Genomic DNA, 288358 nt, shown 5'->3' with positions numbered 1-288358 from the left:
TTATATGATAACTCTTTATAAGGCAGAATAATTTCTCCCAATCTGTTTTATGACCCAGAAGTTCAATTTAGTAAATGCATATGCTGTATAACCATGTGTAATATTGGGCTTTCATTGCTAGTAGAAGTACTGCTATCACTAAAACTAGTACTACAGCTTCTACTAATTGAAATTGTCATTTGGTTACTTTTTATTTTATCTGCTGTGAAGTGATATGACCAGATGAGGGCAGTATTTCTACTATATGAATTTCTATACTGAAAATTTTAGTTCGAAAAAGAAGCCTGTGAACAGCAGAAAATAAGTGTCATTTTGGGTTTCTTTTTTTAAAGTTCTTAATGCCCAAAATGAGGCAAAATTACGGTTACCCCTACCATTACTGAACCTGCAAAACATTTAATTGGTGTGTATCTGTTATCCCCAGGTTTTTAACTCTGTGCATAGTAGGACAAAAGTGTATAGTTGCTTATCTTTATGTATTATCTGACATTACCTGTGCAACACTGGAGAAAGTCTTCTTTATCTGCATGTACAATTGGATAGAACTCCCATCAGAGTGCTCAGATATGAACTGTGTAAGGAAATCCACTCAGACAGGCAGCACCCTGAAAAAAACAACAACATGGACCCAGGGAGAACATACAGACTCCACACACAAGGCACAAATGAGTATGCCATTTTAGCCCTATAATATCGGTTCAAATTTTATGTGCTTCAAAACCATGTGATCTTTTTCACTTGGTACCAACATTGTAGTCCAGTCATAGTCCTGTAGAAATGTACTATTTTTATTAGATATGTTTTGATTCAAAAACAGCAAGCTGTTTACCAAAATGACAGTTGGCTGCCTGGATGTGGGACAAAGCGGAATTAAGTGAGCCCCATATGTATTAATGTAGAATATAGAGCTTGAAGACCACAAATATCACATTAAGACACAAGATATCAGACACAATATATGAAAGATAGACAGGGATATTAAGCTATGTTTGATATTATACAAAACAAATAAACCCAACAATATCTGTAATAGTAGTAATAATTGTTAGCTGTGACTGCAACAGAAGAGTATTGGATATGCAGTATTGGCAGTTCAAGGTTCCTGAGGGGTGACAGATTGACCAGGAAGATTAAACAGTCTGATCCTCCAAACACCCAAGAATCTGCTGCATTAGTTGTAGTAAGGGGGTGGAGTATAGTGTTAGTGAAGCAAACACTGGCAACACTGGGCTAAATTCATACTGTATTTATTCATATACCCCATATTATTCAGAACCTAAGCTGGCAGGTAATGGGCACAGGGCCAGGATACAAAGCGAATATTGTATATTGCAAATCACTCTGTGAACCTTGTGGTGTTTATCCATAGAACTATGTTGGAGTTAAGTAAGAAAAAGACGTTCTTCTACTGTAAATCATCCCAATAAATGCTAATAATAAACTCCAGCAGAAGAATAAAGCCACAGTTTCATCAAGGCCAAAATACAATATGAAACCAAACTATTTTATGATCGGAGTTGTGATGAACGATTATTATTGTAAATATTTTCTAGTTGCTTAGCAAATACTTTTATCCAGGGTAATTTACAACATGGAAAATTATCTCCTTTTTTCCTCCTTTTTTCCTCATTTTTACATGATGTTAGTTTTTCCTCATTTTTACATGATTATTTAAAGCAATAATCTGGAGACCCATTTATACAGCAGGGCATTTACTGTAATAATTGCCCGGCAGCATCCCACCTAGGATTTGAACCATCCAGTTTGGAGTCCAGACCTCTAACTACTACTCATAAGAATTGAAGAAAAGTTTGAAATAAGATAATTCCATTTGGATGAACTAGACCATTTCAGTTGCTAATAGATAACTGTTCAGAGCATCTCATCTCACTTTTCTTGGAAGAAGCCAGGGTATTGGTTTCAACTGCATGACTGGGTAGCTTGGTGTACAACCCACTTGACTCTTTCAAGCACACTTTTTCCCTTCCACAGAGAAGGGGAAAGAGGAATAGGAAAAATGCAGGTAAGATTTTGAGAGGATTAGCTTCAGGTGATGAGAGTATATCCCAGAAGAATTATCAGTGAGATAGGCATAGATATGGGGGAAAACATGAGTATCAGTAAGGGGAAAAAAGAAAAACATCTAAGCATCATCTTGCTAATTACATATAAAATGACGCAAGGAGATGAGAGAACTCAGGGTGCGTTAAGGGACAGAAACCTTATCTCTGCAAACTGGCACCCTTGACACTGTCTTCACCCGTATATTTCTAAGTATCCCATGAGTCCTGGGTCAAACATGCAACTGCTACAATATATTTAGTTTCTGTGCAGAATGTTTAATAAATATTGAATCTTCTGTGGAAAATACAATAGGCTTATGTTATATTTATACTTTTAATGTACTAAAGACCATGCATTGTATATTCAGCCTTCACAAAGATTTATAGAGTCTTAAACTCTAAATACAAAGGTTTATAGAATAATAATAATAATAATAATAATTGATTACACTTATGTAGTGCTTTTCTGGACACTCCACTCAAAGCACTTTACAGGTAATGGGGACTCCCCTCCACCACCACCAATGTGTAGCATTCACCTGGATGCAACGGCAGACATAGTGCGCCAAGAACGCTCACCTTCAGCTATCAGTGGGGAGGAGAGCAGAGTAATGAAGCCAATTCATAGATGGGGATTATTAGGAGGCCATGATTGGTAAGGGCCAATGGGAAATTTGGCCAGTAGGGGTTATACTCCTACTCTTTTCAAGAAATGCCCTGGAATTTTTAATGACCAAAGAGAGTCAGGACCTTGGTTTTACATCTCATCCAAAGGACAGCGTCTGTTTTTACAATATAGTATCCCTGTCACTATACTGGGGCATTAGGACCCACATGGACCGCAGGGTGAACACCTCCTGCTGGTCCCACTAACACCTCTTCCAGCAGCAACCTTAGTTTTTCCCCAAGAGGTCTCCCATCCAGCTACTGACCAGGCTCACACCTGCTTAGCTTCAGTGGGTTGCTAGTCGTGAGTTACAGAGTGATATGGTTGCTGGCTGCAGAACTGTAGGAGCAGGATTGCCGTATCCCCAAGGATAACAAGGGTGCTGCTGAAAGTGGTGCTGGTGGACCGGTAGATGGCACTCTTCCTCCTGGACATCAATTGCCCAAGCTACGCCCCAGAATGGTGACAAGAGACTCTGCGCTGTAGGAGCCGCCATCCTGCAGCGTGAGATGTTAAACAGGGGTTCTGACAAACTGGCCAGTAACATCCCATGGCACATTACAAAAGAGCAGGGATCTCATCCTTGCTTCCTGAGCTGAAATCCACTATAATTATTTTTTATATGTAAATTTGCCCTGGAATTCAGTTACAGTAGCATTATAACTAGAACACTTTGTTTTTTATTATATGGTGTGTTTTAACTGGTAATAACAGATTACTGAAAGCATGAATGCTGCTCTCCTCCAAGATAAATAATTGTAGATACTAACTGACGCATAAGAGCACATATGGGCTTTACTTAAACCACAACAATGAATGTAGCATCAATGAAAAGGAGCGCAAATGTTTTTTCACATTATTTGACGGAACAACTGATTCATGTATGGGTCTATTTTTTTTCAACTGCTTAATAAGACCTTTCTCGAAACCGATATTATTTATTGTCCAAATGACGTATGTGCAATAACTTCGAACAATACTTTAAGTGTGCCCCATCCTGATGTTTTATACAGCACTGCACTAGATAATCTACTAAGGGGGGTGTTAACTGGCACGCTATCAGTGTTTTTCAAGCATCTGTTCTGCATCACATTGGCACATTGGCGTCGCCCCTGGCGTTTTTTTAAGGGCTTCGGACGAATTTATAAGGGAAAACCCCCGTAACATTCTGGGACGGTCCTGGATCCTGGAATTCTCTGCCGTACGAACTAGAGGGCGGCAGAGGGTCAATTTTGTTCTGCTCTTCCTTACTGAGCAAACAGTTTAAATGTGTAATTCAACATGCCAAAACCCTTCATTCTCAAAATGGTACTTCATTTACAATGATAATGCAAATATTCTCTCTTCCATAAATGTTGTATTTCTTAAACTGTGCCTCTGGTTTGGAACTAAAGAGATGGAAGGGGTGCTTTCTCCGGCTGCTCTGTGCTTCCCTGGATGAAGGGCGGCCATATTGTTGGATGGGCTGTTGCAAGTTTAGTGAGAGGGAAGTACACAGGAACTGGTAGACTTTTTAGTCACTTGGTCGCCTTTTGTCATGTAGATTACATTTTGTACCCGTTGCACCTCGCAGGCTTTTTTTCGCTCTTTGTTTTTTTTTCTTTATTTTTTTCATTTACTTGGTCTTTTTATTTGCACGTTGCTTTCCTTTCTTTCGTTGGGGTGTTCTGATTTGTTCCCCTTACATTATTAAACCTACAGTTTGTTGCGGGTCTCCTGCATGGAACAGAGATGGGAGAGGCAGTGATTTCAAGTTTAAAATAACAATAAAAAAGATTGCCGAGGTTCTCGTCGAAAGCATTACTTGAAGAAACACAAAGACACGCATGTAAGCTAACAAAGAAGAGGAGGATTTAAAGAAGGTAAGAGACTTGAAAATTCGTGGAAACATGAATCGCAGTCTTAATATCAAGTGGCTAGGCCTTGCGTCTTCTTTTTGTGTTAAGAAAGTTTGATGTGACCATAACAATGCTAGTTTGGGTTTCATTATGTACAGATATCACGATGCTCTTTTTAATATGACGTTTCAGTTATATTTAAGTAGTGTTACTTTTTATGAACAACGCAGTAGCATAACTAAGGTTTCTGCCTTCTAAGGTTGATAAAAAAATCTCAGTTCTAGTTAAATTATTTAATCGCATTATTTATGAATTATATGTATTTTATTTAAAGCTTTTATAGAGAAAAACGCGGTTTGAAGGTTTATTGCGAAACATTTACGTGACCGGTTACACTAAATGCAAGGGTGCTGGAATATCTTGCAACAGCTGTTACTGTACATCAAGGAAACTTGAATAGTATTTCTTTCCTCTCTCTGTCAGAGCTACTTACATTCATTGTTTTGATCTAAATTGAGTTATGGGCCATGGAGTCGCGGCTGTTTAGCAGAAAAATATGTTTTTGAAACAGTCTGTAGTTGTTTTTTCCGCTTTTTCCATTCATTAAATGTTTTCATTCTTGTATTAAATGCGGAGAGAGAATTCAATCACGTGGCCGGTTTTCATTTTATAGAGCTTTCCACACTTTGTGCTTGTAGTTTAATCTAGTCTAGTTTAATATTTTAAGGCAATTATGAGTAGCCAACTGAAGACGAAAGTTTTTCTGCTAGGTTTTATTATTGTTAGAAGCTTCACGTAGGTATGTCCCTTTAACGCAGAGTAGTGGTTATTCATAGAGGCTCCATGTTTGAACCTTGACTCCTGTAGTATACTGGTCCATTAAAGACTGTAGGAGGGTACAGTAACTAACAGTAATGTTTTAGAAGTAGTTCTTGCGTTTGTACAACATTTGAATTAACCTTTATTCCCCCGTTAAGTAATTTATCTTGCACACCAATGCTCATAAACGTATTACGTATAGGACAACAATACAGGACCAGTACAATACATAATACAAGAACAGTACAATACCATAATACAAAGCATTCAACAACATTGCTCAATCAGATCTCTTCCAGAGAGAAAAACGGTCAATTACCTTGTAAAGAGTCTTAAGATCTTAAATAATAAAAGATTTTTAATAAGATCCCTCCCTACCTGTAAACTTTTATTATTCAACAGTTGAATTATTTTAGGTATAAAGGAAGTAAGTGCTCTCTTAGTTTTTACACAGGGGATCTGGTAAATCCTTCCAGAGGATAGGAGAGTGTATTCTGAAAAGTGTGGATGAGAGGGATCATCTTCGTTTTAATGTGCAAGAGCTTTTAGAGAGTTTTTAGTGCTGCTCACATTTTTCAACTTAGTTTTGTTCTGCAAGGACAAATAACATCCCCAGCTCTAAATACAAAAGGTTAGAACACTCTGAAAAAAACTCTTCTGAAAAAAGTGTCAACATTGTGCTATCCAAAACTTCCTAAAAAATACAAAAATCCTAAAAAATAGGTGTAGCACCTTCAAATACCTTGTCTCCATATTAGTGGTCCAAGTCCATTTACAATCCATAATAGTGCCAAGGTATTTATATTCATTTACTGTTTTAATATCAGTGGCATTAACATTTACAGAGATCATGGGAATAGAATATTTATTTTCATCATATTAATGTTGTTTTCTTTGTTTAAAAAATGAATTATCCAGACACCAATTATGAAAACGAATTATCTGTAGTTGTTTTTGTCATCATTCAAAGTCCAATCAGGGCAACAACATCTGCAAACTTAATAATCAAACAGTTGTCATAGTGCATTACACAATTATTAGTGTACAATATGAAAAGCAAAGGGACAGTACACAGCACTGTGTATGTACCTTGGTACCCCTATGCTAGTGCGGATATTGAGAGACTTCCTTGAGCTCGCTCCCACATACTGTCACTGATTACTAAAAAAAAAAAAATAGATCCACTCCCATATTACTCCCATATACAAAAGCTTTCCTACCAACCCATTTGCCTGAGAAGTGTTAAATACCAGCAAAAAGTCAACAAAAAATATGGGCACAAAAGATAGTGGAGTTTCTTAGTGCTTGTATACTTTTACACTTGTACCATTTTGCCCTGTCTGATAGGGGTCCTTGAGTGCACTGGTTGCAGAATGAAGATGGAGTATAACAATTCTTTCAAAACATTTCATTGTGACTGAAGTTAGTCATACTGAATTGATTTTTTTTTCAAAATTACAACTATGTATAAATATTCAAGAGTATTGAAATACCTTTAAAAATCATTCATTGTTCCATCTTAAGCAACCAAGACTGCTGAATGTGCATTTTGTGTTGTATTGAATTTAGCATTGCTTTGACTTCTACTACTAAGTTTCTGTTTTAAATTGCAGTAATGTGTATGGTCACAGTTAAGTCTTGAGTTTTTGATCCTTTTTATTGATTAACCATTGTTTTGTAGGTCTGTACAGTACAGATCTAGTTTAGTATATGTAGATTTTGTTTAAATTGCTGATCAAGTCCCACTTTTCATTCTCACATGGATAGTCACGATCATCTTGTGAAGTAAAGGGTAAAGAAGTAGATCCAGGAATTTCCATGGGTTGTCTATTACACAAAAATCTTTACCAAACATGTATGAGATCCTAAAGTAGTCTTATATTAGGTATGGAATCATCTTTAGTGTTTGTTAAAGGTGTGAAGGACTTTGATACTTGTTCTACAGATCTGCTGTGATATAACTTAATAACTTAGACAATGTGAAATTTATTTATGATCGTTACATCTGGAGCTGCTTCCAGTGTGACTGAAAGTCACTCATGATGTCATTCACAACGCTGATAAAGATTGATTGCTTGTTGCCTCCTTCTTCTTAACACCTGTACCTGATGCATATAGCTTGATATGCTGTACATCCACAAGTTGGGATACATACAGTGACAATTCACCTATAGTGAGTCCGCATCCCATCTTCAACAGACAATGTTAAACCCTCTGCTTGGCTCCGCTAAACAGAGCCAATGACTTTTAAACCTAAACATAACGCTGTTCTCTTGAAATTCAACATTAAAAAAACGTGTTCAACATAAAAAAAAAATGTAGTTGAACTTGATTTACAGGCTATCAGCCACCAATGCTTAATTCCCAGAAGAAGACACATAGAATGAGACAGGAAGGTAGTTTGGAAATATAGTATGTTGGAATTCATCCGGTTTACCCATCGTGCTGGTCTTTCTGGTGACTGAAATGAATTCTGTTTTATGATGTTTAGTTTTATCCAAGACACACCAGAAATGTCAGACTGCCATTGTGGGCCTGTTCTGAAATATTCAGAAAAAGCAGTAACACAACAGAGTAGCAGTCATGGGTATGCTGAACACTCGGCTCTTTTAATAGAACACCTTTAAATGGTGTTTTGTGTGATTATTTAACATGCTCTGCTTCATGCTGTTTGATATAAAAACAAGGTTAATAACTTCTTATTCAGTATAACTACTGTGCTCTTCCTTTGTGCCATCCAAACTAATTTGACCATAGGATGCTTTCATTCGCATTGTGTTGATATTCCATTTGTGACTACTGTACAGTTCCTTACAGTACAGTATATTTGGTGTTCAGTTTTCATTTTAAAACTTGACCTTGACGTGTTTGGCAGACACTGTAGATTGTTGGTATAGAATGTAGTTTTGTCAATGATGATGTAGTTTAAATTGTTAGCTTTATCCTTAGCATTACACATAGTGAGTTCAGAAGAGGGCTGCCTGTCCAGATCTGTAAAGCAAAATGGTGAACTTAAATGTGTATTTTGGAAACATAATACCCTACCATATAAGTTTTTTTTTCAGAATTCTGGATTTATTTCTGCATTTGTTTTTTTCCTTTGCACTACATCATGTAACTGGATTTAGTGTGGATCTTGATGCTCTTGAGTTTTACTAGACTTATTCTTTTTCTGCATTCATCTTTTTACAAATTATAGTTGCAAGGTCCAAGAAATGAGAAAATGTTGTGTTTTCAGTCCTGTGGCTAATATGTACTGTAAAAGGCTTTTGGCAGGCGTAGCAGAAAATAATTGTATTCTGTTAATTCAACATGTACTTGGCACGCTTTTTTTGAAAGAGAAATGATCTGAGGATATTTTTTTCTCCTGGAAGGTGCAGAATACACCTGGCAAGTACACCATACACAGTTCTAACTCAGTGGAATCCAAGAAGAATTGCTTTATTTGAGGAACAGCTTAAAGGGAGATCAAGACATAAAATCTAAATCTTAAAGACAGACATACCCTGCAGCTTATCTCAGGTTTAACTGAAAATTTTAAGATGCTTATTTAAATTAGAAAAGTTCTTTACGAGTGTGAGGTGCCATTAGTAGTCATGCATGAAGGTGAGGAATTGGGTCTTTGTCAGTGAAAATGGAAAAATGAAAATTTAGTATCGCCTGCATTTTCAGTATGATGCAGATACGATAACCCATGTTTCAGTTTGTTTGACTTTATTGACTTGAAAAGAATTAGAGCTAATCTGCAGTAGTAATGGTCAGATCTGGTTGCACAATCGTATATTTGCAACAAGTACATTACTTGTGCAAAGAAACATTGAAAAAATCTTTTGCTATCAACTTCACTATTAAGTAAATTAAAAACAATTAGTGATGAGTATCTGAAATAACTTAATAATGTGTATTTTACCAGCAGCTCAGAGACCAGAGAGTAATTTATATATATAACCCACTCAGATTTATTTGCCCAGCAGTATAACCTGCCTGCAGATTGCACAATTTAAGCATTTCAAATATGAGCCGTACAAATCTTGGTGGTGTGAGTTATCTGGAATTTATGAGCCAGAAAAATTACTTTTTGTATTGAAGGTGAATAAATCCGAAATGAGTGACACAGGTAGAGGGAACATTGAATGAACGACTGTTGGTTTTTATCAGGTTGCAGACCTGCACTCACAGGTCACTATGGCAACCAGCCACGTTTCTATGCCACCTGATTCTTCTGGCAGGGCTGTATGAACTCGTTAGGGGTGAGATTATGAGTACTCCTACCCCTAACGGCGCCTCACATGGTTACTCCCTGTATTTTAAGTCCTACCTGCACTCTACACCAATGGTCAGTCATTGGGTTTGCTTCCCTGGAATCAAACCCCTTCCTTGCTGTGCTACACCATTACGTGCTCACTTCACCGTGTTCTGACGTTTGCTCATTTCCTCATATTCTCTCCTGGGTTTACCTTGTTCTTCCTTGTGTCTACCAGGCTGAGGACGTTTGAAGCTTTGATTCGACTCCTGGATTTCCCCCTTGCTACAGACTGAGCTTTCCTGCACTGCTGCTCTCAGTGTAGTGCTTTCCACTTCACACATGCCTGTCTGCTTGTTATCTGCTCAGAGCCTTGCATGTGGATGCATCCCTCTGCATGTCAGTGTGCGCCATTATGAGGACGCCAAGATGTTAACGGTAGACTTGCCATTTGCCAGTGAGAAGCACAGTAGCCTTTGTACGAATACTTTCAAAACACCTCTGATGCCTTACCTACATTGACACTTAGATTAAGTACTTTATATCCTATTAGAAAATGTTCATTCTGACCCCTACTTTATGAATTGTAGATCCATGTGACCTGAGATGGGATCTTGGGGTACGCTGTAATGGTGGGAAAACAAACTTGCACTTTTCATCAAAGACTTTGACTGTTGGTTATTGCCTGGGAGTAGTTTGCAACCCAACCAACATCTTGGTAAAAACATTTCTACCATTGGTTTTTGTGGCCTGCGGAGGCAGGCCTGTCCTTCAAGAGCTAGGGGACGATTTTTCATAGTATTAAAGACAAGATTTTAGGGACAGCCTTTTCTGCTGGAAACAACATCACACACTGCAGCTGTTTTTTTTTTTACTGTGAAGAAAACGAATGTAGTAAGACTGATGTCCTTGATGTTCATCTGGAGAAAAAAGCAAAAAAATGTTGACTGGCCAAGATAACTTCCAGATTTAAATCCTGATGAATGTCGATTTCATAGTCGGAGCACCCCAAAAATAGCCATTAGCTCAGCTCAGTCATTGGATTGGCAAAGCTTCTCAAATGAATACACAAGGAGTTTGGTGAGCTCTGTGGGTTGTGGACTTCTTGCCGTTATTGCCTCAAAGGGATATGGAAACAAATACTGATGTTTGCACATTGAAACTTAATGTGAATGTGTCCCGATACTTGTGGTCACTTAAAATTACTGGGTTGAACACAAAGTATGTTTTTATTTTAATATGATCAAATGTGTATATGGAATTACCTAAAAATGAGGCATATAGTGCTTAATTCATGTTGGTCTCATGATTACAAATACAAATTGCTTGACTGCAAAGTAAAAATAAGTTTTGAAATTGCTAGCCTAATTCTTTTTCTGGGCAATGTATTTACAGTACATTTGCAAATTTCAGTTTAAGATGTAGTGGCTTAGGATGTTTTTGGTTAATCAGAAGTAGCTTTCATCACAAAAAATACCAGATGCCACTGGTTTAGATCAAACATTCACACACGTCTAAAGGAAAATAGCTTACAGTGCTTTTTAAAGCATTGCTCATGCATTTGGTCATGTGGAGAAATTACCAAAAGTTGTGCCAAAGACAACTTGGGATGCTGATATAAGCCTGGACTTCAAGAGTTAAACCCTGTAATGACTTAACGAAATTAAAATGAAAACCATCATTGAACATTCCAGAAATCCACAGATAATGTTCTCAGATATTAGCAGTGAACAAGTTTATGCAATGTTACCATTGTGATATATAAAATATGACATTAGAAATTTTTATAAATATTTGAAAATGTTGTTATACAAACAGAGGATTGGATGTTGGGTTAGTATATACTGTTATATGGGCTTACATACTGTTAGTCAGACTGGTACATAATTGAGACAGATATATTGTTTAAATCAAGCCGTTACAAATGCTGTTTCATCTTCCACTAACAGTCCACTTTGTAAGTACAAGTTACTTATTCTGATATTAGCCACTGCTCTCCCCATTCTGGATCAGAGTGAAAGCAGTGTTATCAGTCAGCTTAAGACCCTGAGGGGCCTCCGGTAGACTCAGCCCAGGCACGCAGGGCCACTCTCGACACCTGGGTGAAAGAATTTAAGGACTCTTTCACTTGTGCATAGTTCAACAATATAGCATTGAAGGTGCTCATAGTTTCAGAACTTTTTAGCCATAATTATGTTTTACAGTTATCCTTACATTACACCTTTATATTAATAAATAAGTCTAATGGTTATCTGAAAACTTTAAATACTACTATTAAGCATTATCCAATTCATTATCTCTTTCTTTTGTAAGGTTTTATTTTGGTATATTTGTAAATTATTTGATACTTTGCTGTTGTATTTTATTTTGAGGTAATGTATTGTTGTAAATTAGGGACCATTTATTTTGAAATCTCTCAAGTATTATGAAGAGGACACATTGTGACCAAGATATCAGGCAGAGTGGAGATTGTAGCTTCTGTCTGAGTTAAAATGTTTTTCACGTGATGACCCGACTGAAGTTGGAATACCTCTTTCCAAACACACTGCCTCATGTTTTTTTTTCTCCCAAGATTGTAAGATTCTTGGTTCCTGACGGCCACAAAAATGGTTTCAATGCAACCTAAAAATGTCTGGCAACTGTTTTTTAGGTTTGTCACCATTGGCACCTGCAACACTAATAGTGCTGTTTTTTAAAAAAAAAAACAGGCAAGATTAGCACCAATTGCTTAATTGCTGAACAATAACTCCCTTTGTAAGTTAAGTGAGAGTCGTCCCCACTCTGGGGAAAAAAACTGCATAAGTGTTCTAGGTACCCTTAAATGGCGTATCTGGCACACGATAATTTGATTTTTGTTGAGGAGTCAGTGGCTGGAGCAGTGATGGGTGGACAGAGTGACAGAGCCAAGCCATTTACTTCTAAAACTGCTGAAGCAAGTGGAACACAAAACCGCATGCTGAGGATCTACAAGAGGATGGGTGTTGATTTTTTCTTTCTCTTTGCAGACTTATAGATGAAGCAGTTTTGACTCTTTTATAGAAATAAAAATAGTTCCACGGTTCTTCTAGATTTGACAGCACCATAGAGTATTTTTTTTGCAAAGTGTCTGTTTTCAGTTCTGAATGAACTAAATAACTCCTTTATGAGACTAGCCCTCATCTCAGCAAGACAGAATGCTGGTGGGGAAAAATTGGAGAATTTCTCTTCTGAGTTTAGATGTCAGCCACTTTCTGCATGAGTGAAGTTAGTGTCAAGAAATGTTTCACATTTTCCTATGAGTTTTGAAGGACAGACAATAAAGGAAACTAGAAATTCATAGTATATAGGTATATGAAAGAACTCATAAAGTGGCAGGAGAGGTGCATGGCATTGGTGACTAGTTAGCATAAACAGATACATTTTTGCAGTAGTTATAGACGGGGGATATGTGACTGAGTTCAGCTCACACGAGGAATAGTCTTAGCAAAAACACAATGTGTGGAATGGCTCCAAATATCGGAAGCAAATACCTTCACTGTCACCTCCAATCTTGAACTGTAATGTGATTTCAGTGATTAATATTTTATTGGAATAGCAGTGGAATATTGTTGGCTACATTTATGTTGCAGTCTTTTCTGCCAATAAAAATTAAAAATCGAGAAACACTTGGGTGTAACTGTTCAGGTAACACATTTCCACGTTACATACCCATGCTCAAAAACTGTGGAAAAATGCACAAATCTACACTGATGTTTTTTAACAGAGGAACAGAACTCTTTTTTTTTTAAAGAGGAACAGAGTTCATGTAGATAAGGACTATTGTTTCTTTTGCAGCTATAATGGTATAGCTCTTATATAATATAGCTCTTAAATACAATACTCTTTTCAATACAGGTTAAGTTCCTTGCATTTGTGTAGTATTTTTTCATCCCAAATCACTTTACATATAGGACGGGACCCACCCAACCACCACTAAAGTGATATGCATCAGCCATTATGCACCAGCACCCCACTACACGGCAGACATGATGCTTCATCAGTTAAATTAAAGGGGAGATTAGGTTATATGGGATATTTAGTCAGGAACTGGGTTTAATAAGCCTACTCTTTCAGCAAGGATCATCTTTTTGACCAAGTAGTGAAGACCTCAGTTCATTTATTCATGGGATGGCACCTTGCTCACCATACTGGGACACTGATTTGGAAACTGTGTTCCAGAGGGAAGGGCGTTATCTATTGGTCCTCCAGTCCCACCAACAACGGGTTGACCTGTTACTCTGATTTTAAGATAATACTACATTTAAAACAGTGTAGCTTTACTGTTTTGCTGTCATGACTTGAAAAGAAAATTGAGGCTGAGTATACTTTTTGAGATGTCAGATTTAAAATCATCATGTCAACGTTATTTCCTCTTTTTTGCATGGGTGACATATTCCATTCTGTATTAGTACAAAAAACTGTGTTGCACAGACCCAAAAGACGGTTAAGATGGGAACATTTCGTCCACTAAGTCTTCATTGTGAGGTTTGTGATAAAAGCAGACTTCATTTCTGTGAAAAATGTGATGAGGTATTGAAAAGTCACTTCAGTCTATTGGAAAAGGCAATTTGCATTTGTTGAAGATTTGGTAATATTGGGATACCTAAAAGTCACAAAAGCCATATATTAGTACATTATTTCTGAATCACTTAATTGTTTTGTAATTAGTGACACAAAGAATAGTGTACATAATACAGAACCTCTCTATATTTGTTTTGGCTTAATGTTTTAAGTTCCTCAACATACAAACATAGGCTACTAACACATAGACTAGCTTACAAAATAAAATGTAGGCATAAGGGATATAATGCCCCTTTACCGCGATAAAGTGGTTACTTTCTTAAATTGCTTTTTTTTTGTGTTTGCTACAACCACCTGCTGTTCAGTGTGGCTAATTTCTTTATCTTGTGTAGAAAAAAAATACTTTATAAAGTTTATTACACTTAAAACTACCTTCTACCATTTCGTTTTGAACAATGTCTGTAATGTTAATCAGAGTAGCTTGATGTGTGTTTGCTTTTTCGAACATTGGTAACCTGTCAAAGTATTTTTTTAATGAAAAGTTGCAGTCGACTCCTGTCAATCCTGAGCAGCTGCTGTAGTTTGAGAACTATAATTGTAGTGATTGATGCCTTTTGTTGCCTTCAGCCTAGTTTAAGTGTACTTGAGCAGCACTGTGTGCTTTGGATGAAGATCTCTAGTGCATTAATCTGCGGGTGAGAGCATGTTCTAGTTCCTAGACAATGACATGATAATGGCACATTTTACCTGTACAGTAGCACTGGAAATAAACATTATTACAGATAATCAGTAATGCGTTGAAGAAGCACTAGATTTTCTTTAGTCCCTTGATATAGGATTGTGGTCATGGTAGGATGTATGTGTCTGGAACCGCTGCATGCAGGTTTTTGATATTGCTTAGTTTCTTAATTTTCTCATTAAAAAATTAATTACGCTCAACATGAAGTGTATTTAATAGTCAACTGGGTTTTATTTCCCCATTTGGTTTCTGAGAATAAAGGCATAGAGCAGTCATTGAGTTACTCCTCACAGGCTCAATGTAAGCATTCAGCACTACATGGCTTTGGTGTAAATCTCGGCATCAGTTGTTTTGACTCGCATTCCAGCTATTAGAAGCCGTAGCAGGTGGTGAAGCACACAAAGGGCGCGGAAGGAAGTGCTCGTCTAAGTGATTGGCAGGGGCTGCAGGGTGCCACGATCTGTCTGTTCGCCTGCTCCCCAAACAAACCCCCTTATTGTGCACGAGCGATTAAAGGAAGCGTTTCGGAACAACTCTGCCCGCCAGTTTGTTCATGTATCCAAATCATCCCTGGCTGGGTTAATGCTGAGAAACCACAGCCGCTTTGTGAATGTTAGATGCTTATTTGTTTTTCAAATTTGGCAGAATTGAAAGATGGTGTGATACTGGCTGGTGACATTTAAATGCGTTTTAAGCATTCAGCTTGGAGCATCGTGGATTGTCATTGGCGAGAATCATATATGAGTGATAAGAATCAACTGTGCTGAATTTTTGTTTATTCTACTTTACACACAGGGGGGACCCACGTTTTCCACCATTGAAGTTTGAAGTGTGCCACCATTACCTGTGGATGTGTGGCAGACATTATGTACAAGCAGCCTCACTGCATTACAGATCAAGTGGAGAGGTTCAACATTGCTCCACAAGTTGAACTGAGGGGGAACTTTAAGTAGGCCAGATTGAGAAAATTTAGAGCAGAGTTTAGCCAGAACACCAGGGTTAACATCCCTTCTCTTATGAACAGTGCCATGGAATCTTTAATATCCAGATTATCAGAACTGTGGTTTAGTGTCTCATCTGTGGGACGTAAATGAAAATAACTTTGTCGGTGTCGCCGAATAAAACTCGGACCATTTGCTGTATGGTGAAATGTTTTAAACCAAGCAATTTTAGCATGGTACAGGTTTACTAAATTGTAGAAATAGGTTATATCTTCCATCAACATTTTAATGACTGTTAATTAAAATAAGGTAACAAACTTTGCCTCCCACACCATTTAACTTTCCAGATATTTTCAGTAATTCCTTTTGGGAGGTATGTGTAATAGAACATTAGGCCATATGTGCTTCCTCTTGGAACTCCAGTGAATAAGGTGGGGCAGGAATGTTGTCAGCAAATTACAAGGAGGCCCTGCTGCATGCAGATGTTGTAAATGTGGGCGGGGCTGGTTTGTACAATGGCTGATTGCAGCAGGATCCTAGATCTTTTCACCACTGCCATCACAGTAAAGCTAACATGTGACTGAGATCCTGATCTGCTGAACACCACTGAGTAACCAGAGATCCTTGTGTTTGTCAGTTTATCTTTGCTCTTGGCAAAGTGAATGGGTAGTAGGAGCACTGAAAGTTAATTATCTTCCAGAAATGAGAGAACCGTGGAGCTGAATTTCTCGGAATGTCATGCAAATCTGGTAGCTTTTGATATTTGAGAACCGTCTCGTTATTATTTGCAATAAAGGATTGTCAAAATAGCTGTGCTGTATAAACATGTTAGATGTGCTACGATAGTTATTATTGTTTTAATCTTGGTCATTAATATTTAACAGCTGCTGGTATGCACTCTCGCAGTCGTTAGAATATTAGTAATTACTGTGAAATTAAGTGGTGGGAAAACCTGAAAAATTCTTCAATGCATGATATGGAAAGAAACAGTGTGCTTCAGTTGAATTAAGAAGCTGCTTAAGTGTGGAGCACAGTGTACATTTCTTCAGACTAAGAATAACAGCTTACCAGGAGGCTTCTGGTCAAAAGGCTGAGCTGGTCACCCACTGCTGTTTCACCACAAGAGAGAGAAATGTATTACTCTGCTTTTTTACTGTAGATAAAATTCCTTGACCGCAACCTTGGTGTGAAGGCCAGCTTCTCCCTTATCTGAAGGGGGGACTGATCTAAGCTTGTGCTGGAGATGTTGAAAGAGCTAGAAAGGAGGTAAACGGTGAAGTATAATTAAGCATCATTCCAGTTTCCCAGTTTCATTGAAGGTGAAGTACAGTTATATTTTGTATAGTTTTTTTTTCACCTTACGCGATTGTTTAAAGGTATGTTGGAATTTTGAAATTTATAAGGTCAATGTTACTTTCTCCCTGTTCCTCGGTAAGGGCATCAGATTACAGTGAAGACTTCAGTTGAATTAGCTGCACCATGTTGATACTATTTCATATGTCCAGGATCAACCTGCTAATAGTTATAGTGGGCTGTGTGTGATGTTGTTAGTGACTTGTCTCTGTTCAAAGCAGCCTTACCTAAGTGGGAGATCTCTCTGAATGTAGGGGTCATACTTTAGGACAATTAAGAAATTAGCACTCTACCTACATACCATAACTACTGAGCTGTTAATTAAATTTATACTCTAAATGTTCAAATAAAGTGTTGTCAGTTGTAAACAGTATTGTAATTAATACAATTTTATAGTATGCTTTCAGGGAGGAAATGTTGTGAAGTATACTCCATAACGTGTCTTTTTAAGTCCATTCTACCTTTTGATATTTATAATTACTATTTATTTGGCATTAGGTTTCAAAGTTGTTGGATATTGACACTTCTGTGACCAATTCAAAGTTAAACTATCATTTGACAAGGCCCTAAGAACTGTCAGGCAACGTTTTTGCATTTTTTCAACACATAACGTTCCTTCATTAAGTGAATGTATACATTTTTTTTGCAGTTTTGAGTCTCAATTCATTGGTAATTATCTCACTAATTTTTTTATAAGGCTATCATGCAACTACAAAAACTCACAGTTTTCTGAGTTTATAGATTCAGAAGAAGTATTTCCCAAACCTTGTTTTTGTTAGCTTGACGGGAAGCTGTACAGGTCTTCAGTTTGAAATTCAGAAGCAAACATATTGCATTGTCACTGAGCTGACACATTGGTAATGTGTAATTATTGCACACCCAGGGGCTTACAGGTAGACCGACTCCTGTGGTGATCCCATGTGTGTTGTGTTATCTTGTAGCGTCTGTTTGGGTAAGCTGGAGCTCTGGCACCAATAGTTGACTGCATCTAGTACAGACACTACTAGATGCAGTCTAGTAGTACTGATACTAGATATCGGTTGAGTGCTTTCTCTTCGTGTTTGTCAGCTCCTCTGGCTAACATGAAATAGTGCTCATTTCTTCTGTGCTGTTTTTTTGTTTCAGTTTCTAGGCTGCTGTATTCGGACACTTACAAAATCTATCTTAGTAATGTGAATGCTTGGCATGTGATATGTAGATTACAAGTTATCAAGGAATATCACAAAAATTTGAAAGACCAAATTTTCTTAGCTACTCTTTTCTCACTGCGTGTACTGGTAGATCGGGGTCCAGTAGACTATTTCCAAAATAGGTAAAATGTAATATCCCAACACATCATCCTTCTACTGATCATACTCTTGCACAAGGAAAAACAGCAATATAAGGTCCTTGGGTCAATTTGGAACTAAAAAGCAAAAAGATAGACTGGCCAAATGGCCTTCTCCCTTTGGCAAACTTTCAAGAAGGCTTTGAAGTAGTGTGGTGATAGTTGATCTTCAGTGAATCTTGCCTGTCTTCTTCCCTCAAGGGCACTTTACACTTTGCCTTGCCTAAGCTGCTTTCTTCAGCGGCTCCTCAACATGGTGAGAGTACTATTAGAATCAAATTCCCTGGAAAGCTGCTAGGATCACAATCTCTTTGAAAAACCTGCTTTTCAGCTGCTCTAGGCTTTTGTTCCTGAAATACTATCTGGTAAATTACAGTGTTCTGAAGTGCATGTTAGAAGTATTAACTTTCAAACAGAATAATTATTGTAACTATGACTCAAGCACAGACAAAAAATATATCCATAACCACAGGCAATTTTGTACTTTTATGTTTAAAAACAGAAAATATACACGTTTTAAAAAAGCAAGTCAAAGTGCAAATAAATCAGATTTAAAAAACACTGCAGTACATTCTGAGGTACTAAGTGAAGGGATGTCTAAAGCTTGGTCAGATAGGAATTGTACAGAGGGTATGTTTTGTCAGTAGAACTAGTGGGATCCCACCAGCCTCAGCCATGCATCACTGTGTAAACAATTCAAGAATCGAGACATAATGGACTAGAATTGATCATGCACATTCATTTTGACTTTTTAAAACTAATACTCTAGTTTGCATTTTAGAATGCTAATTCAAAAATCACTTCAGTAAAATATCATATAGAATAAGGAAGGATTTGCAGGTAGTGCGCAAAAAATGGAACGTAACCTGAAAGCAAGGTCTTCCCCTCAAATGTGTCTTATCCTAGGCTGCTTATGGTCATGTCAAGTATAAAACTGCTGGACAGGCCTGTTGGCTATAATTGTGGCTAATGTGTCTCCAAGATGAGACCTCAGTGACTCTGAAAGAGGGGTGATTGTTGGGACGTGTAACAGAGTAACCAAGACAGGTCAACCTGCTGATGTTTCATGAGCAGTGGTGCCCTAAGATAGTGACAGCATGGTAATCTGAAGGAAGGGCATTGGCAAAAGCTAGAGGAATTTCATTCTTCAGGATCTCTGTGAACATCTGTGCATAGTTGTGAAATGCAAGGCAAAATACGTTAGCAGCTGTAAATTCCAATCTGGTGTGCAAGCAGCCAGATTCATTTAAACCTTTGTTTGGTAACTTTGTCTGGTTATTTATTATGTGATATTATACCAGCTGTCTTTGGTTTCTGCCACTATTCACTGTGTATTGTGCCTTATTAATATTCTATGGTTCACTGATCATAAGTCACCTTGAATAACAGTGCCACATATGTAATAAGAACAGCCCTGGACATCCACACAGACCACCACTGTCTGTATGCCAACCACCTCCTTCCTTCTGACACATTATTGCTAAACACCTCCTAACAGCAACATTTAGGAAGGCATGGAACATGCACTCTTATTCAAGGTGATTTATGATCAGTGAACCATAGAATATTAATAATGCAAAGTACACAGTAAAGAGGAGCAAAAACAAAAGACAGCTGGTATAATATCGCATAATAGAAGAAATTACCAAAATTAAAATACACAGATATAAATTACAGCATTCAGTAACTGAACAAATTAACGAAAGCAATACAATACAAGGCACAGAAATTGCAATGATAAATCACACAGGCTGAAGGGGGAGTCTGAACAGGTGGGCTTTGAAGAGGCACTGTTTGAGGAAGAGTGGGGATAAGGCAAGAGAGGCTGCTCCAACAATTAGTTAATCCACCTATAATGCTTAATTGAATCAATTACAGGTCAACTGTAAACATCTCTAACAAATTATAATGCCTCATGGTGACTTAATTCTCATGTAAAGCTAAGCAAAAAGGAAATAGATTTTATTAGAAAGCTCATGTCGTCATTTGTTTAATTTGATCATTCATGTCTGATTTTCATTGACTACAAAAGTTTTTATCTAATTTTCTTTTTCCAGTTATATCGTGGCATCAATTTTTCTAGAAGAAGGTAGGAAGAGAAATTAGTTTCCAGCATGGACTGGTTTTCCCTTGGTCAGAGACGCACTCTCTATTGCACCACTAATGAGCTTATGATCGGATCTTCTCTGTCGAGAGAGATGCGTCACAATTTTCTAATCTGCTGGGTCTTGTGAGATTGAGCCTATTCTGGTGCTTGGTGCACTAGAGGAAGGTCAAAAGAGGAATGAATTGAATAGACGTTATGTTCGATAGCACGCTGTGCACTGCAATTATCCCAGCTCTGCAATACAAGAGTCCTAAAAAAGGTATCCCTGATGCCTGTATTGTACCCTTAATCTCTTTTCATGGCTTCTTAGTTTTTCATTGTATGCAGTCTGGATGCTTTACAAATAATTACATTATATGCATGTTTGTAATCACTTTTCAGGCATGCATTGGTCACGTATACACTATATGACCAGTATTAAGGTACTGGTTAATACTAATTAATATAGTACAGAATTAATGTAGTTACCCACTGGATCTTTTTTTTTTGCTCTGTGCAGGTTATTGTGCATGGACTCCAAAAGGCCTCAGGGCACCAGTAAACATTTTCTCTGACTTCTATGATGTCATAGTGCATTTCAGGTGGGCATGGTCAGACATGTCAGTAGATCCTAATAGTGTCTCTGAACATATTCCATGCATTCCCAAATGTTTAGATGTTGCTGTTGAGAAATGTTTAGTACAAAAGGACTTGGAAAAGGGAAAGGGCTGATGCACAGTGGCAGTCTGTATCAAGCGTGAAAGGCCAGGGCTGCAGTTATTATTTATCAAACACTTACTCGAGGGGACTTGTGATCATTGAAATGTACACTAATAATAGTGCAAAGTACAAATGATGAGCGACATAAACAAAATAAAGCTACTACCACATAATAAAGCAGGCAAAGCATATTTCAAAAATTAAAATACACAGCTATGAATTCCAGTCTACAGTAAGTAAACAAAAGCAATAAATTACAAGGCACAGAAATTACAATGATGCATCACACAGCCTGAAGGTGGAGTCTGAACGGGGGGGGTCTTGAAGCGTCACTTTAGCAAGAGAGAGGCTGCTCCAACAATTGGTTGAATGGGCTGTAAAGCTTAATTTAAACCATTACAGGCCATCTATAAACATCTGTAATGCTCATTATCATAGCTCATGGTTAATTGCCATGTCAAGACAAAGAGTGCACAGATACAACAGCACTTTATTTCTGGAGAAAACAATATCCTTAAAATCAAATGGTAATTTGATTAGCTGAAAGCCTTAGATAAGTGGGAAATGCCTTTATGTAAATGACAGTAAAGACATTGAACATTATATGGCATATTTTACCCCCGGTTGATTAACACAGTGAGAAAAGCTAAAGACTAGTTCTGTGTTCAGAGTGCTGCACAGAAGTATAGTTAAAAAGGCCATTTGGTCTGTCTAGCCATTTGGTAATTAGATCTTATGATCTGATCTAGCTGTCCTTCTAATGCATTATTTTGATTTTTTTTTCAAAAATGCCTATAAGATGCAAAGGAACAAGTAATAGGTTAATTCCATGTCCTTCTTCGGGTGTGCCCGTAAGCCTATAAGATGAATTTTGCCAGTTTCTGAACAAAAGTTACTAACGCCTTAACATGTGACCATCTGCCTTTCATTCAGTCGACACAAAAATATATGAATCTCTAAGAAACTGTCATAGATGTTCCTCTAGGTCTGAGACAGTACTAAAAAAGGAGTAAAATGACAAAATAATGTCTAGGGAGGAATGAGGAAAAAAGAGCTTTATTGTTTGTTATAGATCAAGCTCTGTTATATTGGACCAGATTGCAGTGCCAAGACTAACAAGCAGGAAAGTACTTTCCAGTACTGAAAAAAACAACTTCAGATTTTCAGTGTTACTTATGCCCCTGAACAGGAAGATTTTGTGCTATTTGCCATTTGCTATAAAATGGTTTTGTGTGAAATCAAAGGAATTTCATGCCATTTTGGAACCATCTGCTGGGGGCTGTATCGTGTTTCAATTAATTAAGACATTCAGTTAAAAATAGAATTAGGACCAAGTGAGGTTCAGGAGGCATTTTTTAAAGTATTGTAGTACTTCAACATTTATTGCCTTGAAGCAACATTTACTGTATATATTTGCAATATATATCTTTAACATGTATACTGGAAATATTTACTATATCTTATCAAGGGGTGTTATTGCCATATATTTCTCCATGAATTAAATATGGGGAAATGTATGACAAACCTTTTCCAAAGTCCTTGAGAATGAATATGTGGTATGTTTGAAGTATTTTTCTAGAGTTGAAATAGTTATCATATTTGCACAGAAAACAGTAGTCAAAATAAACAGTGGGTAGATTGCTGGAAATGGTTTACTGAAATCCAAGGACTCGAAATTCAGTATATAGTTTCTGTTCTATATCTTGATTTGGTATTGGTATATCTTGATTTAATTGTTTTTTTTTGTGTGTGTTTTAAGTGGCTGCTTATAGTTTTCCAATTTTCCAATAGTAGAATAGAAGTAAAAAGAAAACAGTGAAATATTTTGTATTTAAAAGAATAAATTCACAAATTCCTAAGTTTGTGTTTTGTACCAGGTTAAAAATATACATTTAAAGTGGTGTATATAGGTTATCCCTATGACATTGTAGAGGCTATGCTTCTTAGAAATATTTCTGAAGTCAAAATGTTTTCATTGTACATGAACATATAAGCAACTCACTTAGATGACAGGAGCTTTTCATCCAGTGTCACCATGTGCTGTATTGTCCAGGTTTTACCTGCAAAATTGAAAAATTGAAAAATGCTTTATCAGTTTTATTCAAACTCTTCTGTTCTAAGCTTTCCCAATTTGGAGTTGCTGGTTGTCTGTTTTTCATATCCTGCAGCTGGACATGGACAGAAAGACCAATTGTAGACAGTGTCCAAGTGTCCTCTGAGCCCCCCCTTGGAGCCAGTCTCTTTTTAACACGGTTCAGGCTATGCAGCCGCGTTCTGGAAGTGCCATTATCACAACCCTGAGTGTGATTGGGAAGTCACAGGGGTTGTGGTTTTGCCAGGAGTCAAAAAAAAGTCCTGGCCACCTAAAACTGCCCTGTCCTTGGCAACACTCGGTCAGCAGTGCACCTCTGCTTGGAGAATTCTGTGAACATCTAGTGACACCTGAACTGGGAAGCTCGAAATATGCTCAGGTGCATGCCTTTACCGTGTAAGCCACTCAAAAGCCGCACAGAGGTGAAAAACATGAAAACTTTCATGGCCGACTACAATTTCCTTTGGGTTTATGTGGCACAAACAGTGGAGCATGTTAATCTCTTGCACGTTTTATTTTTTCTCAAATGAACAGTAGATTAAATTGATTCATGTTAGATGTCTCATTTGCATGCATGTACTATATTGCATGAGCTCTTCAATTTTTCATGCAAGTCAAGCAGTTATTTGAGGCTTGTATACAGATTTTTTATAGCCTTTTACAAGAAAGATTCAGTTTCTTGTAAAGAAAACTACATAGGGATAATGACTGTTTGCACCGTTAATCATTAAGTACCTTTCTTAAAATAAGTTCATTTTTACCTAAAAGTTTTGGATTTGACTTCTTGTGGCATTGGCATAGGTTATTCAGTATGACACTAGACAAAGAATAACAGCGTACAAACACACTTGTAAATATCTTTAAATATTCTTTAAAATGTCTTAATGTTACAAAAAATGTTGGTGGCAATTTCACTATATAATACTATATGTATTCAGCATGAATATATCCATATATCCTGTGTGGCAAGATGTTAATGTACAATAATTGTCTTAGTGAGTGTTGCCTTAATCTTCCACCATTGATTTTCTTAATGAAATGCAAGATTCATCCTCCCTTTTCGAGATTAACACTTCACAGGGATAAAAAAAAACAGTCAGACATTCTGCCCTTTTCAAGAATTCAGACTGTTGTCTGGCAAGGTTCCAGGATAGACACAGGGTTTAAACCCTTTGGAGGCAAGACTGATTCTCAGTTCTTGCAAGGTACTGTATATTGCCTGTGAAGTTATCGCGTATTTTCTGTAATCAAGTTCCGAATGTTTAACAGATTAGGTAATGTTATGATTAACCTGCATGTTTTAAATCCATAGTTCAGTTTTTTACTTCTTGAAAAAGTGCTTTAAGAAAGTGATTTAATGATCTTGGCCACTTCTTTATTCTTTATTTGATCAGCTGTTTAGCTCCACTAACATTCAAGAATGCTGCTTTCTAAAAAATTCAAATGTAAGCTTTTTTTGCTTCTGCTGTGACATTCCTCCCCTTTTGGTGCGCATGTAGCACTAGTTTAGTTTAAATACAGAAACTCAAAATGGTTTCCTAATCTCTCTGATGAAGTGGCTGAGTTCAGGTGAGCCGTGCGGATCAGCAGCATGTCTAAGGGTTTGGAATGTGTCCTTAACAATTCAGAATGTGGGTTTTGTTGTTTCTTCTAAATGGTGAATGAAAAACTCATGGGCTTTGATAATCTCGTTTATGAATTTCCCAGCATCATGGTCCAGGTATTCTTCTCACTAAACACAATGCACACGTTGTTGTGCAGGAGAAATCCAAATATTAGTCTCAGCAGTATGATTAATGAGAACAGGCTTATCTATGCCTAGACCTGCTGGTCAGCATTTTCATTAATTGCTGGGAGTGGCATCATATTTTTTTAAACTGAAAGTGTAAGCTTTCTCGTTTTTGTTTTGTTTTCTGTAGAATGTTTTTTTTTATTTGCTGGGGTTCTGAAACAATGTGCAGGACTAGGTCTCATCTGCTTTTGTCTAATTCAAGAACTTGAATAGTTGTTGGCTTTGATCACTACTTTTTCCATCCAAATAATACTAAAACTGATCTTTTTAAAAACGGAAGCATCAAAAACATAGAAAAGGGCATCTATAAATCATGCTAGCGTTTTCTGTAGTCTAATCCGTTTATGATGCGGTCAAGATCTATGTGCACACATGTGACAGATGCTTCTCTAAATTTTTATATGCACGTACCTATATTTGAGGTGTAGAAGCAGAAGCTAAACAGCAGCTACAAAAAAGTCCAATATGTCTCTTTTCTGTAACAGCCCAGAGAACAGCACATGTAACAGCAATATTATTCTGCTCAGATCGGTGTGATTGGAGACAACTTTTCATCACGTTTTATCATAAGCACATTGAGAAACAAATTCCTGCTGAAGAAAAGCCATTTTGCTTTTAACTGATTTGTGAGTGCATATTTATTGATGTCAGGCATATGACTGAAAACCATTCTTCAGGCGGTTAATGTTGATATGGTTAGATGTGTGTAAATCTGAAAAAGCAGCATCATTTAGATCCCTTGCTTTAAAAAAGTCTATTAGTGTATGCTGAATATTTTGGGGCATTAGACCTTAAATTGGTCAGAACGCTGTGTAATGTAATTAAAAACATTCACTAACTCTTAAAGTATAACTCGATCATCCTAACTCATTTTCAGGACAGATCATGAATAGAGAAGTCTACCCTTTTAGTTTCTCTGTGTAATATTCATGTCTTAGGCAAATACAACAAGCCAAAATTAAATTTCCAGTCTCTTCCTTTAACACTTCATGTTGATAAGAAATTATTTTAAATTGTGTAAATTACAAGGTAATCTCTTTATTTTTCCTTGTTTTTCCATATGTGCTTTCTATAGTACTATGGATGGATTGTCCCTCTGTTAGACAGGTAGAGAAAAGCATCTTCTGACAATTGGAAGTTTCAGAAATCACAAGGAGAGGAGCCTCTGCTAAGTCTTATGATTGTGCTTATCTGTACAGGTGTGCTGCAACCATAGGAACTGAATCCGTTTTTAAACCCAGTTATACATAAACTATTCAACACACATTGTAGTGGAGTAAATAAAATACCCCACATAAACAGTGATCAAAGAAATGAACTGCTAAAGATGTTGAGCTGTTAAAAGTAGCAAAAGGGCTGTCTGAGTCTGGATTGTATCACCCATTGGTGGTGCTGAAACAATGTATAGAATGAAAATGGAGGCAAAGGGCAGCAGATGTAACTTTGTGACAGTTTTTTTTGCAGATTCGGTTGTTTTGAAGAATCCAGTGTTCAGTCTCCATTCGGGCACAGTAGGGCTTTTAGTATAAAATATGGCAGGTGGATTTGATTGTCTGCATTTGAGAGGCAAGTGTACCCTGCCTGTTTTGCTTCTGGCATTAAAGACCAAATTATTCATTTTTTTTATTCCAGATTTAGGAACTATAAAAAGAAAAAAAATATTTAGTATGAAAAACAGCTGCAAAGGAGTGTCTGCTTCCATCTGCAGTTCGAATAACGTCAAAGTAAATATAGTGGTTATTAGTTTAATAGTTATACTGCGGATGGACAGAAATAAAAGTGTAGAGGGGAAAAAGTGTAGAACAAGCACATAATTTAGATCTGTAGCGTTTTCTCTTCTAGGGTGTGTTCTTGGTTATTGCCCAAAACCAAAATTACTGCAGTGAAGGATTAGGAATACTAAACTGTGGTTTAAATACAGTAAAGCTGGGCTTTCTAAGCAGTGGCTGCACAACAGCTGCGTAGGGCTTCAAGGAACGACTCTTCAGGTTTTTTAATTGTCCGCCGTCTTCATAAGAATTATTGTGTAGTATGGTACTTGTTTGGCCATGGCAAGAGAAACATTGACATATATTGGTAGACATGACAACCAACTGGTCATGTAGTCAAAAAATAGTCCTGTGTCATTAATTTGGGTATGTATGTATTTTTAAATAAATGTTTGACTATCTTATACTGCAGCGATGCAGTGTTAATAATTAGTTGTAAATACATTATTGCATTTACTTCACACTATTCAATACAAATTAGACATTAGTATTCTGTGATAGAAATCATTGCATCACAGGTGTGAATTAAATTTGTTTTGTGTGTCAATTCCTTAATATTTGGTAGTAGACAAAGCTGGGTAAGCGGATTACCTTCCCACAGTGATGAATGATGTTGCAGTGCATTGTTAGGATACATATCGTCAAGTCCATTTTCAAGTCAAGTGGGAATGTATGTGAATGAAATTGTCTGGCTGTAGTTGGATGCGATGCTGTCAGATGCTGTTTTTCATTTTTATTCTGGGCACTACCATGGCTTTATTTCTTTTTTTTACTTTTCTTTTGGGGTGATTGTTAGAGCTTTTGTGGTGTTTTCTAATGTTGTAGATCGGGGAGAGAAGGGACAAATTGCTTCACTCATTGTCTTAAAGGGGAACTTTAAGGAGGCCATTTTAAGATCGCATCCAATAGATGGCCCCTCCTACAGCAGTCTCCAGTCACTGATGCATGCCAGGCATTGGTTTGGAAATATGTGCCCAGGGGGAAGCGTCACACCCTCATCCACCTACACCACTTACATTAGCAGCTTGATTTTCCTTCGAGGTTTTCCATTCTGAAAGGGCCCAGCCTTCTTTTGCTTTTGAGATCTGAGAAAAGCCTAGATGGTGGTAATACTGCTTATCTTAATTCAACAAAGAGGTGACAAGGTGGGGGCAATTTCTCTCATAGCCTGATATTTGGAATTGTGGCCTCCATGAAATAGATGTAACTCATTTGAAGCTGGCACAAAAAATGTAGTAGTTTCTTTAGGAAAATGCAACATTGAAGCTTTATTGGGTTCTGAGTACTGAGAAGAAAAAATGCCCATCTAAAGATTGAATTTCAATATTACAAAAGTAACAGCTTTTTGTGTTCCATAATGTTTGGTAATTTTTGTTGGGTGGATGGAGTACATAGAACTGTAAGAATACATAACTTATGTCCACCCACAAACTTTTTTTATTGAGGGGGCTGCATCTTGTCATTTGGGATCGTGTAATAGACCTTATTTACTCCAGCTGACGTAAAGCCAGCTTTCTTGAAAATGCTTACCCCAAAGCTCGTGATTGTTTTTCATCAACGAGCAGTATGCACCAATTTTTTTTCTCTCATAATCCCTCTTCCAATTGGGTAATCCGAAGTGCATACCTGAGGAGAGCAATTTCCCCACAGGATCTGTGAAGTAGGCAACTACAGTACGTCTCATCGGGGAGGACAGAAAATTCTAGCTTGTATTGCATTTTAATCCTGTGACTCTCAGAATTAATACCACAGCAAGAAAGCAGCTTTGCCAGATGAAAAGAAAACCAGTAGTTTACATATTGCATAACCACTATTGCCTGCTTCATCAGAAAATATCTTTGTGGAATTCACAAGATTTTTTTTTCCTCCTTCTTTGGTTAAATCTTTGTCTCTTACCACCGTTCTTAATATAAACTGTCACTGCATGAAAAAAAATAGAGAAAATATATTTTATTACAGTTTTGTTAAATCCCAATTTCTTTCTACTTGTGGTACACTGATGGTATACATCTACATCCCAGGAACACTGAAAGACAGCAGTGGACATTTTTGATGTTAAACTTCTGAATCTGCAAAAAAAAGCTGAGAGTTATTTATATAGGATGATCAACAACCTATAATAAACTCGCCAGCGTTGTATGCTTTAAAACGTATAATTGTTGAACGCTAATAAGTTTCATCTCTTGTAGTTCTTGCATATCTGTCCTTAATAGTGTTGATGTGTGCATGCATAATAGCTTTGATCATATCTGCTCATAGTGTGTAAACTAATTTGTAATTAACATTCTACTAATTAGCATTCAGCCCTGAAACTCCATTGTAATGTTAGAAAACCAAAAATGCACCACATGCATGCTCCCAACTTTTTATCAAAAGCAAAACAACCTTGCTAAATCACAAAACACCGACTGATACCCACCAAAACTGCAGACATATGATCAGTCCGTGACACTCAAATCGACAGGAGACAATTGGTTGGACTATTTCACCTTTCACCTTTTGCTCTCCTATTTCTGACTTTGTAGTCTCCAAGTTGTAGGTGTCATTCTGCACATCCAGTATAGTCATTTAGCTAGATCAACATTCAGGTGTCCAAATCCCCCCTAAAGTTCTGGACATCGGAATGGCAGGATATCCCAAGGAGCTCCCATGAATTCCAGTGTATCTGTTGCACTTTTGGCAGCTGGGTTACTAATATCCAGGGTTTGAGCTCTATCCAGTCCACTTTTTAAAATCTTCTCATCAATATATGCTATAGAGTTGTGGGTAGGAACAAGTTTAGTAAAAGGAGGAGGGGATGCAAATTACTCAACACAGGCTTAAAGTGAGTGTGCTATCACACTGTTGTGTTCACATTATATTGTCTATGGTATTCACTGCAGAAATTAAGCATTAATCAAAAAAGATTCCTTTATACATTTTTGAGAAGTATATAGTATTTTTTCCCATTTGGGGAAAAAAGTGATTATAGTTGTTAGGCAGTGGTTTCAGAACAAATTTGAATGTGGCAGGAGTGAATGGGTTACTCATCTAGGGTTGTGTCTGTTATTATCTTCTTGAAGAAGATTAAATTGGTCAGCGATTAATGCGCAAGTGGGAGAGCCAGACCATGTATTAATCTGTAAAAGAAACAGAGACTCTCTTGTTGTGTCCCTTGAAAGGTCAAGAACTGTCAAAATGATTGCATCGACCTTTTCTTTATTCCTCATATGTGTCACACAAGTTGAAACAGCCAAAAGAAATGAGCAGTGCTAAGTGTCATTGTTGTCCCTCTTGTTGTCCAAATGCTGGCATTCGATAACATAACAGAAAAAACAAGTGGATGATTTTGAATGATCGTTTGATTTTTAAGAGATTCTGCTGTTAAGGGATTGAGCATTGAAAATGGAACTGTTGACCTGGAGTGAAATCTAAGCTACTCACTGCTGATGATGGGTCAGGAGTGCCTAAATGAATGTACCATGACCACATTTGGAATATGAATATGAACATGCACATATTCTTTAACTGTTTTTATGTGAAGAAAGATCATTTACATAGTGGTTGTGTTGCTGTATTTGAAGTGCATTAAGTGATTACATTTGCTCTGCAATGCACCAAGAGGTCAAGAGGTTGATGACATCACACCAGACCTAACAATCTGAGCTGAAAGGATATCAGTATTCTTTTGATAAATTTGATAAAACAATGAAGCCTACCTGTGAGTCTCAAATGGTAAACATACAACTAGAAATGTTGATAATCTGTGCACCCGTGGTATGATGTATTGCTCTCTTCCATGGTCCCTTCTCTACTTTCTTTCAATCTTAAGACATCCATCCCCCTTACTCACTGGTCTCTCAATCTCCGAAACAGAGGGAAACTGCCTATTACTAAATCCTCATTGTGGTTTCTCTGTTATTAAAAAAAATCTCAAAGTAAGTCTGAAAATAACCTTTTTTCCAAGGCACTTCACAAGAAAAGCCTTTGCACTGTCTTTTTCTCTGTTCAAGGGTGATAAATAGTCCCTAAATGTATAATCTTTTTCTTCATTTATTATTATTGCTTACCCTTATATAGCACTTTTCTGCACACTCCACTCAGAGCGCTTTACAGGTAATGGGGACACCCCTCCACCACCACCAATGTGCAGCATCCACCTGGATGATGCGACGGCAGCCATAGTGCACCAGAACGCTCACCACACATCAGCTATCAGTGGGGAGGAGAGCAGAGTAATGAAGCCAGTTCATAACAGTCTTACCATGGGAGGCTGACCAGTGTCCTTGTGAGCCGCCTGTTCATCCACACTTTCCATTCCTGAAGAATACATTGTTTCAATATCCATGGAGCCTTTTGGTTAATCTTTAAACAATGAACTCTGGGATTTAGCTGGTTGTACAAGTATATCTGGAAATTTCCACAAGTTATGCTTTTTCTCTTCTTTGCTTTGGAATGTTTTCCTATTACTTTTTGGCAGTACACTTCTTTGTTTTAAGATTTGTAAAGGCTAGTATAACATGGACTTCCCTTTACGTGCTTACCTGGCATACACTATTTGAAGTATCTTGTCAATTCACATTGTTTTTCTATGTCTTGCTGTGGAATAATGAATGAAACTAGAGTTAAAGGTTCACTCTCCATTCTACTTTGTTATAATATCCACTTTATTGCTAGGCTAGACACGACAACATTCTTAGAGCAATGAAATGCAGTTTTGCTTGTAGCGTTGTCGTGAGGATCTTGTGTTTGTACCCTTCTTAAACGTGACTGTACCTTCCAGAGGTAGACCCCATATGCAGACTTGGAATGGTTCTGCAAGGCTAATGGGTGAGGGAGGAGGAAAAGTGTTGAAAACTCTGTGGATGTTTGGGATTTAGATTAGTGGACTGCAGCAAAGGTCACCAGGTGTTTGTGTTTAAGTTCTTGAAAACTGCTTGTTTGCAAGGGAACTTTCTGAATTCCTTTGGCTTCTGTTAATTGACAAGGTTCCAACAACAGTGGCATGAAAGAAGGTTTTACGTATCCCATTTCTAGGTAACACAATGATTGTGGTTTCTTTCTCTTATAATGAATATTTGGGAATTTACAATCTAAAAATATCCCTAACTGTACAGCACCATGCTCTTTATGAAAAACTTTGTATTAAAGGCCACTTATGTATTTAATGTTAAACTCATTGCTCCCATTGTTGTGGTAAAACTTATGCAAAAAATCTTATTTTAAGTGTAAGATTTCCTTCAGGCCTAAATTTTAAATCTGTTGAACTGTCCAAAAACCAGGAATGTAAGTTGAACATTTTTGTGGTGTACTGGTGTGCTCTAAGTCCTTAAGTTTAAAAGCTTAAACAATATGCTTACTGTGGTGAGGTTTGTGTAGCACTGTTGACATTTGTGAAGACAGACACACTTTGGAACTCCATTCTCGTTCTCTTGACCACAAAGGATTTTAACAGTGGAAGTTCTGAACCTGTGAGTGTTGTGTCTGGGATGCAGTGGCACTTTTTTGGTACTTTAGACTTGATAAATCAGATGTTTGGTTGCCCAGTATTAATTGTCTTCAATTGCATGAAAAATCAAAAGGAAAACATTGCTTCATCCTATGCATTCCTGTTCCACCTGGCCAGTTCAAAGTGATGTACAGGAATGTGGTGAACAAAGCAGTACCATTATATTTATTTTATATTGTTTTATATATTTTACATTTATATTATATTATATATGTATATTTATTGGGTTTATTCTTTTCCCTTCCAGACGTGACTATGGGTTGTATAAAGAGTAAAGAGGACAAAGGGCCAACGATGAAATACAGGCCTGAAAACACTACGGAGTCTGTCAGTGCCCATGTGGGTCACTATGGCCCTGATCCCACCCAGCTGAACCAGTCTCCAGCCCTAAAGGGACCAGCAAGTAACTACAACAGTCATTCCATGACTCCATTTGGAGGGTCTTCTTTGATGACTCCTTTTGGAGGTGCATCCTCCTCCTCCTTTTCCTCTGCTGTGACAAACCCTTTTCCAGGATCTGCTACAGGTGAGCAAAAGTTTTTTTGGGGGTGGGGGGGTATCATTGCAACTGTCAAACTCGTTTTCTCATTTTCAAAACTGTACAGATCTATTTCAGTAGAAGTGCAGTGAGTAAAGATCTGCATAGTTAGTGGAAAAGCTCTGTAAAGAATTGGGTAGCAGATGTTATGTTAATATGATTGTTGAACCAATATGTCTGATATTTCATGTGTAAACAAAACTGCAAAGTATGAATAATACAGATCTAATTCTCTCACATGTAAAATTTCATGGTAGCCCTAAACATTGGTGTACTTGAACCACTTAGTTGTGGAGTGTGGTAGGCCTGGAACAATTAAATATAAGGTATTCGAATATTTTATTGACTTTTTAATTGAATTATTTGAATAATGGGAACAAGAAGTACTAGATTTATTCACATGCTGTTATTTTGGTGTCATCGAACAGTCTTTTGAAATGTTCAATGGAATGCCTTGCTGCACCACTGGCTCTGCTGATGGAGGGGTTCTTCATACAGGGTAATGTTAGAGGGTGTGGCCAGAACAGCACAATGAAGACCATCTGTAACATGCTGAAGCACTTTCGCAGCTGCCATTATTTTTGTGCCGTTATTACAAACTAGAACCCATCTTGAGGGAAGCTTAAATCTTGCCAAAATTTCTCCCTTCCATTTATCTATATTGGCTGATGTGTATCACTTCTCAAGTTGCTTTGTATTTTTAGATGGTTAAATACAAGCCAGGCCTCTGTGGCAAGGTTTGTGCAGAAATTGTGTGATTGGTGGATCTCATGCTGGTTTTTAGCTTTTGGTGACATGCATGATATATTCATTCCTTTAATGCTGTAGGTAATATTCCCAAGGATAAATTGTATCTTGAATGAAATGTCTGAATTATCTCCCAAAAACCTTCATCATCCACCATAAACAAAGGCATCATGTCTCTAATGCACACATTTAATTAGAACATTTTCTTGCTGCAGGGAGCGTGAGATCTTTTAATTAAGAAAGTCATCCGTATGCCTTTGTGTTTTTGCTATAAATGTGAACAGTCAGTTTTAACCGAGTTTCAAATCGCTGTCTAAGCTGTTATGTTGATATTAGGCTGGCATTATTAGGTAACCACTATGTAGAGACAGCACATTTAGCTGTGGACTACTCATATGGCAGAAACACCCTTAACTGTATGAGTGATAATGTTTAAATATGATCCATCAATGTGAAGGGATTATAAATGAAATTAATTTAATACCTCAAAGTGTAGAGAAAAATATTTTAAAATACAAATCTGGCTGCTTTCTTATATATTCCACTTATATATTATATGCAGAATATTTAAGATTTATTGAAATATATCATTTAAAAATATATTTTTATCTACAACTTATATTTGCACGAATTCTTGATTGTTTAAATTGCACAGAAAGACACATTTGTGTCCGATAATTACTGGTAGACTCAGAAAAATAAGATCATCTGTCTGGAATTGGTTATGGAATGCTTGCTTATGACACAAGCGCAGTATCTCATCACAGGAGAATCTTAAAATGCTGTGGAGGTGGAATCTTGTTCCTTAGTCCGTTTCCTGCTTACTGAGAGACTTTAAAGCATTGAATATGCCTTTCTGTAGTTTCGTAAACCACAAATAGTACGTTTTAATGTTTTTTTTCTGTGACCAATTACAAATGAAAATAATGCTCCTAACTTGCTTAAAAGATGTGATAATATTATATGTTGGTGAAATTAATTCTGATAAAAAAATAATCTTGAAATGGTTGTAGGAAGAGATACATTATTGCATTGTTTTGTAAATATGCAGATTACATATGTTGCACAATATAATATTTATTACACTCAGCAGTTCATATTTGTCTCCTCACATCTATGTATTTCACCACATATTTTGTAAACTTTTCAAACACAGGGAATCCATGTTGATAAATAGGACATTTAAATATAATAATTTACACATATATGCATAGGGTATTCCATAACTGTATTGCATATATTAGAAATATGATTCTTCAGTATGAGTACATATTTTAACTTGAAACAATTTTTTTGCTATGTGAATTTTACCACTGCAGTTAACATGAACGATTCATATTGCATTTCAGTATAATCTCTTTACTTGCTAGCTCCTCTACTGTGCTATTTCATTTCACTGCTTAGGGTTTTTGAATAGACTTTGGATGTCTGTATGATATTGGTTTTATGTAAAGCAATTCAACTTCAGTCATGTCAACACAGGATTTGCACATGTTGTTGTTATTAAACAGTCTCATCTTTTGCATTGGTGGCAAATGGAAAGAAAAGTCCTGTTTCCTCTCAGTTTCTTGCGGCTGTATTTCAGTGACCTATTCCATTTAAACTTGCTTCCTAAACTGGCTTCCTTTATCCCTACGGAGGAATAGTGGAAAGACTGCAGTGCACTAAAGCATACACCTCAAGTAAAACGTCTCTCCAACTAGCTAACAACTTGTGTACAGTGAATGCCCAGCTGTCTTTCATTTAACACTATGATAATCTGTAGTTGCAACAATACCATTACAAACATCTAGTGCTAGCTAACCAGTGGGAAGAGCTTTCCTTGTAGACCTATTCTCAGGTTCATGGTTCCTGAGCATAGGCCTGTTTCCTTTTTAAATGTTGTAGTATATGCAATATGTCATACTTCAGTGCCATGGTAGCTCAGATTTGCAGAGTACAGCACATGATCATTTACAGTCTTAGGAAAAAGATCCATGTAAATAATCAGTTTGGTTGCTGATTCTGTGATTGATTTTTAAGAACTGTTCACTGTCCAAATCACCAACATTGAATTGATTATTGGTTATTAATATATTAAAATAATAAGAATAATCATTACAGCCCTACAGATTAGTTTTATTGTCAAGCACATGGGATTATTGTAGAGCCTGTTTCTGTAACTAATGCTAAAGTGCTAAACTTTGGTCTTAAATTCATCTTCTGATTAATTATGTGGAAGGATCTGTTTTTTCCCTTTCCTCATGCTCAGTATTTTATTAGGGATTATGTTTTGCCTTTAAGGAAGTTGGAGCCAGTTTGTAATTTTATCTGACCTTGAAATATAACGTCATTTTTTATTGTGATTTTAGTTTTGTTAAGTGTTTCATACATTCATGAAAGTTGAAAGCAGTAACTTATAGAGATAGAGCCTCTGGGCTCTGTTGCCAGAATTTATGATGTTATAATAGCTGATGCTGAATTCTTTTTTATTGTAATGTCTACTCCATTCTTTTTAGTAGGTTTATTTCTGACATTTCATTTGACTCACAATTTGTTTACATTTTACATTGTTTTAGCAAAAATACTTTTTAAAAATCACCTTCAGGATCCCCACTCCAGGGGATTAAGGTTGTAAATTAGTTAATGAATTATGTTGTCTTTAAAATTTCCCTACTTGATTGTTTCATTTAGTAGCTGTACTCTCATGTCTCCCTGATTTGTAAAATATGTGTTTTTTTGCAATGTTAGTTGCTGGACTTCCCTAACTGGTTAATTTTTTTGATTTAACATTTCAGCAGTCATGACCCATGTAGTGTAAGTAAGAACAGAGGCTCTTTTACAATATATACAGTTCTACATTTGTCAGGGCTGGAATTCTTGTTTTATATCAGAAAGCTTCTTAATCCTGGTCTGCGTTTCTGCAACCCTGGGCACACGTGTGCACACACACCACACCCAGGGACAAGTTAGAGACGCCAATTAATCTAGCCAGCATCATGTGAATAGGAGGGAATAGCAGGGAACCAGTGCAGTGAAAACCATCATGTTGTGAGTTTTCCAGTGTGGCACTGTGCTGCCCTTATACTACAATGTAAATATTTTTTTCCTCCTGCTTTAGTGTTTCAGAGAAATGTTATCTCTGGGATGAGAAAAGATAAAAAATGCTATGATGTGGAGAATATATTAACAAAATTCTACAGCTGTTGCTGGCAGTTGTCTTTCTGTCTACACATTTATTGCCCTTTTCTGGCATTGCACACTGAAAGAGATTTGTTGTGAGGATGTTGAGATGTTCTCTGGCATCCTAATGATGTGTGTAAATGTGCTATCTTTTTCTGTTTTGAGAGCAGTTGCTCTTGTTTTCATGAAAAAAATTATTAACTTTTCCTAACTGAGAAGTGTTCTACCTATTTGTAAACTGAAGTGAAAATTCTTAAGTGTAGTTCAGGTGGGTAGCTGCGTCAGCATGCTTAGGCTCACACCTGAAGAAGGCTCCACAGCTGAAACATTGTTTTTTTTATTTCTTCTCTTTTCAGCATGGAATAAACCTATTACTTGTTCCTATGCATTCTTAAATGTAGTTTAATTTTGTAGGCTGTGAACAGTGTTCAGTTGCTTAAAAGATATTAGTATCAAAATATGTGGCACAAAGTCCAAATTTTAAAGATATCGGCATCTTGGATGTTCTGTTGAATGAACCCCAGATAATATACATTATATATAAAGGAATATACCATTTTGTCAATATTTCAACGTTGTATTGCCCACTGGGACATCTAATGTCTCCAAGCTGTTGTTCTGCCAGGGTTTAATCTGAATTAAATTAATACACATACTTGCCGAGGCCTGTTTTATTGAGAAATATTTTGGTTATGTCATACTTTGGATAAAGATCACCAAAAAAAACAACTAAATGCTTACAGAAGTATAGTATTGTTTATACTTGTGCATTGTAGACTGCTGTTGTGAGCACAGACAAATTGCATCTATGTCAATGGCTTCAATACACTACAGAGTTGCAAAGTAGCGCCGATTGAACATTGTTGCCTGTATCTACATTTCCAAATCTCCCTGACCAGACTATTAGGGACATTCATTGCATAATATTCTGGCCCTCTTGATCAGCAAGAGCAGCCACAAGCTGTTCCATATTTTTCCACAAAGCTTTGTATTATTTGTAGTTCAGTCCTGTCTTTTCTCTTCTTTTAGTTAATAGTATATTGGCCAGTGAGTATAGGTGACCCTCAACATTTTAATTGTGAAACAAACCAAATTAAAGGAAACATACAGTATAAAAAGGGTTTTGAACTCTTTTCATGCTTTAAATTCTCAATGCAGAAAATAATTTATAATATAGCTTTTAGAATATATTGATCTCCCAGATTACTAGGTACACAAATCCTTTTCTGAAATTGACAGACTGCTCCAGGTTCACCAATAAAGGATTCTTTCTGTAATATACAAATTTCATCATGTAATCACTTTGCATTGACATTTTCATAGAAATGTTAAGAAGAGTGTAACTGGAATTGTTTAATAGTTGCAAAAATTCCAATTATCTTCATTTATCATATTCAGTCAGTTTTTGACAACACTTCTTGAGACCAGTGTTCTGTGCAGTGCTGTGTCAGTTCTCCTGTCATGGAACTGGCTTTAGATCATTTGCGAAGTACACCCCTTCCACCCATACACATCCCCTCATTAGGCTTAATTACAGGGTCTGGAACATCAATTGATACGTCAGCTGAATTTAACATTCAATTCAAAGGCTTGGAGGTGGCTCAATCAATAAAATAAATGTAGTCCCAAAGACCCATTGCACCCTATAATCAAGTGCCTCAAAATTGGTACAACCCTTGGTACTGTCAGGAGTACATCTGTGATGCATAACACAGCACCCTGCAAATGTGCATTTAGTTTGTTTTTTATCTCTGCTCTTCCCATCTGTATATGTATGCATGGTTAGTTAATAGACTCTGGAGTTCTATTGTGGGCTTTTAATTTTCAGAACCCATTGCAGGAACACTGTGGTTGCCATCACAGATGTAAGAACATTCCCAAAATACAGATGTTCTGATTTGTGTATGGAATAAACCATCAGCAGTACTATTGAGATCAAGAGATGCAGTCATTTTCTCCGGGACAATGTTAAATATTTCTAAAGCTTTGACTTCTAGACTGTTTAAGTAGTTGCTGTGTAAATTACCTTTAGTAAAGGGCTTCCACATCCAAAATGCATTCAATAAAATGTTAAATCTACGTGTGTGTTTAATGGCATGTTCTCATTAAACAAGAAATCTTAAGCTTACCAAAGTTTTTATTTTTTCAAGTTGTATTCTATGATAAAATGTAGCAGTGATATATACAGAAAAGCATGAACGAATTTCACCAAAACTGCTGAACTGTGTGAAAAATTGCTTGCGCATCAAATTATCATACTGATTTGCATTAGATTGTCTGATGTCGAATATTAAATCACATAATAAAATGGTAGTTTGATTTTGAGGTGTAAATATAAGCCCTCTAATTCCTTTTGGAGATATTGAATAATATGAGAAACAGCACTGATACACAGCCTTGGTCCTTTTGCCCCAAGTGTCTTCTGGCTTTTGTTCAAGCAGTGTTCTTCATAGCAGGAATATTTGAATTTTCTGTTGATGGCTGTTGAAAGTTTAACGCATTGAATGGGGTTTCTGGTTTGTATCATCCTTATACTAATTAGTGAGTTTCAGAACTGCCTTCATTCCGATGTGTTGTCTGAATTGAGACCAGGTGCACAAACACAGAAGTGGAAGTGTGTGATACATTGGCCTCCCACCTGTGTTTGTTGATCATAAACTGGTCACTTACAATAATAATCCCTTGCACTTTTATAGCGCTTTTCTGGACACTACAATTAAAGCACTTTACAGGTAATGGGGACTCCCCTCCACCACCACCAATGTGCAGCATCTACCTGGATGATGCGACAGCAGCCATAGCTGGTGTGTGGTGAGCGTACTGGTGCATGAGTAGGGAGAAGAACAGAGTGATGAAGCCAGTTCATAGATGGGGATTATTAGGTGGCCATGATTGGTAAAGGCCAGAGGGAAATTTTCGGTAGGTCACCTACTGTATGTGTCCTACTCTTTTCAAGAAACACTCTGGGATTTTTAGTAACCATGCAGAGTCAGAACCTTGGTTTTACGTCTCATCCGAAGGATGGCGCCTTTTTACAGCATACTGGCCCCACTAACACCTCTTCCAGCAGCAACCTTAGTTTTTCCCAGAAGGTCTCCCTTCACACCTGCTTAGCTTCAGTGGGTTGCAAGTTGTGAGCTGTAGGGTGATACGGCAGCTAGCTAATTACACAAAAGACAGATTAAGTGGTTAGTGTACAGTACTGTACCTTTATATGATTAAGATAGGTAAGGAACATTTATTAATTTAAACAAAAGCCGCAGTCTGAATGTTAGATTATTGTTACTTTTGTTATTTTTTGGTGGGAAAAAAAAGTAAAAGGGTGTTATTTCTGGGGTCTGTATCATAATTTTTCCCCATAAGAAATAATGTAAATATTTTATTTCTTTTTAGGAATTTTCAGTATACAAAAGAGTTAATGGGTACAAATTATGTTCGTAAAAATAGGTATGGGTGTGTCTAATTTTGCAAATAAATATAAAATTAGCACTTCAGACTGACAGTGAGAGTAACTTAATGAAGGCTGGTCATAGTTCAGGTAATGAAGGTGTAAACAATCCACTATAATACATACAAAAGTGTGCAATTATACCAGAGTATCAGATACAAAGTATTTATTTTCTTTCTAGTGCTTTCTTGGAATTTTAACTGTTCCTTTTTTAAAACTAACTTTTCCTTTCTGCCTTTAGGTGGGGTTACTTTTTTTGTGGCCTTGTATGACTACGAAGCTAGAACTTCAGATGACCTTTCATTTAAGAAAGGTGATAGGTTCCAGATTATTAATAACACGTAAGTACTAAAAAAATACCATTCAATTTTATCCGGGGCATCCAAGGAGAATGAGTTTTTGCAATTCTCACCCATCTCTTCTACATTTCTAAATAACTTAACACATTGTGAAACATGAAATTATACAAACATCTGTCTATCCATAAAAAGGTCTTTATTTAAAAACATTGTGGGAACCCAAATTCTGGGTAGTATCCCTGCATTTTTGTTAAATAAGCTAAATATGAGATTTAAACCTTGCCTTTTTTATTGTAAATGTGGAAAAAATGAAATGAAAATTGCAGTACTCGGTTTAATACTACCTTAGTATGGCTGGCCAGGGGATTTTCAGAGCCCTGAATTAGAGCATTTTCAGCTTTGGCTCTGCAGCAACAGTCCCTGTGATTTGTTGGCGGCCTGAGAGCTAGTGATGTTGTGAGTAAGATTGAGCTCATTGTTGCTCTTGATGTAAACTCACCTCTGGGCCCTGTGGGACTCCAAACAGCCAGAAAATGAGCATGGTACAAAGAGTATAAGGGGTATAAAATGAAAATAGTTTACCAGTCAATGTTTTTGGTATATTTTTCTTCATTGCTTTCTGCATTAATGTTTAAGATAGGAATTCTAAAAAGACAAAAGACATTTAAAAATATATATAAATGATAGATTTTGCATCCACAGCGGTGCGTGATATAGAAGCTTTTGCATACTGTTAAATTTGCTGGCTTATTGCTTTCTCTTTAACTGAATTTTTTGTTAAAAGCTGTGTGTCATCAGGTGGCTAACATGGCCTTTTCCACAGAAAAGGTTGAACAGCCCTGATGTTAAGTGTTTTGCAAATTTTGGACAGTGACGATAATTTGAAGAAGCAAAAAATACTTTCCGCTGAAAAGGCCACAACCAGCTGAAGTCTAACTGTGTTTTCAACCTTTTTCAGGGAGGGTGACTGGTGGGAAGCAAGGTCCATTAATACAGGGAAGAAAGGATACATTCCTAGTAATTACGTGGCTCCGGCAGACTCTATTCAGGCAGAAGAGTAAGGCCAATTCTTCTTGCTGTTTATCTAATGATCTAATTGCACTTAATTGTAATTGAGAGGGCATGATCACCCACCATACATTTCTACTGTGGGCATTAAAGAAACAAGCAAACACTGTTCTGAGATTGTTTTCGTACTTCTCAGGTTATTTAAGATGTATTGGTAATTTAATTCTTTCATGAATTTTCCATTTCACTTTGAGGTTAAGGATTAGTATTTTTTTTTACTGTCAACATGGATTGAGGTTTTTCATTTGTAAACGACAAGCAAAGCCTATTTATAATACCCCTGCTGTTTTCAATCTAAATGTAGATCTACTCACAGGAGTGTTTTATGTAAGGATGGACTTTTATTTGCACTTTCTTGTGATTACTTTAGACAATACTGAAATGTGTTAGTATGGGTAAACTTTTTTTGTACTGGCAGGGGTATCAGTGGGTGAATCCAGTTGTTGCCTGCTAACCTTGATGTTGGTTTGCTTCACTGTGACCTTCACCCCATGTTTTTGAAAGTGTTAAGAAACTGGTCTGATCTGTTCTGCAACAACACACAACTCCCATTCTCTGCCAGTTGCATTGGCATACAGTTCCCGCGGGCTTTTCCTGCTTACCTGTAAGGTTCTGAATGATCTGTCTCCAGATTCTAAGTGCTGTTTGCATGGTTGTAGTCCAGCTTTAAATCTATGACCTCCCCAGGAGCAGTACACACATTAGGAATGCTGATGTATTTAGAAGTCACTTAGTCTTTTCATTAAAGCTTTTACTGGATAATGACTTTGTTTAACTAAGTCAATTTGGTAGCTTTTTGTTCCCCATTATTTCTGATTGCTTCTCTTGTCCTGTTTTACACCTCTTTTTTTCTTGAAAAGTGATCAAATTATATTATTAGTCAGCTGACGGGAACTTGTTACTTAAATTTTTGTTTTCAGAATAACTTTGTAACACTGTTTCTTTGCAAATCAAATTGAATAAAATGCTTAAAAGAGTAAAAACACTTAAGTTTCATTATATTGTAGAAAATACTAGTGTTTTTATTGTTTTTAAGATGCTTACCTTATTTTGGAATACCTTGATTTATATTTTCTAAAATAAATATAATAAATTCTCAGCTGTTGACTAGCCAAAAAATAACCTGTAGATGGCAGATGTGTAAACTGCTTGCAGTAGCTTAATGCTAAACTTTACAGAAAATACCCTTGAACAATATTTGATTAAACAGTTCTAATTATTCTTATTTATTTAAAATGGCTTTCTAGGTGGTACTTTGGAAAAATGGGACGCAAAGATGCAGAACGGCTGCTGTTGAATCCAGGAAACCAGAGAGGCACTTTCTTAGTGAGAGAAAGTGAAACTACTAAAGGTAAAACCGTCAGACTTTGTTCTCTATGTACCTTTTAAGTATTTCTCATTTTTAGTTATTTCACAACTACATACCTTTTTAAATTGCAGGTAGTAAAACATTTCTCTCTTTTTAATATAAAATTAAGATTGTTACAAATGGGGGGGTTACGAAACTGGTGAAAAACAGGAATTGACAGAGTGGTTTAGTCAATCAGTGAAATAATTATTCTTAAACCCCCAACTTGTAAGTGATTTCTAGCAATATACCCGAGTGGCTGGTATAATTAGAGGCACATGAATTCTTTGTTCTCTGGCACAGCTTTGTTAAGAGGTGTATGAATCCAGGCACACGTGGTTAAACAAATATTTATTACAATGACAAAGACACAAGTTACACTACACACAACAGAACATACAGACCATACAGAACAGAACATACAACACACTCTACATACAGTATTCACAAACAAGGCATTTCAGAGGCCTAACATTCTGGTCACCCAGAAAACCCCAGACTGCTACTCAGCATTAAACTCTTAATGCCTACAGAGGCTACATAAGAGATGAGCTGCCTTCTAACTAAATACAGTGCAACCTGCAGTTAAATGTATCTCTCGGCACCCCGGATACAACAAAATAAATGGGAGCCTATTTCCCTATCCAGAAAAATGCACCCTAAGCAGGAAAGACATTTCTAACTGAGGTACCTTTTACCCAGGAAACCCAAGTTCCCTAAAAACACAAAATAGCAAACTCTCTAAACAAGTTTCAAACACTTAGCTCCAGTCCGGTTTGATTTGGATGATCATGGAGTAGGGGCTCTCTCCTTGCGCAAGCTTCAAGTCCAAAATCCTGCGTACTCCTGTCTCTCCTCTCCTTCTTCCCTGCTTCTTTTTGTTTCTTCTCTTTTTTCTGTGCTCTTTATGTGATCTTATATTGTGTCTGTACTGCTCTTTGACAATCATTAATCCACAATTTAACTGGGCATACTAAGGTACATTTTACAATTGTTTCTGCTCAGGGGACCCCCCCAGATCTCAGCAAACATCCTTTCTGCTTTGAAGTTAGAAGTGTTGACTCTTCCAAGCCTCAAAAACTCTATCTGAAATCTAAGACACTTCTCAGTCACCTAAAGCTGTAACAATATTAACTAGAATTATCTAAAATATCTATATAATATAAAATGTCCACTACTTACATCTCTGTTCTGTTGAAAAAATACTGTCAGACATAATTGAAGAATTGATAACAATAAAAGTGTATATATTAAATAGTATACCGTGCTGAAATGTGATGCGTGACTGAAATGTAATCAATGATTAGTTTCACCTGTAGACTCTATTTGATGGGTTGTTGAAGGAAAACACTTAATTGCTGTAATGTTAAGGGAGAGGCAGAAAGTTTTTTTTAGCGTGGTGTTAGCCTCTGTGCATTAAATATAACAGTTTTGTATAAAGACATGCAGTAGTTAGTAATCTTTTTCTAGGTACAAGCTTTTTAAGCAGAGATGAAAATGGCTACTTGTGTTGCATATTCTGATTCAAAGTAAATGCTTTTTCCAGTAGATGAATTAAGAAAAAATATTTTCGAGTGGTAAAATCAAAGTGATGGCATTTACAGGTATGCATAAACTGTTTCCATAAGAGATATTCAGTATCTCTCCATTGACTGTTACTTCTACGTTGATTTCATTTCCTTAGGTGCTTATTCCCTTTCCATTCGGGACTGGGATGAGATGAAAGGAGACAATGTGAAACACTACAAAATCCGAAAACTTGACAATGGGGGCTACTACATTACAACAAGAGCACAATTTGAAACACTACAAAAGCTGGTCAAACACTACACAGGTAATGAAATAAACTACTAGTAGTAAGTATATGTCATATTTATTGATAGTAGTTCACAAGCTGTGTGCGTTTGCTTAACAAAGCTGAACTTTGTGAAGAACGTCACTGATTGGAAAAGCTGTGGTTGGCTAAGGTTACTCCATTTCAATGTTCTCAGAACATGCTGATGGATTGTGCCACAGACTGACAACAGTGTGTCCTACTGTGAAGCCACAGACACAGGGTCTAGCAAAGGATGCCTGGGAGATTCCTAGAGAATCCTTGAGATTGGAGGTGAAACTTGGGCAGGGATGCTTCGGAGAAGTATGGATGGGTGAGAAAAATTTCTTGCAGTATCTGTTTTCTTTGAGCAATGCATATTACATGTTGAACCAAGTAAGAGATATACAGTTCTGGAAATCTTAATGTTACTTACAAATGGATTATCTGCATAAGGTGAAAACTTTGTACTGTCCAGAGCATTCCCATATCAAATTCCTTCTTTCGGCAGTAGCTGAAGTTCATTTACTTCAGTTCAGTGACTCATTTTTGTTATTTGGTACAGTTCCTTTTACAACAGGTTGACAATATAGCACCTTACAAGTAATAATTACAAAATAAATTTGCCTTATATTGACAGGCAGACATCTTCCCATGGGGAAGGGATGATCATGGGATGAACATGTGAATAAAAATAAATTAGGAATAAAAATAACAATTAGACAGTTATAAATACGATTTCAGAAACATTGAGTTGTAGTTTGGCAACATTTAATTGTCATTAATTATTTTTGTCACTGGTCTCAGTGTTTCAAGACCTCCAAGTCCCACAGCTTTCCTATTAAATGAGTATTTAGTACTTATTCCTTGAAGCTGTAGAGACCTCCTTGGTTTTCAGTTTATTTGTTCTTACCATACGTTTTATTTCTGCATTTTTGGATTTCAGGAACATGGAATGGAACTACAAAGGTTGCCATTAAAACTCTAAAACCTGGGACAATGTCACCTGAGGCCTTCCTGCAGGAGGCACAGATCATGAAGAAGCTCAGGCATGATAAACTAGTACCTCTGTATGCTGTGGTTTCTGAGGAGCCCATTTACATTGTCACTGAATACATGGCTAAAGGCAAGTCTTTTTACAGCACCTAGAGATACTTTGGAAATTTAAGCTTTTTTAATGTAGAATACGAGATGTTTTAGCATCAAAATTAAAGGTAGAGGAAAATCTCTTCCATCTGAATAATCATCTTATGTGTAATGCAAGAATAATTGGAATAGTTTGAACACTCATGTCTGTGAATGCAGTCTTAAAGAATTGGCTGGACACTGTGATAACAGGTTATATATGCAGAGCAGGCTTTGTTGGGATTATTGACCTGTTATTTCAAATAATTTTTCTTCAAAAAGAAAATTGCATTACTGTACTTGACATTTAGTTCCCTAAAATAAATATACAAAATATACACCTTGCTAATAATTGCATCTAGCTTGTCATTATCGACTTCTTGAAGGATGAGTGGAGATGAACGTTTTGTGAGCCTAGAGTTTGTTTTAAGGGTTATGTAGAGCTGATGAAAATTGAATTTATGTACAGCTAAGTATTCTGTGGTTGGAAAAGGGTTTTAATTAGTTAGAATGACGTTTAAATGAAACTGTTCCTTTTTAAATAATATAACTTTTTCAAGAGCAGCTTTTTTTCTTCCACTTGTACTTTTTGTTTTATTTTAATTTCTTATTTTATTTATTTTTGTGTTACTTAAGACTTATGGTGTGCTTATAATTACCATCACTCATTTGCACCAAAGAGCACTGCTTTAAAAAAAAGTTATTGAGGCTGGTTGTCATCAATCTGAACTGGAAAAATGTGAGTTATATATGACATATATATGTCCTCATGTTGTCCTCTTCCCTCTTTGAATCTCAGTGCACGCAGACTAGTGCAACTGAAATATTGCACTAGGTCCACTTACTTCCATTGTGACATTCAAGACTAAAATAAAGTCTACATAATGTGTATTTTTAATTGTTTTACATTAGGATAATGAAATGCATTTTAAATGAAAAATATTAAGGCTCACGTGTTTCTTCTGCAGTTTTATGAAAACATTTTACCATCAGGGAAAAAACAATATAATTAAAGATCTCAGACCTACCAAAAGTAAGACATTCTCTGATGTGAACTCTGTCAGAAACACCTTGCCCAATTCTGTCCTGCTTAGACCTTTCTGAGGTGCTTCTCCCTGGATGTGCTGATACGCTTTGTAATTTACAACTTTAAAATTAGTACCAGTAGTTATGCATCATGCTATACTGTGTAGTACTTTCTGTATATTGTATTGTCAATGTGAAGTGTAGATTTGTCTTGTGCAAATCTAAATGTTTACTCTCTGATGATAGCAACAACAGTTTATCCATCTGGCCGAGCCTCTGTGAGTCATGAGGAATTGATGGAGTAATAAATACATGCATCATCTTATTTTTTTTGGACCAAATCTGTCTTCTCAGTCTTCTTTTCACCCACACAACTGGCAAGCCCTCTCCTCCCCTTCCTCATCAAGTGCTTAGTATTGTATCTGTCCTTCTTTCTGTTTCATTTTATACGTTTGATAAATTTGCAGTTTGTGCTCTGACAGACCAGTAGCTTCAGCATTTGTGTGGTTATCCCATTTGTCAGAAGTATACATTTCATGTCTCATAGAGAATAAAAGGCTTCTCTCATAAAAGGGGTTTCCTGAGGGGAAATACTGTCCACCACAGGGATCTGTCTCCAGAACACACTGATTGGAAGGATGTCAATGCTGCTCTCAAAACTAAGAAGCAACGTTTTGCAGTTACTGAAAATATTAGTAAAGTGTTTTTTGTGGTTTTAAATCAGTCACACATTATTCGTATGAATTATGCTTAATTTCCATTTAGTGTTGCCTGTTTTTTTTTCTACTGTTAGGTGCTGTTTTATCATGGTTGTACAGAGAGAAACACATTCTGTACAATAAATTTGATAGATGCTTTCAGAAAAACACGCCATGGAATTTACAGCTTCAATGTCTCGTTTTCAATTTCATTTCTTAATTGTTCCCATTCTTCATCTTGTGCTGTATGTCTGTCTTGCAGGAAGTTTACTAGACTTTCTGAAGGAAGGAGAGGGGAAACTCCTCAAGCTTCCACAGCTGGTTGACATGGCTGCACAGGTACATGAAAAACAAGTGTCTTCTTACAGCTTAGAGACAGTCCTGTACAGCTTCCTCTTGCTTATCTCTGTTAAATCACTCATCTTCAAGAAAAGGAATGAATTACTGTATATGTGATATGTACCAGTGATTGTTCAGTGATGAACTCTTCTGAAAGGTTTCTTTTAGTACAAATTAATAATCACATGACTCCTTGTCTTATACCCCTGTCTTTGCATGTTTCTTCAAATTCTTCTCTTTTTGGAAAAATATAATTCCTATTGTCTCTGTAAACACTGTAGGGGCTGGAGTTGGTCTCAGTGTGTTAATTTGTGTTGTACATAAATGCTTGATTACAGGTTCAAGATATAGGTGCAACATTAAAAATTGTAATTTATTTTCCTTTTTAATTTGTTTTTTAGATTGCTGATGGCATGGCTTTTATTGAGAGAATGAACTACATACACAGAGATCTGAGAGCTGCCAACATTCTTGTAGGAGACAACCTAGTGTGTAAGATTGCTGATTTTGGACTGGCAAGACTAATTGAAGATAATGAATATACTGCGAGACAAGGCAAGTTGAGAATGCGTGAAAAAGTGCCTTCACTGCTTACTATGAAATGACACTGATTCATTTCACGCTGAATTTGTTAAAGGCTGAAAACAGATGCAGAACATTGCTCCTGTTAGTTTCAGTGGCTAACTTTCAGTTATTCAGAGCTGGCATCTGTCTGGCTGTCCTTTTATGATTCATATAAAAAAGTATTACTAGATTAATAATATATGTAATTAATAATTTCCATTGATATACTTAAGCTATTCATTTTTAAATTTCCTTCTAATGGCTCAAAAGTCCTCACAGTGACTCCTGCTAATTGGCTGTTTAGTCCATCTAACTGGGAAGTGGCAGTCAAGGAGATACCAGCTGTATTCAGCAAGATTCATCAAATGCTTGAGTCTTGAATGCTTCAGTGGTGCTCTCATTGTCATTCTAGCTTGGTGCTCTGGTAGCTTTACAGGCTCGAGCATAGACTTTCTCTGCAGCAGCAGTGCCTGTAGAACTTGAAATTCTGACATAAAATGTGGGGTATCATCAGCAACCAAGACATTGTGTGTGTTGTTATAACGGTTTTGTGCACCAGTCAGGTGACTGACATATACTGACTGTTCCTTGTGGTCAGGCTACTCCAAGCTATTTCTACTGTCAGATGTGAGAAAACTAATAAAGATATAATAAACAGAATGTCTGGTATTTCTTATTGCTGTAGTTGGATTAAAAGTAGTTCTGATCCATCCATCAGTGGCTTAGATTGAAAACTTGAAAACTAGCTTTTTATTCAAGTTATTTGTGGAAAAATTGCATTTGAGAAAACATCTCATATCAACTACTTCCATATGATTTTATTTTTTGTTAAGCCATGTTATCATTGTAACTATAAGAAAACCACAGATGACTGTTTAAATCAAGGTTGTGTTTCTAAGGTGAGGTTTTCATTTTTGTTTCATGGGTATACAGAAAAAGATAAGCTAATCTCAAAGTCTCTAATTTCTGTCGAAGGTGACAGAATACATTTTGTATCTGTAAGAAAATGTTTACATAATGACGCTATGAATATATTGAAATAATGCCAAACTAAAATGATAGCTTTGAGTTCCTGACTTAGGCTTTTCTTATTGTATTCATTTCTGTATATTTTAATGGTATTGTCTGGCTATTAATCAAATATATTCTTCCTTTTTAATCCAGGAGCCAAATTCCCCATTAAATGGACAGCACCTGAAGCTGCTCTGTATGGCCGCTTTACCATTAAATCAGATGTGTGGTCCTTTGGCATCCTGCTGACAGAGCTGGTTACGAAGGGCCGAGTTCCATACCCAGGTAAGAGGTACTGGAAGCTCAACGGAAGACATACAGTAGCAGTGTCTTTGGCTGTAGTTCATTTTCACCCTAAAATGAAAGTAAGGCCACTTGTCAGTTTGGGAAAGAAGAGATTCCAAACAGAAATTAGATGTTGTATAGTGATACCTTGGAGAAAAAGCCCATATGTACCATATGGAGTGATTTTCTACTGTTTTATTGTTCTAGCTAAACAATAAAGTGTTTATATCACTACGGTATGATAAAGATGTACTTCCACCCTGACTCAACGTTTGATGAGATGACAAAAATTTCAGATTGTGAAATAGAAGTTAAACAGAATTTGTAATGTGAGGTTTGATCATGTTGCTTGCCTGGAGCACCAGGGTTGTAATAGGTATGACAGTGATATACAGTAACTGAATGATTACTGTAGCTGAGCCAGCTTTTAGATGTCTTCATGTTAAGATGAAGCCTAGCACAAAGGACTGGCTGATCACTTGACAAAGACATTAAAACCCTCCTTTTTGACATTATTTTTTAAATTCCCTCCTTTGTAGACCCTCCTACATTTTTCAGTGGAGCTTGTTAAATGTGGTCTGTCTGTGAAAAGGCGTCGAAGGCTATGCATGTAGAGCAGACCAAGATTACAGTGGTACCATCTGGCCTTTAAATAAATTGTGATTTTGAACACTGAGCTTGTTTACAGCCATCTGCTCCTCTCCATTGTTTCACTGGTGATCTTTCATATTTCAGTGGTCGTGAACTGTGACTGGTACATTTAAATCTCTGATAGAAACAAAGATTTCCTCTAGGGCAACTTTTTATTTTTTGTATGTAAAATCTTTTTTTTTGGCATCCAGTCCTGAAGAATACATTATACCATGAACAGGTTTCACACATGATACATACATACCCTGTTGCTTTTATCTTTGAGTATCTTAATTCATGTTCCAGAAAAGGGTTAGATTGGTTTTCACATAACAGCTCTGTGAATGCTTGAAGTAATATAAGTAATATTTCAGATTAGTTTTATCCTAATTTATTCTTGGACCTCTTACAGGCAGCATACCCTTATATTTAAAGTAGACCAAGACGTTAATTCTGGACCTCCAGACTATCTGCACTTTGTGAATTACTCCTCGGTGGCACAGGACGTCATCCAATATTTAGACATGTTTTATTTGAATTTTAAGAACGTGTTTGGATTTGTCTCAGAAAATAGGCATTGCATGATGAAGAAATACAATGACATTCTTGATAAAGCACATTATTCTGCTGCAGAATACCTTTTCAATTACATTACTTTTTACGCACCATCATGTAAATGAAAGCAGACATTTCACTGAATGTGAAATTTGATGTTAAGGGAACTGAACACAATACTGAAGGATTTATAAGCACTCTCTGCAATTGTGACTCATGTATGTGGTAGATCTAATACTGTAACTTGAGAATAGTAAAGAGTCCTCAAAACATATAGTAAAGCTGTGAATTAATAAATGCATAACCCATGGATTGGTACAGCAAACTTTTGTGTGAAAAAGTTAATTAATAATCTGTTACACTTATATAGCACTTTTCTGGATACACCACTTAAAGTGCTTTACAGGTAATGGGGATCCCCTCCACCCCCACCACTGTGCAGCCCCACCTGGATGATGTGAGAGCAGCAGCAATGAGCCAGTACACTCACCACACATTAGCCATAAGTGGGGAGGAGAACAGAGTGATGAAGCGAATTCATAGATGAGGATTATTAGGTGCCCATTGATAAAGACCAATGGGGTAACACCCCTACTCTTTTTGAGAAATGCCCTAGGAATTTTCATGACCCCAGAGAATCTCTGTGTTATGTCTTATCTGAAGGATGGCACCTTTTTTCAGTATTGTGTCCCTGTCACTATACTGGGGCATTAGGATCCACACAAACTGCAGGGTGAGCTCCCCCTACTGGCCCCACGAAACCTCTTCCAGCAGCAACCTTAGTTTTTCCCAGGAGGTCTCCATCCAGATACTGACCAGACTCACACCTACTTAGCTTCAGTAGTTTATCAATTCGAGTTGCAGGGCGATATGGCTGCTGGCAAAAGATGAAGATGCTGGATAACTGACTGCCTACTTCAACCCAGAACAATTAAAAACAAAAATCAATTTTATTCAACACAAAGCAAATATGCAGTGTGGATATAATTACCTTCTTGTTAGATTATCTCCCAGGCTTTGATAATGTAAATCTGAAGTGAAAACTATCCAGAAAAAGATGGCAGTGGAATGTGTTTGGATACATTTTGGAATTAAGTTTAATATTATTCAGTGCTCCAGCAGGATAGGGTGTTAGCCTCAGGGTGTCTCCTGAAAGGAATAATAAAGTTAATCCCTTTTGAAATTGTGATCACAATATGGAAACATAAAAGCAGTTCAGTCTCGGCTACATATGGGTTAACAACACTGTTCTAAATAGATCATTGGGACAAACTTCACACAATCCATTTTGTGCTAGTTTTCCCATGCTGATCCCAAAAATCCTACTTTCCCTAACTGCTACTACGTTTAAATGCAAGTGTGATACTGATACATGCAGAATAGGCCTTGTACCCTGTTCTGGTACAAAGAAAACACTACCAAGGTTGTGGCAAAGCTTGAGAGGCACAGTTCGTTTAAGAAACTGGCAGTTCACTTAAGTGACTGGTATCATTTAGATATCAAAAGGGAAAATGAAACCGTTGAAACCTGATGGATTATTAACTCTTTTCTGTAGGTATGGTGAACCGTGAAGTGCTGGAGCAAGTCGAGCGTGGCTACAGGATGCCCTGTCCCCAGGGGTGCCCAGAGTCTTTACATGAGATGATGAAGTTGTGCTGGAAGAAAGAGCCAGATGAGAGACCAACTTTTGAGTACATCCAGTCTTTCCTGGAAGATTATTTCACAGCTACAGAGCCTCAATACCAGCCAGGGGACAACCTATAATTGTTGCATACAGCCAATCGGGTCTCCTCATTTCATCCTTCAGTTATGGTTCCTGGACACGAAATGGCTGTGCTTTCCTTATTAAAGGCAAACTGGAATTTGTTGTTATACACAAACCACTGTTTTTCCATTTGTTTTATTTCAAACACTAATCATGGACATGTACCAGATTCAGGGGCTGAAGGTATTGGTTTGTACAAAGTTCTCTCCTTTTTTGTAGCAGATTCAAATGTAAATGTTAAAGTGACCAATATTTGACTGTACTATCTTTAAATCCTGTTGAATCATGAATGCTTTGCATTACTCTGTGACCTATCAGTAAGCTTTCCTGGAGAACATTGTTGATCCTTTCAAGGAAGATGATTATGTGTATTGAGCATAACAACTTTGAAATCTTATTTTTTAATTAAGCTAAATTGAAATGGGAGTGTAAACGCTCTGCTTTCAGGACTGCTTTCATCATTTCAACTGGAAGATATATATTTTTCTTTGATCTAAATAGGTGGTTTTGGTAGCAGAGCTGAGTAGGTGAACTAATTCTTTTTTATCTTTGTTGATTTAAGTGTGATTTTGAGAACTTATAAACAATTCTGTGCTAAGGGGTTCAAAAGAACTTTCTGAAATTCCTTCCCAGTCATGAATGTTTTTTGAAAAAGCATTTATAACACTAAGACGAAAAAGGACTTTCAAGGTAAAGTGTTGTAATTTATGGCTGCTGATGACATTGACCAAGTACTTTGAACAGAAAATATTGTGGCAGGAAAAAGTACACATTTTTACAGTCTGATACTAGAAGATGTTCGGCATCAAATGACAACAGTACAGAGGTATTCCAGGTTTCTGATGCGCTCCACAAATCCAGCACTCCATTCTAAGCATTTCTCTGCGAACATTGCAGTGTTCATGACTATAACTCAAGTGGCAGGGATAACTACAGAAAGGGTTTTACCATTTCCTAATGAAACATGTTCTTTTGTATTGTTTCTTTATGATAATCCAGAAACAAATGTACACCAATAAACCAGCCAAATAAAATGAACCAGTATAGAAAGAAAATATTTTTTTAAAAAACTATTATTTAAATGTCACTTCTTTAAAGGGGTTTTTTTTTAAGTAATGACTCCCTCAACGTTAAAGTGATTGGTGAACACTAAGCAATAACTTTACAATGTGCTCATGCCCTGTTTGAACTGTAATGCAGGTTTCAGTTAATTGTTTTGTGTGCATTTTATTTTAGAAATTTAGTATATGTAGTTTACAATCTGTGGAATCATACTTAGCATTTCAAACTGTGGATGTAAAGTGACAAGTGAACTGGGTTAGTTTCTGTAAAGTGAAGTCTAGTTCTGGGTGTGCTGAAACTCTTTCTGAGTGTTTACACAAGGTTTGGGTAGTGCTGAAACCCTGAACCAAACCAACCCTCTTAAAGAGTGCCATTGTTTGTACGTGTCTTTATCCTCATCCTTCTCCGTTAACCTATGATCGTGGGTTTTAAAAGGGCTTTGTACAAAGTTGTGAAAACCTAAGTTTTTTTTAAAAAAAGCATTAAACATGATGGTTTTACGTACTGATATCTTAAATCTTTAAGTGAAACTAAGGTCTGGCAAATGATGGTTTAGTTACTAATCTGAAAAATTTGTACAGTTTAAAAAAATAAACTTATTTCTTGATTTTATTTCCCTGCAGTGCATTTCTTGAATGTTCTATTTTTTTTTCTTTCCCGGAAGCAGTTTTTTTTTTACTCTACAGAAAAGACTGAAATGACATTTGATGTCCCTTGTGAGCATTCAGTACTATTCAGTCTTTCACAAAACATGCTCACAGTATAAGAGCTTAACCTTTTTGGTGTTGATTCAGCGAATTATATTTTTCCCAGTTCTTGTCAAGGTAAAATATTCCCCCAGGAGTAGAACAAATTTTTTAATATGCATAAGTAATTGTTTCTGTATCGAGGTTGATGCTGTAGTGAAAGCATTCTCACTAATGAGAGATCCAATATCCTCATCTGCAAAAAGCAGCACTGTATAAGTACTTGAATGTTACAGACTTGCATTATCCATTCATTTTCTAACTGCTTTATCCAATACAAGCTCGCAGGGAACCTGGAGCTTATCCCAGCAAGCAATGAGCACAAGGCAGAACACACCCTGGATGGGACACCAGTCCAATGCAGGGCTCACACAGACACAGACACATGTTCACACCAGGGCCAGCTTTCACAGAAGCCAGTTAACATACCTTTGTGTCTTTGGACTGTGGGAGGAAACTGGAGCACATGGAACAATACCATATGAATGTGGGGAGAACATACTAACTCCACACAGACGGTAAGATCTGGAATCAAACCCAAGCCCTAGTGTGTGAGGTAGAAATGCTAACCAGTAGCCCTGCTGCCCTAGACTTGCATTATTCGTCAAAAAATTGTGGTTTCACAAAGTCAGCATAATAAGTTACTTTTTAAGCGATACCGTCTTGAATGAAATACATTTTGAACACCTGAATAATCTTTACTAGCAGAGATCGCAAAACACAAAAAAGCTTTTTGTCTGATAAATTGCTTAAGTTAGTCATTTATGATCAGTACCTTTGGTTTAAAATTTTTGTCTACAGATTTGGTGCATGAATTTGTAACCTTTTCACAGGTGTTTGGTGCAATGTGTAGATTTCCTAAATCTAAATATGAATGTGCAATTGTGGAAGAGTAATTCATACTGCACTATGTACTGAGTCTCAGAAAGGATGAAGGCTGTAAATTAGAGATGTGATTTTAGATAGGTGAACTAGCATTAATAAGTTAGAATAGAAATATTACAATAGTTTTGCTTTCATAACTCGGTATTTCATTTCTTTTGGAGTTTGTTATGACATTAAGAATGTACTGTTAGTCTCCAGATGTGGTTATGGAGAGACGAATGTTCTGGTTTTCAGTTTTTCTGAGTTTTTAATTTCCCAGCCATTACTGTACTGGATTATTCAGAAAGGTGGATATAATCTTTAGCCTGTGATTGAAGTTTAGGATAGGAGCACTGCTGAAAATTCAGAATACTCTTTTAGTATAATATGTAAACCTATTGTTGATAATTTTACTCTTGGCTGTCCTTTAAATTTAGTACAGTACCACTTTTGACTTGCTCGAGTTTAAAAGATTAAAAAACTGGAACTCTGCAGTTAGTTCATTAAAATAGTCCCACTATAACTGCTTAATTAACTAAAATCTAATGTTTTATCCTAGCAGAATGTGGAAGAATCTTGTCAGAATGTAGAAGATTGTTTTATTTGATTTAGTAATAGCTCTAATCAGGAGTAGATGACCAACGAAATGAAAAGATGTTTTGGATACGAACAAATATTGTACCTCGAAATAGTTTTTTTCAGGAATATCACTTCTGGCCTGTGTAATTTAAAATGAAGTACAATCCATAAATTGCTGGCATTTTATTTAAAGAGATGATACCTGATTTTCGGTGTCGTAAATGTACACACAACTTCAGTAAAACTCTTATAACGCAGACATCTACAATTTTATTATTACTCTTGTAGCTACCGCAATCACCACAAATTGAATGATCTCGCTACCGGAAATGTGATAATGTTGCTTCCTGATCAGCTACTGCCCTGTTTAAGCACTGCAGACGGTGTCTCAGCCGCCGTATTTCAGAGCTGAAGGGACAGTCAATGTCGATGTCACATGACTTCCCACTTGAAAGCAGATGTCTTGGCTTCAACCAATCGCAGAAAGATGGGGGCGGGTGAAAGCGTTAAGGGACGTTATTCCTAAATGCAAAGATTTGTGACTGGTTGCGCACCAAGGGTGTAATTTAAACAATACAAGAAATGGTGAAGGGAAAAATCACGAAATTGTCTGTCAGCGACGTTAGGTTTCCGACTTCTCTTGAGCAGCATGGGTCAGATGCAATGGTCAGTGCATTTTTACCAACTACCTTGCGGACTCCAAACGCAAGAATGCATACTAATGAATGTCCAGAAACGAGTTTAAACTAGGAAAATAAAACATTGTCTCCATAGTCGTGCCGGTGCTTGAGGAGCATTTGATTTTTATTTTCAGATTTCTGGTAGTACTCTTTTGGGAGACCAATTCCGTTGTCCGAAACTGTGTCACTTGTGTTAATTCAGCAATTCGTACATCGAAACCGCCTTTATAAGCTCTATAGTTTACTCGTTCCGAATAATACCACTTTTTAGTTTTGCTAGTGGAGAACAATGCTGTTTGTTATCCACTCTCAGGGCTGCATGTAGAATAATATAATGATCGTATTAACTTGTTCGAAGTTGCCTTAAGATTTCACAAGTTTCATGCTGAAATCATGTGACTTGCAGCACACGGATCCGGATTACTCCGTTGCTTATGTTGTTATCGAGACAGAAGGTGGCTTGAAGGGATACGGACTTACTTTTACCTTGGGGAAGGGCACAGAAATAGGTAAGATAAAAAGTACACACGAATGCAAAGCGAACTTTTTGTTGTTGGTAGTTTGCGGGGAGTTTATTTTCTGCAAGAGCGCCCTCCTTCGGTAGGCCTCTTAACATCTGTCTACTGTACGTGAGGTTTATACTGTTATATCTAAGGTTGCACTAAATTGGAAGGATTATTCTTATTTTTAACTGCTTGCCTGCAATCACTGAGTTTAAAGATTGTTGATGATGATTATTTTATAATCACCATCAACAATTATAATTTTTGTAAGTATTCTGGCTTTTTTCAAATATTTGCAAAATAAAAGTGTAAATATCTTTTTGTGTAAAATTATTTTTATTGCAAAACAGCTTTCGAAGGTTTTTGAGATGATAACAGATTAATTCACCAGCCAATTTACAATAAAGTCCCCCATATCACTAGTTTTAACTTTAAAAGTAAAATACTAATAACAAATATTAATATAAACAGGCAAATCCATAAATCTTAGAAATCTGTTCTAAAGGGTACTAAAAGAGATCATTAGATTATTAGAAATGTAGAAAGGTAAATATAGATTGTGGTTTTTCTTTTTACTCCCAAAGCTCAGTGTCAAAACACCATTATTATATGTTCTCTAATGCAAAAAAGAAGCCAATGACTGCATCGTATGTAACATGTTTAATGCCAGTAGCATGCCATTTATATTCATTAATGATTATCCACTTAATTCTGTGAATATCAACAGAAGAACTTATTTCCAAGATAATAAGATGCTGAGTATTAGGTGCTTTAGTCCACAGCAAAAGAAGAGATTCTACAGATATTTCTGTGACACCATATGGTTTACAGTTGATCACTTAAGTCAAACCATGAGCATGACTAAGTTATGAATTAGTTCATTTTTTCCTGCATTGCTGAAAGGAGAACTAATTAATTTCTTTGGACATGTTTTTTGCAGTTGTCTGTGCAGTGCAGGCCCTGTCTTCGCTTGTGATTGGGAAAGACTCAGAGGAGATTGTGAATGACTTCCGAAGTTTTTACAGACTGTTGACAAGTGATGGCCAGATGAGATGGGTAAATATATGGTGAGACAAGGCAAGGGCGGGGGAACAAGGTATACTCTTGATGCAGCTTCTGTTTCGTAAAGATTAATTCTGGGAAGAGTTTCTTACAACATTATGGCCTGGGCCATGAGCAGTTAAATTTACTGGTTTAACTTTTTTTTTTACTGCTTTGAAGAACGATGGTAGAATGAAGTCTTCAGCAAGACGTGACTTTTGTCATTTCAGTGTAATTTCTTGTACTAAACAAAGCCCGAAAAATGATGCTCCTTGGGGAGCGCGAGCGCCACTGTCTTTTCCCTGAAGGCCTCTGAATAGATCCTAATCAATCAGGTGAGTGACGCGAGCATCAGGAATGACCTCTCCGCGATCCTGTCTGGCAGCTCGGCCCCGAGAAGGGAGTGGTCCAGCTGGCGGCCGCTGCGGTGCTCAATGCAGTGTGGGATCTCTGGGCCAGAGCAGAGGGCAAGGTGAGTGGCCCTGACGTAATGGTTTGTTTTCAGAGTGAAGGTGCACAGCCGGCACAACCCCCAAGTAAAAACGTCAAGATGGTTATTTGGTTAATCTGAATACCCCAGTTCTGTCATTGATGGGTTGTGTTTGTCCTGATGCCAGTGTGGTGGAGCTGGGCAGGGGCTCTTTGGTTAACTACCTACAGTAGTCCAGTGCAAGGGCAAGTTATAGGTGGGTTGTTTTAAGAAAATAAGAACATTCAGAAACAAGAAAGTGCCTTTCTTTCTTTGATGAATTATTACTTTAGGATTCAGGAACTCCATTTATTGTGTGATTTTAATTGTAATTGCGCTTTTGGACGGGATGCATACACAGGCATGACACCTTCCTATCTTATAGGCTAGTGCGAGGTTTGCAGAAAATTGGTTTGGTTAAATATATTTTTGCCTATAAAAACCTGGGGAATGGAAAAGGGGAATATGAAGGTGATTTTATTTTTAATTGTTTTGTTTTCGTTTTCAACAGCCACTTTGGAAGTTGTTGGTAGACATGGTAAGTCAATTAAATGATAAACTTCTGTAAATAATAAATTATAACTTAAAAAGTGCAGCTCATTTTACCCATAACCAAAGAATTAAATTAGATTTATTTGTCACTGGAAAAAATTGATCCCACAGATCAGTGATCTCATTTTGTGTTCAGTTGAAGTCTTTTAAAATACATTTAATAATACATAATACAGGTGGATTCTGCACATTGGTGGTGGTGGAGGGGAGTCCCCATTACCTGTAAAGCGCTTTGAGTGGAGTGTCCAGAAAAGCGCTATATAATTGTAAGCAATTATTTTTAATTATTATTATTTCAGCATAGCTCCACATCATTAATTACTAGCTCAAGTAGTCTTGAATTTCCACTTTCTTGGTGTGAGTAGCATTACCTAGTAATACTGTTTCTCAAGTATTTTGATTATTTCATAATCCTGGCTTTCACGGAGCTGCTCAGAAGATTTAATAATATAACAATAGTGTATTCTGGTGCTAATATAATGTTAAACCATGAAACTTTCCCTTCAACAAGTACGTCTTAATATCCAGCAGAGGGCGCCTCAAATCTTCAGATAACGATAATCTAGTAGACGATCTGCTTATTATTTTTTGTAATCGATTCGGAATCAAACATTCATTATTATTGGTGCTACTTAATTTGATTGTCTTTTTGCAGAATGGATGTTAAACATTTTAATTCCCTGAATAGAAAAGTTCAAATAAATATATACTTATCTACAGTAGTTCAGGTGGGTAGCTGCGTAGGCTGCAAAGGAACAAGTAATAGGTTTATTCCATGCTGAAAAAAAGAAGAAAGAAAACACAACGTTTCGGCCGTGGAGCCTTCTACAGGTGTGAGAAAGACAAGACAGTAAGCAAAGGTAATGTAGCGGGAGAACAAAGGCTGGTAGAGATGAGGAGCGAGAGGCGGGAGCAGGGGACAGAAAGAGAGGCCAATCAAGAGGTGTAAGTTAGAATAGGTGTGAAATGAAACCTCCAATGAATGTAGAAAATTTAGAACAAAAGTAGTCTGTCGTTAAGAGAAGGCGGAAGGTGTGATCATAGCTGCAGGATAATTTTGGTTTCTGTAGTCTTTCTTCCTCATACATACATGGATGATCTTCATTACAGAAATCTTAAGTACAGTACTTGACTATACGTTCTGCTTTCAGGACCCAGAAAAGCTCATTTCATGCATAGACTTCCGATATATCACTGATGCTCTCACAGAGAAGGAGGCTTTAGGTGAGTTATTCTTAACTATTTATTGAAAGTCAGTTTACATTTAAGAAGACATTTTCCTTTCTCTGGCAACACAGTAAATATTTTGTAATGCACTTAACGGGCACTAAATTAAAAAAGTGATTCAAAGCTGAATGGACTACTTTACACATTCTGTATGGAACATAAAGGACCACAAAGTAAGAGAATGCACATCTCTCCAACTTAACAATCAGATTCAGCTAAATGTACATGTCGTCTTGCTTCGCCTGTACCTGAAATGTTAATTTTGTCACCAGAAGGAACTTGTTTAAAAAGTTTAACTTTATGCTCAATTTATATATTGAAAAAACAAAACTTACAGATATCTCCCTTTGACTGTGAATATATATATACACTATTGTCACCTCTTCTCAGATATTCTTCGGAAGGCTCGAGATGGAAAATGTAAGAGAGGTATGTGAACTTCCATTCAAATTCCTGATTTTTGCTACAGACTGAGGCCCACACCTGTGCTCACAAATGACTGATTGCTTCTATTTTAGAGGAACACATGCTGAAGGAGGGATATCCTGCATACACCACCTCCTGTGCCTGGATTGGTTACCCAGATGAGCAGTTAAAACAGGTTTCCCACAGAGACCAGAGTCTTTCATGAGAGACCAAAATCAGTATCAAAACAAGATTTAAATCCTCTGCTGGTTTTATCATTATCCTGGCAAAACAGCTGAATTAATAAATGGTTCAAAAACACTGCAGAGGAAGAGAAAATGTACAGATGACAGTTAAATGTCATTCTGAACTTAACATTTTCCTTCTTGTACAGTTTGAACACATAAACTATCAAAAATTAACATTATCAAACATTAGCATTAATAGGGATCTGTGTTTTCTTTCAGCTCTGTTCAAAAGCACTGAGTGAAGGGTGGACGAGGTAAGGAAATTGAAATACTGAACACTGGATTTCAAGGCTTATTTGACCTTAAATTCCCATTGTTTTTCAAAAACGTATGGTGGTAATATTTGTGCGTTTTTGATGCCTTCCAGCAATAGGTATTGGCGGGGTTCACAATGTGAAGGTGAAGAGATCCCACCCATCAGATTAGCTAGTACTGTATTTTAATGAGAAGTACTGTAGGAAGAGCTGTTGTCCACTGTGTATGCTGCTTTGTGCCTGTTGCTTGCTGGAATAGGCTCCAGCTCCCCTCTAACCCCATATTGGAAGGTCTCACTGCTTGTTTCTCCTGTCACTCCTATCAGGTGCCTTGCTTATAAATCGCATTGCTCCAGATAAACCTCAAGGCAAATCTACTAAATGGCAAGCTCTCTGTTCACCACCCCAGTTTTCTTATTAACATCAGTCCAAATTATCAGACTGTAACAGACTTAATACATGTGCATCATTAAAAAATATTATTACAAACTGTATGCATTTGTTTTCTTGTGCTGATTTAAATGCACATACAAATATATAACAGTTCTGTACAAATAACATAAAAGCCAAATGGATACCCATAGAAAAAATGTACAAAGTAGATTCCACATGTTTTTGTGTTGCTCAATGTTAATCATCATATCACTTTCAATAACTGCCTGTCTAATTCAGGGTCATGGTGGCCCAGAGTCTCTCCTGGGAAGTATTGCGTGCAAGGCAGGATAGACCCTGGACAGGAAGCCAGTCCATCACAGGGTACACACAACCACACCAGGGCCAATTTTACAAAAGCCAATTAATCTACCAATATATGTATGGACTGTGGGAGTAAATAGGAGCACATGGAAAGAAACCCAAGTGAACATTGGGGAAAAAAATAAATTTCCACACAGAAGGTATCGCAGGAATTGAACTTAGGGCCCAAGCGCTATAAGGCAGCAATGCCAACCACTCTACCACTGTACTGCCCTAGCTCAATGTTGTTTTTGTAAAATGTTTCTAGTCATCTAGTTTTTAGATGTTTTCATAAATATGAAAATGTATCTTCACATCACTACGGCCCTGGCCTGCACTATCGGTGAATGAACACACAACTTCAAGCATAGTGATCACGTAGACTGTGTCAGAAGTGCTGGGATCATGCTGTGTGAGTGGGACAAGGTAGTAGTACTGTACATAAAAATAAGAATGGCATTGAGACTCCACTGTAAGAGCGAGTTGTACACGGACTTCCTAGTGGGAATGGCTAACTGGTTATGTGAAGGATGAGTTCCTAACCTGCAACTGTGTGGTAAATGATGAAGTGACGTTAGCCATCCCGCAACTCTCACCTCCATTATACAGTGATAGAAAAAACAGCCTGCTTCTGCATATTGAAATATTTATATTTAAATTTTGTATTTGTTCATTACCAACCCCCCAAAAAATTATTGCAATATTGTATTTTTATTTATTTTCATGGATAATTTATATAGTTATGGATGTTCTGTAGATTTTTGGAAGATAATCATAAGTATTATTGCACAGTGGTGATAGAAACACTTTATTAATTTCTTGGCTGTTACATTTACAGTCCACTCTCAGCTCATGCTGACTGTAGGTTTTACATTCCAAATGTTCTACTGCAGGTTTAAGGTAAAAGTTGGAGCAGATCTGAGTGATGACATTCGCCGGTGCCGTCTCCTGAGAGAGATGATAGGACCTGACAAAACTCTGGTATGTGGACTTTTCTTCAGCATTTCTTTTAAATCCCAACTTTTGAATTATTTATTCTGAATCACAACTGCATTCTCACCAAGTAGTATTGAACCACTTGCATTGTTTATATTTAAGATTTTACCACTTGTTTTTGTTTACAGATTCTAGCAATCTATTTTACACCTTAAGTGCCCCACCAGCACTGTTTTACTGTGCCACTGCGACCTCACCCTGCCCTACAGCACTGTTTTACTGTGTATAAATTGCATTTATGGACACATATTTTGATATTATTACGTAATAAATATTTGTTAGTGGTAAAATACATTTGAGCCTAGTGTTTTCTGCTATAATAACTGTTGTTAAAACAGCATAGTTTGACTCTCACCAGGAGTAAGCAGTTAGTGAAATACCAGTTGAGTTTGGGTGAGAAGAAAATAAGCTTATTTTTAGCCGTCTTTAATTCACACTGATCAGAATCTTCAAAAACTAGAACACAACAACTATAAAAGTAAACTGTATTTGATCTTTATATACAGACATATGAAGTGTCTAATTAAACATACAAATTAACTTTTTGTGTGGTGTTCCTCCTCATTAACATCATTTGTTCCTTTACACATTCCATTAGGTTTGTCAGGTTATATAAACATGCCAATGATTTTTTTACAGTAATCGAGGGCCCTATCAAATAAAAAAACATATTAATTCCTCTGATTAATTCTGTTTACAGTGTATGATGCCTAATTCTGTACCTGTCTTCTCAGTCTTTCTTGTAGTCTTCACCAGCCGGTGAACCACACTGTTTCCCAGTGGCATTTGTACAATCCTTCAGTTGCACTTTGAGAACTCTTTTGGAGCAGATAATTAGCCTTTGAGGGTCATGTAGAGCTCTCCTCACAGCCTGCCTTGTTATAGATGATTGATGCCAATCAGCGATGGGATGTTGCAGAGGCTATTGAGTGGGTCTCCAGACTGGTCGAGTTCAAACCTTTGTGGATAGAGGAGCCTACTTCCCCTGATGACATCCTGGGCCATGCAGCAATTGCCAAGGTGTGTGTGTGTGTGGGAGCCAGCAGATGGCACAAGCTGCTGTGTTCTAATTGACCACATGTTTATTTTATTCCCATCTGATATCGGTGGAAAACCTTGGCCCTGTGCACAGAGGACACTGTAATGAGCTGCTTGGCTGCAGTAGGCATGTTCTGTTTTTAACAGTTCAGCAGTTCCCATCTAGGCAATGATAGAGACTGGGTATGAGAGGGCAGATGATGATGAATTGTATTGTCTCTGGTGTTTTTATTGAAAGATGAAGTCTTAAAATGAGAAAATCTACCTTTTTCCCCCACTTACTGTAGTGGCCTTTTTCAACTGGGATGACAACCAGGTGCAGCTTTTATTCTAATTATTTCATAGTTGTATTAATTGTAATACAGTAGATTGTTTAAATACCTTTTTTTGGCTTTTGGAAACGTTTTAAGTACATTTTTTTCAATGCAAACCTTAGCAATATTAGTTTTCACGCAGCGCAGCTATCTGGGTATGCCATGGTGAGTGCACATTAGCTTATTTCTCAAAGGTTTCTGTTGAAATAAGCCTTTTCTATTTGTGTTGTAGGCTCTGGCTCCCCTGGGAATAGGTGTGGCGACTGGAGAACAAGTGAGTGCTTTTGCACAAAGTGTCCATGCAGGATAAGCTGCCTGGCACAGAATCTACTCTTTTCCTTTACCTTGGAAAGGGGTATTCACTGCTTGAGGGAGATAGTATTGCCTTATAAATATACTGTACTCTTATGCTGTATTATAAAAAATGACTAGCTCAACTAGTCAAAAATGACTTTGCCCAACTAGCTCAGTCGGTAGAGCATGAGACTTAGGGTCGTGGGTTCGAGCCCCACGTTGGGTACTGCCCATCTCCTTAAAATTAAAAATGTATGTTTATGTTCATTGTGCTGCACATCTCCATCCCTTCTTAGTTTAGATTATTAGCACTTTAGGTACTCAAATGCCAGATGACTGGATTAATTAGATTTAAGTTTTTTTTTTGTTTTGTTCTGTATTTGTCTTGGATCCCACTAAATAATTAATAAACACATACCCATATGCTCTGACACTCAAACATGTTTTCTCAGTGTCACAATAGAGTGATGTTCAAGCAGCTGCTGCAGTCGCAGGCTCTCCGGTTTGTTCAGATTGACAGCTGCAGACTGGGCAGCGTCAATGAAAATCTGGCGGTGCTGCTGATGGCCGAGAAATTTCAAGGTGATAAAGTCAAAAGTGCTAAAACATACATATGTACTGTAGAAAAGCATGTACTCAAAACTGGTTAGACGTCTTGCTATCTCACAACCTTTTCTATTCTTGAAATTATTTTGTCGTCTTATGTAGCAAGAAAACATTTTTATTTAATATAATGTGTATTCTGGAGGAGACATTTTCAATGGAATTTCAGTCAATATCCCTTACTGTATATTTCCCGAGCAATAGTCACATAAATTTAGAATTTTAAGAAATATTGCAAATAAGAGTTTGCATGCAACCCACAATGATTGTTTGGTTGTTAGCAATGTAATGACCCATTGACCCTGTCTTTACTTTTCATATCTTAAAGGATCCCACTGAATCAGCTTCACTTGACTTCAACTTCTACTTTTACCTTAAACAGCTGTCAATGTGTACAAACCTGCACATTTAAAAAAACTACTCTGTTGGTTTGTTGGATAGGAACATGCATTCTTAATTGTATTTACAGTACTTATTTTTATTGTTTGCCACATTAATCAACATTTCTTTCCACAAGGGTATCTGACTTGATAATCCAGGTAGTTTCTTTATATTCCCTTACCAAAATAATGTGAATCACCGCCAAATAATGATGGTATCCAAGGTCTTATGCTTTTCACAAGCTAACCTTGCATTATCTGCAACAGAGTCTGTTTTACTAAGAACATCTAATATTTTAGCCAGTGAATGTAAGTATTTTTAATGTATTTGTCTCTATAAGTAACCCTTAACTACTCCCTGTGCTACAATTGGTTATGACAACCTGGAAATATATGTACAGTATACATTTGAACAAAAAATAAGTTTGCTTTATTATCCCTTTGTGGGGAAAAAAAGTTAACAAATTGACTAAATTTGGTCCAAATATTTCGTTAAAAAATTGTGTTAAGCATTGTGTTTAGCTTTCTAGAAAGTCAATTCGCTATTTAGTTCATTAATTTGTATTTTAATAAGTTTTAATAATAATTAGGTTTTGCTTATCTACTTTTCTCTCACTTGGTAGAATACACAAGCATAAGCTAAAAATGAGGTTTTAACTGATTTTTCAGAAAACCTTTGTACATTAGTTGGTTGAGAATTGGAAGTGGGAAAATACATGCTAGGAATTATATCATTTATATAGCTGACTACATATAGATGGAAGTGTCCATTAGTTATTGACTATGAATTGTACTGTTTATCTACCTGTTCACTGGTTCACACTGTGCTGTCACTGGACCTGTTTTTATAGTTCCTGTGTGTCCCCATGCTGGTGGAGTTGGACTCTGTGAGCTTGTACAGCATTTAATACTTTTCGACTACATTGCTGTGTCAGGAAGCCTGGAAAATAGGTCAGTTCTTTACTTCCTATATTTTACTTTTAGATTTAATTCTTTCTTCTGTACTATAGCTATAATGGCTTTTTTCTCCCAATGAATTGATTATACTGGATTGATTGAACCAGTTGCAGTGAATGTGTCTTAACTGTACCAGATATGCCTAAAAAATACTTACTTTCTACATGTAGACTATAGTTATTTCATTTCATATTCAGATACAGATGCTGTGCTTCTTTTGTGAACTCTTTTCAATATCCTGTCATAAACCAGTGTTCTCATTTGCAGGATGTGCGAGTATGTTGATCATCTTCATGAACATTTTACAAACCCTGTGGTGATTAAAAATGCCTCCTATATGCCACCAAAGGTGTGTTTATTATTGTTTTCACATTTTGTTAAAATCCAAGTCTGGTCCTTTCCTTGGATCTGTTGTTTGAGCTGAGAGTCTGAGAAAGAAATGTTCTCACACAACTCACCGTCATCTCTTTAATGTACAGCATTCAAATGATGGAGGAGGAGACAATAAAGGAGGGTCAGCACAGTGGCACAGTGGTTATCATTGCTGCCTTGCAGTGTTGGGGCCCTGGGTGCTGTTTCTGGGGTGCTGCGTGTGTAGGGTCTCTATTTCTTCCTCTGTTTGCATGGGCTTCCTCCAGGTGCTCCTGTTTCCACCCACAGTTCAAAGATATACTGGTAATTCTGGGAAAACCGGCCATGGTGTGAGTGTGTATGTTTGTCTCTGTGTGGGCCCTGTCCGGGGTTTATCTTGCTTGCACCCTCTGCTTGCTGGGATAGGCTCCAGCTCCTCGGCAACCCTGTGTTGGATGAAGCGGTTAGAAAATGTATGGAGAAAGACCAGGAATATAAATAATAGGATATAAAGGGTTAAACCTCATTTAGTTCTCCCCCTTGACATCAACTTGACATACTGTAACTGCTGTGGGACTCAAACATGCAATTATTTCATTCCCTGGCAGAATCCTGGATATTCCACAGAAATGAAGGATGACTCAGCGAAGAGACATCAATTTCCTGATGGAGAGGTCTGGCGGGAGCTCCGTGCTAGTCGAAGGGTTCAGTAGACGGAAACTAGAGCTGAAGAAGCAGTTACTAACAATACTTTTTTTTGCTTATGAAGTGTACACAATTTTTCTAAGAATTTTCAATCCAAACTAAAACTGGAAGTGTCTTGTTTGATCAAATTGCCTCTATAGAATGTATTGTCTGTCTGATAGTCTCTTGAATGCTAAATTTGTATTAACTTGCTTTCTAGCACCTTAGATAAAATATGCTCTGAATCAAACCATGAACTAAGATGTATCCATATCATGATATCTTTCAAAATTTAAATGGTTTTAGCAATAAGGCTTATTTTAGCATTGTTTAATTCAGAAATAACTTCTATACCTTCTACTCAATCATATAAATTCTGAAATTAATATTAAAATGATCTTTATTAGAAAAATGTCAACATGTTAATTTGCACGTTTTAAAGAGACCTTAAGTAGTATTATTTGCAACAGAACACAAAGCTGAATGATACAAATAAATAACTTTAGTAATAGCAGACATTTGTATTAATAGACAGTGATAGCAATAGAATAAAAAAAATCATGTTACCAAAGATCATATGAAAAGAGAAACCCATCCTAGGTAATCATGGAAGTGTTCTTGTTAAACTGCCATTTGCATTTTAATTGCTGGATGGGGGTTGTAATCACAAATTTCAAAATCTTCAGCCCGGAAGTCATCGATGTTGTCCACTTTGCGCAGGATTTTCAGTTTAGGGAAGGGTCTGGGCTCTCTCTGCAGCTGTAAGAATGGACACTTTAATTACACCACATCCTATACACACCGTGTGTGAAGACAAAAAAAATAGCTAGCGATCCCCTTCAATTCAGGGACTCAATATAACAGTTGGATTTATGGTTGTAGAGACTGTTAGTGTTGTTCTAGATGTGTGCATCCTCTGTTCCAGTCAGGTTTTTGAAAGCATGAACATATTCTGTGCAATTCTCATTCTTTTAACTTCTTATTAAAAAAATACGAAGCAATATATAGTTTCCTCAGCCTCCGAGCCCCCACCTGGAAGACTCAAAATACTGGAAAGTCCCAGTGAAGAGCTCACTGTCTCTCAAGGATTTTACCATCAAGTCCTATGTGTCAGAACTACATCTGTGACATATGCATTGCTTAGGAAACAAAAATCTATTACAAAATAAATAGATTAAAAATAAAAATAAAGTTCAAATAAAAATCAAATATTGTTCATGAAGTCCATATATTGTCCATCAAATCTTTTCAAATATTTTATGTAAAATGTTTGATTAACCTCCATAATTTAGACTTTGGTTAGAACAAAATGTAGACAGCCATCCATGAATATCAGGCTTGGGAACTAATTTTGTGTATTTTGCCCAGTTACAGCACTTTAATAATCAATCTTAATCTGATGCAGCAGTGAGATAGCAATGTGCAGTGTACAGATGAACGCATATATATGACTATCAGCTTGTCTCTCTACAGATATTATTGTATGCTTTTTGGAACAATGTTACAACAAACCCATTGTACCTGTTTGGTTGCTAGAATCTTATTGATCCGAAACAACATGGTTTGGCAGCTTGATTCAGACGCACAACAACCATTATAAAGGAATGCAAATAACCTACCTGGATTTTCAGAGGCTCTATGTGGTTGATGTAAATGTGTGCATCTCCCAAAGTGTGTACGAAATCACCAGGCTAAGGAACAAAAAGATAAAGGAGAATAATTAATATCAAGTTAAAATATGTCTTTACATATTAGAGAAAACAAAAATAATTTTAATAATCAAGCTGCCTTTCACTTTATTAAATGCACACCACAAAAATAGTTTATTGGACAAACATATCTGATGAACAATATCATAGAAATAAATCACTATTTACTTAATTCAAAGTAACAATAAATCCATCGCATCTTGTTTCTGACCACCAGTTCTGAACAGCTAAGGGCTTACCACATCTTTCCATTGGGATCAGTCTGTGCATATTTTAATAAATGTCTAACAGATAGCACTTGAAGTCAAATTCCTAAAATTCACTGTAAAAGGATCTTTTAATCTATTAAAACGGATTTAAGGGACAATAAAACAAACATGCCATATTTTCATCCCAAGATGTGTATGGCTAAATCTCAGACTGATATCCCACATCTCTCATCTACAGTACCTGAGAAAATGTTTTAACTTGATCTGTCACCTTGGTTAACTCCATTCTGGTTAATCACTTAACTATTCAAAATCAACATGCCCTTTAAACACTTTAAGACAATTCCTACAAAAAGATTTGAAGGATCTGGGCTCCCCTTGAACCATGCTGAAGAGCACTGTCTTGTAAGAATATAATGCAGACAGCCCCCCCCCCTGCTGGTTACCTTCAGCCCAGTGACATGAGCGATCATGTATGTGAGTAGCGCATAGCTGGCAATGTTGAATGGCACACCCAGCCCCATGTCTCCTGAGCGCTGATAGAGCTGGCAGGACAATTCACCATTGCACACGTAAAACTGGCACAGGGCGTGACAGGGAGGAAGAGCCATATTAGGCATATCTGAGTAAAAAAGGAAATTAGTCTCATGAAGGGAATAAAGAAAATGTGCTGTAAGCAGAACAGTGTTTTTCTACTCCTGATTCAGGAGCCACGAATCTCTCTGGTCTGATTCTCTTCAGGTAAATTTATTCACAAATATTACGGATCAATGTATTTGTAGGGGTACAGGTCAAAGCATGTAGTCAGATGACAGGAAATACCTTTGGGATTCCAAGCACACATGATGATCCGTCTGTCCTCAGGATTGGTCTTGATGGTTTCTATGACCTTCTGTAGTTGGTCCACGCCTTGCCCTGTGTAATCTGCATAGAAAACACAACAGCGATTAGAGATTATGTCTTATAACTTAGTCCAGCATCTCAATAATGGTACCAGACTATTTTCTCTGTTTAAGAGGACTTTTACCCTATGTATACAGTATACACACGTAGTGGGCATAAAGATGGAAATCTCAGAGTTAACTTTAAGTAAAGTCAATACAGAGCTGGACTACCATGTGCAGTTACTACAAATTAAATGGGCTGTGGCACAGAATCTACTGGTGTCTGGAATTCTGTAGGAGGGATGCAGAACCCCTCTCTCACACTTGGTTAATGGTTGTAAAAAAACTATTTTAGGCATCAGTACTGTATATCCCATTAATGCTCAGATGGGTTCACATTTGGTGACTGAAAAGGCCTTTATATATGCATAACATTAATATCACGTTCATCAAACCACTGGAAGATCACACATGCTCTGTGGAAGATGATCAATCAGTACCATAAACAGTGATTAGAATTAATTTATACTTCTATGGGAATAAATGTACCCATGCTAGGAAACTGCCCCTAATATTACAGAACCACCAGAACTCTTCACTGTTGGAAGCAAGCACTCACGGGTGTACAGTTCTTTACCTGGTTGGTGCAACATGAGCAAGTGTTCGGTTGTCGAGGAACTTGGCGAATCAGGATTCATCTGACCAGATTACTCTTGTCACTGCTCAGTATCCAATGCCTGTGCTCTTTGCAGCAATGGACTTGCAAGCGTGCACAGTCAGGTGTCATGTGCGCTGCAACCCTACACAGTGTTCTGCTCGTTGGGAGTTCTTGGCAGACCAGTTATGATTGAATTGGTTGCTTGTGTCCCAGGTTGAAATTTGTAGTTGTCTGATCTGCAGTTGCTTCCCTGTTTTGCCTTGCTTCTCAAAATAATGCACAGATATCACAATCCTGGAGTATGTGCTTCAGCCCACTATTTGCAGATAATGTCTTTCCATCAAGACATCACCTTAATCATCATTTCTAATGAAACATCAGTAGGCTGAGCTTTCCTGATCACTGAAACTCCTGCCAAATGTGCCCATCTTTCAAATGTACTGGTTTCCTCTTGACTAATGCCAGTTGGTTGTCCAGCATTTCTAGCATTTTTACTCATAACTTCCCAGCATACTTACTGTAGGGTTATTTGCTTAATTAATGCACGAGCCAGACCTGTGTGGAAGCCCTTGCTTTCAATATACTGTACTTGGTGTGCCTCATTTACCCAGGTGTTTATATTTTTTGTCCACTACCTGTATGAAATATTACCATAAGGAACAGAATTCAGGTTAAAGGATATTAGTCACTCAAGTATGAATATAAAACAAAACCTGTCTGATTTTATTTTAAAATTTATTTTAAACTGTACCTTAGTTGAAGTGTAAAATATTGTTATTCACCTCTTCCCCATGGTCCCAGCTGTTTAGTTATCAATTAAAAAGAACAGCATCTTTTAGTTAAATGACTTATTTAAATGTATAGGACAAAAACAGTTTCATAACATGGCCTTAATAAGAAAGCAAAGCTTCTCATATGTACCCAGAGAGTTTTGCTTCACCTGTGTGCATGTCTTTGTATTCTGCTCCAAAGTGCCTCCACTGAAAACCATACACTGGCCCTAGGTCACCTTCCTCTCTGGAGGTAAAGCCACTCTTGTCTAAAAACTCCCGGGATCCATTTGCATCCCAGATTTTGACTCCCTTCATGGACAGCTCCTTGGAGTTTGTAGAGCCCTAGAAACAAGAGCCAAAATCTGGATGGTAATTACAGTAAAACCCAAACATTATGCATGAGAAAAACACATACAGTACAGTACTATACTAAGGAAATAAGACTATTTTACCTTAATGAACCATAACAGCTCTTCTAAGATTCCCTTCCAGAATACTTTCTTTGTAGTCAACAGTGGAAACTGATCTGTAAAGTAAGCAAGTGAGTTTAATTAACCAGTCTGTAATTAATTTACAATGGTAGATAAGGAAGAAGGGTGTGAATGATTTTACCAAACAGCTCCACTGCTTTCCTGTAAGTTTTAGGTCTTATACAAGTTTTTGATGCTGTTTTTGCAGAAATAAGCAGAAAAGCAATTGTCATTTTAAAGTATATTATGCTAATACATCATATCCAAATTATACAATTTGCTAAAAGGCACATAATTTGCTTTTTAAAGTACTTATTGTACAAATATGTAAGCATTTGCAACAAATACTTATGCTTAGCCCTCGACGAACCTCTGCTGATTCCCTGTTTTTGATCAGAAGTGACCAAGACGGTTCGCTAAAAACGATCGAGTTTATGAAGCGCAAGGTCAGTATACCTAAAATTGCTAAAGCTAGATATACTATTTTAACGTCGAAAAAAAATTGACTACAGATATATTTTGTGTGACTGCTGAATTTTTAATTTAACATGACAACTTTTAAAGAAAGTATATTCTCGAGGAAAAAGATTTTTAATTTTGGCTTAATGTTTTAAACTACCGAAAAAAGTTGAAACATTGTGCATCCTGATTTTTGTTATAATATTAATAATAAATTACTTACCTCGAAGGCTGTATCTCGCTTGTGAGCCAAACACTGAGATCACCCCTGTCCCGGTCCGGTCCCCTTTCCGGGCTCCAGTTTTAAGAATATACTCCACCTGATTCAGATAAGCTCTCTCGTCACAAACCACAGGAGAGATCTCTGTCTGACAACACGCTTTACATTGATCCTTGTCGCTGGCTTCAGGACGAGCAGCTCCCTCGCAATTTATTTCTGCAGTAGCAGGCATTTTAGCTTTTTCTTTATATTTTAAGAACTAAACAGCTTGCTGTCCCGTCTGTCACTAACAAAATCCCGCGGAATTTTAAAATTTAGGCGCCACTAGTCAGTTTCCCTCGCAATGGGGCTAGCTGACATCATTTCCGAAAACAAGGGTAAATAGGGCAGGGGTTCCACTCGCAGAAGCAGGAAAACATTGCAGAAGCTGCTCCAGTTAATGAGGATTTATCAAAGTTAACGTCTCCTCACGTTAACCGAAAAATAAATCTCGTTGCATAGCTTTCAGGAATGTCATTTTTCCCTCGCGTGAACTTTTGGCGTTATACAGTATATATCACGTGTTAACAAAATAAGAAAGAACCGTTTTGAACTGCAGTATCCTTGAAAAAGAGTGATAATTTCTAGCCACTCATAACAAGACGTGCACTGATTTTTGTACAGGAGAAAATTTATTTTAGGAAAAACAACAATACATATTTAAATTATATACATATTATTATCACATCATGACAAAACAACATGTATTTAATAATTTATAATTAAACACATTTCTTGTATATATCTTCTCCATTTTTTCACACTCTCCAATTATCATGATATTATCAGCTTAGAACAATACAGTGACTTTACCATGATAATATTGAGAAAATACACAAGTAGGTTAGTTATTTCTATATTCTAAAGAAGGATGAAGATATTCCCATAGAGGTCTCTTCAAGCAGCATCCTGCCTGCAAACAGACAAGAAAGCAGAAAAAGCAACATTTAATCCTTTTTAATGATATCTCATTATGAAAAAGTAACATAAACTTGTTAATATGGTATATGTTTTATGACTATCATTGTAGTTCTAGGAACTTCATGTGAAGATCTTGATAAACCATGTCCATTGGGTGCACTTGGTGTGACTTACTGTACTGTCTCAAGGCTAAAAAGACCCTATGGTGAGCACTCACTCCACTACTGTGTTTCTATAAATTTGGCTAGCCTCAACTTGGTTGATCATTTTCATGACCAGTCAGATTTGTGCTGGTAAAGGGATATTAGTTCAGACTGGAGCTCCTGCATGTGATTAAGCACAGCTCCTTGATAAACATTTTGGAAGGGTACTGTGTGACTAAGCATACCTAGCCAGCTGTTTGTACATCCCCAGTGCCTCCTGTGCAATATATTTGACAAAGTCAGGGTCCTGTATTTCCAGATCTCCGGGAACACTTAGGGTAAATGTAGGCGAGTTGAGAATGTTGACTTCCACAGTTGTGTCTGAATCAAAGTTACTCTCTCCATCCTGGGGATGTGGCACCACCTGTGAATAGACACCAGAGACAGAGATATGCAAAGGTTACTCCTACTAAAATAGCAGAATACAATAGCAGAATTTGGTGACCCTAAAATATATTTATAGTACTGTGATGCCACCTAGTGGAAACCTATTTATATGGAATGGGAACTAAGACTTCTTTATTGTTTGTTCTCAAATTATGTTACTTTTTTATTAAATGGAAGCCTGAAAAGGACCTTGGCATGTAAAGACACAATTGGGAATCACATATCTGTCTTTTGTTCTCCTATGCCTTATTTATTTGCTACTTTTTCTCTCTCTTACACCTGAAGAAAGCTCCACAGCCTAAACAGTGTGCTTCTTTCCATTCCTTTCTTCAGCACAGAATAAACCTTTACCTGTTCCTTTGCAGCCTCTGCATGCTGACGCAACTACATATTTGAATGTCTATAATAAAAAAAATAATTGGTATATCTAAAATTCTAGATTTCACATTTTTTAAAAAAAATTTACTAAAATGTCTTCTGCCTTCACCTTCCAAAATCTGTACTATATATTAATTTATGTCTGTTCTGCTCAGGATTTATTAAATCAATTTTGAACAATTTGTTACTTCAGTCTTCATTTCAGTCTAAATTATGTGGGTTACTAGCTAGTCCTTCTTCCCCATATTTCACCGACATTTAGTTCATTGTTACCGTGGTGATGGTGAAAACGCTCTCAGGTTCCACAGTGCTGTTTGCCAATTCGGCCACCCAGCCGAAGTAGGCAGCCATGTTTGTCAACCAGCCCACAGTGTCCTCTGTGTGGTGCTGCAGGATCTGAAGGACTTCCTCATACTGCTGGCTGGACACATTAACCAGGTAGGAGATTTCATTCAGCTCCGAGTGCAACTCTGTCACACTGGGGCACTCTGTTCAGGGAAAACATGAAATCTGAGGCTCTTTACTGGTATAGTAGAGAGAAAAAAAACTATGACCATGCCATTTTAAATTAAAAGAGATCTTCCTCATCAAAACTGAAGTAAGACCTACAGTATATCTATACTGCACATATATAGCATAGTCTCTTTATCCCTTAAAAATATTGCACAATAAAAACATTCAAAGATATCCCATTATTATTAAGTAACTAAAGCCTGAATTAAAACAGGACCTTGATCCAGCATCCATCTGCCCATCTCACTTGTCAGTGTTTGGTGATGGGTTTTTAGTTATGACAATCTTCTATTTTTCTATCCCAAACCCTTTAAGTTACAAGTCCTTTGCTTTCATTTTATTTCTACTTATACACTACTACAGAGCCATCAGGTATATGAAAGCAAAGGACTTGCAACTGCAATCCAAATGAAAAACAGGTCTTAATGTGTAAAACTGATACAGAAGTTGATCCTCACAGGATAAATGACACAGCCAGTCAATTTCCACCTGAATCCACCTCAGCTGAATCAGACTTTTTTCCTTAACCCCTTTCCTTGATACTCAACAAGTGTCTGTTTTCTCAGAATGTAAGTCTGTCTTCTACAAGATTTTTATGTGCCAAATGTAATTGTTTTAGAATTAAAAAGATTGCTAAAAATGATGGCTAAAATACAGTGCTGTATTAAGTTAAGTTATTTTTTACTTAAGTTAGATCTTAATAAAATGGGTGGAAGTTTACAGAATCAAATTGTGTGGACCTCAGTTAGTCTGAACCTGAGTGTGAATGGCAAACTGGAAACAAGTCATTGGTCTGGACTGGAGTGTAACTGTGTGTATCTCTTATTATAATTGTTCTCCCATACCTTGTGAGGCCTTCTGGCATGACTGGCACCTGCTCTGAAACTGCCAACACTCAGAGCTCTGTCTGCGCAGGTCTCGGCACAGCTGTCTGCTCTGTGATGGCAGTACCTGCAGGGACAACTCTCCTTCTGTAGGGCATCCACAACAAGAAAAATCAAATACAGGCCATTTTCTGTACCCTTTTTGTATGTCATTAGCACAGAAATAACATTTAACTCTGACACAGAGTTGGGTTGGCCATAGTGATCCCTGTCACTGGATGGGTGCCTGTAGGTTTGTGCTGTTGTCAGTGAGGGCTTGACTGAACTTCTATTGGCTCTAAAGTCCTGCTGATTCTGTTCCAGGTTCACAGTGCTGAAATTAAGTGGATGGCATGACCCACCACATTCACCACATTTCAAAGGATCGTCTTTCATGAGCTGGTTCTGGGGTTGTTGCAGTGAGTGAAGTTGTATAATCCAGTTCCTAATATGATTATTGGCACATTGTGTTTTAAAGTAATTAATCTGGCTACAATACACTTGAATAAATGAGTGTGCAATAAATTGCCTGTAGCTATCCCTTACACATACTATAAGTTAGAGAAAAAAGTAGCAAAAAATGTATCATATTCACTACCTCGTGGAACATAAAAGTACAATACATGCATCTGCAACTGTACAGTAATTTTCTATTTGAAATAGGCAGATACAGTAGTGGAGGGGGAAAATAATTGGTAATTCTAGTTCTTATCGAAGAAAATAAAGCCTAATTACCTTTCTCTTTGTTTGTTTCTTCAGTAACTGATTCCTGAAGATCACCAAAGGCCTGAGTTATGACAGAGCTGAACTCTTCAAAAACATTCCTCCCAAAATCAAAGAAGGATTCAAGAACATCTTCCAGGCCTAGTCCTTCAAAGAATCCAGAGTCAGGGGTCTGCTGAGAGGGAGATAGGGGTTTTTCCTCAAGTTCTTTTGATCTCAGGTCAGAGGTGAAGGCAGCCTGGAGGGCTTGGTCAAACTGCTTTTGCATCTTGGTGACCAGCATCACACTTTTCTCATAAAGAGAGTTTACTTCTGAGAGCAGCTGGTGAAAAGAATTCTCAATCTGGGCCACTTCGGTGTCAAATGTTTCTGGGCTCTGCTTGAAAAGAAGATCCTGGTTGTCATGAGAGCTAAACTGGGATGACATTTTACTGAAGAATTCTTCAACCTGTGGATGGAATAAAATCTCGTAACCACTTCTGACAGCAGTAGAAAACATTAGTAACTGATCCTCATTGTGTTTTAATAGGTGCGTAGCTGCGTCAGCATGTGTAGGCTGCTTGGGAACTTGAAAATTTACATCTTTGGGTATTTTATCCCTAATAAAATTACAATTGTATCATATCCAATAAAACAAATACAATGTTTAATTTCAAAAAAATAATAAAGAGCTGTCAGCTGTCATAACATGACGATAATGAATATTATGTTTTGGATTAAAAAACAAGTTCCTTAAAAATTATACTTAAATATCAAACAGTCTAGATTGGCCAAATGGCCTCCTCTATTTTGTACTGATTATTTTGTTCTTATACTTAAATGTAGATGAAGCACTCAAGTATATATCTTTATACTTGTACATTGCATAGACACAAAGAGGTCTGTAATTCTATTTTGAATGTAAGGTATCTTGGATAAATCTGTTAGTGTAATGTATATGAACTGTTGCTATTAATGAATTTAACAGATACAGTACATTAAATATCCACAAAGTGATTCCTTTGGAACCCTCTTCAGGTGTGTCAGCAGGGCTCATGCTGTAAGTAACAAAGGCTCCATGGCTAAAATGCAGAGTATTTTACTGTCTTTCTTTTTATTTAGACCTAACGTCTAACAAGAAGCTCTACTTGTTTATTTGCACACTGGCACAGTCCCCCACCCGAACACCTACACATGCAGAGATGTTGTGTGTTTCTCAGTAGCCAGTGTACCTTGGCTGTGAATGTGGAGAAGCCCCTGCGACACCTGGAAGTGTAGAAAGAGGTGCAGGTGTGTTCCAGGCAGGGCCTGCACTCCTCCCAGGCAGACTTTAAGGAGGCCTGGCAGTGCTGCTCTGCCACCCCCAGCTGCTGCTCTACCTCCTTGGCAAGCTGCACTGCCCCCTAGAGGAAGAAAGAAGAAGATCCCTTTATAAGCATTCATTTTCCCCCATTGGTACTGAGCATTTTGAAGTAATTGAACTGCATAAAATTGTATATTTATATTTTTAAAATACATCTGTGTCAAACCCACATGAAGTACTCAAGAATTAAACCATAATCTGGAACCTGCCTTTTTTGTAAACTTCCAGGACTCATTGCCTGAAGGAGAAGGCCTTGGAAAACAGATTTTCTATTTTTGTGTGTTTTTCTCCCTCCTGCATGCCCAGTGGTCTCATATACCTGTGTTATACATCTTTCTGTAAAGTGATGTGTGGCAATTTGTTGGGAAGGGAAGACTGATCTGACTGAAAAATCATGCCATGTCCTGCATTTGTGTTTTCCTCTTGGTGGTATCGGCATCAGACCTTTTTCTTCTCACTGCTGTGCTTCAGTGAGGACATCAGGTGCTCGTGCTTCTCCTCATTCATCTCCATGATGTCCTTCATCTGCTTCACCCCAAACAGAGCCTTCTTCATCTCCTCATCCACATATTTCTGCCCGTCTTTCGACAGCTCTGAATTATAAAAAGGAACGCTATCATTTTCCATTGCTTGCACTTTACCACATTCCTGTGAAAGATCATGTTTAGACAGTTGAGAACACAACTGGTTCTATAAATGTAAGCATTCTATAATGCAGACCTTCTTTCACCACCTGTGAGGTGAGAGCCACTAACTAGCTTTATAATAAATAAATCTTTTTAACTCACTTTTAAGAGTGTCCTTGGACAGGCCTTCCTGATTTGTCCTGGGGATGCTCTGAAGAACTCCAAGTAATGTCGAACACATCACCAAGACCAGCAGCCACCTCATTTTCAGTGATCTCAGCTAAGCCAATTGAAACTTGATAAAATTTAAGATGTGGAATACTGAAATAAAAAAGAGAGGCTGTCAGTTGTTATTTGCTCACAGTTGTTTTAACACAGTTTTTTTCAACACTCAGCATGTAGTTAGAATGATACACATAAATACTGTTGGGGATATTGCTTAATTATATTTATCTCTCAAGAGGATACATTAAAGTTTATGTCATTTACAATAAGCATATTTAAAATCCTAACTTCTTGCTTAGTTTTTCATTTCATGTTGTCTGCACCACTGAACGCTGCCAATAGGCAGTGATATTAAATGACCTCTTTACTCCAGTAATTGCATCAAGATGCACAGGGGTAGAAGGCTGTTTGATCACTTAACATTGCTGAGAGATATAAAGCAATACTTTATAAATGTTAAAAGAAAGTAAATGAAAGTAAAAGAAAGTAAATCTGGTACTAGACCCTTGGCACCAACGTGACTTTGAATGCATTTACAAAAGTAACTTTTTTATACTGTATAGTTTTGAAAATGTTTCCCTGAATCTGGCAACTAAATTTGATGTTTTGATGCATCATGTTCAGAGACAGATACAGTAACCCTTTGGACACTATATTATTGTACAAACATATCTGCTTTGTTTATTTTACATGCTGAAATTAATTTTGTTTATCATGAGATTTTTGTGTTTAGTATATTTAGTAGCATGTAGTTTTATGTAAAGAAATATTTGTTTTTAATTAATCTGTTTATTCCACAGCTTGCCAACAATCATAGGTTAAAAGAAACCATTTGACTTTGTTCGGTATGTCCTGACAGGTGGGGTACCTGATTTAACCCCACCACCATTTTCCAAAACGTTATAGAGTACTGTGTTATCGTATTCAACTATGGGTTTAGAAACAATATTTTAGAATATGTGACTTTTATTTATTAACTGATTCAATATTATGCTACTGTACACAGACAGGCAATTATTGTAAAAATGTTTGACTTTGGATAGATATACTATATACCTATATTTGCCTTTCTTTGTCTCCTGTTTTTTCCCAAAATGCCTCTGGTGGTTTATATGCTGGAAAATGAGTTATAATTTATAATATGTTACATCTATAGCCCTTAATAATCTATTTAAAAAAGAGGTAGGCATAGTGGGTAGCATTTCTGCCTCACAGGACATGGGCCCTTGGTTCAATTCTGAAACTGGGGTGCTATACTGTATATGTGAAATATGTTCTCTCCATCTTTACCTGGGTTTCTTCTGGGTACTCCAATTGCCACCCACAGTCAGAAAAAATACTGTTAGGTTATCTGACTTATGGGAAAACTGGCCCACTGATAAGAACGTGTGTTTGTTTCTGTCCGCCCTGCAATGGATTGGCATCCTGTCTAAGATGTACAGTACCCTGCCTTGCACCTGTTGCTTGCCAGGATAACCTCTGACTTCCCGAATTGGAAGAAGTGGTTAGAAAATGGATGCATTAAGAAAAGATTAATGAGATTTATAAACACCAGTAATGTAGTTATTAAACACTATCCATGTAGTATTGATATAGTTGTAATAAGTATAATGTAATACTGTAAAGGAACAAGTAATAAGTTTATTCCATGCTGAAAAGAGAAGAAAGAAAACAACATTTCGGCTGTGGATGTAATACTGTTGTATAAGTAAATGCTATACACTGTATGCACTCTAGAGATGACGTGTTTGAACGTCAAAGCCCCAGCTTTGTTGTCGAATGACTAGAACATTTTGTCTCTGATTGTAATGGATTAAATTCATGTAAGAGTTTGCCTTTTGAGTATTCTCATATTTGCTTTCCTGGAACATAATTTATAATTGCTTTGAACTACATTAGTAACATTTATATATGTTGCTTTCACCATCTTTTAATATTACATAGAGTTTTTGTTAACTGCTGTATTCTAAAGCATTACTTCACCCTGGCAAAAAGAAGATTATAGTATGTTTGGTCACGATCAAAACTGACCTAAATGTTAGAATACTACTGAAATGTATCTTGTATCTGTCTGAAATTTTCTTGTATTATGCTTATTTTAATCTTATTCTAATTGATTTTTTTATTAAAGGAAATAGCTTTAGCATCCCTGTACCAATTTGTACTATTTGACTACTTTTTACTCTGTTTATTCTGGAGTTTATTTATAAAATCAGAAAAGTGTGACAAAAAGAAGATTGTATTTTCCTAAAAGGAAGTGGGTAAGTGATGCGATTTAAGGATCAAAACCAGCCTTAAACTAGTCACCAACATCAACTTTGGTCAAGCTGTAAAATGCATCTCTTATTCTTTTGATTGTTCTTAAATGTCCCATGCATTTCTTAACCTCAGAACAATGACCTCTTTGTCAGTAAATGAAGATGTTGGCTACACCTTTGAGTATATATTTATCAGAACTGCAACCTTGATAGCAAAACAATAACAACTTACTGGAGGGTCTTAACATATTATAAGGAACAAATACATCAATACAACTGCTAAAGTTACCAGACAGAGGCTTATTTGTATATGAAGTATCACAATTTGGACCGATAAGGAAATGTAAGAATTCATAAGTACACTTTACACACTAGACCCCCAGAAAATCTAAAGCCCCAAGCTTTTTTTGTTTATTCATTAATACATGTATACATATACACTGATGATAATAGAATTACATATATTTAAATATCAATATATATATTTTTTAATTCTCAAGAGGTGAAACAAAAACCTACAATTTCTAAAAAGTCAGTCCAATGCCTTCCAAAATGTATTATACACATAATTTTTAATACATAGGAACAGGTAATCGGTAAATCCGATGTTTCAGCTCCACAGCCGAAACGTTGTTTACTTTCTTTTCTTTTCAGCATGGAATAAACCCATTACCTCTTCCTTTGCAGCCTACGCATGCTGACGCAGCTACCTACTTGAACTACATACAGTATACAATACGTATATCACTTGGGTGTTTCCTAACTGTATAAAGTTTGTATTCTAATAGAAATTGTTCACTTGACATTTTATAAGCTGTGAAAAATAAACTCTTGTCACAAGTGCATTTCTAGCAGCAATTCAATACTGATTTACATCTTTGTACAATTCAGACTTCCTTTATTAATTCACAATGTTGCAACATTCACTACAAAAACATATATTTGATTTTAAAAATGCTTTATCAACGTATTTCATAATTTAGATAATACATAACAAAAAAGAAAACCTTAGACATTTTGGATACACATTCTACTGCGATAACAGCTTTGATTGTAATGAATACACCTTACTTTGGAATGAGAGGAAACCAAACTAGTTATTTGAAAACAAATTCATATTGATTGGAGTATTCTAAATTTTGATCACAACAACTAGAGGTAAGCCTTACATGAGTAACCAGTATGAATTGTTATAGGTTTTGATCCAGCATACAATATTTACCAGTCAGAACTAATTGACTCACTGTCAGATGTTCCTTATCATTTACATCTACTTATAATAATAACTAATATAATAACTAAACAGATATAAGTAGTCAATTTTAATTCCACTAAAAGTATTTAACTTTCTATTTACATTACTGAAATATACACTGGCACATCTTTAATTAAAAACAAATGTATCAACTTCTTACTTACAAGACTGTAAAACTTCAGCCTTCGCCAAAACAGCAAAAGCATTCAAGTCCGTGCAGTGCTATTCTTTACCAAGGATCTTTCTATTTATACAGCTACTCAGCATAAATCCTATTAACGCATTTGCCTTATTGTGACCATGAATCAGGATGAAGGTGTTAGTATACTTGTTAATTAAGAAGTGTTTATATTTTACACAGAGTTTGGTATGTTACTGCACAAAGGATGCATTCAACATGCAGCAGATAAAATTCATATCTGATGGGTAGTGGGGAAATTACCCAGGGGAAATTAAAAATAACAAGAAACAACAACCTTCTTTGTTCAAATTAAATACTCAATACAGATCAATTACTAACATGACAATAACCATCTTTGTTAATCTTTTCAGCAAGATGTTTCAGCATTTGATCTTTTCTGTTGTTAAATAAACACAACAATACATACCTAGAGCACAAAGAAAGCAGAGCATGACTTCAGCCTCTTCCTCTACACAGGACGATACATTTTAGGGGGCTTAATTAAGCATGGTACAGTATACTACTTGTGTAATACAGCAAAAGGTAATCTTCAGCTGGATGGCCATATGGAAATACACAAGACTGTACATATACAATAGGATACTTGTAAGTATACTATATATATTAGGAAGAGTGTCAAGTCTATCAGCAATTACAAGTTCTTCCACTTTCTTTATTAGAGCTAGTGCAAAGACCTTTGTGTCAAACTGGAAAACAATGTAAATTAGCAGACTTTATACTTATTTATATTTATCAATTATGTTTTGTGATGACTCTATGTGATTTACTCTAAAAGTAAAAAAGCTAGTGCAAAGAGCAGAATATCCCTCCATACAGGCCCAGTTCAAAAGTTTAATCTATCACAAATTTCAAATGTCAATACTTTTTCAGGAAAACCAATGCCTGTGCAACTGAGAGCCATCAAGAAGTACTATTTTGGGATTTTGGCAACTAATATGACAGTTGAAATTTTAATGGAATTGTTTCTAATGTTTTAAGTGAAAACCAAATTAAAAAATGTACATTCAACCTCGGGTTTAAAATCATGTTTGGGAAAAACAGAATAAACAAGAAAGTCCTTTGGGCCTGCTGAAATGAGTGGGGTGTTCATCACACAGAGAGGGTAAAGCACAAACGAAACAATCAATATGCTAAATATTTGGGGAGAATGTTCTTAGTTTAGGGGATTATTTTTTTAGGAAAGCCTTTCAGGCATAGTCTGCTTCACATATGGAGTTAACAAATTCCAAAACAGTACACTTTTTTCCATTTAGTTCAGAAACAATACCAGAAACCCCCAGTCAGATCATCTGTAGTGTCTCATTCCCAGAGCAGTCTGTTTAGCTTGGAAGTTTCAGTTTAGCCCAGGAATTTCTTGGGAATCATTAGGATTTCAAAGAAATTAGGGATTTTAGATTATTAACTAGGTTCATGAAACCATCACCAAAACAAGAGTTGTACCCAAGGAATAAAAAAAAATGACAACAGAACACCAATCCACAAAAAGCTGGATAGCACTGAGTCAGATAACTGTAGACCAACAAGCATTACTTCTATTACATGTAAAGGTAAGGAGAGGTCAATTAGAGTTTAACAGGTAGATTTATTTCTGTGATAATCTCTATAATAAGATTATAGGAGTTCGTCAACATGTGTGACTAAGTTGTTAGACTACTTCAAGCAAGCTACAGCAGAAATGGATGTAATGGATAGAGCTTATGGTATGGTATAGTCCGACTCCTGTAGAGGGCATTAAAGTTTCAAATAAAGAAGTGAAAAAGGTTATGTAAAAGTCACTGTGGCAGGCTGGTCTTTGAAGGCACTGTACCAACCACGCAACTTGATACCCGAGGCCACCAAAGTTCTATGGCTCTTGTAGCCACACTAGGTGTGTTACGTCACCTTGTTCTGACCTTGTTCTGACCTCGCTTGTTTCTGACTTTGTCTTCTGGCTCTTGACTTGGATATTGTGGATCTCTTTGGTTTGGACTGTGCTTCTTTTGTTGACTTATGGGTTTTTATCTCTCTCCCCTGAACTCTCTTTGTGGATTTACTGATTTTTTACCTTGGCGTGACCTCCTGACCCACATTTCTGGATAAACTTCTACTTGTACTTTTGAGTTCTGAGGATTCTGCATAGGGTCCTTCTTCTGGATCGTAACAAGGTGCATATTAACTGTAGCATTACCAAAGGGTTGGAGGAGCATATTTATACATTAACTAGTGGTGTGTAAATGGCTTTAAGATAGATGATCGGGGCACTAAATAGGTTAGTAAGAGAGAAGGGGGGGATCTCTTCATTCAGTCTTTTGCTGTAATATTTCTAAGAACCTTGCAATAAATAAATAGTCATTGTTTCATGTTTCTCAGATTCATTTGATTAAAGGGGCATGGTCTGCCCCGGGAACTTTGTTTACTTTTGTAATATTTTGCAAAAATGAGAATATTGGAAAAATATCTAAACTGTTAGAATCCAAACCAGGAATCAGAGAGCTGAGAGAAGGAGTTCAACAGAACCAGCTTTATTCAGCCTATGGAGTGGGAGATTGCACAAAGACAGTCCACTACCACACAGACAATTCTCAAAATTCAAAAGCAGAAGAGGCTCCTTGTGTACACCTTTTTGCATCACAAAGGTTCTTGATTTTCCACTGGCCATTATCTTGAACTCATTCAAGTGCATTCTGTTCCCTACCTCACCTTTTAGTATATGCTCCATGTTAGTAACTTTGTTTTTCTCATTGTAAGTGTGCTACACTGCTTTGAGTTCAGGGTTAGGTATTCGATCTACACAGCCCAAGTCTTCCAAAACAAATTAATATATTCAGTCCTTGAAACTGGGATGTGTCAATGGCGAGTTTGAAATAAAAAAAAAATAGGAAACCAGGGGTTTGCTTAACAAGTTTCCAGTTTGCCTTTAATAATAAGGAAATCACTGCCAGGGAAGAAGGGAAATGCAAAAATTTTGGTGTCTTATCTGTCTCTTTCTTGAAGGACAGCATCATCACTCTTTGCATCCCTGAGTGCGGGGCAGCCTGTAATCACACTACACTTATTCCAGCACTTTTCACTTCACCACATCTAGAGAGAAAGAGTTAACAAGCCATCACACTTAAACACTTTCATTTTCTTTTTTGGTACTTAAAAGGGTTTCATCCATTATCCATTTCATCCATTATATTAACAGTCAGTCTTTAATCACTGCTCATCTCTAGTTCTAGTACCTTGTGTGAAGCCACCACAGGCTGGGTCCCTGGAAGGCTGTGCCTTTCCTCTAAAGTGCCATGCCTTTAACTCAATTGCACCCTTATTTGGGAAGGTGACAGAAGTTCCTGGCAACAGGTGCTCAAATGAGGAGGAGGTGTGTCTCACTAATGGATATAAGTCTGGGAGAAGCAAGGGGTCCATGAGACAGTCTCAGAGGAAGCACCAGATGAAGTAACACAGACATCGAGAGTGAGTGATATAGATAGCGCTAGAGAATGTACCAAAGAGAGAAACTGAGATAGAGGAAGAGATCCGGGCCAGAGTAAAAGAGGGAGAGTGTTGCACATAGAGTACAAGGCAGACAGGCTGCAAGGTTCACTAGCATCGGCTAGGGAGAAAGCTGTGAGTAGATCGGTCTGAAGAAAGGCCGCTACATGTTAAAGAGAAACTTGTGAAGAGAGATTAAAAGCGCTGCCTGCAAGAGAGGCTGAAATGCTGGAAAACCTCACTATAATATAGAGAGCTGCAATGTGAATGATCAGGACTGTGAGTAAAGCTGAGAGTTAGTAAAGCTGTATCCATGCTGAACCATCTAATGATATATGGCATAGATGAACTCAAGCCTGTAATCTTTCTTCCAAAGACCACAAGTCCAAGGTCACTATTGATCATCCAAAGGAAGATCCAACAACGGGGGTCTGCACTCTGCAAGGTGGATATCAGAGCGATCCCTGATAGCATATCAAACTTGTGGTGTTGCACCTTAAAAGTGAGAACCCAACTCCTTATTGTTGGTTAACTCATTGGTTCCTCATCTCTCTCCAGCTGAACTGTCAATCTGACTTTTCCAACCATGTGACTGGAAGCAGTCCAAAAATCTTTGTGTTTGCAAACCCACTAATATTTTCCCCTGATCAAAAAAATAAGACATTCAGACTCTTTTTTTTGTCAACATCTTGAATATTCGAATGTACTTAAGTGTAGATTTGTGCATAACTTAAGTAAAGAAGTTACCTAAAGATCATTCAGATATTCAGATATCTATCAACAATTATAAGCTTAACTACCAAGAGCATGATTGTGAAAGCTGCTCCCTCTACAGTATTAAATAAACCAAATTTAAATAAACCTACCTCCAATTATCAAAGCTGTAGTTTATTCCTGCTTTCTAGCTGCTCCAATTTCAAGAAGATTGTAGCACTCGCCCCACCAAGAGCCATCAGGAAGTGTTAATCTTTGAAGTTTTGATTTAATCTAGGACCTAGATTAACTGATCTGAGTAAATAGAAACTCACAATAACTGTTTCTTAGAGAAAAAGATGTTCTGCTACTAAGAAGACTGCTACCTTAAAACCCAATCACCATTAACCTCATGCAAGCCCCTTTTATAAACTAATATACCACTAATTATGTAATCCCTATGTAAGAAAGTGTACTCAAGCCCTTAATAACCAATAATACAATTAACTGGCACACCCTGAGAAACGTCTTATATGTGTAAGAGAGTCTTTGAAGCCCTCTAGTGGCATTTTGCCTGTTACTGCAGTTCCTCTGTAGATTGGCCTGCCAGAAATTGTTTTTAAACAAGTACAGATAAAAACAAAACTGCGGACCAGATGTTAGAATGGCCACAACACTGGCATGAACAGATTCACAGGCTGTGTAGTAAAGAAACAATCCAAGTCCAAAACACTCTTCACTAGACACAATAAAAGAGATATTAACATTTCACAGTTTCATATCAACTTCAATAATCCAAACTTTCTGTAAGAAACAAAGGATGTTCCCAGATCAAGCAGTGTTTGAATGTTGAATTTGTTTAACCAGGAAGATCAGTTACTTTACAAATAAATCATTTTACAACACAAAGTTAAAACTATTAGCAGTAAGAACAGCAAGGTTGGCCAATGGCCTCTTCTGGTTTGTAACCCCTCCTGTATATTGTCATATTCTCCTACAGTCTGCAGTTATGAGACAAACTGGAATATATGATCTGATAATAATATATATACTAACATATCACATTCAAGAAAAACATTGAATACACAATCGCATCAAATCATGAACGGACTTATTTTTTTAGTATTTATAACGCAGAAGAGAAATAACCAATGTGTATATACAGTATATATAATAGATATTATATATATAAGTTATAAATATTATAAAAATAAGGCTATTAAGCAACTTACACATAAAAAATTGAATACTTTTTTGTGCAAAAACAAAATGTTATCTGGACAGTACTATATTGGCACATTAAAAATGTCATTAGTTGCCTTAAGACCTTTATAACTATAGACAGTATAGAATTTTAAACATTCTACAATTTTATTCCATCATAGAATTTAAATATGATATTTTGTTCCTTGGAAATAAATGTTATGTGGCTATAATTCTTAGTTCAGATATGCGAGTTTTATTTTAAAAAATCTACAATTAAAAAACAACAAAGCAGAGAACTTGGAATAATTTGATATAAACACTGTTATAAAGTTTTCATAGATGCCATTCAGATGAAGATGTTCTGGTATGTTTATGATGCATGGCCTTATATGTATAAGACATGTCCTTTCTAACATAATGGCACAATTGAAGTGTGTTAAATTGTGGCTTGTTTTCTGCCTTGACATTCAGCTTTAAAACTAAAACACAAATACTTTGTTTTAGTATTAAATTATATGACGTTGTCCCCTGACGTGTAATTTGTAACAAAAACCCTATTTAATCATAATCCTCTGTGGAGAGTTATGACCCAGTAAATAAGGTCTCAGCATCCTAATTAGAAACAGTAAAATTCTAGTCCAGAGGTTACCTGGAAAACAGCTGTTGTGTATGATTGCAAGTAGTCCTCAAGCTGTATTTCTTAACCTCAATTAGGTTAAACAATGAAAAAACAAAAAAAAACTGCAGCACATTTCACATTTTATTGTAGAATATGTGAGAGTTTATCCTTCTGTTATATTTAGATCAATTTTCATATGTATCTTTAAAAAAGTCAGTGTTTAATTTTTTTAACTTTGTTTTAAGCATAAGGATGGGCCAAGAAGGAAATAGATGTTGCTGTTTTAAGTTCAAGAAATTCTACCATAGTTGTCCCTCGATGAACCAAAGGTGAGTTTGGGGTTTTTTTAATCCTACTTATTAGGTGTAAACTTTAGGAAATGCATCAGATTCTCTCTTGCAACATCATCACAACCTGATTAAGTAAGCTGAGGTTTAATAATGTGGTAAACAAAACCATTTTGCAGAGACTGGAATGAGTCAAGGTCACAAAACATCTATAAAGCACGACACTAAAACTGTTTTTTAGCAAATGGGAAAATGCTATAGTAAAAGCATAAGGAGTGAGGTAAAGAATCATAATTGGTAAAATATTTCCTTATTGTCTTCTATACATAGAGATTTTTTATTTTTTTACTTTAGAGAACAGATTAAACCATTTTAAGTACACATGACATTACACAACTGCCCTTTTACAATACAAATTTGCAAATATACATCATAGATGTAAATTTAGTCTATTGTTATCTGTTCCCTTAATATTTTACAATTATTTTACCCACGGAATTGAACACAGGGCCCCAGTGCTTCAAGGCAGAAATCCTAAACACTGTGCCACTATGATACCCCCATCAATAAATATGTGCAACAAATTTGAATAATTTATGTTAGGCACATTGTGCCTTCTGCATTTTGCACAAGTTGGGTGGGTTATTTTGTACGTAAAGCTAAACGCAACCTCCTGGAACATGGCAGTGGTGTTCTTGAGTTTGAGCACATTGTTCCTCAGAAATATAAATGTAATATGTCTCACGAAGTAAATTGCTGATATTATGCATGTGATATGAATCAATGGGAAATGATGCTCTGAAATTTTATCATACAGACTACAACAAAAATCAAATACATTCTCGTCTGTAGGTGTAAATCATTTCTATTTATTTTTGCACTGTTGTTTATTTTTCTGTTACTATAGTATTTCACTTTAAAATTGTAACTACCAAAACCAACTGTTTTCTTTATCTTATAAAAATAGTTACGTGATAAAATTATATGAAGTACAGAATTTCTCAGTTCCTATAAAGATAAATATACACTGAAATATCAAATTTAGTTGGAAAAAAACTGGAGTTGCAAACAAAAGACAGAACCTGCAGAAATAAGGTGAAGAAATAAGCAACACAGTAATTACATCTTAGAAGTAGGTCTAGAATAAACCCAAAATAAAGATCTAATGTACTATATTTAAAGAAAGCACCTAGAATACTTGCACTCTTTTAAGTTTGCTTTTTACATTGTCTAAACTCTACAAAACACTCTTGAAAACTGCTGAAAAGTATTGCGGTCAAACAGACTGACAGACAAATGGAAGCACTCTTCACATATGTTATAGAAAGGCAGTCAACGCAACCTCTAGCCACAAAAATCAATAACTCTAATCTCTGAAATCACAACAACAACATAGGAAGAACTAATTAAATACAGACTGAAGATAGGAAGCAGAAAAACCATTATGCCGTAGAAGCAAAATTTCCTCCCTTTCCCTAGAATGATACTTTGTTATATTTATTAGATAAAAAGAGTTTCTGACAGTGTTTCTTCAATACTTGCCATGAAAACTACTGCAGAAATCAGAAAAGAATTTTGGGAAATTAACATAAGGGATACAAAAAACTCAAAGACACTAGTTGAAGTAACTGAAATGTTCAACTCATAAAAAATATCTACAAAAGATAAAAACAACATTAAAGAATCTCTTGGTATTCAAAAATAGTCTTTTAGTCCAATAAATACAGCTTCATAAGAGATGTCTCACAGCCTAATGCTAGGATGAGCTCTGTGGAGGCTAGAGAATATTGTACTTATGCAAAGGTTATACTAGAAATGAGTATATGTGATACTAACAAGCATCTCCACCCCCTCTTTTACAGTGTTGAAAATTGTGTCTTTTCAGATTTTTGCAATGTTTGTACAGTTACAAGTACATTATTAATCATCTTTCCATGACCTACATTTATAGTAACAGTACAACAGTATTACAGGAATAGTTTTTCACTGAGCCAACTGTTGATTTCAGAAAAACCTAAATCACATGTAAAAGGCTGCACAACAACCAAATAATGGAATAACTGAAATGGAAAACTGAGATACAGAACAGTACAACTCTGTATTACACAGTTGTTAGATAGTCAGTGCAGAACTAAATACATTTTTACTATATTAATTTTCAAAAAATGGTTCAGACTGCTGTTACAGATTTTTTAGGTAAAAACAACAAAGCAATACTGAAAATGCCTAGGTCCCTAATGCTTTCCTTTATAATACAGTATGTATTTGGTTTATAATTTTACAAACACTACTGATTTTTTTTCCATCAAATTGTTATCAGTCACGTCATTTTCACACTCTTTGGAGTTCATGGAATCTTAACATGACTGTATCCTGGCCTTCTGTTTCTATACTGGGTTCTGTTTGGTTTTGGAAACTTACAGTAATATAGTATTTTTTACTATAGAACAATGGTTGTTATATAATCCAAGATTGAACAACCTCTTTAAAAATATAAATTGGTGGTTACACGTGTTATTCTTATGGATGTCAATAACAGCAATGTTCTACAGCAACTAATAACTTACAAAGTTCACTGACTGAGGAAAACAATGATAAACTTTTTCGAAATATTTGAAAACAGCCCTCCAGTCAAGTTCAAAGCTCGGCTGCAATTTTACACCTGTAACATGAATGTACAGCGTAAATCTTAAGTATTTTAAATAATTTTACTAAGAATTTTTCATGTTCTTGTCCTGTATAAGCAGCTACTCAAAGAGCAGGGTGTACACTGCATCTTGCATGTTGCTGGTACAATGTAGTGATACCAGGGGATAGAAGATAACCATCTGTGGGCCTCTTGATTTGGGACTGAGACTACTGGAAATTACCATTAATCTCCTCTCTTCTGATATTTCACAAAGTTCTCAATTTGGCTACGCACATCCAGATTACTCTGACTGAAATTTTTATTTAATTTTGTCATCTTCCAGGTAGGGTGGCACAGTGGCAAAGTAGTTAGCATTGCTCCCTTGCAGTGCTGGGGCCCTGCGTTCAATTCTGGACCTGAGGTACTATCTGTGTGGAGTTTGTATGTTCTCCCCCTGTTTTCTCACGGTCCAAAAAGCTTGTGGTACATTAATTGACTTCTGGAAAAATTGGACCTGTGTCTGTTTGTGTCTGTCAGTCTGCCCTGCAAAGGACAGACTTTTCACACATTTTTTTTTCAGGATACACTCTGGGTCTTCCGCAACCCTGAATTCGATGAATTTGTTAAAAAACGGATGGATTTCTTAAACTCTTGAACTGTATTTTGTTTAAAAATACTTTTTGCTCATTTTCAGAGTATCGGTGCATTTTCTTTAAGTTTGTCTTATAATTGCCATTTCTATTTTGACTAGAATTTATATTGTTTATTTACCTGCTGTTTATATGGCACTTTGATTCGGTTTTCTTCTGTAATCTAATTTTTTTCTCTTTATCTTCTACTGTAGTTGTACAACACTACGTGATGCTTTGCATTTCTGCAAGATAAAAATAAATATTATTATTTTAAAATCTCCGCTACAAGTTTGAAACTAATTTATAAGATTGAAGGTCACAATATACTGTTGTAAGCCATGTAACTCTATCATAAACTAAGATTAATGTCTTACAAATTGTATTTACTGTTAGGGTTGTACTACTATTCACGATCACCACAGGACAAGACTGCAAACCTGTCCATAAAATGGAAAACCTCCAAGGAAAGCCATGTTGCTGCTGTAAGTGGAATTGGTGAACCAGTAGGTAGAACTCCTCCCTCTTGACTAAAATCTCCAACGCAGTGCCTTGATATGGTGGTGACCAAAGGTGTTGTCTTTCATTTTAAACCCCTTTTGGATTCATTTGGTAATTGAACATCTCATGGCACTGTTTCTGCTCATGGCACTGTAGGGGTGTTAACCCTGGTGCTCTAGCTACAGTCCTCCCTGGGCCTGCATAACTGAACCTGCATAACACTTTCGTGCTTTTTTTAAATTCAGTTGGTGAAGTCATTTTCTCAGATCTCTGTTTGAACTGGTTTGGCCGTCAATGCGCCACCCAGGTGCTATAGGTGCTTCACTTACTGTAAATGGCTTATGAAGGAGGGACCGTTCTACATGTAAAGCACTTTGAGATCCTTTGAGATTATTGCCATACCAAATTCTATACAAATTAAATTATCACTACTATTATTTCTGCTGTAATGAGTTTAGAATGTTTAAAGAGTTTCTAGCGGTATTGACTACGTTAAGTCTTCACAGACATGCACTGAATGATTTTAAAGTCCTTCAACCATAAGAGCCCACGTCTGTTTTGCATTAAGATACACTAATATCAATGCTTTAAAAGACATTTATTTTGATAACAGAAATTCCAACCTAGTAATTACACGCGCAATTACGCAGCAAATGGTTTGAGCTGATTTCACATATGCTGTTAAGCAAATGCTTACATCCGGAGGTGTCTGTGTTAGCCTGTAAATACAAAACCGATGAAGCGCATGATTTCACATTTTTTTAACCTGTATGAGATGGGTGATTTTTAATGTCCCCGTTTTGCCTTCAACATCTTGTCCCGTTTTAGAACTTTTCTCAACACATTTCTGATGACGGGGGATGGATGGAACTTTTCCATAGAAAAAAACGAAGGAGTATACTGTTGTGTGATTTTGCAGCAGGGTTTGGATTTGGATATGGTGACGTCCTAAATTAAAAAAAGTGCTTAATGAGTCCCAGATTTCTTACCCCAAGGACAGCTCCATCGGAGCGGTAATCTAATCTCATCTCCGGTTTCGCAGACTCTGCACGTCCTAGGATTTACACTTTTTGGAGATCTTCACCTTTTCCCCTTTAAGAAACGGAGACAAGGGGGATCAGACAGATGTAGAAAACACGTGGTTTAGTCGAATGCCTGCAGACTTGGGACTTCCTTTCTAGTTTGACATTTTTGTGGTTTTCTGATTGTAGCCAACGGAGTTGGAGGAGAAACATCAATACCGGAACCCAGTACTCTTTAATGTAGGGACTAGTGGCATTGTAAAGAAAAAAGATCTGAACCTGGAAAAGTTTTTTTTTAAAAAAAAGGGCAGCAGGACTTATACACAAGTTGGTCGTGGGAATGGAGTTTTGACGGAAAGGTGCCTGAGATGCAATAATAATCTATATTGTGCCTTCATCTTTCTTTTTTTAAATCAATTGGAAGATACGCCACCTTTAACGGGAGATTTAGTTTCTTTTTAATGAACACTAACACGGGTTGCACTCTCAAAGGGAATTCTTTGAAGCGAATGCAATAGAAAATGCATTAAAATAACGTTTTCCTCAACGGACGTTTTTCTCCTTTTTTACCGTGCATCTTAAAACCACAATGAAAGGTATGTATCGACATAATACTTTTATACAAAATATTAGTGGAAAAGTATGGAATATCTATTTTTTATAATGTATGTACCTAGCAGTTTAATTGCTTTTACCAGTTTTCACTGTACAGATTTTTGTTGTAGGGTTTATTTTACTAAATAATAGTAATGAACTTCTGTGTGTGACATCTGGTAACGATTAAATGCCAGCGGAAGCTAAACTGGGTTGTGAAATTATTTGGCATCTTTGAACTTCAGTGAGGCTCCAGAATAGTTTTTATTATCATGAGAGATCTGACACTTGAATTAAGCATAGGAGAATTAAGAATAGCAATTTATGTTGGCGTGCGGTGACTTTTCAAAACCAATTTAAATATAATATCATGCCTTAAAAATCAAAATGTCATTTTTGTTTAATGCTTTAAGTAGTGTCAGGACTGATAATTTCGAATCTGAAAGAGGGGAAATTAAAAGGGGGGGGGGGGTTATAGCTAATCAAATATTTTAGAAAAAATATCTTAAGTATATCTGTCTAGTACGCATTATATACTGTATGAAATATTACAGAATCACAAATACTCTGTTGTGTTACTCTACTACTAACACATCAGCTACGAAGATTCTTAAATTTTGACTTGTTAAGATGTACCTATATCTTTTCAGTGATTTAGTTTTACTCCGATCAGTTTATAAAAATGCCTTTACTGAATTTAACTTTTCTGTTCATTTTTTAATGAAATGTATTTACGAAATATAATGATTTTTAGATTACAAAGGAATTCAAAATGAAAACTGATATGCTATTTCCACTGTCGTCCTCCTGTGGTCTTGTTAATCACATTTTAGACTAATGTCTTAGAAACACTGTATAAATATGCAGTATAATCGGACATTTTAAAAGGAACACTTTTTTTTTATTTTTACAACATTTATTTTTACTAACATTCCATTTGTTTAATTCTTCAAGAATGTGTTTTTTTCCCATATTGATACAGACAGCTGGCCTCAGCGTATTATCACAACGTATAGTATCAGGGAGAGTACAAGCCACACTTTTCTGTTGTTTTATATATACTATTTATCGGCAGCCAGACTCCTTGCGCAGACTAATTATGACCATCGTGTTCCGTGTATGGTTTTGACTACAGTGAAAATAAAGGTGGAATAATGTAATGGAATGCACCAATGTACAAAAATAACAAATTATGCCGCGTCAAAGAGCCCGTGGGCAGTGCATTGGTCAATATTGCAGCCGCAGCACTGAGGACCTTGGTTGCTATCTGTGTGGAGTTTGTATGTTTTCCTTGTGTTTGTCTCCTTTGAGATTCCTCCTGGTGCTCCAGTTTCCTCCCCAGACTCCAAGGACAAACTGGTAGGTTAATTGGCTTCAGGAAAAAATGATTCTGGTATGAATGTGTGCGGTGTTTGTGTCTGTGTGTGTCCTGCGATGGACTGGCATCCCATCCAGGGTGTATCCTGCTTTGGCCCCATTGCTGCTGGGATACGCATGACACTATTATGTAAAGCGGTTAGAAAATGGATGGATGAAATAGCCTGTTTTGTAACCCAGTTATTAGGGGGAAATCTAAAAGATCTAAGTGATCTGAGGATCTCATCCATTCTTACTTCTTTAAAGTATCCATGTTGTTTGGTCCTATTACCTCTGAGCTTTAACTAAGAATAGTTACAAAGAAGTGGAGGCCATTTGGTCCATCAAGACTGTTTAGTGGATAGGTAGTAGCTTATTGATTGGAACACGTTATACAGCTATGTTTTGCAGGAATCCATGGTGTCAGGGTTTAACAACGTGGCTGGGTAGTTCATTTTACACTCGCAGAATTCCTTGTGTAAAGAAGTGCCTCCTGTTCTCTAATTTAAATTTACTACCATGTATTTTCCATTTGTGTCCACAAGCCATGAAGCTCAGGAAAGTACCTGTATATGATTCCAAAGCAGAAACATTGTTTTTGTGACATGGAGAGCACCATTTTACACAACATTTTTTATTTTTCATTTTCAGATTTATTTTAAAATAAAATGGCAATATAGTACTAAAATTTACCATTTTGTAAACCAATGCTCGTGCAAAAAGTTTTTAAAAAAGGAATATTTCAGATCCACAGTAAACATTTGAGGTCATTAACAGGATTATTTCTTATTATTTCTTAAAATTAACTGAATCCTTCCTGTGTCCACAAACCTCTATGATCATGCCTTTAAGGCTAGTGCATTCAATTAGTCTTCATCTCTCTCCCAGCAACTCACAAGTGTCCTTGTAAAGTTTATTACTGTAAGGAACTTTTGTTTTCATTCAAGTTCCTGGTAGAGAACAAGAGTCAGTGGTCAGTGTTTTCATTACATCTTGATTTTGTGAAAACAAAAAAGATCCATAAAGCTAAAAGGCTATTTTATATTGTAGAAAATACAGACTTATCCAGGTTAAACAGAGCAGATTGATCTGATTAGAATGTTAGCTTCATAAAAATGTCTAACATTTCAGAAGAATTTCACCATACAGTTGTGTTTCTGTATGAAGAAATGTTTAGCATAGAGCAGAACAAAATTTCCAAGACTTGTGCACAGTAGTTTATAATATATATGTTTCAGTAAGTCAGCATCTAGTTTGGTGAGTCAATGACCTACAGAAACCCAAAGTCCAGAGCACCATGTATACCTCTACCTTAAGAGAGGCATTAATAGCACTTTTCTTCTCAATGTAAAGAGGGGACTTAATTATTTTTCAGTAGAGAATACTGAACCCTCTGGACCAGTTATTATATATAGAGTATAACCAATGCCCCAGTATGGTGACTGGAGACACTGTACTACAGGAGTGTTACCCTGGTGCCTGACTAAATTCTAGCTTGAGCTTCCACTATCTGGACTACCAGACCTTCCCCAATAATAATAATAATAATAATAATAATAATAATAATAATAATAATAATAATAATAACAACCACTTTACATTGAGATGAGAGGAGACAGCAGCTGGGGGTATGGAGTACAGTAGGAAAGCCTAGGGGCCCACGGAACCAGTTAAATAAAAGCCCTTTAAAAAAAGACGGTATTAAGTCCAGGATGTCTAGACATCTCCACCTCATCGGCTGTGTAGTGCGGTTTAGTACGGCTTCTGATGAGTAATGAGCATAATGGCAGCCACATTTCCCCCAAATGGGTGCTGCTGTGTAGTGGTGGATGAAATGGGTCCCCTTCTATGTGTAGAGCTTATTGGGATCCTTTAAGGTGAAAAGTGTTATATACAGTAATGTAAATACAAGGAATTGATGTTACATCGAACACCCTAAACCTCTTCAGTGCATAAATGCTTAAGTTCAGGACTACATTGATGCAATAATTCAAAACAATAAAGCATATTAGGGTGGCATGGTGGGTAGCATAACTGCCTGCAATTGAGCCCTGGAGCCCTGGGTTCAACTCCAGACCTGGGGTGCCATCTGTGTGGAGTTTATATGTTCTCCCTTTGATCTTGTGAGTTTCCTCCAGGTGCTCCAGTTTCCTCCCACAGTCCAAAGATGTACAGTAGGTTAACTGGCTTCTGGGAAAGTTGGTCTTGGTGTGAGTGTGTATACTGTATATCTGTGTTTGTGTCTGTGTGTCTGCCCTGTGACTGGCTTCCCATCCAGGGTGTACCCTGCCTTTCGCTTGCTGGGATACGCTCTGGCTCTCATGCAGCCCTAAAATTGGATGAACTGGATAGAAAATGGATGGATGGAATAAAGCATATAAAGTTCATTGTAAACTCGGTTACACTTCTTACCAACAGATTGTATATTACAGGTATTGAAAGACATTATCACAATTATTTATATGTATAATCTTTGTAAAAAAAAATAGCAGATTTCTAGAAAAAGAGATAGCAATACTTTCAGGCACATGTGAAGTGTTAAACTGTGTCATTGTACTACAGTGGAAGTGAAGGTTTGAATGTCCCAAACCATGGCTACATAAGGAACAGTCCTTCAGTCTACTCCAATGCAGTGTTGGTCCTGCTAATTGTCTGTTGAAGAAATACGGAGCTGGTTGTTGACATTTTCTCCATACAAGTGAATTGGAAGGGTAACTGTAATGAAGAGTTCTTTCCGGACCCTATGCGGACAACACAATCCGAAGTAGTGTGGAAACACTAGGGAAAAAGGTCATGCAGGAATACGGGGATGAAATCAGGGGGGCGTGTCCATGGTGCGTTGGTGCACGGGGGAGGTGTAGCCGAGGCAAACAATCCAAAGGTAATCCAGACGGGGATTCCAAAAACACAAGTATAAGTCCATGGCCAGGCGATCCATCCAGGAGATTAAAACCAGGAACCGGGTCGGAACAGGCAGGGGGAACAGGAACGGGAACAGAGACTTAAAACCATGATGGAGCCAGACTCATCAGGACCCGGGCTCGCACGATATGGAAATCAGATGCAGAGCCCGGAACTGAGTGAGTGTCTGGCTTTTAAGGGGAACGGGAAGGAGGCTGGAACAAGGGGCAGGTGCACAGAATAAGTCCAAAGTGAAAAGAGCTGGAGCGCCCTTAAGGAGGAGGGACTACAATCGTGACAGTAACCTCATCCTAAAGATGCTTGCTGCAACCTTGCCTATGTTTAATTATCAATAAAACTTTTCTTATAATTCTACAAATTAATGGATTTGAAAATAAGAGTTGAATATATACCCTTCTATTTTTCTGGAATCTCTCTGAGATCTCTCTCTCTGAGATAATTGGACTATAGTGTATTGGGCTATATAAGTGAGTATACAGTATAGCGGATTGGGCTATGTACAGTAAGCCAGCACCAATATCACCCGTCGCTCATAACTAGCAATCCACTGAGTTTCAGGGTGATATAGCTGCTGTCTTATATAGCCCAATTCACCATATACTCACTTATATAGCCCATACACTATGTGTGTGCAAAGGTGTGAGCCTGGCCAGTACCTGGAAGGGAGACATCCTGGTAAAGCTAACGTTGCTGCTGGAAGACATGTTAGTGGGGCCAATAGGGGGCGCTCACCGTGCAGTCTGTGTGGGTCCTAGTGCCCCTGTATGGTGTCAGTGACACCATACTTTAGATGCCGTTCTTTGGATGAGACGTAAAACCGAGGTCCTGACTCTCTGTGGTCATTAAAAATCCCAGGGCGTTTCTCGAAAAGAGTAGGGGTGTTTCCAAATGCACCATTGGCCTTTACCAATCATGCCCTCCTAACTATCCCATCTATGAATTGGCATCATCACTCTGTTCTCCCCCCCACTGATACAGTGCCTAGAAAAAGTATTCACCCCCCTTGGACTTTTTCACATTTTATTGTGTTACAGCATGGAACCATGATGTATTTAACTGACAATTTCAACACCAAGTACTCTATAATGTCAAAGTGGAAAAAAAATCCAGACATTCTATTAGATTAATTAAAAATAAAAAACAGAAAATAATTTAATGCATAAGTATTCACCCCCTTGCTTTGACACACCTAAATTACAGTACCTCTGAAGTAACCAACTCTCTTCTCCAAGTCACAGAATTACTTGATTGGAGTCCACCTGTGTGCAGTTGAGGTGTTTCACATGATATCAGAATAAGTGTCTGGGAGTTTCCACACTTAGTGTATTTCCAAGGATACACTACACCATGAAGACCAAGGAACATTCCAAGCAGATCTGAGACAAGGTTCTTGAAAAATACCGGTCAGGGCAAGGATATAAGAAAATGTCCAAGGCACTGAATATACCTCGAAGCACAGTGAATCACACACCATCATTAAAAAGGTGAGAAAATATGGAACTGTGAATCTGCCCAGAACTGGCCGTCCAAAACTGAGTGTCCGGGCAAAAAGAGCCATAGTAAGGGAGGCCACCAAGAGGCCTACAGCAACTCTAAAGGAGTTATAATCCTCCATGACAGAGATGGGAGAACCTATGCATGAGACAACAATAGTACGCACACTTCATAAATATGGCTTGTATGGGAGGCTGGCAAGAAGAAAGCCTTTGTTGAAAAAAACTCATCACATCTCGGCTGGAGATTGCCCAAAGGCATATAAGAGACTCAACAATCTGTTGAGACCAAAATTGAACTTCTGGGCCTCAATCCTAAGCACAGCACATCACACTGAGAGCACCGTCCCTACAGTGAAGCATGGTGGTGGCAGCATCATGCTTTGGGGATGCTTTCTGCGGCAAGGACTGGAAACCATCATAAAGATAGAAGGAAAAATAGATGGAGCTAAGTACAGAAAAATCCTGGAGGAAAACGTACTGCAATCCTGCAAGAGCACTGGGATTTGGAAGACCATTCATTTTCCAACAGGACAATGACCCCAGACATACAGCCAAAGCCACACTAGAGTGGCTTAAAACCAAAAAGGTTAATGTCCTGGAGTGGCCCAAGTCAAAGCCCAGTCCTCAATCCAATTGAGCATCTGTGGAATGACTTAAAAATTGTTGTTTACAAATGGTTCCCATCCAACTTGATGGAGCTTGAGCGATTTTGCCAAGAAGAATGGGCAAAAATTCCAGTGTCAAAATGTGCAACGCTGATAGAGATTTACCCAAAGAGACTCACAGCTGTAATTGCAGCGAAATGTGGTCCTACCAATTATTAAATCTGGGGGGAATACTTATGCATTCAATTATTTTCTGTTTTTTATATTAAATTAATTTAGTAAAATGTTTGGATTTTTTTTTCAAGTTCAAGCGGGGTGAATACTTTTTATATGCACTGTACATGATGTGTGGTGAGTGTAATGTGTGTATTATGGCTGCCTTCGCATCATCCAGGTGGGTTCTGCACATTGGTGGTGGTGGAGGGGAGTCCCTTTTACCTGCAAAATGCTTTGAGTGGAGTGTACAGAAAAGCGTTATATTTTGTAAGTGTAAGGAATTAATTAATTATAGTGTTTTGCTTTTCTGATATGGGAGTTCAATGCTGAGATATGACACAACTGCAAATTACTTTTTGTTTGTATGTGCTGCCCATATGAAAATATACCTGTAAGACTCTCTTTTTGAAGAAATAAGAATTATGAGCTGTTTGGTAGAATCCTGTGATTTTGTTTTGTTTTTTTTCATTTTGTTGCTGCAGCCAAGACTATACAGAAGGCCTACTGTGTTTTGCAGTAATCCGTAACACAACAACCATCTGTGCGTTGTTCATACATAACTCTTTGACCCCTGACCTAAAACTTTTGGGGTTTTTTAAGTGAATATTAAGGTAAGATCTCCAGAGATAGAACATTATGCTTAGCTGGAAGGAAGCTTAGAGTCCTTGGATTTGTCTGAAATGATTATTTTTCTAATTTACGAAGTAAATTAAACAGGTTAATAAAAGATCAGGGGGGCATGCTGAATATATCAAAGTGAGCCCCCATGAACACACTGGAACATGTGTTTGTTATTATCAGCAATGTTCAGGCTTTCTGTGCTGCCTTTACATGGACTTTCAAGTGAGGTATAATTAGTGTTTACTATGAACCATGAGCAGTCTCTCAGTAGTGGATTTTAGATCAGATATGTTCAATTTCCTCCCATACAGAGAAAAGTTTCACAACTTCTATATTTGTGGAAAGAATTTACAGGACTTAGTTAATGTGTGCATACTATAGATGCTTGTAGGGTGCTTTGAAACCAACTTAAATAATAATTGTGTAATATTATTTTCTGCCTCGTGCAAAATATAATATTGTTAATATAAAATACAGTGACATTTAGGCATTTTAATTCATAGCAATAAGAAAAGTTTAAAATATATATATAATTAAAAACACATCATAGAATTTTAGATTGCAATTTGGTCCAAACAGAACATAAGACTAAAGTTAAAATCAAAATAATAAAGAAACAGAATTCACATTTCTCATTACTAAACGTTTTATAGCAGTTCAACCATAGTTTTTTTGTGAACAAGCTAAACATTGGCAGCTCTCATGATTTTCAGAGTGAGTAAATAATCATGACTGTACAAAACAGACTTCCAGCAAGAAGTAATGATAATAATGGCAGTAATAACAATTTTAGTAAAGTAATGTGCTGTTAGAAGGATTCTTGTTGCTGTTTGTCTGTGGCGAGCAGAAGTAATGCCAGCTCATGGATTGCAAACAGTTTGCCAGTTGAAAACATGTAATTACATTTTTGTTTGTAGAAACATTTTATGGCTCTTCCAAATAAACTGATGTTACTGTTGTACTTTATGCATTTAAAAATGTGCATACTTTTCTCTAAAGAAACTTGTAGATGCTGTAGACGTTAGTGGAGAAAAAGTACTTCTGTAATAAAACTATGATGCTTGTTATATATGGTAATGTAACATTTAAGATAACAGGAAATGCAGAATAGCTATTCTACAATAATCTGAGTATATTCTTGATGGTATGGCTCTTTCAGGTTGGAACATCTCAGGTATTGTAACCACTTTTCTACAGTACTTACATTATACATTCATCCATCCATTTTCTAACTGCTTTATTGAGTACAGGGTCATAGGGGAGCCAGCATCCCGGCAAGCAATGGGTGTAAGGCAGGATACACCCAGTATGGGACACCAGACCATCACAGGGCACACACAGACACACACCCTCACACCAGGACCAGGTTTTCCAGAAGCCAGTTAACCTACCTGTATGTGTTCAGACTGGGAGTAAAACCAGAGCTAGAGGAAAACTACACAAACGTAAGGTGAACATACAGTACAAACTCCATGCAATTAGCACCCCAGCTCCAGAACTAAGCCCAGGACCCCAGTGCTGCAAGGCAGCAATGCTAACCACTGCAGCACCGTGCCATCCACTTAAATTATGTTGTGTACAAAAAGGTTTTGAAGGAATGTAGGATTTAAGATGCAAAGTGAATTCAAAAGCCACACCGTGGCAGGGTAGGGTGACATCACAATGACAAAGTAACAAGAGTGAAATGAAAAAGTGATAAAACAGGCAAACAAATATACTGTACCTTCAAAATATTTTCTGGAGTATTGCTAATTGACCACAAGAGGTCACCATGCAAACTTAGTGACACTGTAATGACATGTTAAGGTCCTTATTTCTCTCGTGGGTAAACTGCCAGTTTCATTATAATTTAATTAGATGGTTAATTTGTCACACAGTTTGCAGACAGGGGAAACAGTACACTATTACAGATGACAATAGTCTTCTTTTTTAATAAAGTAAGCACCTCATTTATTATTGTACATCCATCCATTTTCTAACCACTGTACTCAAAACAGGGTCACAGGGGACCCGGAGTCTCGGCAAGGAATGGGCACCAGTCTATCGCAGGGCACACACAGATAGAAGCACACACTAATACCAGGGTCATTTTTTACAGAAGGCAGTTAACCTACCATTATATCTTTGGACTGTAGGATAAACCAGAACATCCAGAAGAAACATGCTAACATGGGGAGAACATACATTGTTATAAAAAAATAGGTACACCCCCTTAAGATTTCATGGTTTAATACATTTAGCCTTCACCTAGTCCTCACCAAGTCCTAATATACATAAAATTCAATTGACACATAACACACAGTCTACTTTGTAATTATTTATTTTTAAAAACCAACCACTATTGAATATCTTTGTGTAACAAAGTAAGTATCTTTACTTATATGGTCCACCATATCAATTAAGAGGGTATGTAGAATCAATTGCACCAAAACACGTGAAACAGTTCCTCCTATACATAAAATCAGAAACTTTGTCAGGTTTGTGGTAACACATCGTGCCCAGATCAAAAGAAATCCTTGAAAGTCATAGAGAAGGAATTGTTGGAGCTAATTAGTTTTGGAAGGGCTATAAATCCATTTACAAGATCTGACCATACAGTATGATCCTCCTAGAAGTCTGAAACAACCACAAGGTTATCTACAGACCTGTTGCTATGGTAAATGTCAGACTTCATGAGTCCACCATCAGGAAAAGACTGAATAAGAATGGCTTTCATAAAAGGATAATCAGGAGGAAACCAGAAGAAGACCATTGCTGCACAGGTTAAGTAAAATAGCACTTGAATGAAAAGCAAAACTTCTGGAACATCGTATTCTGAACAGATGAGTTAATAGTGACGTTGTTTGGTCATAAACAAAACATCATTTTTGGTGAAAACTTAACACTTCCTTTGACCTGAAGGACTTCATACCAGCCATGAAGAACAGTGTTGGAGGATTATGGTTTAGGCCTGTTATGCCGCCTCAGCACCTGGATCACTTGTTATCATTGAGTCTACTATGAATTCCATACTTTACCAGAGTGTTATAGAGGGAAATGTGAGACCATTTGTTTGACAGTTAAAACTGAACTGAAAGTGGATCATGCAAACAAGTCAATGATCCAAAACACACAAGCAGATTGGCTCAAAAAAGATATTTAACATTTTATAATATTGTGACAGGACCTAAAGAGAGCTGTACATAGTTATTACTACTAAAGGTGGTGCCACAAGTTACTGAATCAAGGGGTGGACTTACATTCTCACAGGAAGATATTGAATGCTGGCTGATTTATTTTTAAAGTAAATAATTACAAAGTTAAGTTTTTTATATAAGCTTATTAGGGTCACTGAGAAAAAGTTATTTATTGCATCTAAGCAAGATACCTTTTGTGTTTAAATGAGATAACATTGCATTAAATGTGATAATTACTTTGTAAACAATATTATCTAATAAATTAATATCTTGCAATATATATGCAGTAATATTGTTCTATGCATTTGTTATTGTTCTAGCATTGGCATTAACAAAGGAAGAGTCACACTCCTCTTTGTGCAAATGAATTAATCTAAAGAAGCACTTGTGATGTCGTGTGTACTGTACATGAAGTAGAACATCCTGTGATCCTGGGTTAAACAAATGTCTTTTTCACCATTTCTGTAAAAAAGCAGAAAAGAAACGGATTTACAAATTCATTTTATTCTTAATGTGAAACTACAAAAACATGTACTGGGTTTTTGTCTAATCTTTAAACATTGAATAGAATACATTTATGGTGACTTAACAGTAAGAATTAAACTGTTGCCTTCCTGATACTGTCACTCATATTGTTGGTCAATCATTAAATATGCATCAAAGTAGCCTATGAATACATCAGATACAGTTGAATTTGGAATTAAACAGCAAAATGCAAGAAACATGTCATTTGAAAAGAGAAGAAACAGCATTTCTGTGTTGGTTTTACATGAATGTAAAGAGATACCTGAATGAAAAACAATTGCAGGACCTCACACAAGCCAGTGATGCGTAAGCAGCACTATCTAATTTTAATGCAAAATGATCTTGTTTTAACATAAACAATATCTTGTTTAAATGCAATAAGTAATTTATTCTCTGTGGTGCTGATAAGCTTTCATAATTTTTGTGTGTAATTTGTCAAATCAAATTAGTTTAATCTGCCAATAGGACTTGGTGAGGACTAGGTGAAGGTCAAATATATCTCAATATGTTAAACGATAAAATCTTAAGGGTGTATATTTATGTTTTTACCTTATTGTACAAACTCCATAATAATTAAACCCAGGGCTCCTGTGTTGCAAAGCAGGAATGCTAACCACTGCATCCACTGTGCCAGTATGCCACCCACAATAATTATTATAATAATACTGTTATTATTAAATGTTACAGAAATGACTGATCAATCCCATGGTCAAACATGCCAAAAGAAAGCCAGCAAGATGAGAATTAACTATCACCTTTAACTGTCTCTATAATATCTACTATTTTTTATAATATGAAACAGGTTTCCATAAATATGTACATGACAAGTGCAATTTCAAAATTTTATTTTTTATATTACTGCCAGGTCCCAATGAAATATAGCAGTAACTCAACACGTAGACTCCTAGTTTAACTGTTAAATTAACCTAATTTGTATTTTTTGCACACGCCCACCAGCTTCAGGACATTCACTCTTTTACTACAAATAGAAACATTAATCCAGGGCAAAATAATAGAATTTCCTTAGCAACAAAGGCATAGTCAGCTTTCTTAAATCAATTTCAGATGTGTATGTACATACAGTATACAGTATGTTATGATCTTCAACTTCATTTTAAAGTGAAAAGGAAGACTGGCTAAAAAACTGTTCATCAGCTGTCACAGTGTGTTATTGAATTGGTTGTGCCATAGAGCATCAATGTAGGATGGTTTTCTCAGTAAATGAAAACATTTACCATTTTTTGCTGGTTTGCAGAAATTGTGGTTCCTGTATTCTTTACTGAGATAAATTTGTTTGAGTGACATTAAATGCATGTATTACTCAAAATAAACACAGACACCCCAATTTTTATTTTTACAGGTCTCTCTAAACTTCATTCTGTTGCTTCTTCTGGATGTTGCTTGCTTAGTACTGTAAAATCTGATTCCACAAACTTTTTTGTCTAGTTAAAAAGTGCATTGACTTCAGTTTAATGAGTGATGTTCCCACAAACTGAAATACCAAGCAATTAATAGATCAATAGAAACTATTTGCTGTGTGCATAAAATATAAAAAAAAGAACTGCGGTATTATGAAACTGAATAAAGAAAATGATGTTATTAATGTGAAATACTGTATATGTGTTTTGTTTTCAGAAAAGGTGAAACATTTATAAGCCAGGGTTTAGAATCTTTCAGCTGGGGCTCTAAGATGGTGGTTCAACCAGTAAAGTACTTGTTTATGAGTGAAAGTTGAGTGTTATAGTTCAGACATTAGTGAGTCAAGTCTGGGCTGTTGATTTAGCTTTCTGAGATCAAAATTCAATCAATTCATTGACGACTGTCAGGAATAGGGGATCCTATGTCAGTCAGAGTATCCATGGCACCTGTTAATTTGCAGTGTTTTTTTATTATGAATATACTTCACTTATATACTTATATACTTTATGTACTTCAGCTGATATTAACTTACAGTGTGAATAAGAATTTGATAACTCTAACTGACATTGTACTTTTCAGAAGAAGGCATGCACACAGCTCATCTCTTCCAAGCCATTAAGAGAGTCATAGCAGTGAGCTAAGTGGAACAACAACTTGTGATTTCCAGCTGTGTGGATACATTGAAAAAAACCATGTCCACACACAAGAAAAAACAGAAATAACAGAAATAACCTCCATATAATAAATTGGAGGATATAAAAAGAAAAGTGAGAGACTGCATTTGTTTAAAAACTGAGAAAATCTTTCTGGGAAATGTCATATGTTACTTATGCACTTATGTGCATAATAATAAGTTAATCATATAAACATACCATACAGCATGGATGCAAACCAATTGTATAGTTAAAGATTAAACTAACTTCCACTTTATTTCAGCCTTTTAGCATAGATATATGTATACAGTATATATGCATGTGTTATTCTGGATGTATGATCTTCAAATCTTTTTTTGTCCCTCATTCATGTGCTATGAAATGGACTCTCACTAGTCTCTCCTAGAGTGAGAAGCAGATCTTTCTCATGGGAGTGATGCCCCACTGTGCTCTTCTATCACCACCTACCAGGACATGAAGCGCAGCTGTTTTTAGAAACAGTTTTTTCTCATGGAAATAAAAGGAATTCAACAAAGTTAGAGAATCAGGTCACAAACAACTTTAACTGCCCTGCTAGGGCAGTATAGCACACCATGTTGGAATGGAAATTTCCTTGTCTTTCGTGACAAGTTAGTTTTTCTTGCAGAGAAATGTGCTGCTAATAAAGCATGTTTAAATAAAGCAGGTTTATGAACTGTGGGAAAGCTATGAAGAACTGTGCATTTTTTGCTAAGCTGGCCAATTAAACATGAGGGTTCTCAAATGCCAAATTTCTTGGTGGCCTGAACATGCAGTTAACAAACTTTTCTGGTGGCAGTGAATCCGTTCTCTTATAGGAAACACTTGTGCTGTATTCTCACTCTGCCGCTGACAGTAAGATGTAAGCCATGCAAAATCACTCCATAGGTTTTGATGAATCCCAAAGCCACATGAAAGTGTGGTTACCCCGTTTTGGACAGTATGAAATTGGATTGTCTTTTATGGTGAGACCACCCCAGCTAATGACTCAAGCTAATGTGGATCGTTTGATTGAATGCATGGAATGAAACAGCTGTTATTTTACACTTTGAAAGTGTGTCTTTTATTTGCCATTCTCTCTAGCCCTTGTCCAGGAGAGCTTTTGTGTCTTCTACTTTTTATTTCAACCACCCTGTCATGTACTTACATACTGTACATGATGGTGTGTGCTGTTTCATGGCCATTGATTGAGACTTCTACTCCTAATTTATTGTAAAAACCTTTTAGGAAAGCACATCCATCTTCTACTACATTGGAATATAGTTTTTTTTTTTGTTGAAACAGAGTGTGTAACACTGTAATACACTACCTTTTCAGTGTGCTTTTGAAATCCTTATAAATCCTTAGATGATATACTGTAACATCACTAAATGAACAGCAAAACACTCCTACACTTAAATCTGTAAGGCTTTAAATAATCTGGCTCCATCATACATCTCTGAACTCCTCTATGTTGACTCTCCCTCCCACAGGTTCCGTTCACTTGAGGCTGGTCCTTTGCTCACTGTAACTAAGACTGAATCTTGGGACCTTTGTGCTTGTTGTCTCTGATCCATTGTTATGGAATGCAGTTCCTCTGACTCTTTGAGAGACAAATTCTTTGACTCTCAAAATCTGACACTGTTAACCTGGATCTCCATTGTACATTCCAGAATTTGGAAAAACCAACTTCCTATATTCATATCCTTTTCTTTGGATTTAGTTTGGCCTTCAACACCATTAACGCACATAAATCACATAATAAATGGCTGGATTTGAACATCAACTTTGTTATGCATCATTGGATTCTGGACTTTCTGATGTGCCTCTAACAAATGGTAAAAGTGAATAACAGGACATCTTACCCTTTGACTCTTAGTACAGGTGCTTCCCAAGGCTCAATGTCCTACAGTATCTCTGTGTCTTATTTCCCTTTTTACAACTTCACATCTCGGGTTGACTTCGTTAAGATATTTAATTATCCAGATGATACTTCTGTTATTGCCCTTACTTCTGATAATGACGAAACTCCATGCCAACAGGTTATAAACTGGGGTACAACCTCGTGTTCTGATAACGGCCTTCAACTCAATGCATTCAAAACTAAGGAAATCATTATTGACTTTAAATGTGTCTGGGACATAAACTCACCATCATCATTGATGGCCATTCTATAGTGACCACAAACTCCTCCAAATTCTTGGGAAATATGTACAGTAAGTGACTATCTTAAACGGGGCACCAACACAGATGAAATAGAGTTTAGAAGGCACAGCAGAGGATGTACTTTCTCAGGCAACATATTAGTCTGTTTTAGCCATAATTCAAAGTATTTTAACAGCTTTAATCACAGTTTGGTAGGGAATTTGAACAAGTTTAGAAAAGGAAATGCTAAAAAGATCAAGTTCAAAGCCTCAAAACTAAAAGTCTCTGAAAACCCTTCCGTACTTCCAATTATACTTCCAAGATTATTTCAGACACCTCTCATACAGCTCTTAATCTTGTTTAGCGCCTCCCTTCAGGTAAATGCTTTAAATTGATCCTATGAAGAACTGCCCACCTTAATCTTAGCTTCTTTCCTACTGCCATACAAACTTTGAACTCTCCCACTTCAGCTATTAGCCTCCCATGAGTATCTCCTTTACCATTCTGTTACCAAATGTAAGGTAACTGTTTACACGTGTATATGATTGTTTTGCTTGTTTTTTCATTTTAATTTATATATATTTATATATTTTATTTATATATATATTTTAATGTTGTATGTTTTGTGTTTCTGCCTTATCTGTGTTCTCTTGCTGTACTGAAAGCAAATTCCACCAAATATTGTGTGGCAATAAAGAATTCTATTCTAATATTCTGTATATTCTATAATCTATCTTAACTCAAAACTCATCTTTTTATGAGGGCCTGTGTCTGATTGCCCTGCAGCTTATCTTGTAAATTCTTATTTTTTCTTTTACTTTTATTGCATTTTTGTCTTTTTCTTTATCACTATGTAGAGTGTTTTTGGGTTTGGGAAGGTGCTTAAAAATAAAACTTATTATGAGAATATATTGGTTCTTGTTTTTGTGGAGTTTGCGTGCTGTCTTCACAAGTTCACAAGAGTTCCTATTTGCTTGTGTGTGTTGGTGTGCTCTGCAATGGACTAGTGTCCCGACCAAGTTGTAATTCCACCTTGAGCTCTTTGACTTTATAATAGGCTCCAGGGTGCCATTAAGAGGAGTTCTGATAATGGATAGATAGATGGAGAGAGTTTTTGGTGGGCTACTAGAATATTTTTGTCTGTAGACTCTCAACACTTTTGGTGGCCATATTGCAGTAATAATTCTATTTCTATACTTTAGTCCCAGGGCTCTGAACTCCTGTCCAAGGTTAACAACTGCTACTGTTAAAGATGTTAAGTGTCACCAAAGGATAACGAGCAATACAAGGAGTCAATGATATATTGAAGGGGTGGGGGGTACTGAATAAAAGTTGAGTTTATTAGCAGAAACATACAATTTTTTTGTTATATCTGTTCTTATCAAATTAGTGACCCACAAAATCATTGTTACATGTAACACGCTTTTATTGTGGTATCTATCAGTGAGCGTGCACAAGAGTCTAATGCTGTCTGAATGGCTGAACACTCTTCTCTGATGTTAGCCTGCGCTTGGCCTTCACCGTCACTTCATATTTGTTTGTAATTCTATCTCGGCAGACGACTTTGCAGATGAAGAGGAAGTGCAGTCCTTTGGATACAAGAGGTTTGGTAAGTAGACTGCAGATCAAACATAATTCAGCAGCCAAAGTATGGCGTATACACATTCACATAGCACTGATCAATTCATTCCGATATCAGTCTCTTCTGTTATGTGTTTTCTGTTGTCTTCTACCCACAAAATAATCAATAGCATTAGTAAAAATTTCACCATCCTGTGCTAATTAATGAACTTTTGTTTAGTCGCAGGGCAAGGATTTCTTTTGGACACTGAATAAATTCTCACCTGTTTGAAAGCATATTTTTTGTGAGGTTCATGTTATCCGGTCAAACAAGTCACTTTTTAACGGAAGAAAACCAAATTATTGATTTTTTTTTGTGTAAAGTGCCTTTGAGTCTATATAGGTCATCTTTTCTGATAAACAAGCTCATGAAAAGGTGTTATTTCTGTCACTGTTATTATAAACAGAGTATGTTGGCATTTCAAAGTACAGATTAACTGTATACCTGTATTTAGATTAAATTAGAATTTCAACCTACTGTACCTGCCTATTGAAAATTACAAACTCAGTACTTTACAGCAGCACTGTGGTGGATAAAGGCAAAGAACTTATGAGAAGAAAATTCAAGCTTTTGGGTTTGTTATTTGCAGTTTGCTAGTGAGTCCAATGTGTAATTTAATATGAACCTAAAACTATGAAATTATTTTGCACCTTAATTGCTGCCTTACTGAGGGAGACAGTCTATTGGTCTTAGTTTGTATGTAATTAAATAAATTGATGTGTAGGTTTTTACAATTTACAGTCCTGGAACTGCTTATTGTGTAAAAATTAAGGTTTCCATACACAGTTATGTATGGCCTGCTTAATTAGATTATATACTGTACCTCAGATACATGGACTATTTTTAAACTGTTGTTGAAGATCATAACTTGAGCATTCAAATAGGTAAATAATTTCAGTTAGTCTGCTCCTGTTCCAGAGGTGAGGATTTTCTGGCTGGTAAAATAAATTATATTATTTATTTTGATAAGCATCCTTCACAGTATTTTTTAAATCCAAAATATTTCTGACATACCTGTTAGAATCTGATGGATATTTAATGTTTTACTATTTTTTCATTTTAATTATCAGTACCAAAATTGCATCACATACATTAGAATGCATTATACAGTACATACAAGTAAAACAATATTTTTTCTCACAATCATATACATGTGTAGAACTTTGTCCTTTTAATTTAATTTAGCTCAAAGATTACACAGAACAATGGGGCATAACTGTAGTACACAGACAATCCAATAGGAATTCCACTCAAAACACTTAATGTTATCTACAGTATACAAGTATGGAAATCGGTGTCAGGCACAGCCAGCAATGTCCTGGCCTTGAGTGGTTCTTTGACTTTAGTCATGGTCTTAAAATGGACAGTGCTGGAAGTAAGGGTGAAGTTCTCTTGAGGGAATACATGTACAGTACTTCCACAATTAATCATTCTAAGTCTTTTTAGAGTGTGTAAACATTTACAAGCACATAGAATCCACAATCAGAGCAAAAAGTTAAGTAAAATTAGAAAATATATTTAAAGATTCTTGAAGAAGTGTTTAGTGTTTGCAGAAGCTCCTCAACGATTTCAGGAAGGATTGTCGTGATTCCTCATTTATGAAATACGCAACTGTACAGTATGTGTACAGAGCATGAGAAATGTAACAAATAAAAGGGAGAAATTGTTTTGTTCCATGGCTGGTGGAAAATGACAGTATGGACTTCAGACTTGGCCATCCCAGTCATTAAAATATCTTGGAAGAGAAACTATCCTGTTTATTTTGATCTGTGACTTGGCTGTGGCTCTGACAACGATAAAAAAGGAAGAAGGGAGCCAATGTTAGTGCTTTTAGAGTTTATTTAAATGAACTTTAGACCTGTGGAAAATTTAAAAAACAATAACATAAAACGAAAGTAAACACTTAAACCAGAACACTTAAACTCAGATCATCCCTGGTGTTCTTGGCTTGTGAAATCACCTGGCAACTGTTGTGCTGTATTTTTTATTACCACCAGCTGACCTAACCTAAAACAATTGTTGAATTACAAAGGAACGTACACATGGTAACACTTAAAAATTTCATTCACCATTGCCTGTTTTTTTACTCTGAGTCACATGTAGAATCAGGGTCGTATGAAGACAAATTGTAGACAATATTCAGATACAACAGAGGGCGTTTTTTTCACCAAGCAAGCTTAATTAGTAATTGCTTTGTACTGTATAATAATTCTTGTTACAGTATCATCAGTTTTGACCAGAACTTAACAATTTACAGAATGTAAAAGTCTTAATGGAAAGCAATTACTCTTGCTTTATCAAGAAAGGTTTTTCATCTTGTATGTATGTTGAATGTATTTGTGGATTTCACTAGCTTAGTTACAGCAACTTATGACAGAAAAAAATAAAATCTGATATATATATATAGTCTTTCCTAGCCTTCAGACAGTTTATCTCATTAACATTTGTTAGTCAGTTTATTTTAGGAACTAATTGTAATAGCAATTATCCAGAAAAGGATAAAAGGGAAATGTATGGGACTGCAAACAATGAAGAATAGGTTCCATGAAAAATAACTGAACATATTAGACGTTAATGATTTCTCCTTTAACACATTTGTTATTCCTTGAGAAAACTAAAAAAAGTTTAAATGTGATGAGTTTTGTTGAGGCAGAAGGCACCTTTCCACGTGATCTAGACTAGTAATCTTTGGATGCTGTGTGGTTGTGTGTACAGTTTAACTAGAGCAGTGTATTACAGTTAGCTACAGTACTACAGTACAGTACTCGCACGAACGTCTGTTCAATTCATTCAGATATCAGTTAGGAAGATCTTTAATTTGAAGATGGGTGCTTTATAAGAAAGTAACATTGCCTATCATTTTGTAATAAATCATAATTTATCTTCATTTTTGTTAGTGTATACCATACTCAAGTTAATTTGTTTTTCTGATTTTTTTTTAGCATATCCCTCTGATTCAAAGTAAACATGTTTGCTTTTGCTGAACTGCAGCCTTCTCAGAGTTATCTCTTGATAAAAAAATTACATTTTGTATGTGGAAGCTGGAATGAGGATTGCTTTCACCACGTGACTCTGGGGTTCACGGACACTTAATGGGAGAGCTTTTATATCCTTGTCAGTGGCAAGTGGAAACTGGGCGCAAGACAGAGCATTTCTGACTGAACAGGGTATTCACCTTTAAACCTTGACCTGCCGGAGTGGCCCACCACGTGAATTAAATTAATACCTCCTGTATCCTGTATTTCAAAGGAGTGATTCAAAATCTTTCCTTAATGTCATCCCCTGATACCTGGCAGGAAAAATAAGTACAAAAAAAAGTTCTGCTTCAGTTTGTTGTCTTAGTTTACTTAGGCGAAGAGAACTGGAGAGAGAGGTCTGAGGTTTAGAGGTTTTTTTTTCCTTAACATCTGCATTTTGGAAAAGACAGCCTCCCGGGGGATGGTGTAAAACCTGAAGTGTGCTGATCTGTTTCCTGTGCTTGTTATGATTTCTTCCCTGCAACCTTATATGCCCCTGAGCTCCAGAGCCTGGGTTCTGTACCCTGGCCCAGCTGTGTCAGCAGGACCAGGGGGCTGCTGTTGGGTTGCCCTCCTGCAAGCTTTAGTTTTTCTTGTTGAATATGTCCAAGCACCAAGTTTCACCAAGTTCCACACCAGTACCAATCGCTGCTGCCAACCAGGATCCCCTAGAGTTCTGAAAGGTCTTTGTACTGTACATAACTGGGGCACTGACTTCTTTAGAGAGGCACAACCAGACTTTTGAAGCTGCATTAAGCTTCTATTTAACTTTTTTTGAAACTTCATAAAAGCAAAATTGTTTACATCCCTTTTAAGTAATTAAACATGATCTTAAACTTCATTACCAAGCTCCGAGACTGGTGGTATATATACCGAGTAACTGAATATTTTCTTGTTTTCTGCATGCTTTCCAATACAGTATTCCAAATAAGTGGTTTTAAATGAATGTGGCTTCAAACTGTAAAAGCAAAAAAAATCGCTTAGCTTGCGCCATTCTAATGTTTTTTTGCTGTTCACATTTAACTTTCTAATGAGATGGTTGGAAGTCTGAGTTATTATTCTTATGAGTCTTGTTTATTTTTCCCCTTTTTCATATTTTGTAGTTTCAAGTTTCTAAGAACAGGTTTGGATCTTTCTTTTGCAATATTTCATTTTTCACTTCTGAGGAATGAAAACAAAGCCAGTTGACAGCCATCAACCACATAATTGGCATCAGTTTAGCACTTTTACTTTTAATAGGACACTTGACCACACAATGGACCTTAACATATTGATTGTGCAAAGTGATAAATCTGAGTGGCATAAATGCAGACATAAGGTATAATTAATACCTTCTCTTATTCAGGAAGGGTTACCATAGAGATTTTCCTTCATAAAACACACCATTGTCAAAACTTAGCTTTTTGTAAGGAGGTGCATCGTTTTTTTTTGTAGCAATTTGATGATGCGTTTAAAATAAAGAGGACAATTGTTCTGATAGTTAAGAAGTACATATTTGAAAGTATTTGCTTTCACCTATATCAGAAGAGAGCCAGTCTGCTGTAAGTTTTTTATTGCATTCTGCATTTCCAGCTTTGGTCAAAGAGGACCTGTTCCTCAAATTATTTTAAGCTGCCCCAGGGAAGAACTCACAGAAAACAGTCCAGAAGATTTACAGTGAGGGTAATAACCACAAATAGCCTTGACTGACTCACTGACCACGTGAACCACTCCACCTGTGAGCCTCCTATAAAGTGCATGGCTTGAAAAACGCTAACAGGCACTTGAGTGGAGGCCAAACGAGAAAAAAAAGTGCTTCACACTTGGTGACCTCTTTAATCACAGAAAAAAGGGGCATCTGTTCAGAGCATAAGGGAATTTCTAAATCACTAATCTTGCAGTCTTGTACACTAATCTAATTATGACACTGTGCCAAGGTTATTAAATAAAAAGATACTCTTTGATTTAGCTGCCTGCTGTTATTATCAAAACTATGAGTGTATGGAGGTCGTCCGAGTAATAACCTCTCAGGTACCAATCTAGGAGCAATTCTGTTACATCCCAGATATTAGTCATTTTTGTTGCAATTAAAAATGATAGCTTTACCAAAGTGTAAAGTATGTATGAGAAGCAACACTACAGTTCTTATGCTTTCGTTGTTAAATAATAATTTGCTGAAGTCACCTTTAAGATTCCATTGTAATAGCAGAATCCAACATCTGCTTAAGATTAGTACCACTACTGTTTTGTGCCAGTGGAACCAGTTATATCAAAGAATTTCAAATGTGTGTAGAGCAATTTAAAGAATAATGTCAACGATTCTTTCTGGACTTACTTAGATATCCATTTGTTTTTCAGTTTATGGAATTATTACAAACATAGGAAGAATGAAAGAAAGCCATTCAGCCCATCTAGCTAATATCTATAGGTACTGGCTCTAAAGTAAAAAATGGTGGCCTGCTTATCTGATCATCTGCTCTGTATAATATTAAGCATTTAAGTGCTACAGAATACTGCATTTGAAGTCTGGAAAATATTTAGAATTATGTCAGATATTTTTTTGGATGCCAGACTTGGATTTTTTTATTACAAACTTTTTTGTTCTGTAATATTACTGTACACTACAGTGAAACCCAGGATATTCCCTCTCAGTTATGATTTTTTTTACTTCAGTTTAGTTTTGGGAATCAGCACATACTGTAGTAGCTCACAACTCTGCAATACACCACAGACTTTGTTATGTTGCAGACATAACCATCATGCTTGGCTGCCAGAATAAACATTTGTCAGCAGTTAGTTCTGTTTTGTATCTCATTATACACACACTTAAAAAAATGTACTGTATGGTTCACCTGTGTATAAGATATATAGTGTATAGAATATCAGTGTTTTTTCCAAAAGGAGCAGAGTCTAGCAAAACCAGATTTCTTGGCAAGGAGCACGTGCCACTGTATCCAGGCCTGTGCTGTAGTTCAAGGTGACCACAAGCAGTATTGAGGTTCTCAGAAAGATTCCTGTTATTTTTTGTTAATAATAATTATGGCATACTGTCCTCCTTGCATACTTCACTTGATATCCATGATTGTGGAATGTAACTTACCTTTTTGTGTTTTCAGGGATAAATATTATTTTGTGCTCCTATGCTTAGATTACCCTTTCATTATACATCTTATCCCCTGGAAACAAACTGCATGAAATAGCAAAATAGTGCATTGTTCGCAATACAATAACTATATTATACATGAATCATTCCTAACTCAGTGTGCCCAACTCAGTCATCCAACATTTCCAATCCTGTCACTATGTTTAAATAATGTCTCACACGAGATGTAAATACAAATCATAAAGCCATTTGGTCATAAATGTTCACATAAAGTGTTAATGACTGTTTGCAGGTGGATTCTTAGGTAGGTGGGCAGTGTTCTGAGTGTTGTAGATGAAGGATCATGACCCTTATCTACCTGTTGAATGTTGGCATCATTTCTAGGGCCTAGAGCTTTTCTTGACCATGCAACCTTCAAAAAACCTTGAAAAGGGTTTTTATACATTGTCCAAGTGTGAAAATATGCTTTATGAGCTTTTGAGAGATCCAGTTGAACAGAGAGGCTGTGCTCTACCTCCAAAGCCAGGTATATGATGCAGCAGAATAGAATTCCAAATACTGTACATTAGTTCTTACCCACCTTTATGGAAAAAGAAATACAAATTTCACTACAGTAGTGTAGTCACAGAATACAATGATTTTAAAAAAACTGAGAGCATTTACAAAGTAGATTTAGAAACTCTTCTTTCACATTGGAATGCTTTGCAAGAATCTGATTAATCAAATACAGTGGTTTTGAGAGTCATAAAGTTATAGTCCAGGAGAAACACAATAAAAATGAAGAAATAATAGACATGTACCAAGCACTGGAACAGCAAATGCATGGTACAGGCAGACAAATCAGATGTTTTAAAACCCCTGATGTAAAACAGTGAAGAATAGATTGCATACTTCATCCCAGATCAAATGAAAAAGAAAACCTGTTTCTTTCAATCAGCTCACAAATTTCTCAAGGAAGCCAGTATATTCAACCCAAAATAAGTACAGTATATATGATTTGGATGCTGACACTCTCCAGTTAGATTGTATTCCGGGCTTGGACAATGAATGTAAACATAAAGTGGGCACATACTGCACAAAATCTCTGCAGAAAAACCCAGCAGTTGAGTGGGTTTGAATGAACTTTGGAACGAAAATGAAAAATTATTTCCTGTCTTTCCCAACACAGAAGTCTAAATGATATTTGTCAGCTGTTACAAATTCTGTAAGTCTTAAAAACATGTTTTTTTTTCATATAGGAAGTTCTTCAAGGAAACCAGATAAACCAACTGACAATGATTAAATATAACAATAATAATGTAACAATACACCTGAAGAAGGCTCCACGGCCGAAACATTTTCTTTGTGTTTTGTGTTCTTCTCTTTCCAGTATGGAATAAACCTATTACTTGTTCCAATAATATATAACACTTATAGTACAGGAGATTTTATTTTTTGAACTGTGACATTTACTTGCTCCTTTAAAACTTTTTTTTTCACTTAGTATTATAGAAAATACTGCAACTTATTGCACTTTTTTGCTGATTTAGATATTTTATATCTTGCCATTAAAGCAACACCATTCTTTTGACACATTGTATACATTCCATGTGCCACAATGGAGTGATCATTTTTTGTTGATCTTTATAACCTTTGGTGCTGGAAGACTGAAAGATTAGATATGAAGTAAAAATTCCAGACACTACCGTAACACAGTTACATCTTCAATGTTGCATATCATTGACATTGTGATTGGAATTGTCTCAGAAGTGCACTAATGGTGTTTCTGTGTAGTGGGTTACAACAATGTAGTTGTGACATAACTACTGTACAGTATATTGTCATGCAACCCTAAGAAAGTCCTATTCAAGTCTCTTACATTCTGCTTGTGTTCCAATGTATGCTCAAACTCACTCTTCACTTTCAAGCTGCAATTCAAGTAGGTTGTTACAATGTATCCTTCAATAACTTTCTTTATTACCTACAGTAATTTCAAGTGACAGATGAATTTGCTGGCAGTACAAGTGTGAATCACAAATTAGCTAGGGGTTATATTTACCATATTAGTTTGCCATATTTGTCATGCGTTTTCCTTTTGGGAGTAGTATATTTACATGTTTAATGCTTCTGGAATGTGGAATTTAATTCTGTGGGGCAGTAGGGTTTATTCCTATCTAACAAATCATAACATCTAACACATTTCAGAGAGTTTCACCCTTCAACCTAGTCCCCTCTCCTTATTGAATGTGTGATTCTTATCAAGACAAAGTAAGAACATAAGAGCATAATAAAGGTTATAAGAAAAGGAGAACTTTCAGTCCATCTTGCCCATTTGGTCTTTAGAAGCTACTAGATCCCAGGATCAACAAAGTTCAGTTGTTTCTTAAAAGACTCCAGGATGTCAGCTTCAACAGCATGACTGGGCTACTTGTTCCCTACTCTCACAACCCTTTGCTTAATGAAGTGCCTTCCATTCTCAGATTTAAAATAACTTCCACACCGTTTCTATTGTGACATTTGGTTTGTTGCTCACTGTTGATACTGAAAAAGTTAATTAGGCTGACTTTGTTCAGCACTTTTAGCCTGTTCTCTTTTTTAGTCTCAAACAGAGCAGACTACAAGGAATCCTGACCCAAGTATTCACCACCTCAAAATAAGGTTTCAAAGTTTTAGTCAGTGATTGGTAGCAGTCTGGTAATTCTTTAGAGTCTTTCGTTTGGAAGACGTGACATTTCTGTAATAACGCCATATCATATATGGACCATGAAGCTTTTGCCATTTGTGAGTTTTTATGTGCTCCCTGGAGCGACCTTACTGAAGGTGGGGTCTAACACAAGCCAGTTGTGTTTTTCACATCTTGGCTCATGGCTAGGAAGCCTGTGACCTTACACAGGAGAGAATGGGAAAGTGTAGGTACAGTACATTCCTCAGCCCTGCCCATCTTTAAACCACTAATTTTTTAAGACATCACAGGGACATTAATTTATCAGATTGGTGAAGAGACACATTGCTCAGAGACAGCACTGCATGCCTTCAAGTGCCCACGAAGGCACGGGGGTGACTGTTTTGTTGGGTGCTGGGAGAGCTCTGGCTGCCTGTTCCCACCTTACTTTCTGTTGCGCCAGACCAGTTGTGCGCGGCTGCTTGGGGAGTTCAAGGTTCAGTTACTGTAGCTAATTACGTGACCCGGCTAGTGAGAAGCCTGTACCAGTTGAGACACTCTGGAGGCCTGTGCTCTGATCTCCTTTTCTTGCCTTTTCTTGGATCATGCACACCCGCCCTGTACTCTTTCATTTGGTTAATGATCAGAAAATCTTTAATTTTCTATCTATTAACCAGATCTCAATACATCTCCGCTCCTCCACATCTATCTCTGGCAGGTCCTAAACATTTCTAAACCACTTCGGCCTTCTCCGCCTGTCCCTGGAGTTTACTGAGTCCTTGCATTTGCATTCCTAGCCTGTCAGTAAGATGCATCTGTCAGTTTGTAACACCTGTGTACAATTTTAGAGTTAATCTTCAATGAGGAAGTATATCAAAATCCTTCTGGAAATTGCAGTGTATAGCATTGAGTGGTTTGTGAGTGAGACCTCAAAACTGAAATACCTCAAAACCAGTTTGAGACTGAGCTCCTTTGATGGCTGTGTGGTTAGGATAAAGGACTTTTTGCCAGAAGGTTTCCAGCTCAGTCTCTGGCTCTGTCACTGATTGACAACGTCACACTGAGTGAAATGTTGAATGTCCTTGTATTGTCTCTTTTGACTGTAACATAAAACCAATGTAACCATGTTTTTAGGATTATTTACTAAATTTTCTTTACTAAAAATCTCCAAAACAGAGCTCTGAGGACCTGGTGGAACTATACAGTATGTTAACCATCATACTTTCTCATATTGTTTTTTCAAAATACATTTCTCCTGCAATACTTAAACATAGAAAATAACTACCTGACCACAAAACAAAACAAGAAATTAGTTTACCACCTACCAACACTGCACATTACAATGACTGGAGATGTTATACTAATTAAACGCTTCAGAAACACATTTTTAATGGAATGTATCAAAAACGTGTATATCAGGTCAAAAATACTCTCCGGGTTTCCACACACAGAAACCTGGAAAACTACATACTTGATGTTCATGCCTGGAAAACTCAGAAAAACAAATCAATGACTTGGAAACATTAGCAATGGAAAAATTTACATTTGCAGCTCATTGTCTGAAATAGCAAATCAAAAGCCCTTGATATCTACATTGAACAACTATATAGAATGCATTCGATGAAGAACAACTAGATACATTTCTGAATTCAAAACAATAGTCATGAACAGAGCAGATTACATTGGGACCTCACTCAAGTTTTCAAAAGACTCAAAGACATTAACAAAGTTAACCTTATAGGCTTTTTAAGAATCAATCATGAAACACATACAGTACCAGAGAGCACAAATGGAAATTAAGGAGAAGTGTCGAAGAGAAACTTAAAAGATAATATTGTTGCTTTTTTCCAACAAATGCCTGCATGAGATCCACTGTTGAATTCAATTTGGCATAGGTACTAACATCAGATGAGCTACAGTAAACAGGCTGAATGGCCTCACATTTTCAGATTTTATCTTCGGCGGTTATCATTGCTATTTCACAGTGCTGGGGGTCGGAGTTCAATCCCTGAGATGCAGTCTGTGTGGAGTTTGTATGTTCCCCTGTGTTCAAGTGGGTTTCCTCAAGGTGTTTTGGTTTGCTCCCACAGTCCAAGGACGTCCTTGTAGCTTAATTGAGTTCTGGAAAAAAATTTGGCAAAGTGTTTGTGTCTGTCTCTGCCCCACAATAGACTGGTATCCTATCCAGGTGTACCCTGTCTTGTGCCTGTTGCTAGCAGGTTTAGGTTCCAGCAACCCTGTACTGTATAAAGGAGTAAAAAAAAATGGATGAATATTCATATGTTTCAATATACTGTATCTCAAAATATATGATGAATTAAAGAATAAACTGAGTTGTTTTGAGGTCAGTTGACATGAGGCTCATGAAAAATCTTAGAAACTGTAATATTCTACATACATTGCTGCTTGTTTATTATTCATTTCATGGCACTTCCATTATTTAGTAACCCTTTTCGCTGGTTCATGCATACTTGTTGAAGTATAAGTGGAAAGATATATTGTTGTGTAATAATGAAATACTGTACTAAAGTACAAAACCTGAAAACAATTGTAGCCTGGCCCATATTATTAAGGTCCTGCCAGATTCCAATGGTGCTTTATTAACCTCTAGCAAGCGGACCACTAACTACACTGTCAAATGACATCCCTCACCTACAAAGGAGACCACAGGCGCGTCAGACCACCCATTGAGACTTCGTAATTGCAAGACTGGTACTGTACCAGATAATGACAATTGTTGCACCACCAAATTACATCCTCGGATCTTTAGCGCATGTGCAATTATCTTAAGCTTAAACAGAGAAATTTGCCAACAAGCCGAATTGAGTAGGATTTATCATAAAATTTGTGTTAACATGTTTTTTTTCTCCTTAAAAAAGACCAGTCTTTTTTATTTGATTATCAATTAGATCTAGACTTAGATTATCAATTAGATCTAGACTTTATAGATCTAATTGATAATCTTTGTCTTTATAGCCTTGTAGTATAATGTATTTAAAAGTAAAATATCTGTTTTAGATACTTAGAAACTCCACATGAACTCGACACTTTAAGGAGATTATTTAGTCACAAGATAGACACCAGCTGCTACGTTTTTGGGTTATTTTCTATTTCACTGAATTACAAATAATGTATACACATTTTTAAAGTGAATAGATTTAATCAGAACTTGAATGCTAAAACTGAACACTTTTATGGATGAAAGAGGTTAATGTCAACAAACAACTTTTTTTTATTTATCTAGGACATCAAATTTTTATTTGCAGATTTATTTACTGTGTTCTCTCTATGCAGTACATATCTATAGCAGCTGAATTCCTTCACTTCCATAATAATTGGAATAAACTAGGAATAGGGATAATGCTCTAAGGACGTGGGTGGTTTATAGCATTATGGTGGTATGTGATGGTGGATATTGCACTGTACAGGTTTTGATGCATCATAAACCCTTCATATGAGTTTAGAGCAACAGGTCAGTTGGGACGATAGGGTTTCTTTATTTACTGTACTTGGTTTTTCTATGCTGACTCCCATGCACTCCTCTCCTTCCCATGACACAGCCCATAGGGCTTCCAAGTCACCATTGTTATAAATCAGTAATCAGGCATTTGGAGTCATTTTTTACAGCAGGCATTGGAATAGCATTTTAAACAGAACATCTAAAGATTTTCCTGTGATTACTGTGGATTTAAATTAATCAAATTGCAATGCAGTACTCTAAGCTAATAGCACAATTGCATCACTTTGACAATTTGCCTGCATTTTATTAGTTCAATCTAAGAAACCTTATACCAGCCCCTGCCATTTACTTTATCTTCAGCAAATCATTATTCAGACAAAGCCATGTGGCTTTAAAAAAGTCTTCTAGTGTTGAGTTTGTTTGACAAAATAAGATTCAGTAGTTCTTGGGAGATGTGCTTTATGTAATATGTTGTAAAATTAACTAAAAAATGTTTTGTGGTACTCAACTTAAGTTGCGTCTTAGCTATAAGCCTAATAACTAATTACCCTAGTATTTAGGACAACATGCTCTACAGACTTATTAGAAGATTTACTATGGGCCACTGAATGTTGCATGTATTACTTCTTTTGTCATTTTTTTGTTGTGCATTTGGGCATTAATGTACAGTAGATATGGACCAGAGTGAAGTATTTCTTATCAAACATTCTATGATGGTGCAGTGAGTCAGAGATAGTAAGAGTGATCCAGATATTCACTCTAGTAACAACAATATTACCAGTTTGTCACGATCCGGTTCTTTCCGGGCCCTATGCGGACGACACGATCCAGAATTGTGAAGACACAAGGGGAAAAATGGTCATACAGGAAAAGGGTCTGGAGACAGGGGGCGTGTCCGGGGAGTGCTGGTGATCCGGGGAGGTGTGGCCGAGGCAAACAATCCATGTAAAGTCCAAACGGGGAATCCAACACAAAAGCAAGAGTCCTTAACCAGGCGATCCATCCGGGGGTTAAAACCGTGAACCGGGTTGGGACCGGCAAAGGGAGGGGAATCAGGAACTGAAGGTTAAAAACATAATGGAGCCAGACGCAGCAGGACCTGGGCTCTCACGATGCGGAAATCAATGAGAAGCCCCAGATGACGTCTGCATCTGGCTTATAAGGTGGAACAGAAGAGGGGCTGGAATAAAGGACAGGTGTGGGTAATGGGACAGAACGAGGAAGGGCTGGAGTGCCCTTAAGAGGAGGAGTAACGTTCGTGACACAGTTTTTGTCACATCCACCACTAATTGGAAGTCTCCTCACAAATGGCCTCGTCCCAATTAAGCACCAGGTGGAGGCAATCTCTGCAAGCACTGCCGGTCTACCCCTCCATCCAATCCGTACACCTCATCTGTTAACACACCCTCTACTTCCAGACCTTCTGCTTTTCACGGAACAGCGCTCGGTATTGTTAGCTTCCTTGGAACGTCGTGCCTTGCATTACTTACTTCCTCTTGCCTTCTTAGGATACTCGAACCCTGATCTCCCCTTCTGACTTCGACCTCGTCTAACACTTCGGATTTGTCTGTCTTTCTCTCTATTCGGATAACCTTTGGTATCGAACCCGAAATTTACCACGTCTCGGCCAAACGTTTTGGATTAGTCAGAAAGCTCTCCTTGTTACAGTTGACTATCAAGAATGATAGTCTTCTTTGAATCCAAAAAAGAATGGTACAGCCAATATGGGATCCGCACACACTGGCAGGTTGAGCAAATGTTGTCTTGAGAGTTTTTTGGTTGCTTCCTTCCTGACATCAACAACTCATTTCTGTTGTTGTGGTTTCACTATAAATTGATTTGTAAAACTACGCTGACGCTCCCAACAAATATAAAAAGATGAATAGCCATGAAGGAGCAGCACATTGCACAGTAACAGTGGTTTGCATTGCGGCCTCACCGAGCTGTGGCCCAGGGATTAATTCCGGACCTGTTTACTATCTGCATGGAGTTTTTCCCATGTTCTTGTGGGTTCCTTCCAGGTGCTGTGGTTTCCTCCCACAGTAATGTGCTGGTAGGTTTTTTGGCTTCTGGGAAAATTAGCCTTGGCATGAGTTTGTACATGTCTGTATGTTTGCACTGTGATGGACTTGTATCCCATCCAGGGTGTATCCTGTCTTGTGCCTGATTCTTGCCAGAATAGGCTTCAGCTCCCCTACTGACTCTAAATTTGGTAAAGCTGATAGAAAATGGATAGAACATAAACGCAATGGAATGCATAAAAACCCCTGAAACAATGCTGCAGCTTATTCTTGTCAAAAGCCAATTCATTCTTGGATTTCGTGCAAGGGTGTGCATGTTTGGACATACATGTATACACTGTATTTAAAGATAGGAAGGAAGAGAGATAATGGTCTAGATCAACACAGACATTTCTAACATACTGTAAGCTCTTCTGAAGCTGCCTTTTCTGAATTGCTCAATGTAGAACCTCCCCTGATCTGTGACTTGGACGGCACATTCAACTGCTTGAGGGACGTGTTATAACTCTTCTGGTGCCCTTCCAGCAGAGTGAATCATGTTGATCAACATTTCAAGCATCTAAAAATATTCTTGTCTTGAATGAATAGGGAACAATAAGAAACATCTGTGTGAGAGGAGCTAGAAGGGGATTCAACTCCCAACTATTACAGCAGCACTACATGGAACAGCGCAGCTCCAAAATGTTTTTGGACACAATGCCTGTGTTTATAACATGACAGGGAAAAAAATCAACAAAACTTCTTCTGCCAAAGTAGCCTGAGAGTATCGAAACAACTGACTTATGGTCATATTTTGTTAGTGTGTTTTAACTAGTGTAGGTCTGCCAAAGTATTCACTTAATGTGGGATGGAATTTTGTCTTTACACCAGTCAGTTTTCATCTCCTTGACGCTAACACACTAGCAGCATTTTCAACTTTTATCAAGGGGTCATGGTTGAAGTACTGTCCAGTCCATGTAATTTAGGAAATAATCCGTGGTTATGCGATATTTACACCAAGCATAAAAATATTTCTGCAAATTTGCTAATTTTGTCGACACTAAGGGACCACAGCAAATTATAAAACATCTGAAGTGAACATTTTAAATGGAAACAAGAATGGTCCTTATCCTTTCTTACCATTATTCTATGTTGGTATTTGGGTTATATCTTTAAAGAGTTTATCACTGGTGTTTCCAAGACCATTAAATGAACAAGCAATTGGAGAAATCAAATTTTGATTAAAATAAAACAAGCACAAGTTTCAGTGCAGTCCATCATCACTTCCTGTGTGCTTTTTGTCTTTCCAGTACTTCCAGTGGATTATAATTTATTCAAATTAAATTAACACAAAAGTATGCTGCCCGTATATTATTAATTTTTGTCTTTAATAACTCCCTCTTACTGTTTACAAATATAATATGAATCTTATTTTCTAAAGCATTCTAATACCACATTCCAGTTATGATAGGACCTACAGTAATTAAATAAGCACTATACTAATTACATGATGTTTCCGTCATTAAAATAACTTCCCAATTCATTTATAAGCAATCAAGAAAAAAGACTTTAAGACTGTGGCCTGCCCCACAATTCTGTTCCTCCACGGGAAGATTAGGGCTTTTGTTTGACTTAAAATGTCAGCCTGTTTAGACTGAGCAATCAGACATGCCTTTCTTTCTCAATAGCATCATGACTGGTAGGTTGAGTGGGCCAACTGATATCTAATGCAGGTTTTCAGGAAGTGGCATGCGCGTGTTTCATGTCAGCCTCTGCTAAGTAGAGCCCAGTTGTGCGTGCTCTCCAGCCCATTAAATACCCAAGGCTAAAGATGGTTTATTACGTTTCTTCTGATTTTTGCCTCCTGTTAATCATTGTCAAGTAGCCTTTTTAAAAAGTTGGCAGTGTACACTGGCAGCAGCCCCCCTCCCGTGCCACAGCACTGTTCAAAGCCAGAATTCCACACAGAACTCCGGGGCCTTGGAGAAACCTGGGTTGTTTATTTTGTAACAAATATCCTTGTTATTCCTAGGCTCCAAAGCATCCAACAGAGATCTCCACTTTCCCCATTCTTATGAGTTTTTGAAATTTAGCAATGTTTGCTTAACCACTTTAAAGCAGTGCTCTTTTAAGTCATGAAAGGCTTCTCCTGGTGATCCTTTAAGAGACCTGATGGAGTGGGGTTCCAGTAAAAGCTGCGTGCTTTGTTTAGTAACACATCATATGAAAACTATTAAGGACATTTATTTACACTGGCAAATTTAAGAAGTGCAGATGGTGTGGTGATATTTCGTTGGGTATGCAGCACAAACTACTGATTTGACAAGCTAATGTCTCACTGATGCTTGGCAAGGCAAAACTACAGAAGTGTTAGATTTGTGAAGGTAGTATTTAACTTTCTTCATAAGAATTGTAAGCACTTTCTCCCACGCGTTTTTAATCATAGCGATCACAAGATTACTTTGTCTCTGGTGTGTGTAAATTGATACCTTTCCCTTTCTTGATTGACTGCTTAAAAAATAAATTATTAAATGGAGCAAGATCATTGGAGGGATTTAATTGGGAAAAATAGAGTTTTAATTATTTTCTTCCATTATAATTATGCTTTTCAAAACTTGCAAATGTACTGAGAAAACTTTTGAATATAGAATTCTAACGGCAGTGCTATTTTGTAGTGACTAACCATTTTTGTAATGTGGAAGATGACAAGATACTGCTACTGTATGTCAATTCTCTATGTTTGAGCTACACGTTCTTTGCCAGTGTAAGAAGTTGTGCATTCTTGTGTCCCATGGTTGAATACTTGGTGCTCAACCTACTTGTCTTCTGGCCGAGTGAGATAAGTAATTCCACAGGCTGTGGTGTTGATGGAGTATCACAGGAATTTGCTGATATTGAGAGGGAAGGGTGTTGGGCCATGTTACCCCTATCCTGCAGGAGTTGCCCATGTAACACTGGCAGGAAGGAAGCATGGATAGCTTGTCTTATTCTGGTAAGAGGGAGGGATGCCCTCGGGTTATATAATAATGAGGAAGACAAAGCTAAGTAACAGGATGTGCCCTTTCTGCGTTGCAGTTGTATGCTCCCTTGTGGTGCTTGAGACTACTGAATCTCCAATAACCTGATTCCTGTGCTCTAGAAGTCAATTGTTTTGAATTGTCAATTGAGTAGCGCAGGAATTTGCTGATATTGATGAGGAAGGATGTTGGTCCATGTCGTCCCTATTCTGCAAGTGTTGTCTAGGAAGGAAGCATGGCTAGTTTGTCTTACTCTGGTAAGAGGCAATGATGGCCTCGAGTTATACGATAATGAGAAAGACAAAACGACGGTAGCAGGATGTGCCCTTTGTGTTGCAGTTGTGTGCTCACTTGTGGTGCTTGAGACTAGGGAATCCCCAGTACCCTGATTCATGTTCTCTCTAAGGCAATTGTTAAGTACCTGCTGTAGACATAATAATGTGGCCGCCCGTTCTGTGTCACTGTTATTATTTTGAAAACATTATAAATAATTTCTATCAGAATTAATATTTATTTAAAGTTGTTACAGAGAGGAAAAAATGGCTTACAAATGTTTTAGTGGCACACTTCTCATTTAGTAGTCTGCATTACAGTTTTTCTAAAAACAGAGTCTAGTGGCAGGTGAACTATTCTTCAGTATGATTGTTTGATGTTGTGTGGAGTCACTTTTTTCTGACCCTTGGTTTGTATCATTCAAAACATAAACAAGATAACTGCACTGCATTTTAATGGTGATGTAAAGAAGTATTTAGTTCTGGTTTGGGTTGCGGAAGTCACAGCTCCCCTAGGTGATGTGCCACCCACATTTCTGGTATAGTTTCAAGTCACTCTATAAGTATGCTCAACTTACTAAAGGATCTTGAACCTACTGTACACTTTTTTCAGTTTATATTGGTTTAATTTACAGACCTACAGTGGATCAAAAGTCTACACATCCTTATTGAAATTTCAGCTTTTGTTAGTGTAAAGGCTGAACTCAAGACAAATCATGTCAGACCTTTTTCACCTTCAATAAGACCTTGAACCAACAATATTTAAGTGAGTTAAAGAGACAGACTTTTTCTCAGCCTTTATGTGAAAAGAAAGGGTTACATTCTAATGGTTATGTCTGTATTCCACAAGTATTTTGCAGTAAGAACTTTGCTCATATAGGCGTGTATTATATTAAGTCACCAAAATAAGACACATGGTAATGTGTTCTTTTTGGCTGTGGGGTGAAAGACCCTTACAGATCTGCAGATGTGTGAGATGGTGAGGCTGAAATGCTTTTCACAATAATTCTGAGTGGTGATGAATATGAAAACCTCTTAATGTCAAACTGTGGCTTGTTAAGATCTTTAGCAGAGGTAAAAGGCTAATGTTAATGAATTCAATAAACTTTCAACATTAATTATGTCATTATTGCAATGGGCTGCTAAACTTTTTCTGCCTCTTCTCCAGGGAACCTTCTTTTGACACCATTTGTTGCTTTAGTGTTTTGTGGAAACCTAAAAGTATTTTGCACCAGATTTTTGTTGTGTAACCACAGCTGCAATGCTGCATCCACCAAGAATAAAAAAAAATGTCATTTCAGCTTTTTGTTGAAAGTAAATGCACTGTGAAAAAATACTACCACATCTCCTTAATGGTATATAAAGTGGTATGTTGACTTGGCATTTAGCACTGCTGTCTCACAACTCTTTGATCATGAGTTTGAGTCTTCACCCTTGTTAACTGTGGTTTTCTAGTGTTTTTTTTTTTGGGGGGGGGGCTTCAGTTTCTTTTCACCTCCCAAAGACATGCATTTAAGGTTTGATCTACTGCGCTAATTTCCCTGTTCCAATTAGCTGCATGAATTTGCCTGAATTACCACGTCTGTCCGGTTCATGTGGCACACTCTATAGATATAATTGTATGTTTGTTTTTTACACATATTAAAAAAATTAACTGTTTCTTGTTCACTTCCTCATCTCCAATTCAGTTTTATTCAGCACACTCTCTTCAGTTCTAAATGGGTTTATGGTTGCATCGCCAGTGGTGAATTATCTGGAATCTGTAACAGGCCACACAATTATCAGAAATGGTGTTCAGCTGTTGCTTGGAGACTGATACCATAACACAGTCTTGGAACTAAATCCCTTATTAAACTATGTTGTTTTCCTGAACTTTTGGCCGATGCAATCAGTGAACAAAGGTCATCTCTACGAAACTTTATGGTTAATGCTTTCTAATTGTGGAATTACATTTAAGTAAATAACTCTATCTGAAAAACTAAAACAAAGCCAAGAAAGTGTATTGAGCACCCAACCTTTGGAGACAAAACGAGAACGCATAATGTTTGTCCTTAAGCGACAGCAGGGAGCACAGTCAAGAATGTTATTTCAATTTTAATTGCGACAGTGCTCCCTTGATTCTGTCGACCGCCTACAAAACTGAATCATCATAATATGAACCAGTAGAAGTAGTAATGTTGCCAACAGCATGCTGGTTTATATTTTTGGAGTCCTATAATTCGATGATGGATGAAGTAATCGTGTTTTTCTGAAGGGGGCACCAGAACATATTGATTCATTTACAGTAACCATGTAATGTTTCACTATTCCTTTCTTGTTTCATTTAAAAATATTTCCAATCTAACTGACTCAAAGTAGTCAATGCCCCTTAAAACGCTTCACACCCTACACTTGAAATCTCCACATCCATGAGGATATCTGCAACACCATGAATTAATCTTGATTTCTGAGATGCTCCAGGCAGTTCCAGGAGGCATTTCTGCTAGTTTGAGGACTGTACCTCGTACACTACTGAGGTTGCAGACAATCATTTTGGGGCACTGTGGTTAGGGTGTGACTGTCCAAAAAGATATGTAAAATGGCCGATAAGATGACTACTAAACATTGCCACATTTTAGTAAAAGAAGCACAGCGCTTGACATAGTGCAGAATGTCTTACAGTGCTGAGTGATTTAGAAAACAAAGTATTTGCTGCCATTGTAGTGGAGAAATGTAGTGTTGCATGTAAAATGCAAAGTCAATGAATGACACAGTATACAGAAAGATCAAAGCCATCTTGCAGGAGCCTGCCATTAAATTTAAGGATTTTCATGAGAAAGAAAAAAACTCCCATATTATTATTTTTTTTTATTTTAAAATGCATCACATTTGGCAAGCATTATCATATATTTTTGCAGCATTGGGGGACTTAATCCTATAATTAATAAAATAATTTGATACTTCTTTGCATCCAAGCAGTAAAATTGGACTTTTTATTTAATTTTTTCCTCACATGTACTGTGGCAATAAATAGGGAATGAATCAGACCTGTCTAATGACAGTTCTTTTAAAGAGTGATCTGTTTCTGATCTGAAGCAAAGGACCCAGATGAAGTTCTACCCTAGAGACTGCGCCATAGAATGGAACAGATGTCTCCTAGTGTGCTTCAGTGAGACAGTGGTGTGAAAGACAGAATGTGGGTGTGGGCCTTCTGTGGGGTCTGAGCTGGCTGCTGTCAGCCTCAGCATGGCAGGGGTTTTGGAATGCTGTGGAATGAAAGGAAATCTATCATGTTGTCCAAGGTCATGTCAGCAGTTCCATCAGTAGGCTTGTGGCATGTTTTGTGTGTGACCCTGCTTTTCTTGGGGAGTTATGGATTCGATTAAGAAGAGATACTCCTGCAAATACTGTCTACTGCAGTATTGGAAGGCTACAGAAAAAAGATTGATAAAACACAGGCTTGCATGTGCACGTGCTATAAACCATCCATGAAAAAAGTAAAGTAAGGCTTAGGAAATGTGAATTTAAACATGGTCAGCATGTAGCAGACAACAATGATTCTTCACAAGGATAACAATAAAGGAATTAAATGTAGTGAAACTGTTCTCCCACAATTCACTGACGGCTTTGGGATTGAACTGTGTCATGCTTTCATTAATTATAGAAATATCTGTGACTAGAGTGAAGAGAATGATTTAATAACACCTTTTTAGTGGGAGCATTTGTATCATTATAGTACAGTGTTGTTTAATCCTGGTAAATATTACAAGATGCTAACTACTAAGTGTCCAGCAGTGTCCTCTGGTTACTATTTTATTCTGTTTAAAGTTACTGTATGTTTAGAATATTCTTAGCCAAAAACATAAAAAAAAACATTTGTATCAATTACAATAACACTTATGTTCAGCAGTATTTTACCTCAAGTAAACCAAAAATAACCTTTTGATTTGTTCGTATCTCATTAGCTCCAAAAATCTTTTGTGTTCTATTATATACTGTCCCTAACCATACATTCTATCTACTTCTACCAACTTCACATTCTAGAAACAGTTATAGATGAGCTTACAGTGCTTCTACAACAGCGGAATTGAGATTCAAAGTCTTTCTTTAAATTTATGCATAACTTAAGTTTCAGCTCAGCTCTCTGGATGATGATTGTCAGTGTGGAAAGACTGATGGGTTCAGATTGTTCTAGATGATGTAGAAACAAAACCCATGTCTGCTGCATTACTTAGTAGATATTGGCTGCACATTACATTGTACTATTAAGAAGGGGAAGGGATGTCTTAAATTATCTGAGGCTGCAGGCTGAAACATACAGAAGAGAAAAATGAATGTCATACTGAAGCAGTTGGAAAGCCCAAAGCCTGGGGATTTGTGGGGAGGCTTGCTCAGCAGTAAGGGGATGGGGGAGAGAAAGATAGAGAGGTTGAAAGTGCACAAGGGAGAGAGGAGACATTTGGAAGTTTTCATATGCCTTTACTGAAATACAAGCAAACAAATGCTGACCTGTTTCCTGAAATTGGCCAGTCATACTGTCCATTTTAATCTATCTAATTTTTCTGCAATCTGAAAGTACTACATGACTCAAAGACTGAAGTTAAAAATAAGGATATGAGTAATAGAATTTGAAACAATAATATTGCTAAATATTAAAGACAAATATATTTTTTTTCTTTCAATGTGAAATACATTGCATGTGATTTATTGGAGTTAAAATAACACGTAAAACAGAATTAACAACAGTGTGCCATTAAAATATTATGCACATATAAAAGAATTTTAACTCAAATAAGTATTTAGTGTAAATATTTTTTTTATGTTTAATTGAATAAAAATGCTTTTCAGAGCATTCAATCACCTCTCTCGCTCTCAAAATTGTCAACAGTGCAATAAAATGACTGGACTTTCTAGATATTAAGTCCTTCCTTCAAATTCACACAAAATATGTCAGTAGACTCTAAAATCTATGGCCTGTGATCTCCTCTGGGGTTTTGAAACTGTTATTGGCTGCTTGAGATCATTTCTAGGGCAAGCTGTAAAGCTACATTAAATACACAAGTAGGTATAATTTCTTTTGCTGCATTTTTATTTCCATCAGTGGTATTTCCTTCATGAGGTCATAAGTTTAAATGTATTCCAGCATTTTATTCAGATATCCAGCAAATATCCAGATATGTTTTCTGGTATGTGTTTAGGTGATTGATGTATTGTCATTATGTGGCTGCAATTTTGTATTTGGAATTTTAATACAGTAAATGTACTTTTTATATTTAAGATTTAGTGTTATAAATACAAATAATGTGTATTGTATTATTTGTACAACCATTTACTTTGAGGCTTAGTGAAGAGCTAGGAAAGTCCCAAAGCAGAAATGATAGTCATCTGGAAGAAGTAGAAAAAACTAGTTTAAAGGATGACTACACTAACCAAGATCCAGTTTGGCGTGTCCAGCACAGAGTCACAAATGGAGGGGGCTGGTGGAGAGTCTTCAGTCCCAGCACAACCAAGCCATTGCAGAGAAGAGACAGCAGGAGGATAGGACTCAATAAAAGCCCTGGTAGAGGTCAGTCAAAGGCCTGTGTTGGAGAAGGGACACCAAGTTCAAAAACATGTGAAAGATGTAATTGAGTGACGAAATTAAAAACACAACAACACGATTTTAATGTGAAAACTGGCATCCAATAAAAAAAGGTGAAAAGAAAAACTGAATCCTAGGTAGACTGTGAAGGATGTTGGGAAACAGCAGTTGAGATAGTGGCAGATGGAGCCAAGGGATGCTTTCAGAGGCTTTTCCCTCAAAATAACTAGTTGCAGGAATTTAAGCAGGAAACCCAGGACATTTTCAGCCAGAGCAATACTGAATCAGTTAACCAGATGGTGAAGCTAAAAGAGGCAGAGGAATCTTGGAACACATTAGATGCAGAGTGAGTAGTACAAACTGTAAATATGGATCTCTTGGGAAGTGCTAAAATTTCAGAAACTGTAGCAGACTTAAAGAGAGAAATACTTTAGGTAGCAATCAGTGCCACTATTCCTAGGGCCCCAGAAGAGGGGATAGTCATGTCCAGTATTCTGTGATGGAATAAACCAGGAAAGGCAATAGTTGTGTGATCCAGGAGAATCTGCAGTGTGTCCTATCTACCCTACCCTATTTTCTGCTGTCACCCTGGGCAAAATTGGCTGTGGAATGGCTAATCTTCAGCTGACCAATGACTTCCCTCCCAAGGAGAAGGATATGTATGAGGATGGTGGGTGGAGAAATAAAGGTGGTTCTTCTCTAAACTACATTCCCCAGAAAACAATGGGAAATAACCTGCCATCCTCTGTCACCGGACCAATTGGATAAAGACATATGGTCAGGTGACAGTTAAAACCAGGAAATAGAGGTTTTCAATCTGGTGTCTAGGAAAGACATCCAGTTGCTACTGTATGTACTGCATCAACGGGAGAGAGAGAAGGACACTTCCAAACAACCAATCATGGAGCCTGTGGAGTTCGGGACATTATAGTGTGTTTCTGGGTTTTCACTGGTTTTTGTGCCAGTAAGCATCTTAGCTGCCCAGCTATTAGGTATTATTAACAGAGAGTTTACAAAGAAGAAATTCATTTAGTATTCAGTATGGGCCGATCTAGGGTTTTGTTTTGTATATTGAGGTGTTTTTCACAGTGTAAATGAAAGACCTACCAAAAGTTTAAGATAACAGTTAATGCATAACGCACCTGAAAGTGTCACAATTACCAGTTTGAAAATGAAGACAAATAGTACAGTATGGTTTAAAAGTTAATAAAGGAAGTAGTTAAGAGCTGAGAGACCATAGATGCTTTCTACCCAAAAGAGTCTTCAGCAGTTGTGGAAAGGTGGTCAGGGACTGAGCAGTTCTGATTTCTGTAGGTAGATATTACACTCCTGAGATGTGGGGTGGGTTGTGGGAATGGGAGGTGAGAGAGGGGTTTTAGAATGTCTAGTGCAAAAGGAGAAGCTTTGTGGGAAAAGTGGGGTATACCGTGAGATTAGAGACTGAACAAAGGCAAAAGTGGAGAGGGTGAGAATGTTAGGTGAAAAGTATGGTTTACCATGTGCAAATGTGTGGAGCAGTAGGGGGACCAGTGAAGGTACCAGAACAGTGCGGTAGCATGAGAAAAGAGGGTGCGAGAAGAAACAAGGGAAGATATAGATTTGGGAAGAGTTCGAATTTGAAGAAAGCATGGCAGGTGACTGTCCAAGAGGGAGTTACAAGGAGAAAACCAAGTCCTGGACTTTGTAACGTGAATTATAAATACGTACAGTGACTTGCAAAATTAATTTTTGCAGACACTTCCTATGGTGTGCCATTTTGTGAAAGTACAAAATATTGCATGTACAACTTTTTAAATTAATATTTTATTTAAATTTTTAATGCTCAAACTGAATACTTCTAAGCATAAGTTACAGTAAATGTTATCAAATGACATAAGTATTCTGACTTGTGAACTCAAGAAGAAGTAGATTCAGGATTTAAGCTTGTACTTTGATAGAGCCACTCAAGGACAATCTCTTTCTTATCCTGAAGTCAGTCCAGTGTCCATGTAGCTCTGGCCTTATGCTTTGGACAGCCCTCATGAATGAAAGGTGACTTTTTGTCCCAATTTTAGGTCTGAGGTTTCTAGTGTTTTGCTCTATCTATATAAATATTAACAAGCTTCCCAGTTCCTGTTGATTAGAAACAGAACTATGTCATAATGCTGCCTCCGACGTGTTTGACCAGTAGGCATGGTGTGACTGATGCACTACCCTGGGTTTGTGTCAGATGTAATGCTTTACTTTTAGACTTTTTCCATCTGATTCCCTTTTGTGGAGTCACTGGGATATTGTTGACCCGAGGACATTTTCTCCCATTTCAGCCACCGAACACCGAACACCGAAAGGCAGAATTGGTGTTGGCCTCACTGTTGCATCGCTAATCACTTTCCTCATTGCCTGACTGCTCGGTTTGGAGGGACACGCTGATCTAGGCACTGTCTGTATGTCATTTATTCCATATTGATCAGCTTCACAATATCTCAAAGAGATATTAAGGGTCTTTGAATTTATTTTTATACGTGTTTCCTGATCTCAATTTCAAAAGTGTTTTTGAAAGCTCCTTGGGCTTCACAATAGAATCTTTTCTTGAAATGCACTATGTGACTATGGGACCTTCCAAAAATAGGTGTATTTACTATGAAATCATCTAAACCACTATTACTGCAAACAGACAGGCAACTCAACTACTTCTCTTGTTAAGGTAATGTTTTGCACCTAAATTAGTTAACATTTGGCACAGAAAAACATTTGACTTCTTTTGTAGTCATGACTTTAGTATTTTTCTTTCATATTATTTATTTCCTTCTTTCTTTTCTGTTTTTTGCTTTGAATGTCTGGAATAGATTGTGTATACAACATAATAATTGCTACTTCAAAGTGTCATGCATGACTACATACTTCAAATCAACAATATTGCAAGGCACTGGAAATCAGTTTTTGGAACATTTATTTCTGTGTGTCTGTGTGTGTGGCTGTTCTCTTTTTTTATTGAGTGAAGTTGAATTCTAGACATTAATTTTTATAAAGGTGTTAATAAAAAAACAAACATTTCAGTCAGTTTTCTGCTTTTTTTAACTCTGTTGTCTTACACTCTGTAAAAATAATTAACATTGTAAAACCTTAATAATAAACATTAAAACATAAAAAATAAACATTATGACAGATTGTTTCAATTTATGACAATTACACCTAATTGAATAAATAATTTCAGTGATTTGTTTTCATGATAAAACCATTGATTGTACAATCTAAGATTATGTAGGAATGCTTTGTTCTATGCTTATCAGAATTTATAGCTTTCATAAAGAAAATACATAAACTTATTTGTATTATTTCAATTTTTTTTGCTCTGTTGTTGATTCAATTTATTTTGTATTTTATATGTATTTTTTCATCTGGTTTTCTGAATTAAAGATATCAAACACCTAATACAATAGCTGTGCGGGCTTACATAAAGAAGATGCCTTAAGCAGCTTCATATGTTGAACTGACAGTAATGCAGTTAAATTGTCATTTTCTATCTTTCTATCTAATCTATCTAAGATTCTATGCTGGTATCGAGTCTGTTGAATGTTAAACAATTCATGCCCTTGAGTAGTTATAAAGCGATAATACACAAGTCAAAGTACAGTAAATAAAAAGTTGTTACAGACAAAGACAGTTTACTTACATGGAGATACAGTATTTGAAAAATGCACTCTTACCCTGCATTATAACTGTTACTATGTGTGTCCTTTTCATTGATTGAAAATTCATACCAAAGTAAGACAAACAGTAAAGCCAGGGCTTCAGACTCTGCAGGAATCATTTAGAAGTAGAAAAGCAGATGTTGTGAAGCACTGCCGGATGTGTCCACAGCAGTTGCCAGATCTGACACCAGTTATTGTTGTCTTGGAATGTTCTGTTCTGGAATGCAAAGCACAACCTTCAACCAGAATGGACTGATACAGAAGGAGCGGAAGACTGGAATGAACTGAGACTGTGTTTCCCGTATATCACATGTTGCTTTTCAATATTTATCAGGGCTATGCGCAGTGTAGCCAAAAGGCATCGTGCTAGCCTCAAATTTATGAAGGAAAGGAAATTTGCAAATGCACGCACAGAGGAAAATTCAGTAACAACAATACATTGTTAGCTTTTCTGGCAACTAATAACTGTCTACTTGCAAATGAAAACACTAAAGAAAGAAAGCTTTTTGTGCACAAAACATATACTATAAGATTTTACATCATCAATGGTCTCTAATTTTCCCTTCGACAGTAGAATGACTAAAAAGTGGTATCACATTCTAAGATGGTTTTGGTAGCCCTTCTTTTAATTTAATAACATTTAGCTAAATTTGTATTGAAAAAGTGGGTGGTACAGTGTAAGTATTGCTGCCTCATAGCGCTGGGGCCCTGGGTTCAAATCCTGTGGTGTTATCTGCTTTTGTTCTCCTTGTGTTCATGTGGGTTTCCTTGGTCTGTTCCATTTACTGCCCCAGTCCAAAGACATACTACTAGTTTAATTGATGTCCTGGAAAATTGGCCTGGTTGTGAGAGAGTGAGAGTATATGAAATATGAGACCAGCAACTAGTCATTTGCCTATTGAAAACACGCATCCCTCATTGTTTGCCATTACAGTAGTGCTCAGTGAAGGTGATTTTCAAAACGCATTGGCAAATTATAGAAATTTACGAGGCCATAATACAATCCAACTAAAAGTAGGTCATTTGCATAAATGAGCCAAAGTACTGTAGCTCATCAGGCTAGAGATGGTCCCCACATCTGGGTGGACTGGAGCAACTGGTATAAAGTGCCTGCTTAGAAGTAAAGCCACTATCCAAGTCTGTTATCAAACTCCTTTGGGGATATTGTTGGTTTTGACAATTTTGGGTGATGATTTAGCATACAGTGTGTTTGACACTTCACTTCAGAGTTTATGAAACACAAATAAGGAACCATTTTCAGAATTGTAAGGAAAGCTATAAAACTTGTCCCAAAGTTTAGGAATCTGAATTATCTTCTAAAATATGAGGGGAATGTGGTGCTGCCAAAAGTCTTAAAAGAGTAACACAGTAATATGGAAATTATAGAATCCAAACAACCAAAGAAAAAAACCTAACTTTCTGCTGGTGCATCTAACTCAGATAATGAAAATAAAGGGTTTTCATTCTGTAATGGTTTGGATCATAACCTGTTATCAGCCTGGATGCATGTTTTCTGTTTTGGATGTACTATATAAAGGGCCCTATGAATATTTAGCATATCTGGGAAATAAATAAATTGCATTGCTGTCCCTGTGTCTAGCAGGATGACTGCATGACTGTCATTCTGTTCTCAGAATTCGCACTACCTGTCTTGGGAGACACTGCACCGATTCAATTAAAACTTGATTTCATGAATAACCAAAGTTATATCTGACTTGAATATCACTGCCAGTAATCTATTCTGAAGCAATAACTAGTTGGACAAATAATTCAAAACTTGATATCGGCAAGTTACTTTGCTATTAACATGTTGAAATGGGGTTGCTCCTTAAAATCAATATGACTTCCTTACCATCATTTTGTTCCTAAACTTCAAACAACTGCTGTCTTCGGAAAAGCTGTATCAATTGATGTGAAACTTGCTTCAGGCCTGTACTTCATATGTTGTCAGTGAATGATCACCTGCCTTGAGAAACACCCTGTACTGCAAATCATTAAATGGCTAAAGAACACAGTGCTTTATAGGTATCATTCTAGTTTACTCGTAGTTCACTGGCACTGTGGAATTTCATCTCCCTTTTGCCTTTGTCTTGGTGAAATAGTCAATATTCAATTCCTAATCTTCTCATATATTGAATCATATACAAAAAATGTCAGTGGGACTAACTGAATGTTTAGTGACATTCGGTTAGACATTATGAACACTGATGTTGTCTCTCAGCAGTGATGCTGCTTGGTGTTTTTTAAGGTTCTTCAAACATATGCATTCTACAGTGCAGATAAGAAATGGATGGGACAATTCATGCAGTTCTCTCTGGCAACTCCATAAGCACAGACATGCTGAGCATGTCTCCGATGTCACTCTTACATGGCAAGATCATGGAAGCCTTGCACACATGAGCACTAGTTGTCTAGTGATATAACCCAGTCTCATTAAGATGTCTTTGTAGTTGATGATCATTGACAGATTTATGAACAGAACTGGCCCATCCTAAAACTGCTTTGAAGTATCTGTAAGTCATTAAGCGGTGACTGTGTGATCAAATCACTATTGGGCTTTTAAGTCCAGTTAAAGTAACTATCTGGGTAAGACTTTCACTTGCAGGATCATTGTGCAGTTTCAACACATATTTCTGGCGCACGTATGTCTCATAAAATATTTAGGGGTCATGGATGGCTTTTAAATCCGTTTGACCATTAATAGGTTCCTCACCAGTAATATACATGTGCTTTGGATTTTGTGAATGACTCACACTTGTGCTGTGATGTAAGAACTTTAATGGAGAGCAGATGTGGAAACAGAATGACTATGAAAAGCAGATAGACAGGTGCTTGTTTTTTTCCGAAACTGCCATGTTTACAATTATCTATAAAGGCCAACAATAAATTGTAGTCATCAGAGATGATTTTTTTGCACTGACCAGTGTTAACAGTTCATTGACTGCCATTAAAAATATTTTTGGAAGTTTAATATTGTTAGATGAAATCTACTCTTTGTTCTGATTAGTATTACATCAGGAAGCAAACAGTGAGCACCAGTTAATTGGTGTTGGCATTATGGCTTTAGCACCACGTGTCCATACATAACCATTTTCAAATTCAAAGTCACAGGGGAGCTGAAACCTATCCCAGCAAGCAATGGTGCAAGGCAGGATACACCCTGGAAGGGACGCCAGTCCATCACAGGGCAGACACACAGACTCTCACAACTAGTGCAGATTTTCCCGGAAGCCGGATAACCTACCAGCATATTTGTGGACTGTGTTAGGAAACCAAAGCGCCCAGATGAAACCCATGCAAACATGGAGAGAATGTACAAACTTCACACAGATAGCACCCCAGGTCTAAAATTGAAGCCAGGGCCTCATTGCTTTGAGGCAACAATGCTAACCACTGTGACACTGTGCCGCCTCAAAATCGTCTTGTAGCAGCAAATGTTCTGGAAGATGATTTGTAGTTTATTAGTAATTAAAGAACAATTTAAATAAAGTCTTGCCTCCCTGCACATACAGTACCGGCTAATATGAAGTGCATTTAGAATTATTGGGAAAACTAATACTTACCTTATAAAGAAAGTATATATATACAGTCACCATAACATTGTTCAGGAGAGTACAATGAAAATAATTTGTAACTTCAGTACAATAAATCACAGTGCACTTACATTGTACAACACACTCTTCTAATAACTCTTTGCAAACAATCACAAAGAAGTGTGGGATTATTTATAGCTGAGGTCACACCAATGTCTTGGTAGCTTAACTGGCTCATTACACAAACTCTTGCTAGACATCCATTTAAGAACAGCTTAGAACAACATCCAAGTTATAGCACGTACAGTATGCACATACAGGACATTCCAGATGGGCAGACAGGGGGCACCAGTTTGTTCACTGCTCAGTTTTGTTCACTGTTCAACGTGAACACGTTTATCAGGTGTCACTGTGGTAGTCTCTGTGGGTAAACAGGTGCATCAAGCTACCAAAATAACAGAAGCCAGAGGTGTCACTCCCCACTCCCGAGCTGAGGAATCTACAAACACTGTGAAACTGAGAATAACTGTAGAAGTTTTGGTCAATGCAGAATATATGAAATACGTTTTTTTTCTTTTAAACTCAATCTATTCAATCAGCTACTTGCAAATCCTATGTGTTGTTGTAAAACATCTTCAAGAGAATACACTTTTCTGTGTAATGTAGGATATTTTTTCTAAAAAAGTGTGATTCTGGCACAAGTGTGATTTCCTAATGTAGTGTTTACAAGTTTGTGATTTGGACTTGTCTTAAACTGTAAAATACTAAAGGAAAATAAAATGCTAGGTGACCTCTGCCACAGAAGTAAACTGTGACTTGAAGTATTAACTTAAGAAATCATCTTTGAGGCTGTTGTCATATCTGAAAGCAGGCCGTGTATCAAAGGGTTTTGTTTTCACTAAGAGACATTTTTGTACACAGCATTTGAGCAAAAAAAGGCCTTACAATATTATTGTGTTTGTTGTTTCTTGGATTTCTGCTTTGGTAGTAGCAAAATGTGGAATATTTTGTATATCATAATTTACAATTTGAAGGTAATTTGTTACAAGTTTAAACCACACGTTTTCTGACCAGTCCTTGATGGTTTCATCACATTACATCTGAGATTTTTTGCCATTTGAGCTCTTGATTAATTGAACTGTTTTTTAAACGAGTTAAATGAAATAAACATGTTAATTTAAAGATACTCTACTCTTAAATCAGAAAAAAATTCCATTATACAGATGAAAATATTCTATCTTGAATAAAATAAATTGGCATCTTTGTTTTCTGCATAAATTTAGTCTTTGAAATGTAATGCTTATGAAAAAAGAAAACATAAAAGAATAACTTTTAGAATGAGAAAGGAAAAGGAGTTCATTAACCTCAAGAACAAAATAACAGTCAATGGGAACATGTTGTGTGGCATTTGGCAGGATTCATATTTTAAAAAGTCAGATATTTCTGCATTCTTTTTGCAGAAAACCTCCAGAGGTCTCTGGAGAAACAGTTTTTCTTATTTTTATTGTGGTCAGTATACATACAGTACATGAATAGAAAGTGGACAAATGTGTCACAAAAACTGAAGTTAAATGCACAGGCATTCTTAGTGTCGCTTTGGAAATTTACAGAAGAGGTGGTAGCCAACATTCCTTCTCTGGACATTTGCAGCTATTTTATTTCAGGTACAAGAAAACAGGACCTGGTATTTTTGACTTCCTAAGACAAAATTAAATGCAGCTGTTTTACCAGCCGCAGTGCAGATTTCAACACTAATCCATCATGAAAGTATTCTTGAAAAAATTCATGAAACATCGTGGTGTCTTAGATTTATACAATCTCCACTGTTCCATGATGGAAGTGTCTGGTACATTGGCTGCTGTGGGTTTCCCTCCCATTTCTACTCATAAAATTTAAGGTATTGTCCTTTAATGGACTGGAAAATCGGTAAACTGATGCAAGATTCTGGTTGATACCTGTTGATTAAAGTAACAAGGCCTTTTAGAATTTTCTCATTTTCTGTAGCTATTATTTGTAGCTGTAGAGCATCAGTTCAGAAGGGTTTTTTCTCCATTGACCATGTTGTAGGTTCAGGTCATTTCTATATCTTTTAAACGGGTCTGAATCAGAGTGTCATGAAATTGTGCAGTTGTTCAGCCTGTGTTAAACACTGTATGAACCTCTGGTAGAGAAAGAGGGTGAAAGTAACTTCACAGAGTAAGAGGTTGCTACTGTACACATTGATTTGCTGGTTGTGTGGCTAGGTGGACTTTAGTGCTGATGGTGTTGGTTGTAAGACTTTGAGCTGGGAGATGTGTGAAAGATGGTGATTAAATTGTGTTTGCCAGAGTAGGAAGAGGATTGGGAAGTAAACATCTATGTTTCTTCCAGGGCTAAAAAGTTAGAATGACAGAAAGTAAAGGCTGACCCTGCAGAATAGGGCCTCTATAAGAGACATCCTTCAGGAGAATTGTAGAAGAATGTAACTCCAGCATATTTCATAATTTATTGTGAAAGAAATTTAGAGATATAGAGAAACTATAATGTAGTTTTAGAAATGACTGAAAGAAACACTTAACATACCAAAGACAGTTATTGCCGGACTGAAATATTTTAAATGTGCTTTATAGACAGGAATTCATTTATGTATTCTAAAGTCTCCCAACTGGAACATGAATTCATAGTTTTGAAATATTGTTTTTATCTGGGTTACCATATGACAAGTTGATGCAATTGTACAGGAAGAGAAAGACAACAGTGGACGATATGACAAGAAAGGTGAGGGATTATTAGGAGATTTGCTGTCTAGTTCACAATGTGTTTCAATTTAAGAAGGGGGATGTTGTATGTAGAACCTTGAATTCACAGCACACTAAATTTATACAATAATGTACCGCACTGAATATTGTAGAATTGAATGTAATAAGATTCTTAAAAAAACAGTGAGATGCCTTACTGGTTTAGGCTCTGTGACATTAATAAGATGGAGCTTTCTATAATGGGAGATGTGTTCAAACTCTAGCAGATATCTTAAAATAAGGAAAACTATTTTAAATGATAGTTACATTTAGTCCTGAAAGTGATGACACTCCAGCTATTTTTTGTTATTTAAAGAATCGGTGACATATACAGTGACTTATTCTTATGTTTCAAAGAGCTAACAGGAACCAAACCAGACACTAACAGTGCTGATTAAAACCAATAACAACAACTCAGTTCCATTAAATTAAAAAGTAGTTTGTTTCAGGTAATAAATCACATCTACTCTGAAAGCTGACAGGTCTGTTTTAATTAATGTTATACAGTAGGTCCTGTCTCTCTAGGGAAATAAAGGATATTTTATTCACTCTCCACCTTTTTTGGAGGCATTAATGGCAGTGGTTTGCTTTGCACATTCCTCAGATTCACTCAGGTTTTTTACAGCACTAGTGTCAGCACTTTAAGAGTTTTCATGGACTTTTGACAAGTCCTCTGTTTTCCTCCCACCTCCTAAGGTCATGCTCGCTGGTGTAAATTTCCTCTTTCTCTGTGGCCCTGCAGTAGACTTATGTCCCATTAAGGGGGAGAGCAGACATGTTCTCAGTTCCACCTGTGCTTTTAGGATCAGCTCCAGTCTGTTGTGATCCTCACCTGAATAAGCAGCTTACTGTTAATGGATGTTCCTTTTTTAGAGTTTTAATTTACGTTCTTTTTATTTCAACATTCATTTTTATTATTGTTGAGAACTTGACAGTTTTCCTCTCATAATTGTATACAACATGATAAATTCAGCTCTTCAGAAGCTTTTTTGGTAAAAAGGTCTAAGTAAGACCATAAGACAAGTTACAAATGAGAGGACCTTAAGTCCTAGTCAGTACTAGTCAGTCAGCTGTGCCCTCTGGTTTCACTGATCATTCTAAAGAAATACACTCGGTTGACTTTGTCAATGTTTTTGAAGATTTTGAATAGTTATATCAATTCCCCTCATAAGCATCTCTATTCACAACTAAATAGTTTCAGTTTCTTCAGCCTACCAGCACAGGAAATTCCCTTAAACTCCAAAATATGCCTTGTTACTCTTCTCCTGACTGATTCCAGCAACGTATTTTGTGTATCTTGGTGACAAAAATTGTAAACACGGTTCTAAATAAGGCCCTACTAGTGTGTCATTCAATTTAACATAACATCTGTTCCTTTTATAGCCACTTCATCCAATACAGGGTGATGGGGGAGTAGGATCCAATCCTGGCAAGTAACGAGTACAAGAGAGGATACACCCTTGACAGGATGCCAGTCGATCACAGGACAAACACAGACACATGCAAACTAGACCCAGTTTTGGCACTAGCTGGTTAACCTAAGACATAACATATTATGTCTTGGGATTTTGGGAGGAAACTAGAGCACCTGGAGGAAACAGAGAAAGAATATGCTAACTCCACCAGATAGCACCTCAGGTCCAGATGTGAACCAAGGACCTCAATGCTGTGAGACAGCAATGCTAACCACTGCACTACCAGGCCGCCCTTGGTTTAAATTCTACACATTAACTATATTGTATATCCTAGCCTTTTTTGTAATTGCTTCTCTACATTACCTAGAAGATGTAAATGATGTGTCAAAGTGTACATCTAAATCTTTTATCATAAATTGCCTCTTCCAGTTCACTGTTTCCCATTTTGTATTTATACAGTAGGTTATGTTTTTGCACCTGCATGGAACTCCTAGCACATTACATTAAACATCATCTGTAAGGAGTTTTCTGAATGTTTTGAATTTCATTTACTACTTCTATAATGTTTGCTAAACCTCCTAATCTGGTATCACCCGCAAACCTGACTGTTACTTTACTGGACTCTTCCTAATATAAAGTAGGAAAAGCAGTAGTCCTAGTACAGACTCCAGAACAGATCCCTGGGATACTCCACTAATTACATCACCCAGATTTGAATATTCACTCCTTCTGTAAGCACTGTTTTCTATTTAATAACCAGTTCTTAAGTCAAACACTTTCCCTGTTGCCTAATTCATTTATTAATTAATTGTTTATGAGCAACTTTTTCACAAGTCTTCAGAAAAAGACATCCCATATGCCCTACATGTATCTATTACTGTTGTTGTTTGTCTAAAGAACTTAATCCATTTTAAGTGATTACAAGGATTTTATTTTCATACAGTATATCTACTAGTTTAGTTCAAATAATTGATTCCGGAACCTTACAATTCTTTCTTATGAACTTTTGTTTTACAAACTTTAGAACACTTTTGCTTTCTTAGAATGTCAAAATTCTATGTAGTTCATTGTCTTTGAACTGTTTAATCCTGCTGCTCTGTTGTGAACTGCAACAGAACAGTGTTGCTTGTATTCAGATGTTACCATCTCCTCAATGACAAGATGCTGTGATGGTATGCATACCTCACAGTGCAGTATACAAATAGCTTCAGTGCCAGTTATGCATGAAACACAGCAGGGGCAGGAACAAGATGGTTATTTCTTAATTAAATCCAGTATTCAAAATGTATGTTTACATTTCATAGAACATATAAGGCACCATGTGACCTGAAACAGGCCTTTAGATGATGGCCCTAAGAAAACAAGCAGTATGAACAGAGAAAACAGGAATGCTGAGAAGCTTGTTTTTTTTGTCCACAGCATTAAATTTGGTCCCCACACACATGTGACCACAGGAGCCTTTGTTCCGGGTGCCAGGTTGTTTTTCCAGATGTGATTCCTTTTCTGTGACACAGGAACTGGAGGGCTTCTTACTCAAATAAGCTGAAGCCTTTCATTTGAGCCTGACCTGCGGCATCTGATCCTTATTACAGCCTGATAAAATTAGAAGGGAAAGAAAAACGAGGAAACTATCCCAGCTCTGGCTGTCTGGGTTTCTTTGTAGGATATAGGGATCTTTGCAACTGCATGTTTGAAATGCTTACTCCTTGTACCCTGGTTTAGGGTCTGATTTAATCTTTGTTCAAATCAAATGAAAAGTAAATTAAATCTGCAGGGACAGTTGATATGAATAGTTCGAATCAGCATATTTTCCATGAATTGCTGATGGGTCCCTTTGAATTTTATATGCACAACACTGCTTTGGTTACTAGAAAATTGAAAAATAAATCAGCTTAGTTACAGTATTATCCCAACTAATGCACCTTTCATGCAACTTGTAGATGAAGATGCTTTCAGAGCCTGTTCTTTAATGTATACCATACTTAATTTTCTAAAAAGCAGAGTCATGCTGATCTAGCAGTTGGAAGATTAGTCATTGGTTTGGGATATACTGTCCTTTTATTCATTCAAGAATATAAGTTAAATATTCCTGTCAAGGGAACAGAGGGACATTGTTACAACAATGTCCTATGTCTTTTATTGCTGCATATACTGTACAGTATCAACTGTTGTTAGCATCACTGATGTGATTGAAAGGCACTTCAGACTTTTGTGCTTTATTTTACAAAGGACTCTAAAGCAGTTCAGCCACAGAAATTTAGACAGTTAATTTGAAATTTGGTAAAAATTACACCATGCCACTGTGTTGAACTATCCAAAAAAGACTTGCTGTCCGAGGTGCTTCAATCAATTGACTTTGTGAGCTGAATACACAAATCAGTACTCAATCAGCTATCAATTTTTAGATTTTCTTTGCAGGTTTTGCTGACATTCAGACTGCTTGACATTTAACAGTGTACCATTTGATCATTATTGATTTATATAATTTGTATTTAATCAAATTTGGCAATATTGGTATACAGTAGGTTGAAATGTACTTTGCATATTTACAAGAGATGGCTCAAATATACAGTATAAATTGATATATTATTTTTAGCTTTTTAGACATTTTTCTGTTTCAATTTAGAAGATTAGAAGATTTAACTGGCTGTGTAAACATGCACTGGGACCATTACAGGCTGCAGCTAGAAAATCGTTAACAAGTTTCCTCTGGCTAAGAAAACACGAAAGAATAATATGCTTCATTCCCCACTATTACTTCACCTTGTACAAGGGTCGTGCTCTCATAGGAGGTTTTGATTTGAGAAAGAACTTCCATAACACCCTGAATGATACTGAAATTGTATCTTCCATTTTCACAGAGAGAGGGAAGCGTGTATCAATGATATAAACGTTTTTCAACAGTCCAAAGGCGTAAATAGTATGAAAGGTCAATTCAATTGGCCTGGTTTGGTTGCTGAGGCCTTAGAGAAAAACAAGGAAATTCATGGAAATTCATGGAGACGGGATGTACTGAAATTAATTTCAGTTCAAAGAACTGTTCTATGCACATGTGTGTGGTAGGATTTATGTGCTTCATTTTTATGTTAATACCATCACAAGACGAAAATGACTCTAGAGAATTATTGGCCAGAGAACAGGATGATGAAGGCATTCAGTCAGGGTTTATGAATGGGTTGATCTCTTTATTGTTTAAATGATTTCTAAATCTCTAAAGCATGATTGAGGTTTTTTTATGTGGTGTGTAATAAGCAAGACATAAGTAAAGCTCTCAGACATCACTATCTACTGAGGGAGGACACTGTGTACTAGAGAAAAGCTGAGTACCAGTTTCACACAATTGCAATAAGTAACTAACCTTCTTCCAATTAAAAGGTACCAATAATTGTATTTGCATCCATTAACTAATTAAGTAATTTAAAAATCAGAATAAGTGGTAATGATTTAGTATAGGAATCAGCTAATAAGTGTTTGTAAACAATCTATTAACATGTTATTAATAATTGTATAAGCAGTTATAAAATATTATTATATGCCCCTCATCCTAGATTTAGAGTATGGGTTGTTGTTCAGGCTAAGGGCCTTATGATCAGGATAAGTGTTTTGTTGTGAATATCCGATTAATTTGCAGTAGAGGTCAGTATGTTACTATACTGTATACTGTAAATACATTTTTTTCATATTTTTAATATAGATGCAAATATAAACTGTACAGCTGATCACACTTAGCCCCAAACTGAGAAAAAAACATGCAGAGATTACACAGGTTATGCAAACAAGGGAACCGATGTAAATACTGTCATACATTTTTAAGCAGCTTTAAGATCTTTATGTGTGCCATCACCACCACAGAAATGTGATGATTTCTCAGACAAAACAAAGGCAGATTTTGGATCTTGAGAAGCTGACGCTTGTGTGTTTCTTCTGTTGCAGGAATTCAGGAGGGTACGCAATGTACCAAATGCAAAAATGACTGGGCACTCAAAGCAGCCATTGTTCTTTTATATGTCTTATGTGCATTGTTGACTATTGCTGTAGCTATTCTGGGATATAAAGGTAAGAATTATCCACTTTTTACTGTTCACACTGAAGCAAGTCCATAATGAACAAAAACATCCATATAAAACCTTCTTTTCTTCTGTTTTCCTATTACTACTTTTCCCTTTTCATCTTTTCATAATGTGTCATGTTCAATTATGGAAATAATGAATACCAGGTTCTTGCAAGTATTTTGGGGTTGTGTAGCATGTCATGAGGTTTTACAAATTGCTACATTGTTATGTTCCATTTTGAGAGTGGCCAGAATTTAGACAGAATGTTTCTGCATTAGAATATCCAAATTACCACAGACTCAGCACGAAGGCGTAGCTATCAGCACATGGAGTAATGTGGTCATTGTTATCTACACTGTGAGCATCATTTAAAGTAGCTTTCCATTCCCAATATAAATTCCATATATGTACTGTATTATATATAGCATTTATAGTATATACACAGTCACCTCCACAGTTATTGGCTCCCTTGATAAAGATAAACACAAAAAGCAGGTAATGAGTTATTTTGTAATTTACTATCATATGGAGTATATTTACCTCTATTAATCATTGTAATCAGCCAAAATTATACATTTCTAAAATTGTAAATTTATTTCTAAAAAATTAATTAAGATTAAAAAACCTGTTTTCATTATTTAGTGCACTCTCCTCTTGCAAGGTTAACAACACTGAGCCTTTTTCTATGCTTTACAAGAATGGAGAACACATTGGGAGGGATCTTTCCTGGGATGCTATTCCTCCATACAGAATTTTTCCAGACCCTTGATCAATCTGCACTTATGGACTTCACTCTGCAATTCAAACCTCAGGTTTTCAATTAGGTTCAAGTCTGGAGACTGAGATGGCCATTGCAAAATGTTGATTTTGTGGCCAGTTAATTATTATTTGTGGATTTTGATGTGTGTACAGGCTAAAATGTCATGGTGCCCGGTGGAGTTCATTATTATAATCCCCCAGGACCAGTAGAAGCAAAACAACTGCATAACATCATTCACCACCATATTTAACAGTAGCATCCTTTTCTGCATGTGCATCCTTCTTTTGAAGACAAACCCGTTGCTGGTGTGTGTGGCCAAACAGCTCTATTTTCCCAGTTCCAAGTTCCACTGCCATTTAATAATAATAATAATAATAATAATAATAATTGCTTACACTTATATAGCGCTTTTCTGGACACTCCACTCAAAGCGCTTTACAGGTAATGGGGACTCCCCTCCACCACCACCAATGTGCAGCATCCACCTGGATGATTTAGCAACTCCAGGCACTTACGCTTCTGTTTGTTTTTTTCTGAGAGCCCTTCTTAATAGCCTATTGGCATGGAGGTTTTGTCTAATGGTAGATTTGGAGACATAGTGACCCCAAGATGCAACCAAATTCTGTAGCCAACTGTGGCCTTTGGATATTTCTTTGCCTCCCCAACCATCCTCCTTACTGTGTGTGGGGCAAGATACTGTACTATACTTTATCTCCACCAGAAGCTTCAGAATTTGCTCAAAAGTACGAAGATAGGTCAAGACAATTCTAACAATTCTAGAACATTTAGAATCCAGATTATCCAAAATCCAGAATAAGCAAGTTCTCAAAGTGTCTGCTGCAAATGGTCACACAAGAGTCTGGTCTGCTTAATGGGTCATAGACTTCATGCAATTATTGCAATTGCAGCATATTATATTGTACTTTTCATTCATATTGTTCTAATGATCACAAAAACAAATTGCTTACAATAACGATTTTGAATTTGGTGTCCCATTTTTTTTTAAGGCACTGTACATTGAACTGGGGTTAAGGTCAGTAGGTTGGCGAGATCAGTCTCTGTGATCACCTTACATACAGTAGTTTAATATTTACGTCTCTCACCAAAGATTTTCAAGCTGCGCTCACTATACATTCGTGAGACAAATTATGGAATGTGTTCATATCATATTAAACCCTAAATTAAATCTGGATAAATCATTCACAGATCTGTAATAATATTAGTTTAATTAGCCAAAGCCAAGAATTAAATAGTGACCATGTGTTCACAGAATCCAGTGAATATTAATGTAATAAATTATGTTAAAAACTTCCTTTTTACAGAAGCTTTCCAGACACGCCATATGTTAATAAAAATTCAATCTTACTTGAAAGAAATACTTTTAATGTTATGAAAATATTTTTGGGGGGTTTATGGAAAGTTTTGTTTTTGGGATAGGAAGCAAAGCAAATTAAAGGCATTTGAAAAAAAAAAACAAGAAAAAAAATAGATGCTCCATTTCAACTCGTCAAAACATAGCACAAAATTAAATCAAAAGCAGTCAGAAATACCCCTCGTAGTAAATGAGGTTACAGATCATATAGGCACAGCACAAATAGTGGTCTTACGCTTACAGATTTATTGGAGAAATTAATGTATACAACATTTGTATGACGCTGTTGAGTTAATGCATCTGTGGCATACTTATTGGATTTTCTTTCCAATCAAATGTCAACTTTGAAATCAGCAAATCGCATAACCACCAGTCAGCTATGTCTTAAAATATTTAGTCTTCTTCAACAAAATGCATAAACACTGTTTCATGTCTTGCAGCTCAATTTGATCCACAATTTATGGAACTGTGACTCTGCAAGCCTTTTTCCAAAAAAATGTTTTTTTTCCTCTGGAAAGTGCAATTAACTTTCTAACTTTCCAAACGATAAAACTGACGTGACAAAAGAAACCCCCCTACCAGTTTGCTGCTAGTGCAGGGTAATGCACTGTATAAGAATGTGCAACTGACAAAGGGAGGGGGGAAACCAAAAAGGCTCAGTTCAGTATCCAAGCTCCAACACCCAGCTTTCATTTACAGCCATAAGGCAAACTGCACAGAACTGCTCCATATGGAGTATAAACATGGGCCAAGTGAAAATAAATAAAGGTATGAAAGCTGTGCAGGGAATCAAAATTAATGCCACTCGTGATTTTCAGCTGGAGCGCAGCTGGCTATGAGCTTGCCTGCCCATCATTGCAGTGACTCATGGGTCGCACAGACAACACCGGGAAAACGGCTTCACCGCTGAGGATAATGGGCTCTTATGCTAAATTATATTTGGAAATGTCTTTGCACACAGTGGAACGTATGACCACAGTCTGGTGAATGGAAACCTCAGAGCAGTGTGGTTAAAGAGCAGCCAACATACCTGAGGGATTTGTTAGCATTCACACTGCAGGGGAGGATATTTTATTTTAGAATTTGATGTTGATGTTTGTAAAACTTTGTATCTGTACTGTAAGACGTGATTGCCTGCGAATTAGGATGGAGTTTTCAACAATTAAAGTCGTAATGAAAAATGGTTTCCACAAAACAACTGACATATTGCAGATAGCTGATTTTAATGGGTAGATCTTGCAAAGACAGGTCTAAAAGATATGCTTAAAGAGTGGCAGAATGGAACTTACTTACTGAGGTGGCGTCTCGAGCCGAAGCCGATCCATTGCCTCTCCCACTAGCCTCCTCCAGCACGTCCTGTCTCTCCAGGCATCTTCATCAATTTCTGCCTTGCTGGCACCTTCTTTCACTGAATCAAGCCATCCTATTCTAGGTCTTCCTCATGGCCTCTTCCCCTCAGTATTCTCTTCTACTATCTTTTATTAGGTCTTGATCTCTTCTCATTACATGGCCATACTACCGTAGTCTTCTTCCTTTGACAGTAGCAACTACTGTATATCAGGGTGGCAGAATGGAACACAGTCATAAAATTGTTTATTTTTAATGTTTTGTCATTGTGCCCGTCCCTTGCAAGGTTCTAAATGCAATTAAATCCGCTTGTATCAAATAAAACATGTTTTAAACACTCAGGAAGCAATAATGTGTACTGTCACCATGTGAAAATCCAGAAGCGATTAATTTAGAAATGAATGAAAGGAGTCAAAAAGCTCACCTTGCTAATCTGATTGATTCTAAACTCTTATCTTGCGTTCAGCATTGTCTGAAGGCTAAAAAAAGATTTTTTTCTATATGTTTTGAAGCTAAGAAATGGAATAACACAGTGGAGGATTGCTACCTCTCTGAGATAGCACTGTCCAGATGGATGCTTGCGCTAATTTTTCTCTAGTTGAAATCTTAACTGTTTGGACTAGCAAATGTTTCACTTTAAATTTATATAAATTCAAATATTCATTTGACATTTACTTTAATAATACTGTACTGCATTTTCCATATTTAGGACAGTTATTCATTAACAGAATTCTGTTCGGCTTTGTATATTGTTTCTGGACGCAATCCTTTTTAACCATTATCATTCTTTATATACAGTATTTGTGTCATGTTACACAATGGAAAGGGTTTTGTTTGAATTCAGATTTGCATGAGTAAACTTTTGGGTTAAAAGTTTGGCAGTTAGTTCTCATTTGTAAAGAAAGGGTTAGCCCTTCCTATGTTTTGTCTTTCTATCTTTGTAAATCTCCACTGAGACTAATAAACAATTGGATGCCTTGAATTTTTTCTAATGTTTTACATGTCATGGAGGCCTCTTTATCTGGTCAGCTAGATAAAACAAAATAACAACAACAAAAGAAAAACAGAAAGCAGATGTCTTCAAGGAAAGAAAAAAAGTGGTGTGATGATAGAGTTGGTGATCATCAGAAAGAATGTCTAAAAACATCATGTTACACATTCAGCTGTTAGTGTGTTATTGATCTGAGAATTTCATCCAGCCAGTTTTGAAAGATCCCTATAAAACAGCTTCAACTGTTTCAAACAGCTTCAACTTCAAAATGGGTCTTGGCTTAAAGAATTTATCTTTTTTCTTAATTTCTGCACATAAACTTTGTTTTTTCATCACTAGTTTTTAATATTCAAGAATGAGCAGATTATGAAAAACAAGGTGCTTGTTTGGTCCATATGGTTCTCCTTTCTGAGTTCTTGTATCACGTTTCTTTTTTAATCTACTGTATTTTAAGACTCAAAGTATTTAGAGTAATTGTTTTTTTAATCTTTGCCATTCCTTTTTGAGTTCTTTGGACCCTTATGACATGTCCCTCACATTACAAGAGTGCCAGATTTATACCCAATATTGTAATTGAAGTATTGGTAGTATATTGCATAATCATCATCATTGCATCAATTTCATTTTCCACTTATCCAGTTCAGGGACACAGTGGCCCAGAGCCTATACCAGAAAGTATCTTGCACAAGTCTGGCCGGAATGCCTCTCCTTCACAGTGCACACACAGACACACATGTACACACTAGAGCTAAATTTGCAGAAGCCAATTAACCAGGCAGCATGTCTTTGGACTGTGGGAGGAGTATGGAGCATCTGGAGAAAACCCACACAAACTTGTGGAGGACATGCAAACTCCATGTAGATAATACCCTGAGAATTGAATCTAGGGCTCAGTTCTGTGAGGTACTATAGCAGTGCTAATCGCTGCACCACTGTGCCACCCATATTGTATAATTTTAACAGTAAGTACCCTAATTTAATGCAGAACTTTTATTTTGCCTGAAACAATGACAAATCCACATGTTATGTTTGTAGTTGCATGTCTTTCCATTCAGCTTCAGCTTACCAAGTATGACCTTTTAAGGCATTAGATAAATTTCAACTTTGCAAAGCTGACTTTTGAAATATTGAAGCATACATTTCAGTCTGGTGCTGTGCTAGCTCAAACAAAGAGCCAAGCATGTCAGTGGGTGACTGACTGTTTACATTTTTTTAATTCATTAGGGACAAACAGACACATTACTGTACTGTATATAAAAATCATTTGAAATTGAACTGCAGCATCTGAAATGTAACATGAAATATTCAAATAAATAGCAAATCCAAAATAACAAATCCAAAAGTCAATATTATTTTATGTGGGGGAGGGGTAATAAGGAATAGTTTTTCTAATAATAGAAAAATATTTATTTTCTTCATTTCAATTTCGAAGAGATGTCTTTAGGCATCAAATGCTTAAATGCAAGGATTTTTCAGAGTCTGAAAGAAGCACAAAGCCACACTTAAAAATAAAACTTTAGGGAAAAAAAAGACATATTTATCTTTCAACAAAACATAGATTCTCTAGTCTTTTTTTCATACCTCACAGTTCTGGAACTGTGTGCTGTTAACCAACCCAACTCACCATGGGAGCCTGGCATCACTCTCAGAGTTGAAGACCACACACGTTGTCCCTGCAAGGCCTGTATCACCAAGCCATCTGCTTTTCTTCCGTGTAGTGATCCTTAAGAGCAAGTGGCAAAGTAACTGAGGTTTGAAACAGATTCCCTTGATGATATGAGCACTGTCTGGCCAGTGTCAGGGGTTCTTTGGGCACTTTAAGGCAGGGATTAGCTTGAACAGTGCTATATTTGCTATGCGACAATAGAAGTTACCAGCAGTTTGCAAATAGGATCGTCTTGATTCATACAGGTAAACTCCAGGATTTGGTACTCATCTTGTGCTTTGGGCAGAAGTTAATACTAGATAGTCATTTTAAATTTTAATCCTCAATTGTAATTTTAGTCATAATCATACATCTGGAGGGTGAATAAATTCCTACCTGAAATTAATCATTAACAAGTTGCTGACAAAAAGAGGTTAAACTAAATAAACCACTGGCAGATTAAGTCATTATTTGGATGGCAAATGGTTGCAAGTAATTAAAATATGCAGTCAGACCCCATGTCAGAAGACAAACATCATGTGTTTTGATGGGGCACATGAAGTAATTTGGCATTCCTCACACGCAAGTTTTCTGCCTGAACCTTGTCGGTTGTCCAGAACATTCCTTCAGTATGTAACGGCTCCGGTTGGACTTTTATGCTCAGTTTAATAACAGATTCTTATTAGAAGATTAATGTGGTTGTTGTTATTTACAGCTCTTAGGCTAAGTGGTGATCCAGAGAAAAAGGAACTGTATAAACATACAGTACAGTGAAAGGGAACATATTTTTTATTCCTATGTTCATACTGTTTGATTAAGTATGCTTTTTTTTGTGAACCACAGCTTCTTTGTGACACAGCTGTTACCATAAATACGTGAATGATCTCTCACGTCTCTGTTTGAAAGAAATGTGTGTACAAAGACTGCATTCTCCAAGAATGATAATAATAATGATGTAGTTCAGTTTAAATTAGCACACTCGCACAACAAGTGCAGCTCTTGAGTTCCCAGTTATAGGAGACGTCCAGAGCAGTGGGCGTCTACTTTACCAAGGAGTTAAAGTTTGTGATTCAAGCAAAGAAACATTGAGCCATGAGGCCAGAGAGGTTTTTTGTTATCAAACAAAAGATGACAAAAAGTAAGGCAACAGGATCTATGGCATCCACTTTAAAATGCTCTTTTTTATTGTGCAACAATAGTGACCAGGCAACTACAGAGCAGCAGAACCAGCGGAGATGTCTCTGTCAAAAAATGAGATCATGCTGCCTGTATTGCTTCTTGCAGAAAAAAAAGATACTGAAATTATATTTCGAATTCAACATTTGTATTTTGCTCAGAAGAGCTAAAAGGCTGGACAGCTTTGTGTAAGTTGATCTTCAAAGGGAAATGACGAATGACTTAAAATATCAGGTAGAATAAAACATGCAGGCACATATGGAATGAATCTCATATACAGAAAAGGCTGCTGCTGTTGCATACTGCTGTTGCATACAGCCAGCAGCCATATCACCCTGCAACTCACAACTGGCAACCCACTGAAGATAAGCAGGTGTGAGCCTGGTCAGTACCTGGATGGGAGACCTCCTGGGGAAAAAAACTAAGGTTGCTGCTGGAAGAGGTGTTAGTGGTGCTCACCCTGCAGTCCATGTGGGTCCTAATGCCCCAGTATAGTGATGGGGACACTATACTGTAAACAGGCGCCGTCCTTTGGATGAGATGTAAAACCGAGGTCCTGACTCTCTGTGGTCGTTAATAATCCCAGGGCGTTTCTCGAAAAGAGTAGAGGTGTAACCCCGGCATCCTGGCCAAATTTCCCATTGGCCCTTACCAATCATGGCCTCCTGATAATCCCCAGCTATGAATTGGCTTCATTACTCTGCTCTCCTCCCCACTGATAGCTGATGTGTGGTGAACGTTCTGGCGCACTATGGCTGCCATCGCATCATCCAGGTGGATGCTGCACATAGGTGGTGGTGGAGGGGAGTCCCCATTACCTGTAAAGTGCTTTGAGTGGAGTGTCCAGAAAAGCGCTATATAAGTGTAAGCAATTATTATAATTATATAATTATACTGTATGTTAAGAAAAAGTTATTTTAGAATTTTGGGAGCTTCACAGAGATCAAAAACCACAAATCATTGTTTTTCTCTCTATATACCTATCTTTTGAGGATTTACTGTCCTTTATAGAAATAACCTAAAAGAAAACAAGAAATAGATAGATAGATAAGACAAGATAAATACACAGAAAGGAAGGTAGAATGAAGCAGAATTTAATTTGTAGATTTTCAGCAAGTAGTAAGTTCAATAAATTACATAATAGAAAAGGCATGGGCAATTTACATTCAAAACAGTCTAAAAATATTAGCAGTGTAAAAGTTCACAGAAGGGTATGATGGGTGCAGGAACCATACAATGGTTTCTCATAATGAATAAAAAAAGTTATAGAATTATTAATAATAAAAGAAAAGGTTTGAAAACAACAGTCTACATTAACTTAAACAAGATCAATCCAGAACTGAAACAATCATATATCATACAATCTAAAAGTAGAATCTTGTAGAGGCATCAGGAGGTGTTTAGAGATGCTTCAGTCTTGGTGATTCTAGAAATGCAAGGGACACGGACAGAGAGCAGAAACAAAATGCCAAAATTTAAGACAAAAGTGATGTGAAGAGGGTGATGGCCTGTAGATGGCACAGAGCACAGGCAGAGCAATGAGGGGAGCAGTGGTAATGGACGTCAATGAATGTAAAAAGAGTTTTGAGTAGAAATCTGCAGTGAAGAGTCAGAACAACAGGTATTGGAAGGGTGAAGCAATGTAGATTTTTAGGATGACAATTTAGGATGAGCTGGAGAGGGTGAATTGTTGGTGTAGAGAGGCCAGCTGAGAGAGTTGTTTTGGTGACCCAGTCAAGAAAGAACAAGGGCTTGACCGAAGAGCCGAGTGGAGCACGTTATTGGAAAGGCATCCTGTAGGTGTTTTTAGAAATAGATGGCGAAAGCTTATTAGGGTAAAAGTATGATGTGATAAGGAAAGGGAGGGGTCAAAGGTAGTCTACGATTTTTGGTATTGGAAAAGAGAATATACATTTCTCACAATAGAAGAAATGAAAAGAGATCTGGAATCTGCTGGTGGTTTTCAGTTTCTGCATACACATGTGAATGTATTTATTGGTAGTTCACTCTGACTCTTTCAAAAATATCATAAATATAAATTCATAAGTATTTTTACCTGGGCTGGAAATTTGCTCTGTAGTTTGCTCTTTGTTGAAATGATGTTAATTCTTTTTATTTTTTTCATGTTAAAATATGTTCAAAGACAAATACTGTAGGTGGCTGTAAAAACATTTCACTACCAAAAGAAAAAAATAAGCGCTACTGCTGCCTAGTGGTTTGAATTGGAAAAAGCAGACACCTAGTTTACCAAGAGACTTTTTCTACCCTGTGCAAATTTGTAGGCTTTCTTATTCGATATCTCAGATACTGAATATGTATGTATACACTTATACAGTATATTCTTGGATTTTTGTTTGCAGAATGTCTTGTGGATTTGGTTGAAATGGTATCAGCTTTTCTTAAAAGCCACCTTTAGGTTATATATTAGGTTATATAAGCAAGATTTATTTTTCATTTAAGATGTTCTCTTGTCATTTTGATTTTGTTTTATATAAAGCATGATTAATTACTCACTTCCTACTTTTCAAGCATCACTCTTTAACCCTGAAGTGTACAGAGCTCTCTTCATGCAATAGCAATAGGCCATAAAAGCCATTCTTAGCCTTGATGTACACTACTTATCATCCTACCTTGAACATTTACTGGTCACACAGAAAACAAAAAAGGGTTAAACAAATACATAATTGGTAAACAGACCAATTTGCAGGTGTTACACAATGATTCTTCTCTTTTTTGTTTGGGTTTCCTAGTGGTCCAGAAGATGGACAATGTCACAGAGGGCTTGCAGTCTTATGGGGGAAAGATCACAGCTGTAGAGACTGACTTGAAGAAACTTGGTAAGTTTCAAAAATAGGTCATTTAGTGCTCACTTTTCTGTAATGTTAATCCTTAAGAAATAATAACAAGTCTTTCCTTTATTTTTTCCTGAATCAGGAGATTTAGAGTAATCTTATTAAGTGGTTATTTCTGAAAATTCACAAATTCACATTGTGAAGTAAATATACCTACATGTCTAAAATAAACAGTATAATTTTTGTATTTTTACTCCTGTTTTTGAAGCTGTATAAGTTATCTGTTCTGTAATTTATTGGCAAATTATCACATTTTACCACTTTATCATTTTATCACATAATTGTAGTATGATTGTAATTTATCATGATTTAGTGCTGTTTTATGTAACACGAATGTCATGATATTTACGACCTGATAAACTTTTTATTTTACTGTTCAGGTGATAGCTGACTGTAGCTCAGGATTTAGTAGATGATCACAACAATAACAGTATAATCAAGCAATTTTCTTCTAAAGCTATTTTACTGTATGTCCATCCAACTATTTTCTAACTGCTTCGTCTAATTCAGGGTCACAGGGAAGCAGCAGATGCAAGGCGGGGTATACCCTGGACAGGATGCCAGTACATTGTGGGGATCATGTAGGCATAAAAACATGCACATACTCACACCCAGGCCAGTTTTCACAAAAGCCAATTAACCTACCAGTATGTCTTTGGAATATGGGAGGAAACCGGAGCTCCTGGAGGAAACCAATGTGAACACAGGGAGAACATACAAACTCCACTCCCCAGGTCGGAAATTGAAGTCAGGGCACTAGTGCCACCACTGCACCACTGTGCTGCCCTTGCTATTGTTTAATAAATTATAAGAAATCTTCACAATTTGTTGCTCTTTTTCAGATGACCAGACTGGGCAGAAAACAGAGAACACCAGCAGTGAGATCCTGGCCTTTAAGTCTAACTTTCAGACACTTCAAAAGCAGCTCAGTGACATTGCTGAAAAGGCCACTAAAAACAAAGTAGCACTTGACAAGCTGCAGGATGCTGGACAGTCCATACAAACTAGCCACAGCTCCTTACAGGGCCTGCTTGACAGCAACTCCAACATGATCAAAAATGTCAACCGCACGCTGCTTACTTACAGCAGCTACATCTCTAGCCTGCAGGAGGACACCTCTCGCCTCCAGACTGACCTCCAGAACCAGGTGAGGGATCAGAGCATCACAGTAGTGAATATAAACAGCCTGAACATCACACAGGCACAGCAGAGGAATCTCGTCAGTCTTTTGCAGAAGTCAGTAGATGATACCAGCCAAGCCATTCAGAAGATCAAGAACGATTTCCAGAACCTGCAGCAGACCGTGCGGCAGACCAAGACGGATGCCGAGTGGCTGAAGGAGAAGGTGCAGAATTTGCAGGCTGTGGCCACTAACAACTCAGCCTTGGCCAAAGCGAACAATGATTCCTTGGAGGACATGGGCTCTCAGCTGGCAGCCCTCAGCAGCCAGATCCAGAACACCACGGTCTTGGCTGAAAGTCATGACCAGAGCCTGCGGGAGCTTATGGACCACCAGAGAGACCATGATAACATGACTTCATCCAAGTTTGACACCTTTGAACTACGTATGGACAGCACAGAGCAGGACATTGACCGTGTCACGGGCAACATTAGCATCACCACCCAGCTCCTCAGAGCCATTAACACCAACCTTAATGACTTGCGGACGTGCACAGAGACCATTGGCCGGCATTCAGACTATCTGCTTAACCTGAACAGTACACTGGCAGATGTGCGTGTGGATACCACTACTCTCAGGACGCAACAGGACGAGCTGCGGGCCCGTCTGGATAAAGAGGTGAACAATCTATCAATGGTTATGGAAGAGATGAAGCTTGTGGACTCCAAGCATTCTCAGCTTATCACTAACTTCACCATCCTTCAAGGTAAAGGCAGTTTAATCAAGTTCAGTTTAGGAATCATGTTGATCTGTTGCTCTTTACCCACGTTCTGAGCACCTCTGTATTAAAATTGTGATTTTTTTATAGCGTTTTAGTGAAGTTCCAGTTCTTCTGTTTCTGTAAAACACAGTAAATATACGAGTGTGTTAAGAGTTAAAGCTCAGATGTGGAGCACTGTTGAGTTCTACAGATATCACTGTAGGGCAGACTTCACTGCTTTGAGTCTGGGCTGTGACATTGTCACCCAAGCCGTGCAACGCAAAGTTATATGTACAGAAGAGAGTAAAATGGAGAAAATAAGTCTAATTATTTTCACTATATTATTATTTCTTTTATATTGTTTTACTATTGTAAATATTAGATAAAACGATTAACTCAAAACAGAAATAAAAAAATGTTGCTTTATTTGTCATTAGTACTGCTTTAACCTGCAGAGAAGATAACAAAATGTATTTGGTTTAGTTTTTTTATCAGATGTGTTGTGATTTAGAATATTGTACTATAGCTTGTTTAATCATTAACTGTACATATGCAATCAGAGGTTCAAGTGGGGAATTGTGTCAGAGTGCGAGCTACAAAGGAACAAGTCAACTTTTATTCCATATTGAAAGGTAGAAAGAAATGATGTTTTGACTATGAAGTTTTCTTCAGGTGTATAAGAGACCTGAAGACGGCTAGAATGCATACCTACAGTAAAAACTCTCTAAAAAAAAATCCACAGCCAAAACAGTGGTTTTTCTATATCTTTTCTACTTTTCAACATGGAATAACTTTGGTTTCTATCTTCTCACTCTAATGAAATTTCCTAGCTCATTTGCAGGGCTTGATTGGTTTCTAGCTGTCTGACCCAGAAGTGTGATATAAGATTTTCATTTATTATTTTAGACTGCAGTTTGGAATCCCCTTAAATTTATCACTGCGTGTAAAAGAATTTGTAAAAGAAAAAAATGGACTAATTTTGCTGGCACACATTTATATTTGGTGGGACATGCTGTTCAGCCTGTCAAGAGGTTTTGAGATAACATTTTTGTATTGACATCCATGAGAATTGTAATAAACACTATATTAACAGGCTATTAAAAGCACTATGAGCACTTGTAAAACAGTAATAACCACCCTAGAGCTAGCTACTTGCTCTCTTTTAAAGCAGGTTGCACTTTTCTGCAGAAGGGTTATAGGAGTTTGGAGCCAGGTACCTGTTGTTGACAGGTCACGGATGAGCAACCTAGTGATCTAGACAAGCTGATGTCCTTCTCCCGCATTTTAGTTTAAAGTTACCTAAAGATGAAAAAAATCATTAATTTAGAAGACATTGCACTTTGCAGATGCCTTCTATACTGTGGGAAAAGAATGCACTGAAAAATGGCAGCACCCCAGAACATTTTCATTTAAAAATACCAGCATTGCTTCCTCTGAGCTGGACTTGAAAGTTTTGCTTGTCTATTCCAGGCCCTCCAGGTCCTAGGGGTCCGCGGGGAGACAAAGGGCCTCAGGGCCCCGCTGGGCAACCTGGACAGAAAGGAGAGAAAGGAGACAAAGGGGCACAAGGACTGCCAGGCCCACGGGGAGAGAAGGGCTCTCCAGGTCCACCAGGAGTCCCAGGGTTTAAAGGCCAGCCGGGCTCTCGGGGAAGTCCTGGTTCTAAAGGCTCCAGGGGTTCTGGAGGGCGAGCTGGTGCTCCAGGAGCGAAGGGTGACCCAGGCATACAGGGACCCCCAGGCAGAGATGGGCTGCCAGGACCCCAAGGGGTACAGGGGCCACCAGGGGTACGAGGGCCAGTTGGGCCAACTGGAGTACCAGGGGCTCGAGGGCCAGTGGGCCCTGTTGGGCCACCTGGTCCCCCTGGACCTCCAGGACTTCCTGGCAGACCCGAGAGTCCTGTGGAGCCTGTTTCACTGCACGCCGAGACCTCCACTTCTGTAGCTAAATCACAGGGTATGTCTTGTCTCTTACACAAGATATTACTGGGGCCATCTGGGAAGGATGTAGTCACCTCTGATGCATGCAGTGTAAAGTTTCTCACTGTTTTATTTTAATCAATAATCAACCCTCTTTCTTTTTTCGGCTTTGTCTCCATGGGCTGAATTCATCCAGCATAATGAATTTTATTTTTACTTTGCATGTTCCAACAAAACTCACAGCACTGCTCATCAGATGTGCTTGAAAAAAACACTATTCACCGTCCCATGCCAGATGCACTTCAATTTTTACACCATGTATTGGTTTCACATTGGCCACTGCCAGTGCAGAAAAAGATTTCATGTCAAGAACTTTACGCAGAACCTTAATCACTAAAAAATAAAAAAAGAATACGGCTACCTTTAGGTTTTCTTTTAAAATTATTATTGCTAAATGTGTATTCAAGATAAACCAGGCCACATGGATCATATCATATCTGAGATGTTCATGGAAGATGCTTAATTTTCTTAACAATTAAAAAAGTTTCTTTTTTCCAGGATGCCCCCCACTATGGAACAACTTCAGAGACAAGTGCTACTACTTTTCCACAGAAAGATTTAATTTTGAAGAAGCCAAAAGACACTGTGAAGAGATGCCTTCTGCCATGGTTATTATTAATGATCAGGAGGAGCAGGTAATGTACATTCCTGAGTTTCTGTGTAGCTCTTCCTACACTTTTCATTTTACCAAACCATAACTTATGTAAAGCCAAATATCTATAAGGTGCAACGTATGAAATTCTTTAACTTAGACATAAATCTACTAGAGTTACTTTTATCATTGTGAAGCCACTGCTCTGAGCAGAATTAACTGTATCTAACCTTGTGTCTTTAATCATCTACTGGAAATAGTAAACCCTCTCTTGAATGCAGCCTACATTTGAGAAAGGAATTTTAATTCTTAGAATTTGATTTGCTACTTAATATGAGGTCAGCATTCAACATTTTTCAGACTAGTTTATTTTTCTTGTATTATATTGTTTATGTATTGTATTTTTCAAATACTTCAACATACAAATCCAATTTAATTAGTAAGACTCATTAATAAATTGTTTCTAATTTGTCTTGACCTATTCATGGATGCCCATTAATCTCAAACAAAATACAATACTGGAACAGTCAGCAGTAGCTGATTCAGCATTGGCAGAAAGTCATTGTCTTGTTTTGTCTATGTTTAGATTTGACAGCTTAACCACTGTCTGTGTCTCCAGGAGACCAGAAGAAATGTTTAGCTTTTGGCTGGATTTAATTTGGAGCTTTTAACCTCCTGGACTGAAAAGCACCATTGTTTGGTATTTCTGAATCTGTGGCATTGCACTAAAAGTATTCTCTGTGAGTAGGGTGACAATACATCAACCTGTGGCTACTCCTCAGTAAATAGTTTGCCAATCAAAACCTCTATCATTTTAATTCAGGTTTGTTTTTCTGTATTTTATTCTGAAGCAATGGTTAAAAAAACAAATTGTAGGCAAGGGCTACTTCTGGATAGGCCTGACTGACAAAGAGGAAGAAAACACATGGAAGTGGTGGGATGGTACCCAGCCATCTTTCACGTGAGTATTACAGGAATACACAGTGGTTCTGCTGTTTTTGTACTTTATAAATGCTTTGCCCTGTTTTGCCAAATAAATACCATCCTTGTATTTATAATTGCTTGGGTGATGGTATGTAGACAACTACAATGCATACCCATTTTAAAATGGGCAGTTGTGCGTTTATATAATCTAGGCTTGCAGATACAAACCCCATGACCATAGAAAATACAGGAGAAAATGAGGAAGTGTTGGTAAACTCCCCCCAACCCACCGATCTGGTTAATTCCTCACGTGAGACGGGGGTTTTGTCAGCCTTGAGGCTGTAATTGCCTCATCCAGGAGAGTTAATGCCAAACATCAAAATATTAAGCAAGTTATCCCTTTATATTTGTTGTTATTGACTTCTTGCTAAATGATTAAGAGTGTCATCAACAGTCTAGGAACAAGAGGGTTAATAAAATATAAAAACAGAGCAGGATACTCCAAACATGAATGGGAATCTATCCCCCATTCTAAAAAGACATCACTAACTTGGAGTTGGCCTGAATTGCCACATATACTGTATGAAAATCCTAAAATAAAGGACAGCATGCTCAATTTAACAAGTAGAGTAGTAGAGTAGTTTATTGCCATATGTACACGTACATTGGAATTCTTAATCGCGCTGATCTCTCGAGACACACACAGTACAACAGACAACACTACACAATGTGGACAACAGGAGCAATACATATTTTGGGGAAAAATAAATATGTAGTAGTGAGACCGAGAAAAAAAAGCATAGACTATGTAAAACGTGCAGAGTGCAGATGTGTATTGAGTCTGAGTCTCAGTTAGCTGTTATTGAGGATGCGCACTGCAGTGGGATAGAAGCTGTTCTTGAGAAAGTGGTCCTTGCTTTAACAGTGCGGTACCGCTTGCCAGAAAGTAGAGGGGAGAACAGTTTGTGGCCGGGATGGTTGGGATCCTGAATGATGGATGTATGGATGATGGATGGATGGATGGATAGATTACTTACTGTAGCTAGAATCTGGTCTTTAAGATTGATCAGAACAAGGTCCTCTCACCTGGTACACTCCTCACCCTGTTTCCTTGATTCTTTTCTTCTTCTCTTCTTCCATTCTGTCCTCTCTTTCTCTGCCAGTCTTTTATCCTGTTTCTTGACTGATGAGGACTTTGATGATTTGGCAGGGAGTTAATTAACTAGTAAACCAGAAGGATCCTTTTGATCTTATCTCAGACCACCTACTGTACAGCTCAGTAAACATCTTGGCTCCTACTCATTGTTTGTAGGCTCTAAGAACATTAGCTTTTAGGATCATTGTAACAATACTTTGACATGTGCCTTAATTATCACCCCTTCTTTGGTTTCAGAAACTGGAAAACAGGACAACCAGACAACTGGAGCCATGGTCATGAGAAAGGGGAAGACTGTGCTGGCCTGATTCATGACGGCTACTGGAATGATTTCTTCTGTGATGAAATCAACAGTGTTGTCTGTGAGAAAGACATGGAGGAAGGTAAGGCTGCATTAGAGAGTCAGTTTATGCTTCAGTCATTATTATGATGTAGTATACAGTACTTACCCCAGTGAAAAATGTGGTGTTTTTTATGTTGCTTTGGGATCCTCTGTGCCTGGCAGCCATCTTGGTTTAAGCAACAAAATGAAAGTTACAAAGATCGAGTGATTGATATACAGGACTGAATAAATTTTCGTATTTTCATCAAGACTGATTTGTTTGTTCTATATTGTTTGTACAATAGGATCATCCTATAGCAACCCAGAAAGAAAAAGGCCAAATCTTGCTTACAATGTACTGTACTTCAACAAGCACATTTAGTGAATACCACCAAAAGACTGTTTGTAAAGACACAAACCTGCACACAAAACTCTTAGCCTTTTATTTTAGTTCAAAGTGAAGTACACATACCCTAGCAATCATAATGATAAACCCTTTATTTGCTTTAAAACATGGTGCACACTGTGCTAGCAAATTAAAAACTAAAATATCTAACAATTTAGTTTTACTAAAAAATAGCACTAGCCATTAACTGTAGTGTGATACAGTACATCTTGATTTGTTATGTAGTTTTTCACCCAATTCAGTTTATCACACTGAAGAGAAAGGTTGTTACCAGGCTCAGTTTTATTTTTCAAAGAACAGAGTGTACCTTCTGATGCTTTTGTGCAGTTTAGCTGGCACTGGAATCTGTCTTAAGGACATGAGAAGGTTACATGAGAGGAGGCCATATGACTCATTGTTCTCATTTGGCCGCTCGCACCTTATTGATCTATGGATCTGTAGCTTGTTACTGACACTCAACAGACTTACTCATCTCCTTTTCAGATTTTGCTTACCCCTGTCAGGTCCCTCTTGATGTCTCTTATGTGCTCTGAGCAAACGTTTGTGGCACCTGGGAGCTCATAAATTAAATTGTAAATAAGCAAGATGTATAAATGACCTCCTTTCTTATGGACTTTTTTTTCTTTTTGTATCAATTTAAAGTTTTTTGTACAGTTACATACACAATATAGATCTGAAATATTAAATTTCATCTTCACATTTACTTATCTTCATTATTCTGAGTTATTTAAAGTTTACTTACACAGAAAATACAAAGACAAAAGTCTTAACATTTTAAAAATGTATATTGTAGATACAGTATATCTAGTAATAAATAGTATATACAGTAGTTGTATGGTATGGACACTGTTACAGAGAAGCAGCAATTCTCTTCCCCTTTTGAGTGCGTACATACTTTCAATTAATTTTATTAACTTAGATCTTTACTCTTCTTTTGGTGTTATGTAAAAAGTCAATTTAATGTGTCAGAAAGAATGAATACAGTGTTCAAATAATGTTTGATTATATTTAATATGATTAATTGAAATATACTGTAGATACTATACCTTTTTACAAATTTTTAAATAATATGACTAACCCCAACTGATTTTGTAAAACAAACATATGAGGTATTTAACAAAGTAATTAGGTATATTTAAATTCAAATGGCAGTGCATTACTGTCTTGTAGCCTGATGTTCTCAGATCACAAAGAATTTAGAATAAGAAACGTCTAAGGAAAACCTGGTTGCTGCTGCAATCAAAATTGATGAAACAGTAGGGGGCACTCTATAGCAGAAATGTACATGAACGCATTCAAACAGATGGTATAATAATAATAATAATTACACTGATATAGCGCTTTTCTGGACACTCCACTCAAAGCGCTTTACAAGTAATGGGAACTCTCTGGATGATGTGACGGCCGCCATAGTGCACCAGAACGCTCACCACACATCAGCTATGAGTTGGGAGCAGAACAGAGTAATGAAGCCAATTCATAGATGGGGATTATTAGGTGGCCATGATTGGTAAAGGCCAATGGGAAATTTGGCCAGGGCACACTTTTCGAGAAACACCCTGGGATTTTTAATGACCACAGAGAGTCAGGACCTTGGTCTTACATCTCATCTGACGTAAGGACAGCACCTTTTTACAGTATAGTGTCCCCGTCACTATACTGGGGATTAGGATCCACATAGACTGCAGGGTGCCCTCTGCTGGCCCCACTAACACCTCTTCCAGCATCAGCCTCAGTTTTTTCCCCAGGAGGTCTCCCATCCAGGTACTGACCAGGCTCATACCTGCTTAGCTTCAGTGGGTTAAAGTTGTGAGTTGCAGGGTGATATGGCTGCTGGCTGTATGTAACAGCAGCAGCCTTTCCTGTATATTTCCTGTCTCACCGTGCTGCCCATAATGGAATTGTGTTTTCATTTTAATGGTTGCATTAACATTAAATATTTGAAATATCTTTATTATTTCATTGGAAATGCTTTTTGGTTTGGAGACGCTTTTTGGTTACAAAACTAACCTTTTGTTTTGTTTTTCAGCAAAAAGACTAGGATTATAACACAAGCCCCATGAAGAAAAAGAAAATGTGTGATGTTTGGCCGGTGTAATTTTGAAGTGCTTCATAAACTTGTTGCGAAGACCTCAAACACACAGCTTAGTGATGGAGTTTCTGAAGAAACTGAAGACGAAAGGGAACTGAACCAATTCACAATCTCATCCCTGTCTGTGGTTTCAGGACTTAATACCATTTAATTAAATTTGCTGCAAGAATAAATTGAATTTATACAGCAGCTCTTTACAACACAAAAGAAGTTTAGCATTTCAGCACAAAGACAGTTACAAATTAGAAGAATTATATTTGTTATTTAGCTATAAATCCAATTATTTCAATCATATAAAATGTATATTTTTTCTTTTATTTTTAAATGCCATTTCACATATACAAGCCCGTAGTCCATTACATACTAATTTCAGAACATATATTTTTCTTATTACATGTCATTTAGTACTTGGATTCTTGAATGTTTTTCAGTACCATAATCAAATAATTTCTTTGCAAGTGATACAGGCTTTCTTGTAAATTTTTAATCAACCACAAGGTGTAAAGATATCCTTGAGGAATGCCTTTTTAAACCTTGAGAATTGGCTGGCTATACATAGCTATATTGCATACATAATATAAACAGTATCATGAAAAGGCATTCAGTGGATTGAAAGCAAAAAATTGTAAGTTTACATTTTGTTATAATATTTTTCTACTTAATAGATGTTTTATCTTTAATTGTGAAACATAATTTTATGAGACACTTTTTACACACTGTACATAAAAAAAAACATTTGACCTCTTGATCCAGAAAGACCAGCCAGACATTTCTTTCTCTACTCTCAGGGAAATTGTGATTTCCTGTATAGCATATTTTGTTGTGGTGAATAACCTCTTTCTAAATTTTCGTAAGTCATTCCCAACTGCCCATCAGTAACAAAAATAAACGTACAGTATATGAGTTATTGAGTCTGGACTCTGTTTTCTTTGCTTACGCGTTTGCTACAGTAGTTTAGCGTGCAGAAATACTAAATACGGTAGGTCTGAGAATGCCTCACTGGTTACAAATTGTTACGAGTAAGAAAACATAACTGATACAAAAACTAAGCAGTCAGTGCTGCATTAAAATGCTCATCAAAAAATAGAGTGAAAAGTAAGCCTAGATTAAGTTAAAAACTTCCTGCCAATTACAAATGAAATACCAATTGCTGGCTTTGTATTTTATGATAATGACAGGGACTTACAGTATGATTTGGTATTATCTGGGCTTTGGTTATAGTGATGTATTTATATTAATATTTTCATCGTATTCATATTATATTTTCACAAATTAGTCTTCAGTATCTCATGATTTTGGTTAAACATTAGAGGTTACCAAAACCAGACCACTCAGAGGAAACCCAGGTAGACATGGGAAGTCCATGCAACCCAGGGCCAGAGCAGTGTGAGGCAGCAGTGCCACTCACCATCACTGTACCCCCATGCTGCCCTAATGCAGTGTCACACAATGTCAATGAAGTGCAGCAAACAAGATATCACCATATCAACATATAGACTGAAGAACAGGTTTTCACCCCTTTCTGTTTTAAAAAAATTATAGTCCCGTAAAAGTACTGAATTAAAACTGTGTATCCAGTAGCTGCATGACAAGTAGTCAAGAAATGAAGGGACCCTTTCACTTAAAAAAGGGTGGATAGGCTTTTGAAATTCTAAAGAAACTATTATAACCCCAATGATTCCACATGGCAAATGATAGACTGATGTGTTTGTAATTACATGCTCTCCATAAAAATGGGTAAGTTTATAAGCAAAGCAGGTACTGTATAATGCTGAGTGCTAAAATATGCACAATAACTCTGTGATAACAATAACTCTGTGAAACTATAGGGGCCATTAATTAGTCTAATATGAAGCAAATAAGTACTATTCAGTATCTGTTTTGCAGAACCTAAAGGAACAGATCCTAGTTTTGACAATTTTGAGTATCTCAAAAATAAACAGCACAACTACAATGTTTTTATGTGCAGTTTAATACACATGCATTACATGCACAAAAGTACTGATCTAAAATACTAGTACATGTACTGTATTATTGTTAAGACGTACTGTAAAACAATTTATTATGTTGTTCTTAAGGTGTACTGCTCTGCTAAGTTGCATGTTATCTGTTAAACTGCTGTTAGTGGTTACTTTTGTGCATAGTACCTTGAATAAGTACAGCACTGCTTCATACATTTTAGTAAACTGACAGTGTTCATTCCTTTCAGTGAAGTGCAATTCCAAAGGCACAAACCCCACATTTGTCCACAAGTTCCGATGATTTCCTTTAATATCATATCAGGTTTTTCTGCAGCACGCCCACATACACTTTTTGAACATCGCTTGCAATACTTCTTTCCATTACTCACAGAATCCCTTCAAATTTTCCCAATCAGGACTCCAGCCTGAAGCAGTTACAACATCCAAGGTACACAGAAACATCAAATGATGCAGAGCTACAGTTCTACTTGCTTTTGAACTTCTTTCATACTGTAGTTTTTACAAAGCGTCATATCTGTGCTCATTAACTCAATTTAATTAAAAGCACATAAATTGGACGTACCACTGCCCAGAGCACAAAAATGTTCCTAAGGGTCAAAATTATGATTACTGTCATCTAAAATTGTACTGTATCTATATAGTATCTGGTCTTGCTTTTTTTGTTTAGCTGCACATAACATGGAAATGATCTCATTGTAGTACAAACAGCACCTTTGAAACGGTAAGTGAACTTCTGTAATGGCTCAGGATGCTGCAGTCTTTTTAAGACAGCTCTGTAGTGATGCACCATATTACTGCAAATAAGAAATTCTACTGCTATATACAAAAAAACTTGCCTTTACCTCTTTCAGTAAGTTATACATCCAGTTTAAATTTCGATCCAGAAACAAGAACAAGAACAATATTTAAAGTGTGTCATTTTAACTAGGAATTAAAATGTTAACTACATTGACTAAAAGTCTTTTTAGTATTCTATGCTTACATTTGTTTTGCATATTCCTAAGGTTTTACGGGTTGTTTCATAATCTTTTATGTGTTATTACATTACATCCATAACAAAATTGGCTTTACAGTTACTGGGCTTTTAAATAGGTGATGCTACTGTACACAACTGAAAGATACAAGAATATGTTCGATCTTTAAAAGTGGTGGTTAACTGAATTGGTTTTAGCTGACAATGATAGAAAGTAGGTTATGAAAAAAGAATAAATGGCATATTTTCTAAGGAAAAAGTAAAATGTGGCTTCATCCAAACCTGGCAACATCTTTAGAAGCGCATGTAACCCACAATTGCAGAGCCTAGAACTTGTAACCCTGCATTTTTGTTTTGGAATGAACTGTAACAGAACATCCTAAAGATTGGACATTCCAGGAGCTCAGCTGTTCCAGTTCCACTGCAGCCTTATTTATCTGAAATGAGTTATCAGAAATGTAGTAAATCAGCATATCTCATTCATAAACAAGCTAAAAAACATGATAAGATTTAATGTATTTTCAACAAATACTTTGACACATCGTATTGTTCCTGCTGCATATTGAAAGACTAATAACAGTAATATATACTGTAATTAACTATTGTAAACAGCTATTACAAGCATTAAAGTATTTTTACAGTATCCAATTGTCTTTTAAAAAAAGCAATCATACCTTTCTTCTTTTGCTTGTTTGCCCTTTGAAGTCTTTATTTTAGAAGCAAAAACTTTGACAGCAAACTAGTATTTTATTTTTACTTGGTATGCATTCTGTTTTTGTTTATGCATTTTGTTTATGTGATAAACACATGACAAAACACTGAGCTTTACCATTTTCTTTTTTTTTTTACATATACAGGTACCTCAAAATATATCAAGACACTGGAGAGAAACCACTAAAAATATTTCCAATAGAAAAACGACACAGATCTGATCAGAGTAACAAGGCACCTCTCTTTCCTTCGCACCAATTTGTGGGTTTTAGGGTTAGAGACTTATTGCACGTTGGTGAAAAGAGATAAAAGAGTCCACATCATTTCATGCACAGCCATTTATTCTGGTTCCATGATTGTTAGTCAAGCTTCTTTTCCTGGGACATGGTGGCCAAGCTGTACCATCTTGTTATCTTGAGAGAAGCCAGGCTGGCTCTTCAGCTGTTCTACTCATCCTTTTCCACGATCACCTCCCCATGAAGCACCTTCCTCCTTTGACGGAGCATGTGGAAGTACAGTTGTGGAAACACTTTCAAGGAAAAAAACAAAAGAGACGCGAGGTTGAGCATTCAATAAAAGGCAGGCGAATTGGAAGTTACTGCCCCAGCGCACCACAGTAATGTTATTTCAGCTCATAAAATGTATCTAATTTTGAACAATAAATGTGCACGTGTGGATGATTTCCCAGTTAATTTCATGCCATATTCTAAAAGAAAATTGACCCCACGTTTGATCTGAGGATCAGAGTGTTTATACAGAATTTTCTCATTTTAATAATAACCGAGAATACCAATGTGTGAAAAACATCAGTTCTGTGTTGATAGATCTTATGATTTCTTTTACTTTATTTTGACTTTACTTACAGAGTGAACTAACTTTACTTGCTCATAAAAAGGCTGAGTACTGCCCATCTACAGGATGTAGGTTTATGAAATTGCTTGTCAAGTAGAGGTTACTTGCATCTAAACAACTGAACAGAGTTGGATTTTTTAAAATGTTGGTCTAGTTATTTCAAGTTTGCCTTAATAAAATACATAATAGTTTTACTTAAAAATAATTCACCAATGTAAATATTAAAGGTCTGGAGAGAACAGTAGATTTAACCTAACGTATACCTAAGAGTCTATTTATTCTAACATTTATTATTCTAACATTTTATAAACATAAACATAACTGTACACACAAAAATACTTTGAATTGGAATTCACTATTCTGAGATTTTCCATCCAAATCTATGTGATTTGTTATATTTTACTGTTCATTTAATTGGGATTTATGCTGGAAAGGTGCTTTTTCAAAATTCCTGTTAAAGTGATACACCTACTGTATTAAAATTCATCTCTTATCAGTAAGCCACTTAACCTAAAAGGGTTATGGCCCCCCAGCCATGAGTCTGAGCTGCAGTATCATAGCACAGTCTGCTGTCACCCTTGCTGGGGTGTCACCCTCCATTGTAGAGCCACAGAAAAAGGAACAATATAGAACAGTCAACCCCAATCAGGTATTCATCTTTGGAGATGAATTCCTTTTTCATCTTTGGAGATGAATACCTACAAGAACAAGGGGAGAGCATACAAACACCACAGAAGCCGCTATCTGAGTGCAAAACTGAAATTAGAACCCTGGAGCAGCGCAATTTACTGCTACATCCTCTCTACTATACTACACAGAAACTAGTAACTGTTTAAATAAAATTATCATGAATATATTTTGAGAGTGAGAAACAGACCATCATGATTGAATAGAATATCAGAAGTAACTCAATTAGCATGTTAGATATGTCTGTGGTATCTTTCATTTTCCTTGTCCTATCTGTCATCTGTTTTGTTGCAAATATTGTAGTCCCACTACCAAGTGCCTGGGTCTATACCCAACCTTCGCTTTAGGCTTACTACAAACTCTTTGCCTATTGGGTAGAGACTATTAGAACCCAGTAAAAATATTATTTTTCAAACTCACATTGTCACATACTGTACACGTGGATATTTTCAAAGAAGTAAAGCCTTAGCACATGGAGAAATCCACATGTACAAATCAAAATATATGGTATGTATAAATGAACATTAAATTTATATATAATAACAATACGCAAAGGAGCAAATAAAGGTTAATACCACACTGAAAAATATACAGCAGAAACACAAAACATCTATGGTGTGAACCTGGATTATGTCATTAGTCAGTTGTGTCTGGGATTCTCTCAGAAAGCATTGGACAATTAAGAATAGGACAGCTGTGGTCAACTGAACTTTAATTGTCTAGGTTTTCCTTGGCCTTTGGTGCAAGAAGAACCCTCCAAACACCTTATGGGCACATTTAATTTGGGCAGTGACATTAGCGAGAACAGCACGACGCCTAGCGCTCACTCATCTGTAGGCCCTATGAGGCTTTTAAAGTGTGAATGAGTCTAAGGAGGGATCAAAGAGTATAATAATAATAATAATAATAATAATAATAATAATAATAATAATAATAGGCTGATTTAAGTTAAATATTTAAGTTAAATAATGTGTGCAAAAATTTGTCCACAATAATATACAGTATGCATCTCTTACTTACATGGTATATAGGAGATCATGACAATGATAAGGAAGATGTAGTAATCAAAAGAGACATTGTATTTGTTGGGAAGCCTCATGGAAAACATGCCAGACTTTTGAACGTAAGGCAGAGCAGCATAAATGGTCATGAGTTCACCAGCCACTCCAACTGGGTACAGGACAATAAAGAAGTTGTATCTGGAAAAGACAAACATAGTAGAGCAGGTCAGGGGCAGAAAAAATGAAGACTCTCCACATTCCTTCAACTCCTACAACAGCACAGCCAGTATACACTGAACACTCCTGAGGCCTTGGTGACGTGCATAAAACCACACTGACAAAACATCAAGTAAGAAAATAACACAATCAAGTTTTAAAATGTCTTTTAGGACACACAGTTCCTTCCTTCATATTGTTTTCCACAATGTTTTTCCCCTTTTCAAAAATGTAATGTATATTTTGCTCTGAAATACTGTAAATGTTATAATTCTGGAAATGTTAATTTAAGTACTTTACTACATAAAAGTGACCTTTTCCACTTAAAATTTGGCCTAAAAATAGTTATCAAACATAACAGTTTTGTCAGTTATGGGATGAAAATTTGACCTTTTCTGTCTTCATGTTAAATTGGCAGATAAAAATATATCCTGCACTCTGAAAACTAGGCTCTTTGAAATTAGAGTTCCAAACTTAGTACTAAAGTACATCAGATGAGAGGGATCCTAGGGCAGCATAGTACTGCCTCCTTTTGAATGTGGTATAGTACAATGAATCAGATTCACTGGATCTTAGCACCTGACTCAGTTAAACCATCAGATGCACTATATTTAGTGATCCAAGCCTTGAGAATCTAGTATTTATATAGGACAGTGGCAGAAGTTAAGGAGACTGTCTCAGTGGATGTGAAAGAAATGTTCGAAGTGCATTCCATGACCAAAACAGATGGCCTTTAAAATGGGAGCAGCTGAATCTGAAACCCTCCCAAGGCCTTCTCCCTCTCCTCAGCTTAAAGGGGCCACCCCTACATGTCAGACAGACGTTTTACAGCCCTCGTCTCATTCATTGACACATAACATGAAAAAGACACCATTTCATGTTTAAGAAGGACACGGTACAAAACCAAAACTGAAACACTAGACTGACAGTGACAAAGCTTTCATGCTATTTATGTTTGATCAAATCCTAGAAAAACACAGCTCAAGTTAAACTCAGTGCACATCTGGCAATGTTTTATCCCATCAAGGTTTACGTCTATGTTTTTCATTCTACATTATTAAAATAAACTTAAATTAATTATTTAAAGTAATTATAATACAGTGTAATATTTCAGTCATGCAGTTTATAAAATCAACCAAACCTAAAATGTACAGTACCATCAATGTATACAATGTAGCCTCCTCACTTTTTAAATATTTTTTAATTCCCCAAACAGCACATCAAGTGTGTAACAAGTAAGTTATAGAAGAACATTGTTTAGCCATTGAGTATTTCCAAAACAGTATTTCTGTTACTTTAATTAATATCTTGTCCCTGTTCATATCATTTTGAATTTGGTCATTGGTTTTACACAAGATCTGTACTTGTACTTCTTGTACTTGTACTTCTTCTATGTAAAATTAATGTTTTTGGTAATAAAACTGAAATGCCATTATCACAGATGCAAACTGGAGGCTATGGAGATATTTCACAAAATTAAATCACCAAACCAAATGGCTTTCTCCTCACAGATGTTTTTTCTACTTTGCTAACCTTTTGTCTTTCTCAGAATGTTTAGTGTCCCTAGCAGTGATAAAAAATACACTACAAAATTCATATAAAAGACAAAAAACTGATGCAAAACTACTAAGGAATAAAATTTCTGTGATGCTAACATAAACTACACTTAATAAACTCTCTCATTTCTCTACATATCAGCCCAGACCTGCTAGTACCTCCACTAAACAAACCTGCCAACATACTGATATCGTGATGAGATTCTGTGGTACAGACTTTGTATGACCAGGCCTTAAATTCTTAAATTAAATTACTCCATTCCAGAGGGTTACTCTCTTGTTTCATTCTATTGGTCTTTTTTTCAGTGGTTGAAAATTAGTCAGCATTTCAATATTGTACAGAGAGAAATGGGGAAGAAATACAATTTTGAAAAAATAAAAAAGGTTGCAGTAAATTTACAAATAAGAAGATAAAATTTAACTATAGAAAAGAAATCGCAGGTGGATAAGAATATAAAAGATACGAATACAAAATAACTTTTTGAGGCAGCTTATTTAAATATATTTCAAATATATATATATATCTTCATCTTAAATTTTACTAAAAGAAAAAACTTTATTGTCCCATCAACAACCCAGCTGAGCATGCTACAGGCATTTTGCCTCGTGCATTCTTTGACAGCACTTTGCCAAAGTGCCCTTCTCACAAAATAGTAACTTTACAGTTCATCAACTGCAAGCTCTCTAAAGAGAATATCTGTGAGATTTCTTAACTCATGAATTCCTATGGCAAGTGTATTAGCCAGCAGCCATATCACCCTGCAACTCACAACTCACAACTAGCAACCCACTGAAGCTAAGCAGGTGTGAGCCTTGTCAGTACCTGGATGGGAGACCTCCTGGGAAAAACCTGGGGAAGGTTGCTGCTGGAAGAGGTGTTAGTGGGGCCAGCAGGGGGTGCTCTCCCTGCAGTCCATGTGGGTCCTAATGCCCCAGTATAGTGAGGGGGACACTATACTGTAAACAGGAGCTGTCCTTTGAATGAGATGTAAAACTGAGGTCCTGACTCTCTGTTGTCATCAAAAATCCCAGGGTGTTTCTTGAAAAGAGTAGGGGTGTAACCCTGGTGTCCTGGCCAAATTTCCCATTGGCCCTAACCTTCATGTCCTCCTAATAATCCCTATCTATGAATTGAGTTCATTCTCTCTGCTCTCCTCCCCCCTGATGTGTGGTGAGTATTCTGGTGCACTATGGCTGCCGTCGCATCATCCAGGTGGATGCTGCACATTGGTGGTGGAGGGGAGTCCCCATTACCTGTAAAGCGCTTTGAGTGGAGTGTCCAGAAAAGTGCTATATAAGTGTAAGCAATTATTATTATTCACTGAACTTTTAATGCACTGCAAGCCCAGGGCTGACAAATCCAGTCTCGGTAAGTCTACAGAATAACATTTCTATCACTCTATAATTTACCCAAGTGACATTTGGGCATGTGTGGAGGAACACTGTAAGTAAAAATGCTCGTAAACACAGCTTTTTTAGAAAGGTTATGCTAAATATGTTGAAGCTTAAAATAAGACGATATGACCTTGTTTGACAGAATTAAACAAAAACTATAAAGGGCCTACAACATATATTAATTTTTTGTTATAACAATTTGTTTCAAATTAAATAATTCCCATTTCAGAATTAGTATGGTATTAATGTTTTTAAGAGGGAAAAAAACCTCTTGCTACCAATGCACAATCCTGACACTAACAGTATATGTTGCAAGGAAAATTAATCCAATGGCATGTTTGCGAAGCTCATGCAAACACCATGCATGCCAACCAACCCCACTGCACACTTCTCCACCTGGCCCATTTGATGAAATATGGCAAGTGGTTCAGCAGATTGAATGTATAGAAGGAATATCTTGTAATCTCTGTCACCGTCCAGACGACCAGGAAAAGGACAACACTCTCCTCATTCTGGATCTTCCAAAAAAAGTCAAGAACAAACACACAAACCAATAAACCAGTGACATGTATAACAATTTGTCCACCTTACAGACACAATGAATGACATGGAATGGATGAATGACATAAAAATGTATGTCACAAGGTTGAATGGGGAGTAAAACAAGCTTGAACACAGCTCAAGTTCATTTAAATATTAGGGTAACTTTTGTCTATAAAAGTAGCATTGAAAGCTTTCAGCACTGGAAATGAGTACTTCTTTTTCTAATTCTTTAAAAAGAAATGTTTAAATAACTGTCAACAGGAATGAAAATTAAATATAGTTAATGCCTGACAACTCCTTATTCAATGACAGAAAACATTCCTCACACATTTCCAAGAGTGCCACATTTTCTTCTGGGCATTAGGAAACATTTTGTTTTCACTAGCCTTCTGGAATACAGTACATTTCCTGATACCTTCAAAGATCTGAAACTGTTTCTGTGTGTAACTTAAGGAGGACAGCAAAATCTGAAGCATGATGTAATTCAAAATCTTGTTGATTGAGCGTTGAAAATATGACTCTTGCTGGACAGATCTTTGGCACAATACAGGTTTTACTAGCTACAGATACTTTTCAGACAATATCAGGTTCTGAATGTGTAAATAAAAACATTTTTTAGTTCTAACTATATTAATTACGTATTTCCATAGGTGCCTCATTAGCCAAAAATGCACAAGACCTCTTAGCTCACATAACCTATGCTATGCAATTGGAGGCAACTAGTTCACATCTAAATACTGGATATTATAGTGTTCAAGTATGCTGGAGTAACATTTCAGACCGAGATGCCCTGTATCTAGTTTGTTTATATGAAGGAAGTGAGTGGGGGGCTTATTTGAGGTAATAAAGACAGCAGGATCCTGCTTGGTGGGGTTGAGTTGCCAATTCTCACCTGAAGTAAGTTGCCATGTCACTTTTCCACCATCCACCACAGCAGACTAAGAGAATTTGGGTGCCCTTGCATGTGCTCATGGGGTAGAGGAGCTATGCTCCTAGAGTGCACCAAGTCACTGTATACTGTAGCTGCCTTGTGTCAATTAGGTTTCCTTGTTTTCTCAAACTGTCTACCTTAGACTTATTTTCACACTGTTACAGAAATACATCTCTTGTCTATCAACACATCAAATACATTAAAAGAAGGTATGGTGATGTACAGTACGAGTCCAGTTTCAAGGAAATCCTGCATTCTTGGTCTAGATTTCTCAATCAGCACGTTTTAAAGCAGACACTGAAAAAGGCAGGCCTTAAAGCATTAGCGTAAATAGAGCCAGTCTAAAATGGAGTGTGTAGAGCTTAAAGAGCTCAGCTACAAAACAGACCTGAAAGTTTGAAAGCCTGATAAGGGCTAATGTTATACAGTCCTAAGAAATGTCCTAAGAATACCCCTGGTTGTTCAGGCTGGCTCTAGTGAAAAAGGAAAATTATATGTTCTCTTTTTTGAGAACTACAGAAATCTCAATGGGGTCACAAGTAAAAAAATAAAGTGCTTCAGTTCTGTCAATTTGGGAAGTGGGGACAGCTACTGTACACTTGAGAATTGAGAGAAAAGTGCTTCTGCATTTCTTGTGTATTAAGGCAGCAGGCACCCCAAGATGTACCACCTCCTCCAGTGGGAAACCAAGTTCCTGTGGAACGAAGTGGAGCCAGAAGGGATAAAAACTGACAGATTCAGAGATGTATAGCCATGGCCCTTCCCAAAGAGTTTCACTAAGGAGCTTCATTGGCCAGGCCTTCTACAGTTGGAGGTGTTTTTGATCCCCTCCACTGGCCCACTGTAAAGAGGACCCCAGCTGCATGGATAGAGAACTGTGAGCGGATGTATCAATATAGACGCTGAGTGTGTGGTTAAATCTGTTTGTTTGCAGATTCTGGAATCCCAAAAACTGTTGGAATTTGCAGTTTTACCTAGTGCATGGGTTTACTCCATGTTTTTTATTGTCATTACTTTACAGTATATGAACCAGTAACCTGTGTACTGTAGCTTCATTCAGCTTTTCAAGAGATCTTTACTGTGTCTGCACCTCAAATAGTGTATATTTGACAATTCAGTTTATTTGTATACTGTTTTGTTTGCCTTGTTAAAAATGTTTCCCTCCAAACTCAAATCAAGGTATAACTTAAAAGGTTTCTCTCCAACTTAACTAAAAGGATTTTATGTTAAAATCATACAATGCACAACTAGTACAACCAAGATTAGAATACTGTTCAGTTTTGATCACCACAATACAAAAAGATATAGCTGCCCTGGAATCTGTCCAGAAGAGCAAACAGATAATGTACATTCATGTCCTCAGAGGAAAGTTCTAAAATGACACGCTAAAAGAACTGAATCTTTCTAGCCCTGAAGACCTTATGAAAGTATTTTAAAATCTTAAAAACTGTACTGACAGTCGACCACGTCGACTTCTTTGGTATCAACAGTGAGACATGAACCAGAGGAGAAAAAAGGAAACTACAGGGAAACAGAAAACAGAGAACAGGAGGGACAATTTTCATTAGGTTTTGTGGGGTCTGAAACCCACTCATGTTGTTGGAAGCTTACAACATTGCTTCTTTCAAAGAAATTAACTGGTTGAGATCCTTGGATCAATTAACTATAATTTAATTATTATTTAAATGAGTCAGATGAGCTGAATGAGCTTTTGTCTTATATTATAATATAAAATATTATCTTATTTTCTCATTTTCCCTGATATATCTGTGAATTTGTTTTGTACATTAAACATTTGCGGTTGTCCCCACTAGATGGCAACATACTGAAATTCAGTTGTATTATTAATGATCAGACTGGTCACGTCAGTTTGGGAGAAACACAGACTCTAGTGAATGTTTCTGAAGATTTTAATTAATAATGAATGGAATATAGGGCAAAGGAAAAAAAGTAACATTATTTGAAAAATATATACAGTAAGTGTTTAAAGATTTTTTTAACAATGACTGTACTGGTCTAATGCTTTATTCAAAGTGGTTTATATTTACTCAGCTAGACAGTTTCTTGGATTAATCTGAACGAAGTAGATAAGCTCTACAAAAGCAGATCCTCTGCTGGGTCTGAACCCACACCTTTTTAACTGCAAGTCCAGAACCCTAGTCACTACCCACACAGCTTTGAAAAAAAACCCAACAATTTCCTACTTTTAAACATATATTAAAAAGATATTTGAGGTACTGTTTGCTGTGTTAAACAGTATCTCGTTATGTTAGAAATTGCATTGAACACATAAGTTCATAAAGGTATTAAATTAATTCTAACAGGATGTACAATAATCTCCAAATGTTTTGTGAATCAAAAGTATGAACAACATACAGTCCTTCATTTTTCCTCTATTAAATTTGATTAAAAATGAAAGCAATCATCATTAAAAGTATAGATACCCTTACTTTTCAGGGTATTATATACAGTACTGTTGTATAACCACACTTTTGTATGAGTAATCCAAAGTATACGTGTCCAAGTTACCTGTTTAATGCTGTGAGTAATGAACCAAACCATATAGATTCTAGAAGACACTTGGACCCCAGTCACAATCACAGACGTGCGTACCATTCCTTGAAAAAAAAACAACAATTATATATGATTATATATTAGAATATATTATTAGCATTATTTTTTTTGTAAATTCAACAAAAAAAACAATTATATACATACCAACTGCACAATGGAAAACCTGAAAATATAAAACAAAAGTCAAACCAATATGTCATAACATAATTATACAAAATCTTATACTAGCTTTGAGTAAATGTCTGATGTCAGAATATGCCATTGGACATACAGTATCTTGCATTATATTAAATAAGATTTAGAATGTATTCAACATGGTAAGCTCATGTGACTGTAGTGAGCCTACAGTACCTGAAATATGAGAATAGTCAGTCTATCTAGCTAGCCCTAATACTGTACCTTACATTAGAGGAAACCTTAAGAAGTACATTGTTGAAGCAACACAATAAAAAAACCTTTTGTAAATGTATGGTACCCTAATGTGATTAGTAACAACATGCTTTTCTCTTGAAGAAACCTAAGGTTTAATATGGGACAAAATTATTACATTGTTCCCAACATCTTTCACAGACTATGAGAAAAAGACACAGTACTCATGCTTTACAAATGGTAATCTGGAACTAAACCTCACAGAAGGATTCCTGATTTGTCTTTCCTATATTAGCCTCATGGTAAATAACAATTTTATCAGATAGTCTTTTTTTTTCAAAGTAGTTTTAAAGTTGATAATTTCTCCTCTCATTAACACATCCTCTTTGATATGCGCATCATCAAGTCATCCACATCTTTGTTCCAAACGCTACTCTTTGAGCAATTCAGGAGCTCAAGAGCAGATTTGTACTAGCAGGTGGAGGACAGAAACAGCTCTTAGTGGTAATGCCTTGCATCCTTCTGGCAAGCACCAAAGGTCACTGCACCGGATATCTCAAATTCAGCAGAGGTTAGTGAATTGATTGTCACCACATATTGTGCAAAATGCACAGGTCTAGTCTGAAACTGCAACCTCCAGGTCAAAGGTGTCATACTGTATTGACATAGGCTTTTGTAGTCTAAGGAAGTTTTCCTGAGGAATTAAGATGAAAAACCTGTGGAATTCCAGCCCTCAAGATCTCAATTGAGTATTGCAAATTTAGTTTAAGAATATGTATAATGTAACATTACCATAGAGGAAGGGTAATTTTTATAGCAATTGGTCAAAACTAACATAGTTTTCAGTGTTCTCTCAGTTCCTAACTAAAACCATTTATTAAAGAATAAAGAAACAAGTCACAGACTAAATTCTCTCTGAAGATGAGCTTAGGGATAATAACATTCAAATAGGAACACTGTTTTTACCTCAAGTAATGCAAATGTCTGGAAAAACTTGAGCGTTTTTGATATACTCTTGTAGAGACCCTTGTGTGTTCCTTTCTGTATATAAAAGCGGATCATAGCCACAGCCAACACCAGCCACCTAAATATGAAAGAAAAAAAAAGTAAATTTCTGCATCTTCTGTAATTTTCTGCATAATGCAGTAAATACAGTGGCTCAAAATACCAAAATAAAGATGTGTACCCATAGGAATAAGAAGAAAACTAAAAATCCCAAACACATATCCTACATAAAAGTCAAAAGTTATAGGTGTTCATTATTTTCAATGTTGAATAAGTGCAATAAAACATTTCTTTGCTATCAGTTATTTTTTGTTATGGACACTTCACATTATACTGTACATCACCTATATTTATGTTCTTCATGACCTGTAATGTCTCTGTCTACAGTAAAACATTAAATTCTACTAATTCAAAAGACTGGGGTAGTAAATGAAAGCTGAAGAGATATCATATTTTACTGTTTTTTTTACTACAGAGTCTGAAACTCTACCCTGAAATATCTCTGTTTTGAGGTGTCATCCAGATCCTTATGTTTCTGGAAACTACCCAGCTTATAGCCTACAAAATCAACAGAAAATAATAAATAATAAAGACAGTGGTAATGAACTAAAGCAGGGCTCAGCAACCCTGGTCCTGGGGAGCCACAGTCTTGCAGGTTTTATAGGCAGCCATAAAGGTTATTGAGAAGCATGCTGGGAAGCACGCTGGCTCCTCCTAATTAAGCAACTGGCATGCCCAATTAAGTCATTCTCAGAGCTCAGCTGGAATTAGACTTAAAGAAATTGTAGCTCTCCGTGACCAGGATTAAAAATCCCTGATGTAAATGGTTGTAAATATAAATCTCCACAACAGTATCCCTAAGACAGGTTCCAGCTTGGCCTGACCCAGTAAGATCTAGAGTTAGCACTATGTGACAATCACAGCACCTTTCATAGAACTTTTATTCAATTTTGTTATGCTTCAGGACATAAAGATGATTAGAAATGAGAGGGAGGTCATTGCATTTAGCTAAGTTATCTGAGGATCTCATCCAGCTGTTTCTTGAAAGAATCCAAGGTATTAGCTTCAAAAACATACTTTAGATAGCTTGTTTGAAAGTCTCATAACCCTTTGTGCAAAGATATCAATTTTAAATGCACTTTTCTGTAATGTCCGCTTTTGTTTTCTGGTTCACTAAAATGTTTCACAGTGGATGTTCCCATTTCTTTAGTAGTGTTTACTCTCAAATGAAATATTTCAATCTTACCAGGAAACAACAGCCAAAAGCAGACATTTTGTGCCTAAACTACCCCAACTACTATCCATTACAAAACACTTTTATAACAAAAAAGTAAAGTGAATCTGTACAGTATATGACCTTGGTTGTTTGTCTTTCTCAAATCAGCTTGTTAACAGTTATGAAAATTATTTACTTGCATACCGCAGAATTTTAATTTAAGCATGTATATAGTAATTCCACGTTTCTAGCATTAAATGCACAATTCTGGATTTAAATTATACTCAACACAAAATTATAAAAAACTCAAACTTTTTACTGTTTGCAGCAGCTTTTGTACAGGGGAAATAATTGGTGTTTCTGTACAGAATCATTTCTGATGAGTTTAAACAAAAACAGTCACAATAAATCACACACAGACTTCCTGATAAGATGTAACTGCCCAGAACGCATTAAACAATAGTTAATAAATACAAAGTATCACTACATAAATGTCACAAAAACTGGTATCCAACTAAAGAATACACAGAATTTAGAGTCAATCATCAATATGATTCTGCAGTTAAAGCTTTTGCTCACTGTCTTGGATAGAGTCAACATTCCAAAATGATCTGTTAGTTCTACCAACTATTCCAACAATGTAAATTATTCCAACAATGATAATAACATTGATAATTACTTTTATTTTGTATTTCTCTTTTCCCAAAGCACCTTACATGCAGAATGATTCCATCTCATCCACCACTGAAGTGTAGAACACATCTGGGAGTTGAGTAGCAGTCTTGTAGGCACCAGCTGCCCAACTACAGAGATTAAGTAGAAAAGTGAGAAATTCTTTGAACTAATGGAGCACTTTAGGGAGGCCAGATAGTATTCAAAGTGCAATTAATCCAGCACAAAGGAGTACGGCACCTCCTTTAGTACCAAGTCACCATCTTGGCACATTTGCTCAGAAATTCAGGTCAAGAGGGAAGAATACCAAATACAAGATCACCAACAACCACTTTCAAGCAGCAACCTGATGTTCCCTAGAGGTCTCTTATCCCAGAAATGATTTGTCCCAGCTTTTCTTAGGCTTTCAGATCAGACAATATTAGGCACAGGTAACATGGCTGATGTTTTATTAGAATAAAGGATCAATGTAAAGCAACAGTCACCTGTAAAAACACTTAGTTTTATTTTCTACAAGCTTCTCATAGCTGAAGAGGTAGCACTAGAAATAAGCTGATCTACAGTATGCCCTGCTTGACCAATTCAAAACATTGCTACACACAGAGAGAAATTTAGGGAATTTCTTAAATTTTTGATAGTGATCACTTCACTAAGCCACATCAATGTTCAAAGCAACAAGAACATACTGTTTTTTCTTTACTATACTGGCTTTATCATTACTAATTCCTCCCTCTAAAAGGGAGAGATGACCTTGTTTCTCTGACTGACCAGAAGACTTCCTCATGTTCCTATGTGACAGAAGAACTGCCAACTGTACCTAACACATTGAGCACTTTCCAATGCCTGTGTTGAGCACTCACTCTGCAAATGAACACTTTAACACTTAAAAAAGAAATTATAGAAAAAACTCTGTTATCCTTAGTCTGCTTCGTAGTATCAGTACGAATTTGGTGCCTCCTTAGTTGCCAGATGCAAAATTTGTCTGCAAATGCCCACTCAGTGATGGGTGACACTTGTGCAACCCCAGAATGCCCAGTCAACTCCCCATCTAATACCAATGCACTTTGGAAACTGTAAACAAGGAATTACCTATGCAGCTATGATTTTTATTGCATTTTCTCAATGTATGATTTATTTTTTCCACAAAAAATGAAGGGACTATTTTGTTGTTTTTGGGGGGTTTTGTATGGAGTTGTACTGCTATCATTCAACCCAAGAAACATATTTATGGGGTTCTTTTTTAAATTAATATAAAATTGTCACCATCAAAGTCAGTTTACAAATTATTAAGCAGGGGAGTAAATGGGGATGTTGATTGTGTCACAGGACTCATGTTGATTAATTACAACAAAATCTTAAAAGCTTTTTATTGGTGTCTGCAAAAGCATTTCAATTCAAGCCCGTTTAGTCTTACATTATAATTTGTAATGTAATTAGCGGATTTGTTGAAGGAGTGATTGAGTATTAACCTGTACAGTAAGAAATTACAAATGGTAATGCTGGAGGTTTTACTACCATAATGGAAAAAATAATACAGTTGCTATAGAAAGGTTTCAAGGGTGTACTTCTTTGTCCTTATAACACACATGTTGTCCCACACTACAGAAAAGATTACACATTTTCGTTCTCTGGATGAGACTTTGAATCAAAGAATACCAATGATCTCTTACATTTAGAAAGGTAATGGCAAGTGTGATCCCAGAACAGTAATGCAGCAATGTTCTATGCAACTGTTCTATGAAACAAAGTTTTGATATCATACATTCATTAGACACTATACCAAATACAAAATTATTGTAAAACATAAGCTTAATTGTCTAAAAATATTTAATTTAATTTAATTTTGAAAGAAGATGTATGCATTTAGATGATAATAACAGGCTTAGTGGCCTATATAATGAACAGGTTTGTTGTAAGTTACCTTAGTGGTGATATGGCCATACTGTAGATGTGAATCAAATGCATCAAGAGAAAAGTACAGATAAAACATAGTTTTACATTTTGTGGGGTGTTTTCAAATCGAAACTAGACTTCACCTAAATTGTGTAACGAAAACGCACTTTTTTGTCATGCACTGATCTATTCAAGAGTAACTAAAAAAATACACTGTAACTTGCGAAGTCAGAAATGTATTTGTCAGAGGTGATCACTCACTAGGACACAACATCCCTCCCACCAATCAAATGTTAATGGAAGTCTGTTCAGACCAAGCAACACTTTAAGCAATCATTAGTGCTGTGATGGATGAAATTCATGGGACAGGGACCAAAGCTACTGGCATGGGTTGAAATGATAATTGAATTCCAGCTATTACACTAGTCAGCATCACAGTCCAGCTGAGATAACTGGCAATAATACACTACATCCTCCTGTCAATAATACACTACATATTTTCTGAAAGGAAATGGCATAGAATCATCACCAATAGGTACTGGGGTCCACACTAGTTAACCTTCATAACTTTGTCTTGAAACTAAAAACAATCAATTTTCAAGCTAAAAAAGTAAAACAAACTAGAGATTAAAAAAAAAACTTGCAGAAAGATGTGTTTCTTAAACCATCACACCTTAGCCCATGGTAGAACTCCTAGACTGAGAGCTGATAAATTACAAGGCAATTATTGCCAGATAGGGTAATTATTTTTCAGTTACAGTAATTTAGAAGAAGATTAAAGTAAATAATTAGCTTGAACTTTTACTACTGAGTTTTCCCTAAGGAAAGGTCTAGACATTAAACATGACACATAAAAAGCTGACTACAAAATATTCATTAGAAGGTGCAATACTGTACATAGAAGGGACATCAGGCTTTGAAAGAAAAACTTACCCAGAGTCACAGAGATGCAATCACAACACACTCTGGAATGCAAACAACCTAAAATGAAGTTCTGAACACAATATATTGCTCATATTTTTGATTCGATCAGAGTCTCCTGGAAAAATATATGACAATTTGAAGTGGGTAAGAAAACCATCCTTTTGTTCCTGTGTTCCCATTTAAAAAAAACTAATAACATCAGCAAAGGGCTTTTATTGCCAATGCAAGTAAAACTGCAGAAATCTCTGATTTACAGTATTCCAATATACTTTATTTTCCAAAGACAAAGTCAGCTGCACAAAAATGCTATTTGGAATTTAACATTTATATTTCACTCCCTAATGCATCACAGTTGTATTTGGAAATTTCTAGTGACAGCCTGCATATTTTTATGCTTGCATTCTAACCTACTGTACTCCTAATACTGCCACCAGCTATCTGAGGGAATCAAGGTGGCTCAGCCCATAGGCAGACATATACTCCTCATTGACCAGGTTAAAGATGCTGTAAGATCAAACACTGAACGTACAATATAATGTTTTTCGGTTGTCAGTTTATAGATTTGAATAATTTACCACTTATGATGGTTTCACATAAAGCTTGCTGGAAAAGTGATGAGAACCGAAGTGCTCTTGAATTCTCAAAAAACAGTTTAATTTACAGAAGTATCAGCAGAAAAAGACTAAAGATTTCCAACTCAAAAATTTAATTATTAAAGCATTCTTAAACAGATAAATTCTATTCTTAATATCCCCCTCACTTAACATTCTGTATACTCACATTGATAAAGTTATTTCACTAATCTAGACACTGCTTTAGGGAATTACAAATAATTAGACTGATGGAATAATGTGCCATTATTTCAGAGGATTTTTTTCATAGTTCACAAACATTATTGTATTCCCTACATTCTACACAAAACAGAATACAGTGTACATTATAGAAACACCTCCTTCACATCTGCATCTAAGTGTTCTTACATACTGTATGTTTCCAAAACAGAACCATTGGCTTTTTTAGACTCCTAAAGTGACAGTTCTTCTGGTCCTTTCCAATATTCAATAGATACAGCAGCCATACTGACAGGTTTGTGAAGGACTATACAATTATTAACAAAGTCAACATCTAAAACACTAATGTACTGTATATCCTACACCTGAATAAGTGGCTAACATCTGTTTTTTCTTTTTTTAAAAAACTCTTTCTTTGTTCTTGCACTTCCAGTGAAATCATATAGTTTATGGTTGCTGTAAATGGTTACGTGGCATGATAGCTGCCCTAGAAAAAAGAAAACACTTTCTTTTATTTCACTTGATTACTACATCATCTTTCAGTGTCCAGTCTTTTGAGATCTGAATTACCTGACTCAACTCCTTCTTAAACTGGATGCAGGTACCAACACTTTGAAATTATTGGATGTGCTTGTCTTGAAATGTTTTCACAATAACGATGCACTTCTGCCACCCCTTGCAACTTAACAGAAAAAAGAAAGCATTTCTTAAAGACTTTGTTAGCAAGATCGTGTTAAGGAAAATGTGTTGCTTCCCATTATGCTACGTATATAAAGTTATTTACTGCATGTCATAAAAGTGCTCCCCATGACATTGAATTGTGCTGCAAATATGCTGTAATACCCAGTTGATTTGGTAATACATAGTATTATGTGTGTAGTATGTACACCATGTGTACAGGTACAATTATCTCAGAAGCATAAATTAGAGTCAGATGTCAAGTTTAATTACTTTTATAACATTCAGTATTTTATATAAGGTATTTATATCATGTTTATTTGTGTTAGGGCTTTAACACATTGAACACCAGCACACCTGTAAGTTTTTGATGATACCCTTGCTTCTGAATAATTGATTGAACGCCATTATCTGCCAGTTTATGTTTCATCCTCCAGTTCCCACTATTTTGGCAAAACATTTCCTTTGAATTTAGGATTTAACAATGTAAAATCATAAATTCAGTACAGCGCTGTTGCACAACTCCTGGAATTAATTAGACTTTTTCTCCTCCTCAATTGAAATGACAGAGATACAGTATGTTGTTCTTTTTTTTACGTATCATTATAAAACTACATTTTGGTTATGTGAATAAATCACACTAGCAAAACAAATGTATGGTAGACACCACAATATCTTAATTCATATGAAAACAAAATGTATGAAAAATAAAAACTAGTTTCAAACTGATCTTCTGCATAAACGTATAAGCTAACAGAGCTTTACAAATTTATAGCTTAATAAATTAAAAAAGGCTGACAAGTTATGTTTGAAGATCTTTAACGATAATTGAATTTTGCCTTCTCACTAATTTCGCCAATACCATAACGTTTAAAGTATAGATAATACAATAAATACTCACATGACATAAAACCGAAGTATAAAACGCAAAAGAAATACATTTTAACCCCGTTTGCACTTATTAAAAAAATCCAAGCATCTATTTTTTTAAATATATATATATTTACTATAATGGTTTACATCCAAAACATTTCCATTAATACGGATTTCAAAGATTTTAAGGCTTAAAAGACTACAGTATTGTACTGACAAATGGCAATGATTAAATAACGACAATTAATTAACAGACTATTTTTGAAATCCTTGTTCAATCGAGAAATTAAAATCATAATTTATAAAGCAGGATACATGTACATAGATATGATCGTAATGACTGAGCCTTTCGGGCAAGTACAGTACACATAATTGATTTTACTTGCTGACAAAATCTTTATAATCCGTTGTAAAAATATGTATTCAGTGATATTTCTAATATAAGAGAAGTTAATAATGTACAATCATATAAGTTGATAATAATTATAATAATAATACGTCTTCTCGGGTTTATTTCTCGAAACTCCTAAAGCCATTAAAATGTGCCTACTGAGCGTTTCGCTCTCCCAGACCGGAGCTCCAGTATCAGAGCTGAATCTATACTTATCACCGCAACTGTCAAGACAGGAGAGATGACGCCGACGCCGTGTAATCGACCGTATTAGGAAAAGCTGAACGTGCTTCGGGGCTCTCCCACAGAAGCACAGACTAGCCATTTATGTGTTTTCAGATAATAAAAACATGTTTTTAATACTATTATACTTCTCTTACACGCAATACACGTAAATGTGTGAACTGTTGCTCCACTCCCCAGCGCATGAACTTTAAAAGCAGATCAGCTACGCAGAAAGTTGCTCCTATAAACGGCAACGCTGCCATGCCGCAAGAGGTAACGCTGCATATAAAAGGGAGTGGCGACGAATAATGAGAATTATAATTACATACCCGGCTGTCATGGCAATATTGTAAAACGTCAGCCATGCGGTGGCGAGGACGCGTTTGCCCTTTTTCTTGTTGTTTTCCTTCTCCTCAACCGCACCGTCCTCCTCACTGGACGCCATGGTACCAGGGACACAGTGGGCAAGTCAGAAAAGGAGCAGGAGCACGGCTGACAGCTGGAGCTGAGAGCAGCACAGTCATCCATCCATGGATCAAACGGCACCCCCTCTCGCGGGATCACTGCTGAGCAACAAGTGCCTGACACGTCCAGAGAGCCTCATTAGCTACAGGGCGAAGGGGCGCGTTAGAATGTAATGCGCCCACTTGTGTACTTGGCAATAATTTAGTGGCCAGGGACCAAAAGAATAGTATGCTACGTAGATATGTTGTGCGTGTACTGTATATGGAGAAATGTTTTTTTTTTAAAGTTTGTTAAAACAAGGTACAGAGATTTTTGGGAAGTAGACATTATTATTTTACTTTTTATTAATTTCTCCAGTACTCCGTGGTGTGTTTGTTCCCGATTAACTTTGGTTAGTAGCTTATTAAATATATTGACTTCTAAGTACAGGCAGTTGTTCTCTTTTTTAATGTCATTATCTTAAAAATGAACCAGCTGTTCTTAAATGTGTACCATAATATTTTTTTTTCAGACAAACAGAACCTTCTCAGTAATAAAGATATCCTTGTGGAAGGACAAATGTGACTGCCATCATTGTAAGACAAATTTAATAATATCAGTAATATTTTAACAGAAGGGTAGAGGGTTGTAAAATATTAGTATATTTAGATTTTATTTATATTAGAAATTCAGAGTTAGAGTGAAAAAGAACCACCAATAACGTCCCTCTTTCTATGTGTTCATTCCAAATATCTACAATATTGTAACAACGTGTAGCCTAGGGCCTCTGATCCCCTTAATCCGCCCCTGGGTGTACTCATAATTTGACTCTACAGAAACACAGTTCCAACTTTCCAATAAAAGGACAACACACTGTGCTACCATCATGTTTAAAAAATCCTGAAACATCTGTGGGATATTACAAAGGAGGTCAGTATCTATTCAGTGATATACAGTAAAACGTAGCTTTAGGGACTGCAGTGGAGAAGATAGAACAACATTTGTTTCACATCCCTGCCTATGTACCTGCTATTGCCAAGCAGTGGAAAAATAATGTATATCTTGTAAGGGAAACCGAAAAAATATAATACTTTTTAACTGACTTTGGCTATAAAAGGCCATGGGGGGGGGGGAAAGCACCACCATTTGTCCTCAACTACCCGACACCAGAGGTGCTGGTAATGTGGTCAGCATCATGCCATGGTGCTCCAACCAGCCTATTATTCCCAGAAGGATTAAGCAGACCTGGGAGCTGTCTGGAAGGAATTAGAGCAAGCTATATTGCTTGCCCCTACCTAGGATTGAACCTAGGACCTTCTAGTCAGGAGTGAGACACCCTTGCCATCTGAGCTACCACAACTCCTCCTTTGGCTCTCTATATATGGGATTTTATAAGAAAGTTGGGGATACCAAAATGTAAGTATAAACATTAGGATTAACATACAAAATCCACCACACATTGTTCTGGTATTTTTAAAGCTACTGTAAATTTAATAATAGTAAAGTAAATATAGTAAATAAATATTCTACAAGGCTGATGTCATTGTTATTAAAATTCAGCAGACTGTGCAATTAATATAAGGAACAGAATAATAACAAAACTAATAAGGTTTTATATTTGAAGACTATTTGGGTTCTATTGTGCTACTTTAAAATTGATTTTCAAGTAATATTTGCTTTCAAAGTCAGTTAATTTGTCATTTCTAGCTTTAAAGATTCACTGTTTGTTCATTTACATGCACTACAGTCCCAGTCCTCCTTGACTACTCTGACGTTCTGTGCAATACCAATGTAATTACACATAAAAAACACAAATTCCGTGTTGAACTTATAGCACTCGATTTATTCCTAACATATATTATTTGAGAACACATTTGTTCCTTTACCCTAAAGTTATGTTTTTCATCTATGAAGTCACATTTCACCTTTGATTTCCTGTAAAGATTCTGCTAGTGCAGTCCCCTATATCCTCCAATGTTTAGAAAAAAAGATTAATTCCATGCCCACTTTGGTTTTCTCTACACAAACTGTCATCTTAAAACCTTTTTAAAAAGAGACAGAATAAGGTTATTTTCGAAACAAGGGATGTTAACAGAAACCTATGATTGAGTTTCTCAAACGTCTACCTTAGGAAATGAAGCTTTCCTTGTTTAAAAACAAAATATTATCTAACCACTGAGAGTTAAGATTCCATAAAATTTGACTATTTAAATACTTGGTATGCGGAATACTAGGACGAAGGCAGATGAAAAATGTCTGTACCGAGCTATACTGCCCCCTAGTCTCAAGGCGACTAACCAGAATCAGATTAATAACATGCTACAATACAGTAGTGTGGACACAAAAAGTAGATCTGGTGCTTCATATTCTGTACTGATTTCAAAGCCTTATTCTTAGAGATGTATACTGTCACGGTCAAAGCAAAGTAATAAACCATACATTGAAAGCATGACAAAAGCGCATAGCAATATAGATAAACACGACATAAACCGAAAATCTTGGTGTAAATATCGCAAATGGCCTGAAAAATAACGTAAAGGTCTCTTGATGTTGTATAGTTACATGTGTAATAAAGGTTTATAACAGGCAATTGTAAATGTTGTATTAAAATAATTAACATGACCTACTTTCTGTAAAATATTTAAATATGGAATCATTCTTTATTTCGTTATGTAAGGTTTTATATTCTCCTATCAATAATGAAACAGAAATCAGCATTATAATCCGATAAAGCCAGTCAGTCAAAACTGGGTCAAATTCTGGAAAAAATATATACAGTACAGTATGTATACTGTATATAGCAGAGCCACCAGAGCCAGCAAATCATGCAGAATTTCAGCATTTTTAAAAAATCTGTTTTTACAATCGCAACAATTACATTAAATCATGCACACCACGCCCTCATTCAAACTCAGTCATATCGATCTAATTTTAAAAGTCCAAATAACAAAAGCTCGCAGGTCATCTGATTGGATCACCTGACTGCAAAAAAACAGCTCTATTTCAAAATAAGGATTGTAGTTGCTCCGCTCGTTCGGATAGGAACCTCGAAACATAAGGGTCTGACAATATCAACAGCGATGTTAAAGATGAAAAACAAACAAACTATGAAGCATCTGTAAAACTGTGTAAGAACAAAAAGACCGAAACGTGTGCATGACTTCATTTTACCGAACCAGGCAATCAGACAGACACCCCGTTTCCCACAATGCTTAGTTGCTCCTGCAGGAGTGTCTGTGTGACTCAATACTGAGCCTCTGTCTGGATTTGTCAGTTTTTATTTATGTATGAATTTATTTAATAACTGCTGCCTGGAGAATCGAGTGAAAAAATATAAAAAGACGAAGCTGTAGTTTTAATTTCTGCAATGCCTCTCTTTACATCTAATCCATTTGACCAAGATGTGGGTAAGTTACCTATTATTAGCTGTCATGTAGCTTCTGAGCCGGCTTTTGTTTTGTTTTCTCCTGTCTGGTGTTTCTGGGATATCTTCCATGTATAATTCTCTGGATTACAGCATAATTCGAATATTTAACTTTAAAACTCGCCAGCAAATAATTAGAAGTGCGTACTGTTATTGCCCGTTGTACCTTTTTAAATTGTTTCACTCTGTAGGTCCCTAGTAGAGTCTTTTATATTATAGCAGTTTAATACATGTCGATTTCAATTGTGAGCAGTTTGAGGGGAATCTTTTGAAAGTAAAATTGTGTATCTTAAAATGTATCGTTTATTTGTCCTTTGTGAAATAAACCCGATATTATCATCGGGATTTCAGGGAGTCAGAAACAGTGATTTTGTTTCGCATCAGCACATGACCACTGTGGTATTACAATGACGCTGCAATAGTACAGTAGATTCGCGGTGGCACTCTTAGCAGAAGAAATAGCCTTGCATTATTCTGAAGAAAAAGCAGTTAGTGCAAAGTATTAATTCCTGGCTACTTGTTTGAGATCAGATTAAAAATAAACAGTGAATCCTACTGTCAGCGCTAAGTATCCGTTCACATCTGTTGGGATTCACCACAGGCAACGCAGAAAGCTACTTGGCTGTCCCACACCCCAGACACTATGCATATGAAGGTACTGTATAATTCAGTCGAATGATACGAAATCATGCTTCTGAAAAAAAAGTTTAAAATGAAGGCTATGATCAATTAAATAGAAGACCAAAAACATAAGTTCTCAAACCTCGAATACAGCATTCTGTTATCTGTCGGGTATATCCTATATTTTTATTTAGTGCCACGCAGAAGTATACAGTATAATAACAGGAGTTGTTATACTTTACAATTAAAGTATTGTTTTCATACATGTAAATAAACGATTTTTTTGTAGCTAATGTTAATTTGCGACTCCTTTGCGACGTTACATTTTCCTGGTACAAATCTAACATGAATGCAAGTATTATGTAGTCCCCAGCATCTAAACATTTTCTATAGCAACAACGTTTTCTGAAAACCACACTTTTTAAAATAAAAGAGTGCGCTTTCAAAAAAAGAAAGCTCTTTGCAGCCTGCATGGGATTTTATTTACCTGTTGGAGAATGTCCTTGTATACATGTTTTCTTTTAAATTATTGTTACAAGTTGTAAAAGATGAATAGCATGTTTGAAAATATGCATGTGAAGGGAAACTTTATTTCTCAATCAATCAATAATGAGTTGTGCCGATAAGTTATAAAAACATACCAAACAGCATATTAAGTCACACATAATAATTCTTAAAAATAATCTATTTTTTACATAACATTAAAAATATCTGCTATACCAAACACATATACTAATAAACTGCTCACTCAAAGATGGTACAAAGTTCAGCCATGCAAAACATACAGTGAAGTTTAAAAACTTTCTGTAAATACAGTTTTTTTGCAGATCAATAACTATTTAGAAAAATGATGTTAGTGTTAATTACATTGTGTATCGAAGTACTGACATAGAAAATTCAGATTGCTTCGGTTTTTAAATACAATGTTAAAATCACCCCATTTAGTACAGTTGTGGACATTCTCCGTGTTTACATATTTAACTGAAAAAGGCACGATTAGCTTTAACTGAGAAAATGAATAATTGAGAATGTTATGATGTACAGGTAGGTCTTTGTGTGCAAAACATCAACAGCACATAATAAATTTTTATAGAGAAGAAAGTGTGCATCCTGCTCATTTTATGATTTTTGATCAACTTCTGTGGACAGCACTCAACGTCTGTGTGCATTCTCTTTTTCTTTTAAATTTTAACTGTGTAATGGCTTTAATGGTCTGCAGTACTTAGGAGGAAAATGGTCTCTTGTGTACCACTAGAGGGTGGCAATATTACATAATTATAAGAGAAGTAAATGGACAAATTCTTAGTTGTATTAAATACACTCTTAACTCAAAATTGACCTACTGTATATTAATTAGAAATCAGAAAAGGCTTGTATTAATGCTCAACTTACTATCGGGATGCCGCTGTCTGAATTATTATTAAATCTTGTTGTTGCATAGTCTCCAATTCCATTTAATAAAAAGGAATAAACATTAAACATTTCCTCTCATATCACAATAAGTATTCTGTGTTCAGTTTAGACTGCTAAAGTACCAAACAGAAGTGGTTGTTCAGTTTTTAATTTTCTTTTTTTCTTTCCTGGGGTTTGCACATATCTGTAGCAGGACGTTATGGGTTTGAAATCTGTATTCTGTGTAGTGTTCTGCAAACAATATGAATTTAATAAACAAGTCTTTATATCACCATACAGTTCTGTGTATGTATGTCAAAATAAGATTTTTTTTAAAATAAGCAATTTCAAAATCAGTTGGTAGCCAACCAATCACTGCTTTCAAGTTCTTACTGTAACACATCCACAGTAGGTGTATGGCACTGTATGTATATACAGTATATTATACAGTACATACAGTATATATTGATTACATACAGTACATGCAGAATTGTAATGATCACTACATGGCATTGACTTTGCATTTATACAAAAAATTGATTTTGAACTCTCCAAAATGTTTTCCCATTGAATCTTTGAATCTTTTTTGGAAATCTAAAGAATTACCATCTGTTTTTTTATCCCTGGAACTACTGATGTGTTAGAACAGACGGACCAGGCTGTCACAAGTAGGTGTTTCCACAGTGATTGTATAGTGGGTTTGTCTGAGTCCCAACTGGGCAAAAATGAGTCTATGAAAGTTTACATCAGTACATTCTGATATACAAAAAATGCATATTGCAAAAACTGAGGAGGCTTGACTGATTGTTTAAAAGGGAACTGCAGTCCCAATTTCTCAGATTGGTTCTTAAATCTCGGTCACAAAATAAATTCATTGAAGTTATAATTTATTTTTACAAGTTTCAAATTAAGCACAAAATCATGAACTTTGTAAAAGTTGCGATGTTGTCACAAACCCCTGGTTTCGCCATGGGAGAGAGCAAGAGTTCCCACAAATTGTGACACAAATTGAGACCTTCTTGCTTACTAGTCTTTGTAATTACTAATGTAATGCTATGTATGAGGTTGAACAGCAGACATTTTACTGCAGAAATGTTCTAATGTGATCTACATACGGAGTTAACAAGTTGGTAGTATTTGTTGTCAAAACCATCTCAAAATCGAGAGCAATATTTCTATTAGATTAAAAAAGATATATTCACAGGCCTGCTTTAAAATGTAGTAAGGCCGCAACTTGTCACCAGACGTCTTGTTGCCTTGTCCTGAATCGCAGAAATTTACAAGTTTCTGTGTACATTTTACTTTAATTGTGGTTTGAAATGCACTCATCAATGTGCTTCTTTCTAACTCCAAAATTTAAAAATTGCAGTTTCCCTTCATTTTGCTTATCGGTAGTGTGTGTTACTATACAGGTGTTTTCAAACAAGACATATCACACAATGAACAGCCAAGTGTGATACTGTACATTTTCATTTCAGTGTAGTCCCTGTGTGGCCTTTAAAGCAATGACCTGCACTGATAAGTTAAAAACTTTTTTTTTCTGTCTTGACTGTCCGGTATTCTTTGTTTGATTCAAGTATTCTCAAAGTTGTCAAACAGAACCAGCAGTGAAATACAGATTACAGTAAAAAAAATTTTACAAATTTTCAAGACCGAACAGGTGGCACTTCTTACACAAAGAAAAGTGGGTTGTGGGAGTCTGGAACTAGCAGCATGGCCATATTGTTGACGTCAATACTTGGCTTTCTTTATGAAATGATTGGATGATATTGTCTTATCAGTCACTTACCAGCCATCAACTAGATGGTGCTCTCATTTGTGATATTTCTTATTTATTTATTCTTTCCTAGGAAAAAGAGAGCGTATGTCAAAAAGGATACAATAAATTGTAACATTTCATTTAGGATCAAGAGGGGACTGATTCTTTCCAAAGATGCAACACAGAGGCATAATGATTCTTGATTTCCATTAGTCCAGTAGGTGATGGAAAGCTGTCAAGTGCAAGAGGTCTTACTCTTATGTCCTTGTAGAGATGGCGAACAGTAGGGACTGTTTTGTATTTAACATACAGTTCCCCGTAAAATATTTACCTCTTTCCAATTTTATCGATGAAAGACATAAAAAACTAAAATATGTTGATTGCATAAGAATTCATCCCCCGAATCAATATCTGATGGAAGCACCTTTAGCAGCAAGTACATCTACAAGTCTTTTTGGAAAAGTCTCTACCAGCTTTGCAAACCAGAATGCTGCCAGTTTTGTCCATTCTTTTTTGCAAACGAGTTCAACCACTGTCTGGCTTTTTGGGGATTGTTTATGTACAGCAATTTTCATGTCTCGCCACAGATTAACAGTCAAATTCGAGTCAGGACTCAAACTGGGCCATTCAAGGACATTCACTTTCTTTTTGTTTAGCCATTCCGGTGTACCTTTAATCAAAATTCAGTAACACTGCAGATGTGTTTGTTTAATTAATATACCAAGCATAAGTTTTACACCGCATATTATGTTGGTTTGATTGCAGTAAATATATTTTTCTTTCTGTCTGAGCCATGCAAAAAAGAAATCAAATTTGAGTCATTAACACTAAGATTGTGATTGCTGTAAGGCAGATAATGTCTTTAGCGCAAGCTGATAGCATGTATTTGCAGTTACAGAAGATTCTTATCATTGCCTTGATACATCTGAAGTGATTTCCTTCATTTTGGTGGCTTAAGTTCAATCCAAGCTGGATGCTACACTTTTGGTCTTTGCAGTTCTCAGTTTTTACTACATTTTGGCTTGCAGACAAGTAACATAAATCTGGAGAGGCAGGTTTGTCCATCTAGGATTGCTGGTTAAACGCTGTAATATTGGATTCTGTGTAGCATGGCATTTGTGCATTGAACTTTCAATATACAGTTCGTGTCAGAGAAGCTTTAAACTCCTGAATATGTGTTCACATTCTTGTTCACCAGAGAAAGCAACCAGTGAGATGAACACTGCTGAGGACTGGGGCCTCATACTGGATATCTGTGATAAAGTAGGACAGTCACGTACAGGGTGAGTATAATTTATTCATGGTTCTATTTTGTGTGATGTATTATATTAATCCTAAGTGTATGCCGGCGGTTCTATACATATAATATAATAGCAATAGCAATGTATATATACAATAGCTAATGGCAGTGCAAAAGCACTTACTGTATGGCATTTATTAATTATAACCTTGATGTAAAATTATAAAAAAGTATCTGTGCTTTACGTTACATAGCAGTCTTTTCATTGTAATGTTAATTTTTAAAGACTAATTTCCTCCCCTTTTCTTTAATTGCTCAATACATTTTCTCTAAATACTTTAGCTGTGTCAGAGGTAATCAAATTCAGGCAGGTTCTCCTTCTCAAATGTCAAAAAAGTAGAGCTCTCTTGTTTTCTTCATGATCCAGATATGTAGTCATTATACATAGGGGAAAACCCCCACAGTAGGGTCTCTCCTGAAGAATTACGTTTCAATTAATTTTACATCTGTTTTTTTTGTCAACCCATAGTCTTTGGCATGAATCCAGTGTGGGTTTTAAAGTTTTCAAAGCTTGTCAAGTCATCTTGATTTGCCAGGTGGAAGACTGACCAAGTAAACCAGACCATGACTAAACCAGACCAAATATGACCAGACCATAAGGAGATGTCCCCTCATGATGGGGGGAAAAAAGAACATCACTCTATCATTATGACTGATCTTTATATTGTGAAAGAATTGCATGACAGTTTAACATCTGACAATTACACACAGTCAGGTGTTATGGTCTTTTCTTGTAATCTGAAGTTCCATTCCCAAAGGCTGGTGTGTCTTTGGTTTGTGTGTCTGGAAAGAGAAATCTGTGAAACTTTTAATTCAATAACACCAGCCACGTGAACTCTAGAAGCTGGCACTACATCAGCCACTGCATGGCAAGCATTTTTAAAACCATGTTTTTCCAGTGTTGGAAGATAGTGTTGCCAGTCCTGGTCTACTGTACATTGACAGTGTGGATACGTCACTACAAACGTAGAAACTCGAAAGCGCACCACTACAGGTTCTAAAATTAGCCCTTCTATTTGCATGAAGTAGAAGTTTGTGTAAACCCAAGGCACAACCAAATATAGATTGGTGCATTGAAACTTGATCTGATTCTGTAACTTAAAACAGGATTTCACAGAAGTGATCTTCACAATGGTTACCTGTAATCTATCATACAGATGCTGGAGTTAGAAGCCCCTATTCTTGAATATGAAACATTTTTTTTAAAACTTTTGCTTTTCTTATGCCTTTTCCTAACATTGAATTTTTTTTTTAATTTGTCCCTCTGGAAAATGAATGAGTCAGAAACGGGTTCAGTTGGCATCACAGTGTCCTCTTACAGTTAGACAATAGCGCTGCAGTCTGACCTGAAAGTATACTGCTATTAAATATTTCACTTGTGCTGTGAAGTTTCATCTTAGTTAAGGGAGGGTCCTAGTCCTGCAGGCATTTTCGTTGTTGTTACTATGAAAAATTGCTGTGCATAGTAAACACATTGTTGAGACAAGCAGCAATAAACTGAGATGTATAACATCTGGTGTTTATGGTTTTATCCACTAACTCTGTAGGTCCCTGATTGAACATGTGAACCTTTGGCTAACAAGAGCTAGTAAAAACAATCAGCTTTATTTACAGTATAGTATAGTCTAACCTACTGTAAGTGGAAGTTGTTGAAATTATTTCAGAAAGTCATCAAAGCCTTTTGGTCATCTATATGGCCTCCTTGTTGTTGCTGAACACAACAATAACAAAATATGTGCAAGAAAGAGTTTTCATCTTTTATCGTCTACCCATTTGTCTGCATGTGTCATGACACTGGCATGACTTAGCAGTTCGAAGGCTGAAATAAAAGATTGATTGTTATGCCTTTCTTATCTAGCCCATAATTATCTTTAAAAATAATTTTGGAAGTGTGTAGATGATAAATAATAGGATTTTGTACTGTGTACCAAAATAAACAAAAAATATCTTTTGATGGGATATGTTAAAATTGTAAGCTTCACAAAATTCAGCTGCTTTTGTATGGACTGGCTGTTATGTTGTGTTTGTGTATTTTTCATCGTAGTTATTCTGCTTCTTTTATGTGGGTTTCCTCCCATTTGTTTTTCAGGCCAAAGGAATGCCTTCGGTCTATAATGAGAAGAGTAAACCACAAGGATCCTCATGTTGCTATGCAAGCGCTCACTGTAAGTCACTCCACACAGTCTGTTGAAGAGATGCATCTTGTGCATTTACTATTAATTATCTAACCTTTTGTGACCTATGAAATAATAATGATGTACACAGTGGGTATCATACATATTCACCCCCCTTGGACCTTTTCATATTCTGTTACAATATGGAATCATAATGTATTTAATCCACACAAAGTGAAAAAGATTATACAGAATTAATTTTAAATTAATCCTAAATTAATTATATATATGAAATTGAAAATAACTGATTGCAGAAGTATTCGTCTGCCTTGAGCCCATATTTGGTAGAGACTGTTCGGCAGAAACGAATGAGTGTTCTTGGATAGGTCTGTACTAGCTTTGCACATCTGGACATATTTTACCCATTCTTCTTTGCAATTGCTCAAGCTCCCTTAAGTTAGATGGGGACCGTTCGTGAACAGCAATTTTAATATCCTGCCACAGATTCTCGATTGGATTAAATTCCAAGCTTTGATTAAGTCACTCCAAAACATTGACTTTTTGGTTTTTAAGCCACTTCACTGTGGCTTTGACTGTACGTTTTGGGTCATTGCCATGTTGGAAGATGAAGCTTCTCCCAGATCCCAGGTCCCTTGCAGACTCCAACAGGTTTTCTTCCAGGATTGCTCTGTACTTTGCTGCATCCATTTTCCCTTCTCTTCACAAATCTTCCAGGCTCTGATGCAGCAAAGTATCCCCATAGCATGATGCAGCCACCACTGTGTTTCATTGTAGGCATGATGTTCACAGGATGATGTGCAATTTTGATCGGATCAGATCATAGAATCTTCTTCCACTTGTTCTAAGAGTCTCCCATATGCCTCATGGCAAGCTGTAGTGGAGATTTGATGTGAGTTTTTTTCCAGCAATGGTTTTTGTTTTGTAACTCTTCCCTAAAAATTTAAGATTTAGATTTAAATTTAAATCTAAATTTGTGAAGCACCCAGGCTATCGTTGTCATATGCACAGCTTCTCCCACCTCAGAAGTGGGAGACTGTAATTTCTCTAGAGTTTTCATAGGCCTCTTGGTGGCCTTCCTGAGTAGTGCCCTTCTAGCCTGGATACTCTGTTTTTGAAGACACCCTGTTCCTGTAAGACACAGATGTGCCTTATTTTCACTGTTTCTTTATAATGGACTTTTCTTACACCCTTCCCGTGATGCTTTTCAATAACCTTATCCCAGATATGCTTTGAATTTTTCTGTGTCTTCATGATGTTGTTTTTGTTGGAAGCTGTGCTAATCAGCAGTGGGACTCAGAGATACTGTAGGTGTATTTCACCTGAACCCATGTGAAGTAACTTAACTGCACACAGGTGGACTCCATTCACAGATAATGAAAGTTTTCAAGACAGTTTGTTTCATGATAGCCTAATTAGGTGTGTCATTGCAAAGGGGATGAATACTAATTAAATTGGTTATTTTCTGTTTTATATTTATAATTACATTAGGAATATATGTAGACTGTTTTGTGTCAATCAATGGCAAAAATCCCATTAAATACATTATGATTCCGTATTGTAATACAATGAATTGTAAAAAAAAGTCCAAGGGGGGGGGGGTGAATAATTTTGATAGCCACTGTGCGTAAAGATACTGTTGAAGACGAATACAAAGCATTTTCCCTCTGATTCAGTAGGATTCATTAGCCAACCGTTACCTAGATTAACAAGGTTGTGATACACTGAGTCCAGCCTGGTTTGAGTGAATGTATTTCATTAAAGTATCTTCTGTTTTCTGCATGACAGTGATCTGTGATCTTGCCGGGCCTCTGGGAACTTGATGTATTGTCAGTGAAAGCCTCCTCTCATTTTCAAATGGTGCTAATCTCTCTTGTTGGCATTTTGGGATTTGCACTGTAAAAACTGTCAGATGGCTTTACCAGGTGCACATTTTGATACTTGTCTTTTGCTTTCTGGTAAAAGTGTCTTATTACAGAGCCATATTGATGAGTATTACAATTGGGAGGGAGGTGACAGGCAAAGGGAACAAATAATCATTTCAGTAGACACAACAATAATTTGTAATAGGTTAATTCGCAGTTTAGTTGAAGGAGCTCCCAGTGATTCTTATGTAGACATGCGTCATCTAACCACAGTGACTGCAGCACAGAAGTGCCTCAGTAGCCCTTACAACTCAACCTAAATGTCTATATTAAATTTTAAACTGAATTTAAAAAATTGTTTTAGTTAGGTCATGAAGCCTTGAAAATCTGTTATAGAGCAGATTATAGGAAACCCTACAGACATAATCAATTAATGCACTACGTATGCAATCATTAGAACAGTAAAGTGGTTTACAACTCAGGAATGGTGTTGTTATTGACTAATGTAGACTCTTCCTAAAAACACATTTGGTCCTAACAAATTATTTGACAGGGGAAACTTGGAAGACCTACTTAGTGTCCTGTAGTGTGATTTTAAAGAAGTGAATTGTATTAACACTGTAAATAGTCTTAGGATGGGATCTGTGTTACAAATTAATTAACAGTAGCTTGATTGTAATTTACATTAAATGAAAATTTGTTAACAAGACTAGGTGAGAATTTTGGTTAGTTATGAATGGTGTAAGATGCTTATGTTGCTTACTTGTGTGAGTTTTTAAGTATGAAATCTGTGCCTATTTATAGTTGTTCAAAGCTTAATACCAAAAGGCTGCATTGAGAAATGTTGTATGTGTGGCTTAAAAGCAATGTGCTAGGTCATTGTCTTTGTTTACAGGGTTTTGCAGTATTTTTCCACATACTGTGGCTTCCCTGGAAGGTGTAGAATTACTGACATTTGGAAAGGGGAGACAGTGATTCACTGTAATATTTGCAGTCCAGCTCTGATTATTTTAAAACTTTAGATATGTGTTAAACACGATTTTTTGCATGGCTTTTAAGAGTTTTAGCTTGCTCCTACTATTAACATTTTATTGTTCCAGAGCCAGTTGTTATAAAATGGCTTTCCTCCTTCTTAGCATTTATATTATTTCACAAGCTCATACATTACCATAACAAAACATTAATGTTAATGTGGTCTGGCCAGTGGTGAAGTTCCTAACAGTTTAGTTTTAAGTTTCAGGTAATTGTGTATTTTTCTATGTGAATGGTTTTTTAATGCTAAAACTACATTTGGCTGACCACTTTATTTAGTCAAACTGAGAAAGAGCTACTTTTTTGTAGTCTTTTATTAAGCTGTGTTACACTTCATTAGTTCATAACTTAATAAGCTACATTGGCAGTAAATTGATTGTCATCATGTTTTTAAACATTTGTAATTGGACAATGTTTTCATGTTTTTTTGCAGGTGAGAACTAGATTGATGGATAGTTAGCAAATTTACTGTAAATAAATTATTAACAGCCTTGGCATTTTGTGCTCATTTTATTGTAAGAATTAAAATATAGGAAGCCTTGCTTTAATCAAAAGCTATCCAAATGCGCTGTTAAATTTATCCTCTGCACAGATTGCATAAAGTCAACCTACTAATAAATTTCAGCTTTTGCTGGCCGCTGACCTTAACCCCAAGGAACATGCATACAGGATAAGATTTATAAGAGGGTTTTCCCTGTATACAGGTACTTGCGGAGGTGATTAAGACTAAAAAGACAGAAACTGATGGTGACGCACTATTGGATGTTGTGTGCAAACTATGCATAGGTTTTACTCCTCATGGGAGAGAGATCTTATCAGGAGAGTTTTATGTACCAAAGTAATAGAAGAAAAATTCAGTTTGCTTTTGAAAAGGGTGTATAACTGTTCACATAAAATATCAATGTAGTTTATGATGATGATTTTTTAATGAACTTATGTTACAGTAAAAAAAAACATCCCATGTCTATATACTGTACTTCTTTTCTCTATTTTGAAGCTTCTTGGAGCATGTGTATCAAACTGTGGCAAAATATTCCATCTCGAGGTTTGCTCAAGAGATTTTGCCAGTGAAGTCAGCAATGTCTTAAATAAGGTAGGTACACTGCAGTTGAATAGGATTTGATTTTTCTAAAATAAAAAAGCTTGAAAGATTTTTTCTTACTGATTTACTAATTTAGTACAAAAGTGGATTTAGTTTGTCCAAATTAAAAATTGAAGAGGTGCAGTTATTCAGTAAATTTCTATTTTTTTCTTCGCTTGCATTTATGTCTCTATTTGTTTTTTTAGAAATATGTGTGAATGTTGTGAGGCATTTAATCAAATGTTTTCAAGTCAAGCAACTTTTTGTCAGGTATCTTACCGATACAGAATTATTGGCATCCCTTGATAAATATGAAGAAAAAAGTCATAATAAAATAAACCACATAGATAATGACAGATATTTAATACTCATATGTTAGGGGAATACTTGTCCCTTTTTTCCTAAAACATTTCATTTGAAGGTTCAATTGTAAACAAGTAATGCTGTTTTACCCGAAAGTCATAGGTGAAAATTACTAGCCAAAATAGTAATTAATAGTCAAAATTACTGGCACCTTTCAAGGTCCTTTCAAATGCAATCAAACACATCTGAAAAAATAATATTTTTATACTTGTTCGAGTTCACTTTTGTCTTAAGGAGCTAATATCTGTACTTTAGTGACTTCCTGTTTCCCTAGGGTATAACAGGCACAGAAAAACCTTTTCTCATACTTCAGCATGGAGAAGGTCAAAGATCTAACAACAGAAATTAGGCAAACCATTGCTGATCTTCACAAAGAAAATAATGGGTACAAAAACATAAGTAAAACCTTGAAAATACCAATATCGACTGTCAGAGCAATAATTTTAAAAAAATTCAACAACACTAGAACAGTGGTTAATTTGCCAGGAAGAGCATGCAAGCCCCCTGTCCCCACGCACAGTGAGAAGGATGGTGAGGGTGACAAAGAAAAATCCAAAGGTTTTAGTTAAAGAAGGATTGATGCAGCTTGGGGTCATACCGTCTCAAAAACGACTATAAGACGACACCTCCATGCCAACAAGCTGTTTGGAAGGGTTGCCAGAAGAAAGCTCCTACTGTTGTGGAGGTACAAATTGAAGCACCTGGAGTTTGCCGAACGCTATTGGCACTGGGAGTGGGTGCTGTGGTCAGATGAGATCAAAATTGAACTTTTTGGCCACAGTCATCACAGGTATGTTTGTGTAGAAGAAGGATGCATATACTGAAAAACCTACTGTAAAATATGGCGGGTGATCTTTGATGCTCTGGGGCTGCTTTGCTGCCAGTGGTCCTGGGACCCTTGTTAAGAACGATGGCATCTTGAATTATCAAAAGTACCAGGATATTTTGGCCAAAAACCTGGTCGCCTCTGCCAGGAGGCTGCATCTAGGCCGAAGTGGATCTTTTTAACATGACAATGATCCAAAACACACTTCAAATCAACAAAGAAATGCTCCCAGTCCCCTGATTTAAACCCTATTGAAAACCTGTGGCCCTGAAGAGGGCTGCCCATAAGCACACACCTACAGTACAAACCTCAAGGGTCTGGAAAGGTTCTGCATGGAGCAATGGTCTAGGAGCCCTCCCAGTGTGTTCACCAACCTGATACATTACAGGAAAAGACTTACCGCCATCATCCTTGCCAAGAGAGGCTCCACCAAGTACTAAAAAGAGGGATGCCAGTAAATGTTTCTTTTATTTTGGGGAAAATAATTTATAATGTATTTCTTTTGTCTCGGTTGATTCCATTGAATCATTAATTCAGGATAATTAATTCCTTATGTTGGAAATATTATTTGTTTTATACTTCTTTTTGTCTTCATATTAATCAAGGGGTGCCAATAATTCTGAAGTACACTGTATATACTGCACATTTTAGGAAGGTACATTGAACTTGCTTTAGCATGATCATTAATGCTTTTAAGAGGCAGCTTTCAATAACCTAAACTCCACAAGATGTAATTTCAGTTATTACTGTTATCTTCTGTATCTTATAATTGATCTATTACAAATGTGCATCTAGTGAGAATTCCGTGGGCTTGCATGTATTCAAATTCAAACAGATCATGCAAAGAAATTGCGAACTGCATCCACATGTGGGTGAAAGAAGATTGTTTTTTCATTAGTAACCTAAATTTGTGAAAATATCTATTTGTTTGACCCAAGAAAGAAACAAAAAATAAACTGATTTATAATTTAATTGTTTTATGTTTTATTTTGTATGTCATATTGTCTAGACATGATAAATCTAAAGTTTAACTCTTAAAATATAGGCTATTAGTGCCATCTAGTGACAATTACTTTCTTCTGCTTTGGATTTAACATCAGGTTCTGAATTGAGTTAAATCACACCATAGTATTGCACATTTTAGAGCTTACAATGTTTTCTTGACCTTACAATGGATATAATTGATTGGTAGATCAGCAAATACTATTATGTCCAGGTGTAGTTGCAAACATATTACATAAAAGCAAAAAAGTAATCTACTGAACTATTTCCACATTGAATATCTACTTTAGTATTTGTTTTATGAAACTTCTTTTCCTGCTGCTGAAGACTTTTAATTGGTATTTGAGCATTCTAATGTAATGTTTCGAAGTTATACATTATACATAAAGGCTTGACACATTTGCTATTTGATTTATCATACAGGGTTCATTGAATGAGGTGAGAAAATTGGAGAATGGGTAAAAATGTTTACTTTTTATTTTTCACCCTTTTATATGATTGTTTGACACGATGTAAAAAGATACCTGAATATCAGGTCTTTGTTTATGCAATGTAAAGACTGTTAACGTCCAACTAAAAGCTCACTATGTTTATTTACTCAGACTGAGGGTATAAGAATCAGTTCAGGAACTAGTACAGAATCAAATTATGCATAATGTAATATGTATACTGCTGTGCATTAGTCTTACACATTTTGAACTGTTCTGCACTTTAAAATTATTGGGTTAAAATTTAGAAAGAAACAATTTTATTGGAAAATATAACTTATTATGTAACAAGTTTTAAACTCACAGTTATTATCAATCTATCTTATATAGCACAAAACATACTGTAGCTACATAAGAAAGTAATAAAGTACAGTAGATGATATTAATGATGAACAAAATGTGACAGTCGTTTACAATTAAAAGGTTAATATTTATAGTTTATCATGAATTATGACAATTGAAGACCATAAACAAATTAAATTACTTAAAGCTGAAGCTTAGTTTCTTCTCAATCAAATTAAGCTGTATTAATAAAGTCATTACAATTGGAGAAAACACTATGCTGATGCTTATTACAGGTATATACAGTATATACCATCTGATTTTTTAGCAATAGTGGGTCTGTATACAGTACATATAGTATACAGTAGTATGGGTACAGTACAGGGTAACTGTGTCAGCATGCATAGGCTGCAAAGGAACAAGTAATACTGTAGGTTTATTCCATGCTGAAAAGAAAAGAAAGAAAACAACGTTTCGGCCGTGGAGCCTTTTCTAGATGTGAAGAACCTGAAGCACCTGAACCCTCACACCTGAAGAAGGCTCCACGGCCGAAACGTTGTTTTCTTTCTTCTCTTTTCAGCATGGAATAAACCTATTACTTGTTCCTATACTGTGGATGGTCAATGTGACAACTGAATACATCTTTCGCAATTCCCCCTTAGCTGCCAACCAAATAAAAATTAAGGTTTTCCTATTGTCAGTTTAAGTAAAGTAATGTGAAACTGTTTAATAATAAGATCAACTCTTAAAGGACAAATAGGGCACTTTTACTGTTATTGTACTAATGCAAACGCAAACATCTTCATATCACAAAATGGAGAAAACTTTAATATAAAACATAAAAGATATATTTCATGTTTTTTCACCAGAAACAATCAGGCTCTGTGAACAGTAAAACCACAATGTGATAAGTATCTTCTTTATCTAACAAAATGCTGTGTTTAAATACAATGAGGGTGTTTCAATAAATAAATTGCCAAAATCACTTGCTGTTGAAAACAGATTACCCTGACGAGTCTGAGTAGGGTGCTGTACTACCATCACCTTACTCATCATCATACTGTGGTAGGGCAATTCCTGTTTTTGTTCAGACCAGTATTGGCTTTTTGCAAATGTAGTCAAAGCACTACAGGTTTTCAGCAGGATATGTCTGCCTGCAAAGGACACAACACCGTCTGAAATTCATCATCGGTTCTAGGGACTGTCAACCATATCAACCCTATGCCATGTCATGTAAAGATGTAGGTGTGCTGAAGTTGCTTTGTTGACAGCAAGAGCTGTTCAAGATGATCAGTGAACTGGTAACCCAGCATCCTTCTCCACAGATGAAAATACTGTATTTGCTTCAATGAAGAGAAGGCAGACATTGAACTCTATTATTGCAAACTCATGTATGTAATGGTTAACAGTTCACGTCATTGTCCCTAGGCAACTATGCAGTTGGATTACCAGCAAGTGTGTACCCACTGGATACTGAAGCACAGATGTTCACAATGCCATACGTACTGTACAAGGATCTATCTGCTACATTTGTTGTGCTGCCGTGCAGAAAACCTCAGTCTGCCAGTGTACTTTCCAATCGCTTAAGTGTCTTAAAGTCACCTGTCAAGAAGGAAATTTAAGAAAAGTATAGAAAGTCAGTAAAATGTACCAAGCTGTTGGCTACACAAGCTTGATACAGATTTCTGTGACTCAGGATTATATATTGATATCATAGTGGGACTTACGCATAAACACATTTGTGGATTTCACATGTCTTATGGCCATATTATTGCATGGCCTTATTCATGATTATACCTTTAGCTGGTTTTGCAGAAATGCTGGCAGTCTTGTTACCTTATTTATTAAAACACCCTCATAATAAAGTACTGATATTTTTTTTGCCTCGCATCTCAAAATAATACAGAATACAATTTAACAGTAATGCAGAAAGCACCAAATTTAAATTTAGCATGTCCTTTTTTTAGTGGATGGATAAAAAAATATTGGATAAATAACTTGCAAACATAGCCTTTCTTGTATTTCACTGAAATGACTGTTGAAATGGGTAACCTTTAAATTGTCAGTGATTTTTATGTTAACCTTTTTTTCAGAAAGTAGAAATTTCACTCTTTCAGCACATAAGTGACAGCATTTGTTAACCTCAGTCTGCATTGCAATACATTTTATTTCAATTTCCAGCTGCTGAATTCACCTAATGTTCTTCTGCATTTCAGGGTCACCCAAAGGTGTGTGAGAAACTGAAGGCCCTGATGGTGGAATGGGCTGAGGAGTTCAGAAATGACCCCCAGCTCAGTCTCATATCTGCCATGATTAAAAATCTCAAAGAGCAGGGAGTGTCCTTTCCTGCTGCTGGCTCTCAGGTATGAAACCAGCATGCATGTGAGAATTGCTACTAAAAAAAGCAGCTAGTAGAGTTATTTCACTTTGAAGCACCAAGAGCAAATATTTAGTTCTTTTAATTCCATCATAAACCACGGCCTACTGCCTCATTATAAATTCATTGTTTCTTCTTTGGAGATTCTCTAAGAGATCAGATAGAATATTCCAGATGAGTTCTATCAAAGACCATTGTGCACCATGTACCAAAACCTGGAAATTTCTCAGGCTGTGTAATCTTCAGTATCTTCTTAGATGTACTAATCACCCAAGCATCCTGTTTTATGCAGTACCTCGATATAGAGCACGGTGAAACTTTCATCATAAAGAGTAAGAGACACAGAAATAACCAAATGGTGGCTTCTTCACCTTGTGCCAAAATAATTGCACATAATGACAAAGCTGACTCTACTGTTTTTTTTTTCCTTGTTGCAGGCAGCAGAACAAGCTAAAGCAAGCCCCGCTCTGGTAGCTAAAGACCCCTCTACTACTGCAAATAAAAAGGAAGAAGAGGACTTGGCTAAAGGCAAGTTCAACCTTTTTATTCAAAATCCAATAAGTCTTAAAAAATGGCAGTAAGTCAAAACAACATAATTCGCTGATATTTGTTGATAATTGCACAAAAACGTATGTTGTGTCTTCTTATGGTTTAACTCAATAAGTTGGAACTGTTCATGATATATCATCTACACATTAAAAAAAAACATTAGTTATGTAATATTTACAAATTTGGAGTGTATTACACTATTTTTACCATATATATACTGTATATATTCTCCTTGTATTTGTTATTGAGCATTTCATTCCTGGTGAAGTACATGTGGGTATATTATGATCTCTCTTTCATATGCAGCTATAGAGCTGTCATTAAAAGAGCAAAGGCAGCCCCAGTCAGCCCTCTCCAGTCTGTACCCCAGTGCTTCCAGCCTGGTAACAAATCATAAATCGGAGGGCAGAAAAGTGCGAGCCATCTACGACTTTGAAGCTGCTGAAGATAACGAACTGACTTTTAAGTCAGGGGAAATTATTACAGTCCTCGATGACAGGTGAATAATCTTTCTTATTTCTCTTTACACCCCTTTCAAATAGCTACAAAGATAGAACAAAGGGCAAATAGATATAGAACAAAGGGCAGGGTGCAGTTCTACCTTATACTCTATGCTTCTAGGACCGGCTCCAGTTTGCCGTGACCCTCACCAGGAATAAGCAGTGTTATGATAATGTATAGCTTTAGAAACAAGTCGTTGCACCGTATTCTTTTTCTTCAGTCCCACACTATTCACGTTTTGTGCCCATTTTATTGTATGAGTTTTCCAATTAAAAAAATGTCCTGCTTTTTCTGAGAGATTTTCTGTAAATCTCAGTCAGTTTATAGCTCACCCAGCATGTTTAGTTTTTTTTTTGTCATGTGCTTGTTTAGATCATTCGCACAGAGTAGTATAATCGTTTCTTTTTCTTTTCACTTGTATTTGTTCTTTACCTACAGCAAAGTGTTTGGGATAAACCTTTTCTAAAATCTACAGGAAGATTGTACTGAAAAGGAGAATAATATGAATCTAATTTACTGTATGTTAATTTAGTTAGCCTGTATTTTTTCAAATGCAGTAAAATACAAAAAAAATATATAATAACCATTCCCTATACAAGCTCCCTTCAAAAATCCCCTACTCCAAACTGGGCCTTTACCTAATAACCTGTAAAATATGGTCAAACAACTACTATGTACACCTCATTTATGTACGGAAACTTATTAGCGCAGTTTAAACGCAATTGTTTATCTGTGAACAATGTTGCCTACTACACTAATATATTGCATTATATATGCAATAATATTGCCCCGTGCAAAGTAGCATTGACTTTAACAACAGAATAATATTGTTACACTTCTCTTTTTTGAAAAAAATAACGTAAATGAGCGCGTGTACTGTCTTTTTTTATACATAAACAGAGTGTCAGTGAGCATTCCTGAACAACCAGGATACATTAAAATATTTGTTAGGTTCACACGAGAATGATATCTTCTGAATTTAATTATTTTCTGAGATATAAATTTGACATTACAAACCAGCCTTTAAATTGCACTTGGTTTAAGATAGTAATGGTATCAGTAGTTACATGGAAGCTCTTTGAAACTTGAGTCCCTCTTGGACTCCTGTATTGGAAAGAAGTACCAGATTTTAATGAGTCTGCGATATATACATTTTGACTAGATGTTCTCTAAACTTGTAACATCCAAAACATACAATGTATTTTCTCTAACTAAGCAAGTGTTGCATTGATACAGTAGCCTGAAATACTGTAAATGCATTTACAAAGAAGTACTGTATTAGTAACCTGAAATGGAACATAGTAAAATAATTCTGTAGTTCTGGTGTCTTTTTTCGCTTTGTATTTTTCCCACAGTGACCCCAACTGGTGGAAAGGAGAAACATATCAAGGAGTGGGCTTGTTTCCTTCAAACTTTGTGACTGCTGACCTGACTGCAGAGCCAGAAATGAGTGAGTTTAAGAAAGCTCTACATCCAGTGTTTTGTTTTATAAGGAAGATTAGATGTAGATAAATATTAACTTGTTTTCACAGTAAAAACTGAGAAGAAAACGGTACAATTCAGTGATGAAGTTCAAGTGGAAACTATTGAACCTGAGCCAGAGCCAGTTTATATTGATGAGGTAAATATGTTCAAACTTGTCCCATGCCACGCTTTGGTTTGCATCAACCAAATGTGTATTAGTTCAGTAGATGCATGATGGTGGTACATGATGTGATAAGCATAACAAACAAGGAAACACCAGTGATCCCACGGTTGCATTCTGTGTTGAATACAGTGAAATAGTTGTGATAATAGTTGTATATATAGATTCCTTGTGTCCAACAGATCTTTTGGTTTTTACAAGTAGATTCTATTGAAAACAATACTGTTTCTAGACTGCATTTTGAACACATTGTTAAAATCGCTTTATTTTTCACAAGTTTCACATTTGACATGAGGATTCTGTGCACTAGAAACCAGTTTTGAAGAATAGTACAAAAACTGTTAAGAGGTTTAAGGCATTGCTTATAATTTTCAGGAAAAAATGGATCAGTTGCTACAGATGATACAAAGTGCAGATCCTACAGACAATCAGCCTGATCTCACAGAATTGCTTCAGCTGGAAGGTAAAACGATGTAAACCCAGTGGGTTTTCTGGAGCTTAAATCTTTCATTCATGGAATACAATTTATCAATGAGAGATCATACAGCATGAGCATTATACAGAAGAATTAAGATATTGGAGCAGACTGAAGAAAGGATATCTGAGAGGCTTAAGGATTCTACCTTTGTAAAGGGAATACATAAGGAGACCCTGTTTGTTGTTTAATTAACTTCAGCAGTCAGAGCGCAAGGATAGTAAAGTAAACTTGTTAAAAATTATCCAGGTGCATTCACACTTGAAAACACTTATTCTTAAAAGAATTGCCAATGCACTGAGCCATATTATGGTGGCATACCATATTGTATAATGATGGATGATTGAAAATAATGCTTCAGGCAGTAATAGGACCATATAGATTGTAAGATGGTAAGCTCTTGGCTTGCCATATCTGACTTCTTTTGTTGTTTGATACATTTTAATCAAAGAAATAGTTAATAGCCAGCAAACAAATCAGAAAAGTAACTTGCCTGGTGTAAGCCAACATTGTTTCTAGTACTATAGATTTCTGGTCTAAGTTACAACCAGTAACATTTGCTTTTGCTATACAGTATTTCTTAGTCACTGCTAGTGAGAGAACACTGTACTTAACATTTAGAGTTTTATTCAGTGTTACATCTATTAATAATTTTATATTGAATTTTTTTTGTATTATAGTGGCTTGCAATCAAATGGGACCTCTCATTGATCAAAAACTAGAAGATATTGACAGGTATTAAGCATTCTCCTAAATTATTTTTGTTAATTGTGGATATAAGGTAATGTAAATATTCTTTTTTCTGATTGTTCAAAATCATATTTCGATTAAATGTTTTTACCTGTACAACTGTGTCCTGTTAAAATGGAAGACTTTTACAAAATTTCGGGAATATAAATATTGACCTACATCCTTGGAATAATAATTAGCACTTTCTTACCATTTGTTCGAAGAGTGACGGCTGCTTGCTTCTTCTCTCAGGAAGCACTCTGAGCTGTCAGAGCTGAATGTAAAGGTGATGGAGGCCCTTTCACTGTACGCCAAGCTCATGAACGAAGACCCCGTGTACGCCATGTACGCCAAACTGCAGAGCCAGCAGTACTATATGCAGCAGCCTGCTTCGGGAACACAGCCGGTATAAAGTTTTTTTTTTTCATTCTCTTAGGTGTGAGCTAAAAGTTTTTTAATCTGATATATTCTTAAACTTCCATTTGAAATATTGTGAATGTGTGCTAATCATTGTTTTTAACAATCATAAAAGATAAGTGACCTGGGAAATGTAGTATTAAAACTACCCCCTAATCCATACCAGCCATTTTTTTAAATGACCAAATTTTTAGTTTATTGTTTATAAACTGAAAATGTTCTAGTGTGCCAGGATTTGGCATGACATGAACGAAACACAATTATGTTGTACAGTATTAACACATTCTTTGTATTTAAACCAACAGAAGCCCAAAAACATACAGTATAAGTGTAGTTTTTCCGAATTACCTTTTTAATGTAAAAACTGTAATGATCACACTTGGTCACTCAAGGGCACTCATTCTCTTCTTGTCAAATAGTTCCAGTGTGGCTTTGGCTTTGTGTTTTAGGTCACTGTTTTAATGAAATATGAATTTTAAACCCAGTTTTAGATCCTTGACTTACTTAAGCAGGTTTTTCACCAGGATTCACCTCCATTTTCCCTGATTCCTGTGAACCTTCCCAATGCCTGCTGTTGAGAAGCAGATTTGATGTGCCTCAAATTTTCAATATGTCTCATCAGGCCACAAAACCTTGTGTCACATGTCTACATTTTCATTTGCATAGTTTTTTAAGTGTTCAGGATTCAGGATTCTTGCGTGCTCCAGGTTTTATACCCCCTCAAATGGACCTGGACATTTTTCAAAGTGTGGGGCAGTGAGGAAGCTTGTTTGCTTATTGATACCAGTAACCTGTTTTTGCTCTCTGAGTGTTTTTAGCTTGTCTTTTCTTCTTACTATGAATTTTTCACACAAATGTGATTGATTAATTGTGTGTTGCAAAATGTTGTTTTTAATGGGAATCATTGTGATTTGCTGTATTTTGTAGTCTTATGAACTTAGTAGGAAAGGTTAGGGTGCGAGTATAAACACCCTGTGTTTACTTCTAGGGTTACCCAGGTCAGACACAGAGCAGCACATATGCAGTGAGTGGGACTGCTGCCATGGCAACAGTCCAGGGATACAGTGTGCCACAAGAACAGCTGGCTTCAGTGAACCCAGGGGGGCTCCCCCCCAGCCCAAATCCTGCCATGACCTCACAGTCTGCTCCTAGGTAATAGTGCTGTTTTCAGCTTTCGGTATCCTTCATTGCTGATATTGGAGGAAATTCTGTTTATAGGAATCTAATTGGATATCTATTTATGTGCCATTTGTTAGTGTTCAGGAACAGTATATCATTTAAACACAATTATCATTAGTTCAAATTGTTTCATTAGTAGAATACTATTTTACAAGTATTTTGAGATGAGCACCTCATTCTTTGTTTTAGAGCTATTTATCCAAACACCATCATCTAGAGTCTTTAGAGTTTTTGTGGTCTTAGTTATCTGCTCTGCAAGGTGTTAAGCATGTAGTAGAGCATTTTAACAGTAATTTTCAAGACTTATAAATAATAGTGTCTCTGCTGTTTATTTGGACTAGATGAAAACTATTACAAATTACTGAGCTTAGATGTATTGAACAGCTATAACATTCAAATACACAATTTAAATGCTGATAACATCTCTTTTGCATGCATTTAAAGCATAAATGTTGAAAATAGTACGAAGCTTGTATGTGCTTTGTATTTTATAATAAATACAGGAAAATATCCTCAGTGGATTTTATTGCTCTACCTGGCTAAGTAGCTGTAGTCAAGTGAGACTTGATGCCTCATTGAAAAATAAGTTTTACTAATGAGAAATCTATGGTTCTTAATTTATAAGCTTTTCAAAATGTTCTTATTTATAAAGCTTAAAAAATAATATGTATTAAAGTAAATATGAATATTTTTTAATATTTTGAACCAAAAAACACCCTGATTTATACAGTGTGACATTAAAACTGTTCTTCATTCCTAGTAGAAGTCAGTGAGGTATACTATACATTGATCGGATTGATCACTTGGGATAAAATCCGGACCTTTTTGAGATTTTGAGATTTTTCTCAATATGTAAGACTTGATTCAGTCAAGTCTATACAGTTGTATCACATAATGTGCATAATGACATGATTGCAAATGTATTCTCTGTGTTACACCACTGCTGAGAATTGGTTGCCAAGTGTTAGCTCATGTAAGTAACAAAATTCTGGTTCTTGTTTTCATGGTCAACCAGCACGATAGTGAACTCGACTCCGGGCACTGCATACATGAGCCAGCCTGCAGTCTACAGTCCCCCACCAAATGCTGTGGCTGTTTCCAATGCTGAAATGACCTCCTACCAGAATGCCAGTGTGTCCCAGATGTCAAACTACACCCTTGCCTCTCAGAGTCTTCCCCAGCCGACAGACAGCCAGCAGCAGTTGCAGTACTCCCAGAAAGTACTGCTATAGGACTTTGGACATTAATCTAGCATTTATCATCTGGATCATCTCCCTTTCGTAGAAGAATCTGATTGCAGGAACTGATCACAATGTGCAATGACTGGTTAAGAGGGGTTCTATTTTTTACAGAACACTAAAATGAAGGACAATAGCTTAGGTTATTTTCTTCTATGTAACAGGGTTTTTAGTATTCACTGAAAACTCAACACCAAGTATAGTGCGGCTAATATGATAAATTCAGAATAGGTAAGACATGTATGTTGTACATATAACGGAATGGGGGCGTTTTTATTTGTCATTTTGGCTAGCCTTTTTTGATCACATCGGCAACTCTTACTCAGTGTTACATTGATTGATGGTATAGTAAATTTGTCTAAGAAATTGATGTTTTTGTAGTGTATTTTAATTTATATTTGATTTTTTAAGGCAGCAGTATAAGGAATGTATTTAGAAAATATTGTCAACATGATATTCTGCATTCTTCGGTTATTTTAAACTACTGTTTGAAAAATCCCTATGTGATTGTTTATCACATGAATTCCATCATGGATGGAAATGAATGCTTTAATGAGAACAATAAATGAAACAAACCTTGACCAAATCCCACTTTGCAATATTTATATAGTAATTAACACTAATTGGGACATGTGTCATAAGTTTGAAGCTGAGAAACAAGATGTTTTAGTTTAATTATTAAAAAATAAAATGGGCATCTCTGCTTTGTTTTCAGGTTCAGGGTTCTCCAGTCACTGTATTCGAACATTCAAATTTCAGGAAAACATTTTATGCAATATGATATACATTGAGAAGCCTTTGGACTGTATCTTATGAAGTTGGGCTCTAAGGAGCTCATTCTAATCTTAGTTATCTCAGGTGCACTATGAGTTGCCACATATCTCAAAATTTCAAGCACAAAACATAGAGTTCATTTCAAACCCCTTTTTTTTTTAGTAACCGGGTCTCAGCTCTTCTTCTCTGAGAGGGTGTTTTCTCTACAATTAAAACTTACCCCCTTCCAGATTCTAAAAAGAAGTTTTCGCGCTGAGTTTTCTTGGAATTTTAGATAAGAGCTTAAGCAGCCCTGATCTAATGAAATTTGTGGACCATATCAAAACTTTGTGTAATGTCCATGACCAAGTAGTTTTTTCTCCTAGTAGCAGGATCACCAAGCTTATATGACATAAGTGCAGATAATTAATGTCACTAGTACCCTGAATGGTGTCACAGTATCTCTGATGTAAAGAACATTTTATTTGTACTTATTTTAATAAAAGATCAATCACTCAGCATAATCCTTGTCTTTTGAGTGATGATTTTTTCTCTTTAGTATTTTTTAGTTTCTCATAATCAAGATGAAGGTTTACTGCTACAGTATGTCATGTATTTCTAGCACATTTGGAGACAAAAATACAATTAATTTACCTTGGAATCAAGATTCAGTTTTTTTTTCCATGATGTGCCTAAGAATTACACAGTACAGTGACTTGAGCACCTGGATAAGATACTGTAGAAGAAGTGTGTGATCTTTTTATCTCCTGTTATATTTATGCTTGGTGATTTAACATTGCTGCTTTACTTTATGAAGGTATTGAAGGATGCACAATAAGATAGTAAACCTACTAAAGTTTGTGTTTTACATTTAGCTTTTAAATGACTTGACACAGGTGACAAAGTTACATTTTCTGATATATACTGTATGAAATGTGAAATTCTGTGATTTCCATGCACTAAAAAAATATAGAAATCAAGGAAGAGATGCAGTCCTGTCAAGAATGTGTTGTATTTAATGGTCTACAAAACACGTTGCAAATTACGTATTCAGGCATTGGATATACATGTACAGTATGTACTGTATGTGTGTATAAACAGTAAATGTGCAGTATTTGTACTAGATTTGTACTCTATAAAATTCATGCATGTGTATGTACAGTACTCGATTCTGTCAAATTAACGCCATAGGGGTGCAGAATTGCCATTAATGAATAAAGGGTTTGTGGGTAGTGTGACTCATACTGCAGCAGCATTGCAGGCACACTGTAGGCAGATAGTGTGTAGACTACCTTTGCAGTGAGTCATGTTAAAAACTTAAAGCAGAGCACACAGTCACACACTTAAACATTACAATAAGAGATGAAATTATCAGCTTTAAAAGTAAAAGGGAATTTACCGAATTATACTGGATTATAAAATTATTACACTAATAACTTCAACTAAACTCTAAGGTTCGGATGTGCCTGGGATATTACACTACCTGCCTGTGACTGAAAATCTTGAAACAGTGGCACATCATTAGCACTATACCTCCTGGGGCAGGGCTTGGATTGGTTGGCCAAGGATCGCTTGTTGATGAGCAAAACTGCAACCCCCTGGAAGTTCAAGGGCAGCTGTAGGCCCATGGTCAGTCGGTGGAGGACATGACTGAGTTGGTGGATGGGATGGAGTACCCTATCTGCACTTGTTCAAATACTGTATTACACTTTCAGCAAGTTGAGAGTGATCATCATGGCTAGGCATGGCTACTGACTTGGCTAAATCTTTGATATTCAATGTATGAAATACATATAGGGAAATGTACCGTATTTTGTATAATAATGCACAAATAGTATGTTATTAAGGTTTTTTTTTTCATGGTGCTTCATGTGATTAAAACACTTTATTAGCTATATTGTTTCCACATAATGAAGATTTCCTCACAACCCCTTCTTGAAGATGCTTATGGATTGTCGTGTATCTCAGCCTTACTGTGTTTAGATGCTGAGGACTGTGTATCCAAGGAATAATGCACTACAGGACAATACCAAAGAATACTAACAATTCATTGTTTAAAGCAGCATTTATCATGCATCTTCAATTTTTAATTTTTCCTTTATACTGTATGTATACAGTAAATTAGTTCATCTCCCATCATTAAATTAATTTCAGAAGACATTTATTTTTCTGAACTTTTAAACTTTTCTGTCAAACTGAGATGGATTGACTTTAAAAGCTTCATTATCTTGCACTACAGTATATTTATCAGTTCCCTCTATATGCTAGCTGAAGGTATTGGAAAGCTAGTCTGATTTAAAAAACAGAATTTGTAACTGTTTTGCCTAAACCATTCATTGGGCTTCAATAAAAAATAATTTTGTACATACGTCAGCTGCAAAGTTGAATTTATTAAAATGCATGAAATTAAAAACGTACAGCATTAACTCGGGCAGATCAAAATGCACTGAATGTTAAAATCAGAATTCAGAATTCAAGCAAAGTATCTCTCAAATGAAATAATAGATGAAATCTAAGATTCATTTTAAAATACATTTTCTGATTTCTACAATTGTGGTCCCTACTCAAAAGATTTAATATTATTAACTCTCTGATGTGGTTTTGGCAACAGTGCCCTTTGCTAATTACAAGCACATAGCAAAATCTTGATAATAATCTAAAGCATACTGTAAAAAAAAGATTGAATATAAGACCTGCACACAAAATTAATGTTCTTGATTGACCATTACAATCTCTAGTCTAAATATTTATTGTTCGAATTTAAGAAAACAGTGCACAGGTGGAATCTGAAAAGGATATGAAGAACCTAGAGCTATTTTGTCTGGAAATCCCCTATCAAAAATCCCCCTCATAATAGCTAAAACCTCATAGCACAGTACTGGAAGTGTTTTGTCAGTGTAATCTGTATCAGCGAATCTGTTTACAGAGAGGGTTTGTAAAATACTAATTTCAAGCACGTGAATGATGTTTTTTTATTTAAAAAATACTTATACATTAAAAATATAGCTCTGTACATGGCTATTATGATTACAATAAGACTTTATAGTTTTTTTAATCTTTTTTGGCTATATGATTTTTTGTTCTTATTTCATTGCGGGTATAAATACATATAGAGAGGAGAGCACTGTAGTTATTAAACAAGTTGTGTAAGTATAAGATGCTGTTGTTGGTGGTGTCTCTGTGATTGGGCTGGATATTCTGGACATAGACCTGTCCTTGTAAGCAGATGAAACAAGAAATCATTCTTACACTGGTGAAAAAGACATACTATAATTCAGACATTTAACAGTACATACATGATTTAGTATACTACTGTTACAGTAATTATTAACATACTTTTCACATTTTTCAAACATTCATGAGAACTCTGATAATACGTCCAATTATTTTTAAATGCTTTGTTGTTTGGCATAGAGAGTGGTTACATGTAAAATATCCTTTTTGCACCTTGTTTTTTTCTGCACCATTTACAAGCACATTTTTATATAGTATTTACTTCCCGAAAATGACATTTTGGTTAATTCTGATGGAATGTGGCTTCACGCCATTATTTCTGAAATAAAATCCTAGTACAAAAACTCCTTGTTTTGTCCAGTGTGATTAATCTTTACGATAAAGTTGATTATGAAAAAAACTTTTTTGTCTGCCTTTTTTAACTTATAGAAAATGATAATCATGGAAATTATTCTGATAAAAAAAGTTCAGTTTGGAGTGTATTCAGTGTAAGGAACAACACACAATTCTGTGTTTGGATAACAAAATGTTGTCATGTTTGTAAAGGAAATTGTCGTGCCACTAGATGGGGCTCAGTGGCAAAGTTGAAAATGGTGAAGATCGTGGTTGAAGTGGTGAGTAGCAACTGTGGTGAGGAGAATTTTTAGATTGGTAAAAAATACCACAGCTAATTTTTAAAGAAGGTAATTACATATATTTGAAAAAGTTTGAAAGGAAATTAAAGGAAATTAGCATGTTTTCCCATCTTAGTGTCCTTTATAACTTTGCATTTAATACTCCTATACTCTCCAACAGGAATCACAACCCTATTCCCTTTCAACTGTGGGTGCCAGATGCTTACGTGTGCCTTGAAAAAAGTATGATTCTGAAATTTATGTCATTTCCAATTTTTAATGGCCACCTTTATAATTTTCTATTCCAAATAATTTACATAAATCTGAAAGGGACCCGTTTGCATCTCCTAGCTCATATTTAGTATTTGATTCTACATTTAATAAAAGTGTTACTTCTAAGTCTTTCATAGTTCACATGCAAAGGCGATTTTTGAATGGGCAAGTTGAGTTCCAATAGTGCATTCGGCTCTGAGTAACACCAACTCACCAAACTTATTTAAAAACCATCAACACTTCTAGTGCAATTACATCAATGTCTCGTAATTGCAATCTTTTTTCAGATTAGGGAATTTTGCCTCTTAAGGATATGTGGAATTTAGCTTTTCTTTAGTATTTCATAGGACCTTAAATCTATAAACAATTAAACGACCACAATTCCATATAGACTACACAAATGCCTCTTTCATTACCAAGTCATATATCTTAGTAATATTTTACCTGGTTTCGTTTTTTGTTTCTTTACAGTGTGACAAGCAATAAACTGAATTTAACGAGTTAAAAGCCATATAATACTTCCCAATACGATACAAATTCCAAAAGGCAAATCTGATGGACAAAACAACGTCACAGGGGCAATAAAGGTACAGTATACAATGCCTAATGCAGTGTAAGCACTCAGTGTTCAGAGTCCAGTCTAGTGTGTGGAAAATGCTAGTGAACATGAACAATGGTAAAAAGCCTAAGCTCCAAACTAACAGGATTTTCTTTTAAATCAAACACATTTTGAAGAATGGGCTCGGGGAAGAAAATCAAATTTGCCTTCTGTGAAATACTGCAGTTTGCGGCTCTGTGTATACCAGTTTTTGTTGTCATGCAGAGGTTTGCTTCCATCGTGAAACAAGTCAAAGAGGCAGGGATGCAGGACGGGGATGCTAACACTGCGTACTGGCTCATCGTGGCTTCCTCAGTTGCTTATGTTACTTCTGTGGCCTTGGTGATTTGGGTCCCCATGAAGTACATGATAGCCAAAAAAAGAAAGTTCTTCACAGCAAGGAAAGGATGGTAAGTGATTCAACAGCAAACAGGTTTCATATTCTCCCACTGATGCATTGGCAACATTCTGTACCTGTACTATGTTTATTTAGAATTATTCTTGTATATGTGGATGAATAACATTAACCAGAATGTCACTGTTATTCCGACCTGATTATATTGTATTTTCAAATGATTTTACCTTTCCCTCAACAATATTCTTAAAACTATTTATTTGTTCGTGCTGCATTTATTACCCTCCCACGTTTGAAAGAAAACCTGTTTATTTTGAATCTGTACATCTCACTGGCAAAATCTAAGTGAGGTAAGTGATCCTTTGTCAGATAGGAAGTACTAACATAGAAATTACTAGCATGTTTATACATTGCCCGGACAAGATCAACAGTCCTAGTGTTCAGAACGTCAACTAATGTCCTGGCATGTGGGGTTATGGGAAGGCATCCACTTGGTTTGGAGTTTTGATATCCTGACTCCTTTTCCTTCTTTGTCTGACATGGAGATTTCAGAAAAATGTACAGTGAAAAGCAGAAATATTGGGCCAGTGAAGTGAAAATCATATAAGGTCATTTTTGCTGTGTGCTAATATTTCAGATCAAAAGATTAATATGAGACAAAAATATATAAATTATCCTCTTTTTGTTTTGCATACATGTTTAGCTATGTTAAACAATGTCATTTATTGGTTTTAGTCCCCTTATTTCAAGTGAGCATGAAATGCTTCTACTTTTGTGGCAGAAGGCAAAAAAACAGATGAAATTTGAAATCCAATTATAAATCTAAGTCCAATTAGAACAATTGTAAAGCAAAGTTAACATTATGGAATGTCTTAAAAAAGGAAGAACCTACTGGGGGAATAAGCAAAGGGCCAAGACTGGGTCGTCCAAGGAAGACGACAGCAGCCAATACCAAACAAATCATTAGAGCTGTGATGAAAAACCCTAAAGCAACAGCCCAAGAGATTGCAGACAATCTTCAGAATACAATGTTAAAAGTATCTCAATTCACTGTGCATACTGTACATAAGATGCAAATAGAATGCTTTTTTTGTAGCCTTTGCAAAGAGCATTTCAAAGTACACAGATGAGCAACAACAGCTCTGAAGCAATGTTTTACGGACAGAAAAGACAAAGATAAGCTTTTTGTTTGCCCAGGTCCAAGTTGACCCTGCAATAAGACAACGATATACATACAATTCTGCACACTTAACCAAGGAGTTCATCATGAAGAAAAAGTGGAATCTTTTGAACTGGCCTATCAGAATCCTATCAAACATGCATTTTACTTGTTGAAGAGGAAACTTACTGTAAGTCAGAAAATTACACAAACAAGCAACAACTGAAAGTGGCTACAGTTGAGGCTTGACAAAGCATAAAAAAAGAACATATCAAGAGTCTGGACTGCCTCATATTAATGTTTTGACTTAAAATACAAATTTTGATTAGTACACAGTGAAAATGACAAATTTAATTTCACTGTCGCAATATTTACACTTTTCACTGTGGAACTCTGGATAGACTTGGTGCACATTGGCAGAATACTGTATGTCTTGGAGAATACAAAATAGTGCTAAAACTAAATGTCTCATAACAGTGACATTGTGGATTCAACAAATATAAATGAATGTGTTCTCAAAAGAAAGACATACTGTACAGTATGTCATAGCATTGGAATTGTCCTTTGCCATGGAATACTGATGTTTGCACTAAGCAAGGAGGATGCTATTGTGCATGTTTACAGAGACTCATTTTCCACACACTTCTTGACAGCATGGAGAGTTCATTTGATTGGTGTTGGATGTCTAGGACACGTTAACTGCTGCCTTTCCTTTCCTCTTGAACTGGATGTTCAAATTTTTAGGTTCCTATAGCTGAATGTCAAAAACCTTGGAGTTCCAAAATTAATTGGCTATACAGTATATTTAACCATTGTTAGTCAATCATGTTCTGTGAATTTGTTAATCACACTGCTGTAAGATTCCACATGGCCCCCTTGGCCTATAGCTTTTCTTACAGCTAATTATCATTTCCCTATCATGTGATCTGGATGGTCTTGTTAAGTAATGACACTCAACGAATATTCATTTCCCTTATGTTGAATCTACACAGTTTATAGGTGCTTAGAAAGGTGAGATTTTATTTATTTACTTTAAACTTTGTCTTTATTTTAGGAGGCCTGTTACTCTGGTTTATGTGATCCTGTCTACATTGCCCTGCTTTGCCTTTTTAATTGCCAGCTCTGAGGTAATTCCACATATGTTATTTTGGATAGATTTTATTGCAAAGGAAAACTGTCTTTCTCCACTTTCAATATTCTCTTCCAAACTTTCATCCTCTTCCGTGATATACTGTCCTTAAAAATAATATATTAATAATTATTGCCTTATAATCTGTTGCATTGTTATGGATATATTAGAATTAGACATCGCATATAATTGACATCATGTAGTATGTAATATGGATGGTTTCATATCAGTAGATATAGTTTGTATAGTTTTTGAAATGTTGAACTTGTTGTACTGAACCTTTATTGAAGACACACTATTGGAATACTAAAAGAGTTTTGTTGACTGTGTAAGTAAACAAACCCTAATAGTAAGAAATGTCACTAATGAATGAGCATAAAAACAAATATAAACAAAATAAAATGCAAAAACTATAATTATATATTTTAATAGGTTTATCCTTAATTTTATCCTAATGTGTCCTTTAGTTGCATACTGTATACGAAGCATGCTCCTTAAGAAACAGATCACAGAAAGGTTTGTGTTCCATTTCACAGAAACACTGTAATCCTTTCACTTTTCAACTGGGGAAAATTAGGTAATAATCCAAAGGAAGTAACATGTGATTGTTGTTTAAAATGATCACTGTAACATTTGCAGGTGGCTGCAAGATCTGGTTTTATGATGAAGAGGTTATATTAGCCCTAACAGTCAATCAAGAACAGGTCATAACTCAAAGCAACACTGCAGTGCATAGATTAGATAAGACTGCGTTCCTTATTGTTTTAAAAAGGTGATAAGGAACGACATACTGTATCTAGTAATAAGCAATGTGTTTGAAAATCTTTTGCTTTGTGGACTGGAAAGAACACTGCCGATCAACTGCTCACTTTAAAAATACATCGTTACAAAACACAGATCAGTCATGCGCTTTGAGTGATACTGTACGTTCCTGTCTTTTGGTTCTGTTATACTGGCAAAGAGGAATGGTGAATACCTTTATGTATTTAGTCCAGGTCTCAGATCAAAGTTTCTACTCACTTCCTAGTTAATAAACCCATTATTTGATGGCATCTTTTTGTTTCCAAAATGACCATTCCTTCTACCCAAAGAATAATCTGTTATCAAGTGATGGGTCTGTAATTTGGCCATTGGGTAGGGACCTAATCCTAGTTTCTCAAGGGATATTTAGAGATGTCTACAAATCCAAAGATCCTTAGGACTTATACACCACTTTTGAAACAGAAACCTTTGAAACAGAATTGCCAAACCAGAGTGCACTATGGTGGACAAGGATATGGTGCTGTAAATCAAGGTCCTGAATTCCTCTTGGCTTGCTCAATATGGCCTACCTGAATTTTACTTCTTAGCTACCTGGTAGAGTAGATTCTCATTTTTTTATCTGATATGCAGCTGGTGTATAGTGATTGCTGCCTGTCTGCTGGGCTGGTGCTACACTACACTGGTGGATGAAATGGGTCCTGTTGTGTATGTGAAGTGCTTTGGGGTCCTTTCAGATGAACAGAGACACTATCTTTTCTTTAAGCCTTCGGACTCAATTTTCTACTACAAATTCTTTTTCTATATCAGTTAGGTTTATGGAGATGAAGATTCAATTTCATTCCACCTTTGCTTTTGCGAGGAGCAGATAAATATACAGTATATATCCATCTATTATATTTTAAGTTACAGTAGATTCTGTTTAATATATACTGTTGCAGACTGAGGTATGTGACAATGCAGGTGTTTAAGAATCTAGGGGTTCCAGAGTCTGTGATCAAAGCAATCATAAAGTTTACCTTAGTTAAGTACATTTTGGGTAAATTATTAAGTATCATTTAACAGTCCAGAAAAAACCTATATCATCAGATCATGACAGGACAAAAAAAAGGGAGGGGAGAAAAGTGAAAAAGAACGACAGATGATAATAGAAAGATGGGACAGAAACACACAGAGCTTGAAGCTGGTGCCAGGTGAGAGTCCCTACTTCAAGATCAGAAAAGACCTGATTAGTACTATCTGAACATGCTTAGGGAGCTTGCTGGTCTGTAGCATTTAGGAAACTTGGAGTTCCTTGAGTGAACCCGGCTTAGTCGGTACATTTCAGGATTTCCCATTTATTTTGTAGCATCAGGGTAAGAGAGAGAGATTTAATCATAGACTGTATTCTATTTAGTTTAGAAGGTAGCTTATCTTTGCTTTGACCTGGGGGTCTCTGAAATGCCTTGTCGGTAAACTTGTAAATACTGTCCCTTTTGCATTGTATGTTTATGTTGTGTGTGTGGTCACGGTTAATAAATATTGGTTTAACCAAATGTGCCTGAATTTTGAATTTTGAGAACCAGAGAATGAGGAATTCACACTCCTCTAACTACAGTATACCAACCACTTGGGTATATTCTTGGTAGAAATCTTTGTTGAGGTTATGTATGGTTATTTTATTTATTTAAACTGATTGGTCAATTCCTGTTTTGTTTTTGCATTTTTGTAACCCCTCATTTGTAACAATACACTACCTTAGATTTTTACAATGGGAATGCAAGATTTAGGAGTCTTGTCTTATTGTTGCAGAAGTAATGATATTTGATTTATATGCTATGATTATGATTAAAAAAATGGTAAATTTTGATTTGTTTTGGAATCCCCAACCTTAGCTTCTGAGAAATATGACTAAAATATATGGTAAATTTAGACTTAAGCTGAAGTACTGACTCATCAGCCGTACTGTAGCTTTGCCAACAGAAATTTTCAACTGCCATTCTTGATAAGTGTTTTGTAATACCAAAAGTAAATCAGCTTAGTTGCAGTTCAGTTGTTAACTACATACTGAAAAACAACACTCTTATTCTATAACTATAATCTAAGCAATGTGAATATGAAGTCCCAATTGCAGTCCCAATTTCTCAGACCAGCTATTTAATCTCGGTTACAAAGTTAATTAATTAACGGTATTACAAAAGTTTACAATTTCAACACAACATTTTGAACTTTGTGAAAGTAGTGTACAGTATAATGTCCATGTTGTTGTAAAACTCTGGTCTCACCGCAGGCGAGAGTGAGAGTTTGTGAGAATTGTGATGTGAAGCAGTCCTTCCTGCTCACTAGTGATGCGATGTTCCAAGTGATGTACAAGCGAATAAGTACACATTGTGCAGCAGATATTTTGCTGCAGAAATGTTCTGACATGATCTGTATGCAGAGTTAACAAGTAGTATTTGTCGGCAAAAGTTGAGAGCAATCACAGACAATGACGGGAATATGGCGCTGCACACACCTGGAAATTTAGTCTATTTTGTGATGTACTGTAAATCGGTGGATTTACACATTACTGTGTACTTTCATCGTGGTTTGAAATGCAATCATCAATACAGATTCTTTCTAACCTCAAAATAAACAATGCATTGCAATGTTCCTTTTTAGGTGGTGTTTTGAATAAAAAAACATTATTGTTATGTGATAAAATACAATGTACAGTACTTTATTACTTTATCTAGTAGGCGCATGTACAGTGTACACTTAGGTCAACTAGTGCATTAAAACAGACGCCTGTCTGAAGACTTTAGGTAAACAGGCCTTCTTCAGGTGTGTAGAAATGTTTACTACATTGTTTTATAAAACCTTTAATATAGTAAATAAAGGTGTATGATAGGATTAATGCATCAAAACAATCAGACGTTCAGATGAAGAAATACCCTTGGCTAGGCAAGTATAATGGGTTCGTCAGGTATTCACCTAATACTTGGGTTCCAAAGACCTTGGAATGAATAATATAGGGTAAGAATTGACAGGGTGAAAAATGGAAGGATTCCTTCAGTCCTGGTTAACATAAAGGCTCATTAGAAGTGGAAGTCAAGACCTCAGTGGCAGAGTGGTTTTAAAAAAGTCTACATTGTGGAATGTCTCAATACATTAAATAATTTTTTTTTTAAACTTGGACCTGTGTCATCAACTTGACTCTATTTTCAATATTTCTGAACAATGATTCCATGGTTCATTTGGTAACAACAAAGCTCAGAGTTGAAGTGCATCTGACTCATGGAAAAGAAGGTAAATTAAATAATCGCTGACAAATCCCAAAGTAACCTACCCCAATGCTTTTTAGCAGATTTAATGAGGCATGTGAGAAGATTGGACTTTCACTTAACATTCAGAAGACCAAAACTCTCCATTAGTAAACTTCAAATGCATCTACCCCAACTTCAATATTTGAAGTTCAATTAATTCATTCAAATTTGAATTAATGAAGATTGTCTGATGAAGATTGTCATCAGACCAATATTGTCTGATGAAGATGTATCAAGATGCAGCACAAATATTCCAACATCAATGTTCTCTCCTAAGCAAGGAAACAAGACACTGTATCTGTTATCATCTGCTATCATTACTGTTGTGTTGATCATATTGTCCATATGTCAGACTTAAGCTTCCCTAAGAAGGTTCCCAGCTTAAGCAATGAAAAATGATTTAAATATACGCTAAAACAATCATGAGAAATACAGCATCAATATCAACTATTATAAGATTATGTCTTTCAACTGAACAAGATGAAGGAAGAATTTCTTGGAAGGAGACCAGCGGTTTGAGACTGAACAAAATAAGGAATTCTTTTATCCCATACCCAATCAAAATACTCAATTAAGTTCACAGTAAAGTAGTAGCAGTTAATGGGCAAGGGCAACACCAAAAAATGTTGCATCAATTAATTTCTGGCAGGCAGTATAAGGGGGGAAGTGATTGCCATACAAATGTGAGGTTTAGTGTAAAAATAAATTGATATTGTCAGCAATAAAATGGAAGTTAACACCCTTCCAATGAATCACATAAAGTTAAGAGAATATAACGTATGTTAAAAGAAGAGGAACCAGAACTGGACCTTTTGCAACACCGGGGAAGTACCAGAAATTATTCATCCCATTGTCAAAAAATTTATTTTCATCAGTCAAGTATGACCTGAGCCCAGTCAAAAACTTTTCTATCAATACCAACATTGTTCTCTAAACATTTAAGAAGACTATCATGATAGTTGTGTCAAAGACCATACTAAGTGCATCAAAACAGACAATTGGATGCTATAAGTAAATCATGGGCCACTTTAACCAGCTGTTTCAGTGCTCTGTAATTGTTTAAAATCAGACTGAAAAAGTTTTAAAATATTTTTTTTTTCATTCATTGATGTAAATGAACATAGACCTGAAATACCAGAATTGAATAAAGAAGCAGGCATTAAATCTAAGAACAAGTTATAGTTCTTCATTTAGAAACCAATACTGTCAAACTGGATGAAGTGACCCTTTAAAAAGTGACCCTTTGTGTCAGATAACCCACAGCAAACTCTAGAATAGAGGGAAGATGAGTTGTAAATGTTTGTCAGTTTGCTGTAGGGCTGAAGAGCACTGATGAAGTAAATTAACCGTATAAGTATTCATTAAAATTACCTTCAACCATATAGTCACACTTTCATTTATTTGTGTGTAACAGAATATCAGTAGTAGTGTTTCTCTAACACAAACATTGTACCACTTGTATATATGTATTGTATATATATATACAGTGTCTTGCACTAAATTCATATTTATTATAAACATAATAAATATGTTTTTTAAGGATAACAGCCAGAAAAGTCTTCAAAAACTACTTAATTCAATTCAAAGATACTTTAAATCTCATTCTTTCTCTTTCTCTCTCTTATATGCAATGTATCATAAGATGTCATTTTATCTTTGCTTATTTATAAGTGATAAGATTTTCCTTCCCCACTCTAATCCATGTCTTTTATTACCAGGTACAGATTAATGCAGCTGAAAGGTTCGACATGTTGTCTGACCTCCCAGTCTCACTGGTTTTGCTGTCCTTCATATGTGTTGATATCATCGACAGGCTTCGCAAATGCCGTCTTACGGGGCAGAATCATAGTAAGTGCACTTGCCTTTGTTGGTTACTGTATGTTCAGAAATTCAAATAGGCTTTATTGTCCTAAAAGACTCTTCAGACAACAAAAAAAGTGTTTGTATTGCCCTTATTTTAGAGTGAAAAATGACAGCAGCTATTTTATATTATTGACACTTTCACACCAAATCTTTTCTCACAAAACCATTCGCTCACATTTACACTTCTTGTGCAACAAGATGTCTTGCTGCGCAACTTTAGAGGTAATGTATTTTTTACTTTTATTTAGTCTTATTTATCTCCCAGAACACATTTGTGATTCTTTTGCACTTTCCTGCTGAGCTATAGTATTTACATCCATCCATCCTTTGTGCAATGGAGGGTTATAGCAGAACCGGAGCCTAACTAACCCAGCAAACAACAGGTGCAGGGTAAGATACACCATGGACGGGACACCAGTCCATTATATGGTACGCACACAGACATTCACATACTCACACCAGGGGCAAAGTTTTCCAGAAGCTACTTAACCCACCAGTATGTCTTTGAACAATGGGAGGAAACCGAGGGGGACCAGGAGGAAACTCATGTGAACATGGGGAGAGCATACAATCTCCAAATAGATAGTACTCCAGGAATTGACCTCAGGTCCCCAGCACTGCAAAGCAACAATGCTACTTATCAGTGGGACATTCAGTGTCATTGTTTCAAGCATCAGAATCTGATTTTTTTTCCCTTTTGAAAATTGAATTGTGTTGTTTCTTTAAAGATGTACTCCTTGTTTATTACACAGTATATCATCTGTTTGTACAGCATCGGAACAACCCCAAACCTTATTTTCACCTTCCTACTGTATCTTAGTTTAGGCATTACAAATACACCTACAGTATAATTTCCACATTCCATCCCACACATACAGTAATGTTTTCTCTTGCAAAACAGTCTTTAGACACCTGACAAGGTCTATTTCTAGGACGTTCCAGTAATTTGTATCTCCCATACAAGCTCATACTGCTTGCACAACAGAGCAACACTCCCAGAATGGCTGTGAAAAAGGGGAAAGATAGATTCCTCAAGAGGAAGATTAATGCTGTTGTACTTTCTTGCCAGCTATTGAAGATGAACGGGATGCCGATATTCCCAGTCCCATTCTGACTCACTTGGAGCAAATAACAACCGTATCAGGTCAGATGGATGTTGAAAGAGATAATGATGGCACGAGGATCAGGCTGGAAGCTAATGGAACAGCGCCAGGGCTTTTGGGAAATCAAGAAAGACAGTACAGTATATCTGGCCTGAGTTCCCGCACAGCAAGCACTGCTTATAACAACTCACCTTACACATCAACTGGGCCCTTCAAATTTCTGCACTGTAATGATACGAGGGCAGAGATTTTTGTAGACAGTTTCATATTCTGGTTTGACACTGTTGAGATGGTGAGAGTAGCAGGACACCCTCAAGTTTATTTTTCACGCTGGGTTTTCCCAATATACATATTTAGCTACATCTCTATGTTGAGGCTGATTCTCAAGCCCCAAAACCCACTCCTAAGTTCACTGGGAGTCATATTGCAAGACATTCCTTTTCTTTTTATCCGAATAGCATTGATTTCCATTTTTGGGTATGTGACACCTCTGCTGTACCTTTTTAAAAACCTTTTGGTGGTTCTGGCTTTTATATATTTTAATTTTATGACCAAGTTGAAAATGTTTAATACAGAGAGAATGTTTTAAAAAGGCAGCAATCATGGATAGCAAATGGATTTGGCTATGTTGCCTGTGAAGAGCAAAAGTGCAAGATACAGCACTTAAAACTTCCTGAAGGATTTTGAAGCTATATTTTTAAAAGGAATAGAGGTTATTTTCTTGTTATTTTATCTCTTACATTTTGGAAACAGCTGTATTCCATGTGTTTGATTATTTTTTTTACCTGTTCTGTAAAAACTGAGTTGTTACCCTAAGTGGCATAAGGTATTATCAGGGTAGGCTTCACAAAGTGATTTCATAAAATTTAAAGGGTGCAAAAAGAAGCATGTAAATATTTAACCAAAAAGTGTTCAAATTGCTTCTGATGTGTTCTGATGTTTTTTAAAGCTCACTACAAAGTTTCATAGACGATAAGAAACATACTATAACTCAAAAGAAGAAAGATGAGAGTTTTTTACTCAATGTTTTTACTCAAAGTTTTGATCCCTTACATACAGTATGTAGAAATACTAACTGTGCAAGACATTAGGTTGATATTTTACTGTTATGGAAGTGGTAACCTGCCAAAGAGTGGCAGTGCACACATACAGTACACTTATTGTGCATTAATTGATGACCTGTTGATACACAGTTATTAAGTAAACTGATGCGCAATTATTCCTTATTACGTTTACTTAATATTCAATAAAAATAAGTTAGTTTTCAATAATACAATTTCATGAGGAATAATAAACCCAAACAATTAGATGTGTTTGAGAGAGATTATTGATTAGGTACAGTAAGATTTGGCTAAGTCTCCTTGACTGAGGGTCATAGACCGTAGGATAAAGAAGCTAGGATTCCAAACAGAATGAGGAGTTGACAAAGGGCAGCTGCAAAAGTAGAGCTGGGGGTAGAGGAGGGATGCATGAGGTGAAATCCAAAGAAAAGGGATATACACATTTTTTATTATGAAAGAAAACAGTATTTACTAGCAAGTCAATGAAGACAATAAACAATGGAAGAAGAAACAAGCATGTGCAGTTTCAGACACAGTGGATTCTGTTGAGTCTTTGACCATTTCCCTGAAAGAGAAATTTAACTTGAAAAAAGACACCAGGCAGCTGGAAAACTGGTTAGCGAAAAGAATCTGCCCATTTTGCTTGCATACCAGTTCCAGTATCAGTTATCCTCGTCCTTCATTAAATTAACCATTTGCAGTATCTAAGCAGCTTCCACTTTGACAAATGACCTATGGTAGTAGAGCTATCAGTTTCCCTATTTTATTAAATTCAGAAAATAAACCCAAATAAGAAATAAAAATATCTATGTAATTTAGAATGTATTTTACATCCCAATGTTCCAAAGATCTAAGTCATTCTCATCAATTTGACAGCAAGTCTTCATTTCATATTAGGAAAAAATGAACTCCCAAACTAGAATAAGGAAACAAATAATTTTAGTCCTCAGTTCAGCCTTCAGGTTAACAATTATTCAATTTGTTTTCAATTTGAAATGTCAAATATAAATTAGTCTATATCAAACTAGTGCTATTTTTTGAGAACCGGTGAGACAAAAACATGATCTAAACAGACTAGTGGATCTCTAAATTTCTGTGGGGTTTAAGACATTGCAGTCTGTGACCCTTCATCATCTGTATGATATCATTCATTTCTCTCCACATTGTAAACACTTTTTTTCCTTCTTCCTTACCAGATAGGTCAATTGTGCACAAATTCTCATGTACAATGGTGACCTGGACATTTTTACAGCAGGACATTTACTGGAACAATCTGAGTGAAGTACCTTGCTCAACAGAACAACAGCAATGCTGCCCCACCTGGAATTTGAACCCATAATCCTCTTGTGTCCTAACCATACAGGTAAGGGCACAAGAGGATCATGGGAAGAGGAGTAAGGAAGGGGCACTATTCCCTGCCACTTCCAATTGTGATGTCTGTGCTCCTTTAGGAAGCAATTATATTCAGTCTGAAAGGGAATGTCGGTTCTTTGAAAAGGAATGCAGCTGTTCCCTTTCTCAGTTGCTCACTTGTCATCATTGCTGAGATGCCACCTGAGCAAAAAAATGGAGACATGAACCTCTTTTTTGCAGTCCTGATATTTCTGTGGTTATATGTTTTTTACTACTTTTGAAAGGTAGTAATTTCCACTTCTCACATTACCCAAGAATTGTGTTCTTTTTTATAGGGAGCTCAATATTACCTTACATGTATTGGCATGCTAATGACCTTTTACTCAAGGTTAATGGATGTTGGAATGAAAATGTCTTCCTAAATATTAACTAAGTGTAAAGCATGCTTGTAGAATTGGTATCACTTGCTTGTATTTATCCTGATGAAAACTTTAAATAGTAAAATCATATGAATCATATAACATCTCTAAAAATCAGGAGTATCCAGTCCTGGTTCTGGAGAATTGGTGTGTCTGTGGCATTTCATTCCAAGTCAACTCTTAATGAGATAAACCAGCTGGCTGCCTAACAACTGCACTTAACTGAGCAAATTTATCAGCTTCTCCCAGGTACAGCACTTGGTTTAAATCTTGAAAATCAGCACACTCTCCACCCTGAACAAGGATTTGGACACTATTGATTTACTTGTTTTTTTTAATCTAAAACAGTCTTACTAGTCTTTACATATTAACTGAAACTAAAAAAAAAGATTAATTAAATGACAGTTTTATTTGTAACTGCATGTACAGTAAGTTGACATTCCTATGTACAGTATCTCTGTGTGCTGGGATTGTGAGTTCTGCATTAGGCACATTAGCCTGTTGCAGAATTGCACAGCAAATGGAATAATCAGCATTTCAATTTTAAATTTCAAATCAAACCACTTTATATTTTTGCTATACAGTACATTGGACTACCCTCGGTCAGTCCTTTCTCAGCAGCTTGAAAATGAACCAGGAATTGTCATATTTTGCACCTCTTTTCTTTGTCTTGTTTGTAACTATTAGCAATTAATTTTGTTTTGCTCTTGCTCATGTCACAAACAGCACACTGTATGATACTGCAAGCAGCCAGACAAAGTAACAGGAAGGTGCAAGTGAGTTACACCCCTTTAATTGAGCTCAGTGCACAATCTCCCAGATGCCGTGTTTGGCATGTAAAAATGACATATTTTTAAAATCATTCATCACACAGACAAACTTGAATCCTAGTATCTCACTAATACGCAAAACTCATGTAAATATATATTTTTATGTAATGAAATATGGTTTCAGCTTATTTTCTGTTTCTATATTGTAGGTTTAATTTTGCTTGCCTTTAGTTGTATTTATGATATCACACTGGGTGTTGTAAACATGAAAGTCTAAAGACAGCAGTACAATACACACAACAACAGTCTAGTTTTTTTTTAATCAAAAGTAGTCTCAATCCTAGAGGTATCTCATACAAGACAAATAGCTGCCTCTATGTTTCTTACCTGTTTAATTTTTCAGTAGCCCATGATTCTGTTGATTTATGAAGAAACCTAATTTATATCTATGTCATGTGAAGGTTACATTCCGAAGGCATAAAGTCCTCTCTTTGTATTTGCTAACTCCAAAATCTGTTTGCACTTTATTTTCAAACACGTCCTTTGATCTGAGTCTTAAAGAGGTGACTATTATTGATGCTCTTTACTCCAATCAGATCTCCATTATATCTTCCTTCTGGGATTGACTTCCTTCCACTGGACAAGCTTAGGGCATAACCTGGCTGTTGTTTTCAGATCTGGAATTTCCTCTTATCACTGGCACAGTGTTTGTCCTGACATTTGACATTCACCTTTTCAGCTTTATTATTATTTAATTTGAAGAGAATTCAACATTTCAGTTTTGTATCAATTAATTTCCATGTGCATTTTCTGCTCAGTGCTCAAACTCACTCACATGTATTATTATCAATTTGTTTGGCTGATGCTTTAATGTAAATGATTGTACCCAATTACACGGCTGGGCGTCGTGCTGGAGAAATCTGAGTGAAGTAACTTGCTCAAGCGTACCACAGCAGTGACCTACAGGTACCTAAGATTTGAACTTCTACAGTACCTTCCAGTTTTGAGTTTTAACCTGCTTGTTGACACATTTATTTACAATGTACAGTATGCGGGAAAATGTAGGTATTATTCACAAATAAATTTAATATATATCATCTAAAAATGCACTTTTTTAGAAGTCAAGTTACCTGTCTGCAATGGCAAAAAGCTGTGGCAAAATCATGGAAAGATTCATTTTCTGAATTTTTTTTCCATTTTTTGGTAGTTGCAAAAGTTGACTTCTAAGGCTTTTACAATTAATCCTTTTCATATGTTTATAAGCAAACCTTTATGGAAATAAATATACTGTATATATCAAATTCTATATGATTTGTTACATTTTCAAAATGTTATTTTAATTCATTCAAAAATATTTCATTCTGTATAAAAGTCTACTGATTCTTGTACATGCTATTTATATTTTTCAATAAATGCACAATATTTTATTTAAATGGCTGCTTTATTTTCAAGGCAGACATGCAAAATAGGAAATGTTTCTCAACTTGGTGTAGGGATCATAGTAAATTAAGGACAGGTAAGTGTATCCCTCTTCATCCTTTCTGCTTTGCTTACTACAGTAAGTCATTTGAAATCATTGGATGACAGTCATGTGGTTAACATTGACCAGAGTCTCTACTGTATTTAAAAGTTCAAGACAAAAGAAACTGAACATTTGCACCCAACACCGCCATGCACAATTAAAACTGCATGTAGGTATTGATCCTGATCGTCACATCTTTGAGATTCACACATGGCAATGTACAGTATTATTTCCTACAGTAGATACAATAATGACTTTATACATGAATATGTTTTTAAGTTATAGAGTTTAAGTTTAAACAGTTCTCCATTTTACAGTAAGTTATTATTTATCCAATTGCATTACTGGAGATCCACAGCCCTGCAGCTTTTCTAGTCCTTGTCTCAGTTTTGAAGCCCTTGATAATCTTTAATTAAATTAAACATTAGCTGAAATGATAAACTAAACCAAGGGCACAGCTGAGAAGTACAGTATGTCAGAAACTGCAATGACTGCATAGGACCAGGCAATCAGGAATCAGGTGGTCATCACTGATTAGTTCCACATCTCAATATTTGTTTCATTAACTGTCTGGTTTACAGTAGTCTACATGTTTTCAATAACTGAAAAGAACTAGAAAACCAGCTTCACTGTAACTTTGACACATGTGGTCATAACGCAGTCTGAAATGGACCATTCTGTAAGCTTAAGTTTTCAGATTTGCTCGTTAATGTACAGTAAGTTGTAATGTTAGTTAATCTTCCAATGTCTAGTGTATATCTTGAAAAGATATTTGTACACCCAAGGGAGAAAAATAGAAATGCAAATACATTTTTTTGTGTTTCTTAAGAGAAAGCAAAGAGGCAATTCACTGTTTTATAGTAAGGCTTTTTTTTGTTCATTAAACTAACAATCACAAGGACTAACCAACATAGGGAAAAAGCTATAAAAAGTGTGTGACAGTGTAACTTTACTGTAGTAAGGGTCCCTTTTTTTGCTTTCAAGGGTCTCTGCTGCAATGCTCCCGGGCTTCCTTTGGCAGGATGCAGGATATCCTTCTCACTGTCCTCTGCTTCACAGGCTCACCCTTCATTTCCGCTCCTCTTTCAATGGGGTTCCTCTTGGACACAGATTGTTGGCTGATCTTCTGAATCAGCACTATACAGAGATAGACCCCCATCCCACCATCCTTTTTAATTATTTCATCATTAGCAAATGTATTAATGATAATCAGTCTATGGCCTTGTTCTGGAAATATTATTTTGACAAGCCCCTTGTTTCCTGCACTGCACCAGTCTTTTGCTAAATGCTCTATATTGTGATTGCACTTCTCCAGATTATGGCTTTGTAAGAGTTCATGCACAGCTTCTTTTCACTTTGTTCTTATACTGTATAAATGGCAATGGTCAAACAAGACTGGACAAACACCTGACAGATGACAATTGAAGTAGACAAGTGCAGAATTTAACTAGTAGGTAGTGGGAATGTAAACCATAAATATAAAGTGGGAAACTCTGAGTTTGAGGAAGCTGATCATGAAAAAGATTTAACACATCTAGACAATGTGGGGAAGCAATAAAAAGGCTAACAATTTCACAATACTCTGTACTGGTCAGCATCCAGAATTAATGGGATGTTGTATTATTCAGTGATTAATTAGCTATCAGACCATCTAGATGAGTTAAATGGATGACATCCTCTTGTTTGTGATTCTAATGTTAGGAACAGGTATGCAATAGCCTTCTTGATGGTGCACAAAACACTGTAGAAAATATGATCACTGTTTATTTAAAAATACTCTTATTGAAACCATTTTTTAAAAAGCAATTTGAGAATAGGACACCTCTTTCTGTATGAAGGTGCTGCTTATGTTTATTTAATAAATGTTTAATAAAGAATCTTGAAAATATGAACGAAACATTGCATATACTGTACTGTAGTTTAACAGTGTATAAGTAATACACTGTTTTGGCTTCTCAATTATAAATGATTTACATGAATAAAGACTCACAATGACCTTAATCTGCACCATAGCCATTCTTATGGTACATAAATAAATATGTGCAAATATCCCTTATGCACTGGTCAACCAAGGGGCTTGAACACTTCAACACTCGCCATAATGTCACCAGGATGTCTTCACATCGTCTGTTAAAGTCTAAACATCATTCATGTGGTTGACAAAACCTTGCACCACTCTTGCTACTACATCAGATGTTCTGCTGCAGCACAAAAAAATGATTTCTTCTCTCATCTCGGCTTCTGGGAATGAATAGCATTTTCATGATGATGGTGAGCTACAGTTATTATGCTGACCTGCAGTTTATTTCTTGTGATGTAACTACTGCAGTCTGAAAATGATAACACAGATGGATAAAACAGATGTGATGGTTTTTGGACAGCGTGGTGACCCTCTCTCTTTAAGGTTCTGGCCTGTCCTTCACATACAGTAGTTCCCTGGTTTCTTTTGACTGACCAGTTGGTTGTTGAAACAGAACAAAGCATTCTTTTCTCAGGGTCAGACAGCCTTCAATGGCTACTAGGCAATTTTAATTATTGAAGTGGAGTACTGCCATGTCTGTCCATGTCCCTGCAGAGGAGGTATTTTTTTGCCGGACTCTGGGCATTTTGTGTTCTTATGAAATCACGTGAATTGATCACAAAATGATCACAATAAACCTTCAGTATCTGCTCACTATTAAAATGTAAATAACATTATTTCTGTATAGGTATGTGCCCAAAGAGACACTGATGTACAAATAAGCCTGTTGTATTTTCCTTGTGCACCAGTACATTTGTGATTGGTGAATTATTTGAAATTAATTGACTAATCATTAAACCAACTAAGTGGGAGTAAGGATTTCTGGTGAATTGACCAGTTTAGGACAGATAGTCCCTGGAAAATTGCAGTAACTCACTGTTTCTAAACATCTCAATAAAATATGATATTACCAACAGCTTGCCAAAAACGTCCCCCTTCTTCTGGTAAGTGTTCTCCCACTATAATAAGAGGATTGTAATAGGAGAAAATAAGAGATAAGAAATGTGTAATTCTAAAAGTGATCATATTTTAAAAACATTTCTTCAAGAAATATTTCATTTTTTCCCTACCCTTGTCCTAGCCCAATAGCACCTTCACCTTCCTTCTCATTCCCCTGAAGTCTGTACTGAAGATACAGTAGGTACAGTACTACAGTAAGATCTTAATCTGAATATGTATCTGAAAGGTTAATCTTAAAGGTTCATTTGCACATAATCTGGACAACCAGAAAATGAGGAGGATAAACTGTTACAGAAAAAAATAATCTGAAGAAAATACTGTATCATTGACACTGTACAGCTGTAGTTAAAGTTCAAGTAGGTGGCTGCGTAGGCTGCAAAGGAACAGGTGAAGGTTTCTTCCATGCTGAAACGAAATGTGTCCAGAATATGTGCATATTCATCACCAGCAAATATAGGTGTTAGTATTGTCTAAAAGATTAGCTGGATTCCATTTGGATATAGAAAACCTGAAGCAAACTTGTGCATAATCAGCACAAAGTGATGAAAGTTGTCCTGTTAGTGATTCTGTCCTGCCCAAACACAGGATATGTTAACTTGAGATATCCTGAAAACCATTCTTCTTTTCTAACTCATGACCATTCTTTTGTCAATTACATTAACAAAACTTACCTCTTTTGGCACTGTATCAATGGCAAGAAAAAACAGCTGTCCAGGACATAGGACAAAAATATACACACTATATAAAAAAAAATACAAAGCAATTGTGTGAACATCAATATTTACACTTGTCCAATAGCGACTGTCCAGAACGAGAGATGTCACAGTTTAGGTTAAACATAGTACATTTTACAAAATTTTAATTGCAAGATTGGTTTTACCTTCTGTTTTAATAAAGACGAAAGTACCCATTACAACACTGGTACTTTCCTGTACAAATATGTGGAAACACATGTGATAAGTTCGTTCCTGTTATTTCAGATTCCCATGTGACAGGATATTTATCCAACTCTTGGGGGTGGGAAAAAAGGCCTCACTTTCTCCTAGTGTTTTCAGATAAAGGATACCTGAGTGTGTCAACAGTCCTTTTCATCTATTCAGCACTGTCAGTCATTTCCATATCTGCCAGGACACGTCTGAGCATTTTATGATGTCTAGATTATTTGCTGTTTTTATGTATTTAACTCTTACTTTTCACATCTCCATTCAGTTAGGTAAGTTGCCTTTTTTATTATGCAAATGTTTTGCTGTGCTGCATGTATAACATTGTTAGATCTACACAACAGCTAAGCATTAAAATATTTGCCAGGCTTTTTGATTGAATCATTCAATGATGGAAGTCATTGTCCTATGAAAGGGGTGTAATAAATTAAATTTAAGTTTTCAGAAAAACTATGGATTGCATATCACTGCTCTTGTAGTAATTTTACATACACTTCTGAATTTGCAGTCTTTAAAAGCACAAGTTTTACTGTTAACAGTCAAGCCTGGAGTCCATCTCATTTACAGTAAGATAAATTGATATTACAATCTGATAAACTTTGTACCTAAAGTAAAAACTTTATATGCACAGTAAAAGTCAAACATAAAGTGCTACAAGAAAGATTGCAAAGTCTTTGTAAATATTGTGTATATATGTACATTTTTAGAAAGCACTCCACATACTGTGACACATAAAGTACATACTTAAAATGTGTTGAATTTTCATTATAATAGTGTTTATTAAATATTTGTTTTAGTGCATATTAAAGTAAATAATACTTCAATGATGTTACAAATGTTTATTCTTTATTTGCTTTTAATAGAGCAGAGCCTTCTTTTTTTACTAATGACAAATGATATCAGAAAATTAAACACATCTCCAGATCACATATCTTACAATGTGTCAGCTCCTTTTAGATTAATTAGTTGATATCATTTTCCCAAGGATCAAAACATGAAAAAATCAGTTTTAGACTTTTTTGTTGCAGGGACTTTTTGTACTAGGACAAGTGGTTTGAACCTTGAATACATAAACTGAATCATTTAACCCCCCACCCCAGGGGTATAATAAGAAAATATTGTTTGAGCACATACTCCATTAAATTTGATAAAAGGAGATAAGGAAAGGATAAAATCTGATAAGGAAGGGATAAGGAAAAAAAGTCTCATGAAGCTTTACAACTTGTCCTTATTATTAATTCCACTGATTTAATCAATCACATACAGTATGTGGTACCTCTCGATCTGTTCACCATGCAGAAGCTACAGATGATACTGTATATAACACTATTTAAAAGCCTTACCAGTATACTTAAACTGATTGTTCAAAATCCAGATATAAAAAGTAGGAATTTTGCAAATTGAGATATAAGTATGCAAACACACTCAACTATGGAAAATATATTAGGTAGGCATCTGCCTTACTTATTAATACTCTCATCTTGCAGTTCAGATTCAAATTGTCCATTTGTATTCCGAGGTTTTATTGAACAAGATCTGAGTAAGAAAAATCTTGATCTTATCTCATTATCTTATTACTGTATAACAGCTTAACTTCATTTGTAATGGTTTTGCACATGTAGGTATAATACAATAAACGGTAAATAAGAAATGTAAATCAAAACTGTAAATAAAAATATGTAGTTTCAGGACTAGTATTTTGGTAGTTTATTTATCTTCCTTTAGTGCGTTTCTGAGTGGGCAAATGTTCTTTTCAATAATTTGATAATTCACTCCCCATAATTCGGTATGATATTGTTGAGATTTTATTTTCACCTATGATTTGTTTCATATTAATTTCTATGAATTTTTTAGCTAGAAAATTTCAAGGACTGAGCTGATATGATTTATCTGGTGTATGTGAAGTGTCGCTGCTTTGCTATACAAAAAATCTTTTTTTCCTTTTTCTGTGTTGCAGACGTTGGTCTTTTCCTCATATACAACGAAGATCACAGTAAGTGTGTCACAGCTGTGAGCATCAACTCTGTACAGACGACCTCATGCAACCCCAGTGATAAGTCCCAACAGTTCCGCTGGGTCAGCGAGAACAGACTTCTGAGTGTATCCCAGAAATTGTGCCTTGGAGCTGTGAGCAAGAAGGACTGGGTTAAGGTGCTGCTGTTCCCATGTGATGAGAAGGCTGAGCTCCAGAAGTGGGAGTGCAAGAATGACACTTTATTTGCCTTAAAGGGAGCAGACTTGTACTTCAATTATGGAAACAAGAATGAAAAGAATATCATGTTATACAAGGGTAATGGACTCTGGAGTAAATGGAGAATCTATGGCACCAAAGATGATTTATGCTCTCGAGGATATGAAGGTACTGTCCTTTCCTTTCCTGCTTAACATTCTGCTTCAGATCCTTTTCTGCAAATTTTAAAAGAACAGAAAGCCCCAAATACATAAACCATTACATCGGTAGAATGAGGCATAAATACATAGTAGAGACCTCATTCCAATGCATTCAACCAGTAATTGCAGGCTCTGGAATATTGTGTCAGCTTTGGCCAAGGCAAACTAGCATGTAAACAATTCCTAGAAAGCAAAAACAACATCACTGGTCTAAGCTTTTTTGCTGTAATGCTAGATCAAATCAAACTTGCTCTACAATGGAGGGTCAAAAAATATACACATCATGGTATGGCAAAACCTGATGTTAGTAATAATAATATTTACTCCTTCTTCAAAATTCCTTCCTTACTTAGTTGGAACCTGTGAAAATATGTTTTATGCTTATCCTGATCTTCTTATATCATTACACTCAAATGTTGCACACAACACATTGTTTGAAACTTATGCTTTAGTCATACCTACACAAAAGGTTCTGAGCCGTAGAAATCTAAAGTACTCTTGCTAGGTTCCAGAGTCATGGACAAAAAAACAGGTAACTTTCATAATTGACTGAAACTCAGTTATCTTTCCTGAATTCACACGATATACTTCCAATCCATTTTCAATTATAAGAATGACTACATAAAAACCCTACTTTGGTAAATGTCATTTATGTCAAATAGCTTGCACTGTACATTCATGGTTAACATCCCTTTAAAGGCCACTTATAATAACTAGACTATTAAAAACAACGTGTTACCTTGTATTTCATGTGGTCTTGAAACTCCTTTCATGTGCCTTTTGGAACAGTTGAAAAGATAATTATGTCAACAGTTAACCTGCTTGCCCGCTTGGCAGTCACCAAATGCTCTACTGATACAGTTGTTAATTTATCTGCAGCACCAGTTTCCAGAAACCAAGCTGTATTTAAATATTTGAAAACATGAGATTAGTATTGGAACCAATTGCCAGTTGCTGCCCTTGTAATGCCTCACCATACAGTATATTTGTGTTAGGCATTTAAAAAGAGGCTCTAGTTGAATATCATGATGAATTGAACTTCTAATCATCAAACACAGAAATAAAAGGCAAGAGATAATGCTTTAAACAGTGTAAACTCATGTTTGGGCTCATCGCAAGTTTATTTCTTTCTGGAAATATGGATGAAGGGATGTCATTTTGCATTATAATAATAATAATAATAATAATAATAATAATAATTGCTTACAGTTATATAGTGCTTTTCTGGACACTCCACTCAAAACACTTTACAGGTAATGGGGACTCCCCTCCACCACCACCAACGTGCAGCATCCACCTGGATGATGTGATGGCAGCCATAGTGAGTCAGAACGCTCACCACACATCAGCTATCAGTGGGGAGGAGAGCAGAGTCAGGTCCTCAGTCTGTACCTGCTCTTTATACTCTTTAGCATTATTTTCTGTTACTATAAATTTATTTGACTGATGCTTTTATTCAAACCAACTTACATGTCTACACATTTATATAGCAAAGGCAATTTATTGAAGTGCTATGGTTACTGAGGTACCTTGCTCAGGCTAACAGTGCCCCACTTAGGATTTTCTCAGAATCCTAGGATTTCTAGGAATGTCTGTGATACCGTAGCTGTGTTTTAAACACTAGTGTTACATATTCTTGGACAGAAATTCATCACACCTAAATTAAAATTTAAAACTCTTCCTCGATTAGTACAGAGATGTGAGCCAGATTATTTTAAGTTGATATTCTTTGGAGTTCCTTTCTTTTCTCCAAAGTTTAAATTTCCATCATGTTGGGAAAGTTTATCTTAGTATCTGTCCACAAAACTTCAAACAACGTCTGAGCAAATTTTGAAATACAATATAGGTAACGTAGACTGGATATTCATGGCTGCCAATAGTGTGGTACAGTACATGCTCCTTGATAATGTAACCAAAGTTGGCAAAAGAATGAATGAATTATAAATTTAAAGAAAATGCTTATGTGGACGAAAATGCTCCCATACTTATTGGACATTGTGTAACCATGCAGCATAACAGCATGATGGAAAATCTTAAGGCTGGTCATGTCAATGCCCAGATTTAAATCCAATTGAACATAACTTTTACATTCTGAAGAAACAATGATGTCAGAACACTTCAACAGCAGGCAGAAACTCAAAGTGATTTAACCACAATCTTGGCAAATCATGTCAAATAATTGCACAAAGAGTTTTGGAAGCTCAATGGGTCACAAACGTCAAGCATTTTATTGCCTCAAATGGGTATTTAAACACTGACTTGCACAGGCTGAAATGTCTTTAAAATAAGTATACCCCAATACTTATTACCACTTGAAATCACTGTGTCATCACTGTATGCATTTTTTTGATATGATCAAATATATGGTTTTGTCCTAATTATTTTAAAATCTTGTACACTGTTTTTACCATTCCTATTAATCTCATGATCACAAATGCACACAAAATAGTACACTAATTCAGTGCTTTATAAAACAAAAAAATGAAAACTTAAGTTGATAAAACATTCAATACCATTAATTTCCACAGATGTTTATGTGTGGGGACTTGAGAGTTGAAAAATTGTCCGTTTCCCAATTCCAGCAAAGTAGGAGTTCAAGTAGAATATCCAGAAAGTAAATACTTTATTTGCATTTACATGTAATCTCAGTCATTAGAAATGCCACTTATTGAAAATATTCAAAATATTCTATCCATCCAACCATTTCTAACTGTTTTGTCGGATAAAGAGTCAGGAGGAGATGTAGCCTGTCCCAACAAGCAACAGGCACAAGGCAAGGAACACCCTGGAAGGGATGCCAATCCACTGCAGGACACACACTGACACAAAAACACAAATGCTCACACCAGGGCCAGTTTTTCAAGAAAACAATTAATGTACCAGTATATCTTTTGTCTATGGGAGGAAACTGGAGAACTCAGAAGAAACCCACGTGAACACAGGAAGAACATGCAAACACCATGCAAATAGCACACCAGATATTAAACCCAGGGCCCCAGCACTGTGAGGCAGCAATGCTAACCACCGTGCTACCATGCTGCCCATTAAAAATATTCTAGAATCTAAACATTTTGTTTTCATTCATATTTATTCTAAATAGGATTTCAGCGGCTCAAACTGTAATTAAGTGAAACTACTGATGACATTTATTAGGATAATTCACCTGGCTGATGAGAATGACAACCCAACCATAAGAACGGGGTTTTCAAAACCCCCATTTTGATGAAAGAGGAGTCAGTGCTGTAAGTGTGAAGATGGGTTTGTAAAAATGATATGCGCAAGTATGTAAACAAGAAATGTGATATTTGTATGTACTGTATCGCATTTAGTCAGACATGGGTGAGATAAGGATTTTACCTGCTCCTAAACATTTAATATTCAATTTTATGGAGCATACTGTAGTATTACGTTTTTTTTTCCATAAAACAGCAAATGTGTTTGCTAACATGCAAAATTTGCCCCTTTGTTTTCCACAGATATATTTACTCTTGGGGGCAATTCATTTGGATTACCCTGCCAGTTTCCATTCAAGTATGATGAGAAATGGTATGCTGAGTGCACTCTTGATGGCAGATCTGATGGTCAGTTATGGTGTGCAACAACCCCAGATTATAAAACAGATAGAAAATGGGGCCTGTGTCCAACAAAATGTGAGTAGTAAGCTTTTTTTTTACAGAAGCTTCTTTTTGTTACTGCACTGTTTTCATATTGAAGTGACAGGCTCAAAACAGCTCTAAAAATCTCTTCCAGTTTATTTTCTTTCCAGTTGTCTTTCTCCCTGGCAGTGTTTCTTATAAAGAAACCCTGCATATGAATAATGTTATTTACTAGCATCAGTATTATTAATCATAAGCCCCTTTAAAAAACCAATAACACAGTACTAATAGATTATGGAAATAGCTTTTATGACATACAGTACAGTAGAATGTATTTCTAATTATAACTGCCATAACCCAGATAATGCTGAATATTTTACTATGATAACCATTCCAGTAGAAACCTAAAAGATTGGGATAAGACTAACACAATTGTTAACTTTAGAGGAAAATATTAAAACAGTGAAGTATTTGAGATGATTCATTTAATTCTAGACAAGAGAAAAAAGTTTAACTGTAATTGTGGCAAACTGATTCCCACCTGTCTTTTGAATTCTTTTCAAATAAAATCATTATTTTTTAGTCAATTCTACAATAATGAAATCTTAAATACATTACTGGTAAATTGAAAACAAGTACTGTACAGGCCAATAAAAATAAACACACCATTTTTAAAGTAAGAGAATGATTATGAACTAGCTAGGTCCATTCTATTAGTAAAGGACATCTTGTTGAACACACAATAAGCTTTATTGCTCAGATGTTGTCAGTTCCAGTCAGTACACAATTTCTGTTCTGCTGGGGCTAGATAAGGTAGCATCTGCTTGCTGTGTAGGAGTGATTAGTGGTCTGCCTGGAAGCCAGAAAGCAGACAGTCTTATGAAGAGAGAGGTTCCATCACTCCTCCATGCTCCTGGAACTTACAACTACACAAGTATGATTTCATCTCATTACTAACCACCTACTCCTGGTACTTCTGGTCATGGTAGTAACAGGCTGAGCAGGGCACCAGTCCTCCTGTTCCTTAGCAATAGTCCCAGCTTCTCCTAGGACATACCCTGGCTCCCCCAAACCAGCTGAGAGATAATCCCTCCAGCGTATCCTGATTTGTCCAGTAGTCTCTTCCAAGTGGGTTGTGTCTGGTACTGTACATCTTAAATGGGAGGAGCCCAGGGGTGCATCCTCACCTGATACCTGAAGCACTTCAACTGACTCCTCTTGGTCCACAGGAGCAGTGACTCTATTCCAAAGTCCTTCCAGACTACCATGCTCCTCAGTCTGTCCTAGAAAGTAAGCTCAGAAACCCAATTAATTTCTGTGGCTTGTACCCGTGATCTCATTTGTTCAGTCTTTACCCAAAGCTCATGACAATAAGTAAGGATAGAAGTGTAGATCAATTAGAAAACTAAGAGCTATGTCTGAAAACTCAGGTCCTGCTTCACCACCACAGTTCAATTCGGTGTCTGCATTACTGCAGCTGCTGCACCAATCTGCTGGTCAGTCTCATGATCACCTCTACCCTCACTCATGAACAAGACCTTGAGGTACTTAAACTCCTCCAACTGGGGCAGCTGTTCCTCCCTCACCTGGAGAGCACAATCCACACTTTTTGGGAGAAAACCCTCAGATTTGGAATTACTGATCTTCATTCCGACTGCATCAAACTTGGCTCTTAACCTCTTCAGTGTGTGTGCCAGAGATTATAGTCAGATGAGACAAAAAAGACAACATTTTATTAATGGTGCAAGTTTCATAGGTTAGTCTCAAAGGGGTTGCAAACTTCTGTGATGTGAGGAAAAAGAAGTGGTCTACTGTTCAATGACTAAGATGGAATCTACATTTTCCTTCTCTATCAAAGTATTGAATATCAGCCAAAGTTTTCTTTCCACACCCTGGCATAGGCTTTCCTAGGGAGGCCTGGGAGTGTGATCCTTCTGTACTTAGAACACACCTTCAGATCCCTATTTGTAAAATAGAGACCAACAGGCAAGTCTACCAATAGAGAGTCACTGTCCTCACCTTTTTGTTAAAGAGGTATGTTAATCACAGCATCTAAACACCTTTAGCCAGCATTTGTGGTGTATCTCATTTATATCTTCAACCTTACTACTATGGATCTGTTTAATCACTGCAGTGATCTGAGCCACAGAAATGGGCCCAGTCCCACCAGAGGCTTCCACCTGGCACCTGACAGGAGGGCATGTCCACCAGATTCAGGAGTTCCTCAAAGTGCTCCTTCCACCTCTCAATAATATTCCCATTGCTGAAACAGCCTGGGCAATGTCCCACCTTCCCCTCCTGTTGTCAGATGGTTTGTTGGAACAGCTTTGAGCCCCTGTGGCAGTCATTCTCCATAGCTCCTCCACACTCTTTCCATTTCCATGCTTTCACCTCAGTGAACACTGCAGCTGCAACCCTCTTGGTCTGCTGGTACCTCTAGCCAAATTTGAAACCAACCTGCAAGCAATGCATGGACATCCTTCTTCTTTGACTTGATGTCTTCCGTTACTGCTGGTATTCACCAGCAGGTCCTAGTGTTCGTGCCATAATAGGCATTGACTACCTTTTTTCCACAACTCCTTACAACCCGCTTAAAAACTTTAGTCTTGAACAAGATTCCTTCTCACTCAATGTCCCCAACCTCCCTGAAGACACAAGCTCTTTAGAAGTGGGAATTGAGCTCATCCCACAATGAGTCATCCACCAGGAGTTCCCAGGGCACCCTGGCTACCTGTTTGAACCTCCTGGGTCACCAAACACCTTGACAACCCTGTCTGTATGATCCAGTTCAGTTGACAGCTTTGCCTCTCCCTCTACCTGAATGTCAGAATATACATCCTTAAAACTGATGATATGATCACGAAGTCAATAACAACTGGCCTAAGGAGCTCTGGTACCAAATTCACTCATGAGCAACCTTGTGTTTGAACATGGTGTGCATTCTGAGCAGTCCATGCCAAATACAGAAGTCCAATAACAACTCACTCCTCAGGTTCAGATCAGGGAGGCTGTAACCTGATAACAAAACTAGTGCAACCATTTTACTAGTCTTGTCCAAATGTATTACAGTATGTGACCTATTGAATCAGTCACTGTTTATACTGCCAGTAATTTTAAATAACTCCATTTAGTTAAAGGTTAATAAAGTTAAACACCAAATCTGTCAGCAAATCTTCTCAGAGTTTAAAGATAGTAAAGCTACTAGGATGCTACTTGTATGCAATACACATTTCTTATATCTGATGGCTTAATGATGTTGTTATTTAACTTAACATGTAATATTAAGGAAAAACAATATAATGAATCTTGTTTAAGGAATCTTATACTATGATTTGATTTCCTATAATAGGTATAGGTAAGTTAGACACATTGTCCTTATACTTTCTCTAGCACACTAAAAATACAGTAGATTTTTGCTAAACCGTCAGTACTGACACTTTCACAGAGATTCCAATTTACTAGTTTGAAAATTCACATTCCTTATACTGTTCTGAAAAACTGTTTAAGTACTATAATATTGACAGTGTAGTGGAATCATTTTATTTTCCTGTTTTCTGTAACTTACTAAGAGGTTATTATGTAAGGTCTGCACAGACATCTGGTTCCTGACTTCCCAACTTTAACATATCTCACTTCCTTTGCTCTTATCACTTGATTATTCCCTTTTCCTCTCATCATGACTCCAGTGGTCAAATACAATACAACTGAGGATAGGAAGGGGGACATCACTTTATACGTGGTATAGTGAAAAACCAACAAAGAAATGTCAAATATGTACCCTCAGAGAAAGTCCTGTACTTTGCAAAATGATACATTGACCTGGGCAACACTTCGATTTATGGCCTTTTAGTAGCAAGACAATCCCTTTCAGTATTTCCTTTTCAGCAGTCTGAAGCAAAAGAGAAAAACATATTGCCTGAATAGTGCTGAATTTGCCTATACTGTATCTTCATTTGTTGTATGACATTGTGACATCTGCTGACACAGACTACCATAATACCAACACATCATCTCAGGTTTTTCTGTTTTTCTGTTTCAAGTGGTTCATCCTTAGTTTTTCAGACCCCTTCCAGGATCCTGGCTCTTTCATGTTGTTTCCCTCTTGGGGAAGACTCCACAGTCCTCTTTCTTCTACATTTCTCTCCATTTGTCTCTACTGGATTGAGAATGCACTGGAGTATTCAACTTAATTAATTCATACCGCTCAATTGTAATCTTCACTTCATTCATCAATATTCACAACAAGGCACTGGGGTACTTAATTTAGACTAACTTTATGTCACCCAATCTTCAGTGAAATAATCACATGGGTTTCATTTTCTTCAAGTACCAAATCTTGATTAATAACCAATAACTCGGCCCATTACTTAATTTCCCTGATGGTCCTGTTTGACCAAGGGCACATTGAGACAACCTGCACTTGCATCCCTGTGGAAGCAACATGCAGTTTATTGTTTTTCACTCATTTCACACTCTGAGACACCCTGTCTATCTGCTGATGGTAATGCACAGGGAGTACACATCACTAGACTACTCTCTCAGCTGTGGGGAGAAGATACACTGCTACCTTGCCAAGGAATGCCCCACTCCTACAGGTGCTAACAACTGTAGTCAGCCTTGGGACTGCAGGCCAACCCTGTTCCCAGACAGTGTCCTTCATCTCCTTTGAGCCTGGGAAATGAAGTACCATGGAGCCTCAATACAGCCTAAGCTGAATTTTCTCAAGCCTCCCTATCTCACTGAGTCCCACAGGACTTTAAACCAGCCCAGTCTGTTACTTGCAAGAGGTCTCTCTTCTCCATCCTTCAGGGTGAAGGTTAGAAATAAACTAAAACTCTATTGCTCTTATAACCCTCTTAGTCCAGGGGAGTGGCTAATTCAATGCAGAGCCTATCCTGACAGCTCCTATCCCCCACATGGAATTCACTCCCTCTAAGTGCTAAGCACTCATTCAGACCAGCTGTGCCTCACCACTTTGCCAAGCCACCACTCATTACCTGATCAATATAAATAATACATATAATCAAAGAAGCTTCCTTTCTGATAGGAAGCATTATTTTGCAGTATGAACCTATTACTCAGCAAAGGAAAATTGTTTCACGTGAATCAATTTTATTTCTGCTAATTTCTCCAAAGCACTCATTTTGAATTTCATAGAGCTAATTGCCCATGTACAGCAGATAGTATAATAGAGGTCACGTTCTACATGTCATGTTTTCTAGAGGATTACTAAAAGTACAGTATTTAGTGGACTTTTTAACTCTATATTTTGTGTTGATACACAGATGATCTGAATGGGTCATCAGAAAAAAAGACTTTCGTATACAGGATGTACCCTAGACATGATAAGACGTGAAGCAGAAAAAGCCCCCTATTCATTGTACAGAAGTATCTCACACTGGCAGTGTTACACAGTCCCATGTCTGTAGAAAGGGCTTTGTTATGGCCAGCTGTACACCCAGTGGCTGAACAGATTGTTTATAAATACTCTTCTTTGATAACCCCAACAAAGTTATATAGACCTTGTGTTTGAGCTTTGCCTTTTGCCAAAGGTTAATCAGGCTAATGAGATTAATGAGCGTGGTAGCAAGCTACCTTATGGTATTTTTTAAAGAAAATTCCATTTTTAAGGAACTGGAAGTTTTTTTTTTCACATTCAACTGAATCAGTATGAAGAATAGAAATGAGCAGTGATAGTTGATTTGAAATTTAAAGTTGTTACTGATATGGCCAGCTGTTTTTCATCTTACAATGTGCATGTGTGTTTGTTCAAATAGCAACTTCTGGATGGGATACCCACCCTGTAACAGGTGTCCTGTACCAGAGGAACACCCAAGCTGTTCTGACCTGGCACCAAGCGAGAAGAAGCTGTCAGCAGCAGGGTGCAGACTTGCTGAGCATTGTGGAATTACACGAACAAACATATCTCTCAGGTAGAAATACTCAAAAATAGATGGGGCCACACCTGGAAAGGTGCGAGTACAAATGCCACATTTCGAAGGTGTGGTGAGCAGTATCATTACTGGGAAACTTTTATAAAAGATGGAGAAGAGACAGTAGTGCAAAAAATCCTTTGTTTGTTCACATTAGTCTCTATTTATTAATAACCATTTCAGTTTTGCCTCACAATGCATTTACTTACATTTAGTTTTAGAAAGAAAAGAAATAAAAAATAATTTTAGCATAATGGTCTGATACCGTACAACAATAATTAGCAAATCAACATGCCACCCAATATTAAATGCAACCTTTAATAATCTTAATAATCCATAAGTCTTTTACGATTGTTTCCCAAGATAACATGCGAACTACTATGAAATATTTTGTGATAAACACAACCTTTAATGTTTCATGTTCTATCCTTTTTTTGCTCTACAGCACAGTACATTAGTATTTTGATTCTGAGGTCAATGGAAAAAAAACAGATTACATTACAATACAATAAATGAAGTTATTTCCTCATTGAAAGTGGTTTCAAGAAACTTTAATTACCATACTATTAGGAACAGGATAAAAAAATACATCAGTGGATTTAAGATACTCTGTTTTTGTATAATTTTTCCAAACCTAAATTTGTTTTCACATGTATACTGTACGTAGGAAAGTACTGTCTCTTAGGGGCATAATGGCTTACAGCAGGAGCCAGTGTAGGCAGAGTAACAGAGCCAGTAAAATAATTTTCAGCACACTGTACATGCATTTTTTTCAGTTTTCTAAATTATTTTGGGCAGATTTCCCAACAAAAAATATACACCATTTTTTAAGGCTGTTTGGTTTAGTTTAAGAGCTCAACTATAAGTATCAGCTGAAATGTAGATGCAATAGTTAAAACACAAGTGTCTTATTAATTTACTTTTTTAGCCTTCAATGCCTTGTGTAAAATCTAGTTTTAAACAAGACGTTTTAAGCTCATTCATTTTTTACACTTATGGTACATTGTAAATGCACTCAAATTGCCATATTAAAACATCAAACTTGTTTTTCCTAAAGGGTGTAGAAATAATTTTATTTAAACCAACTTAAATTTGTTTATATGTATCCAGAAAATGAAAGCATTTGATTATTTAATCAGTTATTTTTTCATTCCTTCAAGGCAGTTGTACTTTTCAGAATAAAATCACTACATTTAAACAAGAAATATAATAAATAACAGTTACTGCATGACATTTAATCAATAGGCTTCCCACATCTCCAATCAGATTGATAGCACAATTAACAGAGGGATAAATGGTCTTAAAAAGTAAACTTGGAAATGTCAGTGTGTGGTAATTAAAAAAAAAACGTATCAAAAAGGAAACAACCTAATAATAATGTTTACAAGTTTCAAATAGAAAAATATTCTGTATGCAGCAGAAGCATTAGAATTTAAATTGGTTACCTAAAAGATGATCGAGCGGGTACAATATATTGTCATAATTGCAAGCAAATCTTCTTTAAAAATTATGATTGCCTTTACCACATCATAAAAATACTGTAGGAATGGTGTTTGCATATATTGACCGTGCTGCTCAGGAGGTATGCTTGTAGAGTACCAATGCTTTACTGTTTTTAAAAAAAAAATAGGATTGACAGAAAATCTGGGATCGCCACTGTGGATTGGATTGAATAGTCTGGAGTTTGAGACTGGTTGGCAATGGATTGATGGAAGTCCATTTAGATATCTAAACTGGGCACCAGGTGAGTGCTAATTTTTATTTAAAGTTAACATCAAAGACGCTGTAGCATGCATCCCTGTGGGGAACGGATGTGTACTACATGTTTTCTTATGTCAGGTGACTTTTATAAGTGCACTTTCCTCCACCTTTCTGATTGACTGCCATTGTGATTCAGCATGTTTTTTTTTATTATATCTTCAAAAGCTTGAGTGAATTTAAAGGATTAAATTTAAGGTGAGGTGAACCACTATGAAGCAGCAATATTCATTTCTGGGTATTTCAAAAGAATTTAAATTCCTTGAATTGAAAGTGAAAAGGTGATGAGAAACATAATGTTAATGTCTACTTACCCTATTTAAAAACATAACCCTCTTGAAACAGAAAATATCTTTAGAGATTCTTTGATTTTTCCATCACTGACTGCAAAGGAAGTACTCAAAGCAAAGTCAAAGTCTGTGTACCTTGTCTGTGCAGTCTGTTTCACAGATCACAAATTAGTTGTAATACTCTGTAGCACTGTTCACTTGATAACTGTTAGACCCTTTTCCATGGATATAACTACCTTTCTAGTTGATTTCGCTAAAAACAGCAGGACATATTCATATTTGAATGAGAATTCTACTTTTAGGCATTGGTAAATTATGTTAGACGTAATGTAAGAGCCTATAGGTTCTACTACTTTTTAATTATTTTGTGAATGATTTTTTTTTCTTTTTGGCATCTCTCTTTCACATTACAGGGCACCCGTCTTCACAGCCAGGTCTGAACTGTGCTGTTATAAATCCAGGAAAAGCAGCCAAATGGGAAGACTCAGTATGTTCGAAGAAACTTGGATATATCTGCAGAAAAGGAAATACTACCAATGTAAACCCCGTGATTCCAGGTTAACGCTGATTGCTTAAGTCCGCTTTCTTAAGTCTTTTAATGTAGGCTTCACAATGGCTGAAACATGCCGTACAACATATTGACGTTGTTTCTTATAATTTCTTAACCTACATTCTTGGATTGATCATAGCACTAGTTAAAATCCATAGCTTGTATAAATCTAAAGAACTCATCAATGAAATCAGTTCGTGTAGCTAACTGTATTGTAAGGCAGTCTTCGTTTTATACATTAGGAACTTTCTGTACTGTGCTTCAATAGCTGAAGAAGCTATAATCTACTGTTCTGGACGTTGCTTTGACCTTCAGCCCTATACAATACCTTTAACCGGATTTTTGCAAAATGTGTACCTTATGCAGTTGATCATTGTAAAAGATGACTGCACATAAAAAGCATTGTCACTGCTTTATTTTATGTTTGATTTCTTCTTCTGCAGCGAGTACCCAGCCCAGTTACTGTCCAAGTCACTGGGTGCCCTATGCTGGCCATTGCTATTCCTTAGAACGAACTAAACAAATATGGAAAGAAGCTCTGGCTGCATGTCACAAGGAAGGTGGTGATCTTGCCAGTATCCATAACATTGAGGAACACAGCTTTGTCATTTCACAGCTTGGCTACTGTGAGTAGAATGTGTATCTACTGAAACTCCCCTCTACATCCCTTAGACTTGGTGTGATTTCCTTTACATTTGTGATCAGCATTCCTATATTGCTTGATATCAATGATTCTTTATATTGTGCACTGCTCATGCGGCTTAAAATGCTACAAGTGCATAGTCAAGATAATGTGCAGATGTGTCCTGCCAATTTGGGTGTGAAGAGCTTCTTATCATTTCCATTTTAATGGAACACTAACAGTTTTGGTGGTGTACTGATTTGGTACAGTAGTAATCATCATGGAAGGTGTACAATCCACTTCTGCATGTAATTTACCATTTGACTCGTGTCATAGATATGGAAAAATTACACTTTTTATCCCTGCATGCAGTGGATTTAGTTTTCTGAACGTTGTCATTTTAGCTTATAGCTCTGTGTTGTTTTCCAAACAACAGCAAATAATTTCCCTGCAATCCTTTGAATTAAAAATTAGCTTGGCTTTTAACAAAATATATTATTGTTCTTTAGTGCCAACAGATGAACTCTGGATAGGCCTGAATGACCAGAAAATGTCAATGTTGTTTGAATGGACTGACAGGACCCATGTGACATTCACAAAATGGTTGACAGGGGAACCAAGCCATGCCACCAATATGCAGGAGGACTGTGTCCTTATGAAAGGAAAGGTAACACTTTTGTTTAAAGATAGTGGGGGTTTCCATACCCTGAGAAACATGTACTGTATCCCACTGCTGCTCTTCCTTTTTATCTTTTAGCCTTTCATACTTTCATATTTTTAGTTTCCATCTTTCCATATTCTTTTCTATCTTTCTTCTGATTGCCCTACACATTGCTGTTGAATCTCATTTATAAATATTTATCTGACCTGTGTGTCCATATCACCGCATCCTTATCTGCGTGATGACATCTGTGAGCGTTGTTAGATGTTTCCTTTTTTGTATAATCATACATAAATCTTCTTCAGTTACCATCAAATTGAATCAAAGTCAAGTCTTTCGGACAAACTGCTATTCTGTTTTGTTGTTTTTGTAGTATGCTCTTCATGCCCTTTTGACCTACACAATTAGTTGACCTATTCAAAGAACTGCATTGTGAGAAAAATGAATAATGGATTAGTTAATTTGTTACACAAACATATTTGACCACATGGACAATGACAGTTCACCCTGAAGGGCATTTACATCTGCCAAAGCTGTAGTTCTTTGGTGTTATTGTAGATGACCATTTGTTCCTGTTTGTGTGAGTAGCTTCATGATAACCCTGTACTACAGGACAGTACAGTTGAGTAGTGATTAGAATAAACCAAAAGAGTCATGGGTTCAAATAATGAACGCGGCTGCTGTACCCTTGAGCATGGTACTTAAAACATATTGCTCTCATACTGTACATGCCCTGCTGTATAAATGGACACTTCTGGTCATTGCTGTAAATGCAAGTTTATTTTCCTTTGACTAATATGCTTAAAAACATATTTAAAATGAAATTAAAATTTTGAATGGGGTGCCAGTGGTGAAAGCAGCCTCTTTTGAATGTTTCCTATCAGGAAGGGAAGTGGGCAGATCATGTCTGTGAAAAGGCCTATGGATACATTTGCAAGAAAAAGGCCTCATCCATCCAACAGGGTCCACCTGCGGTCGTGAGTGAAGGTTGCAAAGCGGTATGTTTTACAGTTTTCTTATGATCATCATCCAAATGACAAGGACAGGTTGATATAGTGACTGTTCATTTGAAAGAAATAAAAAGATACTGGCAATGTGACATTATTTACACATTATAAATTGGAATGTGAAAAAATACCAGCAACATAAAATAATAATGTTGGTGGCAACAGTGCAATATTAAAGCTGTTAAAGGGCATATAATGTGCATAACATTTTTCTATTTCATTTATTTGAGTCAGTTATATGGTCTTGGTGACTCCAGAATTCTGACTGCCACCATATACAGTATGCTGCACATTTAAAATCAAAACTATACAGTTCTATGGGATAATACAGCAACTTGTATTTATTATCACAAACAAAAATAGTTAAGACTAATTTCTTTAATTAAAAATTAATCCATTTCTTTAATTTCTGTCATAGCGATCCTTTCATGGAAAAAAACTACTGTACAGTAGGTGGACTGTATTAAAGTCACAGTCCAGTTTAAGCTACAGTAACTATAGTAGATTTAAGATCTGTTTCTTTGGCATTATGGCCATGACAGAAAATAATGGAATTACTGTATTAAATTCCTGTCCCTCCAGGGCTATTACCTTATATTTATGACTATTTATTAATCTTGCTCAACTTTAGTATAACACAACAGTATGTGGAAAAACAACCCTGTCAACTTCAGTTTGGAAACAGTTAATGTTCATCAAAATGAAAGCTATATTTAAAAATGCTCAGCGTTTGAACACTGTTATTCTGTGAAGGTTTAAAATATTCTGAAATAAAATATTCCTGTGCGTTTTAACATAATGTTTGGAAGTTAATTTAAAAAAAAAACTCAGCTTCAAATCCATTTTACCTCTCATAGTACAGAATTTTTAGAAAAATAGTCTACAGTCTACAGAATACACTGTACAGTATATCTTATGTGGAGTATTCATTCTCATTTGGCTTCTGCATAAACCAATAACTATTTTTGATCTACTAAATTATTGATAGTGTCTTAAAGTTTTATAGACTGATTTCTTTAGAGGTTGTTTTTCAAAATTATTTTAATAGTTTATAAGCATTTTTCATTGAGTAACAATATAATTGAGTAACAATAAGAAATATTAAATATGAGACAAGGTCATTTCGCCCATTTGAAATTTAGTGTTTAGAAGACCTCATCCAGGTGTTTCTTGAAAGAAGCCAGGTTGTCTACAGCAACCTAATGGGTATCTTGTGTCATACTCCCACACTACTCTTTGCATAAAGATGTGACTGAATTATTCAAATTACTATACAGCTTTAATTCCTTCAGTGTGGAGCACATAAGTGTGCCAGGAAACAACATCTCATGACTTCAGAAAATAAATTTAAGAATGAAATATCCCTTATGAAAAGAATATGCTTTTACAGTATATACGAGTCTGGTATGTTAATGTATCAGAGATAGATACAGAGAATTCTCATAGTTCAGAAGGCCAGGGAATAGTTTTAGGATTTTTAGGATTTTTAATTATTAGTACTTGAAAAAGATATTGAAATTCAGCATTAAAACACAATCACAAACAAATTGTAAAGTAAATATGACTTGACAGTATTTTTTCAGAAGATATACTTTATTAATATTTTTAAAATAGTTTCAGAAATTAATCTGATCATTTAAACACATTTGAATTTTAGTGCTGACAAGGTTATTTTGTAATGAATAAATAACTGTTTTGCCAAAATATTCATGTTCAGCAATCCAATTCAGTCTTCCATTTTCATTTTATACGTTACCAATGATGTAATGAATTTTTTGTCTTCTAGGGATGGATCAGATATGGGTTATCCTGCTACTATGTTGGATCAGAGACTCAGACATTTGAAAGTGCAACTCAGAAGTGTAGGAGCTTAGAAGCCCATTTGGTTGATATTGCTGACAGGTAAGACTACAGTGCTACTGTACATTACTACAGTACCACAGTACAGTGCTATAGTGACTACCATACTGTTGAGCTAGGCTTTTTATCTTTACATTTTCCTTATATGCTTTGTGTGTATTTCTGAGAACATCCCTATGATTACACAGTGCAAAACTATTTTTGAAAATGCTACAACTCACAGATTAAAATAATTATTCAGTGAATGCCTTTGTATTTGGGGGTTGGGTAGTACAAGACTGACTGTAATCATGATTCTCCAAGTAGATGTACTGTACCATGACTTGTGAGCAAACAGTGGGCTAGACTGCTGAGGACTTGAACTGTTGGGTGCACAACTCCTCCAGTTGGTTCTAGCTCCTCAGTCACTGATTGGAATTGGAGTTCTGACTTGTTACTCATATTGCAGAAAAAAAATGTACACAGTCTTCTTCCCATTTTTGGTTTAATAGAGGTAACAAACAAATCCAAATAAGTTTGTAATTACAAACTCATCAAGAAAAGCATAACATAATTATGCATACACAAATGCTGTCATTTAAAAATGACTTTAAACTATAAGAGACCACATTTTGAAAAGGCTGGTTTCTCCATCTAGACTACAGGATTTATTTTATTCCAATGTTCACCCTAGGGATAGTAGATTGTGTTTTGGCATCAGAACTACGTAATAAATTGTGACTTGGTATTTGCTGTTGAGAATCTCATACAATTATATTCCTTGCTATCCCCAACCACTCTGATCTTGGCCTCCCTAAGTGGCAGAAATGTTTTTGGGTGGCTGGTCTTACTGCAGCTTGAAAAATATTGGGATTTTGTTGGGATATTCCTTCCCCTGGTATCACAGGATACTATTTACTTGGAGCTTTCTTCTGCTGTGATCCATGGCACCAGAGGTTGGGCGTTAGAGCATTTGAATGCAGTTTGCCTTTTGCTTATGGGTTCTTTGGTGGAAATTGATGGGGTATCAGTGATGTGGGGGTGGGATTGTAAGTGTTAATTTTAAAGCAAGCCTAGTTCACAAAATAGATCACACCAAGTTAATTATATCAAAATCTGAATCAAAATAAAATCACCATGTCAGCAAGGTAAAGTACTGTACTTTGGGCAAAAATAATGCACTTTAGTACAGAATTGCTATACAACTTTTGAAGGATCTAGGGAATGTATATTTACAATTATTATACAATTACAAATATTTACAATTTTACCAGAACCAAAATGTGTTTGTAACATGGTTGCACATTTTGTGTCTGCATGTGCGACATAAAAAACTATACTATTACTAAAGCACCCTCCCAGCAGTGCTTTAAAAAATATTTTTTCCTATATAACCCCAGCCACCACCTGGTATCAGTGTTTTTATGTTGTTTTCTGTGGGCTGGTATACAGTATGAATTTTTCTGCATGTGTTTGTGCATGACATTTTTATTTGACATAATTCTCATAAGTGATTTTTTTTCTAGGTATGAAAATGCCTTTCTCATTAGCCTGGTTGGACTGAGGTCTGAGAAATATTTTTGGACGGGCCTTTCTAATACTGCTGACCGGGATACTTTTGTGTGGACTAACACTGCAGCTGTGCACTTCACTCACTTTAATGCCGGGATGCCAGGTATGCAGTTCATAAATATTATTTTCTATCAGTTGTGCAGGTATGGTAAAGGTAGATTTTTGTGTTTGTGTTATTTCAAATTTGACATATACTACTCTTTAATTAGTTAGTTATTAATTTATTCTAAAGCTCAAAACTTAGAATGACTAGAGCAGAGGTTCTCAATCTGGTTCTTGATAGTCCAGTCTATCTGCTGGTTTTCATTCTAGTTGGGCCCTTAATCACAAGTGCTAATTAATGCAAACGATCTGTTTGTTAAGAACTTTTTTTTGCAGTCAGTGTTCAGTGATCAGGTGATCAATTTAGGATGAACAGACTCAAGTGGTAATGACAATGTATCCAACACTTCCCATAGTGTGTTTATTTATTTATTTTTTACTTTCTGCATACTGTATGTCTAATTAGTTGCATTTATTTGTTACATAAATTTGGGAAGGTTTGAAAAGGAATTGGAAATGGCACATGATTGATATGTTTCCTAAACCATATAACCATATAAGAAAGAAAACTTAAAAACACACCTAAAATATAAGAATGAATTAAATATTACCTGTGATTAAGAACTTGAGGCAAGCAATACAAGACACACAAGTTCACCAGGACCTAGGCTCAAGAAACACTGACCAAGGTAGTAATAATAATAATAATTGCTTACACTTATATAGCACTTTTTTGGACACTCCACTCAAAGTGCTTTACAGGTAATGGGGACTCCCCTCACCACCAATGTGCAGCATCCACCTGGATGATGTGATGGCAGCCATAGTGTGCCAGAACGCCCACCACACATCAGCTATTAGTGGGGAGGAGAGCAGAGTAAAGAAGCCAGTTCATAGATGGGGGTTATTAGGAGGCCATTATTGGTAAGGGCCAATGGGAAATTTGGCCAGGACGCCAGGGTGACATCCCTGCTCTGTTCGAGAAACGCCCTGGGATTTTTAACGACCACAGAGAGTCAGGACCTCAGTTTTACGTCTCATCCGAAGGACGGCACCTGTTTACAGTATAGTGTCCCCGTCACTATACTGGGGCATTAGGACCCACATGGACCGCAGGGTGAGCGCCCCCTGCTGGCCCCACTAACACCTCTTCCAGCAGCAACCTTAGTTTTTCCCAGGAGGTCTCCCATCCAGGTACTGACCAGGCTCACACCTGCTTAGTTTCAATGGGTTCCCAGTTGTGAGTTGCAGGGTGATATGGCTGCTGACAGTACACAGTACACAGTAGTACACAGAACACAGCTGGAAATATTATAATTCAAACAGTGTAAAGTAGAGGTCTGTCAAAATTAGTTTCACGGGTGGCATTGCTTTTGATTAAAAGAGAAACAATGTCAGAAAGATTGGAATTCCTTAGTCCTACAGTCAGTATGTGTCTGACACATTGTTTGTGTCACGAACAGTTCTTTCCGGACCCTATGCGGACAACACAATCCGGGGTAGAGTGAGGAAACACTAGGAAAAAGTCATGCAGGATACGGGAATAAAAACAGGAGGGCGTGTCCAAGGAGTGCTGGTGGTCAGGGAAGGTGTAACGAGGCAAACAAATCCAGAGACGAGTCCAAAGAGATATCCAAAAACAAGCATAAGTCCATGGCCAGGCGATCCATCCAAGACAGGAGATTAAAAACGGGAACCGGGTCGGGACCGGCAGGGGGAACGGGAACAGGCACAGAAAGTTAAAAACATATCGGAGCCAGACACATCCAGGACCCGGGCTTGCATGATGCGGAAACCAATGCAAAGCCCTGATTAGTGTCAGCATCTGGCTTTTAAGGGGGAACTGAAAAGGGGCTGGAATAAGGAACAGGTGCGGGGAATGAGGCAAAACAAGGAAGAGCCAGAGCGCCCTTAAGAGGGAGGGACTACAATCGTGACAGTTTGCCTAGAAGAAATACAGGACTATGTTTTTATTGTATTTTCTGTAAGGTTCCATTTTGAACTTTATGTCACCTTCTTCCTTTCATAATCTTTTGATCTTCATTTTTCAAAGGCAGGAAACAGGGCTGTGTTGCCTTGACCACAGGAACTTTTGCTGGGTTATGGGATGTCATAAACTGTGATAGTAATGAAAAATACATCTGCAAGCATCTTGCTGATGGAGTGACAACGACCCCAGCCCCGACAACATTCCCCACTGGCGATTGCCCTTCTGATTGGACAGTGATGGCCCAGGGTAAATCATGCTTCAAGGTGAAAACCATAACTTTTATTACAAATTATGCTGAAGTAGTATAGTTAAAGACTGTAAGTAAGCACATAACTAATCACTTTTCATATAAAAGGACTAATACAAATGTGATCAAAAGTTCCAAAAAGCAGCAGGAACTGGGATAGTAATGAAGTATGAATACTGACAATAAAGTGTGATGCTGCATAAAGTGGCTCAATAAGGGCACAGGTGCTAGGTGGGTCTCTGACTACAGACACACCCCAGGACTAGTTACATTTACATATGAGTAAACAAACACTATTCAATAAAATCATGAACAAAAAAAACCTATGCTCCTCTTTGAGCATCTTACAGTACTTCTTCCAGTTCCTAACTACTGATGCGGGGCAGATACAGTAAACTACTGCTGGCACAAACAATCAAACATGCCAGAGTATTTCTCATCAATTGTGGAGGTTACTAATGAGTAGCTTTCACTTTGGGTTTGGCCATTTCAGCTAGCATCTAGCGCCTCCCAGGCATCGTCTCACACTGCTCCACAGGCTCTGTCTCTATGGCATCTCCTTGGTGTCGTCTTCACTGTGTCACTAGGGTGTAGGCTTCACAGATTCACAGAGCTCACAATGCTGTCCTCACAATGTTGCATAATTCTGGCTTGGTGTGGTCACACAGCGTCTCCTTTTCAGCTTGTTCAATAGCTGGGCAGTTTATGACTTCAGTCCAAATACTGGAATTGTAGTGTAGCAGCTTGTGCTGTAGTTTAGCAGTGTAAGCTATAGCACCATAACTTATTTTATAGTTGAAAACTATACCTTTTTGTTGACTCGGCCTGTCTGCAGCACAGGCTCGGGTGCATGATTCTCCCTTGTCCTCTCACTGTCCCTTTCCTGGTTTGGTGCACTATTTATCTAAACTGGAACTAATGCCTGCTCCAGTATGTTTTGCTGTCTTGTCTTCTGTGAGTTGTGCATTGCCATCTTAGATAGAGGGAAAGCTTTGAGAAAAAAATAGGCCATGGGGGAGGTACCTCCCCTTGAGGATTTGTCACAGATACAAAATGCAATTAATAGGGTTTGTTAAACAGGGAAGGGCAAATTCTAAGTGTGATGTACTCACACTTCTGCCCCCCTACGTACCTGTGTAGGCGGAGTGGGGGAAGAGGGGGAACTTTCCTTGGTTTTTAGAAAAGGCAAGGAGAGGTGAGCTTTAAGGTGAAAGGGCAAAGACTGGTGGATTGCTACACTTTGTGGGGTGTGGAATGGCATAGTATTATATTCTGTAGACTGCACACAATGCTGTGATACCTGTATGTTTTCTAGCACTCTGTATTTGGTTGTGTGGGAAGTTCACAATTTTCTCATTCGGCATTAGCAAGACCTTACCTTTATCACATTCATCCTCTAAAAACTAAGACCGGAATCACTTTCATACCACTTCGGCCTCAGACTCTCCACAGAAAATGGTTCTGCTCCTGTCATGTTGTCTGTGCTTTACTTCATTACTTCTTTTTTTCCCAATCCTTGTTTTCATTGTCTCCTCATTCACAGCCCTCATAGTCCCTGAGGACTCCCCGGTTGTGGTGCTAGCAACTACTGTAACAAGTTTCCCCTCACCCTTTTACCCTTTCCTTTGTTTGATGTTCAACTTGTAAGGTGTCTGACCCTGGCTCTTACCACCCCTAAAGCTCCCATCCATGAACATAGCTGACATCTCTTCTTCTTTTGGGGGTTCTGCCAGGAATACATCCTCATACATTCCATCTAACAAATTGCAGCCAGCAGTAGTTGTTTTTCTACCTGCATGTAGGCTAATTCTCTGGGTTGCCATAGCATCTTTTGCTTCTGTTCCATTTCAGCACCCCTGAACATGTAAATTCTCACTGTGCTGAACTCTTTTCTAGTGCTACTCCCTTTCTGCCTGCTTCACCTCAGTAGCTTTTTTCCCTGGATTATCCCTTGTAAGTGAGGCAGTTGTGACAGAACTGTCATTTCCTCAGCCAGGCAAGCTAAAGCAAAAAAATCACGCTATACCTATGCATTAGTAAGCTTGTTTCATCATTTTAGAACTAGACCAAACAACTGAATCTCCACCATGTGCAGTTGTTTCCCATCTTATCATATTTTCCCAAGGATCTACACAACTATGGCCTTGTTAGGTAGCATGTCTTCACTGCTGGACACAAGATTCTGAAATGATATTTGTCTCCAATAGACTGAAACGTCTTTAAACAGCATGTACAGTAAATAATTGAGAACACAAAGTTTGTATGTCCACCCATTCATCCAGTTTTTAACCATTCATTTTTAAATCCAATTTAAGGTCAAGAGCTTATCTCAGACACAAGCACAAGTCAGGGTACTGTACATCCTGGATAGACATGCACACACAAGAGCTAATTTTTTCAGAAGCCAGTTAACCTACCAGAATGTCTTTGGGTTGCGAGAGGAAGCCACATGAACACAGGGAGAACATACAAATTCAATACAATATAAACAGAGAAACAGTAGCACCCTATGTCTGGAACTGAACCCAGGGCCCTAGTCCTGTAAGGAAGCAATGTAATCCACTACCATGCCACCCAAGTTTATACATGTAAATTTCCAATTAAAAATATGTTTTGTGTTTATTTTTTTTTTGTTGTTTCTCCAGCTTTTTAAGAAAAATTTAAAGAATAAAAAGACATGGTTTGAAGCCCGGGACTTCTGTGTAGCAATAGGAGGTGATCTACTCAGCATTCACAGTGAGGCGGAACTTCATGAAGTATATGGCAACATGTAAGTACAATAGCTTCTGTTAGGGACAGCTTCAGCTTCTGAAATGTCCAAAACACTTCTGGCTCCAAAACATGTAGCATTATACACATTAAAGAAATGTATCTATGATCATTATCATAGAAAGTGATACACAGTAAAACTTTTTCTGTATTTATCATTGTTAAATATTCCAGTTCAATTTTTTATACTATACTATAGTATTATTATATTATTAGTATGGTTATAATACGTAGTTACATTTTAATAGTTTAACTAATCAGACAGGTTTTTTTAAACCTATATTCACAGTCAGATAGCAAGGCAATATTTGTAGTGGATATTTCATATAATAAAATACCTTCTCAACAAAAGTGAAATATGTTATGTAATGTATACTGTCTGTATTATGTAATATAGTATATATATATAATATACATCAGCTGCAGCTCCTATTGTACTGTAGGTCATTTTATGTTTGAAAGTGATTTCATGTTCTGTATACAGTATTACCAACAGAAAAAAAAAATGAATGTACTCTTTAAGCCTAGTACTCTTGTATAATTGATTCAGGCATTTTGTCCAATTCAAAATATACATAAAATAAAGAGCAGAAATGATCAGAAAAAATCATGAACAATTTAATTAAAACCAAACAACAAATTAATTTTAGCTATTATTATATCTTATTTTTTAACTTCTAATTTATAGAGGTCATTTCTATAATGAAAATGCCTGGATTGGAATTAATCTTCATGATCCCAATGCTGGATTTATGTGGAGTGATGGAACATCGGTGAGACATTTTTAATTTTGTGACTCATAAACATGGTTATGAATCAGTTGAACTCAGTGTTCAGTAGCTCAGTGATCACATTATGCCTCTGGCAATCTCGTATTTACGTAGTTGATTAATTGTTTAGTTGCCTTGTGAATATACTTTACATACATATTTATATAGTGGACCTTGAAAAATAATCCCCAACCTTTCCATGATGTCCCATTTTGTGAAATTATACATTTAAAAAAAATGTTTCATTCAAAAACTGAATATATGTTATTGTAACAGAATTTTACACAAGGCCTTGGTAAGAGGTGTTTTTATTGTGAAATCATGAGCACTATTCTCCACTTAACTGTGTGAGTCTTTAAGGTAATTTTCTGCATCTGAATTAGTTAAGGTTTGTCACGTCATAGAGTTTGAATGCTAATGTGATCTTGATTTTTCCTTTTTTCTTTCATATTGACTCACTTTACTTTTTGCTTTATTTGACTGTTAATTTTTTCTTTGAATGAGTAGAATATCTTGTTAATACTGTAATTATGACTTCAAAATGTCATGATTCCAGCCTATAAAACAACAAAATATGCAATTACTTTTGCAAGCCACTGTATCTTTTCATATACAGTACAGTGTATACAGTTTAATAGAGATGAAACATTTTCGCAACTGTGTCTCAGGTTTCCTATGAGAACTGGGGATATGGCGAACCCAACAATCACAATGATGCAGAACTCTGTGGGGAAACGAGCTTGTTCTTTGGATTGCCTTGGAATGATCGACACTGTGAACACTACAATAACTGGATTTGCAAAATTCGGAGAGGTATCATAACATATGCACTGAAGGCCACAATGTTAATAGGATGTTTAAATTCTACCTGTCACTTTTTAGCAGTATGGAGTAGTAATTAGGGCCCTGAAATCAAAACAGAAGGCTCCGCTCCCTGGTGGGACACTGCTTTAATACAGTGGAACAAGGTACTGTATGTTTCTCTGATTGCTGCAATAATGTAGCCATCTATAGTATATTCATGGGTACAAATGTGAGAAGCTTAGATGAAAAGCATCGGCAAAAAAGTAGAAATAATAATCATACCTTTTCACAGTCATTGTCTATAGATCAATGGCCATCCTGCCTCATGCCTGTCACGCTGTGTGCTGTATTGTAAAATCAGTGCTGGAAAATATTATAAGATACATATACTTTTGTTGTTATTATGGGTTAAATTCTCATAAATAATTCACACAATGTTCTCTTTATTGTTTTAATCTTTGAAGAACAATGAGTACAAAGTAGTGCAGCAAGTCATACAATTAACAAGGAGCCTTCAGTATGTTATTTTGAAGGCTGCTTTTACTGAAACCAAATTAAAATGGTAACATTTTAAAGGAGATTTCTATATTCTTATAAAATATGGGATTTACATGTAAAATATAGAAAAATAATAAAAAAAGTGTTCCCCCACAAAAAAACGAATGAACAATCAAACATTGTGGTCAGTTCTTAAATATATGAAGGGTTTAGCTACAACCCATTTCAAATTGGAACAACATAGATTACAACATATGAAATATTATTCTTTCAGAAATCACAACACAAGTGCATGAGTACTTAACAGTTGTATACTGCAGTACTTCGTATTCTAATAAACACTTTCATTTTTCTACAGGAGTTACTCTGAAAGCAGCCCCAAATGCTACTGTGCCACGTAAGTTCATAAACGCTTTATGTTCATACAGTATACAGTGGCTTGCAAAATTATTCGGTCATATCCTATGCTGTCCTGTTTTGTAAAATAACAAAGTGATGCACACACATTTCTTAAACTTTATATTTTATTCATACTATTCTTCATATGCTCAAACTGGAGATTTCTTAGGGTAAATCAGTTAAAAGAAATGTCAGAAAAAAATGAATTATTTCAAAGTTGCCATTAGCCTCACAGCTTTAATTTAGTATTTTCTCTTCCTTTCTTTTTCATTTTTTGCTTTGAATGTGTGGAATAGCTTCTTTATAAAATAATTGCAATTTTAAAATGTAATTACTGCAGGCTATAAAGCAACAAAGTGTGAAACTATGCAAACGTATGTGCCTTTCAGAAGTATTCATGAAACTGAATACTTCTGAAAGGCACTGTACTGTATATGATGCTAATGACCACAGCCAGGTTCTATTAGGTTTAACCTCAAGCATAAGAGGAATGACTGTCTGAATAAAGTGAAGTTGTAATGAAGGTGCCAAAGTACTTTATTTGTTTAAGTGATATTTTGGTGTGCTCACACACTATTTTTTTATCGTCCATAAACATTTGAGAGACAAAAGCAAGCTTTAATTTTTCCCTTTGGAGCCCTACAAAAGCTTTTACACCCTCCTTTCTAATGGCACTAGTCCACGTATGAACCATCAAAAAAGCACAACATCTCTTATGTATCTTCTTCCCTCTTTAACTTCAAAGTCTCCACCAACATTCCTCAGAATACTTTCCCCATTAGCTACTGCTTTGACTGCCACATCTTCCTACATGGTGGACACACTGAATAGAAAGCAAATGTACTGCGTCTGAAAAAGTCAGTTAACCATGTTAAATAACTGATTGCCTGTCTGGGCACTGTAGTTCTAGCAACCTCTGCTGCACCTAAAAGAACTACAAACTACTGTATATGCCATGGCTAGCTTAAAGGCTTGTCTAGCTAAAAAAGTACCTCTTCTATCATTATTTCTTCACATACTGACAAAATGGAGTAGAAAATGGTGGAAAACAGCCAAGAGAAGAGGACTAGCATTTAAATAATAATAGTGGCATAGTTGCAAGGCAATTAAGGAAGCAAGTTTCTGAATGTGGACGCACCAATATTGAATGCAGGTGGCTGTGATTATACAGTTTGTTGAAGATAAATGGGCAAACAAAAGATGGGAAAGTTATTGAAAGTCCTGGAGAACCCTTGTGCTTGCCAGTTTTTGTTCCAACTGCGGCCCTAATCACCAGTGCAATATGATGCCAAGAATGAGTCTACTGGCTTGTTCATCCTGCATTGCAGGACAAGCACCGAGAATTACTGGTCTAGGAGATTTAAAGATAATATAATTAGAGAGATGGTACAATCCACACTCAAATTGTGATCGTCGCGGTTCCGTGCGGTATCGTGCCCCCGCCACTCCGTCTCGCAACACCTGGGCGCAAACCTGGGTCTCCTGTGTAACGCAACAGGGAACCAGCCGAATAAGCTAAGGGAGACCTCCCTCAGCCCAGGCGGCTGAGGTCCCTGCTACATGCAAGGAGGGCGATGACGTCATCGTGCCCAAACTAGCTCCTCTACAAAATGACAAAGCTCTGAAAAACCTATTAGAAAAATCAAGTATACAAATTCTATACATCGAGAAAATGGAATGCCATGTAATTGTTAGAAACAAATCTGACTTACATCTTGGAGACAGTCTGGGGAATGAGTAAAGACATGGCAACATCAGGTAAAGTAAAGGAAGGACATGAAAACCCAGAAAGACATACTGTATATAAAAATGACTTGCCATTCTGCTCTCTGTTACTGAGGAGGCTAGCTTGTTAAATATTGCATTATGATGGTATATTAAATATATTTATCTACAACAAATCATATTAATATTTACATACGAAGTATACAATTCCTGTGAACTAGCTGTTAAATATTTAGCTTCCTATAATTTTCATTTGATGAATGAACTTCCATGCAAGCTATAATGTCATCAGGCACAATAACACCCAGATGGCTAAGTGTTTTAGCAGATATCGCAGAGGTCTCTGGAGTACAGGATGTGTGATTAGTAAGACAAAGAAGCAATTGGTGATTACAAATTCTGTAATGAAATATAAAATATACAAATTGTGTTGTAAAACCCAAAAGAATTGTTATAAAATGAAGAAATAATTGACAATAATGCTTTCAAGGAACATAAATCCCAGTTTTCTTTCTGTATTTATTAAATACAGAATACAGAAATGACTTATACACTACTGTATATCTCATTTGACATTAGACATTTATGTTAAAATTGCTTCCAGTCTTTACAAAGCCTGAAATACAGTATGAAGCTGTCTAGTATTAATTATAGTTTAGGTAGAGTTTTTTAATTTGACCATAACTCTTTTCTCAGGTTTGTAATTTGTTTGCAATACTGTCTCTGACTATGTAGGTTACTAGCTAAAGAACTGTAACTTTTTTACTGGATTTTTTAATGTTGGTGTGTAATTTATAAAGCTATCTGGTTATGATTGGCTTGTGTCTTGCTCAGGCTCTCTTCTTCTCTTGCTGTTTTATATGCTCACTGTTTCACCACTCCAGCTCTACTTCCTATTATTGTTTCACTGTAAGTCACTTACAGTAGTACTGTATAATGGCACCAGCAAAATATAATAACAATCTGAATAGAATCTAAAATTGGAATTTTCACTTTAAGATATATAAGATAATATTATTTAAGATAATATAAGTGCTGCAAATCAGTTAAGCCATTTTGTTTACTGAGTGTTAATGTCATTACGGAGAAATATTTTATTTAATTAGTTTATGCATTTATTTTACACAATAACATGTATTTTTCCAGCTTCTGCAGGGGGCCCCATGTTCTAAACAACAGGTTCTTGCAGCTCAGCAAGTGACACCGAACATTATTTCTCTACAAGCAACTCAACGTCAACACTACATCATCATATGTTCTGCCATAACTGTGGATTCTTAGCAATAAACAACGCACAGCATAGCCTGTACTACAGCTGTGGCTACAAGACTTCCTACATGCATAGTGCCGCTCTGCTTTTTCAGACAGGCTTACTTGTCAGCTACACATGTTTCAAATTAAAAAACCTATTTTCAAATAAATTTAGTGGTCCAAATGTACAGTACCACACTGTCTAACATGCATGGCTGTTCAACAAGTGGCATTTTTCTCTGTTTTGCAGAATACAACATGACACAAGATGGTTGGATTGAGTATAATGGATCCCAGTACTACATGAATAGCCAAAGACTTCCTATGGAAGATGCAAGAGATCACTGTAAGAAGAACTTTGGTGACCTTGCTGTTATTGAAGGGGAAAGTGAAAGGACATTTTTATGGAAACAGGTAAGCGAGAAATGACTTTCACGACATTTAATACATTTAATAAATTATTTCTTATACTGTATTTTGATAAAGTCTTGTGTTAGTACAATTGTAAAAAAAAAAACTTAGCTTACTCTTCCAATAGAATGAAAATGAAATAACTTTTTTAAGGATTTTCATTCTTTTATTTCAGATATCCAGAGGTGATGAAGATCAATACTACATTGGCATGACTGTTGGTCTGGATAAAACATTTCAGTATGTATAACTAGCTTCTTTTAAAGCAAGTACTGTATCTACCCTCTGCTTATACACACTGAGGTTTTTCTATGTTCAGTCTTACTTAAGTCTCTTCCAAATTTGGTAGGTGAGTAGTTTCCTTCTGTAAAACACATCAAGTTAAATTGTTTTATGTTATTATTAAGTTAAATCAAATGTATGCATGCCCATGTTAAAAAGGTCATTTTCCATTCATCTACCCAATCTAAGAAAACCACTTGTTCATGGTGAAGGAAAGCATCACAGCAACACAGAGCATATCCTATAAACACAGAGTGCAAGTTAACCACAAAACAGTCTCAGAAGATGCAGATCTCTTTCATGAGGACAGAAAGCTACAGTTATTTAGCTGTGGCACAGATTATCAGTGAGCTAAGTGGTGGAATTCCTGGAACTTTATTGTTTTTTTGCTTTTTGCATTGCCACTATTTTCAAATGCATCTGAAGTCCAAATGCTCAGATACAAAGAACTTTAGCAGGATTAGAAATGTGTATCGAAAGTGAAAATTTGGATGGTAGGCTAATGGTCTGATAATCAAACACTATATCTTATACCTTGAGCTCTGTATTTTATTACTCCAATGAACTTTACTACTCAAACAATCATAAATAGCTGTGCATTCAATATAAATGTACTTAATTAAGTTTCATTTGGTTGGGGCAGTTGCAAGGCAGTTAGCATTGCTGCCTCACCTGGCTGGCTCATGGTTGCCAGCTTTGCAGTGTACTGTACACACCCTCTTTGCACCTTAGATGCAACTTCAGGTTACTATTCCATGTAACACACACTTGCCCAGAGTCACCTCTCCACAGCCAGCCAAAAAGAAGTTCAAGACAAATCTACATCTTGTAGATCATGTGATGGTCCAAGCTGCAAGAGAATATACAATTACTGCATTGTTTATTGTTGTTTTAATACAGGTGGTTAGATGGAAGCCCAGTAAGCTATGTAGCATGGGAAAAAAATGAGCCTAACTTTGCAAACAATGATGAAAATTGTGTCAGCATGTATAAAAACATGGGTAAGTACTGAGACTTTAATAGGAGAAAATCTGTTCAATATCTCAGGCTTTATTTACATGGTACTGTATATTAGACTGTTATCAGTCCACTTGTAGGGTAAATTTAATCCTATACAGCAATAGGAGAGCACTATAACTGATTAAAGATTTTTACACAATAAAAATTGTATGGTATAATATTTATTCAGCTTTGTAAATGGTAGGGAAACTTTTCTAAGGAATGAAATAGTTTACGTGATAACTTTGTATCTAAGGTAAATTGAGATTCACTACATTATTTAGTGCTGAAACCTCCATGATTTCAATATCATATGCTGTACACAGATACATAATTTTCCACTTTTGTTTTCGTGTTACCAGATTACATTGTATTTGGAATGTCACTAACCAGGTTAACAGATGTAAAGCTTGACAGTTATTTGTGGATTGCTTCTTCTGCAGGGTTTTGGAATGATATGAATTGTGGTGCACCTCTTGCCTCCATATGTAAAAGAAGCAGCAATTTTGTTAACACCACTGTGGCTCCAACGGCCATTCCCAAAGGAGGATGTCTGCCTGACTGGCTCTATTTTGAGGGAAAGGTATTATTACAGCAAGGAAACACATTCAGTTTATGTGCTAATGCCTCATTATTTGTTGTGATTAGAAATGTTGTGATTAGAAAAATATCAACTATATTTTAACTGTAATTTATGCTTTATACTGTACATTTCCTAAAAACACATAGTTAATTCTTCTTCAGATTAATTGTAATTTAGTAATATCTTTCAGATGTCTTGATAATTGTAACAGGCTGTATATATGCATTGACATACATTACTCATGCACATACAGTACGTATGCACAATTACTTGATATATTTCATCGATTGCAACATTAAAATGCCACTTCATACATTAATAAAGAAGTATTTCATAAACATAATTTCAGAGAAAATCTGTCCAAGAATTTAAAATAAATGGAGCAGAAAGATCAAGACCATGCTCTCATCAAGAGCTTTGGAATTTTTTTAGTTTACTATGTACTGTAACTACATGTAACTGCTAATGTAACTGCTAATTTGGACATGGTATTGGGACACAAATTTCGTGTTCTAAAATTTTTGTTTCAATTCCAATTTGATGAGAACTACAAAATGTAAATAAATTTGTAAGGTTTCCCTAACATTATAGCATAATAATAAAAACATATTCTGTATATATATATTTGGTTGTCTGTGATGGGGCTATATATGCAGTACCTGAGTAGAAGCAAGGGTTTTACATATCGTGACATTGCACAGTAGATTGAAATGGGACTTAGAATACTTTACAAAATTTAAAAGAAGCATCAAAAAATTAAAATGCATTTTCATTTTGTGAAAAGAGGTAGTGTGGTATATCATTATCCAATGTAAATTCCTTTTAGTTTCCTAATCTTAGAATCTGAAATACTTTGATGTCTTACATTTTCCTAGTGCTACAAAATGATTGGGTCCAATCCTGCTGAACGAAAGACATGGCAAGATGCAAGAAATTATTGCATCTCTGTGGGTGGAAATTTAGTTTCCATAACGAATGAAAAACAACAAGGTATGAGAGGAACTGAATGTAATGTCCCATTTAACACACAACATTCAAATGTTCCAATTTTCCATCAAGTTGCATTTGATGTGTAGTACACATCAATTCCAGTAATAATTTCTGAAAACATTGATGTACTAAAGAGCAGCATTTGTTATTTTATTTTTATTTATAAATATTAATTATTATATTTCTTTTATAAATATAAAAAAGTGATTTTATAATAACAGCAGTTATCTTATAGATGTGATTCTACTGGTATTTCTTATAATGTAATTGAGGAGTGTCAGTAGTTTATTTTAGACCAACCAAAATTATACTTTACTATATCACAGCATTATTTTTAAAGAGTATACACAGCTTCTCATTTTAAGAACATTAGAACAGTTACAATCTAGAGTGCCATTCAGCCCATTTAGTCCAGTGCCTTGTGAAGGTATTAAAACCCTTCCATAATTTTCTTTGCTTTAAAGCAAATCATTGCTTTAAAGCTTGAATTCACTAAAACATATCTCATATTTCATATCAACTTTGCATCTGAGTGATCTTTCAAAAATGAGGCCAAGGGTGTTATGACAAATCAAAACAAATTCACCATTTGGTCTAAATATGGCACAGACCCAACACAGCAAATCTCTTAGTCAGCCATCACTACAGTCAAGCAAAGTGTTGACAGCATCATGCTATGGGATGGTTTTCCTTAGCAGGAAATGGCTTGTTGGGACTGAAGGAAAAGCGTGCATGGAGCTACAGTAATAGCAGGCAAATACTAGAGGAAACCCTGAATACATTTGCAATAGTTTCTGATTACTTTGCAAGGCACTGCAGTAGCTAATTGATTCAAGGTTTTCTTCCAACTTTTTTCTTGAAAGAAGCCAGGGTATGTTGTACTGTAGGTGTTGTTTTTAAAGCATAATGAAAGGTCACTGTTTAGGTTTTATATTTCAATTATTGCTACACCATCATTATCTCCTTCTTCAGGGTTCCTGACCACCAAGCTTCAGGAAATGACAGCAGATGTGTGGATTGGGTTAAATGACATCAATGCAGAAATGCGGTTCCTCTGGACTGATGGGAAAGGGGTTTACTACACCAACTGGGCAAAGGGCAACCCAGTGTCTGTGCCTGACGGCAGATATCTCCACTCAGATGAGGTACTCCACATCTTAAGGCAACACATTTCGTTCTGTATGTACATTCAGACAAAATTAGGAAAATATAAAAAACTTACACCTTCACTGAGAAATTAAAATAAGAGTTTCTCCGGCGTTCAGATATATCAAAATATAAAAGACATGTAACAAATAGAAATGTAACTAAGAGTCATTTTCAAAGAGGATGTTTCCATTTTTTATTTTTGTCTTATACTGCAGAAGTTACACCTGGAATTGGCTGCAAAACCAACTACCTTGCAGTATTACTATAAATCACTTGTCAGTTAACTCTTCTTTATAGAATAATGTGCTTTATGATTAACAAAACTGTATGAGTGGGGGAGAAAGAATTATATTCACAATCTTATATTTACACTGACAAACTATGTATCTACTAATATGAATATGAATATGAACTTGCATCTTCATTGTGCATAGTAGGAATAGTGATCTTAAAGCTGCATATTTTGTCCCTTTTCATAAAAGAATCCAAGCCCAAGTCTTTTGTGAATTTAGTAAGCAACACTGCTCTGCTTTCAGGCAAATACATGTATATGACAAAGACAATATAAGCACACCATCTAAATGTGGTTGTACATTTCCTTCTGTTGTTACATTTTTAACTTAAATAGCCTTTTCAGAAAATTTGAAGTAAGCAGAACACAAACTCTCCATACTACTGAATTTCTGAAAATGTTCATTGCCCAAGTGGCATACAGAGCTGAAACATCATGTGCAGGTTAAACCACGTAGTATTACGTACAGTACCTAACCCTCTTTTATCAAAGAAAACTTTGGTCTTGTGATATACAGTCATGTAAATGTTCCTCAGCGAAGATCTTACTATTGGATCTTTCAATCAGCAGAGAAAGTGGAATAGACTGTAGCGTGCACATAAACTAGTTTAATGAATATTTTAGGTATTCTTAAAACTCCAGATATGTTTGCCAAATTAATGTTCAATTTTGGTACCATGTTTTAAAATTCCGTCAATGATGGTTATGAACAGACCCGGTCTTCTCGATATTGTTTGGATACCTATATATTTAGATATATACAGTATATAGGTTTGTCCCACTGTACATATACAGTATATGAATGTGAGCAGCAGAAATATTTTCAAAAACCAGTGTTTCGTCCTGAGTATTGCTAGTCTCTTCTCTAGGAATTTGACTGTGTAGTGCTAGTGAGCAGTTCCCCCACGATGGCTGGACAGTGGAAAGTTGAGGACTGTCTGTTGTCGAGGCCTTTCATTTGCCAAAGAAAAAATGGTGAGCATTGCAGTCTGTCAAGATTTCTCTGATAACACACTGGCAACAGTAAAAGGAAGATTTTAAGGGTCAGCCTCATAAAAGTGCACACAAAAAGAAAAATGTATTTATTTGAAGGCCGATTTTACAATCGTAAATAATTGATATAAAATAATACAATTTGTTTATGGATAAAAAGATATTTGGTTTAACATATTTTGATATATATGCACTACAATGTAACAGGCAAAAAGCTGTTTTATTGATCTAATTTAAAAGCTGATCTGTGTGCGACATGATTTCTCTCGAGGTGCATTCTGCTCCTTTTTCAAATGTGTATCTATAGAGATTATCCTGATAAAATGCTTTCTCTAGTACTGGTTTTGTTTCCTTTTCCAGATCCTTTGATCAATAATCCGACAACAACAGCACCACCTGGTGGTTACATTAAGTTTGGCAATAACTCCTTTAAAGTGATAAATCAGAAAATGAACTGGGACGAAGCCAGAAGACAATGCAAAGCAGATGATGCAGATCTGGCTAGCATTCTGGACTCTATAACACAAGCCTTTGTTAGGCTTCTAGCACATAAATACAAAGAACCCATGTGGATTGGACTTAACAGCAATGTGGTAATGTAGCGCAGTTAACAGTACTATATATTAATAAGAGGGGCTCCTTTTATTTGTGTGGGTCTAAGCGCCTGGAATTCATGTTGAATCTTGTAGCCCAGAACTGCATCACTTTTTAATGCTACTGTAAGTCTCCTACAGTTAACACTGAAACAATGGAAGCCTTTGACAAGTGTTTTAGATTGTGTTGGATCCTTAGGTTCAGTAATACTTTCTCCCATATTGTAGCTGTAAAATGTGTTAAAAAATAATTTGCAATTCCAAATGAGAGCATTAAGGGAAAAAAATCAAATTTAATATAAGATAAACCTAAAGAAATGTTAAGGAACAAGTAATAGGTTTATCCCATGCTGAAAAGAGAGGAATGAAAACACAATGTTTCGGCTGTGGAGTCTTCTTCGGATAAAAGAAGAAGGCTCCACAGCCAGAACGTTGTGTTTTCTGTCTTCTATTTCAGCATGGAATAAACCTATTACTTTTTCCTTTGCAGCCTATGTATGCTGACGCAGCTACCCACCTGACTTACATAAAGAAATTTGGTTAAACATGCCTGTACATAATACAGCTTGTCCAAGAAAGCTTTAAAATACAAAGAAGATTTGCTAATAACAATTTAGCTGGATTTAAGTCAGATGATTATAAAACCCAGAGAACAATTACCAGTGTGTTGCTGTTTATTAAGTGTAATGCAACTTACTGTAGCTGCATAGAGGTGCTGAGACTGCATTTAAAAAGCTTCCTCACAAGGACCTCCCTAGTGGCTCATCTGGCAAAGGTGTTTTCTCGAGGACAGATTGAGCTCTATGATCATATATACAGTACATAAAGATATTGAATTGTGACGTATTTTTTTATTAAATGACAGAGTAGAATTTTTTTGTTTTTTGTCAAATGAGCTTATTTTATCTACTATTAGGACTGCAGTGCTCAAATGGGTGGGCACTGCAGGAGGAAGTGTGGGGTTAGTCAGTTAGGCTTTCTTGGCTTTGAGTGATACAAAGACCCCGGTGATCTTTCTAGGAAGGAATTGCACTGTCAGTGAAGGACATGTCTTTTGTGCTATTGCTGCTGAATCTGCTACGTGGTGCTGTGAAGCCTATGACATGATACACTTACTCCTTCTTCACTGTGTGAAATTTCTGTATTTATAGCTCTGAGCCAAGAAATAAAAACACTCAAATGGCGTAACAAAAAGTAACTGGTTGTTCTATTTAAAAAAAAACCTTTCTTGGTTAATTTGTTCCTTTTTTTCAGACCTTTGGGTATTTCACATGGATCGACAACTGGAAGTTACGTTTCACGAAGTGGGCTGCTGGGGAACCTAGAAATAACATTGCTTGTGTTTACATGGACGTTGATGGGACGTGGAAGACAGGGCTCTGCAATAACACTTACTACTCCGTGTGTAAACAGACAAAAGGTAAGATACCCTGAAAAGTAATTAAATGAATGTCTCGGGTATACAAAATGTTATGCTTGTTTTGTTGTAAAGTAGTAAGTTGGTCAGGACCAGCTCGAGAGAGGGGTTCCAGACCCCTTTTCAGTTCACCTTAAAAGCCAGACGCTCACTCTGTTCTGGGCTCTGCATTGGTTCCCATACCAGGTGAGTCCAGGACCTGGAAGCGCCTGGTCCCATCAAGCTTTTAAAGTTCCTGTTCCTGCTGGTTCCGACCCGGTTCCTGTTTTAATTCTGTTTGTCTTGGATGGACCGCCCAGTTCTGGATTTTGCCTTTTCTCGGATTCCCCATTGGACTCAGTTTTGGACTGTTTGCCTCGGCCACACCTTCCCAGAACACCAGTGCACTATGGACATGCCCCGTTTTCATTCCCGTCTCCCGCATGCTTTTTTCCCCATGTTTTCCTCACTCTATCCCGGATTGTGTCATCTGCATAGGGTCGGAAAGAACACCTCCAGGACAGTACTTAATTTGTGCAAGGGTTTAATTCGGTTCTTCAGTAAGATCCTAATGAATGCGAGAATGATAGAGACAAATAGATATAAAGCATTTGGTGAGGTTCACCTAGCTAAGGGCTTGGAAAGCCTATCCAGGACTGGATGTCTGGAGGTGGGGGTATGTGAGAGAGGCATATGAAAGGAAGTCCTGGGTGTAAGGTTTATATACTGTGCATAGACGAGTGGAAGTGTGCGAGATTAACCTTCCTCCTGAATTTCCGTTATTACTTATGTTATAATTCCATTTAGCTCAACAAGTTTAATACCCTTTTCTAGGCTTTAAAATCATTACTTGAGTTATTTTAATTGTCTGAACCCTTCAAAGCACCATGACAGACAACTAAAATGGGGTAAATTGAAGGCAAAAAAGACTATTTCAGTTACCTGAAGTCTTAAATGTGGAATAAAAATGAGAAACTTCTCTCATGGACTGAGGTTTTACAAGCCTGGGTAAGACCAGTACGGTACAATCTCACTGTACTGTACCTTGAATGGCCATCCCAGTTTTGAAGAGGGGTCTAAACATCAGTTCAGCTGGGCTGAACATACACATCATATATTGCGCCACATCTACTGTATAATGTACTATTAAATCATAAACAAACACCCGTGGATTAATGAGCAGTCGTTAGTCATGTGTGGTGCCTGATAGCACAACTTTGTTATTTATACTGTAGCAACTCTGCCTGTTATGAAGCAGACCAAAGCAGACATGGTGAAACATACAGTATAAGACTGATTGTAATGTAGTGTGTTGTACAGATACAGGTCAGACCACAGTCAGAAAGAAAATGTGTGTTGTGCTTGTTAACAGATGTTGCTCCCACTGAGCCTCCACAGCTTCCTGGTAATTGTCCTGAACCCAAAAAGAGAAGAGTGTGGGTGCCATTCCGTGGTCACTGCTATACATTTAGCGCTTCAGTGGTAGACAACTGGGCCCATGCTTCTGTGGAGTGTATGAAGCTTGGTATGTTTCTTTTGTTATTCTTTTCTGTTTAATATTGCACATTCTTATTTTCCGTGGTTATTTTAAAACTGTGCTTGTCATAATTTTCTTTTTATCTTTCTGACAAATGTACTGTAATTGAGAAATATTTGTTTTCACTGAAAATATTATAGTGAAATGAATAATATTGTTACGTATAATTAAGATTGAAAAATATCCCATGCTAGGTGGATCTCTCGTCGCCATTGAAGATCCCACAGAGGCTGCGTTTTTGCTGCAAAATGCTGAACTGCAGCGAGACCGAGCAAAGTCTTTCTGGATAGGACTTTACAAGAATGTGAATGGTAACAGCATTTTGATTTACAAACAGATACCGTCTCTATTAAATACTTCAGTTGTCTAGGTTACATTCACTTGGTGATTTATTGTATAATGCATGAATAATGTACAATTATATTACATTCTAATACATTGTAATGTAATATTACCTTAGGCAGCTTTGCATGGTACTGCTGAAAGTGCAGTAGTTTATATATAGTTTTATATTATTTGCTCAATATAAAATGAGCAAGCTTTAGATTAAAAACAAGAGTATCTGAAAATGAAATTTACTGGGAGTTTGTTAGACCAGTGTAATCAAGCCTGTTTGATACTAATGAATAAATATCCCTAAAGAAGCCATAAAAAGAAATCCCTTTTTATCAACCCAGCTCTAAAACACAGATTGTGAAATACATACAGTTTTTCTTATTAGTAATAAAAGTTTTAATGTCTGCTTACAAGGTCTTGTATGTCTGCTTACAAGGCCTCAATGCAGTGGTTCTAATTTGAATGATTTTGCAATTCAGGTCAGCATCTGAATACAGTATGAAGTACAATACTTTTCAGCCTTCGGTTACCCAAATATAAGTGCAGATACTGTATCATTTAAACTGTTATCTTTAATTTGTAATCACCTTCAAAATCTCCATTCTTACTTTGGTTTATCAGAATGGTAGGACCCCAGTGCTGGTTAAAGAAATACATAGTGCGTGTACATTAATTTTTCCTTGTTTTCTTCTTCTACAGGGGCATGGCTATGGATAGACAACAGTGTGGTGGACTACACTAATTGGAACAGTGGTGAACCATCACGTCAAAATGATGAATGTGTTGAGATGTACTCTGACAGCGGGATGTGGAACAATGCAAACTGCCATTCATACAAAGCATATATCTGCAAAGCAGCAAAAGGTGACACCGATCTTTTCATTCAGACTAATCTGTGTGATGGCAGTTCAGTAGATAATTAGAAAAAGTCAGAGGACAAAGTCATCTCATCAGGTGATCTACTTAGTTGAAACTTGGTTTTGGTGAGCACAAGGAGTGCTGAGTTTACTCAAAACGACAGGGCAGCTTCTTAAATACTTCTGAATCCGAATAACTTGTTCTGACACCTCACATTCAAGAGCTTGCACAACATACATGTAGTTTTTCTTAGACTCTTAGCATACTGTAGCTACTGTAGCTGTCAAGCAGAAATCTTTCAGTACAAAAAAAGAAAAGGGAAAAAGAAAAAGACATACTGGGACAGTATAAATGTCAAATGGGCATGCACATTGTCATCAGAATTATGGATTTATGTGTAAATTCTTCATTCTAAAAAAAGGCTTTTATTAAGTATGCAACCTTAAAAAGAGCAAACTTCAGGAAGTGGTCTACTTAATTTAAATGCTTTAAACTTAGAAGTTGATGAAAATTCAATATTTATATTTGATTAAATTCAGCAAAATCAGACAGTTCAGTTCATACAGTTGAACGTGAATTACTTGTTTTTGATACAACATCAGCTGTTAAATTGTCTAGCAATGATTTTTGGATAAAACAATTGGAGTTGGAGTTATAAGTCATCAGAGTAGAGTACAGTAGCTATTGGCTTGAATATAGTTATTATAGGGAAAACCTTTGAGGGTTACAGTGTTTTTAAGTGCCAGCAGAAGTTGCTGTAAAATATGGGACATATTAATATAAATGTAGTGCTGACCATTTTAAAGCACTAGAAACCAAGACCAAGAGGCCTCAAATTGTGCTTCATATCTATATACTGTATATCTATTGGATGTCTGCCAATGTGTTTTTTGCATTTTTGCTGATATTATCTTTTCTTTTTGTACAGTCATTCCACCAACCCAGAAAAGCCCAAAAACTGAACAGCGTAAGTGTCTCTTTTTTTTGATGTTTCTAATGCTTTAGTAATCTTTTATGGAAATACTGTATGTGAGGGAAAAGTGTTTAATGACTTTACATTGTTTTTCTTAGCTAAATGTAAGTTATTACATTTATGGACATAGAAGACTAAAATTTTAATCAAGTGTGTAATTTTACCTGATCCACTTGCTTACTTACCAGTAAAGGCTGCCTAAATGTTTTTGAATATTTTTTATTCGGAAGAACAGTAGTAAGAAAGTCTCCACATTCTGTGAGCACAGTTAAAACTAAGGATTTAAAACTGGCACAATGTTCCTTTTTATTTGTTGTTTTTAATGGGCTCTGTGCATTTCATTGACCTTTCTTCTGATGGTAAAATTTAGTTGTATTCTAAGTCATGGAACAAAAAAGGATATACATTTACTGTAAGTACAGTAAAGAAGCGGCATATTCACTTCAAGTTTGAGATTTAAATTACTTTTAACAAGGAATTTATTAATCCAGGAAAAACATACCTCTTATTCAAATGATTAAAATGTGAGACTCTTGAGCACTGGATTTTCTCTCCTCATATATAGATTTTAAAAACATGTCTGTGTATTCAATCCTACCGAATAATTTTCAAAGCAAACTGTACATGCAGTATATATCTTATATACTGTATGTATACAGTACACACACAGAAGTCTTGATAGTTGTTTTATTATAAATTGTATAAAAACAAACATAACAGCATTTGATATACATCTTTTATTTATCGTAGATGCTGGTTCTGGAGAACAACCACCCCATGGTTATGCTGGAATTGTGGTTGCCATTATTATCCTCATAATAACAGGAGCTGGACTTGCTGCCTTTTTCATTTACAAGAGAGGACGCAGGCCTGTCCAAGGAGAGTGCAATTTTGATAATACACTATATTTTAATACAGATACCTCTTCATCACCTGTTGACACTAAAGTCCTGGTAGCTAACATTGAACAGAATGAACAGGCCACAATCTAAAGATGCTGCATGTGTGTGCAGTGAACAAAAAAGAAAAATCAACTTATTAACCTTTTTCCCTGGCTGCTGTGGGGTCTTTAGAGCTATGGAATCTTTTATGAAGCTTCCTGATCTTGATTCACTGGACTTTTGGAGATTTCTTCTCGTCTGACTCTAATTATTACAATTGTGAAATGTAAACAAAAGCATTGTAAAAGTAAAATGGTAAACTTTTGCATGTACTTTTTTTCCCATCCTGTTTATCTTGGTGGCAATTGGTGTAAAATTCAAGCTGTTATCAAGAAAACAATAGGCTTCAGGATTGTATGCTTTCTGAACGAATGCAATGTAACAGCAAACCTACGCTCTTCAATGATTTTCTGAAAGACCACATTCAAAACACAGCATTCTACCTACTTAAAGTCGATTTTGCACCACAGCACAAGTCTGCGAGCTATACAATCAAGCTTGTGAATACAGAGGAGTTTACCTTAAGATAAAACGAAATTGAATCACGGACAGTCAGTGTGACACACCCTTAGTGTGTCTTTACTGTCATTCCCATCATACGAACAAGTAATAGGTTTATTCCATGCTGAAAAGAGAAGAAAGGAAACACAACGTTTCGGCTGTGGAGCCTTCTTCGGGTTTCACCTGAACTACATATTCACATCATACTTTTTGTTCCCCAAACTCACTATGGGTCACTACTATTCTCACCAAATGTATAATATGATAATATGATCCTTTTTCCAGCAAATACCCTCAACATTGATTTCAGTTCCTGAGACAGGAACTCTCCCACGTTTCTTAACCAAACTACACGGCAAATAAATATTTTTGGCAAATTTTATTCATTGTGCTTCTTCATGGTGTTTTATAAAATGTTCCTTTTACCTTTCGTTATTAGTGTTTAACTTGATAAAACAGCTGGATGAGAAAACATTTCTTTGACTGTAAATAAAAGATCAAAAATTAAAACATGATTGTTAAAAATAATGTGTTGATAATGTTCTTGGGATACACCTGGGATAGGAATACATATACTGAATAGCTTTTTGATGTTAGCTGCTTCAACAAAAAGTTTTTCCTGTTTTGTACTTCCTGATTCCTGCTAATACCAAATCTTGAACTAGGAAAAATGATTAGATGAAGTCCATGCAAAGGTGATGATAATTAATATAAGAGGCAATGTTTTCCCTATAATATCCATATACCTTTTAACTGAAAAACTGTTTAAAATTATTCTGAATTTGTGCCACATGTACTGTACAGTAGGCTTTTTGTTTTTTGCTGGTGATGTCAGCCTCTAACTATTCTGTATCATAAAAAAGGGTGTAGAGGTATACAGTAACATTTTTTACTCACATCACCAGTTTTGTTAAAGTGGAACTTTGGAATATTATCCAAACACAGAAAACCTGTGAAAAGGTTCAAATACATACAATTCTAAATTAAATATCAAACAAGGCCATTATAATTAAATAATCATTGTGAAAAGTACTTAATTACAAATTATGATTAGAAAACAACTTCAATACTGCACTGCCTCAGACTGTACGGTGTTTACTACTATCCAAAAGCAAGTGAAAAGTGAAGCAACTGTTCATCTTATGTATGAGGCAGACCTTTACAGCAATTAAAGAAAAAATAGAGATTGTGCAGAAAATGGGATTTAAAATTGCTCATATCATGTATATTCTGTATATATGTATGTATATGCCAAAGAAAGTTCAGCAATATATAGTAGCTGGATAGCTTGTTGCAGGCTCCACATGTTTTTGAATAAGAAGGTGCTTCCTATCCATCCATACATTTTCTAACAGCTTTATCTAATACAGGGTGGTGGAGGAGCCAGAACCTATCCTGGCAAGCAATGGGCGCAAGGCAGGATACACAGACACAGACACAAACATGCACACACTCCAAGGCCAGTTTTCCCAGAAGTGAATTAATCTAC

At 36.4% G+C, this 288358-nt stretch overlaps 8 protein-coding genes across 11 annotated transcripts; 5 read left to right on the top strand and 3 right to left on the bottom strand.

Annotated features, from left to right (window-relative positions):
• The first annotated feature begins 4176 nt into the window (after positions 1–4176).
• yes1 (YES proto-oncogene 1, Src family tyrosine kinase) lies at positions 4177–54571 on the top strand. Its single transcript, XM_088918961.1, has 12 exons — positions 4177–4592; positions 32724–33002; positions 40613–40712; positions 41629–41727; positions 42986–43089; positions 44771–44920; positions 45078–45233; positions 45846–46025; positions 48011–48087; positions 48489–48642; positions 49816–49947; positions 52688–54571. Exons 2-12 carry the CDS (start codon positions 32732–32734, stop codon positions 52894–52896), a joined length of 1632 nt encoding a protein of 543 aa, XP_088775087.1. The 5' UTR covers positions 4177–4592; positions 32724–32731; the 3' UTR covers positions 52897–54571.
• Positions 54572–56627: 2056 nt separating this feature from the next.
• On the top strand, positions 56628–68291 carry enosf1 (enolase superfamily member 1). Its single transcript, XM_088918673.1, has 16 exons — positions 56628–56814; positions 57235–57337; positions 58272–58387; positions 58758–58844; positions 59353–59379; positions 60545–60617; positions 61011–61049; positions 61139–61221; positions 61493–61527; positions 63156–63243; positions 64144–64278; positions 64843–64884; positions 65357–65486; positions 66739–66838; positions 67112–67193; positions 67804–68291. Exons 1-16 carry the CDS (start codon positions 56731–56733, stop codon positions 67906–67908), a joined length of 1329 nt encoding a protein of 442 aa, XP_088774799.1. The 5' UTR covers positions 56628–56730; the 3' UTR covers positions 67909–68291.
• On the bottom strand, positions 68265–73546 carry tyms (thymidylate synthetase). Its single transcript, XM_088918674.1, has 7 exons — positions 73265–73546; positions 72565–72638; positions 72280–72454; positions 70620–70721; positions 70244–70419; positions 69499–69570; positions 68265–68638 (listed from the first exon to the last, which is right to left on the bottom strand). Exons 1-7 carry the CDS (start codon positions 73491–73493, stop codon positions 68501–68503), a joined length of 966 nt encoding a protein of 321 aa, XP_088774800.1. The 5' UTR covers positions 73494–73546; the 3' UTR covers positions 68265–68500.
• A 496-nt stretch (positions 73547–74042) lies between these two features.
• On the bottom strand, positions 74043–83205 carry clul1 (clusterin like 1). Its single transcript, XM_088919378.1, has 9 exons — positions 83159–83205; positions 79419–79577; positions 79075–79223; positions 78500–78670; positions 77301–77736; positions 76548–76673; positions 75463–75677; positions 74610–74788; positions 74043–74213 (listed from the first exon to the last, which is right to left on the bottom strand). Exons 2-9 carry the CDS (start codon positions 79519–79521, stop codon positions 74198–74200), a joined length of 1395 nt encoding a protein of 464 aa, XP_088775504.1. The 5' UTR covers positions 79522–79577; positions 83159–83205; the 3' UTR covers positions 74043–74197.
• Positions 83206–94341: 11136 nt separating this feature from the next.
• colec12 (collectin subfamily member 12) lies at positions 94342–220424 on the top strand. The gene is made up of 24 exons (XM_088918159.1): positions 94342–94831; positions 111519–111569; positions 149960–150082; positions 160120–160206; positions 161064–162107; positions 163572–164057; positions 164579–164715; positions 165524–165633; positions 166990–167135; positions 195816–195881; positions 200869–200953; positions 203060–203135; positions 206997–207092; positions 209695–209709; positions 212258–212404; positions 212856–212946; positions 213274–213466; positions 214824–214918; positions 215001–215089; positions 215489–215576; positions 216269–216323; positions 216570–216723; positions 217723–217886; positions 218929–220424. The coding sequence occupies exons 1-24, from the start codon at positions 94825–94827 to the stop codon at positions 219143–219145; spliced, it is 3822 nt and encodes a 1273-aa protein (XP_088774285.1). The 5' UTR covers positions 94342–94824; the 3' UTR covers positions 219146–220424.
• Positions 171830–192632, bottom strand: hacd1 (3-hydroxyacyl-CoA dehydratase 1). 3 transcript variants are annotated; one of them, XM_088918515.1, is made up of 8 exons: positions 192360–192632; positions 186300–186386; positions 184329–184446; positions 183138–183156; positions 182949–183037; positions 179342–179457; positions 175798–175976; positions 171830–173767 (listed from the first exon to the last, which is right to left on the bottom strand). In XM_088918515.1, the coding sequence occupies exons 1-8, from the start codon at positions 192473–192475 to the stop codon at positions 173685–173687; spliced, it is 807 nt and encodes a 268-aa protein (XP_088774641.1). In that variant the 5' UTR covers positions 192476–192632; the 3' UTR covers positions 171830–173684. The 3 variants fall into 3 exon arrangements, with proteins under 3 accessions (XP_088774641.1, XP_088774640.1, XP_088774642.1); XM_088918514.1 differs by having other exon boundaries at positions 179342–179463; positions 192360–192626; XM_088918516.1 differs by lacking the exon at positions 186300–186386 and having other exon boundaries at positions 179342–179463; positions 192360–192614.
• A 4337-nt stretch (positions 220425–224761) lies between the features above and the next one.
• On the top strand, positions 224762–234864 carry LOC148832889 (transmembrane protein 236-like). 2 transcript variants are annotated; one of them, XM_088919620.1, is made up of 4 exons: positions 224762–225033; positions 227192–227264; positions 233028–233157; positions 234251–234864. In XM_088919620.1, the coding sequence occupies exons 1-4, from the start codon at positions 224762–224764 to the stop codon at positions 234862–234864; spliced, it is 1089 nt and encodes a 362-aa protein (XP_088775746.1). The 2 variants fall into 2 exon arrangements, with proteins under 2 accessions (XP_088775746.1, XP_088775745.1); XM_088919619.1 differs by having other exon boundaries at positions 234242–234864.
• An 8587-nt stretch (positions 234865–243451) lies between these two features.
• mrc1a (mannose receptor, C type 1a) lies at positions 243452–287394 on the top strand. Its single transcript, XM_088919428.1, has 30 exons — positions 243452–243593; positions 245279–245680; positions 249189–249362; positions 255086–255241; positions 256872–256985; positions 257703–257846; positions 258283–258465; positions 258971–259128; positions 260007–260120; positions 261916–262031; positions 263495–263643; positions 265636–265835; positions 268465–268589; positions 269277–269361; positions 270027–270171; positions 271019–271057; positions 274286–274449; positions 274622–274686; positions 275629–275729; positions 276171–276310; positions 277186–277300; positions 278273–278445; positions 279611–279716; positions 280095–280327; positions 281582–281747; positions 283096–283248; positions 283455–283571; positions 284296–284460; positions 285383–285421; positions 286178–287394. The coding sequence occupies exons 1-30, from the start codon at positions 243527–243529 to the stop codon at positions 286417–286419; spliced, it is 4350 nt and encodes a 1449-aa protein (XP_088775554.1). The 5' UTR covers positions 243452–243526; the 3' UTR covers positions 286420–287394.
• Positions 287395–288358: the final 964 nt, after the last annotated feature.

Source organism: Atractosteus spatula, chromosome 6 (genome assembly GCF_055471065.1).
Source record: "Atractosteus spatula isolate fAtrSpa1 chromosome 6, fAtrSpa1.hap1, whole genome shotgun sequence".
In the NCBI taxonomy this organism is placed as follows: Eukaryota; Metazoa; Chordata; class Actinopteri; order Semionotiformes; family Lepisosteidae; genus Atractosteus; species Atractosteus spatula.
The sequence above is the reverse complement of the archived record's forward strand: the minus strand, read 5'-3'. Positions and strand labels throughout refer to the sequence as shown.

Coding starts and splice junctions, on each gene's coding strand:
- hacd1 (XM_088918514.1), bottom strand. CDS start 192,475: ATGGCGTCCAGTGAGGAGGACGGTGCGGTTGAGGAGAAGGAAAACAAC. Junction 186,387..192,359: donor AATATTGCCATGACAGCCGG/GTATGTAATTAT, acceptor TAATCTCTGTAG/TTGGGCAGCTGGTGCCTACA. Junction 184,447..186,299: donor GAGATGGAATCATTCTGCAT/GTAAGGTGCTTT, acceptor TTTCATATTTAG/GTGGCTGGTGTTGGCTGTGG.
- enosf1 (XM_088918673.1), top strand. CDS start 56,731: ATGGTGAAGGGAAAAATCACGAAATTGTCTGTCAGCGACGTTAGGTTT. Junction 56,815..57,234: donor AGCATGGGTCAGATGCAATG/GTCAGTGCATTT, acceptor TGTGACTTGCAG/CACACGGATCCGGATTACTC. Junction 64,885..65,356: donor GTGTGGCGACTGGAGAACAA/GTGAGTGCTTTT, acceptor ATGTTTTCTCAG/TGTCACAATAGAGTGATGTT.
- tyms (XM_088918674.1), bottom strand. CDS start 73,493: ATGCCTGCTACTGCAGAAATAAATTGCGAGGGAGCTGCTCGTCCTGAA. Junction 72,455..72,564: donor AGCTGTTATGGTTCATTAAG/GTAAAATAGTCT, acceptor TCTTGTTTCTAG/GGCTCTACAAACTCCAAGGA. Junction 70,420..70,619: donor GTGTGCTTGGAATCCCAAAG/GTATTTCCTGTC, acceptor TTTTTTACTCAG/ATATGCCTAATATGGCTCTT.
- LOC148832889 (XM_088919619.1), top strand. CDS start 224,762: ATGGGCTCGGGGAAGAAAATCAAATTTGCCTTCTGTGAAATACTGCAG. Junction 227,265..233,027: donor TTTTAATTGCCAGCTCTGAG/GTAATTCCACAT, acceptor TTTTATTACCAG/GTACAGATTAATGCAGCTGA. Junction 233,158..234,241: donor TCTTACGGGGCAGAATCATA/GTAAGTGCACTT, acceptor CTTTCTTGCCAG/CTATTGAAGATGAACGGGAT.
- yes1 (XM_088918961.1), top strand. CDS start 32,732: ATGGGTTGTATAAAGAGTAAAGAGGACAAAGGGCCAACGATGAAATAC. Junction 43,090..44,770: donor AGAAAGTGAAACTACTAAAG/GTAAAACCGTCA, acceptor TCATTTCCTTAG/GTGCTTATTCCCTTTCCATT. Junction 49,948..52,687: donor GGGCCGAGTTCCATACCCAG/GTAAGAGGTACT, acceptor TCTTTTCTGTAG/GTATGGTGAACCGTGAAGTG.
- clul1 (XM_088919378.1), bottom strand. CDS start 79,521: ATGAGGTGGCTGCTGGTCTTGGTGATGTGTTCGACATTACTTGGAGTT. Junction 77,737..78,499: donor TCTCCACATTCACAGCCAAG/GTACACTGGCTA, acceptor TTCCATCCACAG/GTTGAAGAATTCTTCAGTAA. Junction 75,678..76,547: donor ATGCCAGAAGGCCTCACAAG/GTATGGGAGAAC, acceptor TTCCCTGAACAG/AGTGCCCCAGTGTGACAGAG.
- mrc1a (XM_088919428.1), top strand. CDS start 243,527: ATGATGTCTAGATTATTTGCTGTTTTTATGTATTTAACTCTTACTTTT. Junction 262,032..263,494: donor TTGGTTGATATTGCTGACAG/GTAAGACTACAG, acceptor TTTTTTTTCTAG/GTATGAAAATGCCTTTCTCA. Junction 276,311..277,185: donor GGCTCTATTTTGAGGGAAAG/GTATTATTACAG, acceptor ACATTTTCCTAG/TGCTACAAAATGATTGGGTC.
- colec12 (XM_088918159.1), top strand. Junction 160,207..161,063: donor GACTGACTTGAAGAAACTTG/GTAAGTTTCAAA, acceptor GCTCTTTTTCAG/ATGACCAGACTGGGCAGAAA. Junction 217,887..218,928: donor ACCTCACAGTCTGCTCCTAG/GTAATAGTGCTG, acceptor ATGGTCAACCAG/CACGATAGTGAACTCGACTC.